This window comes from Desmodus rotundus, chromosome 2 (assembly GCF_022682495.2).
Source record: "Desmodus rotundus isolate HL8 chromosome 2, HLdesRot8A.1, whole genome shotgun sequence".
In the NCBI taxonomy this organism is placed as follows: domain Eukaryota; kingdom Metazoa; phylum Chordata; class Mammalia; order Chiroptera; family Phyllostomidae; genus Desmodus; species Desmodus rotundus.
In genome coordinates, this window is record NC_071388.1 from 79,136,274 (window position 1) to 79,390,282 (window position 254,009).

The 254,009-nt window shown below is 39.7% G+C and overlaps 1 protein-coding gene across 2 annotated transcripts; it reads right to left on the bottom strand.

Annotated features, from left to right (window-relative positions):
• Window positions 1-14,814: 14,814 nt before the first annotated feature.
• Window positions 14,815-168,197, bottom strand: COL8A1 (collagen type VIII alpha 1 chain). 2 transcript variants are annotated; one of them, XM_024558186.4, is made up of 4 exons: window positions 167,984-168,197; window positions 72,344-72,461; window positions 19,876-20,203; window positions 14,815-17,205 (listed from the first exon to the last, which is right to left on the bottom strand). In XM_024558186.4, exons 3-4 carry the CDS (start codon window positions 20,198-20,200, stop codon window positions 15,296-15,298), a joined length of 2,235 nt encoding a protein of 744 aa, XP_024413954.2. In that variant the 5' UTR covers window positions 20,201-20,203; window positions 72,344-72,461; window positions 167,984-168,197; the 3' UTR covers window positions 14,815-15,295. The 2 variants fall into 2 exon arrangements, with proteins under 2 accessions (XP_024413954.2, XP_024413955.2); XM_024558187.4 differs by having other exon boundaries at window positions 14,815-17,202; window positions 167,984-168,196.
• Window positions 168,198-254,009: the final 85,812 nt, after the last annotated feature.

Sequence of the window (254,009 nt, forward strand, 5' to 3'; positions counted from 1 at the left end):
TTTGCTGATCCCAGGCTACATTGACTAGCCAGTTTAAGTTGTACATTCATTTAACTTCTATTTATCAGTGAATTGGCATCCTAATTTATAAATCAGTCCATTGCAAAATCCTGCACCCTAGTAAATGATCACCTCTTCTAACAGAGAAACTCAGGCTGAAACAGGCCTTGATCTGCTTCCTCTTCCTGTACAGTATGTGACTGAGTATTCTGAATTTAGAGGAGGAAGCATTCATTTCCTAATGTGAACTGAGAAGCTACCATAAAGGTAGTGGTACTTGAACTGGGCCTCGCTAATGGATCTCGACTGGCATGTTGTTTTGGACAAGTCATTTAACCTTGTCGGGCTTCACTTTGTCATCTGTAAAATAAAGATAATTCCTGCTGTCTTTTTCAACCCCATGCCTTGATCTTGAACATCAGACCAATAATTCTGGGTATTATTTTCATTACATACAAAGGATATGTGGAAGTATTATTTTAGGAAAGCTAAATTGGTGTTACTGTGCAGGGTAAATAATAGATTTCAGCAGAGCTGTGCAGAATTGGATAGTTTCTGTTTAACTATCGCTACCTTTCTATGCTCTAGAACAGGGGTCTCCAACACCCTGCTCCCCACATCAAAGCTTCATCCAGCTCCCCATTGCTAGATTACTGCCTGAGCTCCATCCCCTCCCTGCCCTCACATCCATGGAAAAGTTGTCTTCAAGAAACTGATCCCTGCTGCCAAAATGTGGGGTACCACTGCTCTAGAAGGCTAATGTAAATACCCCTGGAACTTTGGTTTCACATTTGGGTTCAGCAAATTGGAGGCATCAGTAAGAAAGGATGAGAGAAAATGACACCTGATGTGGTCTCTTCAAGGCTGGGATCACAGTGAGGCAAGTAGAGACCTAGGGTGCAAAATTTAAGGAAGCACTCACTCTCAGGCTGGTACTTCCACAAACCCGAGAGTCCATGCCTCCTTAAATGTTGTGCTGGAGGTGCCTGCTTGCTTCACCTTAGTCCTGGTCCTCATGCCTCTACTAATGGCCAGGGCTCTCACTTCCTTAGCTCTATTACTAGCCCTGGTGTTCTGCACCATCCCTTGTTTCCCTAACTACCTCATCTTCATGGTCTCTTTACTAAATTATTTTCAATTATTCAGTTTAAGGTGGTCATTTTCTTCCCTGGCTTAGTTTGGGTTCCCCGAAAAGCAGAACCTGTGGCAGGGCATGGATGCGAGTAGTTTATCTGGGAGGTGATGGAGGAGGTGGGGAACAGGAACAAAGGCAGGAAGAGTGAGACCAGGAAGGTGGTTAAACTGGTTATTGATATGGTCAGTAACTGGCTTTTATAGCCTCTTGGGGACTTCTGAGAAATAATGTGGAACTGTGCCTCTGGAACGGAGGAGGCTAGGGCATTTATCCACCAACTGCAATCTGCTATGGAGTTGGGGGGTTGGTGAGGATTGTCCCAAGGTATTTGAATTTCCAGCTCCTCCCAGGTTATGCTGCCATTGGAGAAAGCCCTGAGGCCGAAGAGCAGAGCTACACACCTCTGCCTGCTTGAAGTGGGATGCTGGCAGCTGCCAGAACTTTCCTCCGTGGATGGACTGCTTCCAAGGCCGCCTGGGGGATACAAAAAGCATGTGCTCCAGGTTTGTACCGTTACTCTCTCTATTTTGTAAATGATGAAACTAAGGCACAGAGACATAACTTGCTCTTGTCACCCATCTAGTAGGTGATTTCCCATCTTCCTATGGCTTTAACATTCCCAGAGCAGTCTGTGACTGAAAAATGACCCATACCAACATAGTGTTATTGAGGGACCCTTATCTTCTGCAACCAGAAGCCATACTGTACCTTCAATTCAGCCCAGAAATTCATCAAAAGGGTGGCAGAGCTATAAAGAGATTGAATGCACAGGCTGACATGTTTTCTATGCTAAATCCAAGTCAAACTCTGGGACTGAGATGGGGACACTTAGGTAGATATGCTTGAGGTGCCTGAACCCCTAGATTCTGTAGCCTTCTGGGCTGCCAGACGGGCCCCTTCTCCCTTGCTGGCAAAAAGCAGACTCCCATTACCTGGAGATGATTCAAGGCTGCACCTCAGTCAGCTGCCTCACAAGATGATGTTCATACCCTTACCTTCCCTCATTGCTTCTTCACCAATAGCTAGCGTTAGATCTCAGTATAGATAGAACGGAAAGTGCAGTTTTTACTACAGGAGAAAATTTTTTGTTCACAAGAAAACCCACAGGTCAATATATATGTCAGCAGGAACCAAGAATTTCACAAGGTAATGGATCTTAAGAGTATTGGGCCAGCAGTGGGTAAAGTTGAGTAGGAACGATGTTGATATCCAGTAGCTAATGATTTAATGTCTCAGCAAGTCCTAACACCCTGTGAGGATAGCAACTTGAAGCTTGGACGCAATGGTAATCTACAGTAAATGAGATGGAGACCTCAGCACTGTCTTGGCAGGTTATTAAGGAAAGTGTCAGGAGGCCCCGAGTAGTGAATTTCTTAGAATAGATGTTATATGATACCGGAGAATTTGCCAGCTGTATTCTCTGGGAGGGCCCAGAGGACACTCCTTTCACTAAAGCAAGAAGATTGCAGTAGTGAGTAGATATTGACTTAGATGAGGGGCTCAGTAGTGATTGTTCCGTGCAGGCCAGAGATGACAGTAGGAGATACCCTTGTGTCAATCAGTACGACAGGATTCCAGACTAGCAAGGGCGGTTTGCATCACTTAATCATCAGACAGTGAATGTAATTACCAGTCAGGGATCTTTGAAATGTACAGGGTCTGTGGTGTTCTGCAGACCATGATAGATGGGGGCAGGATAGATCAGAAGCTAATGAGGGCATTGGTTGATTTACATAACAACAGAAACAATTAAGAATGGGTGAGCAGAAGGCAGATGTCAACTGCCAGATGGAAAAGCATGATCTCTGGATCCGTTTGCAGAAATGAGCCAGTTCTCAAACTGAGAACCCATGGATCTAAAGGGAATATGAATTCCCTTGAGGAAGTTCTCTGCAACACCACTGTATAGAGGATGGGGCAAAAGTAGGCTTAAAGTTGTTCGTATGGAAAAAATACAATAATTAATAAACAATAGTACAAGAAGAAAATCTGTGTTTTGTATACTCCTAACTGTAAACCTACTTTGCCCTGCCTTGTATACAGTATGTATTCAAACCTTTTCCAACAGAACTTATGACCATTTTTCAGAGATATTTTACACCGGGGAAAAGAGCTGGGAAAATGTCCAGCTCTTTCAAGGGGTATTGGATTGAGGGTGAACTACGTTGATGCAGGGAATCTGCTCTGCTACCATAACTTCCTGTTAGAGCAGGGCACACAGGGGCCAGGTGATGGAGTCCTGGCCCAAGTCTGGTTAACAGTGGCTCCAACGGATCCATCAATTGTTGGTCATCTCTTCAGTTGCTGAGTGAATAATTGAGACAGCTATACTTTGCAGTAGGTAGAACCATCATATTGACCCTCTGACCTACGAAATAAGAACCATTAGGGTAGGAAGAGCCAAGTGGAAGGTCTTGAAACTGCCTCTTCCACTCCACTCCATCATAAAAATAGTAACTTAGAAGCACTATCTCACTCCAGTGGAATTGCAGAGATTAATGACAATCTAAAGGACTTAGAGGCTGCAGGGGATTTGGTTTGCCAGCATGGTCCCTCCTAAATCAGTTGGACCATAGCAAATGATGGTGGGCTACTGTTAACTTAAGTCACAGATGGCAAACACAAGGCCCACGGACCAAATCCGGCCCTCCACCTTATTTTATCTGACCTGGCACCTTGTTTCTACCTGGTGGCAGTGCTGAGCTCTCGCTTAACTGTTAAGGAGTAGTTACATTTATACAGTCCTAAAATGCAGCCCGTTGAAGGCAACCGTGAGGCTGATGCGGCCCCCGGTGAAAATGAGTGACTTCCCTGACTTAAGTGATATCTTCAATCATAGAGGCTGTCTCAGGTATTGTACCTTTGGTTGAACCCATCAACACCGCCCCCAGCATTTTTCTATGTGATTTTCATCTGGCGAATATATGCTGTGCATACTCAATTCCTATCAGGGTACAAAATCAAAAGAATTTTGCATTCACTTGGGAATATTGAGTTCATGTTTACTCAAAGCTGTTAATGCTTTCCTATGAACCCTTTAAGGCTGGCTAACTCTCCTGCTTTTTGCCATTATGTAGTTCAAAAGGAGTGATAGGTTACAAATGTCCAGGCGCCTGCAATGTTGATCACATTTTTAGGAGCCGATATCTGAGTCATGCCTAGGTGTCCCCTTCACGGTAAAGGAAAAGTTATTGAATCTTTCATTTCTTACCACTAAGGAAAAGAAACAGTATTTGGTGCACCTCTTTTGATTGGACAGATAGCCCGTGTCACACGTCGAAATACTTTTCTAACCCATTTATCAAGCAAGTCAAAAGGTTGCCAGTTTTGAGTAGAGTTAAGAGGAGAGGGCTTGGCAGCATGTTCCGGTTGTGATACAAGCTGCTCTTCCACTCAGTTCATGATGATGGCATGGACCCCGAGGTGCTAGGCGATGATGATGCTCTGTGGAATCTAGCAAAACCTAAAAGGAGAGTCACAGCACAAACTCCTAGGGTTCTAGAGTAAGACCATGCCGTCTGCAGCCAAACCATTCGGAAACACCTACTGCATGATACTGAGCTCTAGTAGAAAGTGATCTTTGACTATAGAACATCCAATGATTATATGAACACAGCTGCCCTTCAGGACCTGGATTTTGTAAGGTCAGGTGTACACAGCAAAAATCCACTGAACCATAGAAATGGTGTACATGAGATCACATTTAAGCAGGTCCAGCCCTGGCTGGTGTGGCTCAGTGGTTGAGTGCCAGCCTGCGAACTGAGGGGTTGCCAGTTCAATTTCCAGTCAGGGCATGTGCCTGGGTTGTGGGCCGTGTCCCCAGTTGGGGAGGCAACTGATCAATTTATCTCTCACACGTCGATTTTTCTCTTCCTCTCTCCCCTCCCCTGTCTCTAAAAATAAATAAAATCTAAAAAAAAAAAAAAAATCAGGTCCAGAAGTCGTAAGTTATGTGAACAGATGACCTAGACCTCCATGTCTTGTACTCCATAGGTGTGAGCTCGTATTCCTCAGCTCACACCTATGGCCAGATGATGATGGAGGAAAATGTTCAAGGCAGGTTCAGGCTTGATGTGTTGCTGGAGCTGGACAGTCCCCCTCGGGGAAGGGCGCTAAAGGACAGTGGTGAGGAGAATACTGATGGGCAGACCTGCAAGATGTACATTTAGTCGTTGGCTTTGAACCGAGAGAGAAATTGTCTGAGGTAAGGATGAATGTCGTCTTGAGCAATAGTGAATGGAGTGGGTCAAGGACCTGTAGGGACAATATTTGAAATTCAATAGCAAAGAGATCTGGAAGAAGCATGTGGAGGAACCTGAGGGAGTGGCAAAAGTGTGTGGATCTTGTGTCCCATGTCTAGGTCCACCATGTCTAGTATTTGTCACAGATAAGACACCGAACAACCAGGTAGGTATCCGGCAGATTGTATTTTCCAGAGGTGCCCAGCAATATATACCATCCTGCATACTTTTCTTACAATGTGACCTTTTCATGCCTCTCATTGAACAGTGAGGTCTGCATTTCCTCTTCTTGAACCTGGGTTAATCTTTATCACCTCAACTAATAGAATATGGTAGAAGGGATGTTCTGTGAATTCTGAGGCTAGATCTTTAAAATTCAATGTATTTCCACCTTGTTACATGTGGAACCCAGGAATCATGCTGTAAAAAAGCCCAAAGTAGCCAACAGAGAAATGACATGGGAAGAACATGTGTAGGCATTCCAGCTCACAGCCCAGCTGAGGTCTCTGCTGACAACCAGCATCAACAGCTAGGCCTGCGAATGACGAAGCCTCCAGATTGCTCTGGGCCCCAGTTGTTGATTCACCCTGGACTGTGGTCCCAGATATCACAGAGTAGAGAGAAACCGTCTCCACTCTGTCCCCTCCAAATTCCTGACCCACTGAATTCATATTAAGAAAAAACCTGTTTGTGGAACTGCTGTTTCTTCTCTGGCCATGAGAGGGAGCACTTGTTCCTTTGGGACCTGCCAGATGCTGAAACTATGCTCACTTCCCTTCTCCTAACCAAGGCTGGATACTCTGCCCAGAGTGGCAACAAATTTTTCTTCTCTCTCCATATGGCCTGGTGAGGTCAGATGGCCTAAGTAAAACTTTTCCTTATCTTATATCTTGAGTACATATGGCTCTGTAAAGATTCCTTCATTTAGAGAAAGAAAAACCTGATCTGTAATTTCACCTTTAGCATCAGAAAATTGACATGCAGATTGCACGCTTATGCTTGAAGAGAGCATAAACTCATTCTGTTTTTCAATTTGGGGTTATGGGGCAAAGGTGGGGAGTGAGTGGTAGGCAAGTCTTAAGGTCCCTCGAATGTAACACCCACTGAAGTGCAGGAGGTGCGGTAAGTGGCAGTCCCCATCGGGATCTGCAGAGCTTCCCCGGGCGAGGCTGGGATTTGTGGTTTCTGACCCACCAAAGTGGTGTTGCTTAGACTCTTTATCCATTAAGTAAACACTGTGATGAACTTGGAGGTGAGGGAGGCTGCTGGTCATTTCCAATAACCACTTACATCATGGGTTATTCCTATTAACAGGTGTTTCTTCCCTTTAGTGTTTTTTTTTATTGTGATAAAACACACATAAAATTTACCATCATAACCATTTTATAACTGTGTAGTGCAGTGGCATTAAATACATTCATTATCACCACCATCCATGTCCAGAATTCTTTTTATCTTGCAAAATTGAAACTCTATATCCATTGACCAATAACTCCCCATTCCTATCTCCCCGCATCTCCTGACAAACACTCTTCCACTTTCTGCCTATGAATCGAGTTACTACAGATACCTCAATAAGTGGAATAATATATTTGTCCTTTTGTGGTTGGCTTATTTTTTTTAGCCCTCCAGGTTCACCCATGCTGTAGCATGGGTCAGGATGACCTTCGTTTTTTAAGGCTGAATAATATTCCATTTCTGTCTACACCACATCTTGTTTATACATTCATCTACTGATGAACATCTGGGTTGCTTCTACCCTTTAGATATTGTGAGTAATGTTGCTGTGATCATTGATGGACAAGTATCTGTTTGAGTCCTTGCTTTTAAGTCTTTTGCGTACATACTCAGAAGTGGAAATGCTGGATCATTTGGTAATTCTATTTTTAATTTTTTGAGGAACCACCATACTGTTTTCATAGCAGTTGCCCAATTTTACATTCCCACCAGCAGTGCACAAGGGTTTCAATTTGTTCATATCCTTGTTAACACTTATTTTCCTTTTTTTTCTGAAATAATAGCCATCCTTATGGATGTAAGGTGGTCTTGTTAGAGTTTAAAGCCACATATATCTGCCCTCGTATTTCCTAATGGACAGGAATGTGTCACCATCACATCTCTCAATGTGCCTTGTAGCTGGCTATTTCTGCTGTGTCTGGTAAGGACCATAAGAAATAACTGAGAAATTTTTCATTGCTTTCTCTTCTGAGGCAAGCTAATATTCTGAGCAGGTGATTGCTTCTTAGAAAGTTCAGAACGTTTACTTACTGCCTTGAAGCAATATGATATAATAGCTCAGAGTGTGAACCTTAATCCAGATACCTGGGTTAAAATCCTAGAATTGTCATTTTTATTTAATCTTGGACAAATTACTGTGCTTCAGTTTCTACTGCTGTAAAATGGAGCTAATAATAGAGTTATGAGGAGTAACTAAGGGAATACATAAAAACATGTAAAGCAGTTTCTGGTACATGGTTGGCACTCAGCAAACGGTAATGATGGTTACCCCTCCATACCACACCCTACGACATCATCCACCCTTCCATCTACTGTAGAAGGTGGTCACTATGAGTACCAAATGTGACAGGTGCAAAAGCAAAGGTTGGAGAGGTGAAGCAGTGAGTCAAGGTGACACAGCTGGTAAATAGAGGAGTTGATACTCGTTCTCTGCGTCCAACCCCAGAGCCCTCTCCTCACATGTTCTATGTTAGTGACTCTGGTCTGGCAGAACAAATGACAAGGGCAGCATTGTGTTTGGTAAGGAAAGGCAAATATTATTAGTAGTAGGAAATTGGAGACTGGTCAATGTTCCATTAGCTTTTCCCATGTGTCTCTTGCCCCACAAATGAAGAGCAGATGTGAACATTGCTGCCAGCCACTCACTTGCCGGGTGAGAACTGACTTGGCTGTGCTCATTACAAAATTAACTTTTAGGTCTTGGTGGACTTAACAAGGCGTGTAAAGTGTATGTCTCCACAGGATTCACTAGCTTTAATTTACAGGTGTTTTTATTCTAATTAAAATCTATTTTTTATTTGCAGTAAGATAGCAAAGAAAAAAAATCTCTGGAGAGGTTCTGGATGCGTCAAAGGAAAACGTGATTAGATGGCCCTGTGTTTTAGTAACACACAAGAGACACTTCTGAACCACTTGTTAAAAAGGGACGATGTGCCCCACTTTTGATTTAAATTCCATTACACTTATCTCCAGGAATTAGCAAAAACATTTCTAACAATAAAAATTATTAACCACTATTTGACATAAAGAATAGCTTGGCTGAGGATAAAATTGATCCTGACACACAAATATTTGTTTTGAAAATGACAGAAAGCATTAGAAGTTCTGTTAACTCTTTGTTAAAAGTAAGATAACTCCAACGTTTACTCCACGGATATTTTTCATGAGATAGAAAGAGCATATACATTTGCGTTTTTAGAGTGACAAGGACCGTTGGGGAAATTTTTTTTCTGAAATAGAGTAAAACATGATTGATTGACACTCTGTGTTGGCCCTGTGTATTTGCATTACTTGTGATTCCATATGGGTTGGGATGACATTTACCTTTGCTGTATCTACAATGAAAGGATTCGTTAAATAAATTCATGCAGTAAGTGAAGAAGGAGATTTTAAAGCAATTTCATAACTTTTGTCTGCAAATAGTGCTACCAATTTCCAGTTAGTCTTTTTCCTCTCTCTTATTACCGAGATCGCCAGTTCTGTTGGTTGGTGGCTTCTTCCTCCCAAATGCTCACCTGGAGGCAAGACTCTAACTAAATGGAGTGTGTTCTTTCCCTGCCTGGAGCGGGCTCTGCTGGTGGACGACACATTCCTGTCAGTGGTGCCATTCCTGTCTTCCAAGTGTGTCAATGTGAAGAAACCGCCCTTGGGACAAGCTTCCTCCTCTCTCGTAAGGCCATCCTGGGATTATCCCCAAGTTCAATTCACTCTTGCAAACGTCTTTGCAGTTTACCATTCTTCATTCCATTTCCTAGCTTTGGAAATAGCTCCATTGTTTTACAGCGCTTAAACCTTGCCACCTGGCCTAACATCTGGCTCTTATTTTTGAGGCTTGGTTAGGACCCTCCACCATCAACCTCTCATCCCAATCCTAGAGTGTCTCTGTTCAGATCTCTCCTGCTTTACTACTTGTGCCTTCTCCAAAAATTGATCAAAATAATTTTTCTAAAATACTCATTTTCTTACAATTTTCCCACTTAAGGACATACAATGTCTTCTTGTATGTTTCAGAAAATATAAATGTCTCTTTCTATATGTAAAACCCTGTATCACTTAGCTCTCCTTTGGTTATTAACTCAGCAAACCACAACTTCCTTTCCTAGTCCTTGAGCAGATCAGAGAATCTAGTCAGGCCGTTGTCCTTATCGCAGCCCCTCCGCCCCACCCCCATCCCAACACACACACACACACACACACACACACACACACACACACGAGTCTACTCCCTTTGGTCTTTACAGGAGGAGAGGCTATAACGCTTGGGATGCCTGTGTTCCATCCACCTAAATTCTTCCAATTAACGATGATGTCTCTAAAAATCATCTGCAGAAATCTGACAAGCAATGTGTCAGTCATATGGTGAAAATCAACGTGAAGATTGGCTAGGTCATGCTGATAGTATGAATCCTTGATATGAAGTGATAAAAAATGGCAAACTCTGATCTTCTCCTCCCAAAACATTATAACCCCAGCCTAATCATGAGATAACCACCAGACAAATTTTAATCGAAGGAATTCTTTGACATACCTGACCAGTGATCCTCAAAACTATCGGGTTCTCCGAAACAGTGGCAGTCAGACATTGTTATAACCAAGAGAAACCTGAAGAGAAATGATGGCTAAGTGTAGTGCATTCTGAATGGCAGATGTTAGTCACAGGCAAAACTAGTGCAGGTTTATGGAAACTACCTGTAACTTTTCTGCAATTTTTGTATAAGTATAGAACTCTTCAATAATAGTTTATTAAAGATAAAACTGTTAGTGACTTGCAAATTTTAAAAAATAAATAAAAATAATCTCCAAAAAAAAATGAGACTCCCCCACAGTGAGCTTCTAAATAATCTTGGAATATGTAATCTGTATAATCTTGAAATCTCAAAGCTGGATTCAGTCACACCTCACATGAGGTTTGACACTGCCTCCCACAGCAGACTTGAGAAATTCATTCTCTCAAACCTGGTATGGGACCAGCACTCTGTGATGGGCTGTGGATGCAAAGAAGAAACAACAAGTTGCCTGTTCTCACGAAGCTTACACTCTAATAGGGGAGTAAGACACACTTTATTACTAAGCAGGAAAGGTGAAGGGACAGAAGACTATACAAGGCAGAGAGAGAAGTGACTCAATCTGAGCAAGAGGGAGCAAGACTGATGCTTGTGCTGTGTCCTGAAGGATGAGGAGGAATTACGCAGTGGAGAAGCCATAGAAAGCATTCCCAAGCAGGAAGCACACAGAATGGTCTTTCTCTTTCTGAATTTCTTTAGCACACATACATCAGTTGGCATCATTCCTGTCCTGCACCTGTTTGAACATTGCCTGGAAGTCAATTTCTTCTTTAACAAACATTGATTTACTTCAAACACACGATACCTTTTTTAAGGAGAAGGTCATGCTTTCTGTGGTTGTTGTATCCCTCACATTGCCTTAGTAATGTCAAGCACAAAGTAGGGGCTACTTTGTGTTTTGTTTTAATGTAGGGGGTTACTATAGACCCATTGTAATGGTGGACTTGCCCTGCTTGTCCAGCATTCTGAAGTCCATCCTTTTATTTCTTCCCGCCTCTCTCCTGTATCTGTCCTTCCATTCACTTCTGTGACCAACACTGTGTACACACAAGATGGTTGGTCCATGTTATGAAAGAGTCCTTGGCTATAGAATGAAATAGAACTAACTGTGCAGTGGGAGTGGAACCCGTGGTCTTGAGTTTCCAGATTGATGGTTTAAGTAAGTGAATTAACCAGCCACAAATTGGAACTACATACTTGCCTGTTGAATTTTTTGAATGATCCCTTTATAGTATTATAGACATGATAAGTTATGATCATTCTGAGCTTTAAAACTCATCCCAATTCTTTCCTTATCAGTGACACTTATTAAGACATTCAGAATCTTGAAACAGGTCTGCTTCTGCTCTGTGGCTCCATGCACCACCATTTCCCCCCAACATAGTTGGCTCTAGTGTGGCACGTGAAATAGAAGAGAGTATTTGAAGACTGTGGGAGAAAAGAGGTCTGTGGCAGTTTTTTCTTTTACGATAGATGTGACCGATGTACCAGCTAATTTCCCCTAATATCTGTTCTCCCTTCTTCCATATTGGTAGGACCCCTGATTTCTAGTTGGGCATGTGGTTCCCCTCCATTAATATTCAATTTCCCACACTCCCTCACAACTTGTGGCAATTTGACTAAACTCAAGCAATGGAATGTGGAAGGGAGTGTTCAAAGCAACTGCTGGTTGAGTCCTTAAGGGAACATGCTCTCCCTGAGTTTTTCACCTTCCCACTGGCTGGAATGTAGTGGTGATGGTTAGGTAGTCTGGGCTTGGAGATGCGGGGAGCACCTTTGGGGTGGAAGAACAACAAGATACACTAGTCCCTCCTTATCTGCGGGGGTATGTTCCAAGACCCCCCAGTATCTGGCTGAAACCCTATATGTACTGTTTTTCCTATACATACATATGATAAAGTTTCATTTACCAATAAGGCTCAGTTAGAGATTAACAACAATAACTATTAATAAAATAGAACAATATACATAATAAAACTTATGTGAATGAGGTCTCTCTCTGATAACCCATCCGATAATCAAGATGGCTACTAAGTGACTAAGGGGTGGGCACCATACCCAGTGTGGGTTCTCTGAACAAGGGAATGGTTCACATCCTGGATGGGACAGAACAAAACGGCTTGAGACTTCATCCCAATACTCGGAATGACACACAATTGACAACATGAATTGTTTATTTCTGGAATTTTCCGTTTACTATTTTTGGACCGCAGTTGACCATGTAACTGAAAACCTGACAAGTGAAACTGTGGAGAAGAGAATGACTGTAGAAGGACCTGGGGCCCCGACGGAAGCTCCCACGTGAATCCTAGGCTGCTTAACCTCAGAGCTGTTATGTCGGAGAGGCCTGATTGTCCTGTTCAGGCAATGACTGCTTTAGATCTCTGCTTCAGCAGCTCATCAATACACGGGGGGTAAAAGCATCATGAAGTTCGAACAGCTGAGTGACACGAACAAGATGAGAAACATACTTTTAAAGATATTTAATAAGACTTTTTTTCAAATCAGTACAAAAATTTAAATACAAAAATGATTTGCTATTGACAGATCTCAAATCTCTCATGGAAACTCAAAAAAGTTACCAGTCTGCTCACTGCTCGTGGTATTCTGTGAAGTACTTGAGAACGGTCACCCACTGCAAACATTTGTTTTCCTCTTCTGGGATGTCATTCTGCTTAAAACTCTGTATTTAAATAGCAATAATACCAGCTGGCTTTTTACATGAACAAGTTCTAGTTAATTTTGAATTAAATAGGGATTATAGTACTATCCCTCGACTTTAAAGTGTTCACACGACGTGCAGCACTCAAAAGAGAAACACAGACACATAGATAATTATTTAAAACTCTTTTTTTTAAATTAAATGGAGTAATTCATTTGCTCTGAGATTAGCACCATTGTAGAATACACAATATCTGGCATAGATTTCGCTCCTCCCCTATCTAAAAGTTGGGAGCGTATGCCTGATAATATACACACACACATACACACACACATGTAGGCAGGTAACAACCAATAAATAAGTTGGAAGGTATTTTGAGAAGTGAAATTTGGTTTTAACTAAATTAAGGTACTTTCTCTCTTACTTGGTGGAAATACAAAGCCCATACATGTACAGATAAATACAGTTTTACAGACCAGTTGATCTGACTTGCTTCCAAGCCATTTCTACGCAGCTGTTCAGCAGAAGCAGCCCAAAGCATCCACACTGCCCCTGGGTCCTCAGCCCCAAACTAGCATCCTCAAGACCAATCCGAAGGATATCTGGCCACATACATTCTCTCTGCTCTGAAAATGAAGGCTGGATGGGATATCTTTTTGATGGGAAAATGTTGTCATACAATTAGCAGTGAAAAAGAAACCCTGTGGGAATGAACTCATTTCTCTTTTTAAGAAATTGAGAAGAAATAGGGCTCAGATACCATATAAGGGAAAAGACAGGTATTAAGTTGAGGAGACTTTTCCTGATGGTTAAAATGATCCACATTTGACATAGACACAGTTCTATGTGCGTTTATACCGTATTTATTTGTGTCATTCTCCATCTGTAACCATCCCCTCAACTCCTCACTCAATATGAAGGAAAAGATACAAGATGCCACTACCCTAACCCCACAGTGTCCCCGGTGGCTTAGTGACAGCAGTAGATTCAAAACTGGGTCGAAATGCTTTGTGTTTTGAATCCAGGTTTGAATGCTGGAAACAGTTAATATGTACCTAAGTGAAAACCTGGAACAATATTTATTTCTCTCTTTAAGCTTTTATTGACTCTTGCTTTGTGCTGAGTGTGGGATGACATGAGAAGCAAGGGCTATTATTGCCCTTTGACATCCCAGAAGTCCTTCCAGAGATTGCTTCTAAAGAAACAGTTCTTTTCCTGTAATTTTAGTACCCCCACCAGGAAGTAGTACATCTACTTTTAAATGTAAAACTTCAGAAATTATCTTTTGAAAAAGAATATTTTCCTATGTAATTCTGAAAATTTACACTGTCCTCTCCACCCCCCAAATAAAGGTTGGCTTGGATTTTGCAAATTGACTTTGGAATCTCAGATGACAACCAATTGGCATGTGTACTACACAGAGGAATGTCTTCAAAATCCAACAACTACTAAAATATATTGCTCTCCCCCTCATTTGTGTGTGTAGGCAAAGGAGGGGATTTTATATATATGTAAACACAATAATTGCTATTAATAATAAGCATTTGACAAAACTGGAAAGTTATGGGGGAAAAGGGTTAATTTTTTTTTTCTTATGACTTCTAGATATTTATGTTACTTGGGCCATAGTGAAAATTACATAGAGGGAAGAAAAAAGAAAAAAGCAGGAAAAAAAAAGACTGATGAGAAATAAGTGAGTTAATTACTGCTTGTGTCTCCCAGCTGGTTCTTAGCTGCTTGTGGGGCACTGTCTTACGCCCCATGGAAGTGTCTCGCCCAGGGCTAGGCACGGAGAAGGCACCGAGTACATACACAGCGGCTGGTTGGTTCTTCTAGAGACACTAGACACTAGCAGTTCTGAGTAGAACTCCCATTGCCCAAGGACACAACCTCTGGCAGGAGAGAAACAGCCCTTGCAACTAAAGCCCTGCCATGCCCCCTCCCACCCGCCCCCTCCCACAGGGCGCTGGCCCTGCAGAACTCCTCACATTCCACGGCAAAGTATCTGCAGCTACAGAGGAAATTATGCAAGTAAATACGGTATATAAAGGTTACCATTGACCTTTCTTTAACCATATTTATAAATATTTTAAAGTAAACCATATGAGTGAGTGACTTTCCTTAGCTATGATCCCTCATACCGGAGTATTTTGACTGATCTGAATAAGCAGGTTATCATGAAAGCACATAACATACAACAGCTAATATTCCAGTGGGTACAACACAAGTGTCAGCACTTGATACATACATCTGTCCCATCACTTTCCATTACAAGATGCTGTGCAGAGCATTGAACATGCATCTTAACTTTTATTTGTACATGATGGTTCAACTTTTCACTTAAATATAACTTTCCAACTATATAAATGTTTTGAAGCATTATGGTTTTCATTTGGATTTTTTGGTGTGTCATTTTATTTTCTTCTATTAAATCTCTCTCTCTTTCTTTTCTTTTTTACATGGGATACAATAAATATCCTGAAAAGGAGGAGTGGACATACTGCCCCGCATACAGTCCCGCGGCCTGTTCCGAGGGCATCTGGAGGAACACCCGGTCTCCGGGCCTGAGCAGCAGCACTGCGCTCCCCGATGCCTGGTCCAGGAAGCCCTTTTTGTACTCGTCGTACGTGTACATCATGGGCTCGTTGTTCTTGAACAGAGCAACCCACACGTTGCCCCCCTTGCAGTGAACATGGTACGCAAAGTAGTAAACGCCCGGGACTTCGCAGGTGAAGATGCCCGTCTGTGGGTTGTAGTTCTGTCTGCCGTTGTAGAGCAGCTTGTCAAACTTCACCGGGGCCCCCACAGGTGGAAAAGGTGCAGTCAGCTCAGCGGTAAACGCAGGCATCTCATAGGCTGGCCCTCCGTGCTTGCCTTTCTTAGCCCCATAGGCATGGGGGGGTTTCACTCCATCAATTCCCAGGCCCATATCTGGCAGATACTCTCCATGGGGAGGTGGCGTAGGGGGCATCACAGCTGGGGGACCTGGGGGGCCTGGAGGGCCTGGGGGCCCTGGAAGGCCAGGCTGGCCTTGAGGACCCAGAGCACCAGGCTTTCCTGGAGGGCCGTGAAGCCCTGCTACTCCCGGCTTCCCTACTCCAGGGAACCCAGGGGGGCCCGGGAGGCCCGGTTCCCCTTTGGGTCCTGGAATTCCAGGTGGTCCAATGGGGCCACTAGGACCGGCAATACCGGGGATGCCTGGGGGGCCCTGTAAACCCTGATCCCCTGGAATCCCTGGTTCTCCCTTTGGTCCAAGCAGTCCTGGAGCACCAGGGAGCCCTGGTAAACCTTTATGCCCAGCCTCCCCCTTGGGCCCTGTGGGACCTGGCAAACCCCTTATGCCAGGGGGCCCTGCTTCACCAAGGAAACCTGGCTTTCCTGGGAAGCCTTGAAGCCCTGGCTCACCCTTGGGACCTGGTGGCCCCTGTGGCCCTACAACTCCACCTTCTCCTTTGGGTCCGGGAAAACCGATGGCACCTGGAGGGCCCATAGGACCTGGGATTCCAGGCAGGCCTGGCTCTCCTGGGGGACCCCCCACTCCCGGGGCACCTATTGGCCCTTTCTCCCCTCTTGGTCCCAGAGCCCCAGGAACACCTCCAATGCCCTTGTCGCCTTTGGGTCCTGGGAAGCCTGGTTTCCCAATCCCTGGAAGGCCTGGGGGTCCTGGCAGCCCTGGCAGTCCTTGCTCCCCTTTGCCACCTGGAAATCCTGGCTGGCCAGGGATCCCATCTTGGCCTGGTTTTCCAACTCCAGGCATCCCAGGAGGTCCTTGAACCCCTGGTATCCCAATAGGGCCTTGTGGCCCAGGTTCACCTGGAGGACCTGGCTTTCCCAGGGGGCCCTGGGGCCCAGGGAAGCCTGTCACTCCTGGTTTGCCCACTCCTGGAAGTCCGACAGGGCCAGGAGGGCCATGCATCCCTGGGGGACCCTTCAGGCCTGGCAGACCTGGCATCCCGAAGCCCTTCTCTCCTTTCGGACCCTGAAGGCCCGGAGGTCCTGGTGGTCCTTTGGGTCCTCTCTCACCCTTTGCACCTGGTGGCCCTGGTAACCCAGGTCCACCTGGCTTCCCAATGCCGGGAAGTCCGTGAGGCCCTGGAGGTCCTTGCGGTCCTGGGATCCCCATGGGCCCAATCTCCCCTTTGGGTCCAATCTCACCTTTTGCCCCTGGCATTCCCATGGCTCCGGGCTTTCCTGGCATTCCAGGCATACCTGGCTTTCCAATTCCTGGATATCCCTGTGGGCCTGGTTTTCCTTTGATTCCAGGTATCCCATGACCTGGCAAACCGGGGGGCCCAGGTGGTCCTCTTGGGCCAGGCTCTCCTCGGGGACCCTGTTCCCCTCGTAAACTGGCTAATGGTATTTCTACTGGGAAAGAGGAGAGAGAGAGGAGGGGAGGGAGGGAGGGAGAGAGAAAGGGAGGGGGAGAGACTGATTATCCTTCACTTTATGGAAGTCATAACAATGATTATTTAGTTCTGGCACTTTTACACACCACTTATTGAAGCAAGACTGGGCATACGGTGGTCATCCTCCAGGTCTGTGTGTTATCGGCAGTTAAAGGATAATCCAGATGGTAATTTATTTGACATACTGGGGAGAGTGTTTTGAGAACTGATATCTTTAGCTACTTTTAGCATTGGTTAAGTGATAAAACTGAAAAGTAATAAGGAAACATTTTTCCAAGTATAAAACTGGGAGATGTTATGGTGTGTTCACTAAAGGCAATTTAGAAAATTCAAAAAAAGATTAAAGAAAAATCAAGGTTGCTTATAAACCCTCCACTCAGAGATAATCACTTGATGTTTACATGTATATTTCCATCTTGTGTTCTACGTATATGTGTGAAATTGTGTATTTTAAGCAATGCTGGAGTCATTCTCCATTTTTATTTTTTCTATTTCTTTACTACTTATTGTCATATTTTTCCATGTCCTTGATTTTTTAATATAATAATTTATGGCAAAAATATTTTCTCTTGTGCAAAAATACAGTGTGATGTGGATGAGGAAAGTCGTCATATGGACTCCGAGAAGAACTGAAGCGTTTTATTTGGTTTATGGTTTAATAACATAAACCACTTCTGTCCTCTAGTGTCAGAGATTCACTTAACTTATTTAATGTGCTGTAGATTTCCTAAGCCCCCAATACTTGCTCTTTAATATGCTAGTTCTCATTTGCTAATTTGGTTTTTAAACAGGAGAAGTGAATGAAATATTTCAGGATTTTAGGATGACAAGCAGTGTGGACGTGGAATGGAGCTGGGAGTAGGAGCAGGAAGCGCAGCTCTTCTTCCTGCCCTTGGGATCCTCATTGGGTCTCTTCAGCCATCAGAGTCTCTGCTTGCCCATCTATTCAGTAGGAACAATACACCTACACTACAGGGTTAGGTAATGGATGTGAAAGGTGTTATGCTTTCTCAAATTGTTATCAAAATACAAAGCACATGCTATTATAAACGATAATGCTTTGCCTTCCAGAGAAACATAACTCTGGGCCCCGCACCCCCAATGCTACTGAGAGTAATGAATAACATACATAAATGAAATTTATGGTCCCAAAGTCTTATTTCAATCAGTGGTTGCATCTTAATTCTGACTGTTGTATTTTTCACTGAGCTACTGTCAGGGAACAAAATAGAAGCACAGAACTCATATTCTTTTCCAAATTCCCTGATTGAAATCTGGTTCCTGTTTGAATAAGTGCAGGAAGTGCCAAAAGCCAGGCAAGCCACTCAAGATACAGAGGAAAAGAGCAAAATGCTGAGAGAGTCTCCATAGTGGAATATCAGCTCCTAAAGAGAAGGAAATTGTGAATACTTCTCCTATGCTAAGAGATTTTATTACAGTACTATTAACGTGTGTTATTTCTGATGAACTATAGAAATGATCCCTGAAAGTATAGTCTTGGCATGTTATTTCTAAGCAGTGAATTGTGTAGCTACTATACCAAGGGAGTGTCTGGGGCAGGGTCTTCCTCAGCAGGAATTCTTGGTGTCTAGCACAGTGCCTGAAGCTCATTCTGTTCTTACTTAGGGTTTGTTGCATGACCAGCTGTAGTAACTCAAAGTCCTTATGGTGCTTTAGCATTAACTTAGCATTTTTATTTACCTTACATTATTGATTCTCTCAACAATCTTACTTTGCAGACGAAGTAAGTAGTTTCAGAGAGGTTTAATTGACTAGGTCTCCCTCATTTCTGACCTCTGGGCATCCAGGCCTCTTAATGCTAAATCCACTAGTTTCCAGTAGTAAAGCTTCCTGCTTTTGCAGGGACCAGGAACATGGCCTCCACTTCCTCAAAGGACATTGCTACTCTGATGCCATTCATTTCCTACAAATGCTAGGCTTTCTAGAACTCCAGATAAACCCACTGAATTTATAAGTCAGTGTCGCTCACAGTGATAGGCATTTTGTAGGTGGCGAATAATAAATATGCCTAGAAAGTGATGGAAGAGATCTTCAGGTATCATCTCTAGATGCAGCCTATACTCCTTAGTCTCCTTCTGTTGATTTATTTATTGACATGTGTAGTAACTTAATTGGAGCAGTCTTAAAAACATTTGCATTTATGTAGCACCTAGTTCACAAAATGCTTTCATATGGTTTTTAAAAAACCACATAGCAGGTCCATACAACATTGCGCTCCTAACTCAGAGTGCTGATGGTTCCCTTTCTGTTTTTTCACTGCTTTTCCCCGCTTATAGTCCAAAAAATGGCACAAAAATAGATGTTCAGTAAATAATTGCCAAATGTTGGAATAAATATGTAGTGAATGAAGAAATAAATGACTTGTTACTAAATATGTTTTCTGCCATTTGATGCTGCTGGAATAAAGCACAGCATAAAATGGTACTTTTGTCTGTATCTTTAAGACTTAAACTATTCAAGGATAGAGTTTAGAACACAGCAGTCATTTGGTGAACATTAGTAATATATTCTAACATAAAAATTTCTAAAATTTAGCCCCCCAGCCAATTTCCACGTTGAGGGTTTTGGAAAGCTGCTGTTCTGTAAGAGCACAGGAGGATGATGTTACCTTTGCCTTTCTTGGGAGCTGCTTCCTTGCCCATTCTTGGCATCGGCTGAATTTCCTTCATATATTGGGGTAGATGTGGATACTCTTTGCCATACTGCATGTGGGGCAGCTCCTTGCCCATGGTAAGGCCATCTTTGCTCAAAGGCATGTGAGGTACTTGCTGACCCAGGGGCTGGTATTGTGGAATTTGTGGTGGGATCTGAGGAGGAAGTTGAGGCAGTGGCTTGATTCCATAGTAGGCCCCGGCCTGAATGTGCCTGATGGAGACCAGGGAAATGGTAAGCAGCACTCCCAGCAGCTGCAGGGGGGCAGGTGGCACAGCCATCACCTGGAAAAGGAAGGAACACACCAGCATGGTGAATCTTGCAGGTCAAGTGATTGGAGTGTATTTAGAGAAAGAAGGGAAAAAAAAAAGGAAACAGGATTGTCAGAACTTCACGAGTGGAGACAAATGAAAATATGTTACCTTTCAATAAAAAACAGAGAAAAATCAAACAAACAAAACCAGAAGAAGAGTAGGCTCTGTAAATGGAGGCAATTGGTGGGACTATAGGTTAAAGAAGAGACTGCTAGTTGTCTCTGAGTGTCGATTCTGCCTTCTTCCATAGTGTTGCAACCCCTAATTTTCAGCTGGAACAGAGTAGCCTAGAACAAAGACCTTTCAGCCAGGTGTGGCCATGTGACAAAGTCCCGGCCAATTGGATGTGGTTGTAATAGGTGCCACTTCCAAGAAGGATCCTAAAGAGGGTGGGTGTGTTCTTCCTTGTCATCCTTCTTGCCTCTTGCTGGCTGGGATGTGGATTTGTTGCCTGGAAACAGATCAGACACCTTGGACCATGAGGTGAAAGCTGTGCCCTGAGGAGCAACATGGCAGAAGAAACCTCAGCCCTGGCTGAACATGGAGGCATCATATTGATCCTTAAATTTAGAATGTGTTTATTAAAGAGAGAAATGAAGGTCTACCACCTTCTTTAAAACACAGTTATTTTGGGTGTCACACATGAGCACTAAACTTAATCCTAACAGATAAAGTAAATTCTCCAAAAGGAGGCAAACTTGGTGGCAAGTCAGGCTTTGTTGGTAAGTGCCAACATTCTATTCTACATGGAAACGGTTGATAATTTATAGGCTTTATGCCAGAGGCTGAGATTTTTCATCTGCCAGATTCCCTTTGGCCGCTTAAATGTGGTCACTAATAAATATAAATGTTAAAGAGCTAACAACCATAAAAATGCAGAAGTCTGAATTGTAAAGAAGGTTCTTTATGTGATTGTCTGAAAAATGTCATCATAAAAATTACTATCATGATTATGTTCATACAGGGATGCCATTTCTTTCTTTGATTTAAATACCGTGAAGTCATTCATTTAGAATTTGGCTAATTGTATCTGGAGTCCATTAAAGTTTATCTTTGTACTACTATGAAAGAAAGGAGTTTACAAAGCAAATTAGTTGTATAAATAAGATCGAGATGTTTAAGTACTCGTAAGAATAAACTGTTTCTAATCCCTTAAATAACACCCTTTGCAAATTAGCAGTTGACAGAATAAATATAAATGGGCTTACGTATCTGTTTATAAAAAGCTTGAAAAGACCTCTGAAAATGCCCAGGGCTGAAGGCCCAACAGCCGGGGAAACTGCAGTGTTTGCAAATACGCACTAGAGGGCAAGTGTGGTACACGTTGAAGTCTGGTCACTTACTCATCCCCAGTGCTAACACCAGGTACTTATTTGGCCCTCACACCTTATCTTATTAAGGGACTTAATGAGAATCTAAATCCTAAGTGAAGCATCATCATAATACTGCAGAGAGGGGTGTGTGTGTGTGTGTGTGTGTGTGTGTGTGTGTGAGAGAGAGAGAGAGAGAGAGAGTGAGAGAGATTTTAAATGTATCTTCTGGAAAACAATCAAATAAACTTCTGTCTATAAATAATTTAGTTTCCATTCTCCTGAGAGTTTGTTTTCTTTGTTCCTGCCTTACTTAATTCTGGAGCATAGTTTTCCACGTCTTAGAAAATGTGCATTGACTTTGCAATATCCTATTCACAAGTAATGCCAAGAGTATAAACAGGCTACAGAAGAATTAATAAAAAGCACCTAAGAAAATACTGAATTAAAGAATCCCTACCATAAAAGTCATCACTTTACAGGTTTTCTAAATATACTAACTAGGGGGAAAAATAAAGAAACATCTGTCAGCAAATTGATTTATAAAACTTTCTGCATTTCATAAGCCAGAAAAATCTCAAGAAATGTTTATTTCAACTGTACTCTAAATAATTTATGTACTGATAAAATGGGAGAAGATAGAAAGCTGTTATTTTCTGTCTTTCTAAGAATGATTGTCATAAAGCATTTGTATAAAACCACAGAATTATTACTGATTTATACTGAATAATAGTCAAATTTCTTTCAGGTGAAAAACGAACATCTGCTTGTGAGTACTTAACAATAATCTATTGCGTACTCACCAGAAACAATGCTAGGCCCACAGAGGGATTACAAAGATGATAATACGGCCAGTGGACCCTGCCCTCAAGGAGCTTATAGTAGGAGTGACAGATGCATAAACCATTAATAAATAACAAAGAATATCCAGAAAACAGTGAATTTCCCTTCCCCTTCTATTCTTTAGTATCTAAAATCCCTTCCCTTTGCATCAGCAACTTTCCCCATTTTCTTCACAATTTCCAGATATTTTTATGCATATGTGCACATAATATACTCCTTTGAGACACAAATTATAGCACACTACACACACACAACTCTTCCTTATATTTTTCACTCAGAAGTCCAGAACCTCAGACATTGTCATCCCAGTTTTGTGTATCTGAACAGATCCCTTCAGCTCCTTCATTTGTTAAAAATAAGACCTGATCTCTAAAGTCTCGTCCGGCTCTAACGCAGTGTCCAAGGCAGTCACTGGAGAAGTGAAAGTGTCCATTCATAGCTGAAATCCGTGGTAACACCTGGCAATGTACAAACTGGGACTTAATTCTACCTTTGGGGATGAATTAATTTAATCATTAACTCCTAAATTTGTGGTGATATCTCTAATAAGCTAGCATACTTGGCCCTTCACCCTTCTACTCATCAATCAAGTGGATGTGTTGAATTATATTTAATAGCCTTTAAACCTGGACAATCTAATGAAACATGGGAAAACCGGCAGAAGACACAGTGCCCGGAAGGACACGAGTTGACTGCCAAAGGCCCAGTGGGATTCGGCTTTACTACAAGTATTTCCTCTTGCAAGCTTCGCCTTTCTTGCTCCAGAACCACCTCCTTCTGTCTGCCATCAGCAACATTTCTCTGACTTTTTATTTAAGTAAACTTTGTTCAGTTTTAACCTGAATATTTATGTAGGAGCTCTGGTTAGAATTTGCCACTTGACTTATCCTTACTAATTTCCCCCTCGTCCCTGAGGATATTTTTGGTGGTCGAAGTGGTGTGGTGGTTCTCCCCAAATCACTGAAAAGAACCTTAGGTCTGTGTAACGCTATGCAACCACCTGGGGGAAAGGAGTCTCAGGGTTCCTGCTGGGAAGAAATGGTGGGAGTGGGGTTTCTTTCCTCCTTTTTCTTTTTCTGAGGATGCAGAACACAATAATGTTCTGAGTTCTATTTCATTTCTGTTTGATAATGTGTGTGAATATACATAAACATAAGCATATAGAATGTGTGTGGATACTGGCTCTTTGCCAGCCAAGCTGGCTTAGTAATGGGTGTCATATCACATAGGAAAAGCATCTGAGAAGCCAGAAGACCTGCTGTTGAGTTGTAGCTCTGTGATTCTCCATGTCAATGACTTTGGGCACGTCCCTTATCTCCAGCTCCAGTGACCTTACCTATAAAATGGAAATTATAATCTCTGTCTCTCCCACAGAGCCATTCAAGGGCACTAAAGATAACATGAATTCTTTGTGAGCTGAAAAGCACTATCAAATTTAAGTTATTATTAATGGAGTGTGACCAAAAAGACCAATCAAAACCAACTGAAATGTCAAAGATTTTCAAAGAAGGATACTTGCCAAAGTAAATGTGAGGTTAACTGCAATAATGATAAACCTAATATGAATAAAAAAAAACAATGGCCATTAAAATGCACATATTAAAATGGCAGAAAAAAATTAAAGAACAGCAGAACCAAGGTAGATTCATTCTGGTGTCAGAGTCGCCAATCCTAATTATTTTGAACAGCCCTAAATTGTTCCCCATATTTGGGCAGGGCTGCAGAGAGTTTCGGTTTCCTCGTGCGACCTATAATGTGTGTAACAGAATAATGTGATATAATATTATTTTAGACGCTCCTCAGCATTTTATTTGTACATTTATCCTCATGAAATTTTAGCTTGCTGCCCTAAAGAATGCTTAAGTATTTCAGCGTTCAGACTTTGCCCTGAATCCAACTTTCCCTTTCACATGGGGCTAGCACAGCATGTCTGGGTAAGTGTGTGTGCACGTGTATCCATGTGGCGTGCTCAAGTCTCTCTCTTTTGCTCTTAGGTAGTCCTCTTCTGTGTCCCCTACTTGCCCCCCTGTGTGAGGTTTGTAGTTTCTCAAGGCCTTAGGTTTACCACACCTGAAGCAAGAGAAAGGCAGAATCCTGCTCCTCCACTCACCAGAACTGTCTTCTTGGCTTTTCCATGCCTCTCAAAGAAATTCTCTCCTGATTCATTTCTCGGAACAATTCATTCATTAGATGTTTCTATTTTATTTTTATTTATGCAAATATTTGTATTTAGTAACTGTTCTGGGTAGTAGAGATGGGTGGTAAACAAGGGAGGTGAGGTTCCTGATCTTACTGAACTCACATTCTAGTGTGGGGAGTCAGGCAAATAATAATATAAAAATACATTTTTAATTTCATATTTGAGTTCTGTGAAGAAGACAAAGCAGGATAGAAATCTTGAGAGTGGCTTGGAGTGGAAGACACTATTTGAAAGGGTGGTGGGGAAAACATCTCTGAGGAAGTAAGTTTTGGATAAAGATGTGAAGGTTAAAAGGTTTTGATTTCTCTTAAGACATAATGCTGAAAAAAGTCTTATTTATTAGAATGGAAGTTGTAGGTACATTTCACTAATGTAAACCCCTGTTTCAAAACTTTATTCCTCATGTACGTTTATCCTCACTTTGGCCTTTTTATTATATTATTCTTTTTGTTTTCCTGAGAGACTTCTCCTCCTTCTCCTCCTTGTTAATCCCTCTCCACACTTCAATCCTACTGTATTAGTTTCCTAGGGCTGCCTTAACAATTACTTCACATTAGGTGGCTTAAATAACAGAAGTTTATTTTCATCGAGTTCTGGAGACTAGAAGTCTGAGAGTAAGGTGTTGGAAGGGCGTGTTTCCTTTGAGGCCCCCTTGGCATGTAGATGACCACCTTCTCCCTGCACCTCACACGGTCTTTCCTCTGTGTCTGTGTTCTCATCTGCTCTTCTAAGGGCACCAGACACGGGAGATTAGTGCCCACCCTGATGAACTCATTTTAACTTAATTCAGTCTTTAAAGACTCTGTCTCCAAATACAGTCACATTCTGAGGTACTGGGGGTGAGGACTTTTGCAGGACACACCTTAGCTCAATGGTATGTACCATTCCTCTAGACTGACTCAACTACTACCTCTTCTGCAAAGTGGAAGATGGAAGTACCTTCTCAACCATCATTATTCTCCTAGTCCTATTGGAAGTTTAACAGGTAGTTAAATGTAATTCCAAACAAGCCTTTTTTTTTCAATTGTTTTAATCCACTAGACCTCAGCATGATTAAGCTTCTTGAGGACAAGGAAAATGTGTGATATTCTTTTGACTTTCTCAATATTTGTTGATGGATCCTCACAACCAAAACTCTTAGGGTTGATAGGGGCTTTAGAAAAAATCTAATTCAGCCTCACTCCCCAGTTAGAATCCTGACTACAATAGATGCTGACAGGAAGTCCTCATACTTCCTACTTAAGTATTAATAACGATGGAAACATTCATTTGGCAACCTATTACCTTGTACAAATTCTGTTGCTATTTTTATTATTTGCACAGCTTGTCGGGGAGACACCCCTTTTGTGACTCATAGATGGCAGGGCATATGTAGATTACATTTAGTGGGGGGTCAGCAAGGGGACACTGAAATATGTATACCAAAGTTGGCTAAGGCAAAAGACAGATGGTCACACAACTGACTTGTTATTGTCATGTAAATAAGCCTACCGTAGGGTCCTCTAGGGATATGAACTTTGTTGCATAATTGATTAGTATTACAGATATTAAGTACTCTGTAAACCATGTTACACCCCCTCAGGTTATGGTTTTATTGCCCTTTAGAATATTAATTATCTACTTAGTATTATCAACAAATTTTTATCTCAGGTTTTTAATATTTTATTTCAAATTGACTTTGTTATCATGTTAACTCAAACTTTGATGTGTTCACTTATGAATGAGAATTGGGTTATTAACATTTTGAGAATCATACTTTGATGGGGACACAAACAATAAACAAAAATATAAATATATGATGTGCAGAATGATACGGAGAAAAACAATGCAGGAGATGGGGAGGAGGTGGGTGGTCACTATTTGTTGAGGTGAGGTATTTGAAATCCATTTCACTGTAGAAACTGAGCTTCTGTGCTTGAATGGGCTAGCTCCCCGATTTTAGAGGAAGAAGAGCAACTCTAAATAATAGAGGGTAGAGAAGTTTGGCTTTCTGGGGACTTCTGGAGGAGATTAATTGAGAGCCGAGTTGATTGCTGCATAGGGGAGAGTCAGAGAAAAAATTTCCAGTGGAGGAGCAATCAGGAAAGAAAAACTCATTCAGATGGGCTTTTTATGTTTGTTATAGGATCTGTACTGTAAATTTCCTCCTTAATCCCTTCAGAGATAGAGAAACCCTAATTGCTCTGAAGAAACCATCAAAAACTCGATTCCTTTTGTGGAAAGGGATTTTTGGGGGGATCAGCAGAAGCATGATCACGCTGTTCCAGATGGCTTTGGGAAGAATTAGTAATTGTACTTGAGAAAACCAGACCCAGCAGATGGCTGGGGGAGGAGGGGCAGTGAATATCAAAGTTATAATTATATTAGCTAAGTTTTTGAGTACTAACTTTATGCCAGTATGGTGAATGTACTTCAAATATGTTATATAATTATTTCTATATCCACTTATTAGGCATTTTAAAACACTAAACGCTTTCAAATGATATCTCCTCATCTTGTATTTATATAATTGATTATTTTACTGAAATTAAAGATTTACATTGCAAGTTAGAAATTTAAAATTCTTATTTGGTTGCTTTTAGGAGCGGTCACCCAATGTGTCAGCTGACAAGTCTTTCTACTTTGTTTTGCAAGGTGCGGGTCTATCTAACAGTATTGCCACTCTTCTTCCTCTTGTCCTCCAAGGATCAAGCCTGTCTTCTTTGTTGAAATAAAGGATTTCTCTGTTACATAAAATGAATCCCTTCCCTTTTCTTTTTGGACCAGGGACGCAGCATGGAAGGTATTCACGAAATCAGAAAACTGCTGGCAAGGGGAGTATGTTGAGATGGAGCCCAAAGAAATAAACCTTGCAGATGTTGGTCCGTCAACCCAGGGAAGGCAACGGGCATGGCTATGCAATAAGCATGCCTTACTTTTAGTCAGTCTCCTTGCTTACATCTACCGGGACTGATGCAAATATAACAGAGCTTGAACTATGTGCTTCACCGATGAATCCTGAATTTTGCTGCAATTAAGAGCAGACAACTACCCCACCTGTTACCTATAGGCAGAGCATGACCTCACAAGACATACAGAACCTGAGATGTCAGTTAGGTTGTGCTCCCAGCTCTAGATATGGGCCACCCACCTAATCCTCTGAAATGGATGGCCCACCACCGCATTCCAAAAGTTCCCCAGAGGAGGCAATTTGGCAACATTCCCCAGTAACCAGTTGCACTATTTCACAAACCTATATTTCCTAACATCTGATTTGAATGTTTCTTGCTGAACTTTAAGTTCTTACTCTTTTTCATTCTCAAAGGAGGTGGGAAACATCTGGAGAATATTTTTCTTTTTTAAAAAATATTTTATCTATTTATTTTTAGAGAGAGAGAGAGAGGAAGGGAGGGAGACAGAGGGAGAGAAACATCAATGTGTGAGAGAAACATCAATCGGTTGCCTCTCGTGTGCCCCTAACAGGGGACCTGGCGCACAACCCAGGCGTGCGCCCTGATTGGAAATTGAACCAGAGGCCTTTCAGTGTGCAGGATGATGCCCAATCCACAGCCACGCGAGTCAGAGCTGGAGAATATTGTTCTTAAAAGAATAGTTCACATACTTGAAGTTTGCAGTTAACTCCCTTTGTCTCGCTAACTGGAATCATGTAAACTTCTGAATAGTTCGTAAAATCTTTGAGAGAACCCCTAGAACGGGAAATTCTAAAGTGGGATACTTTTTGTCTTGTTTTTTTCTTTCCATAATGTAAAACATCATTGCTCTCAGCGTGTAAGCACCTAAATTCTAATTTTGATTTAATCAAGTCCCCTTTCCTGACTGGGCATTAGTTCCCTTATTTGCAGAACAGGAGCATTGGCTAGTTCTGAAATTATATGGTAGCTGTGAACATAAATCACATGTGAACACTTCATAAATGACTGAATGTACATGGTAAAGCGTTTTGGATATCGTAAAGTTAGATCAATCTCATACTTCCAGTTACTTTCCAATGTGTCACCTTCCCTGACCAGAAACCAAAGGCAGAACCTAAATAAGAAAAAAAGCTTAAGGATAAAAAACTAATTCATAATTGTTAATAATACTTAAAAAATTGAAACTCACTCAGAACTTTTTAAAAACGTCTATAAATGATAAAAACTTCCTAAAATGTGTATGCTCAAAGCTTCCTCCAGGACCTTGTGGCAAGCACTGGTGTCTGCCTCCTGACGGCTTGGGGAGAGGGAGTGGGCAGTGAATAGGCGTGACATAGTTCTGCTTCAGGAGCCACAGTGTTCAGTCTGAAATAAAAATGGAAGGCCCAATAGCTAGAGGCAGCTCTGCGGTGTAGTAGGTGATTATGAGGGTTTACTAAAAAAGTCCTCCTTATTCCATAGGCCTGGTGACGTATAGCAAGGTAAATTCCTCCCTGGTGTGACTCGAGAAGGAGTGGAGAGCACTCTGTCATTCACAAGAGTGTCTTCGGCCTTCCAAGCACAAGTACCATTTGTGTAGACAATACAATATAAAGTAAAGAGGTTCTCAGGCCTTTGCAAGGAAGAGACATGTATGAGGAAATTTCATCTAATGTAATCCATTGAACTGGATATTTTAAAAATATTTATTTAGAGCAAACAATAATAATGTATATTCACAACTCCAATGTGCGATGTAAATTATAAATTTCATGGAACATTTCTTCACCACAAGTGCTTTTGTCTCAGCCTGTTTTGTTCAAACTAATAGGGTTGCAAGTGAATTTTGACCAAACAGGACTTAGCAATGTCTTTGTCATGTGCTTAGTTAAAACTTGGTAGTTATTGAAGCAGTCCTTTGGAAATAACATGAATGAACTGAGTAAAATAAAGTGCTAGAATTATGCGCATTCCCAAAATACCTAAGGTCATAGAGACTAGACAGTTTAAACCAGGTTAAGCAAAAGAAGTTGTGGGTTCAAGGGCAGTGTCTAGGTGTGGGAAGGAGGGACAAGGAGGAGAAGGTGACTTGCTTATAAACTCCAGCTTTTCCTGAGGAAGCATGTCCAATTAGAAGCTCTTGCCTCTTCTCCTTTTCTATAATTCTGTGTATCTTCGAGATGTTTCACTATTGTTCAGCATTGTAGCCAAGAAAGGCTGAGAGATCAGGAGAAATTGTGAGGTCAGTGGTGTTTCTTACTACTAAGAATGGGGGAATGTAAACTGCCCCTATGGAAAACAGGATGAAGGTTTCTCAAAAAATTAAAAATAGAACTGCCACGTGATCCAGCAATTCCTCTTCTGAGTATTTGGCAGAAGAAAACAAAAAAGTTAACTCTAAAAGATAGCTGTACCTCATGTTCATCACAGCATTACTTATAATAGCCAAGACATGGAAATAATCGATGAATGATGTGATAAAGAAAATGTGATACATATTAATGGAATACTATCCAGCCAAAAAAAAGAATAAGATCCGGCCATCTGTGCCAACATGGATAGACCTTAAAGACATCATGCTAAGTGAAATAAGTTGAACTGAGAAAGGCAAATACTGTATGACCTCACTTATATGAGGAATTAAAAAACAAAACAAAAAATCCCAACAAAGTTCATAGATACAAAGACTAGATTGGTTGTCAGAGGTGGAGGTTGGGATAGGGAGTTGAGCAAAATGGGTAAAGGGGGTCAAAAAGTACAAACTTCCAGTTACAAAATAAATAAGTCATGGGGATGTAATGTAGAGCATAGCAACCATATGAAAAAAAAGTACTGGTGAACATTTTGAAAATTGAGTGTCCAAGTACAGTGGGCTCAATTCCCAGCCAGCATGGGCACTTCCTAGAAGCAGGAGGGGGAGCCCTTGGTCACCATGGATGTCTCTCCTGTGCTCCCTGGGAGAGTGTCAAGGAAGGACTGAAAACACGCAAGGTCTCTTTTCTTCGCTCTTTTCTATTTGGACTTAGTACTTATTCCATCAGTATATTCAGAAGATTAAATGAGCAAGCCAACTAACTTCCTGTGCTAGCATTCGCATTTTATTAGCAGACTATTATGGCAGTAGACTGCTCATTTTGGTATTTTTATAGGAAACTGTGAAACAAACAAAAAATCCCTGAACCAAGGAAGAAATCCCAGCCTTTTCCAATCTCTGCATAATACTAAAGGATTTATTCATTAAATTACTATGTGGGTGCATATGTGTCTTTGTGGGTTTGCAGGTGAGAGGTAGAGGGCATGAGATAAAAAAATTGTTGACCCCCCCCACTTTTGAGCTGGTTATTTTTTGGGTTCAATTTTTGAAGTTTTATTTAGCTAAGATTACTTTGAGCCACGTAACCTTGAGTGACTTGATATTAAAAATCAGTTCTCTTAAGTTTCAATCACACATGGGCAAAATATTAAATCAAGAGCACTTGGAAATAAAAATAATTAATCAATTTCTTCCAAAATTGCCTTCCCCCATACACATAGAGCCAATCTCTAGTCAGAACAGCAATTCTATTAAATTTGCAATATAAAGTTGAAAATTTTGGAATTTGTAAAAGAACTTAAAAAGTCTTGAAAACTTCTTGGTCAGTAAAAATGTGTATTTGTTCTTTCTCTGTTGCATAGTTTAAGAGTAGCAAGATCATTCTATAGGACTGCCCCCCCCCACCCCGCTGAATTTAAATTAAAAAAAAAATTAGTTCTCAAGCTGGGGCTAAGCCTAAAACACCAAGTTGTGATAAACTGTCAGCCACAAAGAGAGCAGTCTCTAAAATCCACCATTTTTCAACTACATCTCCATCTAGATAATTAGCCTATGTGGTAACATCCTGCCCTTTGAACACAGGCAAAGCATTGAAGGAAACCAAACCACAGCTATCTTGGTATTGGAAGTTCCATTTCTTTAAAGGGTGGAATTTATTTTGAGGGAGAGAGAGATGGATGTGCTGTCTGGGAGGAAAAGTCATATGGTTTTCACAGTTAATTTACTGAACATTTTTCAGAGAAACTGGAAGTTGGAGAAAGGAAAAGACAATGAGTTATGTACTAAATGCCAGTTCTTGGGGATAATAAAGTTAGGAAGGCTGGAGCTGTGTAAGAGACTTTTCTTTTTATGACTCACTACAAGGCATAAAGAATTCACAAAAACACATAATTCCACTGGTAAACATGCTTCACAAAGATTATTTCTTAGGACTTAGAGTGTGAATAGGACACTGAATTGGAGATGAGAGAAGGGGGTGTAGTCATTTCTCTGACATGATACCCTTGTGTACCTTTCAGGATCTCTTGTTCCTACAGTATAAAGTGGGGGAATGAATTAAATGGGGAGGGATGCACAAATGCCTGGAGGAAGCATGGAGGTGAGGGAGTGAGCGGAGCGGGCCGGCCCAAGTTCGTGGTGCACTAAGGAGCATTGGCCCTACCCAGTGCAGCGACTGTTGAACCAATCATTTTGGTGACTTGTTTGGGCAGGTTTGCCAATTTTTCAAGAGCAGCCATAAAATTAGGACATTTTGTGAAATCTCTTCATTTTGAAATTTTAGTTCAATCAGTACTATTTTTTTAAACACTGTCTGGTAGGTGGGTTTCTCCCCTCACCCCCGACTTCTGTAGGCAGGATCCGGCCTGTACACTGCTGGGTACCTTTGCACCAGATGGTTTCTAACATCTCTCTTGCTCTAAAATGTTGTATGAGGGATTCCCATACCTTTATGTGCTTAAGTTTTTAACTCCTGGCATTGTTTTTTCCCACTCTGTCAGTTGGCTCGTTTAATTACTAAATTCAAGAATCTCATATTGAATGTTTAGGCAATACTATGTTAGTGGCTGGAGATATAAAAAAATCAGTGAAAGTGAAAAAGGACCTACTCTCAAGAAGTTTCTAGTCAACTGTTGAGTTAGATCTTAATCCGCTATAAATGCTTCAATAAAGACAAAACAGTACTTCAAGCTGAATCGGGCAGGTGGGTAGGTGGGGAGGGTTGGTCTGACAAAGATTCTTGAAGGGCAGTGTTAGAACAAAGGGTTGAAGAATCAATGGTAATTATCCAGCGGAAGAAAGAGGGAAGTGGAGGATATGTCTTGCCCTTCATCAGAATCATCTAAAAGCAAACACTGGCGGCCCAAACAGTTAAAGAGCAGCTACAGGGAATGGTTCAGAGCAACAACTCTGCACTAACCTGACTGAATTAAATCCTGGCTCTATAGCTGACTTGCTCTGTGATCTTAAGCAAATCACTTAACCCCTCTGTGCCTCCATTTCCTCACGATAAATGGGGGAAGATAACATTACCTGTCTTATGAGGTTGTTGAAGAGATTAAAGGAATCAATACAAGTAAAATGCTTAGAAAAGTATCTAGATACAGTAAGCATTCTCTAAGTGTTAGGTATTATTTAAAAAAGGAGGAGCACAAACACGGGGAAGACGATGATGAAGAGGGGAAGCAGCAGTAGAGGGGGTTATGAGCATATATTCCACAACATTTTACTTTATTTCAGTCCTGTTTTTGAAGAAGTGACAGGTAATGATTTTTGTCTTCACTCTGCTCCAGAACTACTGTGAAATTTAGGCTGACCAATTGTCCCTTTGGCTGAAATATCAAAGACAGGTAAGGTAAAGACAGTTGGTAATTAGTGGATGACAAGTATGCCTGCGTTCCCACCACTCAGGGCAGCGAGCCCCGCCTGCTTATCGTATGCAAGCTTCTGGCTTCCCTTCTCTCAGTGAACTGGCCCCTCAGCAGCCTGTTCATGTATTGACTGCAAAGGGCTTTGGCACTGAAATTCAGAGAACCAAAGACATTTCTGGGAGGCGATAGCAGCAGGCTGCCTTGTGGGAGTGGCTGCAGAACTTAGACACATTTTCCTGCTAGAGGAAGTAATGTTCACAAGTAACAATATCTGTAAACTTTTAGATCAGAAAAGTAATCAGCTTACAATCATTATTTTTTTAGAAGCTTGACCTTTCTGCACTATTTCTGGAGACTTGACTCCAGAAATATTAATAACAACAATAATTAATTTTATTAATTACTATTAACAACACAATAATATAATAAATATTATTGTTAATTAATAGTAATAATAATATTGCTATAGTTAGCACCTAATTACTGTTTACCATGTTCTAAGAGTTGTGTCTGAAATATTCAGATCCCCTCCCACCACAGATCTTTGAGTAACTCAAAACTATTGTACATTGAGGTTTTTTTTAATTTTTATTTATTTTTTTTAGAGAGAGGGGAAGACAAGGAGAAAGAGAGGGTGAGAAACATCGATGTGAGAGAGCTACATTGACTGGCTGCCTCTCTCACGTGCTCCTACCGGGGGCTGAACTTGCAACCCAGGCATGTGCCCTGACCAGGAGTTGAGCCAACAACCGTTTGCTTTGCAGGGTGATGCCCAACCAACTGAGCCACACTAGTCAGGGCTACATTGAGTTTTGTATCTGAAAAAACACCGACTCAATTCAATATGTGCTGCTTTTGCAGTTAGTGCGAAGTAGTATCCTAAATCCAAAATACCACATAAACCCAAACTGTATTTAGCCACAAGTATTTATTTAAATAGAAAACAGTAATTTCCCCCCTAATGAAACAAATTGGTAGTATATTTTATTTTGAACAGTGAATTTTGGCCATAAGTTCTAGGAACTGGTTATGGGGTGAGAAGCTCCGTATGAGAGAGAGTTCTCTCAAGCGTCTGGAGGACTAGGGTCGGACCTTTATCTTTGGGAATTCTCTTTGCACCTAGTTCATAACTGTGCACAAAGTAGACTTCATAAATGCTGTTGAACAAATATACAAATGGCGCCAAATTTCCATCCTGTCCTGCCCCCGTTTTCTAAACGTTAAAATAAGATGTTGGATGGTGTGAAGGCACAGATAGCATCACGTTTTCCGAACACTGAATGACTGTTGCTCTTCTGTCTACTGTTTTATTCTCAGTCTCCTGATTTGGTGTCCTGGTGTCTGTTGCCAGTTCACAAGAATGGAATATCCTACATAATAGCCATTCTTCCTTAAAGATTAATAAAAAATGTTCTTTTTATTATTTAGAGAAAGCTTGTAGACAAGTAGATAAAACAAATATAGGACATTGACACAAGGGAATACTACTCCGTCATAAAAAAGAAGAAAATATTACCCTTTGTGACAGCATGGATGGACCTGGAGAACATTATACTAAGTGAAATAATCCAGTCAGAGGAAGACAAATACCGTATGATTTCACTCATATGTGGAACCTAATGAACAAACTGAACTAACAAACAAAATAGAGACAGACTCATAGATGGACAGCAGGGTGGCAGCTAAGGGGGAGGAGGGGGAGTAGGGGGAGGGATGGAGCGAAAAGGAAAAAGGACTCACGGACACAGACAGCAGTGTGTGAATTGCAGTGGGGGAGGGATATAAGGGGACTAAACGGTAATGGAAAACCATACAATTTAAAACACAATGAAAAAAACACGTAAGGAACAGGGAAGGGTTTGTTGAAAGTAAAATAACCTTGAGCTTGGTGGTAATTTTCATTCATGGTAGGACGTTTTCAGTCTCTGTATGACAAGACTCTAAAGGTCTTACGGAGGCTTGGCTCCAGACGAATGACAGGATCGTGGAGGATTTTCTTAATCCCCAATCTTCATAGGCAGTTTCGGACTTCAGACCTCAAGTGAGACTCTCTGAAGTTCTCTTCCTCCATAAAAGTATCTCAGAGATTCCAGTTCCTTGTGTGTAAAACCGACTGTATTAAGCTAAATGACCCCTAACATTGCTCCCAGGTCACTGTTCACGGCCCTCTCCAGATTGGTCCTTTTATTTTTTCTGTCTTGCTCATTCCAGAGACTGAAGAGAGTCAGGCAACAGGCTGTGGAGGTATTAACATGCAATTGGACAGGTGGTGCGCAGAGGAGGAGAGGTGAACGTTTTATTATTTCATATTCATGTGAAATCTTCCACAGCCCTTTGCAAAGTTCTACGATTCTCCTCCCTGTGATTGCCTGCTTCGCGGGCCGCATCCTTGCCATGAATGTCTGCCTCCTCACTGTGGAAACCAGCCAAGGACGCGCTATTGACCACCTGCTCACTTTCTGCACAGGGCGACTCCCCAGACTTATTTTCCTTGCTTTCTCCTCCTGCTGGTTTATGGCTTTCCCTTATGTAGCAATAAAACTCTTGGAGAGCCATCTTAGGGATGAATTAATGCCACTTAAGTATATTTCCGTTAGCTGCCCTTTGATGGTTCTGTTTAAAAATAAAGGGGGAGTGAGGGGAGCTTGATTCTTATTGAAATTTTCCTTTCCCTTGCTTTAAACTTACCACTGCTCAGAAACTCTTAGTTACACTCCAAGAGAGCTTTTTAACAATGAAAAAATGACACACTTACCACCTTTCAGTAATTCTTCCCCCATTGGAAAAGTATTTACATTAAAAAGAGGTCTATCTCGGCCTGTGTGAACTTGCCTTATATCCTTTAAATATGTAAATGTATAAATAATAAATAAAAAGTGTATCTGAATTCCAGAAGAGCAGAACAGGAACTTGCTCTCCACCCTAATTGCAAACAGACTGAGGATCGGTCGTCATGATCCCGTTTCTACTTGTGTAGTCTGCAATGTATTTTACTCTCCCCACATTTTACGTTTCATTAATTCATGTGAATCTCATACTTAATCTGTGTCGGCTCTGGAACAGAACACCCTCTGAGGTTCAGTTTCCTCTTCTCTCAGTCATAGCCTTGAGTACTGGAAAATGAGTGTCTGTCCTGAGCTTGACACTTGCCTGTGTGGCCGTGGGTAAGCCTCTCAGCTTCTCTAGGCTTCTGGCTTCTCTGCTATAATAATAATAGAATCTGGGTATTGAGGGGAAAAGTCCCTAAAGAAGGAGGAAGGGTGGGGCGGGGGAGGCTTCACTTACTGTCGTGGAAATTACCACCAGAATGAGCTATTTTCATTTATCCCTCCTTTTGTTTGCTTAGAAAGTGAAGCTAACCAGCCCTGGTGGGTGTGGCTCAGGGGATTGAGTGCCGGCCTGCAAACTGAAGGGTTGCCAGTTTGATTCCCAATCAGGGCACATGCCAGGGTTGTGGGCCAGTTCCCCAATAGGGGGGTGCACAAGAGGCAACCACACATTGATGTTTCTCTCCCTCTCTTTCTCCCTCCCTCTCTAAAAAGAAATAAAGAAAATCTTTAAAAAAATAAAGTGAAGGTAACCAGGTGGCATGCAATGACCATTGGCGTAGTGTCACCATAACCCATCGCACGGAGCTTGTTGCCACATACCACTTCAGTTTTCTTATTTATCCCACTCAACAAACATTTTCTGAACCACCCCCTTAGGAACTGTTGAGGATTCTAGCGGGACTAAGGTGTCGTTTCTAGTTCAATGTCAATACATGGCAAAGACACACGTGTGAGTAGAATTCAAGGAAACTGGTCCTGCTCCCTTTCTTTATCTGGCTTTATGTTCCCTTTTGCTCCTGCACCTGCTGCTTCTTTTTCCCTTATCCTTCCCCAACTTCATCCCTAATTGCTTTGCTCTTTTCCAGATTTCTGATTCCCACCTGGTGTCTGCAACCTCAGCAGCCCATTTGAAACTTGAGCCCTAATAAAAGCTAATGTCCTCAAAGTCCTAGAGGAGGTGAATCAATCATGTTCCCTCTTCACTCGGGACTCAGGACAGACTTCCCACAGGAAGGAAGAAATGTCAATGTGGCATGACTACGGTGGCATTAGAAGTCCCCATCCCTCCACTGAACATAACTTCCCAATTTTTGTTGCCTTTGAATGGACATTCCCTGAAGAGCAGTCCCAGCAAGTAACTTGGACTGTTCTACCCCAGGGGTTCAGAGACAGCTCCCATTTATTCAGTTCCTGAATACATTCAGTCCTTAAATTCAGGCCCTGGCTGAGGACTGACTTACAGCTAAAAGATGGGGCATTGCTTTGCCACCAGGGACTGTTTTGTGGAAGACAATTTTCCCAGGGCTGGGGGAGGCAGGAGGCGGAGCTCAGGTGGTAATGCAAGCAAAGCTTCGGTCTCTTGCCCACCACTCACATCCTGCGGTGCGGCTGGGTTCCTAAAAGGCCACAGACCAGGACGGGTCTGAGGCCCGGAGGTTGGGGACCCCTGATGTAGATGATTTACTTACTGATTCCCCAAATTGGAAACTATGTGTCTTGCATACCATTCAGACATTAAATTTCTTAGCTATGAGGGGATATAATGTCTCCTAGTCTAAGGCTCAGCTAGTTAAACAGGAAGTGCATTATTTGGACTTGGTCCATACTCGCGGGAAACGGGGCCTTTTCCCAAACAGAGTCCAGCCCATCACTCAGCTCCCTACATCTAGCACCCGGAAACAGCTGAGGGCCTTTCTCGGCCTAACCAGGTATTGCAGAATCTGGATACCTAATTATGGCCTCACTGCACAACCCCTTTCCCATAGCCTCAAGGGCCAGGAAGATTAGGCCCCTTTAAAATAGGGACAAAATTAGCAAAATGCTTTCAATCAATTTAAGACTCTACTCACCCAGGCCCTGGCCCTGGGACTCCCTAATCCCTCCAAACCTTTCAAACTGTACACTCATGAAAGGGAGAGAATAGCTCTTGGGGTCCTCACCCCACAATTAGGTAATACCCACCAACCCATGGCTCACATATTTAAAAGGCTAGACCCCACTGTCCGGGGGTGACCGTCCTGTTTTCCAGCTGTTGGAGCCTTCATTCTTCCTTTACAAGAAGCCTTTAAAGTGACTCTTGGGGCCTCAATCCAGGCATATAATAGTCATCAGATATTCTGGAATGCCTACAAAGGGTCTCTACTGGCTTTCTGATAGCTGACTTTTGAGATACCAGGTCCTACTTTTAGAAAATCCTGATGTTACTATTTTTGTCTGTGGGACCTTAACTCCTGCCACCCTCCTTCCCAATTTGCCAGAGGACTTGCCATTCCATTCCTGCTTTGAAATTCTATCTGTCTCCTCTAACCCTCGCCCAGATCTCTCCGATCGGCCTCTAGACAATCCAGAGGTTGTTGGGTTCACAGATGGCAGCAGTGTTGTTCTAGAGGGAAAAGGAAAGGCAGGGTGTGCTGTAGTTTCTCTCTACCAGACAGCAGAGGCACAAGCACCACCTACCAATTTCCCTGCTCAATTAGCAGAATTAATAACTCTTACTGAGCACTTACAGTAGCAGAGTGGAAAAAGGCTAACTATTTTCACAGATTCTAAATATGCTTTCCTAATCCTACATGCTCACCACCATAAACAGTCCTATCAAATACAGGCCCCAAATCTTAGATCCCCTCCAGGCTCTTCAGAGGCCTCAGCACACGTCAGTCCTTCACTGGAAGGGACATCAAATGGGGGGTTCTAAGGTAGCCAAGGTCAATCGCCTGGTAGATGCTACTGCTGGACAATGGCCCTTTAGGATGTAAAAAGAAAAATAAAAGTACCCATCCCTACCTAGGACCAAAACACTTTCTCTGTAGGTCTGCTGAGTGCCTAAAATTTCTGTTAAAGTTCCAGAATCTAGAAAAGCTTACTACATTCTAGAGACTTTTTGGACAGATGATTGATCTATAATGGAGAACAGGGCCAAAGGAACAGGCCCTGTTTTAGAAGAAAGAGGTCTTAGGCAGACTAGGGGCTCTAGTTGGGTTGCCTGGCTGGGAATGAATAGAGAGTGACATGGAGGTGCAAGGTGACAGGTACCTTAGGAAATCAGAGGCATGAGACGGAAGCAGGAAGCCTAGGCTTGCCATGAAGCATCTCTAGCAGCTCCTGGGGAGCAGGGCTGGTCATGATGGTGTGATTAATTTGTGTCACTCCTGAGAAAGAAGGGTTAATGTCTTTAAGAGGGATCCCCTGCAGCTTGGGCTCCCCATAAAGGAGTTGCGCTCCAGCAATCTCCGTGGAAAGTGGCTATGGCACACCCTAAGTTTGTGCTTACAATGACAGTCCTGGTTATTTGCCAGGCTTAGACCCCATCTCCCAGATAGGAGAGGGCTGGCTCTCCCTTTGACCGTGACTGAGTGGCCAGGAGAGCGCTGAAGCCCAAGTTCTGCCATGCGATTGTGCTATTTTATCTCAGCTTCTGATCGCTCCTGAGAAGGACTGGTTCTTCTCTGGTCACACAGTTTAAATGCCTTCCAGGCCAAGGGGCAAGCTCCTCCTGGATTCTGACACCCAGGCCTGCTGGATCTTTGTGCATGACCCTAGCCTGGAATATACCAAAGATGACAGGGGACCCTCACACCAACTACTGTTTCTCTCTTTATAAATTTTTCCTAAAAAACACTGGACATTTGCCTTCATATGCAGAACAACCTCCAGATCCTACCCCAGTGCTCTACTTGGGATTGAAGTTCTAAGGAATGAAAAAATGCAGAGAAATGCTCCCACCCACTAATTAATTCATTGATCTATCCACTCAAAATTATTTAGTACTTAGCAAGTGCCAGGTGCTGTAGACACAATAATGAGTGGAGAATGAGGTCCCTGTCCTGGAATGACTCACAGTCTAGAGGGGTTGGCTAGTGTTGACTACTCAGGCTCCTTCCCTGCGTCAGTTTCCATCTCTGTGAAATTAGTCACAGGGAAACTTTCAATTCTTGTTTATGTGTGTTGGGCTGACCAACTCACTTGGAGGATAATTGCCAGCACTTTTACAATCCCATGCTGGCTTCCCTCTATCTTCCAGCATGTGATTAAGCTTCTTCTGCCTTCTAGTCCTTGATGTGTATCCATAAAAAACAAACTTATTTTAATATCAGTCTCAACAAGACTTGCAAGGAATGCAAATAGAGGACGTTGCATAGCAAACATAAATAACTCTTGAACTATCTCTATTAGCATCTGGCCTTATACAGAAGCACGTTAAAAAAAATAATGAGTTATCCATAAGAAGTCTAAGGCAGGCAAAGAATCATTAGGCTTCCAGATTATTAGTATACAATGATATTCTGGATTTTTTTTTAGAGGGAGCCCTGTAAGGTTCTTACTGCTGAACTCTACTTGTTCTAGCTTCTACCAAAATCAAACAATAACATAACTGAAAATTCCTTTTCAAATATGTTTGTCATCTATCCGCCTCCCTGTTCATCTTCCAAGCTATCATCATTTGTCTCACCATCTACCTGCAGTTATCAACATGGGCACAGTGGTACAGAGACACAAAGGTTGGCTATTTGCTTGATTCTGAGTTCTGATTAGGTAGAGAAATGGGTATATCCAGCATCTGTTGAAGGATCTTTAAGAATCAACACATAAAATGTTATTACATATTACAATTTTCATGAGGCTTTTCCTTCAAATAGGTCAAGTTGCCAAAAAGTTACTTTAAAACACAGATCCTCAAAATAAAGATCTTACGCGAATAGAAGTTATAATAGCATGAATGTTAACTTATTTTGTGCCCTGTCAGATTCATGAAACATGTAGGTGTAGATAACAGTCGGAGCAGAAATACACCAAAGAGCAGTGGAATCTTGTCAGAAGATGGTTTGACAGACTCCTGGCTCCCACTGCCCGTGCCATCTGGAACAACCTGCTCACTGTGATATGGGAGCCAGGCATCACCTAGCGCCTCTGACACTGGCACCACCAGGGGCTTACTGAAATCCTGTTATTATTAATTCATTGGACACATATTTCATGAGGGCTTAGAGTGTTTTAAGCACTGCTAGACTCTATTAGTAATAATAGTAAGAGTAACAAACTTTGAATAAATATTTACTAAGTGCCAGACGCTGTGCTAGGTGCTTTACTTAAATTATCTCATTTAATACAATCCCCACAACCCCGGGAGAAAGATGCTACTATATTTATTTTGCAGACAAGGGAATGAGGGCCCTAAAAAGTTTAGACTTCAAAAAATTTCTTTTTACTAAAGGACTGAAAAGAAAATTCATCAGTTTTCATTGGATCCTCTCTGAGTGTGGGAAACACATTAAACTCAGAAATAGTGTGGTCTTTCAAGGAGCTCCACAAATTAAAAAATATTAATACATTGCTCCATGTGGCAAAAGTGCATTCAATTCAATTAAGGACACAGCAAAGGTGTTTTGAAACACCATTTAAAATGTGCCCTCCCACCCAAGGCACAAACTGAAACCACGGGGCAAGGGTAATCGTCGTGGATTTAGGGTACAGAAATGACATGGAATTCAAGAGCACACTGCCAGCAACGCTTTTAATTAATCGAGTGTGAACAAGGGAAAAGAGTTTTGAAGCCTGAATAGAATAGATTTTTGCATTTGTAGAAATGAGGAAGCTATACGAATTGGGTTGGAGGAGCCCTGAAGAGGTTAAATAACTTGCTCCAGGTAGCAGGTACGCAGCCGGGTTAGAATCTGATGGTCTGTCTCCAGCTCTTTAGGACTCCGCTGGATTAAAGCCACTAGAAGGATCCTGCAGTGCCTCAGGGAGTAGCATCAGTGCTTCGGGAAGGCAGTTCAACTAAGTTGAAATGCACCCCTAAGACCTTCGTTATGTCTGAGTTCTTCGCTTCCATCAGTACAAGTATCGCCAAACAGGCTGGCCACACGGTTCCCCACGTCTCCACGCCCTTCTCCTCGCAGAGCAAATGCCCATGAGAAATATGGGGCATGTGTTCACGGTGCCCTCTCTTTCCTGGTGACCCCGCTCTCCTTCTGGCACCCCTGTCCTGCTGCCTAGGATTGCTCACTGAGACCTCCCTCCACATAACCCTTCTTGTTCACTTAAAAAATGTATTTTGACTTGTGTTATTTAATTAAAAAAATTTTTTTAGAGCAGTTTTATGTTTACAGCAAAATTGAACAAAACAGCCTTCCCCACTATCATCATCCCACACCAGAGTGGTACTTGTGTTATTATCAATGAACCTACATCGACACATCATTGTCATCCAAACACCATAGTCTTTATTAGGGTTCATGCTCGGTGATTTACACACTCTGGGTTTTGACAAATGGATAGTCACAGATATCCACCACTGTAGTGTCTGCAGAATAGTTTTATTGCTCTAAAAATCCTCTGTGCTCCGTCTGTTCGGACCCCCCTCCTCCTGGCCACTATTGGTCTTTTTACTGTCTCCATAGTTTTGCCTTTTCCAGAATGTCATACGTACAGTGGGTATCACACAGTATGCAGCCTTTTTAGATGGACTTCTTTGACTTCAGGATACGCATTTACTGTTCCATCATGTCTTTCCATGGCTTGCTAGCTCATTTATTTCAAGTGCTGAAAAATATTCCATTGTGTGCATATACCATATATGGTTTATTTATCAACCTGCTCTTTTTTTTTTTTATCTCTGCTTCAGTTCCAACCTGCTCTTTTTAAAGGCAAATTTGGATTTCCTAAACTTTACCCCTGACTTAAAAAAAAAATTGCGTGTTGACTCTGCTAGGCAACAACCAGGTAATTTAAGAAACCATTGGAAGCTATTCATGACTGACAATGGTATCACTGGGTTACTCCTCCAGGGTAAAACATTTGTCTTTTACTAGAGATTCCACTGCCTGGAGGGGAAATTTGCGAGGAGGACGTCCAGGAGTTTGAGGATCAGTAGAAGGATCTTTGCAGGAAGGCGGCTTCTTGATGACTCTCAGATCTCACCAGATGGGCACCTCATCGTGAGAGCGGGGTCAGCTGAGATTCCCTGAGCACCTGCCAGGTGCCACACTTTGGGCCCATTAGCACCTCACAGTTAGCAAGCTGGGATTTTCATGAATGGAAACTGCAGAGGAAGCCCTGGCTTACTCTCAGCTGTGCAGAATTAACATGAATCACACACCCAGCTTGATGAGCTGGAAAGGTTCCAACTCAAGCATGCCCGTTTTGTAGAATGCACAGGAGACTAGAAGAGTATTAATTTCAAATGGAGTTCACTTTGCCTGGCATATTTTTGGTCAGAATTTATTAAAGGATATCTTTCTTTTTTTTGCCTCACCTGGGTAATGATGATCGTTTGGGACTCCTAAGCCCTTGAATGTTGCCAAATGACTTCTGAGTCTTAACATTTAACCTAGTGATGCTGGGTTATTTCTACTTAGATTTAGTATATTTTATGTTATAATTATTTGAAAATTGATAATCACTATGTGTGTGATAAAATAATTGTTCTTCTGAATACATTTAATTTTGCTAGATTGTGATTACATAAATATTCTTTAACATTCATAACAAAATGTAAATCAGAAGTACAATGTACTCTTCTGCTGAAAACACTTCCCTTCATGGCTTACAGATCCTTATCTCATTGGTCTCTGCCTGTTCCATCCACCTCCACCTGTTGGTTAAGGGCCACACACACTGACTTCCTCTGTTCTTTGAATTCACCAATTTGCTCGTGTCAGGGCCTTTGCACATGCTGCTCTTTTTGCCCTGATGGTCTTTTCCCAGCTCTGACCAGGCCTGGCTCTTTTTCACGTATTATAAATTTTGGCTAAATGGAATCTTCTCAGAGAAGTCTTTTCTGACCACTCTTGAGATAAATGCCCAAATCTGGCCATTCTCTATCACATTGCCTCATTTATAACATTTCTCAATAGCTGAAACTCTCTTGTTTAATTTATTCATTGTCTATCTCCCCTGCTATGCTATACACTGTGAGAGAAGTTTGGGTAAATGGCTTGTCTCATTCACTATGCTGTTTCCCCAGGGGCTGGCACATAGTATGTGCTCAATAAAAATTTGGAGACTGAATAATTGAATGGATTTCACCACGGATGTTTATGATTGCTCTCTGAGTCTGACTGTGTCTTATGAGTGTGTGCGCCTTCATGTTTCCACCCCCAGGGGGAAGGGCTTCTTTGCTATTCTCTCTGTTGTTACCTCTGCTGTCAGGCGGCACATGGCAGTTCATTGGCTACTTTTATTTTTGCATTCCCTATAGCTGACATAAAATTTTCACATAGGCGTTGTTGGTGAACACATGTTGAGTGAATTAGTAAGTTTGTAGGCAATGTTGATGAATCTCCTTAAAGACCAGACTATTCCCTTTTGGCATATAATTCAACATAATGCCAACATCATGAGCATTGGTGTCTAGCGAAGCTGCACTCTCTCCAGTTTTCCAAAGCCCCTACTGACTCACTCTCCTTTCCAGCCAGCACACAGAGGGCAGGCTGCCAAAAAGGCAGGTAGTGGAATGTCTGACCTTACTGACAACGAGAGCTTTGCCGTTCTGGTTTCCCTGGGAAAAGGATGGCAGTCTAATCAGGGGTTAGCCCCATGGTTCTATTGTTCTGCAAAGTACTGACAGGATTGAATGAGGACTGACGTTAGTTGAATGTCTATCGTGTTCTAGGCAGTGTTAGGTACTAGACATATATCATTTAATTGTGGCAACACTACTATGAAGAGTAATCACTTTTTTCTTTAACTAGATAAGGAACCAGAGACTCAGAATATTGAGTTACTTGCCCAAGTTTATGTAGCTGACATTGGCAGAACTAGGGTTTCAACTTCTGACTCAAAATGCTGTGCTGTTTGTACCACAGGCACCAACCACCAAAACAAGTAAATAACAACAAAATCCCCTCCGTATACATTTGGGTAAATAAAACCCTCTTCTGAAATGCAAATACTCTGTCCTATTAAATCATTCACACATTAGTGTTAATAATTTTGATAAGATAACTTTGATAACTTTGAGCTAGTCTCTAATGGAGGTCACTATCTCATAAGAAGGTGAGAGTTGGAATTGAGAGCCGGGCAGGTAGAGTTTCTGAGGGTCTGACACAGCTCAGGGAGGAGGAAAGGTGAGAGGCTCGGGCACCAAGGAGGGTGAGGGTGGTGGGCTGAGGACCGCACCCAGCTGGGCTGCGCTATCGTTTTGTATCTATTCAGAAGGCGGTGTCCTGGGGAGCCTGGTGGGAAGGCTGAGGACGATGGTAAGTGTGAGATACTGCACAGCAGGATGGTCACAGGCAGAGGGCTAAACCACATGCTGAGGTTTAAATTCTGTCCTTGACACTCATGGGACAAAGCTAGTGACTTACCTCTTTGCACCTCACACTCTTCACCTACTAAAATGTGGTGATAACTAGTAATCATATTACACTTGGGTGTTGTAAGGAGTAAATGCAATTTGGCCACACAGAGTGCTCTGAATAGTTAGTTCCTGGTAGCCAGCGATTCATAAACGTCAGCTCTTGGTGTGCAACCGCCCATAGCACCACAAGGTTTCACGGTGCCACCAGTTGATTACAAGCTGTGAGCCTTATGTAGTCACTGTAGCACTGTAGAACCAGACCAGGTGGTTGGTCCTTGACTGCGAAGACAATTGTGGGGAGAAAAAAGTCTTTTTTGGAGGTGTTTAGCTCTTAAGAGAAGCACTTTTCACATGGTGTGCTGCAAGAGTGTTTAAAACATGCAATAGTTGACTATTTAGTCAGGGGCACTGACCTCTTTTCCCTTAGATTCTCAAATAAAAAAATGGCAACAGTCAACACAACAATAGCCATCTGGTATAAATGAATCAGAATTATATCCATTTTTTTTGTCAGATCAGCAGAAAATACATTTTTTCGTGTGGTGTGCTGCAGAATTTTAGTAATTACTCTATGTGTGCCACGAGATGGAAAAGGTTGAAAATCTCTGCTCTAGCGTTTGGGTTTATGGCATCCCCAAATCCAGGAACACAGGACATTTTTGGCTAAAAGGAGCTTTTATTTTCCTCTTATAGCTTTGTTACTAATTGACCTAATGTCACCAATTACTTTTTTAGTTTGAAAAAAGTAAATGTTTCAACTATTTGAAATAGTTAGTAGTTAATATCAATCAAATTTTAGCTTTGTTCAAATGAGTTTCCACTGTATCCTACAATTCATGACAATCTCCTTGGACCACAATTCAAAGGCGGGTGGGGCAACATTCCTGTTGCAGAGCCTGGAATTTGAAATCATTCTTTTAGTGTTGGTTTCTCATGCTAACTACTTTTGAAAAATGTGTCTTATTATTATCACTCATATTACCTTTACTTCTACTCCTTAATTCTGGGACATCTGCTTTGTCTTTTGTGATACTGTATACTTCTATTTTTTGTCTGCACGAGGTCCAGTGGCAGGATGTATTATATGTTGATCTGCTTTTTGATAATCAGCTAAAATGGTGATGATGGGCTGCAATATGTTTGGGTTGGAACAAAATGTTCACCCTAATGAAATGTGACTTTATGGAAGAAATACTCCTAACCCTTCAAGGACTGAGCCAGCTCACTGTGGGTAAATGGTATTTGACCGACCTTCCTTCCTTCCCTCCTTCCTTCCTTCCTTCCTTCCTTTTCCAAAAAACATTCTGGGTCCACCAGCTGTTACCAAGAGCATTATTAAAAATCATGCCAGCACAGAGTTATTGCTGTTCCTGAAGAAAAGATAAATGTATGTATTTTAAAATCTGGACATAAGAAGGTTTAAAAAAATATCATTGTAGAGATTTCCTGGCTACCTTTCCTTAGCTCTCTTCCGAGTTTTGGGCTGGAGAAACTTAAAAATGTCTCTGTGCCAAAGTTAAATATTGAATGAAAACCTTGTGTCTGAGGAGCTCCAGGATTAATAAGCTCTGGTGAAATAGGTAAGATCCCAAATCAACAGAGAAAGAAATCTGTAAAGGGAATGAATGGGGTTGGACTGTACACAGTTTCAGCTCCTGTGCTGTGGGGTAAAACCCACAGGGAAAAGATGAACCATGGCTTCTTTAAGGCTTGGAGGAGGCACCATCTTTGAAGGTGTCACACTACTGCACTTACTGTTGTTGAGCTGGTACATAAAAAAAAATTTGAAGGAACCGAAAGAGTTAATGTTTTGCAGAAATGTGCAACGTATTACAAGACAGTCTCCCTTCCCAGGAGAACGCCATCCTTAACTAACAGTTGTTGAGTTCAGTTATTACAGTGAATATTTTTAGTAGTAACACATTTTCCCTCAAGGAAAACGCCAGGGGAAATGAAGTATAATATTGAAGGACTATACAATGAACCTGGAATGTAAATTTAGTTTTCATTTCCCAGTTAATTGTGGTGATCATTTGCTTCCCAAAGCTGGATGCGTGGGTTGGTTGAGTTGTTTGAGCTTCAGGTCTTCCTTCCCAAGTGCACTGCGGGGACTGAGCACAGAGAGCTGGGAGGGGGCGGTAAGGTGAGAGGGCCTGTGGGCTGGGGTGTCGGAGCCACTGGATTTGGATCCTGGCTGTGCCATTCCTGGCCTACGTAACCTTACGAACCTCCATTTCTTAGCTTGGGATATAGGAATGATAATCCTTATTGGGATCATATTTGATAACAAATGTTTAGTACTAACCTGGCGACTAGCAGAAACTCAATAAAAGGCAGCTGTTATGGTAAACATTATACAGTTTTGCAATCTGGCCATTACTGTAGTTCCAGAATGCAATAGGATATCAATATAGCTTTTACCAACCAATTTTGGCATCTTAAGCACACCATACACAAAACCATCCTTAAAAGAGATAATTTGTCCTGGGTTTGTTGAGTTAGCACCTGATATACAAATGTTTGCATTGAGTGATGTTCGAAACACTTTCCTGAATTAAAAATGTAATTTTGATTCTTTTGAGTCGTCATCAGAAGAGAAATCTGTTGTGCTGAAGAAGAGAAAGGTCATGAGGATGCTGAGTAGAAGTAAACTGAGATTTTAATAAATTTAGGAAAAACTGTAACAGGTCAATGAGACAGTATGGAGAAACATACAAAAGAAATATGAGGAAACTATGACATTTTAACATTCTTAGACAGGAAGCCAAGAACATATATATGACTAAAAAAGTTAAAGGACTAACTAAACATTTCTCTGGTTACCTTACTAGTGGAAACTTTTGCCTTATGCTAATGATATTATAATGAAAAAAACACATGACAATGCAGTAAACAGTAAGTAGATTAGTGCAGTGAGTGCTCCCTGCTCTGCCTTGAAGAGTGGCCTGAGGCATTGGGGAAGGGTTTGTACAGCATAGGTTAAAATCATAAAGTAAAGAATTTGGGCTCCAAAAAGGATTTTAAACTGGTGGGTATGCTTTGGAACGTTTTGAATATTGCAGCCCTGCTGTGATTCCCTCTGACTTGCTTGTAGAGAGTGTAAACCAAGAAACACATGCTTGTTGCATCGCCTGTCCCATCAGTCACCCTTTGCTGAATGGATGGGATGTTGGTTTGGGAAAGGTGGTGCTTATTCTCTAGGAGTTTGCTGGTGTGAGTTTGAATAGCAGTGTGGAGCTAAGATCAACATCCCTGATCCTTGTATTCTCGGAAGTGTGAGGCCTGGTTGGAGGAGAGAGGGCGAGAATGAGTCAGCAGTTTCTATGGAAGATAAGACCATGTCTCTGTAAGCCATATTTGCATCATATAACTTACTACATTGCTTATACTTGGTGGCTATAGCAACAGTCTATGAGGTCTGTCCAGAAGGTATCGAGCCATGCACTGTGAAAAAGAGAGACATTTATTGAAGAAGATACAAGATACAAGAAGCATACATAGGACAATGATGCCTCAGTCCCCTTCAAAGTGGGCACCTTGGGACCTCACACAGTTCTCCCAATCTCTGTTTACTGCCTGAATCTCATTGAAGGTCTGAAATCTCTGCACTTTCTAAGACGATTTTAGTTTTGGGGAAAGCCTGAAGTCACAGTGCACCAAATCTGGGCTGTAGGGGGGCTGAGTCACCAGGGTGATTTGATGTTTCACCAGAAAACTCTGCATGAGACGTGATGCATGAGCAGGCACATTGTCGTGATGAAGCTGCCAGTTACCAGTTGCCCATAGCAACTGAGTCATCCGAATAGTTTCCACAGAGGAATGTTCAAGCTTAATGCAAAATTTGATGCAGATTTGTTATTCTACTCACTTAGTCATTTTGAATGTGATGGCCACACAGTACACATGTTCACTCAATGGCGTCTACCGCCCCCACTGACTGGTACAGTGACATCCTCATTGTTCACACATGCGCATTCCAGTCCACTCTCCTTGGCTGCCAGTTACATTGATGGCACACAAACCGTTCTCATGTTAACAATGGCTGGACTTTTTCCAGATAGATCTTATATATTCTGTTATTCCTGGTTGTACCCTGTTAAATATTATTATTACCAATAACTGTTCTCTTATTAACTATAAAGAGAAAATAAGGTTAACTACTTTATTGATTCACTTAAAAATACCACCATTTTATGTGCTGAAAGATACAATATTTATGCTTAAATTATGGGATGGTTTGGCATAATAGCTAACATTGATGGACTACTTACTATTTGTCAGGCAATGTGAATAGTACTTTACATTGATTACTTCATATGTGGCATTACCTTATGTCAATGAACTCATTTAATCCTCAGAAAAATCCCTGTGAAGTGGAAGCTATTATAATAATCATTCCCATTCACATATGAGGAAACTGAGGCACAGAGAGTTCAAATAACATGTGAAAAGTCCAACAGCCAGGCCTTGGCTGGGTAGTTCAGTTGGCTGGAATGTCATCCCCTGCACCAAAAGGTTGCAGGTTCGATTCTTGGTCGGGACACACACCTAGGTTATGGGTTTGATCCCTGGTTGGGGTGCATATGGGAGGCAACCAATCGATGTTGCTTTCTCATGCCAATATTTCTCTCTCTCTTTCTCTCAAATGAACAAACGTATCCTCCAGTGAGGATTTAAAAAAACGGTCCCACAGCCAGTAAGTAGCAGGACTGTAACTTGAACTAAGAGAGACTGCCTCTAGGGTAGGGGTGTCAAACTCATTTCCACTGGGGGCCACATCAGCCTCACAGTTGCCTTCAAAGGGCCGAATGTAATTTTAGGACTGTATAAATGTAACTACTCCTTAACTTTAAGGAGTTGAAATTACATTTGACCCTTTGAAGGCAACTGTGAGGCTGATGTGGTCCCTGGTGAAAATGAGTTTGACACCCCTGCTCTAGGGTCTGGGCACTCAATCACTGTACCCTAGCACCTCACTGAGAGGGACTTTGAATATCAGATAGAGTCTGGAACATGCATACACTTTTCATATTTATGCCCACTCACGATGGGTGAATTTGGAATTTTTTTAAATAAATTCTATTCTCTTTATACTCATTGAGCTGACATATTAAAACTCAGGGTTATTTATGAATATAGCAAAACCATTCTTTTAAAAATCTCTAAATACCTCTTATATGTAAAGAACTCAAAGAGGAATTGAAACTGAAGACAAAGAAGACAAAATTTCTAATCTTTTTGTGAACCTTAAAGACAAGAGAATAAATTGTCATATACCAAGCTAATTCCTTTTATGCCTCATTTTCCTCCTCTATAAAATGAGGATAATAATACCTACCTTATAGGGCCTTTATGAAGACAAAAGTAAACATAGGTAAAGTCCTTAGAATGAGGTCTAGCACTGAATAAGTACAATGTACATATTAGCTGTTACTATTCTTATCACTGATATGGCAGGAGCGGGTCCAGGGGGTTAGACAGGCAGGAGAAGCACAGCCTACTTCAGATGGAACAAATGTAAACCTGAGGAACCCATATCTCCCTCCCTCGCTCCCTCCCATCTCCGAGAATAGATTTCTCTGCCTCTGCTTGTTTCATCTTCTGAAGAGATTTATGACAACGAACTACATACTTGTACTCCTACTCCCTTTTTAATTAATTTCCACGTTAGCTAATAATTCATTGTTAATGATGTCTCCTTTCAAGTACTTAACAGAATCTGTTTCTTTATTGCCTTTGGACATAGAAACTGTAGCAGGAAATCAGATGACTGCACCTGCAATTCAATGAGCAAACTGCATCACCCTCCGTGATTGTGACACTGAGGTACTGATGCCTTGCCTTGTGTGAAACTCCGGATCGTGAGCCTCTAGCTCTACATCTGTTCACTGCTGCTTGGAAGCTGTGGATGAAGTGTCCAGTAAAATAAAGCCAATGCTCATTTAGCCATTATGACAAGGGGACACTAACTCCAAGTGCCACTCAGACTGGGCCAAGAAGGGCCTCTACTCTGTAGCTGTGTCTTCAGCTGCCACGGGTGAGGAGCCAAGGGACTGTGCAGTCCAGAGTCCACACTCTTCCAGACCATGCTCTGGGAGACTCCAGAATTCTCAACCCAGATGATCTTGTGCTCTCTCTGGTGACTGACTACACGGGCTTTTCTCAGATGAACTGTTTCCCTGGGGTCTGACCCTCTGGCTCCATCGTGGGACTAGGGAGTAGCTGTTTGTTAGAGGCTGTGGGCAGAGCTGGCTGTGCAGATGGGGTGTTCACCTTTGTGGTTGTGAACCTGTTCTGGTTCATTGCTGAACTGGACATGGGAACAAATGAAGCTGGGGAAGGTTTACCTCCTTGAGCCTCTGCAGTCTGGTACACCACTTCAAGAATTCTGAGAGTCCTAACTTAGAATGTGGCCTTTCAGGTTGTTATGAGTGTGTATTTGCCAAGCCAGAGGGATAAAACATAAGTGATTTGACAGTTTGTTAGCTTGGTTCATAACTTTTAAATATTTAAATGTAGGATATATGTGGACTTCCATTTGTACTTTTACCCAAAACATCACAAATGTTAGGGGTGGGTCTGATTAACATTGATATGCATAAAAAATCCCATGCTAAAGTGTCCATGATTTTCGCTGTCAACACAGAAGTGCACAAAAGGAGAGAGACTTCACAAGCAAGAGCCGAGGAGAATGGACAAAATACCTGGGATGGCTGTGCATTACCATTTTTATTGTTTCTTTATCTTGCAAATGAGGTTTCTGGAAAGGGGAATATAACCCCAATTAATACATCAAACAATAATGGGATAATTTCATTGGAAGACAAAGCAGAGGGAAAATCCCCAGTCATCAGTTGTACCAAGCATGATACATACAGGGTCCAGCAGAAGTAAGGCCTGTTTGAGTGTGATTGGGAGGGTAATAATACGGGTGTAGTAATTTATAGTGTTAATTTGAATATTTCATCTAAAATGTCACATGGTGTGTTTCAGTGTGATATTGTTATGTTACAGAATTACATGCTTATGATTTTGTAATACAAAATCCTTTATTTATATTACAAAAGTGGTGTTATTTGTGCCAGACTGTGCATTTGCTCTCCCTCAGCCAAGTTTGAATTCTGAAAATTACTGGAATATCTGGAATTCTTACTAAAAATTCCAGGAAAATCGGGGGCTTCTGGGCAGCATATGTGAAGTTAAGAGGAGAAGAAATATTTCATCTGTGAAAGTCACAAATACAAAGAATAAAGGTTAACAAAGTCAGAGATAGGTGTGGCAGGGTGCCTGTATTCTTTTTTTTTATATTTCTTATGTTTTTTCTAAGTGTCTGAAGCCACAGCTTATTGAAGAGAGGGGAGTGACCCTTCCTTCCCTCCTTAGAGTTCCTGGGGGAAAGTGGCATGTACCTACGTGGTGTGGTGGCATTCCTGGCATGCATGCAACTGCCAATTCTTCCTGACCTCCTAATTCTGGCTTCAGCGCAGGCTGCCAATTTATTTCTGAATCATACGTGAGGAGGTGAGAACTAGCAATAGTCAGTATAGAAGAACTTAGTCTTAGAAATCAGGTTCTTTCTGCCTGAATATCAGCCCTGAGAACCCACTGGGCGCTCCTTTGATAAGTCAGTCGCAGCCTCTCCATTTACAATCGTTGCGGCCTCTGGTAAATCACTGAATCTTCATGAGTCTCAGTTTCTTTAGGATGCCATGAAGATAATTACAACCTACCTCAGAGAGTTATTGTGAAAATTGCCAGTATGGCACCTGGTGAACATTCGATGCTTCCGTAACTTAATGTTTTAGAGCCTCTTCCAAATAATGTAATATTTCAAAATTTGTATTCATTCATATCAGAAACATAACTTCTTTTTCTATTTAAATAAAATTATTTAAATAAATTTTAAATTATTCATTAAATAAAATTAAATTATTCTTTAAATTTAACTTATTCTTTAAATAAATTTCAATTATTAAATGCATTTAAATTGTTGTTTCAATATATTTCTCCCTGTACCCTTCCACGAGTGTATTTAATCATTGTCTCTACATACATGTCAGAGGTATAGTTCTGGAGAGTGAGTCTGGAAGGAAGGCCAAAATGAAACTAGAGGATGTTGTTTGATTACTTTCTGCCTGTCTTCCAAGGAACTCCTGAGTTAAAAATGCATCTGGCTCTCATTTCCTGCAGGGTTTTGCTTATTTGAAATGTTCAAGAAATCAACTGATCCGACTTCAAAGACATTGGGTTTTGCTGGCTGTGTAAAAGCCCAGACCCCCGTCCACGTCACTCCCAAGTCTGGACTTCACTGGCAGCCAGCTCCTTTCATACCTTAGGAAGGACTTCTTTTTGGCTGCTTACCCTCTGTGCTGAGCCAAGTGGCAGGCTGAGAATTGAAGCAATAAATCTCTGTGATTCTTCATATTTGGAATTTCTTCTGCTGCTTCTGATAAGGAAATGACAGAGTCTCTCAGCTCTATGTATGAACCTCAGAGAAATTTGTAATCCAAGTCATGTTTTGCTCACAAAATGGAAAACAAAATGTGCTAAACCTGGCTTTGAGATAACCCAGATGGTTCTGAGGGCTTGAGTCATGACAATTGAAATTATCTTTGTTCTTAGCTGGGTTGCACTTGGAAATTCCTCTCTGTCTTAAAATATTCTGATTAAATCTTTCTCAGTGTGTGTGTGGCAGAGGGGGTGGGGTGAAGCGGCAGCAAAATTCTTCCTAGGTGAAGGTCTTTTGCAAAGAATCTTTCTCGCCTTCCCGTGGTAAGAACAGACCTCACTCCCGGTGGGACTCTTTTCGCCACTCACTTCCGGCATCTCCTTCAGAACTTCCAGGTTTCATACTAGGCCTCAGTAACGGACTGAAATGAATGCGATGGGGCATTAGCAATTCTTCAGCAGTGGACACATTTTCCCATGATCTATCCACATTCTCTGGGAAGCCAAACCAGGTCTGGCTAACTCCCCGCATGATCATAGCGAAAAGATATTCTCAAAATAAAACAAGGAAAACATACTTTAAAAAGTCTGTAGTGACTATGAGTATGTTTTATCAATAACATCACTGACAACATTCACTCTCTGGCATTTTAGTGGAAATGGTAAAAACCACTTGGAACAAAATGCTCCATTTAGCAGCAAGCAGTTCCTCGGCACTAGCTCTTGTTTGCCTGAGGCCCATCACCAGGAAGGAAGAGGAGGAGGTTAACTGTCCACAGTCAGAATTCTGCAGGGGTTTGGTTAGCAGTGATATGACGTCAACTAGCAGGTGTCCTATTTCCAAGGAACCGTGCTCTTCAGGTACTCTGTATCCCACTTAAAATGAATTTCTCTCTCTCTCCTGAGTCTACCGTCAGTTCCTAACGTTGATTTTGTTGGCACAGGGAAAAATGATCAAAGAGTCTGACACAATTATCCTTTTACATAAGTTGGTCTCTCCGTTCTTTTTACGGCTGAAACAACGGGCTCAATGTTTACTGACTTAACCGGCTCTTCTGGCGTCACCTAGACACAGCTCTCTGAACGAGCAAAGCAGAGTCACTGGGTGGCTAATAAAAACACTGGCTAATCTAAAAATCATGTACATCTGATCGTGGAATGTGTTTCTTACTTATGTTTGAACATGGGTATGTCTGATGTCCTGAGTTCATTTCAAACAAAATATTGAAGCCCTAGAGCAAAAAATACCCAGACTTTTGGTTTTAACCCTTACTTAGTTCTTCCTTTTCCTTGTGTCTGTGCTATGATTTGGGACTGGGTAGACTGTAAGTCATTTTGGGGTTGGAAGTCTTCCTTTCACTTTTTTACACTTATAAAAAATTTTAGATGCTCTGAGAGAACTAACAAACACAACTTATTTATTATGTATTTGTTAAATGCATTTATTTAAAAATATTTCTTTGGTGTCTACTGTGAGTCAGGCACTGGAGATACAGTGACAAATAAGACCTGTAAGACTCTTGTTCTCATGGAACTTATATTTTAGGGGAGGGAGCTGTAATAATACACCAAGCCAGAAAATTTTATTTATTTTTTGATCCTCATCCAAGAATATGTTTTCATCGATTTGAGAGAGAGAGAGAGAGAGAAAGAGAGAGAGACACACACACACATATCAGTGTGAGAGAAACATCGATTAGTTGCTTCCTGTACTTGCCCCAACCGGGGATCGAACCTACAACCTAGACATATGCCTTGTACAGGAATCAAACCCACAATCTTTTGGTGTATGGGACAATGCTCCAACCAACTGAACCACCCAGCCAGGGATAAACCAGATAATTTTAGATAGAGGCAATGGCTATAGAGAAAAGGCACAGGATCTTGAGACAGTATGGGAATGGGATTGATGCTACTTTTTTTCCATAGGCAGTAAGGGAGGATCTTCCTGAGGAGGTGGCAACTGAACGTAACAAAGAAGCCAGTCATGTGACACTCTGTGACTGTGCTGGCAGAGCTCCCAGCAAGTGCTGAGGTTAACAATAGTCCTTTATTGTGAGGATTAAATGAGTTAAAATACGTAGAGTGCTTAGAGCACTGCCTGGCATCCATAAATGCGGACTGTTTTTCATTCCTTAAATATTCACTGAGTATCTACCAGGTTCCAGTCTCAGTGAGTGCAGGAGATGCCTGGGGAGTCCTGAGTCCATTCGGGAACCCACTCCAGACTCCAGTGCACTGATTCTCAGTGTGTGGTGTGCAGATCATTTCCATCTTACTCACTGGTCTTCCTTGTTCCCAGTCTTCTGCCCCAAGGAGGATGACTAGAGAGGCTTGGGGAGAGGACCAGAAATCCCCACTTTTGCAAGCCTGTTCAAGTTGATTGAGAACCACGATCTCATCAGGTAGATCGTGACTGACCTGTAGTTCTCTTCAATATAGTACATGTTATAGCATCAGGTGCCCCTGACGCTTGAACAACACGGGTTAGTGACACTGACACCTGCACAGTCGAAAACCCTACCTAACTTTTGACTCCCCAAAACTTAAGTTGTACCTTAGTATCCCCAGGGCATTGGTTCCATACCCCCCCACAGATACCAAATTCACGGATGCTCAAGTTTCTTATATAAAATGGTGCAGAACAATGCATATAGTTGGTCCTCCACAGCCACGGATTCCCACCCATGGGGAGAAAATACTGCTTTCAGTCCACAATTGGTTGAATATGTGGATGCAAAACCCTGAGATAGGGAGGGCCAGTTGTCTATTTACTGAAGAAAACCCTGCATCTATAAGTGGACCAGCGCAGTACAAACCCATGGTGTTCAAGGGACAACTGTATAAGCAATTGCCCCACTGCAAGGAGTACATCTTAATACTCAAGAGTAGCTCTGCCCAGTGTATGGAGCCATAAAGGTCACAGAATTATGTTTCATAATTAACATCCTATAGTCCTTAGGCCTAATTTTCTTGTTGATCTTGAGCTGGCTGGGGATGTTTGTTTTGGATTAACCTGCTCTAGACTATGGTTTGGAAGGTTTGCCCGACACTCTTTAAGTGTCATTAAAAACCTGCCAAGGGGAAAAAACCCCACACTTTTACCTTTTAGAAAGAATGTGCCAACCAATGTTTGCCAAAGGCTCTTGGATTCTGAAAGAAATTCTATTTGTAAGTAGATTGGCCTAACTGAAGCTCCTCCCTTGAGCTCCTCCCCACACCTATTTTTAAAGTGTAATGTCAAAAAAGAGAAAAAAATGCATAAAGTGCAATGTCACCAATAGGGGAGCTGAAAATATTTTATTATCTTTCCTTGGCTTTCTACTGGAATGTATCTTGTTCAATTTCTCACTTTAGAATGACTATACACACTTCTAAAATATCCAAGCATCTCTAAGTACAGTGGACACGATAACATATTCATGCTGATCTACTCTGGGCTGAGGGATTGCAGCCTCTAAAATCCAGACTGGATTCCAGACCAGCCTAAGCTGAAGGGTGAGGCTTCTGTTTTCCCATCAGATATTTTCCTAAAAGGATGGTTCCCATCCAATTCATTTTTTACTTCTTATCTTTCTCTCTCTACTAGTTTCCATTCACAGTTGTGCAATACCTATGACCAACTAGCATGACGGCAATGAAAACAAGGTTGTGCCTGAGCATAAGGTAAGGATTGAAGGAGCTAGTGTAGTAAGTCTAAGGCTCATTGGAATCTTAGGCATGGATCTTAGAATCTTAGACAGAATTGAATAGGTGGTCAAAAGAAATCAGCTTTTGGGGCTGCTAGACTGTCAATTATTCAGTTTAAAAAAAAAAAAAACCCCGAGGTTTGTAATGCCCCCTCAAAAAAGAGTATGAAGAATGGCTGAGAAAGACCACATAAAACCTGATGGAACCATTCTGGCTGGGTGGCTCAGTTGGCTGGAGAGTCATCCTGTACAACCAAAGGTGGTGAGTTTCATTCCCAGTCAGGGCACATACCTGGGTTGCAGGTTCGATGCCTGGTCAGGGCTCATACAGGAGGCAACCAATTGATGTTTCTCTCTCTCTGTCTCTCTCCCTTCCTTTCTCTCTAAAAGCAATAAACATATCTTCAGGTGAGAATTTTTAAAAGATGGTGGAGCCCAAGATAAAGATCTGATCATGCTCAGTGAGCGTCAATGAGTGATATAAATAGGTAGGGCAAGAGAACTCAAGTGTGACGCCAGAGGAGAACTGTACAGACAAGAGCTGCTCCCAGGGGAGACAAATTCCTTTGTAATTTTTACTAGGTGTCACCTGACAACATGGCTTTTTGTATAAAAACAAACAGAAAAAAAAAGAATTCTTTCTTTCCTTAGATTGAGCAATTTATTCAAACTTTTTCTTATTCATTCAACAAAGATTGGCTGAGCGTTAAGTGTATGTCAGGCACAGTTCTAATTGTTGGGGACACAGCAACAAAACCACAGAAACAGAGAGGTCTCTGTCTTTTATAGAGCTTATATGTTCACAGATTTTTATTTCTTCTTCATCTATAAAGATGATCATAGCTATTAGCATCCAACAGACAAGCTAAAATGTTGAGAAGGAGCCGTTTTCTGTAAAAGTGGGGACCTGACAACAGAACTACATTTCCTTAGACTATTGGTGTCCCTTCAGTTTTCTTTACATATGAATCAAATAATTTCTGTGTGTATTTTTACACTACTGTTTACTTAGTTTTGGCTCTACCCTGGATTTATTGGTGATTCGTGGTGAGTCTTTGGGCCCAAAAGTGTCTTCTGGTTCTTATCGATGCTGCACGGGTGATGGCACTGTCCCCAGTGCTCTGAAGCCAATCTCAGTACGACAGGGCTGCCTGGAAGTTCAAGATTCCGGTTCCCGTGAAAGAGCCAGTGGCTCACAAACCCAGCACATTTCTTCCCTGTTTCTGCTGCAACATTTCTTTCTCAAGAGTATAAATCTTATGCTGGTATTTAGCATTCTTTTGAACTTAACCATGAACTTTTACCTTGTACTTCTTGAAAGAGTGAAGAGCTAAGCTTCCATTATTCATATTTATAAACATGTCCTAAGTGGAAGGCACATTTTTATAATTCTCTGGTCAATGGGTCTTTGAAACTATTTCACAAAAGAACATTGAGAAACTTCACCCCAGATCAGGCTGATTGTCTGGTTCAGGATTTTTTCTCGGAGTGGGATTTCATGTGGTGGCCAAGTTGCTATACATGCCTCCCGCTAAAAAGGTCGTGACATATCCTAAAGATTCTTGAATTAAAAATTCTTTTCCTTAAAAAGTTAATTCTGAAATCAAAATAACTAGTACATTTAGAGGGCTATAAATTTCTACTAATTCTACCCCAGGTACCCCTATTTTGTTTGGAAAATGATGTTAATATTTATTTAGTTGCTTGGGTTCAAAGTCTAAGAGACATTCTTTTAAAAATTTTGCATAAAAGTTCTGAGAGTTTATGTAGTCCTATCTTAAAGTTAATATTTATTTTGATAAATGCATAACATTTTAAATTTAAATTTGGAGGAAAGCTATAGTTAAAAGACATGGCCACAAAAACAATGTTGAAAAGTAATCCTATTTCCCTGAAATATAGTTTCTCAAAATTATCTAAGTTTCTGAAGTCTGACCTTACTTGAACAGCAACAATCCTTTTTTCCTTTCTTTCTTTCCCTTTTTTATTGTGATAAGAGCAGATAAGATGAGATCTAACAAGCAGGTAAGCAGTGGACCTCTAGAACCCATTCACTTTGCACACCTGACACTTTACACCCGCCTCCCAGCAACACCTGGCGACCACCGTCCTACTTCTGCTGCCATGTATTTGGCTGTTTCACATACCTAGAAGGTGCTTTTGATATCTATTTTTCTCACATTTTCAATCTATCAGCAAGTTTTAGGACCTCTCCATAAAAACTTACTCTGAGCCGCTCTTACTAAGGCTCCACCATGTTTTGCCCAGACCGCTGTAATAGCCCCTCAACTGATGTCCCTGCCTTCATTCTTGCCTCAGGCTAATCTCTCCAGAGAAACCAGAATAATGATGGAAGGATGTAGACCCGGCCTTGTCACCCTCCTGTTCAAAACCCTCTGTGCCTCTCTGCCCCCGTTTGTGCAAACTCTGAGCTCCTGCCACACCCTGCAGGCCTGTATGGCCTGGCCCTGCCCTCCTGCCAACATCTCCTTAATCACTGCGCCCTGGCCGGTGGTCTCCCTGGTACTCTGAAACAAGCCCTGCTGGCTCCCATCCCTGGGACTTCCCACTTGTGGCTCCCTCTGCTTAAATTGACTTTCAGACCCTTGTAACTCCTGGTCTCTGTCAGAACTCTAATCAAACGTCACCTCTTCAGAGAGACCTGCCCTAATCATCCAGTTTAAAGCAGTTCCCTGAGCACCCTGCCCCCATCATCCCTATTCCTTTACCTTACTTGGGTTTTCTTCATTACCAGACACTGCATTGCCTATTTCTTTGTTTTCTTGTTTATCGAATTATCTCCAGCTAGACAGACTGTAAGCCCTTAGGTGGAATGTCACTTTTGGCTTCATTCACTGTTAAATTCCCCAAACCTAAAACAGTGCCAATCACATAACAGATTCTCAACACATGTTTCTTGAATGAATGAATAAAGAGTTTTTGCTATCCTTAAGGTTGAATTAATCTTTTACTTCTGTCATATTTGTATAAGAAAAACTTCTTTCTAACTTAAGTATCGGAAGACAGACATCTGATGTCAGGATTTTATTGTAAAATAAGCTATAATTGTGAGGCAAGCATAGGCCTAATAATTAAGATATGTGGACCCTTGACCATTCACATATTTTTTCAAGCTATTTAAAACTTCTGTGCTTCAATTTCCTTCATTTCTCAAATGAAGTTGATAATAAAATTCAGCTAGCCTAATTCTGGATTTGCTATGATGTTTAAACATACGGAAGTACTTGGAATAACATAAAGCTATCTACTGAAGTGAGAAACTAATATTTTTAATGATTACCTTTTCTTCCTCTACATCTATGTTTCTTTTCCTTCATTATCATGTCTTTATGTCAGCAGATCTTAGCATGTTTTACAAACACAAGAGCAAAGAAAGCACTAGTACTTAAAAAAGAAACTTTTAAAGAATCTATTTATTGATTCCAGAGAGAGAGAGGAAGGAAGAGAGAAACATCTATCAGCTGCCTTTTATACACGCCCCAACCAGGGACCAAACCCACAGCCCAGGCATGTGCTCTGACCAGGAATCAGACCTACGACCTCTGGATTTACAGGACAATGCTCCAAATAACTGAGTCACACTGCCCAGGACCTACTAGTACTTTTGTTTGATAACTATCATGTAGTGTTTGGTTTGTTGAGGTAAGAGATGGTTTGGTAACTGAAAAGTCTTAGATGAGGAGCTAAAAGGATAAGCAGGGACCAGGTTTTTAAATACAAGGAATCTCGGGTGAAAGACTTGTGGAGTGAGGGAGATTGGATCTCAGTCCACCAGCAAAGATGCGACTTTTCTTCAGAAGTCCTTTGTTGAGGACCCTTGATGGGGCAGAACAGGCAGAGGTGCAGAGCTCAGGTGCACAGACCAAGTGAGACATCCAAGAAGAGAAGTGAAACATAGACCTGCCCGTTTGAAGTCTTCACTTCTCTGCAAACTCCATGAGTGTTATTAATTACTGCTAGCACTTCTGGACAATAGACCAGGAAGTAAGATCTGCTGTCCTACTTCCGGTCAAGATGGTGGCATAGGTCAATGTGGTACTTGCATCCTCCCACAGTCACATCAAAATTACAACTAAACAATAGAATAACCACAATTCAGAATGGCCTAGAATCAAGCTGAATGGAAGTCGTACAACTAGGGATTTAAAGAAAAAGTCACACTGAGACTGGTAGGAGGGGTGAAGCTGCAGAATGGTGTGGTCCCACATCCATGTGTGACAGATAAAAATCAGGAGGGATATCTTGCCCACAGAGGTTCCCCCTTAAGAGCAAGGGGTCCCAGCCCCACACCAGGCCCCCCATCCCAGGGTTCCAGTGCCAAGAAAACAAAGCCCCATAACTTCTGGCTGTAAAAACCAGTGGGGATTGAGACTGGGTGAAAGGAAGGGCTTTTAAAGTCCAAGAGAGTTCCTCTTAAAAGGCAAGCACATAGACTTACTCCCTCTGAGCCCCAGTACTGGGGCAGCAGCTTAAAGGACCCAGGGACATACAGGGAAGAACTGAATTGTCTGGCATCAGGGTGAGAGCTGGGGAGGCAGCTTTCTGCTAGACAAAAGTTCTGGCAGAGGCCATTGTTTCTTTACTGAGATACCCCCCACCCAGAGCTGGCAGCCAGGTGGCATATCTGAGTCTTCATCAACCTGGTTAACACTATTTGCTCATCCCTGGTGATTCCCTGAGATCCCATCCTATCCAACTTCTGGGCCCACCCAAACTTTTTCCAGTGACTTTTCCATAGAAATGGCCTGTCTTGGATCATGCTTCAGACTTTCCTAAAATCTCTCAAACAAGCAGCATCTGGCCTCAGCATGCTCCGTACCTCTCACTAAGTGGCCCCAGGCCTGGCACTAACAGCAGCCAGATTTGGTTCACGGCTTGGCCTTGCTTGGCCACCTCCAATCCCAGCACCAGTATCAGCCATCTGAAAATCACTTTTAGTTCATCTCAGTGGCCCTGCACAGAACACAGGTAGTGGCTGACCTTGGCCTACACCTCCTGAGAGGCCCCTGAGCCAGCGTACCCAGTGGATAGCTTCAGACCACATCAAAGCACCACTCAACTACTCTCACAAGCAACATACTCAAAGGGTGAACTCAGTGGGCACCAGAGCTCTGCTGAAGTAAGTCCTGCTCTGTGGGGTGGGCCTCTGCACAGCTGATCCTCTGTGGTGGTTGGCGGTTGCTGCCAGTCATTGCAGCTGATCGGCCTGGTGATAAATCCCTTCCATTGATGTGCTAACAGCAATCAAGGCTCAACCACAGGAAGAGGGTACACAGGGCCCACAAGGGGTCACACCTGAAGTGCCCAGCTGCTGGACCCTAGAGAACACCTACCACATAAGGCCACTCTACCAGGCCCAGGAGACATAGCAGATCTACCTAATACATAGAAACCAACACAAGGAGGTTGCCAAAATGAGAAGACAAAGAAATATGGCTCAAATGAAAGAACAGAACAAAATTGCAGAAAATGAACTTAACAAAATGGAGTCAAGCATGAACCAGATGCAGAGTTTAAAACAGTGGTTACAAGGATGCTCAATGACCCCAGTGGGAGCTTCAACAGAGAGATAGAAAACATGAAGACAGAACTGGGAAACAAGAAAGAACCAGTCAGAAATGAAGAATACATGAACTGAAGTGAGAACACATTACAGAGTATCAACAATGGAATAGATAAAACACAGGATCAAATAAGGGATTTGGAGGACAAGGAAGCAGAAATTACCCAATTAGAACAGCAAAAAGAAAAAAAGAATCCAAAAAATATGAAGGTAGCATAAGAAGCCTCTGGGACAACTTCAAGCAAACCAACATTCACATCCTAGTGTTGCCAGAAGCAGAAGAAAGAGAGCAAGAAATTGAAAACGTTTTTGAAAAAAAATAATGACAAAAAACTCCCCTAACCTGATGAAGGAAATAGGCACACAAGTCCAGGAAGCACAGAGTCCCAAATAAGATGAACCTAAAGAGGCCCACAAGAAGACACATCACAATTAAAATGCCAAAGATTAAAGACAAAGAGAACATCTTAAACACAGCATGAGAAAAGCAGTTAGTTACCTACAAGGGAGCTACCACAAGATTGTTAGCTGATTACTCAACAGAAACTTTGCAGGCCAGAAGGGAGTGTCAATGGATATTCAAAGTGATGAAAAGCAAGGATCTGCAACCACGATTACCCAGCAAAGCTATCCTTTAGAGTGGAAGGACATACAAAGAGCTTCCCAGACAAGAAAAAGCTGAAGGAATTCATTACCACCAAAGTTTTATTTCAGTATTACATGAAATGTTAAAGGGTCTTCTTTAAGAAAAGGAAGAAAAAAAAATATGAACAATCAAATGGCAATATATGAATATCTATCAGCAACTGAATCTAAAAACCAAAAATAAACAAAGAAGCAGAAATAGACTCATAGATAAGGAGAACATTCTGAAGGTGGGAGGGCTTCGTGGGGAAGGAGGATAAAGGTGAAGGGATTAAGAATTACAAATTGGTTGTTACAGAATAGTCAGAGGGATGTAAAGTGCAGCATAGGAAATATAGTCAATAATATTCTAACAACTATGTATGGTGTCAGATGGTTTCAGGAGATTTATCCAGATGATCACTTAGTAAGTTATACAATGTTTAATCGCTCGGGTGTGCACCTGAAATTGATATAATACTGTACATCAACTGGGATTGAAAAATAAAAAATGATTTTAAAATAAAAAATAAAATAAAGTAGAAAAAAACCCTGCTCTGCTAATTTCTTTCCCACATTGCAGGACACCTGAGAAAAAGCCATATGGTCACTGACCATCGTCCCCCTTTGTGCTGTTGTGATCACAGTCACTGGATAACTTGAGCAGTTACTCTGAAATTCAGTCTGGCTCTGACGAACTCCGAAACCATGTAAACTACATTTCTATTTTTTCTCCTTTATAGATGAAGAAAGTAGAGCCCAGAGAGGCTAAGCAACTTGCCCAAGGTTACATGGCAAGTTGGAATTTGATTCCAGGGTAGTGTTCTTTCTGTTTCATCATGGTCTTTGTGTGCAGGTAGAAACATCTCCTTATTGCACACGGGTTGACTTCACTTGGAAGAATCAGAAAAGATTAATTGCTTTAGTTTGTATTCATAACATTTTTCAGACCTATTTGGGGAACTGATGACTGTTAAACAGGTGTTAGTTGTTTCAGTAACCATTTAATTAATTAATTTTTCCTTTTAAAATATTTTATTTATTTACTTTTAGAGAGAGGGGAAGGGAGGGAGAAAGAGAGGGAGAGAAACATCATTGTGTGGTTGCTTTCCATGTGCCCCTGACTGGGGACCTGGCCCGCAACCCAAGCATGTGCTCTAACTGGGAATTGAACTGGCAACCCTTTGGTTTGCAGGCCGGCACTTAATACACTGAGCCACACCAGCCAGGGCAATTTTTATTTTTAAAAAATATTTTATTGTATATGCTACTACAGTTATCCCCATTTTCCCCCTTTGTCCTTTTCCACCCAGCTACCCCTCCCTCAGGCAATCTCCACACTGCTGTCCATGTCCATGGGTCATGTGTATGTGTTTTGACTAATTTCTTCACCTTCTTTTAATCAATCCCCACCTTCCCCTCCCCTCTTACAGCTGTCAGTCTGTTCCATGTTTCTATGCCTCTGATTCTATTTTACTTGTTAGTTTATTTTGTTCGTTAGATTCCACATATAAATGAGATCATATGGTATTTCATGTTTCAGTAACTATTTTACATTCTGATATAAAAGAGGCTGCCTGGAGTAATATCTCTTCAGGAGTTGTCTGGGTTCAATTTTAGCTCTACCAACTTCCTGGCTGGGAAACCTCAGGTGTGTTTCTTAGTTTCTTTGTACATTTGTAGTTATATTTCATGTCTGTGAAATGGGGTAATAATTGTATCTATTTATTGGGTTGCTGTGACTAAGTGACCATATATGAAATATTAGAACAGTGCCTAGAAAGTGACGTATGTGCTTATTTTTATAGTACTTAGGCACAAATGCACATAAGACTGGAATATATTAGAGCTCATTTCAAGAATTCTCATCTTGAAAGTAGTTTTGTAAAAAAATGTTTCCAAATGCAAGCATCATTTCATTCTGTAGTCTCTAGATGCAGTAACTCAAAACTGTCACTAGATGGCAATTGTGATCCATTGGGACTCCAGCTGCCACAGGTTTTCGCGGAGCTTTGTGAACTCAGGCTGCCCCTTCCCCACAAAGTGGCCTTTTAAACAAAACTGTTATGGTCCGCAGGTCAGCAAAGTTAGTCTTCTGTGGCTGCTCTTGGGACTTACCCACACGTGCCCAATTCTGCTTAGGGCAGTCCCGCAGAAGCCTGGGTTTTACCCGACTACCTCTTCTTGTGAATTCGCATATCAGGTGGCAAGATGACTGTCTAGTCCTGTGTTAAGATTAACCAATGGTTCTGAAAGTGTGGCCCCCCTCAACCCCAGTACACCTGGGAACTTGTTAAAAATGTGGAATCAATGTTTAACAAGGCCTCCTGATAGTTGTGTGTGAAAAGTGATGAAGAAAGCTCCTTTCAACTCTTTGGTTCACTGAAGGAAGGAAGCTGAGTAATGAGCAAGTCATCTGGTCTGAAATCATGGGCTTTGTTATATTTTTGGTATTTACTTTATATGCATTCACTATGAGTGTGCTCTTCATGTAGTGTATGAATATCAGTCAATATTAGTATATTTCTTCCTTGCGCAGGAGTATTCAGAACCAAATTAAAATTCAAATTATAAAGTTCTGATAGGATTTGAGATACCTAGCCCTTCCTAGGGAAGCTTCCAGAATTCCTGGATTCTCTGGGATATTTTTCAGTGATTTCACTTTTTCCTGAGAAAATAACTTTTCTGTTCCTTAATTTTCTCACCTGAAAAATGTTGGTATTGGATGAGATAATTTAGAAGGCCCCTTTCAGCTCTAACAGTCTCTGGGTTTATGATTTAATGACCAAATGGCACAAATAACTCATTTCTAAGCTGTCTTTACAGCAAAATGTTAGTGTTGTTTCCATAAAAGAAGTTATCAGATGAAATATCTCTCCATGCATTTGTAAGTGGGATGCCTAAAAAAGCTCTATAGTTTACTTTTAAGACTCAGCCCAGCTCAAAGATGCTATTATATGATATATTCCGATATGAAATTGTACACATCTCAGAGGTTAAGACTAAGGCCAGTTTTAAGCAGGCATCATTAGATATGATTGATGTGTAGGTCTGTTTTAAGGTAGGTGCACTTTACATAATGCTCTGCTTTTCTCATTGCTCCAGCTGTAACTGGGTTTTAAGAGCTCATGTTACAACCTTGATCTTTACTTTCATGTTCACACCTGAGGGTAAACTGCTTTCTTAAGAAAACCTAAGAAAACCAATAATCCAATTTTCACTTCCTTGTCTAGAGAACTTGAATAGTATACAGGTTTGCTTTACCTTGAATCAAAGGAAGGTCAATAACTCCCGCAAAGAAGAACCTATAAAAATACTGTTATTTTAAAGTTTTATGATCGAGAACAAAGTTTGCATTTTATTCCCCCCCCCCCGATAATTTTTGCCTTTCTCATTTGCAAACAATTTTAGAGTTGATTAGGATAATTTCCTCTTTACTTATTACAAAAGCAATGCATGTTCATTCTGGAATTATTACAGCAAAGTATAAGTAATGACATAGAAATATCTAAAATTCTGCCAACTGAAGTTGGCTATTGTTAATTTTTTTCTTTTTGTTTTATTCTAGGTAAGCACAAATGTTAAGAAATTGGCAACAAATTATATATTATAATGGAAGTCTTCTTTTAAAAATAGTTTATATAACAAGTTTAATCTCTATCTTCAAAGATAATATTAATGTACAAAAATTTACACAACTCTTTTCACTATTTTGTGATTTTCAGTGTCATTTTGATTTTGGTCCCCTTTTTGTTTGTTGGTTTTCATCCCTCATTTTTGCAGAAAAGACTTATGGTAACTCCAGCCCACTTTCCTCCAAGTGAATATAATATATAGAGAAGGGCAAGCCTCTGAATTCACACTACATAAATATATATATGCGTGTATATATGTATATATACACACATATATATGTAATGAAACCTTTGCTCTATGAACAATAGGTAACTTTAACATCCTGGGGAATGATGCTATAAAGAATTCTATTGTAATGTAAAGAAACCTTTGAGAAAGTCTTCACTTTCTCCTTCATAGAGTCTTGTTTATAAAGATGTATTGTTCAAAACCACACTCACAAGCCTACTGATTCATGCGCTCTCACAGGGCGGAGCGCTGGTCTTGTTGTCTGATATCCCTTCGGTGTCTAGAAGTGTTCCTGGTCCGCTGCGTTTGCTAGGTGAACACTTGTGCAGTTGAAGTGAATGAAATGAAACAGTTCCAAATATTCTATTACTGCCGTGATAATTTGCACCGTGATTTCAAGTAGCATTGACGTAGGAGACAATGATGGTTAAGAGCTTCCGTTCTGCTCCCTGTCGCTAAGGCTTTAAATGAGATAAGTTGGCCTACTTCTTTGCCCAGTGCTTAGGCCCAAATAGTAAATGCTAAATAGATATTAGCTTTCAGTGATTTGGGCTATTTGTTACTATTTTTTCTCCTTAAAAGGAACCCATTTTTTTCCTGAGGATTTTCACTTAGATTTTCCATAACGAGAATAAAGTACTTCTTTAGGAATTACACATAAAGTATCTTAAAGAGTTGGTAGGGGAAATAAAATATGCTATATTTTATAATAAATTTATATAGAATTATTATTTTAAATTGCCTATATTACCTAATAGTCTAACATCTCATTCATTCATAATGTTTAATAGGAACATATTTTAAAATAAAGTGTGCTGCAGAACCATAAATATAATTTATAGTTCTTTCCATGGTGCTTTTACTGTAAGCCTTTTAAGCATTGGACAAGTACAACACGAACCCTTTCACTGAACGAGCAATTTGAGGCCTTGAGGAATGAAGTCTGAGATTTCCCCTGGACGTGGAAGATGTGTGAGAATGACCAGACTATGGCTGCTAGTGTACACTGCTCTGTGTTTGACAGGGTCTTTGGAAATTTGCCTCAGACACGTCAAGACAGGTGCATGAACACGTCCTGTACTGTGAAATCTGTCTGTGGGCTTCGGACAATGGAACCCTCCAGCCCAGCACTGTCCAATAGCATCAGTGTAAGCCGCATGTGTGACATCATATTTTCCAGTGGCTACATTTAAAAAGTTAAAGGAAACAGGTGGAATTAATTTTAATACTATATTTTATTTAACTCAAGATGCCTAAAGTAATATCATTTTAACATCCAAACAATATAAAATATTAATGAGATATTTTACATCCTTTTCATTCAAAGTCTTAGCAATCCTGCATGGATTTTATCCTCCCAGTACATCTCAGCTTACGAGCCACATTTCAAGGGCTCCGTCACCACAAGTGACTCACGGCTACCATATTGGACAGCACAGCTCTAGCCATTCCCACTGTGAAGGCACCAGAGGGCAGCAGCGTGGTGCAGAGAAAAAAAGACAAAGTAACTTGGAATCATAACAGATGTCTGTTCCTGACTCTGACATTTCATATTGACGTGGCTGTGAACAAGTGATTTAGTTTCTCTGGGTCTCAAATTCCTACTCTGTATAATGGCTTGTTAATAACCGCCGTACTCCTCATAGGGGACTGTGGGAAAGATTAAATAAGATATTATATGTGAAAGTGCTCTTTTAGATCATAAAAGCCCCCCCACACATGTGAGGCATTATTACCCTTTTTTTGCAGATTTACTCTCATGACTTGCCTGAGGCCACATTCCAAGTTGGTAGGAGAATCAAGGATAGAATCTGAGGCTTCTGACTTCCAGCCATCTGCTTCAGCTAAAGCCTGTTCATACCAAGCTGGCTTAAAAAAATTAAAAACAAAAAAACAAACAACAAAAGAGCCCCAACCCCCCTCTCAAACACCAAATGCTTTTTATTTAAAAAAAATAAAGAAGGAAGAGAGTGGCAGTAAGAAGTAAATTCCATACTGAATAGTTAGGGTCTCTTGGCCACTGCCAGAATGTTCTGCAGTAAAATTATGCATACAGAGTATTTATATACCTATATATCAGCACTACAACTATCAAGGATTGGACTTTATTGCTGTCATATAATATAAAACCTCACATTCTTCAAAGTTTCAAACAACTTCTAAATTGGACTGTGGTTTCGCTACTCTATTTATCTCCAAAATATGGTACAACCACAAGAAAGCCCTTCCGTGGTGGGTTTGATTAATAAAACAGATAGGGATCAATTCAGCAGGTTTTCCATGGATTATTTTTGGTGACAGATGTAGCTCATTAATTCCCATGTGTGAGATGCCACCTCTCTAGTGTGAATCCAAGAGATACATTAATCTCTGAACAAAAAGTGAGAATAACACAGGTCAATCTATATTTATTTGTGCTTACTATATACATTGGTGCTTAACGTATAAGGCACTTTAGATATTTTAATGAGCAAAAGGAGTTTGTTTTTACGGTGATTGTCACTAAGAGATATGTTATTTATCTAACTTGAAGAAAATATAGGATATGCCTACCAAAATGTATATGCTATGAGATTCAGAAATCCATATTTTCAGGAAGTAAAAAGGTAATCAGAAAGGAAATTCTAGATTATTCAAAAATAACTTAAGAATTCCCATCCTTCACTCTTTGGAAGGCACACAGAAGATGAGTTATCATGGCCCATTTCCATTTTTCCTAATTGTAACCCTACCATGGTTTTTATATTTAATTTTTTGAGTCATTTTCTACATTCATTGCAAATGAATCTCTTCACAGATCTTAAAAATCACACAAAATATTTAGAGTTTTACACCATGTGAAATTAAGCGTGAGCCAACTTTGTTTTCACTGAAAGCTGATGACCATGTTGAACACATATAACTTTTATTTTCATTGCTGTTGACCGTTGAGTGAAATACTTTATTGAGTAAAATTTATGTTTTATTGTGTTTGCACCCCAGTTTAAAATCAAGGCTTAATTTTTTAAAAGTCTAATAAATGTATTTTTGATATTCTCACTGTAACTTTACAAGCAATTTCTCTCCTCTGCCCTATAATAACCACCTTCTGCATTTTTATGATTTAGTTTAACATTACTATTGTAATTTTTTACTGAGTGAGCCCATCCATGCCCTTGGCAGCAAGATTTTGTTACCAAAGATCCAGAAGCTGAGCCTGCCGTTTGTTGCCACGATTATAGTTTCCCTGGATTGGGTTCAGAGCCTCCCCCTGACCTCAGGACTGTAGCCAGAGTCCTGACTCCTTCATCAGCTTCTCCAAAATATGTGATAGGCTTGGGTCCTATAACCTGTTGCTTAAATGAGCATATATATTTTTAAACAATGGTTTTGCATTAAAAATATTGTATTTGATTAACATCTGGCCTTGATGAAATCTAGACAAAATAGTTAGTGGTACCTGTAGTAACAATGTGATACCTTAGGAGAGTTATTAACATAGTAGAATTTCTCTAGGACCTCAGACGGACGCGTCACAGACCGCTTGTGGTCACGCGGTGTTAACTGCAGGGCCTCGGCTGCGCTTTTCTGGTTTGCTGAAGAGCACCTCCAGCAAGAACACAAAACTCTGCGGAATCTTAACTATTCATTATTTAAATTACTAAATAAAATTAAATAGGCTATAAAAGGTCAATGTACTATTAACTATTAGGAAATATTGACTTGTGTGTCCAAAAGTCACACTTAAAACCAGGCAATAGTAATTAGCATAAGATGGCCGTGGGCACTATGAGATAATGTCTACTCGTCAGAAATGGATGGTATTTTTTTCCCCATAGAAGTAAAAAGGTTAATGATGTACTTCATATTTTAATTGCTTCTACTGACAGATCGATTAAGGGATAAAAGAGACCCTGGTATACTGGTGTTATTTTTCACCGTGAATGTATTTGGTAACATGAGAATAAACCACGTCTGTTACATCAGGCTGTTTAATGCGTCCTAGGTTGCGTTTAGGAAACTTCGGTACATGCCACTGCAGTCATCTGAAAGGGATCACTTCTTCATTGCAACTCACAACTTGAAACTATGAAATGCCAGCCAGGAAAAAAAATTGGCCCAATTAAGAGAAACTTGATAATGGTAGAAAAGCACGTATAAATATGACTGGGAGATGATAAGATTATTTTAATTTTCCCATTTGCACTCGAATTATTTATTTTACAAATCTCCAGATCTTTTATTACTTAAAACCCTCTGCTGAATCATGAAAAGCAGCTTAAGTTAGCAATTTTCCTCTGCAAAATCTAGCTGCTCGCATCTGGTGAACACTTGGATAACCTAGTCAGGGCCTATGGAAATGATTATTTTAAGACTCTATTCAACATGCCTGGACTTAAAAAACCAGCTAGAATCACACTCTGCACATGTATTTTACTGTCAAGGATTTGGAAAGCTGGCATTAGTAGCAACGGTCTGTAGGCTGTTGCAGTGGTGGAGATGGCGATAGGAGATAGGAACTGCAGGCAGGCCGAACACCCCAGTGTCTGCCAACCGCCCCTGGGCTTCCCCCAGCGCCTTCCGCCGCTTCCCCCGTGGACCAGGCGGCCCGGCTGCGCAGCCCTCCGTAGCTTCTCACACTTACATTTAGACGTGGCTGCCTGTGGAGTCAGGACCAGCGTCCTAGCTCGTGCCTTCCTGTGGCACGCCTGGGGCTGGTTTCTGTCTCTTCACCAGATGCTGCTGCACGTCCGGAGCAGCGACTGAAGTAGGAAAAAAAGGGATACTTTTACTCAGCGATTTTCAACTACTGTGCCGCAAAGTTTTTAAAACATGCAATACCTGACTATTTAGTCAGGGGCACTGGCCTCTTTTCTCTCAAACTGTCAAATAAAAAAATGACAACAGCCAACACAATAATAGCTGTCTGGTGTAAATGAATCAAAATGATACCTTTTTTTTTTTTGTCAGATAGGCCAAAAAAAATTTTTTTGGTGTGCCACAGAATTTTAGTAATTAGTTTATGTGTGCCATGAGATGAAAAAGTTTGAAAGTAGCTGCTTTTAGTCAATTGGAAAGACAACAAGAAGCTGAATTATCAAAGTGTATTGTTTTTGGACCATAAGACATTACATAATAGGAACGAATAAATACACAGTTCAGTAAAAAACACTATTATTTGCCAAGATTTAAATGCACATTTAGGAAATATTAGGGATCTTTGTATGCTGATTGGGAGAGAGATTTTGTGTGTGTGCGTTTCTATATATGCAAACATGCACTTACTTCTTTTTACAGATATACTATATATAGTTTCTGTTCAAATCAACAATTTATTGCGTACCTTTATTGCCATTCATGGTTATTTCATGTGCTAAGTTCTCACTAAAATAACTGCCATTAGTACAGACTTGGGATAATTGAGAACGGATTTGGGCATTGGCTCTACAGGAAGCAAATTTATGTGGAAGTTATACCTCAGGGAAAAAAGTTAGGTTTATTTTAGAAAAGTGAGCTCTTCCAGCAACACATTTTTCATCAGTTTGTGAACAACAGTGTTTGAGCTAGAAATTATTCTTAGTTATTCATCAAATCAGGTCTGATAGGGCTTTACTCGGACACTTTTAGGTTTTTGTTTGAGCTTTTCGTGTAATTTCGTTGAAGATACTTTATGGATCATCCATAATTTAGACTTTTTACAAACCATATGGGACTTATTCCCACTTAACCTAAGTTGCAGAAATTTAACTCAGTGTTTTGGATAATAGATACTTTATTTAGTTTTGTTATATTTCACAGAGACTTGTTTAGGAACTATTATCAACATTTATTGTTCAAAAAAGATTAAATAGGAACAACTTCAGACATTTAGATAAACGAAAAGATTTGAAAGCCAACCTTGATTGATTAGAAAATAATTGCCGAATTGGATATCCAATTTAGAAGTTCTGCAGTGTCATATAAGTGATATATCCGGGGCCAGTACAGTCAATAAAACTTCCCGTGACAGTGAGAATGTTCTGCACCCGCACGGCTCACTGCCGTGGCCACTGAGCACGTGGAATGTGGTCAGTACAAATGTGGAACTGAATTTGTAGTTTTATTTAATTTTAATTAACTTGAATTTAAATACACGCTTGTGGCTAGTGGCTACCTTATTGGAAATTATAGTTCCTAGAGTTTATCTGTATTCGGTACTCAACGTGAAATAAAGAACTACTTGAATGTCTTCTAGGTGCTGACTGTCTGTAAAGCGTGCTTGTCCCCAGAACGCAAGGCCTAGGCTCCGTGACGTGGGCTTCCATAGGGAGCCCTCGCAAGTGCGCACAGGCCCAAAGGTGGGAGCCGGGGGTTCTGAACTTTGGCTCAACTTGCGGATATTCAGACAGAAAGTTTGTGTTAGACCTAAGTGATTTGAGAACCTTTTGTCTCTGGAAAGCCATGGGCTCTCAAATTATCTCCAGTAATAAAGTTCAATGACAGTAGGTGAACTCAAGGGCTTCACTTTTCCAGTCCATTTCTTGTAAGGTATGACTGGCAGGTAATGGAGACAGATATGAACATAGCTATCCCCATGAAAAAGAATCTCTGGATTCAGCCTGGATAGCAGAAGTAGGCTGAAAAATACTTTGGCACCTCTCCCCAAATCATTTTTCAATAAAAATTCATTGAGGAATACTATGTACAAGGCACAATGGTTAGTGTAGGAGATAAAATGTTGGGAAAAAAAGATACAGCTCCTGCCCTCCTGAGGATTAACGGCATTAGATGACAAGATTGTTTCCCAATGTCTTCTTCCAAAATTTATTTTTCCTTGGATATGGTGAGAGTAAAACAGGAGAAAGATACACGGAGTAAATGGAAATGCTGAGGATCACTACGAGGTGTATGTCACACATCTTACTCAATTTACTTCTCTCTGCACAGCTTTCTGAGCTCCACACCCAGATAGATGAAGAGAGCAGTTTCTGAAATGTAATATTGGAGACAATGACTAAGAAGCCTCAACTACCATTTTCAGAACATGAGATGAGCATCATCATTCAGCATTTAATGAGTGTTTACCACATATGTTTATAAGGGATTCTTTCCTCTTCATGAGCCAGAAGAATATCCTTTAAAATAATTACTAACTAAAAGATTTTTTTGGCTGTTATGTGATGACACATTTTTTTTACTTTGCCATTCAAAACGTTGTAAGAGAGAGTGCTACAATCATAAGTTAGGAAATGAATCAAATTATTCAATTTTCGAGCACCATTGCATGACCTGAAGGGAACCATTAGCGACACAGGCAATATGGAGCTGATTGTGTTTCAGTTCAGGTTGGAAGAATGAACCAGAATGTGGCAAAGTACTAAGCGAGAACTATTTAGTAGGGTTTCTTGTTTTCCTTCGCAGAACAAATGCAGAATTAAATGTATGGTTCAACCTGAATTTTTAGATGAATTTTCAAATGTGTCACTGATGAAAATATAAGGGTGAAAAGGATTCAAAATTAAATTAAGTGAATGAAACCACACCACACAGTACTTAAAGTATCTAAAGTCCATAAAGTCTTGTCTCCAAATATATTAATTCATAATGTCCTTGATTTTTCTAGACCAATGCTTTGAAAACAATTTTTAAAAACCAACTACATAGAAACTAGAGGAAAAAAGAGATACATGTATTTATACAAATACATTAGAACCAGTTGCATATAAAATATTATAAACAAAATTAAAAGGTGAAGGAGAGTTTGCTTAGGTTTTTTAAAACAATATGTACCATATGGAGGTTTTAAATCATGGCCACAGATACTTTGACCCTCCTGTGTTCCCTCTTGCTGAGGCTGGGAGGCCTGTGACTGCTTTTATGAACAGAGCACAGTAGAGATGGCACTATGTAGCTTCTGATGATGAGTCATGAAAAACCACAACAGTGCTGCCTTCTGTACTGCAACCCTGCCCTTTGGGGCCCTGAGCCTCCAGGTAAGAAGTCTGAATCCCCTAAGCCCACTGAGCAGGAGCATCCACGTGTGGTGCTCTGGTTGGCGATGTCAGCAGGGCTGGCGTTCCTTCTGTCCCTGCCAGGGCGGTAAGCATGAGTAAAGCCATTTAGGGCCCTTTAGATCAGCCAGTCTGCCGGGTGAGTAATCCATGAGAGCAGAAAAAACTCCCAGCCAAGACCCATACAACTGTGAGATAAAATAAGGAACATGTTGCTTTAAGCCACTAAATATTGACATGGGTTGTTATGCCAGCAAACTGGAGCATACTCTTTTTTACGTATGATGTTTTCACAATAAAATTTTTAAAAATTGAATGTAAAGGACACTCTGGGAAGTTATTTGCCAAAATTAACAAAACATTCTTAGTATCTTTCCTATATAAAAGGCTCTTACAAACACCAAGAACAAATGACTAGTACTGTAGAGGAAGGATAATTAAATGAACATAAAATTCACAAAAGAAAAATAAAATGCCTAATAAACATGTAAAAATGTTCAATCTCATTAGCAAGTAAAGAAAATGTGAATTAAACAATGGGGTTACAATTTTGGTTACCAAATTGGCAAAGACAAAGGTAATATTTAATATTGGTTTGGGTTGAGGAAGAGTATAAATGGCACAGACTTTTTGGAAAATAACTTGATACTGTACATGCAGAGCTTTTAAAATATCATATTCTTTGACTTTGCTAAAAACCTAGGAATTTAGGTAAGGAAGTAATGAGAAATGAGGTAAAATATAAAATGTTTATTATAGTTCTAATTTGAGAAGTAAAAAATATAGAAACAATCTAAATGTCAATCAATGCAGTTAAATAAGTTACATATTTTACAATGCAGAATATTATTTGATTACTTAGAATAAAATTTTAAAGATATTTTATCTACTAATCCTGACCTTGGCACACAATAGTGGAGTAGAAAAAATGGGGACTTGATGGGCACACAGACCGGGTTCTGAATCCTGGAGCTGCCCCCTACTTTCGCTGGATATTTCCAAATTTGATTTATCTTTCTGAGTTTCAGTTTTCATATAAAGGAAGTGGGCCTAAATACCTAGTCCATTGGGTAGAGTGATAATTAAATGCAATTATATCTGATAAAGAAGCATAATAGTTTCTCAATAAGTATTATCTATTTTCTTACAATAAAGGATACCATCTGAGCTCCATTTCCAAATTCACATCCCTTTCCAAATTCACTAAAGGTTCTGCCACTCTGGCTCCTTCTATATACTGCTTTTCAGCACAGTTTGGTCTCTACACCATAGTCAGAAAGATATTAAAAACAAAAGTAAGTGAGTCAGGTTTCTCACTTACATTCTTCAATGGTTCCAACTGCATAGAAACATGCATATGCTCTTGCTCTGCTCTCCACCAGCAGATGTGATAAACTTGGAAAAGGTAAATCAGATCATGCCATCCTCCTGCTTAAGACCCTCTCCCCTTCTATCTGATAGGTCCCCATAGCACGAGAACAAACCTAAACTTTTTGTGAGGGGGTTCCATGCCTCATCTGATTCCTACTTCACCTACAATTTTCCCCCCTTCTCCCTTGTCCTCTATTCTCTAGCCACACTGGCCTTCTACTTATGAAGAACATCACGCTGGTCCCCACTTTCAGGCCTTGGCCGTTCCTCTGCCTGGAATTCTCTTCCCCCAGAACACTCTTGGGCCCTTCACCATTTAAATCTCGACTTGAATGTCACTTCTTCAGAGAGGGTTTTCTTGACCAAACAATCTAAACTCAACCACTTACATTCATGCATCTCTAATTCTCTTCATTCCACAGGAGTCACTACAGTTGTACCGTGGGCCTCAATCAGCGCTTCCTCTCTCCCCACCCCTCCTTCGAGCAGGGAACCTGTTTTGTGTCCTGTAGCATCCCTTGCAACCAGAACTAGGATTGGCACATGGCAGGTGTTTGGTAAGTGTTTGCTAGATGCCTTGCAGTGCTTTTTGTACTTCTGAAATACAGAACTTAGTAGTGTAGAAAAAACCAGCATTTGACATCATTTAAAAACACAGAAATTGTGAATTATATGGGCATTTTAAAAGCTTTGATGGTTCTGATTACAGTTAAGTACATTGCTTCAATTTTGAAAAAAGAAAAACTCACAAACAAAATCACAACACCATAAAATTAGTTCAGGAGTGTGATGAGAGCTCCTCTGTCAAATCAGATACTTTGAAAACTGTGTGAGCCCCCAACCGGCTCCTTGCTTTGAAATGAAGACTGTGCACCTCCCAGCAATATTTTTATTCCTGTCCAACATGTGATTCATTTACTGGAGAAGAAACTAGACTCCCCCTTTCAATACTGAAAGTGTTGAAAACAAGGTTTAATTTTTTTTGAGGCTGGCTCTAGGATGAGGAGGTACCTTAATTACCCTATTGGGTAGACAGGACTTAAAACTTTCTTCTTAGCAATGCGTGGCATGTTGACTATTGTTAATAATTCTGTATTATGTGTTTGAAAGTTGCTAAGAGAGATATTAAAAGCTGTCATCACAAGAAAAAAATTTATGTTTGATGGTACATGTTAACTAGAGTTATTGTGGTGATGACTTTGTATACATATTATATATATAAATATTGATTCATTATGTTATATCTCTAAAACTAATATAAATTTATATGTCAATTATATCTCAATACAAAGACAAGAAAAAAACTATTCCTCTTGGTGCCATTTACTCCGAAAAATAGGAACCTTAGTGGTTAGGCCTCAATGGTCTGGTATGATCATGAGATTCTACAGAACCGGAAATCTATTTTTATAAAATCCATGAGAAAAACATGAGTTGCTATTTAGAAAAGTACCATACTATTTCAGAAATTATATAACATTCATATGTTATTATATATATATTATATATATATGCTATGTATTTCCACATAGTCTATCCCCACTAGTTTTGAATTTCCACTGCAAGCAGTCTGCTCACATTCTTATGATTCTAGAAGGGAAAGGAAACGCACGTTTATTAAACATGTTCTCTGGGCCAATCTCCTTGCTAAGCATGTTACCCGGGTAGTCTCATCTAATTCCTACAACCACGCACAAATGAGTTAAGGCAATGGAAAGACAGACTCCATTCTTTCACACGAGTTGCAAAACAAAGGAACTGCCTATTGTTAACCCCATTGACATTATCCCAGAGTTTAATTTCAGGTTTTTCAAGGGACACTATCATTTACATTAGTGATTCATGGACATTGTCTGCAGCACCACAAATTATCATTTATCAACAATGCTATAAAATTGGGCACAAGATTTCCACAGGAACTGTGCATCTGGATTGTTTAGAAATGCCAGGACTTAGAAAAAGACAATGGGGTGAGGCATTTTGAGGTTCCTGGAAACTATCTTTATTGGCCTATGGAGTAGTACATCTTATTTGATTTCAGCGCAGCTCAATAATGTTTGGAGAGCTGCAGGAAGGTGTACGAGGACCCAGTTCCCTTCTTCCACCCATCTGAAGGAACTCCTTAATCCTTCCGCTGATTTTTCCAAAATCCTAAGGTTGCAGAGTCGCCGATAAACTCTAGGATTGAGAATTCTATAAAAACAGGATCAATTCTGAACAACTAAATCCTGCTAAATCAGAAAAAAGGAAACAAAATCTAAGGCTGTACTAAGCCTCCATTGGAGGGCTGGGTTGCTGGATCACTGGTTTCTTTTGGGTGCATTATGATTAGATGAACATTAATTTTCTTTTATTTATAAAACCCATGTGATAGTTTCATGACAGCATTCGATGGTCACAAAGCTGAAAGAAGCTGAGATCTGGGAGTGAAAGGACTGAAAAGATCTGAACATCTAAAGTATATCTGAAATCTTTGGATTTTGTTATTTTAGAATAAGAAGGGTTGGAATGAGAAATTAGTCAATACTTCAATATGTGAATAAACTTGAAAAACAGCGAGTTTAGGTCAGAGAACTGGAGAGCTACAGCTTCACTGGTTGCAATCTAAAATTAGGCCCTTCCATACAACTTAAATGGCAATATTTGACAGGAAATAGTCTCTGGGATTTTTATTTCAGGTGCATTCTTCTGATACTTTTGCAATAGATAGAAATGTATCAAATATTTCCCAAAAGTCCCTTATCCTTGCTGAGAAAATATAGAAAGTGATATTAAACCTTTTTCAAGTGAAGCCATTCTATGAACCTTCAGGCAAGATAAAATACTGAGAATCTAATGGTGATTCCAGGTGTGGTCAAAGGTCTTCTAAGTAGCAGTTCAGGAAAAAGATTAAGACCAGGTTTTTGTAAGGTACATATTCATGGAGTATCTAATACGAGGTCTCCTTTCAGTTTTCTAGATATTTGGCAATACGGAGCTGTGCTTAAATTGAACTAAGAAGTGCAAAATCAGTGGATTCCTTTGTTTAGGTAGGTATATTACAATAGCCTTCCTCAACCGTCTTGTCATTTGCATTATAATCTATTCATATATTCATCCATACAACGAAATAAGTAACTGAATAATTAAACATTATATCTCATCTAAGATAACTTGTGAAGCAATTTGCTTTGAAAGTTTAAAAAAAATGCCTTGGGTGAGTAAAATTTGACTTAGTTTTAGCTCTAATTAAAAGATAATTTATTCTTGCTATCGACTGATTAATGATATTGATTCAGTAACAGCTAAGTAATAAAATGGTGTCCTGAAATAATCATTTTATTTACCTTTGAAATAAATGTTAAAAAAACTTCGAGTGTATCTTTGTAGTCATTTGTCTTGTGGAAGAGTGATGGTCCGCACTGTGGTAGGAGAAAGCAGGAAGGAGGAGAAAAATGCGTTGTGTGTCTTTGGGATATGATCGAGGTTCTGAAACACTTCAAAGTCTTCATAGGAAGAGTAGGGTGAGAACCAGACTCTCTTGGGACACAAGAAGAGTCTGAGCTCCATTTTTGGTGGGAAAATATGTTCTAGATGATAGTTTTTCTGCACTTGAATGTGATGGTTTTCCCTTTGTCCAAGACAAACTATATTGCCCTTAACTCAAGGTCATATTTGGTTCCACAGAAAGCCCTTTAAAAAACATATTGTTCTAAATTAAGCCATAACTTAGTAATAGCTATTAGTTATTGGCAATGTCTTATATGGCAGGTTCTGTGCTAAGTATATTAATCCTTGCCATGATTCTACAATAAAATGATTTTCTTATATTTAATAGTTTAATAAAACTTTAACTAATCATGCACACACACATACACATACATGTTTTGGAGATAGAGTCTATGTTTTGCTCCCCTCTGTCTCCTCAGCACACAGTGAGTGGTTCATAATTGGTGTCTAGAAAATATTTGTTGCATTAAATGGAATGCTATTTCCTGTGCTTTCCCTGAGAAAAGGGTTTTCATCAATCACTTTGTCCTTTGATGTAACTTTGAGGACTTAAGGCTGAACAGTCATTGAAAAATTTTAGTCCAACTAAGAAATGTGGATCAACTTGTCTCTGACCTCTTGGGTCAGTGATAAGACTGGTGAAAAGGAAGTTTTGAGGGGGCATGTGTGCAGATTGGTGGGAAGGAAGAAATATTCATTCTGATGAAGATGAGTTTTGTTCCTCCTGGGTTGTAAATGTAAAGAAATAAGAAAACCAAGCTAGAGTGAACTTGATAGTATTCCAAGGAGTGTCTGAAATATAACCACCTCCTATGGCAATGGGCACTAACAGATGATGTTCTGAACTGAGAACCCCAGCAAGGTTGGACTTACACAAGACAGAAAGCAGGGTGATGATGGACAAGCTCCAAAATAAGAGCAGTGTTATTTTTCTGTGCACTTCAGGCCCTGTTATTTTAGATTCCCCAGTTATTGACTGGGTCCTTGCCCACACAGCTCCACTCCTGATGGTCCCTGACCTCAGTAGGGCTTTGGCGGGCAGCACATAGGAGGACCATGGGATGTGGGATGACAGACTCTGTGCACTGAATCTTCTCTCCGGCTTTGGTTAATCCACAGAGTTATTTTTGTTTTGTTTTTGTTGTTATTTGTTTTAGCACCCAGTCCTACTAAAACCCATCATGATTAAGAACGGTCATGTGGTGCCACCTGCATGAGCACACGCAGTACTGTGCATAGCAAGTTAAACAGACGCCATTCCTTGCCTCCAGGAGCTCACAATAAAAACCAGACAATAGATGTGGTGAACGCAATGGGCAAACAAACATACAGCTGTATAAACAGGGAAGTGCAGCAAATTAGAGAATTTTGGTATAAACTGAGTGCAAGTGTTGTTTGTATGCTGGAAATAAGGGGAAATTCTGCAAGCTGCAGAACTTGCTGGAAATCTGTGTGAGGGTAAGGAGGGAGAAGGTGATGGTAATGGTGGAATCATCCTGCTTGTTTAAATTAGGAGGGAAAACGTTTTCCTTTGGAGTGGGGTTGGGGGAGAGATTTCTACTTTCACAGTTATCTCCTCTGAGGACACACGTATTGCTACTAAAGTCTAGGTTTGTCTAAGAGATTCAGTTGTAACTAGCTTAAAGAAAAAAAAAAAAGAAAGAAAGTATTAATCAGAGCATAGCCTGCCAGAGAGATTTCATAAACGTCTTTCCACTGGAAACCAGGCTAAAAAGAAAATAAAAACCAGAATGTATTATAATTGTACATTCCACTTAAAACCAACTAACACATGACAATTGATTTTCCAAGGAAATGATTACTTTGGGTGAGTCTTTCTTTTTTCTTTTCTTTTCTTTTCTTTTCCATTCTTTTCTTTTCCTTTCTTCCCTCCTTTCTTCCCTCCTTTCTTTCTTTCTTTTCTTTTTCTTTCCTTCTTTCTTTTTTTATTTCTTTCTCTCTCTTTCCCCTTCCTTCCTTCCTTCCTTCCTTCCTTCCTTCCTTCCTTCCTTCCTTCCTTCCTCCCTCCCTCCCTCCTTCCCTCCCTCCCTCCCTCCCTCCTTTCCTTCCTTCCTTCCTTCCTTCCTTTCTTCCTTCCTTCCTTCCTCCTTTCCACAGGGCCCCATTTCTTACCATTGCACAGCATTTATTGTCTTTGCTATCTTGAATATTGTCAGAATTAATTTGAACTTGTAGAATTTAGCTGAAAGCGAATTCCAGGCAGATCTCTACCTTAACCACCCTGAGCTGATAGGTATCTCTCTTCTCTTAAATATATCCAGATAGGAATTTTAAAATATCCTCAGGAATCTTTCCCAGGGTTTATAAAAGCTTCACTGCCAATAAGATCTTTCCGTCCAGCTTAAATTCCTTTGGTTGCAATTTAAATGATTTTCCTCTTCTTCTTCTCTCCTTAGACAGGAGAGTACTACCCCCAATAGCCATTTCTCTAAATACAGCTGTTCACACACATCAGGCTTCTTTCCTGGACACACAGAACTTCTATTTCTGATGTCATCTATATTATTTTGGTCTCTAGCTTTTTCTCAAGATAAGAGAATCTACTAAGATCCCTTGAAATTGTGAGTTTCCATAATTGATTGCATGAGGTTCAACCTATAAACATTGATATGTCAATATGTTCAATTTCTCTAGTTCCAATCAGGTCTTATTTATTAGATCATTAAAATCTAAAAGAATATTGGGATTTGTAGTATATGCTTTCTTGGAGTGGGTGAGATGATAGTTTCAACATACTGATGTCCACTCCTAGCTCTTAACACCTTGGGCAAGCAATTTACCTCTAGATACCATAATGGGAGGAATGCCTTGTTCTTGGCAACTATAATATAAAATGAGAAAATGGGCACAGTAATTTTAAGGGTGTTTTCTACCTTTAAGGGCCAAGAATTCTATGAATATGTTCTGAGTAGTCCTGGGGCTAAAAAGAGCAGCTTTTTTAACTGCCATTATTTTTACCCGGAAAGGTCAATGCGCGTCATCCTATTATGGATTTCTCAATCAAGAACCTCTAAACTTTACTTTTAAAATTATTAAATGAGGTTTAACTCAGAAACATACTTTAATATAAGTTCTCTTGGGTAGCTATTCCTGTTTATATGATACATCAATGTCAAAGGGTACATATTGTAGCATATGCTAAATCATTTTTCAGTTTACTATTGCCTGGGTGTTTTTTCAAAGCCACTGACACCATATATGAGTGTTTTTATTAAATAGCTTCTAGTCCACTGGAAAAGAGGTTATAATTCTCCATCTCTTCTAGCCACATAAATATAGTTCCTGTCTTTCATGCCCTGGGGTCTTTAAAACTCTGTACTAACAAAATGAGCATTTTGAGAATGTGATGACACATAGAGTTCCCTTTAAAAGATGATTTCTTTATTTCAAACACTTGAGAAATATGGAATTTAAAAAATATATATTGAAACAAATTTTCACAAGTAGGAAATTTTAAAAATTCCATGGCAGAAATATTTTGGGGGAGGATCTTTTCCCCAGTCATTCTATTATTGAGTTATCAATTTTCACTTCATTTCCTTTTAAACTTTTGCTGAACTTTGAATTAAGCATCACAAAACAAACCAGAGTTAGCCACATCACCTCCTTCACTTCAAAAGCCACATCTGCTGAAACATTCTCAGGTAGATATTTTCTTGTATTCTTGCTTTTCGTGCATCAGCCTGGCCTGCTCTTGCTCCTTCTCTTGCAGACACACCTTACTTTCAAGTCGTTTTCCGCTCAACTTGAAAAGTGTTCTTCATCAAGCCTAATGGCTAATTAAACAAGGGAAGTCCAAATTTAATCATACTCCAGATAGCAAAATGAGATTTACGAGTAAGTGTATAAACTTGAGCCATTCTGTTTCTATTACAAAGTTGTTAGCAATTTATTTTCTGCCACAAACAATCAATCTACCTGGGTTTTGAGCCATTTCCTTTGCCCTCCTGTGGGCATCACCCTACCCTTCTCTTCCTCTCTCAGTCCTGTCCATCCAGGCTGTGATGGTGGCTTTTGTACCAACGGAGCACAAAGCGAGTGTTCTGGACTCACTGGCTGGTTGACTGGTCTGCTTAGCAATCAGCTGACATTTCCAATGGTTCCTTTCATGTTTTTGTCCTGTCTTGCACCACATAGCTCACACGACATCTCCCCGAGTAAAATTTACACAGCAGGCGCGCCTCCTGGCTTTGGTGTTGGAGGTGGTGGCACGGTATGCTTACCCTCCCCATCTTTAGTGCTACTTTTGAAAGTCTGAGTGACTTAGAAAATGCTCTCTGTCACGCCTTCCATCTTTTCATCTTTTCATTCTTCCAGTTCACCACTCCTCTCCTGCCCCTTGTTTGCCTGCTCTTGCCCTCCATTCCTCTCATCACACTGAAATCACAAAGTAGTGAGGGAAAAGTGGGGCTCAGAGAATCATTATGAGGGTCTTTCCCCCATTTGTTTTGGTTCTCAGAAACTCCTCATCATCTTTCTAAGGTCTTGAATGAAATGATTTTTTTCTCCCAGTTTAATTCCAAAACCAAAGATGTCTTTTTTTTCTTTTTTCTTTTTAAAGCTGATAGACTGGTACTAGGCTCCAGGGTTTGAATATATGGCCTATGATTTCATTTTCCTGATACTCTAAGCACTAAGTAGCTCATTGTGCAATAATAACCCAACTCACACATGGCTCACGATGATGGAAAAGATTGTTTTAACTTAGGTTCTCTCAGACATTATTCCAACTCACATGATATATTTGTATGAAAGGTTGCTTTTTGGTGAATATAATTACATTGAAACACCCTATTGAAGATCTATATAATATTATTATCCTTATGTAATGTAATGTAATGTATCCTTATGTAATACATTGAATTCTGAGAAAGCAAACTTCAGGTTAGCTGGGGGACCCTGTAGGAAGTCATCCAGAATAATACAGTACACACACACAGTAAAAGTTGGCAAGAACATGCTAAATGGAAGGTCTATAGGATTCCAGAGCTTTTATGTTTCACATCTTGCCACTTACCTTTTTCCATGAAAATTTGCCTCTCATTTAATATTAGAAAATAATATAAGGTATACTCATCCTGAGGCTGGGTCAGACACATACAAAAAGTTATCTTGCCTCTTGTGCTATAACCTTAGCAGAGAGAGATCAACTGGTTGAATATGGTATTGGGGAGGTAGCCAAGGGAGAAGTTTCATGACAAAAGTGACAGAGCTTATTGGCTCTACTCTCAACAAGAACTGTCTACCCATAGGCTTTGGGCCCATAACATTCAGGATAGCTTTGGTCTTAGAGACCACTGCCACAAAGACGGCCAAAGACAGGCCTGGATCTGAAACCATACATAATTATAATTCTGGCAATGTGCCCTCACAAATGATCAAATGGGCAAATCAATACCAAAGTTAATCTAGCTGAAAGCAATTGTTAGAATGCTGTGAACCCAGTGAGATCGAGGAACCTCTGAAGTCCATTTAAATGGCCCCCTTGCCATGAGGGTCAAGTCACATCCCTGGTACTGCATTCATGGCCCCGCCGACTTCTGCAGCTTCCTTTCTCCTCTCTCCACCTCATTTCATCTGTACTGAACTACACACAGTGGAGAGAAGTGAGCATACTCCCTAACCTTCTGAACTTGCCATATATTCTTACTGCTAATTTGCCAGGTTAACGGAGCCTTCCTATTTTGCCTAAATGTCATTCCCTCCAGAAAACCTTGTCTGTTCCCTGGAGTTTGAATTAGTGGTTCCTCATACTTTCTCCCAGATGCCCTGTACTACCTTACAGAGCAATCAGTCTGTATAAGAAGTGCCTGTTGACTTGTCTGCCTTCCCTGCATGTCCCCCTGTCCTCCTCATCAGACATGAAGGTTAGGATGCTGTCTCTCTCACTACCATACACAGAGTGTCTGACACACTGAAAGGCTGTTGTGAAGAATAAATGAAACCATTCCTCCATTCAGCAATGATTTTCTCAGAGCCCACTGTAGGCTAGGAGCTCCTCTTGGTGTTTGAAACATAGCAATGAAAATACTCACAAATTTTTACAGTGTATATCTACACAGATATAGTTGGCTCTCAAGTTATTTATATATATATAACATATATATATATAACTTGCTCAGCTCAGTATCTGACATATTTTAAGTAATAATAATAGTAATGATAAATAGCTATTGACTGAGTGTTTACTGTGTGCTCTATACAGTGTTTTTTCATGTATTATTTCATTTTAATCCTTAAAACAAAATCTCTGAGTTAGTGCTACTGTTATTCCTACTTAATAGGTGAGCAAATGAGAAATGTAAAGGAATTTTCCCACACAATTAGCAAGTTGTGTGAGATGTGTGCCATTGAGTCAGCTCTGAGTCCTGGTGACCCTATGAATGAGTGATGTCCCCAATGTCCGTCCCCAGTAGCCCTACTCGGCTCCTGTGGAGGCATGCCTATGGCCTCTTTAGTGAAGTCAAGCCATCTCATATCTGGTTTTCCATTTTTTCTGCTGCCGTTTACTCTTCCCAGCATTATTGTCTTTTCCGAAGAACCCTGCCTTCTCATGATGTGTCCGAAGTAGGACAGCTTCAGTTTTCTCATTTTCGCCTCCAGCAAAGTTTCAGGTTTAATTTTTTCTAGGACACATTTGTTCATCTTTCTGGCAGTCCAGGGTATCCACAGAACTCTCCCCAACACCATATTTTAAATACATCACTGTTTTCCTATTAGTCCTCCTCACTATCCAATTTTTGCATCCATACACAATAGTTGGGAATATAAGGGTGTGGATGATTTTATCCTTGGTCTCTAAAGACAATCTTTGCTCTTGGTGATCTTTCCTAATTCTTCCATCACTGCCCTTCCAAATCTCAACCTTCTCTTCATTTCTTGGCTGCAGTCTCCATTTGAATTGATGACTGACTGAAGACAAGGAACATTGTAACAATTTTGATATCTTCATTGTCTAAATTAAAGTTGTGTATTTCTTCTGTAGTCGTGATTTTTGTCTTCTTGATGTTCAAATACAATTCTGCTTTGGCACTTTGTTTTTTCACTGTCATCAGAAGTTGTTCAAATTGTTTTCTTCCAGTAACATAGTGTCATCTGGATATCTTAAGTTATTGATATTTCGTCCACTGATTTTCACTTCTTAATGTACTCAGAATTCAAACCCAGGCAGTTTGACACTTGGACCTTCTAACATTTTTATTATATTTATTTAATATTTAATATTCATTACTATTATTACCATCATTGTTATTGTTATGAGGCACTCAGTATATACATGCTAAATGAAAGGAAGCTGGAATAAGAAATATTTTCCTAAGAGGTGCCCGTTACACATCATACTGATATAATGAAGCTGTGGCATTCCGGTGCAAGTAAATATGCAACTGATTTGTTTTTACTAATTTTGGCTCATAGTGTTCCATATTATTCATCTTTAATCACATGGACTTAAGTTTTTTTATCCCAGGAAAAAATGTTCACTTCTAAGGATAGGACATATTGCCAGAAATCAACACTGCAAAAGCAGAACCCTTATTTAGAAGCAACTCTCAGTCACTTGTGCAGTTTCAGGTGAATTTTCTCTACATTTTAAAGCAAAGGTTGCAGGATGGGATTAGAAATAGCCTATCTGCTGTCCTTCCTTACCCTCCTTAACTAGTTCTAATTAGTACAGAATCTCAATCAAAATCTCCTCCTTTAAGTTTTTGTATTAGTTTTTGTGGATTCTCAGAAGTTAATCAAGAATGGTTAAGGAAACAAAAAAAATGTTTGTTCTCTCTGCCCCCTACCCAGTCCACTGAGTATGAACTGAATGCCCACCATGAGCTCACTCATCATAGTGTTCTGCTCTTCAAGGGGCCATTAGTCTAGCTGGGAAGATGAGACATGCACAAGAAATGGGGAGGCCATCATATACAATATATAATTGTCTCCTCAGTTGTGTGTACTAGCTTTGTGGACTGTAAGAATTCAGAAGGGAGATTTATGAGGGCCAGAGAAGTGAGGGAAGATATCAAAGAAGAGATGGGAGTGTGGGTCTTGCAGAGTGGATAGGAGCTGGGTAAATGAAGAGGACAGGGGAGACTGTGGTGCATGTGGAAGAGATTTGGCAGTGGAATTGATGTTTGTGAGATCATGAAGACACCGGTCTGGCTAGAAAAGAAAAATCATTTTGGCGATTGATGAACAATATGTGTCCACGTGGAGAAGGACATCCTAGAATAACAAGCAGAACCGTAATGAAAATTAGAGTTAGATAAGCCCTTACAGAGTATCTTACTTGGACAATTCCATTTACAACAAATAATCTAGCTCCAAATTTGTCACTGGTTTGTAACACAGGGCAAGTCAAGTTCTCTGGAAGATCAGCAGCAGTGAAAGAGTATCAGAACCACCCCCGGAGCAGAAGAGATTTTAAGTTATAAGTCTAATTGGGACTGGTCCTCTTCCGACTTTAGCTTACCATGAAGTTAGTTGCATGGGTTTGTCAAAGTACTTATCTTAGTTGGGCCTCAGTTTTCACATCTGTAAATAACAGGAGTTCAACCACTTAATATCTAATGAAACTCTGAGCTCTGAGATGTATGACTTTATGATTACCTTTTCATTTTTGCATCCATGTCATCTTTTATAATTAATGCACTAGAATAGATTTTCATACTGAACTGTATGTTGGATGTATCATAGCTTTATGTGACTGTGAACAGTCAAATCATTGGATCAAAGATTTTAAGGCTAAAATAAGCCTGGCCAACCATAGGCTGAAATGAAAAACAGGGCTCAGTCAGTTAATGGAGTGATGTTGATGATCATTTCAATAAATAATGTATGCCATTTACTGAATGTTTATTTTGCACCAGGAATTTTACATGTAATATGTATCATTTATGTAACAACCCTTCATGTAAATATTATCTTCTGTTTATTGCACAAAACACAGAGTTTTAATAACTTTCCCATAGTCACCTAACTCAGCAGCAGCAATACTAAGATTCAGTTCCAGGGCTCAGGGCTGGCCATGCACAAACCTATGCCTTTTTTTTTTTTTTTAACAGGAAATCTGTGCTCAGTAAATGATTCAGGGGCATACATTGCTAAAACTCAACATAGGTACTATTCTATATGGAGCTGGGAAAATTTGAAGCACATAGGAAAGATGGAAGAACTAGACCCCTTAGAAATAATTAGGATTTTGAATTCCCTATTATGTTTAGTCCAGAAAGTCAAATACCAAGTCTGGAATTTAAACGAGACTGAACAATCTTATGACTAATAATAGCATTTGTAGTCATGAGGATTGAGACAAAAAAGGAGCAAACAGCAAGTTTAAGGTCAAACATTCAGCACCAAGGGGTTAGCAAAATACGTTTTTTTCCCCCTAAGTTCAAATGTCAAGCGAAGAAATGCTGAGGATTGACTCCAGTTGTGGCTTGTGCCGTTAAGAGATCTTCTGAGAAGGGGTGTGACAGATCATCCGATATGACAGGAACGCCACCTACTACATTTTCTGTCTGGGTTTCTATTTTTTTTCCAGCATTTTTGACAAGGTGTGCTGATTGAAATTCTTATTTTTCATAAGCTTTCTTTTTGTAGCAAATTTTAGAATATGCACATAAAAATTCCTCTGTCAGTATTAGTACGTGAATCTATACATTATCTTCAGGGAGTCAACGAATTTGCATTTTGGTTCTATTCATTCTGACAAAATGTTTGTCTTAGAAGTAATTTTTTCCAGTGTAACTTCCTGGTGCTTATTCACGACACTGGTCTGATGGATGAACTTTCACAGGCTGATGGAATTTAGATAAATGGGGTACTTCCCAACCAATGTGAAAATTAGAACGCTCAGGAAGTCTTTTCCATATGTTCGTTGTACCAATCAGTTGTAGTTAATAAGTGTACTAAGAAAATGATCACCCTACTCTATGCCAGGTTACTTCTGGCACTGTAATTGCCAACTTATGTGTGCCAGAGTATGGTGCACTGAGATGCGGCACACCAGGATTTAATTCAGATTCAAGTAGTTTGCTAATTGCAAACCCTCTCGCCTTTAATGAAAGGGGTTAGACTGGTGTGAAGTGTACTTATTTTAATAAAGGCAATCTGAGAGGTGCCCCAGCGTGAATGCGTAAGACCTTTTAATTCTCTCACAGACTCCGTGAAATGTGGAAATACAATGGACTGTTCAGAGAAGCCGTCTCCAGGAGAACGCTAACCCTTGCAGATTGGTGGTCTAGAGTAAACATTGCAGGTCTCCACCCTAACTCTACTCACTCAAGTGGCTCCTTTCAAGGAGAAAAGGGAGACTGAAAAATCAGAATGCATGCCTTTGTTTATTTTCCCATTTTCTCAAATTCTAAAGAGAATTATTTTCTCTTTGCTGACAGTTTATATAGCTCTGACTCCAACCAATTTTTGCTTGTTTTGAGATACATGCAGCAAAGGGTGCCACTAGAAGGCTGTCATTACAGACGCCAAGTGCTGAAAGCATAAATAGCCTCTTGCATCTCAAGAAAACATGGAATAAAAAGGAAAACAGTTAAGAGAACTCATTTGCCCTACCTGGATTGGATTATTCATAGAGAGCGTGTGTCAGACATGGCACCACCACCTACCCAGTGGCATATGCCCAGTACTTCAGAGTCATTCTTGATTCTCCTCCATGTCTAAACCATTGTAAGATCTGTCAGCTCTATCTTTAAAATGTATCATACATACATGTGTTTGTGTATATATAGTGTTTGTATACATATATACTCTCTCTACTACTGGTCCAGGCCACCACCATTTCTCATTTGTTTACTGCAACAGTCCATTAAATGTTTTTCCTGTGACCACTCTTGTACCCTTATTCCATCTGTCATCTCATTCTCCACCCAGCAGTCATATGAATCCACTAAAATTGTAAACCAGATCACATTGCCCTCTACCCCAAACCTTCCAATGGCTTTTTGATGCACTTGGAATAAAACACAAACTCCCCTTAGCTTAAAAATCCCTAGATGAACCTCCAGCTCCATCTTATACCCTACTCAGCAGTGCCCATTTTCCTATAAACACAACGACCTTGCTCTTCCTGTAACACACCGAGCTTGCTGCTGTCCCCAAAGACTTTACATTTACAATTCTTCTGGCCTGGAACATTCTTCTTTCAAAATTTTAAATGATTCAGGTCTGAGCCCAAATGTCATTTCCTCAGAGGGGCCTTACCAATGGAAAGTGGCTCTTTCCCCTCACATCATTCTCCATAGCATTCCCCATGTATTCTTTATGGCTCTTGTCATCTGAAAAGAGTTTGGTTATTATTTGTTTTCTTGTTTATGTCTGTCTTTCCACTAAACTATGAGCTCCTTTCGAGAAGGAATTTTGTCTGTCTTGTTATTTGCTATGCTCCCAGAGCCTAAAAGCATGCCTGACGGTTTGTTGAGTGCATGAACGGATGGACAGATGGAGAGATGAATGATGGATAGGTGAATGGAAACAGGTCCGAGGGACTACTGCCAACAGACACAAAGGGAGCTGCCCACAGGTGGTCGGTAGGATGCAGACGTGTATTGAAGTTGTAATAGTCCCAGAACAAAGGTCAGTTCCTCAGATAGATTCATTTCATTAGTATGTCTGTTGAAATTTTGGGAGGCACTAGAACCCTACATCAAGAGCTCCATGAGTCATTTGTTTCCTTGAAAATCTGGAAACTTTATGGTATTGGCTTTAGCAACTGCTTCCTTCTGACCAGCTGGTCCTAAAACTTACGGTTTACTTTCGTAGTGGAGGGTGCCCTTGGGGAAAATTGAATGTCATAACATTGAGGTGGGTCAGTTTTTAGGAAGTCCAGTAGAGCACTAAGTCAAAAACAGATGGTCTGGATACAACCCCTCCCCAAACCCCAGCCCCCCCTCCAAAAAAAAAAAAAAACCCATAGAGCTACTTGCTTTACAATTGTGTGCTGGTGGTCTCTGGCCCACTAGCCATAAATACATGTGTATTTAGACATGTCCAGGGAGAAATATGTCAGGGACTGTCATTTAAAAGATGAAAGTTTCAACTTGTCGTCCAAGCATATCAACGGTTAGACTCCCAGTTGGATGTGTTTTCCACTGGCCCAATTTTAAGGGTTAACCTGTAGATCCATCCAGACTGCATTTTTCTCCTCCCCTCGTCAGAACCACACGCTCCCACCATTCTGTTTTTATACGGGAAACCAGATTAAGTAAAACAGCTTCTCTCCATAAGGTAAATCCTCTAGTGGCCAGTCTGGGGCAAGTGTTCTCCTCTGGGTGCAACTACACACTGTGTATTTCAGTAGAACACTGTTAACATTTCTTTTAATTGTATTTTCTTCACAAATCCACTCCCAGAGCCTGTAATACTCTTAACTGGTAAGCCAAGCAACTGCAGTGGCAAGTTTATTAAAACAATACCCCTGCTCTCTGAGAGGGATTAAACAGGGCTCCAGGAAGCCGCAGGGTGCTTAGCTCACAAGAGATTGCCCAGTGCCTAGGATCAAAGACTGAAAGAATGCTTTAGGGAGAAGGCACTAAAGATTTTAACTGATGCAGGATTCAAGTAACCTTGCTGCGAGTTTATAGCTTTATTCCATAGAAGCTTGTGGATTCTGTTTTAGGAGGTGCTAACCCCGTTGCCATCTAACAAGCATTAGCTTTACTGGTTTCTCTCTTCCTTAGTCTATTTCTTGAGGGAGCATCTGGTATCTACCAAGTTCCTGGGACAGCAAAAAGAGAAAAAATATGTTCTGTTCTAATTCAATCTTCAAGCTTAAATAGGCTGCACATGGGGCATGAGAAGTCTTTGAGAGGCAGAAAGTGGAAGAAATCATTCTTGGTTAATTTCCTTGTTTCATGATATTCATTCTGGCTCTGTCCTTACAGTTTGTGTGAACTTGGGCAAGTTGCCTGAGTTTCCCTGTTCCTCAGTTTCCTTATCTGTCAAATAGGACAATAATAAAAGTAACTCTCAAAACTATAATCAGGATTAACATAACATTTGCAAAGCACACAGGAGGGGCCTGGTACAAAGCAAGGACTCTGTGAATGGTAGCTGCTATTATAAGAAATTTTATTTCAATTTTCTCCCTTGTTCAGGTTGGAAACATTGTTCTTAGTATTGCTAGGACTTTCCTTCCTCAACATTTGAGCCACAGAGTCATCCAAAGTCTCCTACTGGGGCGACCAACTCTCCCAGTTTTTCTGGACTAAGGGGTTACCAGGGATGCAGGACCTTTGGTTCCAAAATCAGGAGAGTCCTGGGTAAACCAGGCTGGGGAGTCACACTACCTTTGAAAAGGTCCAATGCCTGATTCCCAGTTCTGTGAGGTCTCCCTTAAGCAAGGTTACCAACCTTTCAAAAACAGTCCCTCTAATGCTCTTTGAAATCCATCTTGTTTCTGGAAAATCTTTAGATCTTTTCCTTTATGTCATCTTTGCAGACATGGGCAAAAGGCAGTTCTGTGTTTCACATGCCAAGAGAAAGCAGAGTTCTCTACCTATCTTCAGCTGCTTGATTTTCAATTCAGGGCTTATAAATCGTGGGCTCGGATGTCCGGCAGGCTGGGAGGTGGACCATGGAAAGGAATCAGGATAAACGGAAATGACTTTTGCCATTGGCTTGGCCAGGACACCTTGCCAAGCGGTTTTCCCCTCAATTTTAAACAGATCAGTGTTATAAGGGGAAATGTACTCCATATGTTCCTCTGCCTTTACCCTCAATTCACAAAAATGCCATCATCTTAGAGAGGTAGAGTTTCCAGGAATTGTTTGGAATCTTTTCTCAAAGAAAGTACCACTTGAATAGTCACAATAACTCAGTTTTTCTTCATGGTTCTTGGTGGGAATAATAAGATCTGAGTTTGGTTTCTGTCCCAAATGGGCCTAAGTGCATTCTCTGTTAACCTTTTAAAAATTCTGATTCCAAAGTATAACTTTGTTCCTTTCCAAAGGGTACAGATTTTCTGTTTCGTTCACTTCCAAGTTTACCTGAATTTAATAGAGGTCAACAAAAATCTGACAGGCCGAAGTATTTTTCTGAGTGGAAAGAAAAGTAACAAACTGAGAGCATTGCTTCTATTTACTGATAGCATTAAAATGATGTTGTTTTTGTTTTTTTAACCAGCCTTAGTTTGGAGACATAAAATCATCATTAGGAAGGTTGATAGGTAGAAAATATTATCCCTATTTTGCTTACAGTTTTCTTTAAAAATTCCGTTAAAAAGAACCATACTTACATTTCTCTTTATTCCATAGCTCCCCCTCTACTCTGAAGGCAGAATTCACCAGTTTTTCCATGACCCCATCGGTTGCCTCTAGACTCTAACATGGTTCAGTCTGTCAGAGAGGCCTGAAATCCTGTCATTTATCACTCTGAGGTCCTACCCCCACCTCCCCCAGGTATTAGGTCACCGTGATTTGTTTGTCTGGTGAGAATTGACTTCCTTTTCTGTGACTGGAAGCCAGATTGGTTCAACACCAGAATAGGAACCTGGAACTGAAATTGGTTTTACAGATGTGCAAAAAAAATCCCAGGAGTTTTGAAAAAAAGAAAGAAAAGAGGGAAAGGGTTTTGAGAAGATAAGGGAAAGTGTTTTCAGAAGTCTGAAAACAAAATAATTAGTGGAGTGACATAAGAGGAATGGCAGCTTGAGAGTCCCCTTGGTCTCTTCCCTTGAAGTTTCAACAATTTGAACAGCTATAATTCAACAAAGGATTCCCTGTTCAACAGTGTGCATGTCTGAGAGATGTGCACATTGAAAATATCTAAAGGTGGGCAAGTAGGAGCAAATGGGGGAGGCAAGAAGGGAGAAGAGCTGAGCCACAGATGCAGCTCTGCAGCTGGAGCTCACTGAGGGGCTCAGCCAGGTGAGGGGGGGAATGAGGTTGTGGCTGGCTCTTCCTTTAGCTGGGAAGGCTAAAGATATACAGTGAGCATTCCTGTAGGAGGGGGCAGTACTAGCTGTCGCTAAGCCTGGTGACCTGGGCAGGGATGGAGCACAAAGGTGTGGCCATGGTTGTCTGGCAATCAGCATTCCAGACAAAGACACAAAGCCATGGAGCCTGTCTGCCTTCCCTTAACCTCCCAGAGCTCACCTGCCCTTACCCTTCATGTCAGGTTGTAGAGCACATCATCTGCAAACCTGAAAACTGGTACTACTGAAATACTTTTTCCCTGAGCAAAGGGCATGCTCTGTGACTAATCCTAGGGTTGGGTGGAGGTTCAAGGGGAATGCTGTGGCTGTCCACTGGTCGCCATTGCTAGGAGGGCAAAGCATCAAAGGAAGCAACTGGGTTCCCTCAGCTCACCCTACTCCTGAGCGTCATGGATGGCTACACTGCCAGTGGTGTCTGGCTGCAGGGACAGCATTGGGATTTTACGGATTTGGACCCACTACATTCCCTTGTGGGGTTAGGACCCTGGGACCCAGGCTACTGGATCACAGTGGGGGGGGGGGGGAACTACCTCCCCAGGGAACACAGGCCATTTCCAACACTTGGAAGCAATCTGAAAAGCCAGAGAAGTGAAAGAGAGCTAAAAATCTTGTGATTCAGTGCCAACTGCTAGAAAACAATTGAAAGACTTCTTCTTATCAGTTTACTAGAGAAGTGCCACTCATACACAGGTGCCTGGACAGAAAGGAAATCCATCGAATACCATGAATAACCAAAGCAATGAGGCAGCTCAGAAAGAAAATGAAAAATCTCCATAAAATAAATTCAAAGACATGGAAATATGTGATTTAAATGACAGATTATTCAGGATTTCAATTCTGAAAAAAACTCATTGAGTTGCAAGAAAACACAGATAGGCAGTTTGAAGGACGGAGAAACAAAATTAATGAACAAAATAAGTACTTTACCAAAGAGATTGAAATTTCAAAAAAGAATCATATAGAAATACTGGAGATGAAGAACTCAATAAAAGAGATAAAAAATGAGCTAGTGAGCATAGAAAATAAAGCTGGACAGTTGAATGAAAGAATTTGTGATATTGATGATGAAAATCTAGAAATGATGCAGAAGGAGGAAAGGGAAATTTCAGCATAAAAAATGAAAAAAACTCTGTGATGACTATCTGACTCCAACAAAAAGAGCAATATAGAATAACAAGTATACCAGAAGAAGAGAGGAAGAAGGGAATGGAGAACCTATTCAAACAAATAATTGATAAGAACTTCCCAAAACTATGAAAAGAGCTGGATCCTGGAATCCAGGAAGCAAATAGAATACCTAATTACCTCAATCCAAAAAGGCCTTCTCCAAGGCATATTGTATTAAAACTGTCAAAAATTAATAACTAAGAAAAAATGCTCACGGCAGCCAGGGAAAAGGAAAAAAGTAACCTATAAAAGAAAGCCTATAATATCATCGGACTTCTCGGCAGACGCTCAACCAGCTAGTAGAGATTGGAATCAAATATTCAATCAAATTGAAAGAGAGAAATTACCAATCAAAAAATATATCCAGCAAAATTATCCTTTAGCTATGAAGGTGAAATAAAGACTTGGCAGATATACAGAAGCTGATGGAATTTATTACCAAAAGACCTCAACTGCCTGAAATACTCAAGGGGGTTATTTAACCTTAAACAAAGAATAAAAGGTCACAAAACTATGAGTAAGAACACCAACAGTGTAAATAGGGATAATTTGTGACAACAAAAACATCAAAGGGAAGGGGGTTAAGGTCTAAATTTGTAAAGGGTAATGGAGATTAGATGTATTCAAAAGAAAAAGGACTAGCATTTATATGAAACTTTCTTGTACATAAACCTAGTGGTAAAGGTCTGAATTTGCAAAGAGAGATGGAGATTAGATACATTCAAAATAAAATGGACTACTGTATATATGAAACTTTCTTTTCATGAACCTAATGGTAACCACACACAAAAAACCCAACACTGAGACATATAACTTAAAAAAAAGAGGAAAAAAATATCAAATACTACCAAACAAAACAACAGACAGAAACACCATGGAAAAGAACCAATGGAGGCACAGAGCTACCAGAAAAAAAACCCCATAAATGGCTATTGGAAATCTTCATACATCAATAATAACCATAAATATAAGTGGACTGAATTCACCAGCAAAAGGCACAGAGTGGCAGGGGTCAAAAAACCAAACCCAACCATGCTTCCTCCAGGAGATGCATCTAAACTGCAAAGACAAAGGTAGACTCAGAGTGAAAGTGTGGAAAATGATTGTCCAAGCAAATAGCATCCACAGAAAAGCATGTGTAGCCATACTTATATCTGACAAAACAGATTTCAAGATAACAAAGGTAACAAGAGACAAAGATGGGCATTTTACAATGATAAAGGCAATACTACATCAAGAAGATATAACACTTCTAAATCTACATGTACCCAATCAGGGAACATGAAAATATTTAAAGCAGCTATAGCAGAACTGAAGGGAGAAATTGAAAAAAAAATACCAGTATAGTAGGTGACTTAAATACTCTAATGACAGCTCTAGATAGATCATTCAATAGAAAATCAATAAAGAAATGTTGACCTTAAATGACAAAGTAGACCAAATGGACATAAGTGATGTGTACAGAGCCCTTTATCCCAGAGCATCAGATTATACATTCTTTTCCAGAGCACACAAAACATTCCCAAGGATAAGCTGTATGTTGAGACACAATACTGGTGTCAGCAAATTTAAGAAGATTGAAATCATACTAAGCATATTCTCTAACCATAATGCTGTGAAATGAGAAATCACCTCAGGAAAGAAGTAAAAAACTGCACAAATGTGTGGAGGTTAAACAACATACTATTAAAAAATGACTGTAATAGAAGGTGAGATAAAAATTATATGAGGCAAATGAAAATGATGATATGACATATCAAAATTTCTGGGATGCTGCTAAAGCAGTAATAAGAAGGAAGTTTATATCATCATATGCCTATTGCAAGAAAAAAAGAAAAATTTCAAGTAATATTATACCTTAAAGAACTGGAGACATAAGAACAAGTAGCCCAAAGTCAGCAGAAGAAAGGAAATAATAAAAAATGAGAGCAGAAAATAAAAGAGAACAAAAAGACTACACAAAAAATTAATGCAACAAATAACTGGTTCTTTGAAAAGTTGAATAAAATTGATAAACCTTGGCTAGACTGACTAAGGAAAATAGAGAAAAGACTCAAATAAAATCATAAAGTTACTACAGACATCACAGAGATACCAAGGATCATATTAGAATACTGTGAAAGACTATGTGCCACCAAATTCAATAACCTGGAAGAAATGGATAAGTTCCTAGAGATATATAACCTTTCTAGATTGAATCATGAGAACTGGAAAATCTAAATAGACCCATCAACAGTGAGGAAACTGAAACAACCATCAAAAACCTCCCCCCAAATAAAAGTCCAGGACTTCTCACTAGTAAATTCTACTAAACATTCAAAGAAAATTTGATACGTATTCTCCTCAAGCTCTTCCAAAAAATTGAAGAAGAGGCAGTACTCTCTAACACAGTAGTATATGAGGTCAATGTAGCCCTGATACCAAAACCAGGCAAGGATGACACACAAAAAGCAAACTACAGAATATTATCTCTGATGAATATAGATGCAAAAATCCTAAACAAAATATTAGCAAATTGAATACAATAATACATTTAAAAATTAATACATCACAATTAAGTGGGCTTCATTCCAGAGGTAAATCTATCAATGTAACACATCACATTAACAAAACAAAGGATAAAATTATATGATCCTATCAATAAATACAGAAAAAGCGATTGATAAGATACAATATTCATTTATGATGAAAACACTCAATAAGATGGGTACAGAAGGAAAGTACCTCAACATAATAAAGGCCATACATGACAAGCCCTCAGATAATCTCATACTGTATGGTGAAAAACTGAAAGCTTTTCCTTTAAGATCAGGAGTAAGATAAGGATGCCCATTCTTAACACTCTTATTCATTATAGTACTGGGAATTCTAGCCAGAGCAATCAGGTAAGAGAAAGAAAGAAAAGGCACCCAAATTGGGAATGAAGAAGTAAAAGTGCCACTTTCTGCACATGATATGATTCTTTATATAGAAAACCCTAAAGACTTTACCCAAAGCTATTAGAAACAATAAACAAATACAGTAAAGTTGCAGGATATAAAATCATGTATAAAAATCCACTGCATGCCTATATACTAACAATGAAATTCCAGAAATAAATGAAAAAAATAATCCCTTTTGCAATGGTAACCAAATGAGTAAAATACCTAAGAATAAACTTAACAAAGGATGTGAAGGGCCTGTATGCTGAACTACAAAGCATTATTAAAAGAGATTGAAAAAGACACAATGAATGGAAATATATTCTGTGTTCATGGATAGGAAAAATCAACATAGTTAATATGTGCATATTACCCAAAGCAATATACAGATTTAATGCAATCCCCATCAAAATCCCAAAGACATTTTCTTATGAAATAGAAAAAAAACCATCAGATTTATAATGAACCATAAAAGACCCCAAATAGCCAAAGTAATCCTGAGAAAGAAAAAATGAAGCTGGAGGCATCACACTACCTGACTTCAAATTATACTACAGAGCTACGATAATCAAACAGCAGGGTACAGGCATGAGAAGGGACACACAGCCTAATGAAACAGAATTGAGAGCCCGGAAATAAACCCACGTGTAGATGGGCAAATAATTTTTGATGACAAAGTTGTCAAAAACATACAATGGAGAAAATAAGGGCTCTTCAATAAATACTCCTGGGAAAATTGGAAAGCCACATGTAAAAGAATGAAACTAGACTACAGATTGTCCCAGTATACAAAAATTAATTCAAAATGAATCAAACCTAAATACAAGATCTGAGACAATAAATGATAAAGAAGGAAACATTAGTACCAAACTTAGGGACCTTGGGCTTAGAAAAATTTTTATGAATTTGACCCCAAAGGCAAGGTAAGTAAAGGCAAAAATAAATGAATGGGACTATATCGAACTAAAAAGCTCCTGCACAGCAAAAGAAACTGCCACCAAAACAAAAAGGCAAATGAAATGGGAGATGATATTTGCAACAACAGCTCCAACAAAGGGTTAACATCCAAAACATGTAAAGAACTCATACAACTCAACAACAAACAAACAAACAAATGAACAATCCAATCTAAAAAACGGGCAGAGGATCTGAACAGACACTTCTGCCAGAATATAGACACATGGCTAACAGATCTATGAAAAGATGTTCAACTTTACTAGCTGTTAGGGAACTGCACATCAAAACTATAATGAGATACCACCTCACACCTGTTAGAATGACTATAATCAAGAAGACAGGTAATGACAAATGTTGCACAGGTTGTGGATAAAAAGGAACTCTTATTCAGTCCCGGTAGAAATGTAAACTGGTGCAACCTAACTATGAAAAACAGTATGGAGGTTCCTCAAAATATTAAGAATAGAACTACCATATGGCAGCAATTCCTCTTCTGAGTACCTACTTAAAAAAACTGAGAACATTTATTCTCAAAGATATATGCACCCCTATGTTCACTGCAGCATTATTCACAGTGGCCAAGACATGCAAACAACCAAAATGTGCCTCAATAGGTTGGATAAAGAAGAAATGGTACATACATACCATAGAACACTACTCAGCGGTAGGAAAGGTAAAATACCGCCATTTGCAACAACATGTGTGGACCCTGAGAATATCATGCTAAGTGAAATAAATCAGTCAGGAAAAAAGCTAAGAACCATACGATTTCATTCATATGTAGGATATAAAACGGAAACTCTTAGATACAGACAACAGTATGGTGGTTACCAGACAGAAGGGAGTAGGGGGTAGTGAAGGGTAAAGGGGGCCAAATACATGGTGACGGAAGATGATTTGATTTTGAGTGAGGGAACACAATGAAATATACAAATCATGTACACTTGTAATGTACATTTGAAATCTATATAGTGTTATTAACCAATAACACCCAATACATTTAATTAAAATAAATACAAATGAAAACAAAACAATCATATGTTGATCTTATACTTGTTTTCATTAAAGTGACTCACTCACTTTTCCTGCATTTTCAGACTACAATTCAATTCCATTTTTATGTAACTACTGAAAAAGTTTCTCATTTTGTCTTTCTTTTTCTCACTTTTTTCTTTGCTTTCTCACTTTTTGTTGTCATTGTCTCTCAAAATCAGAAGACTTTCAAATTGCCTCCTTACTCAAAACCAGAAAAGGAGGTGATTTCATATGTGAGATAATGAAGTGAAAATGCAGTCTCTCAGCACTTCAGATATTTGTAATTGGGAAAAAATGTCTAGGAAAGAGTCTTGGAAATGCCCTAGCAATTGCCCATGGTAGCCAAACCTTGGGACCCTCTTCACCATTTATAGTTTGAGGACAGATTACCCTTTTGTTACCGAGGCAGAGTTCCAAAATGGTGAATTTCATCTCTTATAGGTATGGCCCTGGAGTGGGGCCAGAAATTACATAAGAAAATACACTATTCACATTCACCCAGCTCATCAGAAAATTATGACTTAGCAGAACTTTTCAGATTCTTTACAATGCAGGCAGCATGGGCTCTGGACTCCAGTTAGGATGCTGACTTTAGCACTTGTGTATTAGCTTTATCACTTGCCTTTATGTGACTAGGGGCTAGTTGCTTACTGATTCTAACTCTATCATTTCACCTATAAAATAGGAGTAATACTTGTCACTGTTGCAAATGTTATCACACTGGCGCCTGGAACAAACATTATCATTAAAAGTTAACAAGACTGACAGTAGCTGAGCAAGTGGATTAAAAGTCTTGGAAGGTCAATGAAAACCTCTCCCTTTATGCTCACATTTCCTTAGCTTCAGTTCATTCAGTGTTTTCTGGAGTTCTCTTTATGGGACATTGGAAACTTAGCTTAGTTTAACAATGTCCATTTTATTCAGACATAACTGGCATTCCTTAGAATAGTTATACTTTTACTATTCTTCCTGGTTAAATTCTCCTATTGGTACTTGGACAGTACATGGAGATAACAGAGCTGGTTTGTTTTATATATATACTTATATGTACTTTATATGCAGTATCCCTCTGTTACAACCTGGTCCTCCCCCATGGATACCATTTTGGGGGAATGGGTAAGGACAGAGAACATTTGAGGAGCAGCCCAGCTGAAGTCTGGGAAACAGCACAGTTCCATAGATGACAGTGCTTTGCTCCAGGATTCCTAGGTCATCTTTTCTAGTTTAACATATAACCCAGAATTTTAGTTCTGGGAGTTAATCTTCTCAGTGAGTCAAACAGCCAGGCACTCCTCATACACAAGAAAGAAGTTGAATGTGTATTAAAAGGGATATCCTTATATTGTATCATTGTTTTTCTTTAACTGAATTTTGGTATAAAAATTCTCTGTGTTTTAAGCTATGTCCTTTAAAATCTTTAAAAAATATTGCAACAAAAGGCTCATATTTTGGGCAAAATTTAATATTTAATCACTAACAATGCCTCTGTTGTTATTCAAACATTGATGGTGATTACATAGGTTAAACAGAATGGATATGAGGTCAGATTCAACGTGGAAAGACACATACGCAATCTGTGGCTTCTGGTTTTTGACTCAATTCTTCAAGTAAACTTGCTTTAATTGCTTTATCATTCTCTGTTAAAAATGGAATTAGATTAATTCCTAAAATGGAGGATTCTTTTAAAAAAGTTATGAAAATTGCTTTGCTTCAGTTCAGTTCAATAAATATCTATTGAACACCTACGATAAACTACAAAATGCCAAGGTTTTGAAAGCCAACTATGTCCTTGACCTTGTGATCTGATGTATGGAAAGATGTTAAACAAGTCAGTTACCTGTGTATTTAGGAGCGGACAGTGGCTGTGAGAGGGAAGAGCATGGGAATTAACTCAGTATAGAGCCGAGGTTCTCAAACCTTCCTGTATATATGAATCTCTTGGGAGTTGGTTAAAATCCATTTTTCTGTGCCTTGATCATTCTGATGCATGTGGTGCACAGGCCACACTTTGGCAACACTGGTCAGGAAAGGCTGCCTCGAGAACTGAAGCTCAACCAGCATCTAACAGGTGAGAAGGCATTGCCTTTCTAACTGGTGGTTAGAGGAAGAGCTGTCTGAGCAGGTAAGGGTAGAAAGAAATGTGTCAGAGATGGGACAAAAGAGCCAAGGAATGATGGGCTATCTCCCCCTGGAGCCCCAAACCCAAAGGGCCCAGAGGAAGTGTCCTGGTTCCATGGTTTCTAGGTGTTAATCTGAGGAAAATAATATTTCACTAGGGTTGCGTTCTCAGGTGAGCATTTGGAAAGCAAGGCCCAGTTTTCCAGGCAATACTTCCTAATACAAAAAAAAAATTCGACGGGGAGAAAGGAAAGGAAAGTATGCACCCTGGGTCTAATTTCACCCTCAGACTATTCCCACCACTGGAGACAGAGTGGTTGGAAAATGCCTTCCTAAGTAGAATTTGGTGGTATAATTAGAAAATTATCTCTTCCTAGAACATTTTGTGAAATTCTGCCGTGAGGTGTCAACAGGTCTTTGTGGGGCTCTCTCCAGCAGAGATGGACTGACATGTAAAACACAGCAGAGTTCCAAAAAAGCCACTGTAAAATCTCAAGTATGTGGAAGGAGTTTGGTGTGCTTGCCAGTATGGTTTTTCCAAAAAAGAAAAATTCTGCAGAGATCAAAGAAGGGCGAAGGAAGTGGGCTCTCGCCTCAGGCGGAAGGTTTTACCATCAGAATAATTCAGACTGGAGAGTTTTTGGCAAAGCCAGTCAGTGGGCCAAGTGAGACAAGTGAATATCTGAGCTTTTGATGTGGGGCAAAGAGGAATGAAGACTCGGTGGTGAGAGAAATGAATAACTAGGGGCAGGCACTGCTGAGTTATGTTTCTGACCACAGACTGTCTTGAGGCCTCTGGCATCTTCTTAGTTTCCAGTTCTAGGATAGAATTTGCTCAGTGCTTACTCAGATGCCTGCTTACCGTGTATCACCAGCAGCCATGACTTCGAGAAGAAGCTTGGGATGCAGTCTGGGCAGCACTCCACGGTTTTCCCTTACCTTTTTTTTTTTTAAAGAACAGAGGGGAAATCAGGATAACCTGAGGGGAAAAGAAGTCCGAAATGGTGGACCCAGGAGTGTGTGTTAAGGGTGAAGGGTGAGGAGGGATGTTGGAGTGCAAGGATGAGAGTGCAGCTCTGGACCAAGACCCTTAGGGTTCAAATCCTGACTGTGCTCCTTATTAGCTATGTTATTTGGACAGATTGCCTAACCTTTCTGCCTCAGTTTCTACATCTGCAAAACATGCAGTTGTATCGACCATATAGTGTTGTGGGGAGGATTACATGAATGCGATGTAAAGTTCTTAGAGCAGTATCTATGCCTAATAAGTGCTTAGTATGTGCTATCATTTTGTTAGATATGTACATGAATGTAGACTAGCTGGCTATTACAATGACTTAATTATTTATCTGTTTTTATTTATGTTTTTCTTCATAATAACACTTTCTCTAATCTCTCTGGGAATATTGCCTCAAGTTAGGCAGGGCCTGAGTCCAATCATGTAGATCCTCTGACATTCCTACACCCTTACCTCAGGCATCCAGACCAAAATGAAACGGAAGCAAGAGCCCAGGGGTCTCTCCCTGCGCACACTCGCTAGCCTTGTCAGGAGGGACTCATGCACTTGCCTTTCCTGAGGAACGTTGGGTCCTTACAGGCTGAAGCAAGGAGGATAATGTTCAGCTCACTGAGGTTTTGAAGCTCTTTGGTTTCACTACTAATATAAAAAGTGCTCTCCAGTTGGATATGAACTTGAACTAACACCCGGTGACATTTCAAGGCTTGAAGCCTGTTACTCTGGTCCAGCCGCTGCACTGCGACCCTTCGCTTCAGCCAGCGTGACTGTGCCTCAGCATCAGGAACGGGGTAAGCAAAGGGTTAATTCTGTGTGTGTGTGTGTGTGTGTGTGTGTGTGTGTGTGCGCGCGCAACTAATTTTGTTTCCCTTTCCCATGGCCTGGTAGAAAGACCCAGGCCCTGTCTGCATAGCCTGCTTCTGGCAAGCATACGCACCATGATGCGTGCTCTGTGTGCCCCTTCTCTCTGCACTTCATCTCAGTTTTCTACCCTGAGTTCCTCTTGGACTCACGTTCTTCACTTATTTTTAATCTATTTTATCTTGCTGCATTGTCTGCATCATTATAAGCTGATCCAAATTCTTCTGAAACAAGGAGAGTTAAAGCTTTAAAAATCTTGTGTTATATAAATCGTTCCAAGGCATTGATCACCCAACAAGATCAGTGCAGACCCTGGCAGCTCCCTTACTTACATTCCGCCCTCTTCCTTGATACTGTATGCGAATGTTCCCTTTGCAGTGATTCTGAGGAAACCCAATATTACTTGTGAACAAGGAAGATTATATACTTATTTTAAATTGTTACTAAATCTACCATTGCAGAAGTGTAAAGTCAAATCTGAATTAATGATTTGGAAATGACATAAAACTATGCACACTGTAGGGACTCAATTGATGTAACTTGTGTGGAATAGAGAAGTCAGCTGACGGAACTCCAGACCTACCAGTCCTAACCAGCCAGGGAGTGAGGACTGTGTATCAGAATTAAACATAAAGGACATTTGGTAAGAACACAAGGCCATCAGTCTGAAAATGTGTTTAGCATTTTGAAATTCTAACTCTGGAATTCTGTCCAAGTTCCAGCATTTTTTCTCTATTTTCCCTTGGGAGAATGACCATATCAGGTATTGGATGAGCATCTTCTGTTTTAGGAAATGAACTTCCAACTCTCCTTCACTGGGTTCTAGGTAAGGAGAAAAAAAAAAAGAAGAGGGAAAAAAAACCACTCTGGAAGAAAAACTGGTTTTCATTGAGAAAATTTCCCTTGCTCTTTCTAATAAGATTATGTCAGGCAAACAGAAGACCTAAAGAGGAGATTAATATCCTTTCCATCCATCACGAGCTCATACTGCCACCACTTTTCCGGTACTGAGGAGGGCAAGTGCAGACCCGAACTGTGAGGTTTTGGGGGGTGAGGGGGGGTTGCGGGAGGACAGGGTTTCACGGCCCTTTGCTTTTGAAGTGTATACACAGGATACATATTTTTCCTGATTTAACAAAAACACATCTACCTGTCACTCAGTCCACTGTAGTTATGATTAAGGACCATAGAATTCAGACTTTTTCCTAAAATCTCTAAGATGTTTATGAAAATATAGAATAGAAAGACATTCAAAAACATAACTTTGAAAAATATATTGACATTTCAACATAGGTATTGTTAACTATTTATCATAATATTAGTTCTATGCTGGGAAGATGTTAAAACTGAGAATGGAAAAAATAAATATTGAATTTAAAAACTGAGTAAATTGAATAAATAAATAATTAGTCATCCTTTACTTTGTTCATTATGCCCCCAAATGGATCATTCCTTGTGGCAGGAATTAATTCATTCTTTAACTCAAATGACATCCCTGCTTCTTAAAAAAAAAAAGTGAGCTTCTGACTTCTTCCAATTTTTGAAACATAAACCATGCTTTTTATGTGCAAACTGTTATGTAAGTCAAGTAATATGCCTTGTATTATAGTTTTGTCAACCACTACTGTGATAGATATCTCTCTTGGGATGTGTATAAAAATGCTGTTGTATGAGCTTTTCCCAGCATGCAAATAATTCAAATACAGCAAAACGAAGAGAAATAAATAAAATCAAGCAGTGTATAATCCCTTCTTCTGGACTTTCATGCTGTCCTTAAGTTAAAGAGAAGGCAGCGTGCAAAGGCTAATAGAGAAAGAAGACAAGGAATCTACTATTTACTACCGGGAAGAGTTTCCAATGGAAGAGTTTCCAATGGCACAAACCAGAAGTCAGCAACTGAGCACACAGGGTGCCTATAGAAACGATGGTGGTTGGGCTCCAGGCTGGTCCTCAGAGGCCCACTTAATTCATAACAGAGGCTCCACAAATTTGTTAAATGAATAAATAAACTCTCACTGAGAGTCAATACATCAGAAGCACTTGGAAATCTAATGGGAAAACAGATTTTGGAATCAAATAACTTTACCCTTAGCTTGTTTGTGGGGGCCAGAAGCAGAATAACATGTAGGCTAGAAGGACAGGGCATAGATGAAGTTGTCATTTCCTGGGTACAGAGTCCTGTCTGTCAAGTCTGAAACATGACACCCTTCTGCAGTCCCTGCTGGGCAACTCTTGCACCTTTTAGTATCTTCTGCCCCAAACTCTTGGACATCTAGGGCCTCCTTACTGTCCTAAGCTGCCTACCAGTACCTGGCCTTGGACTGTTAACCTATTCATGGGATACATGTTCAAAATTGTCTGGCTCAGCCTTTCTTTTCTCAAATCAATCAAAACTCTTGCTCTGTCAGATTAGGGCTCTCCAACTGGATGAGAGGAGGGAAGCCCCTTCATACTCCCAGAGGTGTATGTACAATGTGTACTTTACAAGGTTCAGACAGGTATTGTGGAAGTGTAACAATATAAAGTGAAGTAACCCAGGTGTTCAGAGATGGAAGGGCTTGGAGAGAGAATGAAAGCAGTTTGCCAGGCAGGAGGGAGCAAGCACGGAGGCAGAGCCAGTGCTACCGGGAACCTGAACCCAAGACTGCTCGCAGAGCAGGGGCCGATGCCCTGCATATTCAGCGCTGTTATGGGCCACTATCTTTGCATCCCCTACCCTTCTTTTTGATATGAGATATGTAAGTCTTGTCCTTGACAAGGTGGTAAGTTCCTTGAGTGTAGGAAAGCCCTATGTTCATGTCTAGTATTTCTTTTGTATTTCCTAGAAAGTGCCCAGGCATTAAGATTCTCGTTGAGCTGAAATAGGTTTTGGTTACCTGGTAAGATTCACTCAATGGATTGGACAATCTTTACTAAAATGAATGAGAAAATCACCATGCTTTAATTATAATTTTTATTACATAATCATTTATTTATATGTCACTACATTTTTACCTAATTATTTATGTAACATTTTACATATTATTTATGTAAAAAAAGATGGCTTTTTACTAATATTACAAGTCTAATTTTGAGAGTTCTAAAACTCTGGCACATCATTAGAGAAGCTAATTTAGTTTTGCTTCTTTGTGTTCAAAGATGTGTTGAGAAGACTTAATGATGATGACTTTCTCTTCAAACTTTTGGCAACCAGGCTTTTTTTTTTTAATTGGAATCATGTATATTGTCATAATAGCTTTGTACAGTGCCAGATGGGTCTAGACTGAAAGTGATCACATCATAAGGTATATAAATGTTGAATTACTATGCTGTACGCCCCAAATTAATATAATAGTGTATGTCAATTATACTTTAGTAAAAAAGAATTATAAAGGAGAATCAACAGGATTATAATACATATTTTGTGAAGAATTTCTTGGCAAGTTTTAATTAATTGGAGAAACCTGAGTTGGCTGGGTTCTCAACCCTGAGAAGTTCTCAACCCTCAATGGTTCCTTTCGGTGATCACTCTGGTATCAACAGAGTAATCACTGAAAGGGAATCTCAGTCCCTTCCATGGCCCCATTAATTTTGCACTGTGCAGGCAAAGAAATGTGCTAGGCTCCCTTCCAGTGTTGTAGTTGACAGGAACCTGCCACAAAGTTATTATTAGGTTCTGCTAATAACTCTTGTATTCCTAACTTGTAATAGACTTTTAAAAAAGTGACAAAGCTAGGTATTTCTGACTCATTGTCTACAAAGTGCAATACAGTCCATAAAATAATGAGAGTGGAATAAAAGAAAATTATATTTCTTCCCACAATTAGGACTATCCCTCATGGTCTCCATCCAATGGTATTTGCATACATTTTCCTTGCCTCAGCCTTTGACATCTTTCTTGAGAAGTGGTGGAGTGGAGAGGTTAAAAGCATGGCCTCTGGAGCCAGGCTGCCGGGACTGCTATCCTGGTTCTGCTACTTACCACCTGCGACTTCTCTATCTCAGTTATGTCACGTGCACAATGGGGAAGAGTACAAATCTCATAACTCATGATTCTTAGGTGAGTTAATACCAGCATCTGTCCTTGCCTTTTAAAAGTCTGATCTAAAAAAAGCAGCTGTGGTGATTCTTTTAAAATATGAGCCAGATCTTATTAGTCTTCTACTCAACACTATTATTAAGTCCCCATCTCCATTAGTGTGAAAGCCAAGGTCTTGGATCTGCTTGGACCTGCCTGACTTCAGCTTCTACCACTCTTTTCTTTGCTTACCAAACGCTAATCCCACTGGCTTTCTAGATGTTCTTCAAACACACCAAGCATACTCCCTGTTCAGGACATCTGTACCTGCTGCTCCTTCTGCTTGGAACACTGTTTTGTAGAAATCTTCGTAGCTTACTCATTCATTTCCTTTAGGTCTTTGCTTAAATGTGACCTTTTACGCTGCGGCCTTCTTTGACCGTGTCTATAACAAAGCAACTCCACCTGAAACACTTATTTCTTTCCTTTACTGCTCCATAGCACTTCACATCATCTGGCATGTTATGCATCTACTTGTTTCTTGCTATGTACCTCCCCACTAGAATACAAACTTCTTTAGGGCAAGAGCTATGTTTTTCATCACTTCACCATTGAATCTCCAGCACCTAGAATAGTGCCTGACACATAGGAAGAAGTACCAAAGGAGCATTTGTTGAATGAATGAATGAATGAATGCACTTAGAATAGTACCTACCTGTCATACCTGATGTTACCTGTCTTTGTTGTCATCAACATCATCTTTATTATCTCACATGAATTGCAATCTCCTCTGGATAGTCTCTGGAATATTAGTAGCCAAAAAGTCCTTGATTCATTTGGAATCTTTATATACTGATTTTTATGTTCTCTTTGAGCACTAGTCATTCCTTAGCTACAGTTACTAGAGGCAACTAAACTCTACATGGATTTTTCCCATTATGTATTACGGCATGCCACTGACGTTTATAACATGGTTAAGGCTGTGAAGCAGATGAAGTTTGTCAGACTTCATCTTTCCTTTTTGTACTTCTCTCTCTTCTCTGAGGTTTACATCACTTAGATCAAGGCCATATGTCTCCCAGCAAGGAGAGAAGTTCTCTTATAAACAAATTCAGAGTTAGTGTCTAGTGACTTAGTATCATCTCTCTCAAATGTTTGAATTTTAAGAGTGGACACTAGGGACAGATTAATGCCTAATGTGCAGCTTAGAATCCCTAATGATGGAAGCTGTTGACAAGTGGTAGGGCTAGGAAGGCAGACAGGGATGGTCTTTCTATTGCACTTGAAATGACATTGAGGAAAAGACTTCTTTGACCCATGCATAGTTATTGGCTTAGACTGCTTCATTCTTTTCTCATAGGCTCACTCCTTCTGAACAACAAAAGTATGAGAGGGCACAGGACACCAGTGGTGCTTTCCAATTAATGCTTTCGTTCTTTCATGTCAAACTGGTGCAGTGAAAAGAGTGTGGAATTGTGACTTAGATGTCCTGGCCCTGCCTCTAGTTAAAAGATGTTATTTTACTGAAAAGGGCCTCAGTTGCACCTGCATGGGATATGATTGATAATGATCTCTTAGATCTAAAATTAATGACTTCTGGAGCTCCATAATTAACTGGAAATTGACAGCTGAGACTTTTTTTTAAGGAGGGGGAGAGAAGGGGCATAGGTTTTCATAAATGCCCTAGGTCACAGTGGCATAGGATTCAGAAGCAGACAGAAAGCATCTGGCAATTCAAGAATAATTATTATGCTTCTACTTGTAAGGGTACAAAATCAGGAGGATAATATGTTTCACTTCTGCCTCCTCAGTGTGTCTAATTTTGTTTTCTGTGCCACAGAGGATGCGTCCCCAAAAGGTAAGGAAAGTGGAGACCCTCTCAGGTATGTGTTGTATCCTATTGACAGAGAAACACTCTGCTGCCCAAGGATATGCTCTTTTTCTGTTAAGGAAAAATATCACCCATGAAGTCCTGGAATAAACTTTCTAAAGGAAAGTTTGTACTGTGTCCACCCATATTATGTTTGGCTCTGGTCAGTACCATTATTTTTCTCCTTTTATGTTTTAAATGGGGTGAAATTTGCAAGCAGAAAGGAAAATGCAAGCACAAGATCTTTCAGTATATATGTGTGAAAGTTAAATTGAAACCAAATGAACTCAAGGCTGGTATTTTGCTTAATATCCCAAACTAAGGAGGAGCGCTCTGTTTCCCGGTCCCTCAGCCAGGGCCTTGGTTTTAGATGTTATCCTGTGCTCTGTGTTCACTGGTCTTTATTAGAGGAAGAGAACTTATACCGTTTCTGAATATTCTTTATTTTGCCTTTTTTTTTTAAACAAACAAGTTCCTTCTGAACCTAGGAACTCGATGCAAATCATGAAGCTGTGGGGAGAAGGGTAGAGAGGCCTATGCACGAGAAGTTCCTAGAACTTTCTAAATGTAAGTTCACAATCCACATATCTATGGACATGAGCTTCCACTAAGTAAACCAACACGGTCCAGATGCCCAGGGCACACACTGCCAGGGGCAGGTGCGCGTGTGTTTGTGTGTGTACGTGTGCACACAACACATCTCGGAGAACGCCTCAGCAATGTGCCTTGATAGTGAAAGTGTGTCTGAGTCTGGGCTTCTCAGATGTCATAATCAGCTGCTTGAAGAAAATTAGAAAACAGACATATTTTCCCTCATGGTAAAGCTGTGGTAAAGATGGGGAAAGGCAGCCAACCTGATCTGGCAGGATTAAGATGATCTCCCTTAATTGCTTTGGTGGGTTGGAAATTAAGGGTAGTAAGTGAAGAAGATGAGATCTGCGGTCTTATTTCCTCCTTCAGTAGAAGGTGGTGAGAAACATGTGTGTGACCTCTCGCCTGTGTGGGTCAGACAGTTGGGGGTGAGGCTGCGCTCTGGGGGGCAGCTGGGTCCACTTTTGTGGGTACTAACTGTGGGGCCTGGGGGACACCCTTTCACTAATCCTGGCCTCAACTTTCCTCACCAGTGAAAGTGAGGGCATTTGAGATAATGGTGTCTAAGTTTCCCTGTGCTCTCCCACCTTGCTGTCAGCATCTTGGTTCTCAGAGAAGCAGCATCGACATCACTTGGGAGTTTGTTAGAAATGCGGTCTCAGGCCTCACCCCAGACTGAGTCAGAATCTGTGTTTTCATGACACCCCCAGATGGTTCCTGTGCACATTAATGTTTGGAAGGCATCACTCTAACATTCCTTTTATTCATCAGTTTCATCTACAATTATTAATTTTAACACACATAAGCATGACTCTGTACTGATTATGCCTAGATTTTTAAATCTACAATGAAAAAGACCAAGAAAGAATGAGAGGGTGGGAGAGAGAGAGAGAGGGAGAAGAGAAGAGAGAGAGAGAGATGCTTGGAATGGAGAAAGCCCTATGCTCAGAGTGAAAATGTATTTGAGAAAGGGAAGTAAAGACTGGGAAAGAAATAGTTTAAAAGGTCTGTGATTTGAAATTCTCAGATCATTTTTTAGTGCTATTATCTGCAAAGTACTACTCAATTATATTGTTGTAGAATAACCTGTGAGTATCCTCTCTGTCCAAAGCACAGTGCTGGGTTCTGCTGAGGTCAGAGATATCACAGCATCCTGTGAGAGGGGAGTAGGAAGAGGCTTGGAGATGATTAGGCCATCCTGGGTCCTCATGGCACAGATGGAAAGACTGAAGCACAGGGAGATCTCTGCCCAGTGTCACACAGGAAACCTAGAAGCAGAGCTGAGACTAGAAATCAGGCCTTCAAAGATAGATTGGAGGTTTTGAAGACCCATTTAGAGGCTGTTGCAATAGTCAGAGTAAATGTTAATGAGGGCTTGGTCGAGATGGGGGTGGTATGAGTGGAGGAGAGGGTAAAGATGAGAGGAATTGCTGCAATAGAGTCTTCAGAGCTTGAACAGTCTGTGGCTGCAGGAAAGTAGTGAAGGGGGTGCAGGAGACTGCAATGCTGTGAGCATATGCAATGGAGAGAATGGCATTTGCAGTGAAGGGAGATGTTAGTGAAGGGAAGGCGTTAGTATGGGACATTTATCACATGGCAAAATTCAGGAGCTAGTCTCTAACTGTTCTACCAGTAGCACTTGTTTCTGAGCTCCACACCCTCCCTCTCTTGGGCAACAGTCCTACTCCATTTCTTCAAGTCTGATTCATCCTTAAAGGTTTCCCCTCTTTGACAGAGCTTTCCTTGACAATACAACCTCACTCTGCTCTCCCTCTGAATTATTATCTGTGCCACTCATCAGGTACTTAATGATATACAGCTGTAGAGGATGGATTTCATTCATTATTAAGGTACTCACTCAACTAATGTTCTGTTCTAGGCACTGGCACAAACTGAGTCCCTCTTCCCATGGAGCATATATTCTAGTATGCTCCTGTTTACATCATAAACAGTAAATAAATATACAAAGCAATTTCAGATAGTGATAATGCAAAGAAAAAATAAAACAGAGCAATGTGATAGAGACTGGGGGCTACTATTGTATTTGGCTTGAAAGGAGTGCTTTAACTTCCATTTTTTCTCTCTAATTAGACTACAAGTTCCTCAAGGGCAGAGATCCAATCCTATGTCAGTGTGGCATCCTTCATAGCACAGAGCAGCCTGTTGATGACAGAGTAAGATCTTGTAAGATTTCTTTTTCAATAAATAAATGGCTGTTGAAGGCTTTACCTTTGACCAGTGATTTTCAACTGGGAGGTCATCCCGTAGGAGGTGCACTGATGTGCCACAAATAGTTTTAAAACATGAGTCTATGCACCCCAGTGTTCATAGCAGTGCTATTTACAATAGGCAAGTGCTGGATGCAACCTAAGTGCCCATCAGTAAATGAGTGGATCAAAAAACTATGGTACATTTACACAATGGAATACTACACAGCAGAAAGAAAGAAGGAACTCCTACCCTTCACAACAGCATGGATGGACTTGGAGAGCATTATGCTAAGTGAAATAAGCCAGGCGGTGAGGGACAAATACCATATGATCTCACCTATAAGTGGAACCTAATCACCAAAACAAACAAGCAAGCAAAATAGAATCAGAGACATGGAAATAAAGAACAAACTGACAGTGACCAGAGGGGAAGGGGGAGAGGGATATCAGTGGGGAAAGAAGGGGAAGGGTCAAGTGAAGGAACTTGTATAAAGGACCCATGGACAAAGACAACGGAGGGGGAGGATTGAATGTGGAAGGCTGGGGGTGGGTAGGGCAGGGGAGGGTAATGAAGGAAAAACAGGAACAGCTATACTGAACAACAATAAAACAATAAATAAAAAATAAAACATGTAATAACTGACTATTTAGTCAGGGGCACTGACTTCTTTTCCCTAGGATTGTCAAATTTTAAAAAATGACAAGAGGAAACACAATAGCTGTCCTGTAAGAATGAATCAAAATTATACGTATTTTTGTCAGGTCAGGAAAAATGGTATTTTTTGATGTGCTGCAGAATTTTAGTAATTAGTTTATGTGTGCCATGAGATGAAAAAGGTTGAAAATCGCTGCTCTATGCCCTTCCTGTCATCAGTTCTAGCGTTTCCCTTACACTAATATCTGAATCCCGAGCCGGCGAGGTAGCAGTAGTGCGATCAGTGTGTGTGTGGTATGAGAGGGGCTACGTGTCAGAAGTGAAGAAGAAATACACAGACATGTATTCACACATTCTCCTGAAGAAATTGGCCTTCCATATGGAAGCAGCTGCCCTTCTGCTGCGTATTTAAGTCTCCTTTGACTATCTGTTGTCAGCGAGGATTTATAACCCTCATTGTTGGAACTGTGTGTTTTCCAGCTAGAGTCGCTCCTAGGTGCTGAAAGATTCTCAAACCACGTCTCCTGTGCCAAAGCATTTGCAGTTAACTCCCTAAAACATGCTTTTATCTCAGCTTCCACGATCTCTTCAGGGAATGCCAGCATTTTAAACAATTTGGTTGTTTTTCTTTTAACTTCCTAATCTGACCAAATTAATTCTGAGTCATAAACCTATAAAGTGTGTTAGCAGATCTAATCATCCCCAAGGTTTCTTTAGAGCAGTTACTCCTTTCGTCTCCTGTAGTGAATAGGAAACATTTCATACCTCAGATAGGCACTCAGGTTTTTGTGTTGATTTTACATTTTTGTACATCTCAGGCAGGAATTATAGCCAACTGACTAACTTACTACATCATAATTTTTTAAGTAAAAAAAAAATCAGGAAAACGTGGGTTTGAGGGGAGGATGGTGGAAGTATGACAAAAGAGATCTGAATCAGTTATGCCTGAATCTGTCATATGAACCCCAGAATGAGTACCCCTATTCCTACCCTGGTTCCCACCTCAAGGTCGGATACTCATAATCTAGTATGAGCAAGGCTGGTTTCAGTTTCTGTTATGATGGTACAGTGCCCAAGGGACCCTGGGGCCTGATGAAAGGCTGCTTGGTGTCTGTGCAGAGAGGCCCTGGCAGGTCTAGCCTGCGAACTGCTGACCACATGCAAACAGGCCTCCAACCCCTGGCTCACATGGATACTTGGATATTCACTCAGCCTGCTCTGGTTTCCCTCTTTGACCATGTTTCAAGGTCTCTTTGACTGAGCCTCTGTTTGCTGCTCTGGGTGAAGATATACCAACTTCCAGACTCTTACTCCTTGGTCCAGGCTTGTGGTCGGTGTTCCTAGAAGATCCTTCCTAGTCCTACAGGGGAGACCCAGACAAGCCTTAAATCTTGTTAACCTTGACATTTGGAAGAAGTTAATTCTTAAACATCCAGGAATGTGCTACAGTAGTTGAAAATTTTGATGTGTTTGCTCTCTCTGCTATGTTCAATTCAAATGATAGGATAACCAGCATTTAGAATTATAATATGTGTTATTAATGAAAAAACACCTTTGCCTTTATATAGACCTAGCTGGTGTTCCTTAATTTGTTTTTAATTCTTTAAACAGACACTGAGTGATGCTATGCAGGAGGTCAGGTGCTCTGTAGGTACCATCATGAAGCTTATATTCTATGGGATACATGTGAAAACCAAGGGAAACCAACAAATAAATGAAATGATTACAAATTTTGGTAGTGCTAAGATGGGAACAAATACCTATACGTGTGTGTGTGTGTGTGTGTGTGTGTGTGTGTGTGGGAGATAGAGGAGCGGGGGAGAGAACTACAGCTGGTCTTATAATTTGAAATTATTTTTATTTTAAAATTTTTAAGAAGAAACTTGACCACTAACTGTAAATCATATTCATGGAATAAGTATGAGAAAAGCATTAGTTTAGAGAAAAACCTTTAGTTTAGAGATTTATTGATACAAAAAAAGAGGTCATTACAATTCAATTGTCTTAGGGTTTATGCTGATTTATTACCTAGGATGGCTTTTTCAATTGCTTAAAGACTGCCTAAATTCTACGCATTTTCTCCTCCTAATCTTTTTAAGAATAACATGCTTTGAGGAGACTACGATCGCCAATGTAAAATACCTTATTGCTTATTTTCAGTAGTTTTTATTTTGATTACATGTTAAAGTGATAATATTTCAGACATATTGTGTTAAGTAAAATATATTACTAAAATAAATTTTACCTGTTTCACTTTATTTTTTAAATGTGGCTACCAGAAAATTTATAATTACATATGTGGCTCTCACAGTTCTATTGAATAGATTGCTACAGAATCTTGGTAGGAAAATTTATATATTACTGCCCTGGCTGGGTAGCTCAGTGGATTAGAGTGTTGTCCTGATACACCAAGGTCACAGGTTCAATCCCTAGTCAGGGCACATGCAAGATCAACCAATGGATGCATAAATAAGTGGAATAACAAATCAGTGTTTCTCTGTCTCTGTCTCTCTCCCTTCTCTTCTGTAAAATCAGTTAAAAAAAGAAAATTTATTTATTACTTAGATGGATTGTGGTTTAAGATGTGAGCCTTTAACAATTATTACTATAAAAAGAAAAGATCTAATTTGGTTGGAGAAGATGTTAATTATATCTCCTAGTATCTGTCTTTTATAAGGATCCACTGCAGTTTTCACTGCCGCCAATAGTCCAAAGTTTCTGGAGAAGACGAAGTATGAATTCCATGTTCTTTACTTCCTGTCCACATGCTAGATATTTCTATTATTTGTTTAAACTTTGTACATCACCTAAGTTGTCACACTGAAGACTGCTGATGTAGCAATAAAGTCTTAGAATTTTGTATAAGAAAAAAATATTAAGAATGAGTGAGAAATATATTATAAACTCGCCAAGTATAAAAGAAATACTGAAATTAAATTTTGGTTTGGCAGATTTGTTTTGACAATTCTCAGATGCTAATGCTATGAGGGAGAAGAAAAAGTAAAGATCATTTTAAAAGAGTAAACATGGCACCATGCAATTATGTTTTCTCTTTGTTTTAAATATTGTACTTGGGCTTTTAGTCCAGGCAAAACCCATAATAGTCTTGAGGCAAAATGAAGACAGCATCTGATTTACTAAGGCCAAATTCAATATTATCCTCAATTGTTTATTCCTATGTTTGTGTTATTCTTCCTGACTTTGGTAGTCCTGATCTCCCTTGTTTCTAGGTCACCATTCAATTTGAATAGTGAAGAATGTGGTGGGAATAAAACAAAAAAGAAAAAAATTGCCCCGAGGTGAAATGAGACACTTGTCACTGGGGGAACATGCACATGTCCACTACACTCAATATTGAATTGGCAAATTTGTTTAAATGTGACCGTATTATTCTCTTAACCAATATGTCTATCCATTTCATTGTGGCTATTTCAGATATTTTTTTTAAATTGATTTTAAGCAGAGAGAGAGGAAAGGAGAGATTTGTTATTCCACTTATTTATGCATTCATTGGTTGGTTCTTGTATGTGTCCTGATCAGGGATTGAACCCACAACCCTGGCATATCGGGATGACGCTCTAACCAACTGAGTTAACCAGCCAGGGCCAAGGTATGTTTGGTTTTCAAGCTACAGAAATTTTCAGTTTGTTCAGGCAAAATGATGATTGCCGAAGGGTTTATTGATTAAAACTGGACTTGTGGGCATCCTGGATGGTGAACTCATGTGGTTTCTGTCCCTATTCATAATTGACTTACACACTGTGGTGGTGTGCTGTGTGCAGTGGGAGGTGTGAGGGTGTGGGGGAGTCGGTAGTGATAGAAGGAGGGAGAGGGAGAGGGAGCATAAGCATCTGGCCTGAGTCTGGAGGCTTTTCTACCACCTGGAAGAGGAGCGAGACACCCTGTAACTCGATGCTTCTCTAACTACCTCCAGGAATAACATAATTTCATTAAATAGCAGTCATTTTTAAACTAAAATAGACTTTTCCAAGAGAAGAAAAAAATCGCTATTCATTTGTTGTAACATTAACACTTGTCAATTTCATCTCACCTTATTGGTAACATTCTCATGAAACAGTCCAGTCAACGGCACTAGCAAAACTAATAATGAAATCTGTGTTCTGCCACTAATAGCTGTGTGGTTTCGGTAAATCTGCTTTATCTCTCTGGGCCTCAGGTTCTGTATCTTTCAAAAGAGAGGGCTTGAATTAGCAGAACTTTTAAAAGAATTGGTCTTTATTGCAAATTCTGCCCTTAGGTTCCCCATCCACGAGGGTGGTTGGATGGTGTGAGAATCGTGGGAGGGGGTTGGTGTGAGGTGCTGGGAACAGAGATAGAAAACCGGCGTATCACCTCACCTGGGGTTCTTGTTAAAATTCAGATTCTGACTCAGTAGGTCTACAGTGCGGTCTGAGTTTCCACATTTTTAACAAGATTCCGAGGGATGCTGATGCTATTGGTCCATGCACTTACACTTTGAGTAGCAAGATGCTAGGTCATTCCCCCCACCCAACGTCTCATTCAATAGATGAAAGTGGGTCTTCAAAAGGCCAAGTGATTTGTCCAAGCTCACACAACAGTCGACTAGTACACCCCATACAAAAACTCCTGGTTTTCTGAATGACCATCAGTTTGATGACAGTGTCACTTTCTATGTCTCTCATGTCCCTTCCGATGCTAAAACTCTTGATGATAATATTTTGTGGCTTCACATTTCTTAGGAGTCACTCTACGTTCAGTGTTTTGGCCACACTACTCACTTTCACAATATAATCTCAAACTATATGCAGGAGTTGCTAGAAAAACTAAATTGGACAAATGAACTAATCTTCCATTCGTGGCCTTAATCTCCACTTAGAATGACCCTTGCATGTTGATGTACTGCATATAAAGAGAAGTAGAGTCCACTAGAGAAATGCCCTGTTTGCTGAGTTTTAACAGCTAACAATTAATGCCCTTCAGGTAACATCAGCTTTAGCAAAGACTATTTTTAGTTATCAGGATGCACATTCTGTGGAGCTTTAGGAATTAAGATAAAAGGAAATTTATTACTTCTCAAAGCAAAGAAGTAGCCAGCATAAACCATGTGATAGCCAGTGAAAGAATTTCCACCTTGTCTTTTATGTTCAATTACTATTCACATCCAATAATATTTTTGGAGTCTCTGGGGGTACAAGGCAGTGATGGACAAAGTTAACCCAGAAAAGACATTCTGTACCTCTAGATACTCACAAAAAAAAAAAAAAGAAAGAAAGCATGCATTTAAAAATGTGCATTACCCTAGAGTGTGTTCTCTTTAGTCTGAGGAAACTAAAATTTTCTCTAATCTAGATAGATAAGCATTTCCCAAAATATGTTCCTTAGAATAGTAGTTTTATGAGATGTTCTTAGAAAGAAAAAGGTTTCTGTTAATAAATAAATTTAGGACTGCCTGATTAATATATATTTCCCTAAAGTTTCACAAAACATAGTAGAATATGAACGTCTCTGAGAAATCCTACAATTAAAAAATCTTCTAATTTTGTTTAACAGCATTTCTCAAATTATTTGACCATAGAGTTCCTCCAAATCCCCATTTTTAAAATGAAATATTGATTAAAATCCTGTTATGTAAGATACACTGTGGGAAATGCTGGTCTGGAGTATTTTCCGTAATTATTTAGTTAGCTTTTTCTTTGGTCATCTTGCTAATGTCTTAGGATAAACATGTCAGTACAAGCTACCTGGTAATTTTATCTTTTAAGGGCATATATTTTAACTAATATATATAATATTATAACATAATTGTATATAATAGAGTGATATTTATAATTATTAATATAATATATTATATCATCAGATTATAACATAATTTGATATTATTATATATTATATTGTTATATTATTATATATAATATATATTACTATATTATTATATATAATATATTTGATATTTTAATTTTGTTTAACAGCATTTCTCAAATTATTTGACCATAGAGTTCCTCCAAATCCCCATTTTTTAAATGAAATATCTATTAAAATCCTGTTAGATAACAGGATAATGTAATGTGATAATATAAATTACAAAGTATGATATGTAAATTATAGTTATATATAATTACATATATATGCACATATATACAGTGAAACGGAAAATTTTTAGGAAGGGGTAGCCTGAGGTCTCCTCCCTGGCTGTGAGAGCTCCCAGCATCTCTCTGTGAGCAGTTTGGTGTCTTCTGCTCTGATGTCCTCTCATCTGGGAGGAGCTAGAAAAAAGATTTTTAGAACTACAAGTAAACATCAGGCCTCTGTGATGTTGGTCACCCCCAGACCCCAAGGGCATTGTTTCTTTCAGTATCACGGGTACACCTAATGGTGAGAGATAGGTTTAAATGGCACATGGACAAACAGGAAACATTTTCCAGTTATATGTTTAATTTAAGTCAGTTTAGAAAAATTATAGTCACATCCTAAAAATATGATATCATGTATATTAATGTTAAAGTAGTATTTATGTTTGAAAAAAGTTGATTTAAAGACAAATACCAAGTAAACGATGCAAAAAGAAATTGCAAAAGAGGTGTATAAATGACTAAAGCTTGGGAATCAATGCCAGGGTAATCAGCCAAGAAGACCTCAGTCCTTTTAGAAACACCAGCCCCCCTGTGTTTGAGAACCATAGCAGTATGATGGGAACGTTGCTGGATTTAGGTTGAGGAGGTTATGTGGGAACAAGGATATTGAGGCACAGCTTCTGCCGCCAAAAGGTGCATAGCTTTTGCAAGATGTTGCTTCCTAAGGCACCTCTTCAGCCTGATATCCAAAGAATTGGGAGCCTCACATGTAACCCACACTTGTACATGTCACATAGATGAGTTACTCTCAATGAATGACTCAACTCTGAGTTTCTTGTCCATTGGACAAATAAAAATAGTACATTTAGACTACAATGCTGAGATAAATGACTCATATTTGCCCTTTTAAAATTAGTGCTCAATTAATACCACCAGGTCTTTTTCCTTCTATAAGTTACGAACTTTAAATAAGCCACTACAATACTTTTGCTGCTTTCTGTTAGATCATTGTTTCTCCATGTGGGATGATCTTTTTTTCCTGTATAAGGGACATTGGGTTATGTATAGACACAGCTTTGGTTGTCACAACTGTGGGAACATCCAGTGGGTAAAGGCCAAGGATGTTTCAAAAATACCCACAGTGCACTGGACAGCCCCCAACAACAAAGAAATACCTGGCTCAAAATGTCAATAGTGCTGAGGGGGAGAAACCTTGTGTTAAACTGACTGGGAGAGGAAGAACTGGGCATAATGATCGCTGAGCTCAGTCGCATAGGCTCATTGGGCATTTGAACAAAATTTTTTATGCTTCTAACACATTATCTTCCTTCAGAGAAACAGTAATGATAACACAGTAAGTTATCTGTGGCAAGCTGAACAATGGACTCCCCAAAATGTACATGTGCTAATCCCCAAACCTGCAAATATATTATTTTATATGGTAGAGTGAACTTCACAGATGTGATTAAGTTAAGATCTCAAGATGGGGAGATTATCCTACAGTATCTGAGTGTGCCCAGATCTAATCACAAGAGTACACAGAGAAAGGCAGGAGGGTCAGAGTCAGAAAGGGAGACAAGTAGTGGAAACAGGTTGGAGGGCTGTGCTTTGGAAATGGAGGAAGTGGCCGTGAACTAAGGAATGCAGGCAGCCTCAAGAGGGTGGAAAAAGCAAGGAAATGGATTTTGCCCTGGAGCCTTCAGAAGGACAGTCCTCCTGCTGACACTTTGATTTTAGCCCAGCAAGGCTTCTGTAGACTTCTGACCTCCAAAAGTCTATGATATTAAATTTGTGTTGTTTTATGCAACCAAGTTTGTGGGGAGTTGTTACAGCACAATAGGAAACAAATACACTATCCTTTGGCACCATTTGAGTAGATACGTATTTCCACATATAGCATAAGTAGATTTTAGAACATAAAATCCAGTTAAACCTATAGGTATTTGGAACATTTTTTCCCTAGGGCATAAAATGGCACTTTGTGGTTTTGCAAACGCATCGGGGATCATGCTGGTGAAGAAATGCTGGGGGGGTTAACAGCTGGTTGATACAGCCTTACACAAGCTAAATGTCTCTGTGCTGCCTTCTTTTACAGGCAATTTATGAGTAAAATAATTCATCAAGTGTGCTGGAAGGTGCAGAATACAAGGAACTACTGTGAGAGTGGCCCTACAATTATTTTGTTAAAATCTCCAAATCACAAACATTTGTTATGCTCTCCCTGAAATGTTTTCATAAATTTTTAACAGCCATATTAAATGAGTTGGTATTATAAGATTATCATAAATTTCTCACCAAAGCCCCACTGCAACGCTATTTTCTGTTGACCCCTGAATAAAGATGGTACCAGGTGCTTTGTGGTCTATATCGAATATGTTTGTAAGTAAGCAGAGCAGCATGGAGTCTAATAACTGTCAACACCCAGCACCTGTATCCCTTGTTGTGTCTGTGTGCACGGCTGCAGCCTCCTGCCCAGGTACAGCTCCCTACGCCCAGCCTACCACATGGGGTGCAATTCCTTCATCTGTTCTCCTCACTTGGTGAAAAGTAAACATTTTGGAATCATATTGTCCACAGCGTGCACACACACACACACACACACACGAACAGATAAGGCTAACATTTGCCTGGTGCCCAGTAGCCCACAAATGCTTTTCACCTCCATTGTCCTATAATTCTTAGCACATTGTTATTTCAATTTTTACAGATTATAAAATGGGGACCAAAAGAGTCTAATGTCGAATGTCAAAGAGGCAGTGGAGGCAGGTGGGACTCAGAGTTTATTTCTCTGACTCGGCAATTACTGGTGGGCCTGCCGTGAGGTGGCTCCACTGCAGCTGGACTTTCGGAGAGGGACGTAGAGCTTGGCCAGGGTCACCGTGGTGACCACATCGAGCCTTTATGGCAGGAGTGCCCCACGACATGGCCCCATCATGTAGCCCATAATGTTCTGCTCAGAAGACTGTATTTCTCTGCCTCACCCTTGGGAGCTCTCTTCTCAAACCTCTGCTGTTCTTTGGCTAGGGAAAGGAAGGCATTTTTCTGGCGTCTGACTTCAGTACAGCCCTCTCCCCAGGACCCTCTGGTTCTTACTTTGTGGACGCTTTTTTGGATGTTCAATTTCTGAAATCTATTAAATAAACAAATGTGAAGTGAAATGAATGATTAGCTACTTTCCATTGTTTTCTTCATTTAAATAGTTATAAAGAACTTTATACTATTAAAATTGGGTGCAGGTCTTTGGCAAGATTTATTTTGCCTTGTCTGGGAAATTTTAGAATTAATTTAGGGCCACGTGGTTGTGGTGGTAAAATTTTCAAACTTAGCCACCTTTGGGAGATTTCTATTCTAGCATTTGATGAAAAATAAGGATAATATGAAGATATTTAGAAATGAAATTACTTTATGTAATATTGAAAGAAAAAAGACAAAAATAAAAACCTGTGTATAGTTGTAAAGGTTGCCAAGCCCTGAGCTGAACACCTTACCTGAGTAAGGTAGCCCGACTATTGTATCCATATTTTTTTTTATCACAGCAAACTGCCATGGTGAATGAAACAGCACTCTTATAAAGAACTTTATTCTATTAATTACCATATTATAGACTTAAATAAACAAAATCACCAAGACTTGGCCATAGTCTTTGAGTATCCAGAAGTAAATTCTATATGTTTGGATTGAAAGCAAAGTCTTTCACTCTATGTGGAAATTCACCAAAAGGAGAATTATAAATGGAAAACCAATACTGAATAAATTTTTAAAAGACTCTAAAATACTATAACATAGAGCAAAGGGGAAGAAAATGTATATTGACATAGGGTATGGGAGAGACCATGCAGGGAAGAGATATTTATTTCTTCACATAGATGCAATTTGATTTGGCAATTTTTAAATTCATGAAGAAACCCAAAAAGAAAGATTAGCAAGAATGAAAACAATAGCATGCTAATGTTATTATCCAGTAGAATGTGACTAAATTAATATTATTTCATGGTGATATATATAGAATAAAGTTTAAAATAAAAGATTGAAGTGTGTGGCATTTGGAAGATACTCATATTTTGGGCACACCAAGCATATACAAATTCTTATTTCTTTCACCACGTTTGATGATGGTAAGAAAGTGTTAAGGACTATCCTTTCCCATCAGCTTTTAATGCTGTGTTTTGCATTACTTGGCATTTGTCTTCTTACTGCCTGAGCTTTCATTTTAGTTGATTGACATCATTTTTTCCTTAGAGTCTTCATAACATTAAGTATAAATTTATTTATCCCTTAGAGTAAGGCATTAAGCTAGCATATTAAAAAATTTTAGAAGATAAGTTTTTGTAAAATACTTAGAAATATTTTTTTAATGAATAACATTATTCATCTGTAGGTATCACTGAAAATATGGGGAGAAAAGTATTACCTTTTATTCTCCTCTTCCAGCTGTAGTTACACCAACAAATAGGATAATAATCCAGTCTAAAAATATTTCCATTTCTTTTAAGAGTGAGACCTTGAGGTCCACTTGAATTCTTACACTACCTCCCTTCCCAGAGCCTTTTTAAATTTTGGCAACTTTTTGCAATTAGGTAATGGAAGTACAATTCCCTTTTAGAAAATTATTCTACAAGGTGCCAAATTCAGACTTTATAAAGAAAATATACTACTGTACCTTAAGAAATGATTCGATCATTAAAATAGCACTGACAAATTGCAAATAGAAATGGGAAACAGGTTATTGAGATTTGACAACACTCCATTTCAGTAGGAAAACGAATTACAACTAGTTTGAACAAAATGACAAACTCTTTATACTATAAAGAATAGTAGCTAATCATTCAATAATGCTTTATGTGTATTGATCTATCTTTTCATAACTTTGGGGCTCAAATGCTTGTAGATGATCCAACAGCACGCCAACCCTCCTACTTTAGGAAGGCAAGCGAAGAGATGCATTTGAGTCTGAATGCTGACTCAGTCTTAGTAGCTAGGCACCTTTGGGTAATTTAGATAACCTCTCTAAAGCCTCCTTTCTACAGACAGAAAGTGGGATAATGACCTCTGCCTTCCAGGATGGTTTTTAGGGTTATAGAGGATGTGCAATCTGTAAAACGTCCAGTACGGTCCCAAGCACCCAGAAGGCACTTGGTACACAGTGATTAAACTTGGGAAGACAGCCCTTCTTCCCAAGTTTAATCATACTCTAAGTGTGCTCCTGGTGACGTTTTTGGCTTGTGTCACCTGCTACTGAAAGGTCTGAGTGAATGCAGGACACTGTATTCCAGACCTGATGACAACGAAGTAGGTTCCCAGGGCCTGAACCTGTTTGTTCTGAACACTTCACTTAAGTCAACTCACTTTAAAAAATTAGCTCATTTCAGATCTTGGCTCCCAAACCTGGTTTCATAAAATGTTCAATTTTCAGCCTATAGTTTTTGTCTTGTAGAGACAGTCTGCACTAGCCCACATTCACAGCACTTCAGCTTGGCTGAGAGAATCTGCTGTTGTAAAAACAGAATATTTGCAATATGACGATATTGGCTTAAATATCTGGACTCTCTTTTAAAAATGTGAGCTTGTTCGAGGCAAAGTCAGGGTAAGTGGAAAGAATCATTTGACTGGAAGGATTCCTGAGGGTTCACTTGGAATCACTGAGTCACTGAAGCTCAGGCTAGAAGAAATCACGTGGTCCCATCCACCTGCTTCCCGGCAGGACCACCCACTCCCTTTCACAATCTAGGATTTATCCTGTCCCTCGAGAGTCGCTGAGGAGGGAGTTCTGGAGGTTTTAAACAATTATGAAGGATGCTTACGTGTTGTGCCTAGTTATAGCAGTTCCCACATCTAAATGAAACAAACAAACAACCTCCCCCCAACCCAATTTCCCTTTTCAATGAATGGTCTATCAATCTTAGTATGTGAAATGAATTGCAGTTTATATTTTCTCTCCTGTGATTTTATTCTCCTTTTTCCAACCAGGAACCCCTCATTCACTTATTATTTATTTACTCATTCATTCAACCAATGTTTTATGAATGCCAACAATGTGCCAGGCGCTGGGCTCGGTATGACTCTTGTAACTATGGGAAGGAGCAAAGGATAGACTTTGTCTTCTAGAATCCAAAGTTTCATGGGGAAGAAAGACTGTAAAAGAATAATTAAAATATGATAACCACTGAAATGGAGGTATGAAAAAGTTCTGTCAGAGTTCAAAGGAAAAAGCAAATAATAACTATGCTGGTGTCTTTTCTCTCTGGACTTTTTCCTGGAAAAAGCATCTTTCATTCAGAAGATAACAATTCTCTGTTCTTCCTTTCTGCGCTTAGAAGCATATTTCACAACACTTGATGTCAGAAAATTCTTTCTTCTGGGACATGAATCCCTTGTGCGGAAGCAAGAGCAGGAAGGGAACGTTGACCGAGTCGTAAACACAGTAACACCATGAGGTAGTAATTATTTTTCTCATTATCCGGATTTTATTCACCATTGGATTTCTGGTGGATGTAGATGCTTAACAAACAGTGCTGAATGGGTGAAAGGGGGAAACTGATCACCAAAGACATGCCTGAGGCCACAAAGCTAGTCAGTTCTGATAGATTCTGTGATTTTTACACAACTCCAAGCCACTGAAACCATTTCCAGTGATTTTGGAGTTGCTGGAAATGAAGAATGTCAAATTATATTTCTCTGTATAAAAGGTCTTTTTACACTTGGCAAATTTAATAGCCTCCATTTCTATTCCAAATAAAGCTGCCACTAACTAGGTGAGAATCAATTCACTGCAGAGAAGCAGCAGAGCCCAATGGTGAAAAGAGCTGGCCCTGGAGTCCAACTCTCTGGGTTCAAATCCCAACTCCTATGCTTGCTAGCTACTAACAAATTTTAGTTCTTTTTTTAATGTATAAAATGAGAATAACAATTACATTTCTCTCATAAGGCTGTTGTGTTGATGGAAGGAGATGATAATGTAATATATTTAGTACAGAGCCTGAATACAGAAGACCTTAGTACATGTGAACAATTATTTGTGTCATATCTGTCCCAGTCTCAAGATATCCCTGAGAGGTGGTAAAAATGTCCTCAGTGACTTGTTTCAGAGACCCATCCAGGAAAATCTTTGGGTCTAACCCAAAGCATCACCTTGTGCTATAATCAAAGGTGGTTTCCTCTAGTCAGAGTTCTGAGGAAATAAATAGCAGCTGGTCTTTCATATTCTTGATGACGTATTAATCCAGCCACACTTCAGAGTTTTTCTTTCTAGACTATTATACACTCCCAAGTCAGAAGCCCTTTCTACATAAATCTTTTGTTCTCTCTCCCTCTAATCTTTCAGTCTTCTTTGGATCCTTCAGGCCATCCATGTGAAAATGTTGCATATGAAAAATACAAAAGATTTTTCTTAGAAAATAGAGTCTACAACTTCTAACCTAATGTTCCTGGAAAGTCTCAGCCAGGGGTAGGTGAAGGAACAGTTTCTAATGGAGTAACTCAGGAATAAGCATTTCTCTGGATATTAAAAATATTCCTCATTCCATATTTATATATCTTTAGCCACATTAGATGAATTTAATTAATCTAATTTAATTTATTAGATGAATTTAGTAAGTCATTTTATGAGTGTGCTGTCCCATTTTTCTTACTATCCCAGATAGAGATTCTGACTTGGCCACTGCCATGCCAGAAACAGATTGAACCTTTTCTGAAAACATAAACTAATTTGCAAAAAGAACAGAACAATTCTGGAAAGACCCGTGGAGACCATTTATCTCTCTCACTTGACACATGGGCAAGCAAGACTTAGAAAGGTTAGGCGACTTGCTCAAGATCACATACCAACTTAGTGAAAGTGAAGTGTTCTCATTTCCTTTTTGAGGCTCTTTATTTGATATCAAGAACTGCCTTTAATGTTGTTGATTTCAACAAACTAAGAGACTACTATTGCTATATGAAATTAAATTGCCTAACAATGAATTGAAACTATGTTACAGAAAGATAGAGGGAGACTTTCCATAACACATTGAACAGATATAACTTCCCCATTTGGGGTCATTGGAGAGAGCAGATAGTACACTAATAAAATTCTACAAGGAGAACGTAGGTGGAAAGGTTGCTCCCTGTCTCCTTTTTGTTGCTGTTCTACAAATGTCACTTCCCACGTGTCTAGCTTCCATCTGGATTGAACACAGAAAAGGGAAGTTGGTAGTAATATTATTTCTCATTCTTAAGCTGATCTCCCTTGGCTTTTACAATTACCTAATGACTGTTTTCAAACACGCCTTTGACTTAGAAGATTGCAACCTTGGCTCAGAAAAGAGCAGTCTTATTCCTGAGGCTATTTCCTTAAGTTCTGCAAGCTTTAGTGAACTAGTGCATTACTGTGTCACATGTGGTGCCCATCTTGGCTGACTGCTAGAAGCTGCTGAGTTCTGTATCAGCAAGAAATGTCCACATGTGGGTCGAGTGAGTATGTGTGTCAACATTTACATGGAGAATTATCTTCTGTATTTTTTTATCCAAAGTATTTGGGGCATTTTACTTGTAGTGAAAGAAGAAAAATTCAAACATATCTTTAAACATAAGGAAATCAAACATGAGTCCTAAGAAGTTGGTTTTTGAATAAATTATCTTGTATTTCCTCATGTGAAAAGTACTACAACTAAAGTGTCATTATATTTGTTCTCTTTTCCAATCGCTGCTCCTCAACATTATAATTACTAGTAACTTTTATTTGACCCTCACCTGAGGATATGTTTATTGATTTGAGAGAGAGACAGACAGAGAGAGAGAGAGACAGACAGACAGACAGACAGACAGAGATCGACTGGTTGCCTTCCATATGTGCCGTGACCTGGGGTCAAAACTGCAACTTAGGTGTGTGTCCTGACAGAGGTGGAACCTGCAACTTCTTGGTGTACAAGATGACACTCCAGTCAACTGAGCCACCTGGCCAGGGCACTAGTAACTGTTCCGATGGGGAACTTGAATAATTCTGCCACAGATATATTTTTAAATCACATATAAGTGAGAAGTGAAGCAAGTTTCGAGAGGCAATACAGTTGTAGGAAAACAACAACAACGTAAGTATGGAGATCCAGTTTCCTACCGGGAAGGCGGCTGGGTGCCCCATGTGCTTACTTTTCCTGGTTTCACACCTTGTCTTCTAGATGAGAATAGTGCTAGCAACATATCCCGCTGGTGCACAAGTGTAAAACGCCTCTCCTCCCATATTCACCATTATGTTTTCCTTTCCTAAAAGACCTCTCTCTCCAGGCCAATGAGAATATTTCAACTGAGACACTTACTTAAATGGTATATCACATCCAAGTCAGCGTGGCCAAACAATGGTTGAGCAACAAACCAGCAGTTGTTTGAGAATTTTCACTGGCCAGTGACTCAGTGCCCAACATTTCAGACAAGCTGTTTTGGGAATTGTATGGCCTCAAACAGGAAAGGCAAACTTGTTCACCCACGTGTTTTCTTCACCCAAGTGTTGAGGGGTCAGAAAGCAAGGAAGACGGTAATTTGTTCCCCTGTACAAATTTCTTCCACCCACTCCTCGCCACAAGTGGGAGGGAAGGGTGGGGCTTTGGCCTAAAGGGTGAAGTCACAATTGTCCCCCTCCTTTCCTTGTTAGGGATGTTGGGGAGACCAGTGAGATCATGTCTACAAAGTGGACTGACTGGAATGTGCTCATGTTGTCCAGTGTAAATTATGCCAGCAAGATTTTTTTTTTAATTTTTCTTTCCTTTCCTCAGAACTCTTACAAACCATTGGCAACCTGTACAGATTGTCCCATGTCCTTAAGTTCAAGTCCCTGTGCCAGCACACTCTGGGTTATTCATTTGTGGTCTCTCAGTAAATGGCCAAATCCCAGCTCTTTGTCCTGCAGAGCCTTCCCATAGATAGCCGGAGCTGTTCTGAGTGAGAAAGTGCATGGAAAAGTGGAAAGGAAGACTTGTAGCTGGCCCTAGTGTCCAGCAAATTCATACAAAGTCATCTTTATATGACTTTGCCTAAGAAAGTACAGTTGGCCAACTTTATTGGTGGGTTCTGCATTCATGGGTTCAACTAACTGGTGATCAAAAATATTTGAAAAAAATATTATGGTGGTGTTGACATGTCCAATGTAGTTAGGTCTATGATAGTCTCATCTGTACTCAACATGTACAGAATTTTTTCTTATCATTATTTCTTAAGCAACACAGTATACAAACTATTTATATAGTATTTACATTGTATTAAGTATTATAAATAATCTAGAGATGATTTAAAGCATACAGGAGGACGTGTCTAGGTTGTATGCAAATACTACGCCATTTTACATAAGGGACTTGAGCATCCATGGATTTTGGTGTCGGCAGGGGTACTGGAACCAATGCCCCCTCAGATACCAAGGGACATCTCTATTCAGAAGTTCTCTATTAATTCAAAATTGCTTCTCTAGAAGCCTTGTATATTTTCACGTCATACACTGTCAGGTGTTCCACACGAAGAAGCTGTTTGATTATATGGAGGATTATGCTTTTAAGAGAGCAAGAAAGACTTCTGACAATCATGTATTAATTTATTCTTTTTTGGTATTCTCCCTTTAACACATAAGACCAGCTAAAAACCAATGGCTTCTTGAAGCCTATTTCCATTTTCTGATGGTGTTAGGGAACTAGTGGTGATTATTCAAATAGCTATGATATATTGCTTTTATATTGCTTTTATGTAGCAGCTGCATTGGCCAGTGTGGCTCGGTTGGTTAGAGTGTCATCTTGTAGATCGGTCGTGGGTTTGATTCCCAGTCAGGGCACATACTCAGGTTGTAGGTTCGATCTCTGGGAGGGGTGGATATGAGAAGGCAACCAATTGGTGTTTCTCTCTCACATAAATGTTTCTTTCTCTCTTGCTTTTCCTTCCTCTCTCTCTAAAAGCAATGAAAAAATGTCCTTGGGTGAGGGAAAAAAAGAAAGAAAGATGTAGCAGCTAACAAAAGAGACGAAAAGGAAGAAATATTTGTGTATTGGCTTATTAAATGATTACTTAAAATGTTATATTCCCATGGATTTTTAGTCTATTTTTCAGCAGATTATTACTCAAATTATTACTCTTCAAAGTTATTTATTGATATTAATTCTTGCATATACCTACTAAACTGATGTTTTTAATGCTATTTTAAATGGTATCTTTTTAAAAGTTTTATTTCCTCTTTGTTTAGTGTTTGTATATAGAAATTAATTGCTTTTTAAATATTAGACCTTGTATCCAATGGGATTGATATGTATATTTATTAATTCTAATAATTAATAATAAAAACTTATTTTTCCCTTCCAATTCTTATGCCTTTTATTTCTTGCCTTACTGCACTGACTAGGACCCACAGTACAATTTGGAACAAAAATGGTGATAATGAGCAAACTGGTCTAGTTCCAAAGTCACAAGTAAGGGTAATTTTGTTATAGAAGTTTTGTAAGTATGCTATTAGATTAATGAAGTTCCCTTGGTTTGCTAGGCATTTTTAAAAAATGTAATCTTTGTTGTATTTTTTCCATTACCATTTAGTCCCCTTACACCCCCTTCCCCAGCAATCACCACACTGTTGTCCATGTCCAGGAGTCCTTTACCGTTTTTGCTTGATCCCTCCACCCCCTACCCACCCCTTCCACTAGCTGTCATCTGCTGTAGGCCATTTTTATCATTGACAAGAGCTGAATTTTATCAAAGGCTTTTTCTGAATCTGTTAATTATAATGTAATTTTTTCTTTTTTGTTCTGTTAATTGATTCTGTTAATCAATTCCATTGATTTGGAATCATCTGACACTCTGGCATTTCTGAAATAAAACTTAATTGGCCATGCTAAGGTTTATGATTTTCACATCTATGTGTTTGCTATTTTGCTATTTTTCTTTCTTGTAACATCCTTGTCAGGTTATGCTCGGCTGATAAATAATAGGGAGTGTCCCTTATCCCTTTTTCTATTCTCTGTAAGTGTTTATGTTAGATTGGTATTATTTATTCTTCAAATTCTGAAAGAATTCACTGGTGAAGCTATTTCAATGTGGAGTTTTCTTTGTGGATGTGGACGTTTTATAAAAGCAGGCTGTTTCTTTAATAATATCAAGTCATTCAGACTTTCTATTTCTTTTCTGTGTAAGTTTGGTGTGATTTCACATAAGCTGTCGTTTTTACTGGCATGAAGTGTTTCATAATATCTTCTAATGACCTTTTTAACGCTAGCCACTATTCCTCCAGTAATGTCAAGTATAATCACCAGTTCCTTGAGTTTTGTCAAGCCATTTCACATTACCACTTCTCTTTATGCCAAAAAGTGAGATGAACTAATACTGATGTGAATCACATGCTCTTTTTGATTTCTGTGAGTGACTTTAAATGTTTACACTAACATGCAAGTACTTCTTCAGCCATAGGGGAAGTAAAAATACTAGTTACATTTGTGTCTGGAGGCTTGTGGCTCTAGTGAACTGAGGTATACCACAAGTACCTCATTAATGTTTGAAATATCACCTTTCAGCTGCCTTTTGTTCCTAAGATTATTCCAAGAATGAGCTGGTGAATGTATGAACTCCCTGGATGAAGAGTGTGGTGTGCAGTGGGGATGATAAGGAAAGTTACTGAAAGTTACTAACTAAAAACATCTGGTCAGACATTTCAACCTCAAGCAGTGTGGCCTTGTAATTCCGGCACAAAGTTGAGCATCTTTAGCTTCATTAGTTACTGAGTGGGTGAATTGGGTCAGTAACCTAACAAACTTGTAGTACTCTTTTCCAGCATATAAAGTGGAGTTAATATGATTTTCCCTTTGTGCATCTCTGGTGCTCACAGCAAATAATAAAATATGTATGGCCCTGGCTGGGTGGCTCAGTTGGCTGGAACGTCATCTTGTACACAAAAAGGTTGCGGATGCAATTCTAAGTCAGGGCGCGTATGAAAAGCAGCTGATGGATGTCTTGTTTCTCTCCCACAATGATGTTTCTCTCTCGCTCTCCCTTCCTCTCTCTCTACAATCAATAAGTATATTCTCAGGTTGAGATTATAAAGATAAAATATTGTATGAAGTGCCTTATGGTCCAAGGAATATCCGGAAAGAAGGTCCTAACCTATGAAGTTGATAGAGGCACTCCTGATCTTTTATGATTTTGCTCACAGTCGAAAATAGAGCAGGAAAGGTGGCCATAGAAAGAAAGGGAGCTCTAGCTCTCGGTGCCATGCCCACGAGGTAGTCAGGCCAGCCCAGCCGTGAAATACCAAACTGAGCCATTTGAGAGACTGATAGTGGAAGCACCTCAGACTATGGACGGAATGATAAAATCAGAAAGACTACTCAGAGGGCATCTCTCCAGTTATTCCTGGATTGTCTTAGTAAGATAGTCAATATCATGATGGAAGGGAATGTAGAGGTCATTGAATCTGGTACCCTAATATTCCCTGCGAAAAACTGAGCACCCAAAGATGAAATAGCACCAACAGTGGAGAAATTAATGCTACAGGTGTGTCTTGCTTTAAGGAAAACCAGATTACAAAATTCTAAACATAAAAACAGATAAAGGGTCATTATTACTTTACAAAGGAATTTTATTATTCAATAAATAACCCTCTGCAGTATTCATTAAGCAACAGGATCCCAAAGCATTCAAGAGTGACTCAATTTGCAAGCATGTGGTTTTCACGCAGTTTCCTCAGCCCATCTGCTGAGGAAAGCAAGGTGCACTGATATTCTTCCTGTGACTGGCCATTGTGAGCTTAATCATAATACCTGAGTATTTGCCAGAGCACCCATGACTTGGGACAATTTATGGCATTTTCCCAGGGGGTGAGGTATGCGACTGTTGTTGCTTTTACTGAACAAAATGTGGAGCCTGAGCTGTTCACCAGAACAGGGAGGGGGAGCCGTGAGCTGGGGCTGGAGGCCCTTTCATGTCGGAAGCAGTGGCAGGATATTGCTTTCCTTCGTCTCAGCCACACCTTCAAGGCTTTTTAAAAAATGGGTACAATACCTTTTATCACAAAGGTATCTTAAAAATGGAACAGAAGTTGGGTGGAGTAGCAATACCACAGTCCAAAACCTTTACCTCCGAACTGACAGGGTGGGGTGAGCAAGGCACTCCTGGCCAAGCATGTTTATCTTGGCCCACAGGACTAACAGGGGTGTGAGGGCCCTGTCTGCCCACAAAGCTGAAGGGTTCTTCTTCTGCCTCAACTCCCTCCATTTCTAAGAGGTTTCCTATAAAGAGTCTCAACAAAGGGTTTTGATAGAAAAAAGGAAGGGCTATTTGGATTCATTAACTTTAAGGCATTCATCCATTCATGGAAACAAAAAAAAAAAGCAAGAGATCATGAAACTAATCACACAGGATTGTTTTTTCTATGTGCCTCAAGATATTGTGCCTTGAAATTTTCCCATAAAACCATGAAATTATTAGTCTTGGTGATGATTAGGAACACTCTCTTAGAGATGGCTATGCAAAAAGCCTCATGGAAATTTGAAATATAATGGTAAGTAGTACATATTAAGGGCTGTTCTAGGATATATATATATATAAATATATATATATATTTAGTCCTCATAACAACCCTATGCATCAGTCATTATCACCATTGCATCGTCCCTACTGTCCAGGTGTGGGCACTGAGGTACACGGGGTTTGAAAGCTCACTGGTGGTGGAGGCTGGATTTAAACCCGGGCAGTCTGACTCCAGAGCTGGAGATCTTAACATCAATGCTCTGCTAGTTCTTAAAAAATGGTACGTAAAATGAAATTAAAAAACACCCACAAATCAACAACTGTCTCAGAATCAAAGTAAAACAAAAGTAGGAAAGTAAAATAATAATAAAAAACAACAAAAATATTTTCTCCCAAACTACTGTTCCTCAAAATTTACTTTCATATAATGATAAGGACTAATAACAAGGAAACTAATGCAATGAATAATACACTCTTGTTGTTTACACCAAAGGCAAAAAAACATTTTAATATACAAAGAGAAATAAAATGATTTAAAGCAGGAAAAATAAATTAATAGCCTCACATTTTCAGAAGACCCATTGAAAAGAAATGTAGAAAACCTATGGGTGGTAGTCTCATAATGGATTTAGAAGAGAAGGAGAATGTCCTTATTATCTGAGTTTGAAAATTCACTCAGATTCCTTTGCAGCAGAAAATTCAAAGATTTTACCCTTAATCAAGGAAGTTAACCAAGCCTTTCTCCCTCATATTTTGGTGCCAAAGCTAGTGATATTAAATTATGTGTTGCCTTGTCACTAATATGTAGTAATTGATGGACTTAGGACTCTGTATCATTTTTCATTAGAAACATTCCCTTAAATGTTAAGGAAATTCACAAAAAATATAAGAGCCAACAGAAATACATGTTTGATAATTCAAAGAAGTGAATCTATTTCTCACTTCTAAAACACTACTTCAATAAGGTTTCTAGATACAAAAAATCCCAAATCAATTTTTTTTCCAGCTACAAAATTGGTTTCTGGAAAGGTTGGCTGACAAAGAAGTTGTATGAAGCATATATTTTAATTGAAAATAAATAGTAATGTCAGCCATGACACAAATTTTAAAATATTAGCTACAAAGCTGAGTTGGAAGCCAGAAAGGGAAATTTTTAAGTAGGAGGAAATAGAGGGAATTTAAGTCATTGTAGTGAGTGGTGGATGCCAAGCAGGCCAGGTTATTAGCACTGGATATATGCTTTAGAAGCTAATGTGTAAACTCTCTGTACAACAGGGAAATATACCTGGAAATGGTCTGTCCAGTTCATAAAGGTATCTAGAAAACTCTAGATAGGCTTGGGATATAGCATAAGGCTATATCTTGAGGACAGGTTGTCTGCCCTAGGCCATGGGTGGAAAGACTTAAGGAAACTGGAAGTCTATGGAAAATGGAAATCTAAGCTATTCGTGGGACCAGAATCTGCATACCCTAAGTTGAATGCAAACACACCCTGAGTTTAAGGTAAATCTGGTCTAGAACTGGTGAAACTTGCACAGCTCCAGCAGGGTACAATGGAAAACTACTCCAGAAAGAATTTCCACACCTCAGGCTGTAATCAGGATAGAGGTAGAAGGCAATGCTCTCTGAAGATGAGCTCACAGACTGAAATTAAAAAGGATGAGCAAAACTCACTGCTTAAGAGAGAGTTCATTGATTCAACTAATGGAAGACTCCTATTAGAAAAGTTAAACTATTGATGGAGAATTATCTAAAAGAGAATTAAAAATAAGTATATTAAGAATAATTAGTGATAATAGAGTGAAAGTTGGGGATAAATTCATAAGAAAAAAGGGAATACTGAAAAAGGGGGCATATTAAAAAAAGAACCAAATATAATTTATAGAAATGAAATGTGTTCATTAAAAATAAAAATATACTGTTAAAATAAAATAAAAACTTAAGAAATGAGCAAAGGAGTAGATAAACTGAAGGCACTCGGTAGATAAGGAAAGCACACAGAATGTTATCCAAAGAGAAAAAGAAATGGAAAATCTAAGAGAAGTTCAGAAAACATGAAAGGCAGGGATGAGTAGGTCCGATACACACCTAATGGAAGTGCTAAAATCTTCCTTGTGCATCGTACCACTTATTACATAAAAGGGTGATGTCATCTACATGTAAGAAATTTAGATATTAAAACAGAAAATAGTTTTTCTACCTTTCTTTTCAATAGCTGTTTTGAAAATGTGCAAATTTTAATTAATTTTTCCTGCCCTGAGCTGTGGAGCTTCCCTACGGATTAGTTTTCTGTGGAGCCTTCCAGGTTTCATGAGTTTGAGATCATTGTGTCTTTTCAGTTTAAAATCTCTCAGGCTCTAAAGTGGATAACTGCGTATAATTCAACGAATGTGTTCTATGGAAGACAAATCAAGTGACAACTAAAGGTCCCATAGTCCTCTTTTTCTTTTTCTTTTGTAGCAGTTTTGGGAGAGTTAGTTTACATAATTGAATACTTCTCTCAAAATTTGGTGTTCATAGTCAAGAGCTTTAAGCTTTGTACCTTAGACCACCCCCTCCTCAAAAGCATCTGAAAATTGTCATTTCTGTAATACTCACAGAATGTGTTGTTATCACATATGTCTTAGATATTACCCTTATTTTCCATATTTAAGAATAATTTTATTCCTATTCCTTTGATACTGTCTTCCTTCCCAGTGGTTCATATTCCATATTCTTAAAATTTTTTCCTCAAGGAATTAGGTTCTGTTGCTCATATGTAGAGAATTAGTAGAAAGGAATTATACTTTTGAAACACTCCATACACACTCATACACACAGGCCGCCCCACCCCCTCCCCCACCACGCACGCCCCAGAAGAGATCAGGTATGCCTCTACTGGAGAAGAACAGGAGGCAACAATCCAGCATCCCAAAAGGCAGTGAAGAGAGGGTGTCTTCACTGATAGACCCTAACAGTTCCTCCCCTGTTTTCTCTCCAACAGCTGGTAACAGCTGGGTTTACCCACCACAGTAGGACAACAGGATGTCTAAATTTGACCAACATTAGGTCTGATACTATGTAAATGGGAAAATCGTAAATATTTCACTCAATATATTTCATGCAACCATGCCCTGATACCCAAGAAGAAATGATCATTATCATTCAAATTTATTTGGTTCAAAAAACTTCCTATAATGGTTATGACTTAAATGTATGTGTCTTTCAGGTAATTATGGCAATGTGAGAGTGATATTATCTTGTTTTTTTTAATGTCACTTAAAATATAAGCTCTTTACCCAAAGAAACCTGAAACACTAATTTGAAAAAATATACGCACCCCTATGTTCATTGTAGCATTATTTGCAATAGCCAAGATTTAGAAGCAGCCCAAGTGTCCATCTATAGATGAGTGGATAAAACAGCTATGGTACATTTACACAGTGGAACACTATTCAGCCATAAAAAAAAAGGCAATCTTATCCTTTGCGACAGCATGGATGGACCTGGGGAATATTAAGCCAAGTGAAATAAGCCAATCAGAGAAAGACAAGTGCCATATGATTTCATTCATTTGTGGGATCTAATGAACAAACTGAACTAATAAGCAAAATAGAGACAGAATCATAGAGAGCAGGCAGCTTTCTGACATCAACTGTATAACCTTTGTTTCATCCAAGTTTTGAGTCTCAAGTTTTCCTATGTGAAAAATTAGAGGGTTTAGACTTAATATAGCTCAACTCAGCTGAGGCAATTTCCGTATCTCAGTTTTTCTTTTTAAAAGTAAGTATCAATCATGTGTGAGACATTAATGACATTAATGATATGTATAACATATTTTGTAGTGGATGACTTGATCTTCAATGTATTTCTCTGTTCTGGTATCTTTTTAACTCTGACATGCAAAAAATAGTTATGGCAAAATAGCGTATCTTTGAATTTTAGAAATGATGACTCTAAAAAAAATCCTACAGGATTAAATAGTAAGAACACAAAAACTGGAGTGAACTCATACAAAATTAAAACGAGTTTTAAAGAGGACATTGATGACATGTAGCATGACATTTAACAGCTTTCTTAATTAAGTGGACGAAAAACCAGATAACACAATTTTAGACAGGAATTTCTTTTTCCATGCTGACAGGAAACATTTGTTTTGTTTTAGCTAGATGGTTTTTTAAAATGCTATTTATAATAGCTTTGCACAAGTGAAAAAAAAAGAGGTCTCATTCTCATTCCTTTCTAATTTTTTAACAACTTGCTGTTTAGTCCTTTCAAATGTTTCTTCCCTTTCACTTAGTGTTTAGTGGATAGGAAAATCATGATTCAGTCCTTCAAAGCCTGATGGACAAGATGCTTTTCATATTCTGCGCCAGCACATATGGAGAAAATAATTCTAATTAAGCACATTAGATAATTCTTGATGAAATCAGTTATCTATTGGTTGGCGATACCTTTCCTTCCTCTCCACCCTCTTCCTTTTAAGTGTTATTTCTCCAAGGCCAAAAAACCCAGGCACAGATGACACTGACTTTTTGTTGTTTAATGAAAAGATGTTGAATACTTTGGTTTTATGTACGACTTGGGCTTCTCATCTGTTCATCTATGGACCTTTCTTTCCTTTTATTTTCATCTGTACAGACAACTCTTGAAACACTGATTGCAACAGAGAGTGAACATTCCTTGTGGTGTCTCAATATTTTTATATCTCCCCTTAAGCCCATCCTGTCCTATTATCTCCCATTATAAAAAAAAGGGGTAGGGAGCAATGATCAAATTCACTCTCAATTACTAACAATAAATTACAATAGGAAGGAGCCACATCAGAGAGAGGGAAACCATCTTCCAATAGTAAACAAAAGATGTTCTTCTGGGGACGCTGTAGAATCTCTATTTGGGGGAATTCTTAAAACAAGGAGAAAACCATTTATTTAGGAAGCATACTTTTGAAAGGAAAAGTCAAAGAAGATAAAGCCTCCTCCTGATTTTTTTCCTCCACCATCAACAACATAAAAGTAGTTAGGGAATATTAAGGGTATGCTGTATTTATTATGTATCCAACCAGCAATAATAATCTACCCAGTGATGCCTCTTGCAATGAAGTGAAATAGTTCTATGGCCCAGGACCTGGAACCTAAAGGAGAAGTGTAGGGAGCTTAGAGCTCGTTTAGGTGATAACACTGTGCAGCAATTAGAGCTAGGGCTGTGGACTCGTGGACATGGACTATAGTAGGGTGATTGCAGGGGTATGAGGAGACTAAATGGCAATGGAAAAATACAATACAAAATTTAAAAAAAAAGAACTAGGGCTTTGGAACTAAATAAATGAAGGTTTGGATTGAAGTTCTGTCATCGATTGGCTAAGCCTCATGCTGTGGAAGCTACTTAACCTTCCTGAATCTGTTTCTTCACTGACAAAATTCAGAGTATGAGTCCTTTTACACAGAGTTATCGTGAATACAAAGTAAAACAACATACGATAAATACTCTCGATACAGCCTGGTGCAGAACAGATAGTAAATGGACAATAAATTAGCCTGACCTTAAACTGACAGGTTAGGAAAATGAAGACTAGATGTTAAGACCTGCCAGGGATGTGTAGTTAATTACAGAACTTTTGACGGAACAAAGGCGATTGCTTCCACACACTCAAAGTTTTGTTTCACCACCATTTTTCTATTTAATTGCCATAGCAGTTGTTTGAGAAAAGTGGATGTTGTCCCCTTATTACTAAGAGAGCAAGGAAAGTACAGAGAGAGAGAAATCGGTTTAAATAAGGATGTGATACAAGTTTCAATGAACAGTTGAAACCAACGAAGTTAGATTGATCTTCTATCTCCCCAATAACTTTTCACACTAATCTGAGCTTCTGTTCCCTGGATGCATATATACATGTATTACAGAGGGACGTACCTATTGTGGTCATTCAGGTAAAAAGAAAAAGCTGGTGAAACTGTGAATGGGAAAGCAAATCCACGGGGGCTGCCCCACTTAGTTACTGGAGTCGTGGCAGAGCGAAAACCCAGTGACCGCCGGCTGGCAGCAGGGATCAGATCCCTCAGACGTCTGTAAACTGCGGCAATATGTTGCCATTTTGGGATTCTGGTGACAGATTCCAGGGGCTCATGGGACATTTTGATGTCCCAAGAACTTTCAGCAAATAGAGATAAAAGACTGTCATTATCCAATGTTTCTGTTTTTAATTTCCCACTAAGCATGCACTTCATTTAACAAAAATATTGTCCCTGTTCTTTTCTCCTGTGGAATTTTTTTTTTTTTTGATGATTGGAGCATCTGTAGTACCCAGCCCTGAACCTCATGAAATTTGAGTGGAGTTTAGAAATCTCTGCATGGGTCTGAAGTCCCCCAGGGTTAATGACATGATACCCGTAAGCTTCTCTCAGCAGGTTTCAGTTTGATATCTAGAATTTCTGGTCAACATCTCCAGTATCTAATCCTGTATTCAGAATTGAGTGTGTTTGGAGTGTCTCCATCACTGCTTACAGAGGAAGGCACGATGCTGGGCCCCGAGGAAGGAGTGAATGTAAAGGACGTTTGTGCTATCTTTTCGGTAGCACAAGTAACAGGATGTTGGTGGGACTTTTCTTGTTGCACCGAAGTGGATGTGTAGGGTCCCAGAAAGCTAAAAAGATTCACCAATTGTTCCTGACACTTAGTTCTGGCTTTACTAAGAGATCCCAGAAGTACCAGCCCTGTGGAAACCAAATGTGATATTGCTTCTCCTCCTCACACCCTTCATACCACTCTGCTGAGAAAGTACAGGAAGACGGGGAGAGTGGATGAGTCGGTGTTCTTGGAAAGCAGTTTTCCTTTGGGGAAGGAGATATAGTGGGTGCTTTCCACTCTCCAGAGCCAAGTTAGTTGCTGAGGCCAGAAAGTAGGGGACTCTAAGAATCCCTCTTACAAAGTTCAGGATACCTGCAAGTAGGGGAACCTGGCACCTGTTCCCTGACTTTCCAATCTGAGAAATGGCAATACTGAGGAGCTTGTGAGGGCATGGAACAGCACCCAGTGCAGATGCTTCAGTCAGTGAGAAAAGCACTTCAACTACAGCAGTTAAGTAAAACAAACACAGCTGGGCCATTTGTTCTCCCTCCTTCCACCCCGAACACTTGAGGAACAAGACCCGCAGAGGTGGAGTGAGAAAAGGGGCGTTAAAAACAGAGCCAGGGCATGCCCAGCATCCACAAGAGCATGTGGAGCTGGGGGAAGGAGTGGAAGAGCAGAGGGAGAGGAGAAAGATTTGCACTAGATTTGAGGTTGAACCTTTAAACTGGATTGAGCATTTAATTGCTGAAGGTGACCAGTAAGCTTTAGAGTCTATTCAAAGGACAACCAAAGATGATTCAGTGGAGCCGGTCTGAAAGTTGCCATTGGAGAGAAATAACCTTGTCGTTATAATCATTCCTTCGTTCAACAAATAGTAGCTGAAGGCCTACATCGTGCCTGGCACTGTTCCAGGCCTTGGAGATTTAGCAAGCTGGGAACAAAATGAAGTCCCTGCTCTTTAGAGCCTACATTCAAGTGGGAGAAAGACAACCAACAGACGATAGTATGGTTGCACACTGAATTCTACATAACCATATCCTTTCTGTGGTGGAGGATGTGCTTGTAACATTCATTCGATGGAATGGGATTCTATTTTACTTGGACCCATGGAGAGACTCAGCTCTGAGGTTGCTGCTCTACTCAAGAGTATTTGGTATCTAGGGATTTGGTATCCAGGCTTTTCTTTTTCAGTAGGATTTATTCATTTATTTATGAACCGCCAAATCAATGAATTGTGATGAAATGTCCATTGTATGCAACAAATTGTGTTAGAGGAATTTGTAGAGTTAGCCAGACTAGGAAAAAATTTAAATTAATTGTCTTTTCTTAGATGTATGGGGAAATTCTAAAAAATATTCTAGACTTTTACAAACTCCAAAGAAACCTGGCTTTAATAAGAGATCCAGGTATTCCCTTTCTGTGGGGAAAAAAATCTCTTCATTTTCATTTCATTCTTACCAAGCTTGTTTCCTTCAGTGAAGATGTCTCATGATTTTAGAAGTCAATTATAGGGAAAAAATGACAGTAGGCATTGCTGGAAAATAAATAAGATTTAAAGGTCAAAGGAGTCAGATATCAGCTTACATTGGGATTTGGTAAATTTATATGGCTTTTTGAAGTGAAAGGACAGAACAAAACACCATCACAACCACTTTGATTAGAATTCCTTTAAAACAAAAACAACTGTGTTTTTGCTTGAGCTCTGCAGGCCAACATTAAGAAACATGGGTACGGGACACGAGAATTCTGAAGGGACTTAGAGAAAACAGAAAAGGGACATGAGCCCTGCGCCCCTGATGAGCTGTGCCTAATGGAACTAATAAACTTGCACTTGGAAGACTTTCAAAAGGACACTTTGTGATTGTAAATAATGCTGCCACGAACATAGGGGTGCTTATGTTCTTTTGAATTAGCGTTTCAGGTTCCTTCGGATATATTCCCAGAAGAGGAATTGCTGGGTCAAGAGGCAGATCCATTTTTATTTTTCAAGGCATCTCCGTACCGCTTTCCACAGTGGATGCACCAATATGCATCCCCAGCAATAGGGGAAAAGAGTTCCCCTTTCTCCACACCCTCGCCAGCATTTGTTTGTTGATTTGTTTATGATGGCCATTCTGACATGTGTGAGATGGTACCTCATAGTGGTTTTAATTTGCATTTCTCTGATGATTAGTGACATTGAACATGTTTTCATATATCTATTGGCCATCTGTATGTCCTTCTTGGAGAAGTGTCTATTCAGGTCCTTTGCCCATTTTTTGATTGGATCATTTGTTTTTATGGTGTTGAGTTTTGTAACTACTTTATAAATTTTGGATATTAACCCCTTATCAGATGTATCAGTGAATATGTTCTCCCACTTTGTGGATTGTATTTTTATTTTGTTGATGATTTCCTTTGCTGTGCAAAAACTTTTCCATCAATAGATGAGTGGATAAAATAACTATGGGGCATTTACACAATGGAATACGACTCAGCTGTAAAAAAGAAGAAACTTTTTCCCTTTGCGACACTATGGAGGGACCTGGAGAACATTATGCTAAGTGAAATAAGCCAGTCAGAGAAAGACAAATACCATGTGATTTCACTTACATGTGGAATCTAATGAACAAACTGAACTAACAAGGAAAATGGGGACAGATTCATAGATGGAGAGCAGGATGACAGCTAGTGGTAGGGGAGTAGGGGGCAATTGGGGGGTGGAGGGATTGAGCAAAAAGCAAAAGGACTCATGGACATGGGTAACACTGTGGTGATTGCTTGGGGGGGAGGGGAGCATAAGGGGGATAAATGGTAATGGAAAAAATACAATAAAGATTAAATAAAATACAAAAAAGTCAATTATAAAGTCAATTAAATTGCCTTTTTAAAAGCTCTTTTTAAATAAAAGGCAGTGTGGTTGTTCCAGGTGAAAAAAAAATAAAAGCTCTTTTTAACTCAGGTCTGAAAAAAAGGACACTGTTTGATGTACGGTTACTGAAAGTGATGAGTGGGCTATGGCAGATGTTGACTCTGATGAGGAATGAGTAAGAATTCCGTATTTCTCAGCACCTGTGATCAAATGTTGAAACCCTTTTACACCTAGACTCAGCAGAGTAGAGCCTCTTTTCTAGAGAGAAAGCATGGCACCATCCAGGAGTTTGAAAATGCTTCTCTGTCAGAGATGCCATTATTTTTCTTCTTTGATTAGCTGAACTATGGGGGCTCAGCTCAACTAGGAGCTTGGTTACTCCTTGTCCAAGCTGTGCCCCTCCCCAATAGGCACAGATGCATCTGAAAGACAGACTTCTTGGAAAGCCAATGGGGAGGTGGGCAAAATTATTTAACTTGTGATTTCAAAGATGAGTTGATGCAAGGCTGTGAAGTGAAACCTTTGGAAGCCTTTAAGTCTGAGTGAGGGGAGCCCAAGGCTTCCCCAAGCACCCTGTGATTACTTCACGTGATATTTCACATTGTCTTGCAATTACAACTTTTCTTGGCCTTCTTCAACTGAATAGAGACCTTGTTTATTTTGCCAATCCTTGAATCCCCAGGGCCTGGTAACAATTGTTATGACTCATAACAATTATTTCCTGATTAAAGGGATAAGTGGCACAGAAGCTCTAGAGGGTTGACACAGGTTTGTGGGGTTTAGCCATGTCTGTTTTAAGGTTCCTCAGCAGAAACTGTCCTTCCCACAGCAATAGCAGTGGGCGGCACAGACACCTCGCACAGACAGAATCGGGCTGCCTGACCATGTAACACCCATATGCTGTTTTTTAAGCACACAGCTCAGGTCAATGTCCTCTGGGTTCAAATCTTTGTCTGGGAGAAGTGATGGTCAGCTACTTTTAGGCTCAGATTTTCTTGTGATGCATGACATACATGTATGAGCCAGATATGGAAAACATAGATCAAGGGACTGCATATCTGAAATTCACAGAACTCTTTAGAGATAACAATGCAAATGCCAGTGTGTTAAGAACCTGGTGACATGGCCAGCTGGTGCCAGAATCAGGCTCCACCTGGCCCTCTGGACCCCGACTGCAGCACTATTTCCTCTCTGCCTCTGACTCACAGGGCCTTTTCTGGGGGAGGGGGCATATAAAACATCACTGCTTTGCCCATGGATATCTGAAACGTATTCTGACAATTCGTAGTTCCAACTTCTCTCCAACATAGATGGCTGTCTACCTTGATGGACACCTGTAAGCCACCTTAAAAGATTTTCAATTGCTTTTTAAAATTTGCAGTAGCTGTACATGTTTGTCGGACATTTTTCAGTCAATTCAAAAGTGTGGAGAAAAAAAGCGTTAAGTACTAACCATCCACCCTCTTCAGGCCCCCATTTCCCAGTGGGTAATCTAATCAACAGTTTGATGTGTACCACTCAGTCCTTTATATATATATTCATGTGAGCACATACCACTTACATACACATATGCATATGTATGTAGACTTTTTAATCAGAAAAAAATGAGATCATTGTTATGGGTTGAATTCTTTTCTCCCCCAAATCAGATGTTAAACTCCTAGCCCTCAATACCTTAGAATGTGACCTTGTTTGGATAAGGTTACTTATCCTTGTTTGGATAAGAGAGAGAGAGAGAATATATATATATTCTTTCAGAAGTAGAATTTCTGGGTCACATGGTGATTCTATTTTCATTTGTTAAAGGAGCTGCCATACTGTTTTCCACAGTGGGTATACCATTCTACATTCCTACCAACAGTGCACAGGGTTCCGATTTCTCCCTATTCTCACCAACATTTGTTACTTTGTATGCGTTTAAGTAGTTACCATCTAATGGGTGTGAGACTGTATCTCATTGTAGTTTTGATTTGCATTTCATTAGTAATCAGTGTTAAGCATCTCTTCATGTACTTGTTGGCCATTTGTATATCTTCTTTGGAGAAATGTCTATTTAAATCTTTTGCCCATTTTAAAAATTGGGTTGTTTTATTTTGTTGTTGTTGTTGAACTGTAAGAGTTCTCTGGATATTAACCCCTTGTCAGATATGTGATTTGCAAATATTTTCTCCAATTCCATAGGTTGCCTTTTCATTTTATTAATTGTGTTCTTTTAGAAACACCATTATTCTTACACCCAAGACAAATGTGAGTATTTCTGTAGGATAGATTCTTGGGGTGGAATTCCTGGTTAAACCCCTAAAAGCTGTACCAATTTAGAGTCTTACCAATAATGTGTGACCATTCCCCCATCTCCATTCCCTTGTCAGCACTACATTAGAGATATATTATAAAAATTTCAACATAGATGTTGAAAAGGATATTTTCATACACAGCCACTCTGTTCTTCAAACAGTAAAAGCCTGTTACATCATGGTTAGTTATTAAATGTATTTTGGTCAAATCATGTTCCCTGGACCTTTAACACATGCATATAGTAAAAAAATATAACCCAGAAATTGGTTCTGCCCCCAGCCTTAGGGTACAAAGCTTTTACTTTTTTACTAAAAGCTCTATAATTAGTTCTTTTACCTTAAGTGATTTACTTTAATGAATGGTGCCATTTTATAAATTGAGTAAATAAATCCACTCCAATTCATAGCCAGAGAAATTATAGGAGAAGCCAGTATGCCAGACTGGTTCAGTCTATGCCAAGGATTCAATCTCTCCGCCCAGAATCTTTCCCGGTGCCAGCCCCTCCTCATCGCCATCGGCGGTGTTTCGGGGGCTACAAGAGCCAAGCCACCCGAAATGTCTGACAAGGGGACAGAGGGCAGCGCTGTCCCACAGACTTGGCGGGAGCTGTTCATGGCACTGGGAAAAGGACCTGGCCCATGAGGATATATTGTGGTTATATTTTAAAAAATAATTACAGGAAGAATCATGCTTTTAGGTCTTGGGGCCAGAAGGGGAGAAAAGCAATGAGGTTCTTGCCCTTAAATTACATACCACCTGTGTAAAGGCAGATGCGGTCCCCACACTGACGTTAGGAAGGTTTCGCTAAGACACCTTGTCCTTACACACTGCGTCTGCTTTCCCGGCTGGGACTCCGCACAGAGCACTTGTGAAGGGCGGACTATGCTTATGGATGAGCTCTTATTGTGCCGTGTGATTCTGGGTTGGAACACGAGTGTTTCACTGTTCCTAAGTCCTCTACTGCAGTTTATTAAAAACCAGAGAAGTGGGCCTTGTGCTTCCATACAGCTCTTTTAGTTTATTGGCTCTATTTGCTTGTAAAAATATGTTTTCAATTACACTTAAAACATTTGGTTCAACTGACTTTGGGAACGTCAGATGTATTGTTTTTCCTGCCCACATCACATATGACCTGGTTTCCTGGGGACTCGAGGTGCAGTGAGCACTGACAGCTAATGGCCAGCGATAGAACAGAGTCTTGGGAGGAAGGTGTAGAATAATCTTAAGCTGTAAATAATAGAGGAGTAACAAAAGTCAGTGTTTATTCTGGACTCACTGTGAGCGTGACAGATTACAGGCATGGCCATAAATGACAAAACTATAAGTAAAACCCAAAGGAAAAAAAATGAGACTGCTTGGGACAGAAGATCAAAACAGGAAATGTTGGTTTGAGGTGAACCTCTTTTCCTCAGATAGGACTTTCTAGATTTTTTTTTCATACAGCCATATCTAATTATTTTTCTTTGACAATAATGCAAAATTGGAAAGAGTTTTAAAACCACAGGCTCAGTGGGCCTAAAGGGGACATTTTTTGTTTTCCTCAGAGAAGTAATAGCTTACAATAAATTCTTCATAGTTATTATTATTGGCCTTTATGTCCAGGCCCTGGACAAGGAAATAATGTTTTATTGAATGCTGGTTAAATATTCATCTGTCCAGACAGAATGCATAGATGGATTATACTGGCCATGACCCAAACAGAAGAAGGGAGGCCACAGTGAAAACTTAAGTGGGAGTTTTGACTAAAGTGCAATAAAAGTGCCCCCCACTCCCATACACATGACCCTGGTCGTAAATTCTAAGGGCCAACCACAGGTCAACTCTGCATTATCCATGAATCACGTATCATACGCAGGGCAACCTGGGGCTCACAAGGCTGAGCTAGCCACCACCAGAGAAGTATATTTGCTTCCTACTCTTGTTCTTCCTGCCTAACTAGATATTATAGTTGTCCCCACTTCCAGCCTAGGACCTTGAAGTGCAAAAATGTCACTTGTGATGCTGATTAGAAGTGCAGAATTCTGGTCAGATTTGGAACATGAGTTTCTAATTCCTCAGAGCTGGCTGGGGATGGAGACCCACAATGCAGGTAGTCCCTGGACCACACTATGGCACCCTCTAGGAAACCCTGCCCAGGATGAGGGTGGGGGGAACTGGCTGGCTGTTGCGGGGATCAGTTTTTTCTTGCCATGATTGCTAAGGGCCTGTCTCAGACCTTTCCTCATGTCTTGCATGTTGGTTGCTAAAGACTTCTCTTAATTTTGAGCTTCTTTGACCAGAGTTGTAACTATTCACTTTTCATAGAACCCTGATCAAGCCTTGAATCTGTTACTTTGTCTCTGATATCTGTGCTTCTCTAATAATCATTTGTGCATCCTTTAGTCATTCTTTCACTCAGCCAGTATTGAGTACCTGCACTTGGTTTCAGCCTCTGTGCTGGGGACATTTTGCTTAGTAAGACAGACTCAATTCAGGTCACCATGGGACCTAGACCAGCAGGAGAGACAGCCGGTTAATGAAAACAGCTACAGTGAAAGTATCAGATGCCACAGAGGGATATAGGGCAATGTGATCCAGTCCAGGGGGTTGAGGAAGGCTTCTGGGAATGTTTAGGGAGCTGGAAGGTGATGTGAAGGCAAAGTGTTCTGGGCAGAAAGACAGATATGTATGAATGAAAGCCCCTAATGGTAAGAGACAGGGCACTTTCAGAGAACACTGTGATTCTAGTGAAGAGTGAGGCTGGTGATACCAGGTGGTGTGGCATGGAATGGATCTGAAAGAGATGGGCAGGCCCAGACCAGGCGTGGCAAGTTCAGTGATGGAGTTTGGGCTTTAATTTAAGGGCCATGAATTACTTGTGTCTCTGAAAGATTTTAAACATGGTTGGGTCACAATCCAGTCAGTGCTGAGAAAGAAGGCTATGGCTGCAACAGGCAGATGGTGCAAATGATTCAGAGTGAAGTTCTAGGAAGCAGGAGGAGTGGGATAAAGAGCACCCACAGAATACGTGAGGGAAGAGATGTAGGAAGAGAAATATCTTTTCCATTGTACCAAGAGGAAAGGAGCAAAAGACAGAATGGCCTGCAGGTAAGATGCATTTGGTAACAGTAATTTGAGGATGTTTTTGTAGAAATTTCCTGCTAGCGAGAAAAGAGTAACACTTGAGGTGTCCCCAGAGCACTTTAGGTAATGAGAGTTTCACATGGAGATAAATTCTTCAACTGGTTGATATGTAGGATAAGCCAGGGGCTCAATCCTATGGAACAAAGAACGACACTAGCTATTTAGAAATGTACTGAAACTACTTTTTTTCAGGTTTTCAGTGTATTTAACATTTAAAACAAAAACGACTATAAAACATGGAGAAGGCAGGAACAAACTAAGTCTCACAAATGAATTAATATGCATAAAAGCCCTTAGTACACTCTAAAGTTGTATGACTATATTAGATTGTTACAGATTGTAAGAAAACAACATCTACGATAACAGAAAAGCATGACATCTGATCAACCTTAGGATGTAATGATGCATGTCAATATCAGAAATCTCTTAGTTCAAATTCTCAGTACATTTTCAGCTTTCTGAACCGTGATAGACATTTTCCTACCAAAGAAGGATGGAGCCAGCTTTTCTAAGCACAAAGCTACACCATTTTCCTATTTGTCCTAAAAGCAAGTTTAAACTGAGAAACCATCTTATGGCCTGAAAAAAAAAATCACAATTTCATTGAGAGGCAAAGTTCAGCCCCTTCTTTTTGTCAGAGAGTTCTAACAGCAGAAAAGGGCTTCAATGGGGACTGCCTGCCCAAGCAGACTTTTCTCACAAATGCATAACATCAGACAGATTTGGACAGATTTGGAATGTGCCATTCTTTGTGCAAAAACGTTTTTCCACTCTTGGCCTTCCAAACCCCAGAGTTCAAAGCTTCACTACTACTTTTTTCTGTGGGAGCAAATTGACCACAACACTATTAGAAAAAGACATGAGTCAGTTTGTTTGGCTCTTTGTTTCTTTGTGGTGTTCTTTGGAAAGAAAAGATTGTAAGGAAAGAAAAGCAGGGAAAAAAAGACTAACTTCCTTTGCATCTTTTCCTTGAGGGGTGTTTGCTTAAAAAAATAATAACCCCTAACCAGGCTATTATTGAGATTTATATTAAGTATTTCCAAGTTTTGAAACAGGAACAAAGTCTACCATGCCCTTGTGAGGTAAGCTTTTGTTTCTCTCATTATACAAATAGATACATCAAGTCACTGAGCAGTGAGGTAATTTCCCTGATCTCAGATGCATTAGATGAAAAGAAAGCATAAACTCAAGGTTTTGGGTTCCAGGTACCCCTTTGATCATGCTTTTATTGGGAGCTGACAATCAAAATGTTAATAATCCATTATACTGTATGTTAGGGAGGTGAGCTTTAGCTTAACAGAAATTTTACATCGTATAATTTATGCAAACAGTTGACTGTTGAACAACATGAATTTGAAGTGTGAGGGTCCACTTATACCCAGATTTTCTCCCCCTGCATGCCTTCCATCAGCGACTGGGAGTCCACGTTCCAAGGTCTGACTGTGCATTGTTCTACAGCATTTTATATAGGGGACTTGCACATCTGTGGCTTTTGGTATCTGTGGGGGTTCCTAGAGTCAATCCCTTGCAGATTCCAGGGACAACTTAAGTTTTGGGGGAGAAAAACGTTTTACGCTGTGCAGGGATTTGCTGCCCCTAATGCAGTGGTCAAGGGTGAGCTCTGTGTGTGTGTGTGTGTGTGTGTATTTGTGTGTGTGTACACAGTCTCATACATTATTACAATGGTTATTCTCAAGTTTCCCTAATCTCCATGGAATGACATATTTTGGATAATTAAAATGTGTCCAATATCTGATATTTTACATGCATAAGAATCAAAATATGCTTGTTTTGACATATTTAAATTACATAATTTTCTTAATTCTCAAATGATGCTACTAAATATGTTAATATTTATATTCAGCTATAATTCAGTGACTCCCTCAGGAATTTCCTAAGGCTATATGACTATTTATTTCTTCAATAAATGCCTTTATGCTTTTAACATTCTTATCTTTTTATAACTTCATTTTCTCTTCCTTGTTGCTCGGCTTCCGTACCATCTTCCTGCCGTCAGGTATGTCTACCTGTCGCAGCCCCTTTCCCTCTTCGAAGTAGGTTCTCAAATCCGTGCTGTTCTTAGGATTCAGAGAACCATGTTTGCTAGAATTATGCGTAAAGCAGAAGTGAATAGGCTTGAAGGGAGGACTTCATGTGATTGCTTGTGACAACGGACCTTGATGACCATCGCCATTTGTTCTCTTGAGTCCTTTGGACTTTTGTCCTCAGTTGTGTTCTATAGGGTGGAAGTGTTCAGGAACTGGAATTCTAGATAAATGAAAAGTTACCTTAAATATATTTTAATTCTAAAACTCAACTTGGAATAATCGAATTTTTTTTCAGTGAGTAAGATCTCATTCGTCCAACAAGCAAGGATTGAAAACGAAGTGCCTGCCTGTTCCAGACTGAGCCTCAGGCTCCCGCAAGGCTCGGGTTGTCCTTGGGACCATCAGTGCTCATTGTACCTTGTTGACAACAAAATTAGGAAGATTTCACAACAATTTTAGTTGAAAGAATACCAAATAAAAGATAGTTTATCATTTTGTCCATTTTTATACATGTATGTGGAACATCTGAAAATATGTCTAATAAGATACTAACTTCTTAGTCTTTTGGCACCTAGGGCGTGGAACAGAGCTTGAATTTGTTGCCTGGACAGTCACTGAGTGAGAGCCTTTGGCTGTTGCAGATGGCCCCAGGGAAGGCTCACCACCCCTTGATTAGCATGCAAATGAACAAAAAGTGGTCTTCCCTTTGAAGAAAAAGAACAAAAGAGGTTCTTACACTTCCTGCACATTTATGTTTCAACTGGCTTTTTTTACCAGTTTCTGTGCCTTTCAGCTGCAAACCACTGATGTAGGTAAAAACTGTCTTGCTGCTGTCTAGCATAGGGCTTGAAACACGGTGGCTTCCCAGTAGCTTTTTGTTTAATGAATGAATGAATGAATGAACGAATGAATAGGTGAGGTTAAGATTGCAGTCCTAAACAAATAAAATTAGGATAATGAAACTTGAGAGACAAAATCTTTTAAAACTCTCATGCTCTTTCTTCCTTTGTCTTTTTGAACTCGGATGTCTTCACTGTAGCTTGCAATTTCCCTTATTCTAACTTTGGGCTTTTAGTGTCCTTTTTTTTTTCTTCCCAAGGAAGCCTGAGTTGAAAGACTTCTTGATAATTAAGGTATTATGATAAAAAGGTTAGGACTTTTTTTTTAGCCAGGAAAATGAAATTTACATAAGGTAGGATTCTGGTGTGCTGACCTTGAATGTTGTAGGGAGTACCACACGGTATGCTTAAGGTACATTACTGCATCGAAATGCAGGGGCCAGGGTACACGTGTGATGCCGGCAGCCTCTATGGGAGTGCTGTAGAGCACAGCAGCATAAAACTCCCAAAACCCATGGGTTGAACTAAGACCTTAGCTGAGATGCCCGGGACAGCCATGATGATGGCACAGCTGCCTATACATGACGTGCATTGCCATGGTGAAGGAAGGGAGTGGCCTTGAACTGGGAAGAAATGTGCAAATCATAGGAATTTCTTCCTTTGGGGAACTGGTGGGGAGATGGAAGTAGTGCCATTCAGTACAAGCAAACAAATAACAAGAACAAAACCACACACAAAACCAGAGGAAGAAAAAAATCCTCCTCCCTAAAAAACTCCTCAAACCTGAAAGACCAGAAATCTAAATTAGTGCATAAATAGGCCACACTCCCACCATGAGAAGCTAACAGCAGTATACTGGAGTGGCGGTCAAGTTCATTCAATAAACTCCTAGGCAAAGAGATCACGTTAGGGCCCTTATCTGCAATATGTAGAAAGCCACACTTGAAGCTTCTACTCACGCAAATGCCCACTATGCTGTCACTTAAGTAAGCATTCAATAATCAGTACTTATCAAATAACTTTTACTGAGCACCTTCTGAGTTCTAGACACTTTTCCACATATTATCTTATTAAACATTCATGACAATCCTGAGGGGTAGCCTTATTTTAGAGCAGAGGAAATGAAGACTCAGTGAGACTCACTGTCTTGACCAGGGTGGCTGCCCTGCTGGGTGGTGGAAGCGGGACTTGACCACATGAATTATTATGCTAAATTCAGTGCTTTTCCTCACAACACTACGGTGGCTTCTCATAGATGATTTCAGATGTTTTGTTATTTTCCTCAGAAATTCATTTTGGCGTCAATTAAAAAGGAGATTTTAAAATATCTTAAAAAAAATACAGTCTGGTTGAAATTGGGTTGTGTGTTCTTTAAAATCTTGAACTATACAGAAGACAACCTACAGAACGATTCCTGCTAATAATCAGTGGCATTTCTTATGTTGGTGGTTCTTCCATCACTATAAATCTGTTTGCTCACAGACTATTAGTAGGATGCTGTGAATGATTCTTTGGGGATAAAATGTCCATGATGTACCAGGTAAAGAGGAGAGTGTAGGAATCTGATCTATTGGTTTCATATTCTGGTTCCATTACTTACAGTAATTTGAGGAAGTTACTTAACCTCTCACCGAGTTTCCTGTCTCATAGGAAGTGATTGGGATAAAATGCAATAATATAAGAAAGAGCTTTTAGCATTCTGCTTAGCATAGAGTAAACTTCCAATAAACATTACCTACTATTATTGTGGAGACTTTGGGTTCTAGCTTTTTGAAAAACACATTTTCCATCACTGAATGTGATTTACTAAGTAACCTTTACAGGCCTCTCTGTTTTCCTTTGCTACAGTTTCTCATTTATGCTGCCAGGATGCTTTGGACCATTCTTGGACCATTCTTAAGGCTCAGTCTGGCTTAGTAGAAAGGACTTCAGGAATGGGGTGATCCAGGCTCATATCCCACCTCTAGCACTCACTATCTTAATGATGTGAAATTTATATAACCTTTCTAAGCTTCCACTTCTTCATGTGTAAAATGTATATAAAATCCTTCTTTATCTAATTCAAATAAAGGAATGTATATAAAATATAGGCCATAAACTGTACATTTCTCTATAGAGATTACTTTATTATCATCTTTACTGTCTTCATGTTTAAACATTCCTGGAATTAAGATACTTACTAATACTCTTTTGCTGATATGGTGATAATAAAAATTTTATTTCATAAAAACAAGATTCATAAAAACAAAAGGAATAGTGGATTCTTTCTTTGGTCACTGGCTCATGTTTGCAGATGAAAATTTTATTCATATGTATTCACATGTGACTTAAACACATGGTGATTCTTTTATGGCTAAATATAAAAAATTTACAAGTGAAATGTTATTGCTATCTTTACTATTTACTCTAGAGCTTGCTTATACTGCAATTTGTAAATATTTTATAAGGCAGGGTAAAATACAGACCCATAATTATTTCTCGATGTTGTCTGGCTCATGATAACAGGGCAAATTCTTCTATTATTTTTAAAAAGTTTTCATTGAAGGTTTTTCCAGTCACTCCAAATAAACTTAGCTGTGAATGGAAAAGATGCAGCTGATTGCCCTGGCTCCTTGAGAGTCTCTTCTGCCCTTGTCGTGTTCTTCACTGAGTCAGGAGGAAGGCATGTGGTGTGGCCAAGCTCTGAAATCATCAAACATGTCCTGTAAACTGTGGCTGTTAGAGACTCGCTCTGGTTTATTTTCTGAAGGCTTATTAATAAGTCAGAATCTAATCTGCAGCCAGAAGGTTTGATCACTTTGCTTTTGGCTTTGCCAAGGACAGGATTTTGTTGCATGGTTGGCCTGTTGGCATGACGGTTCCTGAAGGGCCGCTGGTAAGCCAGCAAGTGCCAGGGGCACAGCATTGTCAAATTCCAAAGACACGCTACCTCCCCTGACCTGCTGGATTTAGCCTTCTCCAAAGTGCCTCAGGTTGTTCACCAGAAATAGAGACAAAAATGCTCTGGAAAATCTATGATGAAGAACTTCCTTCAGAAAGTGATGGGGTTTCAGAGAGAGGGAAAAGAAAGAATCTGTTAACTGAATTTGTTTTAGATGCCTGGGGACACCCTTCCTCAGTAGAAATGGTCCTATTGAAAATTGAAGCAATTCTATGTCTCAGCAGGTATTTAAACATGTTTTTCCTCCAAAAGGGAAGAGGTGGTAATGAATAATGGAATTTTCTCTTTCAGAGGCTCAGTTCAAATCGTCTTCATCTCATTTTGTGAGAAAGGATCCAAACAGTGACACAGTGCCATTCTGAGTGAGCTGAAGCCATTAAAATAGAGAGCAAGTGCCACATGTACGATTTTAATTATTTATGTAGGGGAGACTTCTTTAAGATGATACAACAATTACAGGCAGGCCCGGTAGTGAGGCAACGCATTGAACAAAACATTCAATGAACGCTACTGTGGCCTTGGCACTTATTGGGGTACAAAAAAGCACCGTATTCAACTTTTGCAGCAGTTTATATTTTCATCAAGGGATATGAGGCACAGCAAGTGAACATTTAAATATTCTGTGTTATCCAACACAGTAGCTACTAGCTACACATAGCTATTTAATTTTAAATATAAAAAGATTATAGTAGAATAAACTTTTAAAATTCAGTACCTCAGTCACACTAGTCACATTTCCAGGGCTCAGGAGCCATGTGTGGCTGGTGGCTACCATATCAGACAGCTCAGATCGGGAACATTTCCATCACTGCAGAAAGTTCTAGTAGATAGCCCTGGTTTCTTCAATACGGTGTATAGGCAACACACAGCTGACATTTATAGCAACTGCTTGTCAATTGAAAATAGTGAAAGATCAATGCGGGATGCAATATTTTGGAAAACTTTCATAGGATCTTGAATTTATGGCTATTTTGACAGGTGAAACAGACAGTGGGGGCTATTCAGTGGAGAAAGGAAAAAGGAATGTTCTGGAGAATAATAGCCAATGCGGCTTAGATCAAATTCTTGTTACAGGCTGGAAAGGGATGAAGACGGAAAGGTGGATTGGATAGCAGATGAAGAACATAACTTCAAACTAAGCTGCTGGTCCTGTATTTCAGAATCCCACTGGATATTTCTGAGCAAAGTACTGGCAGTTCTGGGACAGTGACACCACGCAGCAAATCACTGTTTCATATGTAATTTGGTATATAGAAGGCCAATGTTTAATGTCAGCATACCAACGCGAGGTCATCTTGGGCCCCATTGCAGCTCCAGAGCTGAGCCCAGTAACGCTGTGCGCGCGTGGGCATGTACACGAACAGACTTAGATCAAGCTGTATTTTGGAATAACATAGAGAAAAGCATTTTAGAGCCTTCTCATTCACCATCACTGCATTTTATCACCCTATTCCTTTTTTTCTTTCCTCCTTTTCACATTTGTTAAGCCCCTATGATGCGCTAAGTATTGAGGGTGCATAGATAAGACATAAATCCTTGTGCAAGGAGCTCATGGTCTTACCCATAAAACAAGCCAAGGCCATTACAGAGGGACACGCATGGAGTGCTAGGGAGCACGCAGAAGGTACACAGTGTAGCTGGGTGCAGGCTGGCTGCAGGCGTTTCTTGTCAGAGGAGGGCACCCGATCTGAATTTTGGAGGAGTGCAGATTAATTCAGTAGGTTAAGTAGGGAATACAATATTCAGAGAGGACAGATCAAATACAGAAGCAAAAAGGTTTAGCAGAACGTGACCTATAGAAAGAGCTAGACCTTCTTTCCTCCTTTGTCTTTGGCACAGCATGGAGGAAGGACTCGAGATGTACTTATTTCTAGGTACACCCTCATGGCAGATTACGCAGTAGGTGTAGACAACATAGACATTTGTCCAGGTGACTCATATGGCCTGGGGAATCATTTAAGTTGTCTTGACTTTCACCATCTCGAGAGGGACTGTAGTAAATGTGACGCCAAAGAGAATGTTCTGATGAACCAGATTCAAGTATCTTTAAAGTGCCATAGTACCTTTGTTCTAGTCTGTTTCTCACATAATCCTGGGAATTTCTACCACCTTAGGAGTGACAGGCTAGGTTGTCACTCTCTTTACAAGACCAATGCCAAGCAACTCGGGGAGAATTTATGGAGAAACTTTAGCCCTTACAAATCACCCTAGAGAGAAATCATAGTTTTGGTTTTCTTGGGTTTTTTTTTGTTGTTGTTGTTTTAGTTACACAGCCCTTACTTTTTTGGCTCTGAAATGACAGCATGCTTTTAGGAAAAAATACAAGAAAGAAAAAGAAATTAAAAACAGTATTAAACAAGAAACAGAGCCAGTCGGCAGTGTCTAGGAACAGAGCCACTGGAATTCTCTCACTTTGTGAGTCAGAGGCATTGTCACAGGGAGCTGAAGCTTTCCCTCCCATTTATGACAGGACATGACACTGTGAACGGCAGCAGGGAGGAGCCGGGGGGCTATGGAGTTTGGAGGGTGACTCTGATGGGAATACTGGCTCTGCCCCGTCCCAGCTGTGTGACCCTGGGCAAGTTGCTTGACCAAGTAGAGGCTCAGTTTTTCTCATTTTAACTTGGGAATGAAAATACCACCCTTGTGGGGTTAATGTAAGGAATAGAGATAATGGGACCAGCTTGATGTCTGGTCTGGTCAGACATTTAATAAATAATACCTATGATTATTAACTAGTAATGATGAGTTTGAATTTCTCTCTTGGATGACTGCCAGCTACTTATTTTCTTAAAGGATATTAGCCTCCAGGCATTATCTTTGTGAAAGGGAAGGAGAATTCCCAGAGTAGGGCCCTAAGAGAAATGGGGAAGTTGCTGAGGGTGGGAGGTCTGAGTGCCACAGATAAACCAAATAATCCCCAATGTAGCAAGGCACACTAAAATATCAGTAAGTGTGTTCTTACTATAAGAAGTAGCTGCCTATTGATGGTGAGGAAGTAAATGCTCAAGGAAGATGTTTGCCTAATGATCTCAATTAGTGGCAGTTAAGGTGAAACAGAATTACCAGCTTACAGATAGTTGAGATAATTCAGGGAATTAGCTAGGCTTTTTGTTTACTGGAGTATTGCTTACTCTTGCCATTTGTCTATTTATAATACAATATCTAGTGGGAAAGAAGAGATCGTTTCAACCTGGTCAACCTTCAACTTCCCTCCCTCTCTTCCTTCTATCTTTCCATCCATCCATCCATCCACCTATCCAGAATTTTAAAAATACTTAAATTATTCTGGCATTCCTGCTATTATTCTTACTACTACAGAAAACGGAGTTGGGGGCCCAAGACATGTTTGTCTGCTTCTTCCTTTCTCATCTGGGTTTGGAAATCACACTGGGATTGTTTCTTATTTTGTTGTTTGACATAACACATAACCGATACTGACAGTCAATGTGCATTACATGACAATTAGCAACATTGACAGCACCATGTCCCAGTAGATCTTGAAGCAGTGAAGCAGGACAGTGATTCATAAACTTCCATAGAATGCTCAGTCCCAAGACATGCTCTGAGGTTGGGAAGATTTGCCATTGAATCAGTTTAGGTCACGCCATTAACTGTAATGTTTTTGAAGAATGAAAATATGCAGAGCATATTAAGGTCTTTGGGAAGTCTTGAAGTGAACAAGATTGATCATATTGCTTGAGTATTTCTAAAATTTATTTGACCACACAACCTTTTTCTGCAGAAATATATATTAATGTCCCAGGTGTTACTGTTGTGAAACACTCTTTGGCAAGTGTTACAAAGTAGCATTCAGAGATTTACTCACTATAACAGTCATTATCAAAAATTTCATCTTTCTCCAGTTAAAATAAAGTTTTAAAATTGCAAAACCTTTTGTGTGTGTGTGTGTGTGTATGAGGAATTGTCTTTTGATTGGTGTCAAAATATGGACAAGTGAATACATAGGCCTTTTGGGACTCTTAAGCCATAATTTTTTTCTTTTCCCTTTTCTACTTACTCTTGACCTTGTCTGACCCTTTGAGACATGTGGAATTGTCCTTTGTATTCTAAAACACAAAAATGTTCTTGCTGTATCTTGGAAGGTTATGTGCTTATTTGTAATTTTATTTCCTTTTGACTTGGTTTTGTATAAATACCATGAGCCATTCCCAGATGTTGTGAGTATAATCCATTTACTAAACTAAGTAACAGTAACAACATATGCATGAGTAGCATCATTCCGTAAAATACTTGGCAAGACCTCTCTATCTCTAAATGGGAAAGAGAGTGGTTATGTAAGAATACTTCTCTATGGAAGACAGCACAGAGATGATCAATGACTTGCCCAAAGCCCCAGAAAGAGTCAAGGTGTTTTTGAAATTAAAACACTGAAGATTTTCTGGAACAGGAATCTTAGGCCACATGCATACCAACTTCATAGCGTCATCTCTATTGACATCAGAACTAGCTTTAGAGGGTTGCTCTGCTTTCCTGTGACTGCTGTAATTTTTACAAAGCAAGAAGCTCTTCTCTGGTGTGCCAGGGATTTTTTTCCTTTATGGTCCTAATTGATCTCTGTCCCCCAAAAGATTCTGAATTATGCAAATATCTTGACTCTTAATAAGCCATCGGCACACAGCTGGACAATGGAAATGTACAAAGGAAAGTTACTCCCTTTGGGTCTAGGCAGGGCTCTGGCTGCTCCCTGGAGAGACCCCAACCCAGGAGTGCAGGTTCTGGGCCATCTTGGTTGGAGAAGCCTGCTTGGCTCATTTCTGCCTCCTACTTTTTCCCAGCTTCCTTCCCTTTCTCCTGTTGACAGGAGGGTCTAGGCATAGCAGGGCCCCACAGCTTCCTTTTAAACTCATGAGAGCCCTTGGCTCTCTGTGTTTGTCTCTTGTTGACCCCCAGCTACCAGAATTCATTTGTCACTGAATTGAGCATTTAGTCTTGCACATTTTATGTGGGCTGGTGGTAGCCTTGGAAATAACATTTTCTGAGATTGTTCTGAATTTATTTCTAAGAAACTTCTAGATGCTTGGACATTCTCCCATGGTGCATTTTAGCTACTGGTGGCAAAGGACACCTTACTCTACCTTTTATCAGAAAAATTCAAATCTAAAGGCACCCTCTGGGAATAGGTCGGTTTTCTATTCTGAGACATTCAGCCCCTGGTTCCCTCTACTGGTCAAGGACTACCCTCCCCACTCATTTGAACAGCAAGGGATTGGAATAAACTGGGAGCTGGAAGGAGTCCTAGACATGTTGTTTAACTAGGAATTGTGGATCCAATAGCATAGTTTTGTTGCAGATCCCTTTTCTCCCTTCATTCTTCCAACCTCAACAATCTTGGCCATCTAAGCCACAAATTCTTAGCTCCACCTAGAGTCTCCCTTCATGTACTTCTTGGCCTTATCTTGTGTCTGCCTTTTAACAAGAGGCTGTTGTTTAAACTTATAGCCCTGATGAGCACCGTGAGCCCTGGACTTTAAGAATGAATAGTTGCTAAGTAGAGCTCTTTAAAGAAATCTAATGATATACAGTCATCACTTCGAATTTATGAACCAAGGTTAGGTTTATCTTCAGAGTGCACACAGCAATAAGTGGAGCAACATACTAAATGGGATGACAACTACCCAAATGCATCCTGGCTGTCCCAGGATGATGCTCTTCAACCAGCTCTCAAGATTCACTGTCCTCCTGTTGAACTGAAGGCAGCTATGGCTCAGTCTCTCTGCTTCTGTGTAGCAAAATTTCTGCATAAACTAGCCACAGTTACCCTAGTACATGAAGTCTTAATTAGGGAGGCCACTGGCCCAGACTTTCAGAAAAACAGCTGTTTTATCTAGCTAACAGAGGGGAATGGAGAAGCTCCCCAACAGACTGGATCCATTTGATCTCCCGGAGAAGCCAACAGCTGACACCCACACCCAAGCCTATTCAGTTAGAGTTGGAAAAGTAGCATATGAAGTGATTAATTGTCTTTAATCTCAGCACATCAAATGATGCCAATGCCTAAATATCCTGTGATGTAAACACATCAATAGGGAGCTTAAGAGAGGGAGTCTTCAAGAAAGACTTACTTAAAAGAATGTTTTCACAATGATGCGTAGTCATAGACTATGTAAGTTTTAACATAAAATAAATCAATTTCAGAAACACAATTATTATTTCAAAGATATGCAAACAATTGTCAGGCATGTTTTAGAGGAAAGTGAAGACACATCTGGGGTAACATCTGTCCAGTTATATAGGGTAAATTGTTTCCAGAAATGCCACATGAATAGTCTTTTCTACCTTCATCATTTGCTGTATGGAAGTGACTTTATATACTACCAAAAATTTTACTGTGATCTTAGCAGAGAACATTTTGATGGCAGAGAGTTAGTATGCTGGTTTAGAGTCAAGTATAAATGAGGTCAAATGAGGATCTTTCCCTGGTTGAAGTCCAGTCAAGGGTTAAGAAGAGTTTTGATAAATATAATGCTTATAAAGTCTTCACCCACATGAGCCAGTCCTCAAATTGTGCCGTACCAACTGAAGCTTGACCCAAATAGGATCTCCTCATGTTCCAAACATGGGAGAGGGACTTGGTTCCGACAATCTCTTCTCCAGCATCTCAAAACTCTCAAGTGTCTTCCTCTTCTGTTTCAGAGGGATAATAAACCCTCTCGGCTGCACCATTGACTCTATAGTCCCTTGGGCCCTCCCGTCTGTCACAGCACATCTCACACCCACACCTCTCAACAAGTATGTCCCTCAAAATTTCTCTGACTGTCCCTTATACATATTTTGCCATTTTTCTCATTAAAGATCTGGGAAGGTGCAAGTGTTAATTGGGTGGGGAAAAAAGGTTATGCTATAAACTCATCACAGAATAATACATTTGTTCTGTCACATAATATTGGAACTAGGTGTTTAAGCCTGCTGTAAAAAATAGTATAATTTCTAGTATTTGGGTGAGTGTGGGAGGACTAGAGAAGGACTGCACATAGGAACATGGCTTAGCCGTTGGTGAGGCTAAAGAACTCTCCTACGTTTCCTAAAGCAAGGGAAAATCTTAAATTTGATATATTTGAGATTTGAGTACCTATAAGTCCCTATAGACTTGTTATAAGGATTTTTCTGGACCATGTAAAGAAGCATAGATATTTTATACTTAGCTTCTCCCCCACACAATCATTCACCCGCACAACACATTTATACTACGGCCAGGTTCTGGAACGGAGAACAACATACAAGTCCCTGTAACGACGACAGGCAGTGATTTCTCTCTTCACAGGGGTTTGGGTCAATGATTCCAGACATTCCATAGTAGAGGTACTACCAGGTTATGGCTTCTGAGAGCCCTAAATGCCAAGTTCCAACGGAATTCTCGGTACAGTCAGAGACGTCTGAGACACACACTGTGTGGGGAAGACCACTATCGTACAAGGCACAGTGCTGATGGGAGGGCTTGGCTCCATGAGCTCCAGCCCTGGTCCTGCTACACAGGTCTGGGTGACCTTGGGCTATCCCTTAACCTCTCTAACCTCTTCTCATCTGTAAAGTCAACTTCAGTTAAAATCAGCTCCAAAGATCCTTCCAACATTTATATTCAGTGATTTTCTAAATAAGTTTTTTAATCCACAGGAAGTTAGAATAGGGACGAGGTAAATAAAATTGCTTAGAAACTTTATTTCAAAGAGCCCATTGGAGGCAAGCAGCAATTTTAAATTACCTTTTTTTCCTTCTGGATATATGGATTAAGCTTTAGTAAATGTAAAGCCTTTTTATTTGTTGAAGTAAAAATTTACATCCTGTTTAAGAGGAGTATGAGACTTTTGGTAATTAGAAAAGCCACAAGTATGAGTGATCCTCCAGAAACTTGCTCTGTGGGAGTTGAGGAGAGATTTCCTCCAGTGAAACAAGGAGGGATAGCACAGAGAGGTCGGGGCTGCATTTGCAACTCCCGTGCTGAGGGGCAGAAGGGCAGCATTTGTTTTCCAGGGGAGACAATGGAAGTGAGTCCAAACCTATTGGAGGAGATTGAAGGTGAACCATCAGCTATGTTTCAACATCTTATATAATCAGCTGTAGGTGTTGGGAGTTGCTTTTGCTACACTGCTACATTGTAGCTACAATGCTACAACGATGAGCTAGCATTCGTAATTATTTAACTGACTACTCTATGATCAGTTTTGGGAACATTTTTGTTTCAGTCACTGCAGTTTGATACCATGCAATTTCAATGGCTTTGTGGATTTGCATACAGAGGGCCCCCAGATTATAGACATTCCAACCTTGACCTTGTCTGACTCCCTTCCTGCAAATCTATCTCCTTGAGGAAAGAATATACAGAATCTCCTTCCTCAAACAGCAAACACAGTTACCAAAGTGATAGTGGAATGTCAGGTTAGCGCCTTCTCTCTGTTGGTGCTGAAATGTGCTTAATTCTCTCACTCTTTACTCCTTATCTCTAAAAGTGGGAAGTTCAGCAGAGCTCTAATTTCCTACTGTAGGGTGTAAACTGCTGTTAACGACTGTCAGGTCATTATGTCCTCACTATTTTGTAACAGTCTGTGAGTTGGTCCCTTAAAAAAAAATTCTGGATGCTTTTGGTTAGTAAGTTACCTTTCACACAAAACTAAAGAGAGTCTCTAAATTCCAAAGGGCATCGTACTCCTGTTAACCTCCTCCTTTCCTCTCCTTTCGTTTTTCTTGTCACTCAATAGTCGGAACAACGTACCTCTTCAAAGAGAAGATTGTACTCTAGTCTTAAGATCTGTACCTCCTTCAAAAGATGTATGTCAGTGTTTATGGAGACCTGGTGGTAGAGAAAGCTTAGTTAAGAAGAAAGACCTAGTTCTGAGAGGGTTACTTGAAGACTGCAGGTTGAAAAATATGGCTGCAACTCAATCACTCTGCCAACTGCCATACTGAAGCGGATGACCATGGATACGAAGGAGTAAATCGCTGCTCCTAAATTTCAGATAATTACCCAGCACTGGGTCCTTTGGGAGAGCTAAGGTTTGTTTTTTTTTTTTTTTAATGTAAATCACCCATCAGTTAAAAGTATGTTCTGCGGATTTTTATACCCATGATACAGCTTTTAAAATTATAATTGGTAAAATTGTGTGGGTTTTAATGTGGGGCAGGCCTGCAATCTTTCTGGTCTTTAGAATTGAGCTGTTCTCTTCTGTTAGAGAAGGGCACAGTAGAGCTGCTTCTTAACTTCTTATTGGAAATACTCTCATTGGTTTAAGAAAGAAAAACAAGAGCACATATGGATTTTTGTTCTTCCTCATCTCCTCATATCCCACATAAATAATGGCAAAAAGAAATTGCATTTGTAACAGAGATTCTGATCTTTCTATTCTCCTGGGGCACGTCCTAGGAGCGATTCCTCTCAGCTTCCCTCACAATTCTCTACTTATTCCCATTCTCCTCTCCTTGATTTTGATTCACAAATGGAAATACAGTGGGATATACTTTCTGGTGATGAAAGGAATATGATTTTGTACCTTTGGGAGTGGTAGAAAATCTAAAATGTGTGTTTCTCTAGGTGTAGTGGGCCCTTAAAATTAGCAGACCACCTACCCTCTCTGTGTCTCTCGTGAACCCAGTGGCCACTCACCTTTTCTTTTCTGGGAAACATTAAAGAAGTCATTCAAAGACTGCTGGAATAATGGTGCATAGTAATGGCAACGAACCCAATCTGGAGATAGTCATACAATGGCATAAAGAGGAGGCTCACATCATATCTCCACATCGTGTGCAAAAGGGGAGACAGTAGGGTAATTACATGAAATCCCACCACTGACTAGTTTTTAAAACATTTAAGGGAAGTGTCATCTTGCCTGAAGGAAGAATCACTTTAAGTATCTGGGAAAGGCCCCTGTGGAAGTTAGATCATGAGCAATCTAGGATACTCTTGCCCAGTTATTCAGGGCGTTGAACTTGATGGCACGTGGGGAAGGCAGTTACTGTTAAATGTTTCAGAGCTGGTGGAGTCGGTCAGCTGCCAGGAAAAGCAGAAGCAAACCCTGGGAGAACACTTTGCATCTCCAAACTTAGGAACAACAGGGAGCTCTTTTACACTGGGAGCACTATTTTTTTTTTCCTCCCAGAAAAGATAACTTCTCTCAAGGGGATCTGCTGAATGAAGCAGTGTATTTCACCCTTGTGATGATGGGCTTGAATCCGGCACTACCATAAAAGAAGAATGAACTTGGACATACCACACGCTTGGTTTGGCCTTGTCCCATACCTGTGCTCTTGTCATGGTTGATCACTCACTCCCATCAGATATGAAGCAAGCTGTCTGCACTGTGGCTCGAGATAAAAGCTATTTCAATATGCCCAGGTCACGTATTATCTTGGCCAATAGTAATTTTATATCATTTTCTTAAAGGAAACCGCATTCCTTGCAATAATTTTTTCCAATGAAACAAAATTTCACATGACAGAAAGCTTTACATATAACTTTCATTTGAATAATAGCATTGAGTTCCCTCCATGCCAAACAGAATTTTAAAATCTTTATTATTTCTTTTGATATGCAAACCATAACGAGAGTAAGTTTGGAAGACCCTCAGTTAAACTTCTAATGATTCCACTCTCTCTAATAGTGGAGCATTTTTTACAGCTTTTTTGAGTTTTTCCTTTTCAAGTTAAACAATATAAACAAACCAAAAAAAAAAAAAAAAGAAGTGAAACTGTTCCTCTCTTACTTTAAGAACCTTAAGAGCTGAAATAGTGGTTTGGTTTCCTGACTGCCAGCTTTGATTTGCCGTCTGTGAGCGGGCTGGTGCAATTCCCCGGAGGAAACGCTGGAAGAGGGTTTTTCTCCCACATGAGAGAGTTTCATCCCACACAGCCCACAGATTTTGATGGCAAATTTCATGGACCAAGTGTCTGGTTTTACAGAAGCAGAAGAGGAATATGTTTTTCCTTCCACAGGTGCACAATGCTCCTTCTCAGACCTCAGAAATAAGAAGACATCAGTCTTTAAAAATGAGGGTAGCTTAAGCACTGGCTATCTTTGTGAGAATCGGGTGCCAATCGGGTCAGTATTAATTTACTAGATGAGGGCAAAGAAGGTGGCAAGCAGGGGTCAGACCTCCGAGCCTTCTGGCTGATCTTTCTTTATAACCGTCTGGTGTATACCGGAGCACCGTATAATCTGGCCTGTATTTTTCTCTACTGTGAAACATATTGAAACGCTTTATGTTTAGGTGTGTGTATAGAAATTCATGAAGTCCTTTTACACACTTTCTGCCAGTCCAATTCTCATTTTAGGGTGTCTTAAGAAGATAGCTTTGTGAGCACACCCTGCCACGGCTTGTAAACTTGGGTTTGTTCTCTCCTATCTACCAGCCACCTGATTACCGGCTCTGTGGAAAGGGCACCCGTTCACATAATCATTTTTTCCAAGCACTTAAACCTGGAAAGATATATTTTTTTAAGGACTCAAAGAAGCTGTCTTGGGGTTTTGGAAAACATCGCAAAATTGTTAGCAGACCTTTTGACTGTGCTATTTTTAGGAAACTAATTGTGTTCTTTTAAAGCACATTTTTGACAATGGGACAAAGTTTTCCTTGCCCCCACTGATCCGTGAGATATTTTACAATGAAAAATGTCAGTAAAACACCCCAAAAGGATACATTTTAAACTCAGTAACAGCACCAGAGGAAAAGTGATTTAAGAAGAGAAAAGGTTTTTGTAATATTTATGCTTCTGTTTCTGCCCCAAATGAACTTTTATTTTACCGTTCAAACAGAAGTTTGTTTTCAAACCAGTTGCTAGTTAAGGGAGCAGCTGATCTGGCATCCCTAAGAATGAGCTCTAACCAAACAGTACGTGCGCTGACCAGAGGAGGCTTCCTCCCAGCTGACACCCCTAGTAGGTCAGACGCCTGCAGACGTGATATCTTACCTTGAGCACGTAAGGTCCAGGAGAGAGGCTGGGGGCTCCCACAGGAGACGACCAGGAAAGGGCTCTGATCCGGTGCTGGTAACATGCACTTGGCTTTTATGGGCAGGTGGGAGGAGTCGTTCTTCATAGTAGGTGGGCAGGGAAGGAGCTGCGGGCGGGCAGCCCCGGGAGGAGCTGGACACCCTTCTCTGGGGAGGGGCGGAGAGGGCAGAGCAAGGAGCCCGAGAAGAGGAGGAGAGATGGGAGGAGGGGGAGGGGATGTAGGAGCGGAGGGAGGAGTGGACACGGGAGAGGAAGGAAAAAGGAAAGCAACGCAGAGAAATGCAGAAAGGGATGTAGACCACATGTGGAGAAAAGGTTGCGGAGAAAATTAACAGGAGACAGAGAAACACCAAACACGCAAGACTGGAAGGAAAGGGGAATTGAATTATTTTGCGTTTTGATGGGGTGAGGTGGGGGTGTGGGTGACTGCTATCACTGAAGGTGCCTGTGGATTCGAAAAGCTAAATAACGGTGCAGGCAAACTGAAGCGTTCCTAAGCCCGGCACAGGAGGGGAAGCTGGGCGGACTCGACGCGGAGCCGGCAGGAGCGCGGGCGGCGGACCTTCACCCGCGCGACGGACCAGGCCGCCCCCTGCGCCCCCGGCCCGGTCAGCCCACCGCCCGCCAGGAACACCCAGCCCCTTCACTCATCACCCCCGGCCGTGCTTAGTTTACAAGAAAGTTCTCCTGCTGTCCCTAGTGTGCAGCATCCAGGGGCCCCTCTTGAGACTTCTGCAGCGTTAAGGTAAATCCAGCAAAGGTTGGGGAGGATCAGCAGAGATTGGCTTGTGGAGAAAGGAACCTAAAAACCAGCCTCGGTCCTCCAAGATCTGCTTATGTAACAGGATTTCAGGGCTCTCTGCCCTCTGGTTATTTTCGGTATGTAAAAAACTCTCATTCCTAACCATTGGAAAATGTCTTGGTGCCATAGCTCTGTGTGTGTGTGTCTTAAACATTAAGAGAGGATTCAACCAACCAGAGGCTGAAATTCTTAACAAATGCTTTCCGAGAAAGAAAAACAAGCTCCTTAGCTTCTGAGTGTGCCTCACTTACCAGCCCAAGCTTCATTTTTGCTACTAAAGGAATTAAAGTATTTTAAAAGAGAGAACCTGAGCCTTGGGATGGGGTTACTGATGGGGGTCGGGAGGGGCTGGGGAATAGGTGGGTGGGCTGGGGAAAATAAGGGAATTTTTACTGGGCACATTTATATCTAACCATATATAACTATATAAAGCTATATATAACACTATAAAACTATATATGACTACATATAACTTGATACAAATGTATATATAACGACTCAGTGTTCACCACAACCTTATGAGCTAAGTATGATCCGTTATTGTGTAGCTTTCCTTTAAAGAAAGGACTCTCAGAGGGGTTAAACAACTAGCTGAAACGGACAAGAGGGGGAGCCACAGCCAGTGAGTTTGCACACCATGTGCACTCCGCACCTGGCCTGCATACAGAACACTTAGCCTGGCCTCAAGTTAGCCCTGATGTCTTTGGAGGTTGTCAGGCTCCAAGAGAATGAAAGGTGATGGCCAAGAGCAGGGTTTCTCCAAGTGGGCACTGTTGATGTCCTGGGTCAGAGAATTCTTTGTTGTGGGGATCTCTTCCGCACATGGTAGAATGGCGAGCAGCATCTCTGGCTTCTACCCACCAGATGCCAGTAGCACTCCCCCCACCCATCCACCTACCCAAGTGGTGAAAATTGAAAATGTCCCTACAAATGTCCCTGGGGGAGGGGGATGTCAACATTCCCTCTTCCCTTTAAGAACCAGTGGCCTAGAGTAGCCCACAACTATAAAAAAGGATTTTAAAGAAATCTATTAAGAAAATACCCAAAAGTGACATTTGGATAATAATAATAAACTAGATGCCATATGAGCTAAGTTTACATTTGACTTAGGTTTTTTTTTTTACATATTCATATTCCTATATGTCTGCCTCTAGAGACTAAAGCCTCAAGTACTTCTTTTGTAACTAAGCTTATTCTCAATTGGATACACCTGGGAATAACAACTAAGACCACATGTGCCGCGAGTATGAAGGCAGATTAATGATATGAGAGGAAAACTTCAAAATCTTTTTTTTGATATATTTATTGATTATGCTATTACAGTTGTCCCATTTCTCCCCCTTCACTCAACTCCATCCTGCCCACCCCGTCCCTCCCACATTCCCCCCCTATAGTTCATGTCCATGGGTCATACTTATAAGTTCTTTGGCTTCTACATTACCTACACTATTCTTACCCTCCCCCTGTCTATTTTCCACCTATCATCTATGCTACTTATTCTCTGTACCTTTCCCCTCTCTCTCCCCCTCCCACTCCCCTATTGACAACCCTCCATGTGATCTCCATTTCTGTGGTTCTGTTTCTGTTCTAGTTGTTTGCTTAGTTTTCTTTTGTTTTTGTGTTAGGTGTGGTTGTTAATAACTTTGAGTTTGCTGTCATTTTTACTGTTCATATTTTTTATCTTCTTTTTCTTAGATAAGTCCCTTTAATATTTCATATAATAATGGCTTGGTGATGATGAACTCCTTTAACTTGTCCTTATCTGAGAAGCACTTTATCTTCCCTTCCATTCTAAATGATAGCTTTGCTGGATACAGTAATCTTGGATGTAGGTCCTTGCCTTTCATGACTTGGAAAACTTCTTGCCAGTCCCTTCTTGCCTGTAAGGTCTCTTTGGAGAAATCAGCTGATAGTCTTATGGGAACCCCTTTGTAGGTAACTGTGTCCTTTTCTCTTGCTGCTTCTAAGATTCTCTCCTTCTGTTTCATCTTGGCTAATGTAATTATGATGTGCCTTGGTATGTTCCTCCTTGGGTCCAGCTTCTTTGGGACTCTCTGAGCTTCCTGGACTTCCTGGAAGTCTATTTCCTCTGCCAGACTGGGGAAGTTCTCCTTCATTATTTGTTCAAATAAGTTTTCAATTTTTTGTTCTTCCTCTTCTCCTTCTGGCACCCGTATAATTCGGATGTTGGAACGTTTCAAGATGTCCTGGAGGTTCCTAAGCCTCTCCTCATTTTTCCGAATTCTTGTTTCTTCATTCTTTTCCGGTTAGATGTTTGTTTCTTCCTTCTGGTCCACACTGTTGATCTGAGTCCCAGTTTCCTTCGCATCACTGTTGGTTCCCTGTACATTTTCCTTTGTTTCTCTTAGCATAGCCTTCATTTTTTCATCTAGTTTTTGACCAAATTCCACCAATTCTGTGAGCGTCTTAACCAGTGTTTTGAACTGTGCATCCGATAGGTTGGCTATCTCTTCGTCGCTTAGTTGTATTTTTTCTGGAGCTTTGAAGTGTTCTGTCATTTGGGCCATTTTTTTTTTTTTTGTCTTGGTGCGTCTGTTACTTAAAGGGGCGGAGCCTTAGGTGTTCCCTGGGGCGGGGTACTGCTGGCAGCTGTGCTGTGAAGCTGTATGTGGGGGAGGGGCCGAGAGGGAGCAATGTCGCCTGCTCCACTCTCCACCGGATTTCAGCTACTCCCTCGGCCTCCCACAATCAAATTGGGCTCCTCTGGTGCTGGTTCCCAAGTGGGTGGGCTTGTGCATGCTCTAGGCCCCTGTGGGTCTCTCCAACGACCTCTCCTGTGAGGCCGGGAGTTTCTCCAGCTGCTGCCTCAACCCTCATGGGTGTTTTCAATCAGAGGTTTGAGGCTTTATTTCCCCGCATTGGAGCCCTGGGTTAAGTGGCCGGCTTCGCTCCCTGCCTTTCGTCCAGGTTTATCTGTGCACGAATGTGGGGTCTTGGGGTGCTACCCGTCGCTCTGCCTGCCCCGTTCTCTGCCACTCTGAGTCCGGCCCTCTCAGTTTATCTGTGCATGAATGTGGGGCCACAGGGTCTGCTAGTGGTCAGACTGCCTGCCCCTTTCGTCCCACACCCCGCCAGTCTGGGTCCCGCCACGGCCACGCGAGTCCTCTCCGCCCCGGTGCCCATCTCCTCCCCTCCTACAGGTCTGGATGTATGTTTCTTTTTTATCTACTTGGTGTTGGACTTCTTGCCGTTCGATTTTCTGTCAGTTCTGGTTGTGTGAGGAGGCACAGTGTGTCTACCTACGCCGCCATCTTGGTTCTGTCCTCAAGATTTTTATTATAAACAAATTGGACATTGGAACAATTATCCAATGTTACAATTTTTGACATTCATTATTTTTCTTAATATTTATAATTTTTTACTTCTGTGCCTCCTATTCAAATTATATTCAGTAATCTTTTGGACTTTGTTTGAAGTTATATCTAGTTGTTAACTAGCTAGCTGGAAATAAATACTTAATTGATAGTATATCTAATTGAATAAATGACACTGTTGAACTGTGACACAGGGAATGATGAGTATTTATAGTTTAATGAATGAAGAAAAGAAACAATGAATGCTTAGAAAGCTAGAACTTTCACATTAGCTTTCTTGCCCATTTGCTATTTGGTTTTACTCTCCTCTTATCCTCCATATCTCAGTTTTCCTCTTTCCAAATAGTATGTTTGTCTTTCAGAATGTGGCCAGATCTATACATGAAGTTTATGAAATGAATAGCCTCTGTTACTGGACCTAGAAATGGGGTCACATTGACTATTCTGTGGCTGACCCCTGAAATTAGATGTGATTTTACAGGCAGCATACCACTTTTTAATTTAGGAAAGAAATATGTTCTGGACAAATTAAACAGGACCCAGTTAGAAGAGCATTTTGGTGATAAACATGTTATTAGATGTTCTCATCTGATTGTGGCAAATCATCTTTCTCAATCCTGATTTAATGCCTCCCAAACATTACAGTGCTATCACATAGTGGTGAAAAATAGAAACAGAAAAGGCAAGAAAAGCATATTTGAAAGGAAGGCAATTGATGGCTGTATTTTTCTTCCTTTTCCTACTTTACTCCCTCCTTTCAAACCCAAATATCCAGCCAATGTGACAAAGGAGCTCCTTTCATTTTCTTTGGATGGTGCTAATGATTAGTTCATTTCTCCAGTTCACACTTGCCTGAATCTGATTCAGTAGAAGACCTGGATAACCAGTCAAGAATCCAGGAACGTGATCAGTTTGCTGACGATTAGTGTGCCCTTCTAGAATCTCTCTGAAAGTGACTGAGGTTTGAAATGACCTAGTTTGGTCTTCTGTGGAGAGAAAGGAATCCAATGACAACATGCTAGATACTCTGAAGTTACCATTGTGTGGATATAATAACAGCTACAAATGATTACCTTATTTTAAAGAGCTTTGAAAATGGAAACTTTTTTGGCTTAATTAGAGTTCATTAATTAACCAATATTTGTTAAGAATGGGCAACAGGTGGTGTGGGGTATTTACAGCAGAGGAAAACAAGAGTGTAGGTCTGTTCTCGTGGAGAAAAATAAGCCTGAAATCCTGGTCACTGGGTAGAAAACAGGCTTCAGAGAGGAGGTGGCATTTGCATAGATGGATGATGGACAGTAGGGCAAGGAGGGAATGCATTCAGCTGGGAAAGATACATGAATATTTGCAGGGTAGTGAATTGGCCAGCATGACTGAAGGGAAGGGCCCATGTAGCAGAACAGTGAGGCTCAGAAACGGGAAAGGAGAGATGGGGTCAGCTTGTGGAAGGCCTTAAATGTCACCTCAGTTGTCTGAACTGTATAATGTAGGCAATGAGGAGTCATTGAGGACTTTTGAGCTGGATAATGACATGAAGGAAATGGCATATTACTAATATTTCACTTTTCTTTGAATAGGGTCTTTATAGCAGTCTTGCAGATAAATACTTGCTTGTTGTTTAGGGCTATTACCATAGTTAGAAATAGAGAAAACTAAGTGTCTTTGTCCTGCAGACTTGGAGGCCTGCTTGAGGCGGCAGAAATAAAGGTGGCGGTAGCCCAGAATGTTTCTGTAGTGCCCTGCATGGTTGTAAGGAGAGGAAGGCAGGATTCTCCCAGGAACTGGCCAGGATGACAGATACAATTAATGTGAAGGGTGGTGTCTGCTCTGTGTGTCAGAGGAACCAGTCTCTTCTTCACCTGTTATAGCCTTAAAGTTATCAAAAAGTATCTGTCCCCAGATACTAGGTCTGATGTATGAGATTCTTGAGTTTCCAAAGGTTCCTGGATTAGAAAACAAGGGAGTCTGGCTTTGAAAGCTTTACCTTCATATTTTCAAACAGCCAACTTTCAATCATTTTATATGTGTTACCCTTGGCAGATTTCAACCTCCTATTCTTCCTGCCACTCCTAAGTGCTTCAGAATGCAAATGAATAGGGCTTATGGTCTAAACAAACAAACAAACAAAAATCACCAACTATTTGAAGTTCGAAGTACAGAAATTCTCTCTCCATCTATCAAATGAGTGACCCTATCAGTCAGCTTAAGCTTGTGCTAAGTATCACCAAATATGACCTTGGCCTGCAAGGCACTTAAAATTGCCAGCTCTCCCAGGGCATTTAAAATAGGGTTTTATTTACAAAAGTTGAGAGGGCTCACAGCACAGCAGAAAGGCACACCTCTCCTGCATTCCGAAGGAACGTTGGATTCTGTGAGTCACTGTTTTCCTGTTCGGCCAGATGGTAGAGAACTGACTGACTCAGGTGATCCTACAGATGGTTGCCTCACAACTCCCACTGGCTTTATAAAGAGCACTGGACGCAGGCAGGGAAACTGCGGTCTAGTCCCAGTTCGGCCACTAACTACCCATGAAAACTTGGGGCAGACATTTTATGCTTTTTGGATTCCATGCCTGTATGTAAAATAACAAGGCATAACCAGATACTTTTTAAAGTTCTTTCCACCTTTCAGATGCCTGCTGTGTGCTAATCAGTGGATGTTCCTTTTATTCAATATCCCCAGGAAGCCAACCCAACATTCAATGATACTTGTGCTCAGTTTTAGGCATCAGAGTAAGAGCTCTAAATGCATTAGTCTGGTGTTTGCTACAAGGGGATTAACCCCAACATTAAACCTTGACTGTATTCTGGATACAGCATCCCAAAAGGTAGAGTGTACCATTATCACTTACCTGTCACAATTGTCTCTCTCAGTCTCAGAACTTAGCAGAAGTCCCCCAGATTAATTTAGCATTAGCCCCCAGCCTCTAAACCTTGAAGCCTTTTAACTCTCTTCTTCTGAATCAATAGTAATTTTCCTTCTGATTGTTGGAAATGGGAACATACCACCCAAATCCTTGGTTTCTGAAAATTCTATTTTTGACATGTCTAAATTAGTTGATTGATTTCCTAAGAAGCCCTGTACTCTATTTCCACTGTAAATTCTTCATCTCCCTAGTGCTTCACCTCTTTATCTTTTTAATTAGGAAAAATTTGGTTGTCTTTTTTGATATAGTTTAAATTATTGTAACTCTCTTTAGTTTCCCAAACTATTATACTTTCACTGGATTCTCTGAGCCTTTTGTCCAGCTCTCACCCTGCCCATACCAGTGGTACCTAAAGTCACTCCATTCTTTTTCTATACCTTAAAAAATTCATTGTAGGAATTCCTTCATGGTGGTAGTACAATGAAGAGGGAGAGATATAAACCAGGGATTATTTTCTCTTCAGGACTGGAAAAATGAAGGCCCCCCCAGGGTACCAGAGGAATACAGTTCACCTTTACTCTCTGCCACCTCGACCCTATCAACATGGGAATTGTCTTGATTCTAGACTTTGCTTGCCGAATTATTCTTAATCCTACTTTATCTTTGACTTTCCATTCTTTCTAATTGTGATTTACTCTCTTATGTTCTTATTAATATTAACCCCATGTTCAATTTTAATAAATACCATATTTCCTGCTCAGAAGTATAGCTTATGGAACTTAGGATCTTCGTGAAGAATTTCAACTTTGCAGGCACAATTGTTTATGCGAGATGAGACATCTAACAGGTATTCTGGCCTTAGACTGGCATGTATTTATAGGCTTATTTGTCCTGTCCCCAAATCTCCTTGCATGTTGCCCCAAAAGCAATCACCCTGACCCTAGCAATGATTATGTCACACTTTTGTTTAGACACCTTTGACGACACCACACTATTTATAGAAAAGTCTGAATTGGTATCTGGCATTCAAGCCCCTTTCCAGGACCGCAGCCCAGTTTTTATTTCCAGTCTCATTTGTATGCCCTATGATTCAGTCGGGGGAACAATTTGTTGTTCATCATACCCTTGACTTTTCATCTTCTATGTGGTGGTGGGTGGAGCTCCCACACCAGGTCCACCTGCTCAAATCCTGTTTCTTCAATACCACCTTCTTTAGGGAATGTTTTATGATCTTCTTTCTGAATCTCCCAGGGAAATTGATACTTCTCTTGTGACATTTTTTTCACTATCTACTATTTTATACACATATTCACCTCTTTTCTCCTCAACTTTACTGCTCTTTCCTTGAATGCCTGGCACTAGGCTTGCTATAGAGAAGGTAGTCAGTATATATTTGTGGATTATAAATGATTCTTAAAAAGAAATCATTAAATCCTCTTGTACCTTTCTTTATTTCAAGCCCCTTTTACCTCATTTGGCTTGAAAACACATTTAGAGTTGCTACTATGTTTCTGGCAGGCTTGTAAAAACTGGGCTCAAAGACCTATATAGCTCGCTTCCCAACAGTCTTTTAGGGGATAAAGAATGATAAGTAGGTCATTTTCATTCAAACATGGTAAATTCTGTGATTGAGGTAAGTACTGGGAACTATGGGAACTGAAAAGAAGGTCCTTGCTAGCAAAAATAGCCTCTTCAACAAATGGTGTTGGGAGATCTGGACAGTTACATGCAAAAAATGAAACTCAATCACCAACTTACACCATACACAAAAATAAATTCAATGTGGATAAAAGACTTAAATATAAGTTGTAACACCATAAAAGTCCTAGAGGAAAACATTGGCAGGAAAATCTCAGACATTCCATGCAGCAATATCCTCACAGACACATCCCCTAAAGCAAGGGACATAAAGGAAAGAATAAACAAATGGGACCTCATCAAAATAAAAAGCTTCTGCAGGGCTAAAGGAAACAGCATTAAAATACAAAGAGAACCAACAGTATGGGAAAACATATTTGCCCATGATACCTCGGACAAGGGCTTGATATCCAAAATATATAAAGAACTCACTCCAGGAAGACAAATAACTCAATTAAAAAATGGGCAAAGGACTTGAATAGATACTTCCCCAAGGAAGACATACAGAGAGCCCAGAGACATATGAAAAGATGCTCAGCATCACTAGCCATCAGAAAGATGCAAATTAAAACCACAATAAGATACTATCTCACACTGGTCAGAATGGCCAATATAAACAAATCAACAAACAAATGTTGGAGAGGATGCGGAGAAAAGGGAAACCTACTACATTGTTGGTGGGAATGCAGACTGGTGCAGCCATTGTGGAAAATAGTATGGAATTTCCTCAGAAAGCTAAAAATGGAACTGCCTTTTGACCTAGCAATTCCACTGTTGGGATTATACCATAAGAGCCCTGAAACACCAATCCAAAAGAACCTATGCACCCCAATGTTCATAGCAGCACAATTTACAATAGCCAAGTACTGGAAGCAACCTAAGTGCCCATCAGCAAATGAGTGGATCAAAAAACTGTGGTACATTTACACAATGGAATTTACACAGCAGAGAGAAAGAAGGAGCTCCTACCCTTTGCAACAGCATGGATGGAACTGGAGAGCATTATGCTAAGTGAACTAATCTAGGCAGTGAGGGACAAATACCATATGATCTCAACTTTAACTAGAACATAATCAACAGATGAAAAAAGCAAACAAAATATAACCAGAGACATTGAAGTTAAGAACAATCTAACAATAGCCAGAGGGGAGGGGGGAGGAGAGAATGGGGAGAAGGGTTTTCAGGAACTACTATAAAGGACAAAACCAAGGGGGAGGGTGGAAGCAAGAGAGGGAGGTGGGTTTGGCTGGGGTGGGGGGGAGGGGTGGGGAGAAAATGCAGACAACTGTAATTGAACAACAATAGATTTTTTTTTAAAAAAGGTCCTTGCTCACTGAGGGGAGCTTTGAGGTGGTTACATAGGATATGAGGTGTAAGTCAGAGAACGACATCAAGAAATAGACATACACACAAAGTCTCGTCCTTCTCTGTGCTTGTTGGGGCAAAATACAGTGATACACTTTATGTTTTTGGTTGGAGATCAGAAAGGTCACTCTGCATGTTGGCCTGAAAGCTGAGCCTTCCTGCCTGGTGAGTCAGTTGAGGTACAAGGGTTATTTGAGCAGATGTGTTTAAATATTGCTTTGGAATAAAAAGGGCCCAAATACACCCTTCTGGTTTACACCATCACACACTAAGAGTTTTGACTGAGGAAACAAATGAACAATAGACTATCCCTAATGCTGAGGGCACTTGAGAACTGGAGTCGCTTATATTTGGGCCTTTTGTGATAGCTGGATATTATTTCATGATGTTCAGTTTCCAAATATTTCCTCGAAAGGGAAAACATTTTCCAAGATATTCTTAGAGAGCCTCCATGACAACAAGGTGAAAATTCCCACATACCTTGGCTTCTATATTATTCATGAATTTATTTGCCAAATGTAGACATATAATTGTTGGCCCTTGTCATTTCTGCTTAGACTCACCCTGTGGTCTTGTGAGAATACTCAGTGGATCAATGCCAGATAGCTTCATTTCTGACAGCCTACCTGTTTTCCTGGGAGGAAAGTCACACTCTTGGAGTTTCACTCCTGCAAAAGGAAAGAGGGTAGTCTATTTGCAAGATAATCTTAAAAATCATCATAGCTTTTGACATATGGTTTAATGGGGCTTTTGGTCATTAAGTAAAGGAGTGGGAAAAGAAATGTCCTGTTAAGAAGTGAGACCTAAATTGAAAAAGCGGTCATATACTATGAAATTCTTTTAAGTTGTTACTTATAGTTTTGGTCCCATTGGATTTTAGAGAAGGAGTTCAAGTCACTTGATATTGTTTATATCTTATTTTCCTATCCTTATTTCTTTCATGTTCTAATTTCTTCATACTATTAGTTTTCAAATTAATTTTATCTTGTGTGTATTCTGCATCCTTTCTGGAGCTTTCATTTTTATTAGACTTTTGATGTTGGATTTATTATTACAGAGTTTCAGCTGGGTACTGGGATCTCATCTGGCCACATGGCACAGGAAGAACACTGTTCAGGAAAAGATGGTTTTTTTTCAGACTTCAGGCCAAGATGGAGGCATAGGGAGATATGCTTTGCCTCCTTGCACAACCAAAAGAAGGACAACAACCAATGTGAAAACCAAAAACAACCAGAGCTGCCAGAAAAATCGAACTGTATGGAAGTCCAACAACCAAGGAGTTAAAGAAGGAACATTCATTCAGACTGGTAAAAGAGGCAGAAACAGGCAGCCAGGGCAGAGAGACTGTGACACAAGGTGACAGACCTGGCCAGTTGAGATGGTGGCTGGCAGACTGGGTGATCCCACCTTCACGTGTGGATAAGCCAGGAGGCACAACTGGGGTAGTGAGACAGACAACACAACCCAGGGTTCCAGTGCAGGAAACTAAAGCCTCAAAACCTCTGGCTGTAAGAACCTGTAGGGGTTGCAGCTGCAGGAGAAACTCTCAGCCTCACAGGAAAGTGTGTGGAAGAGACCCACAGGGTCCCAGAATGTACACAAGCCTACCCACCTGGGAATCAGCAACAGAAGGACCCAATTTGCCTGTGGGTAGCAGGGGAGATGACTGAAAGTGAGGTGAGAGCCAAGCAAGTGGCATTGTTCCCTCTGTGACCCCTACCCCACACATAGCACCAAAATGCAGAGAAGTGGGTTGCCCCACCTTGGTGAATACCTAAGGTTCTACCCCTTACAGTGTAACAGGTGCACTGAGACAAAGAAATATGGCCCAAATGAAAGAACAGATCAAAACTCCAGAAAAAGAACTAAATGACAAGGAGATAGCCAACCTATCAGATGCAGAGTTCAAAACACTGATAATCAGGATACTCACAGAAATGATCAAGTGCAGATACAAAATAGAGGAAGAGAAGGCTATGCAAAGTGAAATAATAGGAAAATACACAGTAAACCAACAGTGAAGGGAAGGAAACCAGGACTCAAATCAATGATTTGGAGCAGAAGGAAGAAATAAACATTCAAATAGAACAGAATGGAGAAACAAGAATTCAAAAAAATCAGAAGAGGCTTAGGGACCTCTGGGACAACTTTAAACTTTCCAACATCCAAATCATAAGGGTGCCAGAAGGAGATAAGGAAGAACAAGAAATTGAAAACTTATTTGAAAAAATAATTAAAGAGAACTTTCCCTAGTTGGCAAAGGAAATAGACTTCCAGGAAGTCCAGGAAGCTCAGAGAGTCCCAAAGAAGTTGGACCCAAGGAAGTACTCACCAAGGCACATCATAATTACATTACCCAACATTAAAGATAGGGAGAGAATCTTAAAAGCATCAAGAGAAAAGGAGACAGTTACCTATAAAGGAGTGTCCATAAAATTATCAGCTGATTTCTCAAAAGAAATATTGCAAGCAAGAAGGAGCTGGAAAGAAGTATTCAAAGTCATGAAAGGCAAGGACCTACATCCAAGATGACTCTATCCAGCAAAGCTATCATTTAGAATGGAGGGGCAGATAAAGTGCTTGTCTACTCTTGCCTTGGTATAGTGCTTGTACCTTGTCCTCACTTCTGCCTTCTAGGTTATTAATTTCTCAGATTGAGAAGTCAGAAATACTGTGACTTCCTTGAAAGCTGGAAACTGTTGCTCAAACAACTAGCACAGGGCTAACCTCAATAATAAACACGTTGGTTTATTTCCATGTTGAGACACTGAAGACTACATGTCTTTAGAATCCGCCGATGTATTTTTGGCTGAATATTCTTTCTATGACAAAAGTATGTACAAACCTATGTATAAAAAATGGTAAAGGGTAAGTATTTGGGATGTAATTTTTAGGTCCCAAATCTGGGCCTTAATTTTTGAAGGGGGTTAAATATTACTGGTTTTATTCATAAATTGAGAATTCCACTTTCCATGAGGTTAGTATAGGCAAGAATCTGGGATCTCATGAGGGGAAGGAGTTAGCCTATTGTTGTACAAGAGCATTAGGTGAGCATCTAATTCTCTGTTCCATCTGAATAATAATAATGCTAGAGGGGATTCTAGTACAATGGAATATTAATGGGTGTTATGAAGCAGATATACTTCCAATCTGTGTGTCAAAAATTCAGCATTATTGAAATTAGACAGATTTCTTTATTACAGGGCTATTACAAGCTTTGAATGGCTTATGTGCCTTTCAAGGTCTGAAAGGTAGAGGTATTATACGTAATGTTTTCTAAGATTATTTGACTACAGAACCAACCCCACAGTGAGTCATCTCTCCAAGCCACTTTTCACAGAACTTGTGTCCTGCAGGCCCTAAATTGGGAAACCTTTTCAGAGAATTGCCACACCCCCACCCTAGGACCACCACTAATACCAACATCACCACTCCCTCTTAAGTACAGATACCATTTGAGGCCTTTTGAAACATTTACATATATATTATCTCATTTTGTTTTCATTAGCTGTGATTAGTGTCAGGCAAGTATTACTTTACAATCTAGTAGCTGAGAAAAGAGACACTTATCCCAATAGTTGCTTTCTTAGTTGTCAGAGAATTACTGAGTTGCATTGGAGTAAAGAGAACACAGCTCCATGTCTAGAGAATCCTTGTAGTTATAAAGAGTAAAGTTTTCCCTGGGTTTTTTTTTTTTTTTTTTGCAAATGTTTTGCTCCTTTTCAGCACTCTGACTAGAAGAAAATGTTCTACTTTATGTGATGATACCCACATGATTTGAGGTACTGTCTCATGTGGAGGGAGATACACTTCAGGTAATTTGACTCAATTTTCCAAGTGAATTTGCCTGTGTGAAATACATTGACTCAATATTAGACCATAATAGAATTGAGGGGAAATTGGGGGGAAAATGTGAAATCCCAACAAAGCACCACATTTATAGCAGAGAATTTTATACAGATTTGGTAGACATTATGAACTCAGACAACTCATTTGGAACAGTTTGGAAACTTCCATCTAATCCCAATTCGTGTTTGGAAATTCATGTATTCTTGACAGGTGTAGTTTGCACTAAATTTCCATTACTGTTTTTTGTTTTCCTTATTTGACAGTAACAGGAAGCTACGTTCTCCGAGTGGGTCAGGGTCAGCTTGACTGGGATGCTTGTCTATGATCAGGGCCAGGTTAGTGGGCCCAGGCACCCTCCTGGGGCACTGAACTATTCAAGATCGATGGGGTATAGCTGGAGGAATCAGGCTAAGTCTTGATATATTAAGGAAAGTTGAATCAGACATCTCTCTTGGTCTCTGATACATTTTCTGTGCCTATCGTGATGCCTGGAACATGGAGTCATGTTCAGTCAATATGGGAAAATATAGATTGATGAATAAAAATGACAAAGGAACCAAGTAAGAATACCAATTCTGGTGGGGACAGGCAGGATAGAACTCAGGGTATTGTTCTGAGTCCAAGAAGGTATCCAGGATGAGGAGACAAAACTTCATGCCCAGATTGCATCTGTATGCAAACTGAAATAGTGTTGGAAATAGAAACAGAAGGAAAACAAGAGTGCATAGAGGGTATGACTATAGCTGCCCTCATTAGTTGTGCTAGACATATTGGTGGTAAATTCTCATGTTTGCGTCTTATACATATTATATACTGGCATATACTTGTTGACTTTTCCATAATATTAGATTAGTTCTTCTTCACTATCTTTATAAAATTTCCAATTATGCAACCCCTTTAGATATTGCTAAAGAAGTAGAAAGACTCAATGGGAATTTCAAATCTTGTTTTATCTCCTGTGTGGGCAGTGCGCCTTGGTAAGCAACACTCTCATACACAGATGTGCAGTCAACAAGAATGTACTGAGTGGCAGGGAAAATCAGCATAAGTTTAACATTTAACCAGAGAAAATCTACATTAGTAGGATAATCAACATGGATATCTGAGAGAATCCATAGTTCAAGTGGCGGGCCAAATTGATTCTTTCTGGTCCTTGTTTGTCAGTTTGTCAAGTCTCTAGAGTAAGCTTTAAGAAATAAGAGGTTTAAGACTTGTGTCATTCTCATCACCTATTACCACCTCCCCCACATTTGCATTAGTAGTGGTTATAGCTCTGGTTTCTGTTTATACCAAGGGACTGTGTTTTAAGCAAATTCAACTCGTGTCAGTTTGCCCACTATTTACATGTTACTTTAAAGCACATTGCAAATGGAGAATAAATGGCTTGGTTTTCCAGAGATGAGGATAGAAATGTCTGGGTTATCATGGAACTGACAGTGTACACACTTTACTTGTCACCACCTTATTAAGTCAATTTCCAAAAAGGAATTGCCAAACTTCTTGGCATGCACATCTATTGTCCATATATGGGAATCATTATACTATGTAAATGCTGCCTTTTTGTAGTCATCTGTGCATTATGTTCAGTGGGTAGAGTTACTCAGTAATATAAATAAGTCACAGACAAAGTCTTAGACTAAAAGTTCTTTGGGCTGGGGAATAATGTGTGTTTTTTTAAAAAATGTGTTTGTTGCTTCCATATGAGTTTTTATTTATGTTCTGGATTACAGCCATTGCCACCATTGTGCAAAAGCCAGAAAGAAATGTAATCAGGTGTTGCCCATGGGGGTCGTGATGTGTTATAGTTTCCAGTTTTCACTACATCTTACTGAGGCAGTGGGCCCAGATGCAGCCTGCCTCCACTACGGAGATCTAAGGCACAAACGTTCAAAAACGTTGTTTCATAATCAAAACATGATTCCATATCTTTAGATTTCTTTAAACATAAAAACTCCTTTAAAAATGATCCTACTTTCATAATTAGCAGTTCCCCTAATTCTTTTCACAAATAGCATATATAGTTTTTGGGTTCCTAAAAACCATTTTCCCAGTAATCCTTTTCTAAACATCTGATTAATACAATTTCTTACATTTCTTTAGCTTACATCTATTTACTAGTATGTTCACTCCTTCAGTTTTGTTGAAGAAATTTAATTCTGAAAAACAATGAAATTTTCAGAGCACAAGTAGGAAGAAATTTTATGTAATCCTCTTCCATGTTTTCTTCAATGTCTAGGCTTGTTCCTCTCCTAGCAGCTTCATTGACTATCAGTTGTTTTTTTTATCCTTCTCTCTCTTCTGCCTTCTGTATCCAGACTGTGGTCAAGTCTTATTTATGTGGTCGACATTTCATTCATCCAGTTTTCATTCAGCCTGTGTTTATTGACCCTCTACTTTGTACATGCAAATAGTTAATCTCAGGGCATCATGGGCATGGCTGTCTGCAATACATCATTCCTTATCACTAGCAGAGTACAGCCCTAGTCACTTCTCATGTAGTCCATTGAATTTGCTCTTTAGGGTCCTTAGGACAGGACCCATTGTACACAGACAACATTAGAATGGAGCCATTCTTCTATCCAGTACCACACTCTGTTTCTCGATACCTTCACACTTCCTCATTCTTACTACTTGGCTATTGGGGTGGGCAGAATAATTGCCTCCCAAAGATGGCTATGTCCTAATTCTCAGATCCTGAGAATATGTTACCTCGTGTGGCACCAGGAATTTTGCAGATGTGGTTATTGTTAAATATGTTGAGATTGGGGATATTTTGGATTATCTGGACAGGCCCAGTCTAATCACGAGTCCTTAAAAACAGAGCCTTCCCTGCTCTGTTAGGAGAAATAGATGGGATAAAAGAAGAAGGGTCAGGAAGGGGCCAAGTGCCAAGGAATGCAGGAGGCCTCTAGGCTGGGAAAAGCAAGGAAATGGATTCTCCCCTAGAGCCTCTAGAGAGGAATTCAGACCTGCTGACACCATGATTTCAGACAGTGAAATCAAAGTTAGACTTTTTTCAGGTTTTTAAAAAAAAATTTTAATTTTTAAAATTATTTTATTACAGTTGACTCATTTTTCCCCCTTTGCCCTCCTCTGCCCATCCCACCCCCTGCTCCCACAGTGAATTTCCACAGTGAATGCCCCATGTCCTTGGGGCATTCATACATGTTTTTTGTCTAGTCCCTTCCCCTTAAAGGTACACAATGGAATACCACACACCAAAAGAAAGAAGAAACTCCTACCTTTTGTGACAGTGTTGTTGGAACTGGAGAATATTATGCTAAGTGAGATAAACCAGGCAGTGAAAGACAAATACCTTATGGTCTCACCTTTAAGAGGAATCTAATGAACAAAATAAACTAATGAAGAAAATAGAACCACAGTCAAGGCTAGACTTTTGATTTACAGATTTATAAAATAATAAACTTGTGTTGTTTTAAACCACTATGTTTGTAGGTCATTTGACATGGTAACAGTAGAAAACTAATACATCTCCCTCCCGAGTCATGGGTTTTGTACTTTTCAGATTGACTTTTGGCATGTCCTACCTAGTGGTCTCTCTATATTGACCTTATTTATCTATTTGCAATCCTTTTTGGATCTCAAAGTGAGGATATCATCCACCCTTGAGATCTGTACTGATTGTGTATTCCTCTATTTTTAGTTTCTTTTCTGCCAATAGTTTCTCTGGGGTTAAGATAACAACTTTTTTCTCCTGTAGTACTTTCCTCCTTCCATATACCTTCAACACTAGCCTGTGTTTCAAAGCTTTATATTATTTGACCCCAAACTATCTTTATGATCCTATCTCCTCCAGTTTCTCATGGTCAAGTGACTCCAGTTAAATTGTGCTTCTCACTATTTTCGCATGTCTTGACTTTAGAGACTTGAGTCAGGACAGGCTAGGTCATGCCATAAAAACAAAAAACAAACTCAAAATTTCAGTGATTTAGTATATATCCATGTGGGTCACTTGAAAGCTCTGTACCGCATTTCTCGTGTGCCTTATGGAGTAGCTACCTCCTCAGAACTTGCTGCCCGCTATGCAGTGAAACAGCTGTGTGCAAGATCAGCAATTATGCCTAATGAAGGGGCAATATCTGTCCCTTTGACTTTCAACCCGTTGTCTAGAATGAGCCACATGGTCCTACCCCAGAGGACTGACTATAGGGTATAAGCCTATTGTAATGGGGAAGATGGCCACTGCCATCAGTCCATAACCCGCTGCAAGAAGGATTGGGGAATAGCCTCACATCTACCAAGTCTGTCCACAGCTACACTCTCCTGCAGATGAGGTTTCTTGGGGTGCACCTGGTCATGAAATCGTAAAGTGGTGACTTCATGGTGTCTTTGACTTAGATCATCAATGGATTATGAGAACTTTAAGGGGAAGAAAAATGTTTGTTCACCCAACCACCATAATCATGCACTGAACTTCTATTAAATTCAGGGTAGAGTTGAGTGCTTGGACCATAATGATGAACTAGACATCCTGCAGGGATACAGTGTCCACTAGGCACAGGAGGAACTCTGGGCTAAACTTCTCTCCCCAACCTGGGCAGTCGTGAAGGAGGTGGCCAGGAAGGCAAGTGGGACAAATAAGAGAGCACATTGGGCTTATCAGTTTTGTCCAACATTTGCATAGGCTTTTGAAGATGTTTGTTCTAGTTTTCTTCACAACTTCTGGAGGAACTTGCAAGAAACTGAATTGTATGCAATTTGAAATCTGTCGAAGGAGGTGCTGTGCTAGAGTGGGAAGAATACATGCTTTGGAATTAGGCACATCCGAACAGGATTTCTAGGTCTGCCCTGCATTACTTTGTAATCTTGGGGAAATTACTCAACCTCTCTGAGACTTGTTCTCGTTTGTAAAGTGATTAATAGATTCCTCAAAAGATTAATGAGAAAACGGAAAACACTCTTATTCTGGGACTTGGTACAACTAGGCTCTAAATAAACACTGGTTTCCTTCAGTCTCCCTCAAGAGACACAATAGGTTCTACATAGCACCATTTAAAATACTGTTTTATAAAGACATTTACTTTCCCTAAGTTTGTCTAGTTTATGTAGTTTCCTTTATTTTCTCTCTCTCTTTTTGGTATTTTTTTGCAGTATAATTCACATACTATAAAATTCATGCTTTTAAAGTGTACATCTCAGTGATTGTTTTTATATTCACAGAGTTATGCAAGCAACACCACTATTTAATTCCATAACGTTTCATCATTCCCCAAAGAAACCCATGTCCATTAGCAGTTACTCCCCATTCTGCCCTTCTCCTAGACCCTGCCAACCACTAATCTACTTTTATTATAATAATCCATTTCACATGAATGAGATCATACAATGTGTGGCCTTTTTTGTCTGGATTCTTTCACCTAATGTAATATTTTCAATGTCCATCCATGTGGCAGCATGAATCAGTACTTCACGCTACCTTTTTATTGCCAAGTAATACTCCATGGTGTGGCTATACCATGTTTTTGCTTATCCATTCGTCAGTTGATGGGCATTTCAGTTGTTTCCATTATTTGGATATTATGAATAATGTGCTAGGAACATTGATGTGCAAGTACTGTGCAGTCATATGTTTTATTTCTTTTGGGTATATCCTAGGAGTGGAGTTTCTGGGTCATATGGTAACTCTATGTTCAGGGTTTAAGGAATTGCCACACTGTTTTTCAGAGTGACAGCACCATTTTACATTTCCATGAGCAATGTATAAAAGTTTCAATTTCTAGAAATCCTTGTCAACACTTGGTATTGCCTGACTTTTTTAAAAAAATAATTATAACCTTGTTGTCAGTTTTCCAAATTATAGCCATTCTACTAGATGTTAAGTGATATGTCATTGTGGTTTTGATTTGCATTTCCATGATGACTAATGATGTTGAACATGTTTTCACTTGCTTACTGGCTTTTTGTATACCTCCTTTGGAGAAATGCCTATTTAAATTAGTTTTCTTTCTTTTTTACACCATCTCCTCTTGTTTTAAATTATGCTTTTTCCTTTATACTGTTAGACTTTCTGGTTACTCCCACATGGACACAGAGTGGGGTGAAGTGAGACACTAGTTCCTCACCTGCAGTTACTGAATATTAGAATAACTGAGCTGTGAGTCTAAGACCAGGGGCTTTGCCTTGGCCTTGCCACACCTGTCTGTGAGACATTGGACAAGTAGCTGTGAACCTGAGCCTCCTCAGCTTGTTCATTCAGGGTAATTTTTCTCAATTCCAGAGCTGTAGTATTGAATACCAGCTTTGTATCAGATGTGGTACTAGTTCCTGGAAAACATAGATAAGTAAGGCTTGGTCTCTCTGCCCCGTGATACCTAGGCAGATTTAAATGGATGTTATAATACAACTAGATGCAGTCACAGGGAAGAGAATCAAATTCTGTGGAAGCTTTAACAAGGGGAGCACCTTGTTGTTCCTGACACCATCTGAAGTGGCTTCCCACATTGTAAATGCCTGAATCTAGGATCTTGTTCCATCAGAGTGTGTACATTTTGTTGTATTAAATGGAAAGATTATATTGCAGATCAAGAAGTACAGCCCTACAGGTATTAATGTTTGATTGGGCTCACTAGAAAAACTGACTAATAGAGTACCTACCAGACACCCAGGGGTGAAACCAAGCTTGATTGGTCTTTGTGTCTGAGTCTGTAGTGTATGTTGAATGAATGAATCATTTTAGATGGAAGGGGAAACTACAAACTACATTTTGAAGGCCTCAACTATAATTTTTCCTTTCACACTTGAGCCCCGAATAATAAGAATGTTCACTTTTAGGATACTTTAATTCTTCATAGGAAAAATTCAATTTCTTTCCGGAGAGCCCTCTAATGCTCTTTGTGCAAGCAGTTATCACTTCCTCTTGCCTGTAAAATTCCTTACACATTCACCCTGATTACACATCTGTTCCTTTTCCTCTAATATTTCAAAAAATCTTTTTAGATTGAAAGATCTAGAGAGTGTCTGTAGATGGATGGAAGCTTTGTAATCATTTCAAATTTTAATCCTTCATTTTGTAGAAGAGGAATTGAGCCTCAGTTATGTCAAATGATTTTGTTCAGTTCAATCCAGAATCTAGGCATTGTCTTCCCCATAACAAATTTTCATTTTCTTCCACATCATCTTTGTTCTTTTTTGGGGGGGGGGCTAGAGATAGTTTATTCAATAAATAGTGTTGGGAAAATTGGAGAGATGTGCAGAAAAATGAAAGTAGACCACCTTCTTACACCACACACAAGAATAAATTCCAAATGTGTCAAAGACTTAAATGTTAGAGCTGAAACCATAGAAATGGTAGAAGAAAACATAGGCAGCAAAATGTCAAACATTGCTCATAACAATATATATTTTTTATTTTTTTAAAAAAATTATTTATTTATTTTTATTCAGTATGATCTCACCTTTAACTGGAACATAATCAACAAAAGAAAAAAAGCAAACAAAATATAACCAGAGACATTGAAATTAAGAACATTGTAACAATAGCCAGAGGGGAGTGGGGAGGGGATAGTGGGGAGAGGGGTCTAAAGGAACTACTATAAAGGACACAAGGACAAAATCAAGGGGGAAGGTAGAGGTGGGGGAGGGAGGTGGGACTGGCTGGGGTGGGGGGGAGGGATGGGAAGGAAATGCAGACAATTGCATCTTTGTTCTTTTAAAAATAAAAATCAGTGAGTTAAGACTAAGTAAGTGGTCTCAATAAAAATGAGTCTGTAGCATCCTTTCAATTGACTCAAGGTGTACAACAAAGTATATTGAGCCCCCAAATTTCTTGATAGACTTCAAAAAAGTCTTCCTAAGACTTCCTAAGGGACTACTGTATTGGTGGACTAGGGGTACAATAACAAACAACCATAGACATGGTGACTTAAGAACAGAAATTTATTTGCTCACATTTCTAGAGGCTGGAAGTCTGACATATGTGTACTAGCATGTCAGGTTCTGGTGAGGGCCCTCCCCCTTGCTTGCAGATAGCCACCTTCTTGCTTGCTGTGTCCTCCTGGAGGAAGGGAGGGGGAGGGGGAGAGTGAGAAGGGGAGAGAGTGAGAGAGAGAGGGCACTCTGTCTTTTAATGCCACTAATCTTTTTTCTTCAATTACATTGCCATTCAATATTATTTTACATTATTTTAAGTGTAGTGGTTAGACATTTATATAATTTAGGAAGTGTTCCTCCCAATAAGTCTAGTACCCACCTGAGACCATGCATAGTTATTATAATATTATTGACTATATTCCCTATGCTGTGTTTTACATCTTCATGACCATTTTGTAACTACCAATTTGTACTTCCTAATCTCTTCCTCTTTTTCACCCAGTGCCCCAATCCTATCTGGCAGCCAGCGGTTTGCTCTCTGTATCTATGAGTCTGTTTCTCTTTTTTGTTCATTTACTTTGTTCTTTAGGTTCCACAGATAATTGAAGTTACATGGTATTTGTTTTTTTCTGTCTGACTTATTTCACTTAGCATAATATCCTCTAGCAGGGGTGTCCAACCTATGGCTTGCAGGCTGCATGTGGCCTAGGATGGTTATGAATGTGGCCCAACACAAAAGTGTAAATTTAATTAAAACATTATGAGATTTTTTTTCGATTGCCTGTTGCAATGTATTTAATGTGTGGGCCAAGCAAGACAACTCTTCTTCCAGTGTGGCCCAGAGATGACAAAATGTAGGACACCCCTGCCTAGGTCCATCCATGTTATTGCAAATGGTAAAAAAAAATTTCTTTTATGGTCAACTAACATTCCATTGTGGATATGTGCCACATCTTCTATACCCAATTGTCTGTTGATATGTATCTTGCCTATTGTAAATAACGCCTGCAATGAACACAGTGGTGCACATGGCTTTTCAAATTAATGTTTTGGATTTCTTTGCATAAATACCCAGAAGTGCAATTGCTGGGTCATAAGATAGTTCTTTTTTTTTTTTTTTAAATTTTTTATTGTTATTCAATTACAGTTGTGTGCCTTTTCTCCCCATCCCTCCACACCACCCCAGCCAAAACCCCCTTCCCTCCTCCACCTCCACCCTCCCCCCCATCCGGTCCATGTGTCCTTTAAAGTAGTTCCTGTAATCCTCTCTCCTCACTGTCCTCTCCCCACTCCCCCCTGCCCACTGCTAGATTGTTCTTAACCTCAATGTCTCTGGTTATATTTAACTGGAACATAATAAATAGAAGACAAAAAGAAACATAAGAGTTCTATTTGTAGTTTTTTTGAGGAACCTCCGTTTCCATAGTGGCTGCACCAATTTGCAATCCTATCAACAACACACTAGGGCTCTCTTTTCTCCTCATCATCACCAACACTTGTTGCTTGTTAATTTATTGATGATGGCCTTTTTGACAAATATGGGATAGTATCTCATTGTGGTTTTAATTTGCATTTCTTTGAGGATTACTGATGTTTAGGTCTTTTCACATGTCTGTTGGCCATCTGGGTGTTCTCTTTGGAGCAGTATTTTTTCAGATCCTCTACCATTTTTTGATTGGATTTTTTGTGTTAAGTGTATGAGTTCTTTATAAATTTTGGATATTAACCCCTTATCAGATGTATCATTGGGGAGAATATATTCCCTATTCCCCTAATCGGTTGTCTGACTTTTTGTTTTGTTGGTTTCCTTTGCTGTGCAAAATCTTTTTAGTTTGATGTAGTCTCAATTGTTTGTATTTTCCTTTTGGTTCCCTTATCCAAAGATTTATATTAAAAAATTACTAAAAGCAATGCCAGAGAGTTTACTGCCTATGTTTTTCCTTCTAGGAATTTTATGGTTTTGTATCTTACATTTAAGTTTCTAATCAATTTTGAGTTTATTCTTGTGAATGGTGTAAGAAAGTGGTTTAGTTTCAGGTTTTTTGCATGTATCTGTCCAGTTTTTCCCAGCACAATTTATTAAATAGACTGTCTTTACCCTATTGTATATCTTGCCTCCTTTGTCATAGATTAATTGATCATATAGGAGTAGGTTTATTTCTGGTATCAACATTCTGTTCCATTGATCTATGTATTTATTTTTTATGCCACTATCATGTCATTTTGATTATTATGGCCTTGTAATAGTTTAATATTAGGTAGCAGGATACCTCCAACTTTGTTCTTTCTCAAGATTGTTGTGGCTATTCATGGTCTTTTGTGGTTCCATATACATTTTTGGAATATTTGTTCCAGCTCTTTGAAAAATTCTATTGGTATTTTGATAGGGATTGCATTGCATCTATAGATTGCTTTATGTAGTTTGGACATTTTAACAATGTTAATTCTTTTTATCCATGGTATATGCACAGTACATGCTTCCATTTACTTTTATCTTCTTCAGTTTCTTTCTTCAATATCTTAAATTTTTTGACTATAGATCTTTTACCTCCTTGGGTAAACTTATTCCTAGATTTTTTTTGATGCAATTGTAAATAAGATTGTTTTCTTAATTTTTGTTTCTGATAGTTTGCAATCAGTCTGTACAAATGCAACCAATTTCTGAAAATTAATTTTGTATCCTGTTACTTTACTGAATTCATTGATCAATTCTAATCATTTTTGTGGAATATTTAATGTTCTCTACATATAGCATCATGTCATCTGTAAATAATGACAGTTTTACTTTTTCCTTTCTGATTTGGATGCTTCTTATTTATTTTTCAAGTCTGAGTGCTGTGGCTAGGACTTCCAATACTATGTTGAATAAAGTTGGTGATAGTGGACATCCCTGTTTTATTCCCGATCTTAAGGAAAATGCTATTAGCTTTTCACTGTTGGATATAATGTTGGCTGTGGGTTTTTCATGTATGGCCTTTATTATGTCGAGGTATGTTCTCTCTATTCACACTTTGGTAGTTTTTATTATAAATGGGTGCTGGATTTTGTCAAATGATTTTTCTGCACCTATTGTTATGATCATGATTTTTATCCTTCATTTTGTTGATGTGGTGTATCATGTTGACTTATTTTCGATATCGAACTGACCTTGCTTCCCAGGAATAAATCCTACTTGATCATGGTGTATGATCTTTATAATGTATTGCTGAATTCAGTTTGCTCATGTTTTGTTGAGAATTTTTTGAGGGTTGTCTTTGTTAGGTTTTGGAATCAGGATAATGCTAGCCTTGTAAAATGAGTTTGGGAGTCTTCCCTCTTCTTGATTCTTTCATTTCTTGATGAGTATGGTTAAAGGTTTATCACTACTTTTATATCTTTTCAAATAATCAGCTCTTGGTTTCATAGAATTTCGTATTCTATCTTTAGACTATTTCACTTACATCTGCTCTAAGCTTTATTTCCTTCCTTATACTAACTTGGGCTTTGTGTGCTATTCTTTTTCTAGTTCCTTTAGGTATAAAGTTAGATTGTTTGAGATTTCTCTTGTTTCTTGTGGTAGCAGGTCCTTTTTAGAACTGCTTTTGCTGTGTTCCATAGATTTTGAGTGACTTTTCCTTTTCATTTGAGTGTTTTTCCTTTTCATTTGTCTCAAGGTATCTTTTGATTTCTTCCTTTGTCTCATTGTTAGTTAGTCCATTCATTGTTTAGTAGCATGTTATATAGCTTCCACGTGTTTGTGTGTTTTTCAGTTTTTTTCTTCTAATTGATTTCTATTTTCATACTATTGTGATTGGAGAAGGTGCTTGATATGATTTCAGTCTTCTTAAATCTACTGAGACTTGTTTTGTGTCCTAACATATGGTCTACTCTGGAAAATGTCCTATGTATGCTTGAAAAAGTGCTTTTGGATGAAATGTCTAAAATATCAATTAAATTCACCTGGTCTAACATGTCATTTAAGTTGCAGTTTCCTTTTTGATTTTCTGTCTGGATAAACTATCCATTGATGTAAATGAGGTGTGAAAGTCCCTTACAATTACTGTATTGCTGTTGATCTCTCCTTTAATGTCCATCGATATTTGCTTTATAAATTTGGGTTCTCCTACATTGGATACGTGTTTATAAGGGTTATATGCTCTTGTTGGATTGATCTCTATATCATTATTTAGTGTCCTTTGTCTCTTGTTATACACTTCATTTTAAAGTCTGTTTGTCTGATATAAGTATTGTAACCTCAGCTTTATTTTGTTTCTATTTGCATGAAATGTCTGTTTCCATTCCTTTACTTTCAGTCTCTGTGTGCCTTTTGATCTTAAATGGGTCTCTTTTAGACAGTAAATTTAATGGTCTTCTTTTCTTATTAATTCAGCAACCTATGCCTTATTTCCCCATTAAAAAAAACTATTTTTAAATTTTTATCTTGCTATTACAGTTGATGTTCGATATTATATTAGTGTCAGGTGTATAGCATAGTGGTTATACATTTATATAATTTATGAAGTGATTATCATAATAAGTATAAACCTCCTGACACCATACATAATTATTATAATATTAATGATCATTTCCCTATGCTGTATTTTACACATTCATGACTGTTTTTAACTGCCAATTTGTGCTTAATTAATCCTTTACCTTTTCCACCCAATCCCCTAGTCTCCCTCCCATCTGACAACCATCAGTTTGTTCTGTGTATCAGTGTTGTTTGTTAATTTATATTATTTTATAGATTCCACATAAAGTGAAGTCTTATGTGCTATTTGTCTTTCTCTGTCTGATTTATTCACTTAGCATAACCCCCTCTAGGTTCATACATGTCACAAATGGTAAGCATTCCTTAGTTATTATGCCTGAGTAATAGTCCATTGTATATGTGACCACATCTTTATCCAATCCTATCAATGAACACTTGGGTCTCATTTTCTTATCCATTCAGACACTCTTATGTCTTTTGATTGGAACACTTAATCTCTTTATATTTAAAGTGATTATAGATAGGCATATAGTTATTGTTTTATTATTCATATTTATGCTTTTTTTCCTTTTCTTAAAGAAGTTCCTTTAACTTTCTTGAAATACTGGTTTGGTGGTGATTAACTCTTTTATATTTTTTTGTCTGGGAAGTTCTTTAACTAAATGATAGCTTTGCTGGGTAGAATAGACTTGGTTTAGATCCTTGCTTTTCATCACTTTGAATATTTCATGCAATCCCTCTGGCCTGCAAAGTTTCTGTTGAGAAATCAGCTGACAGTATTATGATAACTAGCTGCTTTTCTTTTGTTGCTTTAAGGTTCTCTCTTTGTTTTTAATCTTGGCATTTAAATTATGATATGCTTGGTGTGAGCCTCTTTGGGTTCATCTTGTTTGGTACTGTCTGTGCTTCTTGGACTGTGTGTCTAGTTTTCTTGCCAGGTTAGGGTAATTTTCAGTTATTTCTTCAACTAGTTTTTCAATTTCTTTCTCTCTCTCTTCTCCTTCTGGTACCCCCATGATGCAAATGTTATGCTCGATGTTGCCCTAAAGGTCCCTTAAAGTATCCCAATTTATTTATGTATTTTTTATTAATTTTTGCTGTCTGACTGGGTATTTTCTGCTACCTTGTCTTCCAAATCACTGATTCAGTTCTCTGCTTTATCTAATCTGCTATTAATTCCTTCTAGTGTAGCCTTCATTGTGGTTATTGTAATCTTCATTTCTGACTGGTTATTTTTTATGATTTCTATGTTCCTTTTTATGTTTACTATCTCTTTGTTGAAGTTCTTACTGAGTGATCTACTCCTCTAAGCATAGGCTAAAGGAGATTCTGGCACTGGGTGGGAGTTGGACTAGATAACCTTGGAGATTTCTTCCAATTTTAAGATTTTATGATTCTCAACAAAATATTGGTGGGTTTGAGTTTTACATTCTCTTTCCTACTGAACACCCTTGATGGAGGAGCTAACAAGAAATGAAATGTCCTAAATGCAAGTAGCTGGAGGGTGCAAATACCAAAGCCAGGTTTCTGGAAAATCCACTATCAAAATTGAGAGTTGGCTGCATTATTAGAGACGGTCAATAAGTAATTGTGATTTTGAAATGTTAATACACTAGCATACTATTTCCACCCAAGGAACAATGGTTAACAAAGTGAGAATAACAGAGAAACAGCTACTGATAAAAGAGAGTTTTGTGTAAAAGGGATTGCTAACATCATTTATTATTTTTATTCAATACTTTGATATAAATGAAACATAAGGAACATTGACTACCATCTTCAAAAAAGATATCATAGCTTACCTTTCCTTACCTTACCTTTCCCAAATGGTAGGTGCCTGTTATTTCACAAATGTATAAAGTCCTTGGGAAGGGTGTCATATTCTACAAGTATTTATGTTCCCAGCATTTAGTATAATACTTAGCACATAAGAGCCAGATGATAACTATTGAATGAATTAGTTAATGACTGTTTGAATAATATGGATTATTTATTCCTGTATTTATTTTAATTTTTTTTCCTTTGTATTTTTGAGAGCTCTATCAAGTTATAAGTCACTACAGTAATCTGCACATATTTACAGTGGACAGTTTGACGTTTAGACACGTACACCCATGAAACCGTCATCACGATCAAGATGGTGAACGTACGTAATGCCTCTCATGCTCCTTTGTAATTCCTTCTTCCTGCCATTGTCTATATATCTTCTCCCCATGCAACCACTAGTTTTTGTCACTATCAATTATATTTCATTTTCTAGAGTTTATATAAAAATAATCATACAATGTACTCTGTATGGCTTTTTTCACTTGGCATAATTATTTTGAGATTTATCCATGTTGTTGTGTTATTGAATGAGTCAATAATTCATTTTTTAAATTCACTAGTTAGGATTGCTGAGTAGTACTCCATTATATGGACATACCACCGCTTGTTTATTTATTCATCTATAGATGATTTGGGTAGTTCCTAGTTTTTGGCTATTACAAATAAAGATGTTATTAATATTCATGTACAGGTCTCTGTGTGGACATATGTTTTCTTTTCTCTTTGATAAATAAATACCTAGGAGTAGAATGGCTGCATCTGGGGTTAAAGGTTTAAATATGGTATATTTTGAATATGTAGGAAACTGCCAAATTATTTTCTAAAGCGATTATGCCACTTTACATTCTCACCAGCAGTTGATGGGTGTGGAGGTTTCTCAGCATCCTCACCAACACTTGGTATAGACAATCCCTCTAATTTCAACTGATGTAATAGGAGTGTAGTAGTATCTCATCATGGTTATTCTCACTTCCCTAGTGATTAATTATGGTGAGAATGTTCTTATGTGCTTATTTGCCATACATGTATTTCCTTGTTAAAGTGTCTTTTCAAATATTCTGCCTGTTTTTTAAAAATTGGATGGTTTGTTTTTTAAAGCGAGTCAGAGTTCTTTCCATATTCTGAATATAAGTCCTTTATCAGATACAGTGGTCTCCCTTTATCCATAGTATTGCTTTCCACAGTTTCAGTCACCCATGGTCAGCCACGGTCCAAAAATTTTAAATGGAAAATTCCAGAAATAAACAGTTCATAAGTTTTGAATTGTGCGCCATTCTGAGTAGTGTGATGAAATCTCACAAGGTCCTGCTTGCTTCACTGTGGCTGGGATATGAATCACCCTTTTGTTTATTGTATCTAGGCTGTATACACTACCCACCCATTAGTCACTTAATATCCTTCTTGGTTATCAGATCCCCTGTTCTGAAATATGAATCAGCTCAATTTTCAATTTATCTTGACCTCTCTGTAGCAAGTACTGTAGGTGTCACCTAGATTCCCTTTAATAGGTTGGTGCTGTAATTTCCAGGTTCAGAGGGTGTTAGCTTGCTAATTAATTAAATCTACAGCCTTGTCTGGAAGCTTCTGACCTGAAAGAACATGAGAATGACCTCTTGATGGTGCAATTGAGGGATTTATTACACCTGCAAATGTTGGGCACTGTTCTTCAGGACCCAGTATTTGCCCCAAACCAATGAATGACCTTTGTATGTTGCGTTGCTGTTGGCAGGTCGACTACATGTATCTGGGACCTAAAGAGTATAAGTAAGGATGACCCAACTCACCATGACTATGCACCTCTCAGTTCTGTGGCTCTAGAGATCCTGGTTCCTAGGAAGGGAATTCTTCCACCTGGGGGTATAATGAGAGTCCAACATAAATTAAAACTATAGCTGCCACCTGGCATTTTGGTATTCCCCATTCCAGCAGACCAGCAGGCAAAGGAGGGAATTACCATGTTGGCAGGGGTAATAGTTGCCGCTATGTAATCATGGCAGGTTGGAAGATGTCTGGCACCCAGATGATCCACTGGGACATCTCTTGGCATTCCCATGCTCAATTTTAACAGTAAACTGACAAGTGAGGCAATAAAGCCTTGATAACTAGGGGCCTAGATTACTCAAGGAAAGGGGTCTGGGTCATCCCATCAGAGGAATCACATAGATAGCAGAACGGGAGGGAACTCTAGAAAGGGTGGACGAGAAGGGAGATGAATGTTAGTTATGATCTTGGAACCAACTTCAGCAGAGGGACAATAGCTCATCTCACTAACTCTACTCCTCCAAGTTCTCATGGAAATTGCAACCGAGAATCCTGGAGAAGCAAGGACTGACTAGATGGAGTAAACGTAATGTGAGAAGCAAGTGGGAGGTTACACTTTTTCCCTCTGTCCTGGGGCAGCCCCATGGCCATGGAGTAACTGATGCAGGGCTATAACAGCCCAGCCTCCTGTCTGAATGGCATAACCTTTAAAGCACATTATCTTCCAGAGCTCTCGGTGGAATCAGGCTGAGACTAGGCTTCCTCCAAAGTGATGTTTGCTTAGCCTTTTTCCTGCTCTAGCCTGATTCCCTCATTGGTGTCCTTATAAGTTTCTTCTAAGAACACTTCTTCCATAAATTATTTATGCAGGAATCCCTATTTCAGTCTCTGCTTCTAAGGAACCTGACTTAAGGCCCTCCTTTTCAGGCACTTCAGATTAAACAGGCACACCTCGTTTTATTGTCCTTTGCAGATGTTTTGTTTTTTACAAATCGAAGGTAAGGCCCTCCACCAGCAAAAAGGTTATGACACACTTTATTGTGATACTCACGTTATTGTAATGGTCTGGAACTGAATTTGCAGTATCTCCAAGGTGTGCCTGTCGTTAATTTAGTCACTACTTCTCCAGTTGAGTTAGTTACTATTGCTCCATCTGCGTTCCAAAAAGTTGTTGAAATCTCTTATACTCCATTGTTTTCTTTCTCATTATTGTTGTCTTTCTAAGAAAGATCTACATCTTTTTATTCCTCTTCTGACATTTAAACACATTTTTTGGATAACAGAGTTATATGCATGCGGCTGATCTTGTAAGGAAGTTTAAACTGCCTGTATGTAGAAACTCAGGCTTGTTTTGTATTTTTTATTAAATATACCATTTCCACTAAAGATAATAAATATTCCATTAAAACTAGTGAGATAAAAACACAGTGACGATTAGGAATTGTAATGCTTTAAGTTGTAAACAAGATTGTCAGAAATTCGAAGGAGCTGTGTATTGGAGTGAAGTCATCCATTTTGCATTCAATTTAGTGTTTCCAAGAAATATTTCATTTAGTAGAGGGATATGCATGAAATATTTATTTACTTTGAACAGGTTTATTGATCCCTGGTAGAACAACCAATGCCAACACTTTTGTTAATGAGGTAAAACAAGGTCATTAGGGTTATAATTTCATGACTCACTAAATTTTCACCATGTTTATTTATCCAGTTCACTAATGTTTTCTTAAAATATTTATTTACCATGGTCATACTTCTTGGCTTGCAACAAACGTGTGTGTGTGTGTGTATCATTTATGTCTCTATGATACGTCATGATGACTTGATGGTAATTAGCCACAGACCTATGTGGGGTTCTTAGAGAATGTTGTATCAGTGACTGTGGGTCAGTCCATATAGCTATGCTGTGTGTATTTGGGTTTTTTTGTGTTTTTTTAAAATATATTTTACTGATTATGCTTTTATAGTTGTCCCAAATTTTCCCTCTTCATTCCACTCTGCCCGGCACCCCCATTCCCTCCAGCAATCCCTCCCCTCCACTTAGTTCATGTCCTTGGGTTGTGCATATAAGTTCTTTGGCTTCTCCCTTTCCTATGCTATTTTTAATGTCCCCCTGTCTATTTTGTACCTACCAATTATGCTTCTTGTACCATTACCCCCATTCTCCCCTTTCCCCCTCCCAGCTGGTAGCCCTACAAATGATCTCCATATCTATGATTCTATTGTTTGCTTAGTTTGGTTTTTTTTGATTCAGTTGTTGATAGTTGTAAATGTGTTGCTATTTTAATGTTCATAGTTTTGTGTATGTCTTATCTCCCCTACAGAGTTGTAAGCAAGAGCTATGCCCTCTATCCCTTCAGAATCTGGTGTACAGCAGATGCTTAACTGGATATTGGTTCAAAACAAAGTAAAATACAACAGAAAAAACCTAGCAAATATTTGTTTGAGAAATTTCCTATAGTTACCAATGACTTGCAAGTTAGTTATGTTAACGTTCGATCCCTAATCTCTCACAAGTAAATAGTTGCCCTTGTGTCTCCTAAAACTTTCTTGTTGCAAATAAAATTGGATCAGGAATTGTGGCACAGCTGGTTTGAGTACTTAGGTACCAAAGCACAGTTCAAGTGAAGTCATTCTCGGTGCAGCTGGCTGGTTCATTCAGTTTCACTTCACAGAGACACACTATTTATATTCTTCCTTCCACATCTGCAAAAGTCCTTTCAGAGTCAATGAGAATTACAGGCTTTGAGCACACTGGAGACATCATAGGAGACTTCATTTTGTGCTTATGTTTTTTTTCTTCTGGTATTACCAGAGGACAGGATTAATATTGGGGTGATATGTGTTGTAGAATCCACATAATCAAATTACTTCACAGTTGGAAGGGACTTTAAAAGCCCTTCAGATGAACATCTTACACCCTATTTTACACACGAGAGAACGAAGGCTGAAAGAGTTTCAGTTACTTAATTAAGTGTGGTTATTGGTAAATGCAGGGTAGTGGTGACATCTCAGTGCAGGCATAGTTTAGGGAACTGACACTCAGTTCTCAGGTATACAAAAGTCATTTAACACACAGGTTCAAATGGATTTCTATTGTATTCATTATTTTAAAACAGAAATATTGGAAATTAGTTTTTGCTGAAAAATTAAGGAATTGAACTTTTGATGTTGAAAATTATTTCAACATAAATCAATGTCTTGCTCCTGTTTTAGTTTGCACGAGGCTATGGACCATTTTAGTCTTAAACCATGAATACAAAGACTATCATTGCTCCAGGACTGGTGGTGTGAGATTTTGGAATTCAGTTTTTAGAATGCAAGAGATCATTTTGAATGTATGCTGACCAAGAATAGACATCTAGGAAAAACATTTAGATTTGAGATCAAATTCCTTATGTAAACCCATTTAATACCTTTAAATTTTTCTAACAAAGGTTTGAGCATGTTAAAAATGTTTGGATTATTTGGAAGTTGGAGTTAAGTAGGTTCTGCTATTTTCACAGCCAGTGTAAGTCTTAATGAATGACTTTTTTTTTTTTTTAAAGAGAGAGTGAGAGAGAGGGAAAAGGAGAGAGAGAGGGAAAGAGAAACATCAATTGGTTGCCTCTCATATGCATCCACACTGGGAACTGAATCTGCAACCTAGGCTTGTGCCCTGACCTGTAATAGAACCCACGACCTTTCAGTTTACAGGACAATGCTTCAAACAACTGAACCACATCAGCCAGGGCATGACTTTTGATCATGCTGGCGCCCCAGAAGGTTTCATCCCCAGCCTGATGTTCTTTAAGATCTCATTCATACGTCCTCTGTTTGTCAACATGAATCTCTTTCTCAAACATCAGGAATAGAAGATACTGGAAAGTCAGAAAGTTGCTAGCAGTAACCATATCAAAAGCATTATAGGTCAAATCCAGAGAGAGAGCAAGGGGACAGCAAGCAGGTGTCTTGGGGTAAAGTCAGTGAGAATGGGCGATGCAGGGGCAGGGAACCCAGACAAGGAAACTTAAAGACCTTTAAGAAGAGGGGTACAGGTAGGATCAGACAATATAGCATTGTTAATCCAAGCCAAGGGTCTTACAAGAGGTTAAGGATATAACTCAAAAGATCTGAAAAAGTGGAGCCACATGCCAGAAACAAGAATGAACTTCAGCAAAGAATAAATATAGAGAGAAGAATTTGAACGAGGTAATGCCCTTTATATTCTCCTTCCCAACAACCTTGGGATATATCTAGTCCAAGTCAAAAGATGAGATACCTGGATGAAGGCAAGTGCATTTGAGGGCTGAGCTCCTAATACAAGGGAGTATGCCTCTTATTTCTTCTCTAACTCCCTCTATTCTACACACTATTTATTCCACAAATTTTTACTAAGTGAAAGTTGTATGGATAAAACACACATGCACTTTGGAGGGACACTGGACCAGATCTGAGACACGTTTAGCAGTGAGTGGATTAGTTTGGATGAAGATCTGGACAAACTGCATGATTTCCTCAGCCTAATTTACCATAATTGTTACTGGTCAACATAGGAGTTACCATCTTTCAATTCTTGCATATGGTTCTGAGGCTTCCTCCCCACAGGCCTCCTGTCACATGCTGCTCTGAATTCACTGAGGTCACTGCAGACTCTCTGTTGCTTTGTAACTCTTGTAAGACTGTTGCTAGGGAAGATTTCCCAGGACCTGTGAGGTCAGTGAGAATTTGAACAATGAAAAGAATAAAAGAATTTATTAGCTTTCTATTTAAAGTTTGCTTTTGTGGAAAACTTTATGAAGATAAGTCATCAATAAGCATTTTTAAAGCAGCATAAAAATTTTTAACTAGAGGGGACCGTGTCATTTATATGGAAATGTTTTGGGGTTATGATGTGATGGAATTTTAAGTTGTCATTGCAAATAAATGTGAAGCCCCAAGAACACACGAAAGCCCGGCAGTTGTGATAAGAATATTTTCTTATTCAACTCCCACCACTATATTGTAAGAGGACTTGAAAAAATTACTTTACCTCTCTGGATCTCAATTCCTTTGTCTGACACGTGGCATTTTTAGACTAAAGATGCAGGGTCATTTTCGGCTCTGTTAATGATTTATATTTTGTTTCTCTCACAAACTTTTGGCAAATAATGAGTGTTTATTTAATAAATACAGACTAATCCTGGCCCTCACAAAGCTGTGTGGTTCTATGAGAGGGAAGTGGTCCTTTGGGTTGGGTAAACAAGATGAGAAGGATTTGGGAGAATAAATCTATAAATTGAGCGTCTGCCTGAAGTTTATCATAAAGATAATCTGGGCTCTGGACACCTGATAATATACACAACTGCTTTTGACAAGTAGAACTGCTGGTGACAAAGTTATGTCAACATTTAAGTGAGGTGTAGAATAGCAGTTCCTAACTTCTTAGGGAGGACTGATAAGTGAGACACAAGGAAAATAAGGCCAACAGGAAGGACATCCAAGTAAATCGGAATAAGGTCCAACCTACAGAATGTTCCCAGTGGAGGTATAAGAGATGCAATTGTAGTTGGCAGAGAAAGTATTTGCTCTCTACATGAGAAGAGTCAGCAAGAACAATGGAAGGGACCCGACAAAAGAAACGAGACATTCCAAAAAGATAAGACTGATGTGGTCACGCAGTACAAACAGACCCCCTTCTACTAGGTTTTATATTATCTCATCTCCTCTTAGCTGAAAATAGTTTCCTTTTTGTCTTCCTGTCACCTCTTGAAATACTTTAGATTTAGATTAGAGCCTCTGTGTACCAGTGAAAACTTGCACTTGAACCATTATGTTGAAAGATGCTTACTCAGAGGCCTCTGAGAGACTTTCATAACAGAACTGCTGTTCGGGACTTGGGAAATGACCAGTCTCTTTGATTTCCTGGGGAAAGCCACCACAACAAAGTCCTCAAGGTCAAAGCTTTGCTTTACACTGAACAAGAAATTGCAAATTTTGACTTTTTGGTGGGTTCACAGAGAGGTCACCAGGACTGGTTCCTACACACATTGCCAGCAACAACAGACTTGTCCACAATGCAAAAGGAAAAAAAAATCTTTGGAATATTGTTGCAAAGTCTCTGTGGATGAATTTCAAAACTTGATGAAATGACTGATCAAGTGGCTGTAAAATTTGATTAAGGATCAAAGAGTGGCTTGGAGTATAATAGCGAACACTTAAACTTAGGTGCAGTAAGGCAAGATTTCTTATTTCTGTGACCTTTGTAACATTAAACCCATAGTCTTGTTGTTTCCCAAGGAGAGGCACAGTTGTCTCTGCCCCTGGACGAGAGTTGATGTCCTTCTGCTCCCTGGAATCTCTTCTCACTCTTCCTGCTATTTCAGACAATAGCCTCAATGAACCTTGGAAACCAGGTCTAAGCCTGCATGGGCAGACTGTCTGCTGCAAGTCCAGGTCACCACTTTTAAACACAAGGCTCTCTTGATCTGGCAAAGCATCACAGCTATCTCTGTGTTAGGAGAACCCAGGTTGTCTGAAAGGAAGCATTGTTCATTTACAGCACTCTGTCCAAAGCATCCTCCTTATACAGGTTGTGCCAGGGCTCATTAGACCCTTTGCAACTACCACTCTTGGGCAGAAGGGTAGACGTTTCATAGGTAAGAAAGTTGACATTTTACCCAAGAAGAAATTCTTTATTTTCTAAATATAAGGGGCACATCTGAAACAAAAGACATTTTTAATTTAAATACAGTTGGTAAATATAATTTTCTACTACTGAGGAGAACTTACTAAAACAAAACTCAGTTGAAAGGCCGGCCCCCTTGGATTGGAAAGTGTACTAACTACCTGTGAAAAGAGCTCATGTTCTTTGAAATGGCCTGATCCCAGTGGATGACGTGCCCTTCATACTTCCCAGTCACTTTAAGTATTTGCTTTTATTTATTTATCTTTTTAGCAACCTCAATACTTGAGTTCTGGCTAAGAAAGAATTCAGAGCCAAGACTCAAATACAAGCAAAATTTTTATTTAGAAAGTCACAGAGGTGGAAGAAGTGAGCCAGCTGGGCTGCATGGGCTCAGGAAACATGTTACAGAGGCAAAAGAAGGGCCCTTGGAGCTTAAAAGAAAGCAAGCAAGGATATATGTGCTTGGGGAAAAAGAGGGGGTAAGACTTGGATGTGCTCTAGAGAAAGAGAGAGCTGTGCACAAAAGGTCTTTGCTTTTGATCTTAGTTTTCAGGCTTCATGTTTTAATATATCACTGATCTTAATGCAGAAATGTAAAAAAAGTTTAAATCCTGTTTGAGTCCCTGGAACTGTAAGCTCATTTTGTATCTATTAGGGACTGAAGACTGAGTCCTTGGCTTGGTTTATTTTTCCTTTTGGTGGAGTTGTAATAAACTGTTCTCTATAGTTTGGGAGTTGGCCCACTGAGATCAGCAGCTGTTAGCCTTTTGCTCTTTTGAGAAACATGGCAGATAGCGCTGCTGTGGAATGCACAGGACTGCTGAGATCCCCAGGGAAGCCTGCTGAGAAAGCCCTTTGGAGGGTCAGTTTGGATGGAGCCACAAGAAAAAAGGGTGAGGGTTAATGACTCCCTTCATGAGGCTTTCTGGCAGTGGTCCTTCACCTCAAATGGAAATTTCAGAAGTTTCTGTACTGCTCACAAGAGTATTCCTGGAGTTGAGTAGCAGAAAGTGAGGCCAAGCATAATGTAGTGACTCTGCTGAACACAGCTCTGTCTCCAGGAACTCATCATCATCATTAAATAGCATTTATTAAAAGCCCACACGCATATGGTGCAGAACAAACCACATTAAACAAGAACAGTTGTGTTGCTGGTCCTCTGGAGGGCCACAATTTAGAACACTAAAAAATGGACTTCTGCTTCTGTTAGGCTGTGTTCTGACAACCCAAGAACACAGAATGGAGATTATTTACACAGTGACTAATATTAATGCAAATAATAATTTGTACATTAATATAATATTGATTTTAATAAGTATCATTAATTAAAGACTTTCTTAGTGCCAGGTTCAAAAATATTTGCTTTTGCAATTGAAAAATATTGTGATTGCACCTCAAGTGCAATGAAGGAGGTATCATTTATATATATATATTTTTATGTAAGAGGTAGCTGAAGCTTAAGCAAGTTAAATAGTTTTCCCATGAAAACAAAGCCTCTAGGTAGCAGAGCCAGGACTTGAGATTATGTTTATCTAAATGTAAAGACTATGCTAGGCCACATTGAAGTTAGCCTTGGGTGGGTTAGTAAAATATTTATATTTATAATAAAATATTCATATTTATAATACAACAACTTCTATACTTTTTATATAGCAAGATAATTTATCTATGACTTTAATAAAGCTCAGAAACCACCATTCAACTCTATTTAAAATGATACCATTCCTACCATTAACAGGGTTAAGAATTTTTTTTTGGCATAGCGAACGGGAGAAGTGGCACTAGTGAGTCTCAGGATCTGTGATTAGTTTATTCACCAAACTGGACGAAGAAGACGGACCTAGAAGACTGGTCAGAATCACCTAGGCTGCAGAATTTTTGAAATATTCCTTTCTACAATAACCTACCCTGATTAATAACCCTCAGATTGGAGGGAGGAAGATTCAAGAATTCCAGTTTCTTTTTTTTGGTATTTATCCTGCTTGGTGTTCTCTGGCATTAATCAGAGGAACTCTCAATCATTATTTTTTCAAATATTTCTTCTGTTCCTACATCTCTTTTTCTTCTGGTCTTTTCATTACACACAGTATATTATACCTTTTGTTATTGCCCCATATTCCTTGGATACTCTGTTTTTTAAAGTCTTTGTTCTTAACTTCTAGTCAAAATGGAAATGTAGGTATATATGGCTCACCTCCTCTCACAATCACAGCAAAATTATAGCTAAACTACAGAATAAATATCATTCAGAAATGTCAGAAAATCAAGCTGTATGGAAGTCTGGCAACTAAGGAAGTAAAGAAACCACATTCATTCAGAGAGGTAGGAGGGGTGGAAGGGCGGAGATGCAGAGACCTGGATGGGCTGGTCCCAAACCCATGTGATGGTGGATATAAAATGGAGGGATATCTCCAGAGCCAGGAATGCCAGCCCCACACCAGACTACCCAGCCCAGGGTTCCAGCATCAGAAAGATAAGTCCCCATAACTTCTGGCTGTAAAAACCAGTGGGGGTTGGGCTGGTGGAAGAAAATGCAGGATTCTCGGGCATCTCCTCTTGGAGATCACAGCACATGGACTTCCTCTGATTCACTCCCTCTGGGCTCCAGCACCAGGGCAGCACCTTGAAGGGCATCAGTGGCATATGGGGAAGAATTGAAGTGTATGGTCAGGGAAAGAGCTGGGGCAGCTGAGACCAGCCCCCATACTGCTCACTGAGTGGCTTTGGGGGCTCAACAATAGCAGCATACATCAGTAGCTTGCTTTATAGCTTATGCCAAGGGGCCCTAGACAGAACAGAGGTGGAGGCTGATCTTGGCCTGAACCACCTGGGAAACATCAGAGCCTACACACCCAGCAGACAGTTACATACCATGTCTGAGCACCACCCAACTACCTCCACAAGCCATGGAGGGAGGTGGTTCCTGGCCAGGGGTGACAGGTAGTGCTACCAGCTGTCTGGACTAGATAAATCCATCCCATTGACCTGCTGACAATAGCCAAGACTCATCTACAAGAAAAGTGAGTACTCAGCCCACATAGAGGACATATTTGAGTACTCAGGTTTGGGGATAGGGGAGTCAGTGCCACTGGAATCTACAGGACACCTACTACATTAGGCCATGCTACAAGGGCATGGAATCAAAACAGCTCTATCTAATACATAGGAACAAATACAGGGAGGCTGCCAAAATGAAGAAAAAAGAAATATGGCCCAAATGAAAGAACAGAACAAAACTGCAGAAAACTAACTAAACAAAATGGAGAGAAGCAATCTGTCAGATGCAGAGTTCAAAACACTGGTTATAAGAATGCTCAAGGAACTGGGTAGGTACTTCAAAAGCATAAAATGATCCAATTAGAAATAAAGGATACACTAATTGAAATAAAGAACAATTTACAGGGAATCAACAGCAGAGTGGATGAAGCCAAGAATCAAATCAATGATTTGGAACATAAGGAACCGAAAAGACAACCAATCAGAACATCAAGAAGAAAAATTTTAAAAATGAGGATAGTATAAGGAGCCTGTGGGACACCTTCAAGCATTCCAACACTTGCATCATAGGGATGCCAGAAGGAGAAGAGCAAGAAATTGAAAACCTATTTGAAAAAATAAAAGAAAACTTCCCTAATTTGGTGAAGGAAATAGACATACAAATCCAGGAAGCACAGAGAGTCCCACACAAGATGGATGCAAGGAGGATCACACCAAGACACATCATAATTAAAATTCAAAGGGGTAAAGATAAAGAGAGAACCTTAAAAGCAGCAAGAGAAAAACAGATAATTACCTACAAAGGAATGCCCATAAGACTATCAGCTGACTTCTCAAAAGAAACATTATGGGCAAGAAAGGGCTGAAAAGAAGTACTGTATTTTTTTGACTATAAGATGCATCAGACCATAAGACGTATCTAGGTTTCAGAGGAGGAAAATAGGAAAAAAAATCCCTGCCCCACTGCCACCCAGTGAGCCAGGTAAGCTACATTCAGACTATAAGATGCACCCCCATTTTCCTCCCAAATTTGGGGGGATGAGTGCATCTTATAGTCCGAAAAATATGTATGAAGTCATGAAAGGCAAGGACCCACATCCATGATTACTCTATCCAGCAAAGCTATTGTTTAGAATGGGATGCCAGATAAAGTGCTTCCCAGGCAAGGTAAAACTAAAGGAGTTCATCATCACCAAACAATTATTATATTAAAGGGACTTATTTAAGAAAAAGAAGATCAAAACTGTGAACATTAAAATGGCAATAAATACATATCTAGCAACAATTGAATGTAAAAACCAAACTGAACAAACAAGCAGAACAGAGACAGAATCATAGATATGGAGAACATGGGGATGGTGGTCAGTGGGGAGGGGTGTCTGGAGGATGGGGGAAAAGGTACAGAGATTAAGAAGTACAAATTGGTAGGTACAGAACAGGCAGAGGGATATTAAGAGCAAGTATAGGAAATGGAGTTGCCAAAGAAGTTATAGGAATGACCCATGGACGTGAACAAAGGAGGGGGATTGCCAGAGGGAGTCGGGGGTGCTGGGTAGAGGTGGACAAAGGGGGAAAAGTGGAACAACTATAATAGCATAATCAATAAAAAATTTAAAAAAATAAACTGAAAAAAAATTAAAGTCTTTGTTCACTTTGCTTTTTAACTTTGGAAGTTCCTTTTGATATATCCTCAAGCCCAGAGATTCTTTCCTCAGCTATGTCCTGTCCATTAATAAACCCATGAAAGGCATTTCTTTTTCTGTTACAGTGTTTTGATCTCTGGCATTTCCTTTCAGCTCTTTCTTAGAATTTCTATCTTATCTGTTCTTGCATGCTGTCTACTTTATCCATTAAAGCCCTTAGCATATTAATAATAGTTTTAAATTCACAGTTTGATAATTCCAATATTCCTGCCATATCTGATTCTCATGCTTGTTCTGTCTTTTCAAATTGCTTTTTGCCTTTTGGTGTGCCTTGTAATATTTTCTTGATAGCTGTACATGATATACCAGGTGAAAGGAAATGCTGTAAATAGGCTCTTAGTAATATGTGGTGAGGTACAGAAGGAGAATGTGTCCTATAGTCAGTCCTATGATTGGGTCTGTATTTTAGTGAGGCTATATGCCTTTGGACTGTAAACTTCACAAGTGTTTCTCAGGTTTTTTTCTCCCCCTTTAGGTGGAACAGTATGACTAGAGCTGAGTGAAGTTTTTCCCTTCCCCCATGTCAGTTGGGTTTTTGTAATACCCAGCAGGTTAGGCTCTGCTTAATTAATTTCCTTTGAAGGCAGACCTTTTCAAGAAGAATGAAATATTTGGGGGTATTTCAGAATAGTTAGAATAGTTCAGAATAGCTGAATTCCCAGGCAGTTCCTCTTTAAGGGACTACACATTGACTTACTCAGACTCACTAATTCTAAGTTCCATTGCTGAGGAAGCAGTTTGAAAGGCACCAGAGGCATATGGCAAAGAACTGAAGTGTTTGTCATCAGACCGAGAGCCAAGGGACAGATTTCTCTCAGACAAAAGTGCTGGCAGAGGCCATTGTTCCAATTTCTATGTGAGTCCTCCCCACATAGAGCTGGCAGGCGAGTGCCATATCTGAGACTCCATCAACCTGGCTTACACTGTTTTCTCCACCCTGGTGATTTCCTGAAGCTCTGCCCCACCCAACTTTTGGGCCCACCAAAACTGTGTCCAATGGCTTCTCCATAGGAATGGCCTGTCTTGGCTCATGCTTCAGATTTTCCTAAATTATCTCAAACAAGCAGCATCTGGCCTCTGCATACCCTGTGTCTCATACCTCTTTGCTAAGTGGCTCCAGACCCTATACTAGCAGCAGCTGTCCTTGCGTCACAGCATGGCTTCACTTGGGCACCTCCAAGCCTAGCGCAAGTAGCAACCATCAGCAGATCACTTTATAGCTTAGGCCAGGTGGCTCTGAACAGAACACAGGTAGTGGGTGCTTTAGGCCTGCACCTCCCAGGAAGCGCCAGTACTTGCACACCCAATGAACAGCATCAGACCATGTCTGAGCACCACCATCCAACCATTTCCACAAATGACACATTCAAGGAGTGGACTCAGCAGGCACCGTAGCCCTACTGAAGTAAGTCCCATTCTGTGGAGTGGGCCCCTACACAGATGATCCTACATGGTGGTCAGAGGTTGGTTGTCAGTGGTCATAGCCAGTCCTTGCAGCTGATCAGTCCCTCCCATTGACTATCCCTTCCAATAGCCACCAAGGTGCAATCACAAGAGGAGGGTATATGTAGCCCACACCGTGCTTGGGTGATAGTGGAGGCTGTGCCACTGGATCCTATAGGACAGATACTGCATTAAGGCCACTGTATCAAGCCAGGGAGTCATAGCAGCTCTACCTAATACATAGAAACAAACACAAGGAGGCTACCAAAATGAAGAGATAAAGAAACATGGCCTAAATGGAAGAGCAGAAGCAAACTCCAGGAAAAGAACTAAAATAACTAAAAGAACAAAATGGAGACAAGCAATCTACTCGATGCAGAGTTCAAAACACTGGTTATAATGATGGTCAAGGAACTTAGGGGAAGAGCACATGTACTCAGAGAGAACTTCAACGGCATAAAAAAGGACATGGAAACCATAAAAAAGACCAGCCAGTCAGAAATGAAGGATATACTAACTGAAATAAAGAACAATTTACATGGAATCAACAGTATAGTGGATGAAGCTGAGAATCAAATGAGTGATTTGGAATATAAGAAAGCAAAACATACCCAATCGGAACAGCAAGAAGAAAAAAGAATCTAAAAAATGAGGCTAGTGTAAGTAGTCTTTGGGACTACTTCAAGTGTACCAATATTAGCATCATCGAGGTGCTGGAAAGAAAAGAGAGAGAGCAAGAAATTGAAAATCTATTTGAAAAAATATTTAAAGAAAACTTTCCTAACTTGGTGAAGGAAATAGACATACAAGTGTAGGAAGCACAGAGTCCCAAACAAGATGAACCCAAAAAGGCCCACACCAACACATCATGATTAAAACGCCAAAGGTTAAAGACAAACAGAGAATCTTAAGAGAAGTGAGGGAAAAGCAGTAAGTTACCTACAAGAGAGCTCTCATAAGACTGTCAGCATCACTAGCCATCAGAGAGATGGAAATTAAAACCACAATGAGATACCACTTCACACCAGTCAGAATGGCTATCATTAACAAATCAACAAACAACAAGTGCTGGTGAGGATGTGGAGAAAAGGGAACCCTAGTTGGTGGGAATGCAGACTGGTGCAGCCACTGTGGAAAACAGTGTGGAATGCCCTCAGAAATCTAAAAATGGAACTGCCTTTTGACCTGGCAATTCCACTGCTGGGATTATACCCTAAGAATTCTGAAACACCAGTTCAAAAGAACCTATACATCCCAATGTTCAGGGCAGCACAATTTACAATAGCCAAGTGTTGGGAGCAAACTAAGTGCCCATCAGTAAATGAGTGGATCAAAAAACTACGGTACATTTACACAATGGAATACTATAAAGAAGAAAGAAAGAAGGAGCTCCTATCCTTTGTGACAGCATGGATGGATCTGGAGAGCATTATGCTAAGACAAATACCATATGATCTCACCTATAAGTGGAACTTAATCAACAAAACAAAGAAGCTAGCAAAATATAACCAGAGACAATGAAATTAAGAACAAACTGACAGTAACCAGAGGGGAGTTAGGAGGGGGATAACAGGGGATAAAAGGGGAAGGGCCATCAAGAACCATGTATAAAGGACACGTGGACAAAGCAAAAGAGGGGTAAGATCGAAGGTGGGAGGTGGAGATTGTTGGGCGGGGTGGAGTGGTGGGGGGAAAATGGAGACAACTGTACTTGAACAGCAAGAAAAAAACCTGTCAGCTGATTTCTTAAAAGAAACTCTGCAGGCTAGAAGGGAATGGCTAGCAATATTCAAAGTGATGAAAATCAACAGCCTACAACCAAGATCTCTACCCAGCAAAGCTATCATTTAAAATTGAAGGACAGATAAAGAGCTTTTCAGACAAGAAGAAACTAAAGGAGTTCATCACCACCAAACCAGTATTATATGAAATTTTAAAGGGTCGTCTTTAAAAAGAAATAGAAGATAAAAAATATGAATAATAAAATGGCAATAAGTGAATATCTTTCAATAATTAAATCAAAAATCAAAATAAATTAAGATGCAGAACAGAAACAGAATCATAGATATAGAGAACGTTTTATTAGTTGCCAGATGGGAGGGGTATGGAACAGATGGGCAAAGAAAAAGGTGAAGGGGTAGTTAAAAACTGGTTGTTACAGAATGGTCCTGGGGATGTAAAGGACAGCATAGGGAATACAGTAGCCAAAGAATATATATGCATGACCCATGGACAGGGACAACAGTGTGGGGATTGCCTGAGGGAGTGGGGGAGGGCTGGCTGGAGGGGGGCAAAGGAGGGAAAATTGGGAAAACTGTAATAGCATAAACAATAAAATATAATTTAAAATAAAAAATGGTACAACTTATTCTTCTACCTGTTTATTATGTAGACTTTTATGAATTTCTTATCTGATAATTTTAATAAGCAAACCTCAATTTTGCCTGAGCATATTGCCTTCCCCATTTATAAAATCATTTTTTCTTCTACCTGTCATGCTGACTTCCATGAACATCTTTTCCAAATACTGTTTTGTTATTACTGTGGAAGTGTGTGGCAGATCCTGTGGCATGTCATCAAGATTCCCCTTCAAGTGTGTGGCACCCATTCATACATCTGAGAGGAGTACTGGCAGCTAGTTTCTCTCTGGAAATTGCTCTAGAATAAATGGTGCAGCCTTGCTCAAGGTTACACCCTCTCCCTGGATACAGCTTACATTAAATAATTGATCTTTGTGGGTGTACAAAGACCCAGTCTTCTTGCCTCAATTCTAAAACACTCTGAAGAGCCATCCTAGCTTCAGGGCTTCTTGAAGGATTTGCTGAGAGCTCTGGTATAACTGCACTGCTGTTCAGCTTCTCCCTCTGCCAAATCCTCATTCTTTTCTCCTTTATGGGTGTTGTTCTCTTTTATGGGTGAATGTTTCCTTGGGAACCCAACTTAAATATTAGTTGGTAGCCAGAGTTGTCTGAAGACCCAGGCTCTACAATGGAATTTTGGAGGTGGATCACTTGCTGGATCTGGAGGGCAATGAGAACCCCGTGCCTGGTGGTTGGTGGACACTGATAGGCCATGGTGTGCAACTCTTTACTTTCACAAGTGGTTGTGAATGCCCGCACAGGGGCAATATCTCAGGCATTTGAGAGGTTCTAGTAAAGTACAATTATCAGGCCAAAAGAATCAATGGCTTTTGCTATGTGCAAGCAATGCTTTGGAGAAAGACAATTAAAGGCCAGGGGTAGTTAATCATTAACTTAAGGTAAAGTTTGTAAGCCAGAGAACATTCTTGGCAGTATACAAAGAAAATTTTATTTCCTAAAACTAGAAAAAGAGCAAAATGATAAATCCCAGGACTTTATTGTGAGGGTAGTGGAACTTCAGAGAATGTTGAATTTTTAACCCCAGCAACTTTCCTGTACCAAAATTAGGGCCCTAGTTGGAAAGAAGTAGGACCTTGAGTCTTGGAATGGGGGCATCTATATTTATGTCCTCAAAAACCTTGAGTCTTTCTATTTCCTTATACTCTGGCCCACAGAAGTATCCCACTTCACTCTATAAAATGTTAGCCACCCCCTCCCCCATTGCTTGAAGATGAAACCCAGATTTTGAGAGACAACACACACTCCCTTCAGGAACTATCCCCACCTTCACTCCTGGGCACCAGACCAAGAAATAGGTTTATGCACAACATAACCCAGCCAAGGCATGCTAGGCCTAAGGGAGCAAAGAGGCTCTATGTCCAAGGAAATACTGGGCTGGGCTAATATGTACTGGCAGGGGACAGGAAGGTAGATGTGTGTGTGTTGTGTGTGCGTATATTGAGAGTGTGGACCAAGGTGGAGATAGAACATCAAGTTGGAAAAGAGACTTTGTGTACATGAGAGCGCTCTCCCACGTTGTAGGATTTAACACCCTATCAAGAACCCAGGAGATGGAGCTAATATGCTGCTAAGATGTCTCTTGGAAGCTTGGGAGAAATGATGGACCACATTAAGTGAAGTGGAAATGTCATTATTCCCATGGCACACAGTGGAGGTGGGGATCAAAAGGATGAGAGAATGGGGCTTCCTTGAGTAGATATCGAAGTGAAGCTGGAATACTTACCAGCTGTGTTCCACAGGAGGCTCTGGAGGACATGTTATTTACCAACATGGTGAGGGATTTGCTTGTGAGCGGTGCACCTGCATGGCTGAGAAGCTAAATGAGAGCTGTCATCTTTCAGTTGGACTGGTAAATACTCTAGGTGGTAGCACTTAACCATGAGAAGCAAGGTGGATGCAGTTACCATAATGAATAACGTCAGCATGGCAGCCGAGGACCTGGTCTGCAGATGGCTCTGGGATGATTAAAAATGCTGAGGGTTCTCAGGGTGAGGATAGATGGATAGCCAATAAGCATATTACTTAATTTACACACAAAAAATAAATCAAGGGCAGGTGATTAAGATGCCAAAGCAGAGAGCCAAATAAATAGATACAGTGTCTTGGCCAGTTGTGTTTCCTGGATCCACTGACATAGGGAGAGGCCTGGTCCACACACGGAAGGACCCTGCACCAGCATGGCAAGTATATATAGCAGTAATTCCCTCAGTCCTTCCCCAAAGGTACATAGAATACTTACTCAGATAGCTGTCATTGGGAAAAGAGGAATGTGCAGACATTTTGAGGGCTAGTGGACACAGGTTCCAAGTTGACATTGACACCTAGAGGCCTGAAGCATCATCATGGTACCCTTGTTGGAATGGGGTTATACGAGGCCAGGTAAGGGATGGAATTGTGGCCCAAGACTAGCTACATGCATTCACTAGAACTAGGGACTCACCCCATTATTTCCCCAGTTCCTGCATGTATAATTAGAATGTACACTTGGTAGCTGGCAGAATAGACTAATCAGGTCCTGAGCCTGTGGAGTAATTGCTATTGTAATTTCTACTAGGAGAGAATTAGTGGGCACCTCTAAAACTGGCCTCTACTACACTGTAAAAACAGTGAACCGAAATTAATACACATCTTAGGTAGATGGGTGGGGATGTATATTAATGCAACCTTTGGAGATTTAAAGGATGCAGATTTGTGACAGCATGGATGGACCTGGAGAACATCATGCTAAGTGAAATAAGCCAGTCAGAGAAAGACAAATACCATGTGATTTCACTCATATGTGGAATCTAATGAACAAACTGAGCTAACAGGTAAAATAGAGACAGACTCATAGAGAGCAGGATGACAACTCTGGGGGTGGGGGTGGGAGTAAGGGTTGAACGAAAAAGGAAAAGGACTCATGGACATGGACAACAGTGTGGTGATGCTGGGGGAGGGGTGGGTGGAGGTGGAGAAGGTATAAGGGGGGTAAATCATAATAAAAATACAATAAAATAAACTATTAAAAATAAAGGATGCAGAGGAGGAATTCCTTATCACATCTTCATTTCAAAAACCTGATTGGATCCGAGGGAACGATAGCAAATTCAACCAAGGGATACTTCCAATTATAGCTTCTGTATCTTTACTAGCACAGATTAATAAAAGAACCTCAGGTATGAAGCATGCAACCACTGATCTGAAAAAAATACATTATTTTTCATACCTATTAAGAATGAGGATCAAGAAGCATGTCTTATTTACATGAGATAAAAAACAATATATATTTTTGGCCCTATCCCAGGTCTACAAATAACTCTCCCACCTCTGTCATAATATGGTCCAACAGCACCTGGGTCACCTGGACTTTCCATAAAACATCACATTGATCTATGGATGATACTCTGTTAATTGGACCAGACAAACAAGTATGTTGGAGACCTTGGCAACATACATCATAAAAAGTAAACTCTGAAGATTCAGTGACCTAGCATATTAATGAGGTGAGCAAGACATCTCTCCCATGGGAAGGAAACTCCTACCATTAAGAATAAGTAGCATAGATGATAGGTGGAAAATAGACAGGGGGAGGGTAAAAATAGTGTAGGAAATGTAGAAGCCAAAGAACTTATAAGTATGACCTATGGACATGAACTATAGGGGGGGAATGTGGGAGGGAGGGGGGTGGGCAGGATGGAGTGGAGTGGGGGGGGAAATGGGACAACTGTAATAGCATAATCAATAAATATATTTTAAAAAAAAAAGAATGAAGTGCAGGGCCTGGGTGGCCTCTGTGGTTCCACAGGCAGCATATTCCACACTTGGGTACTGCTCTGACCCATTTCCTAGCTGACACAGAAGACTGCTTTGAGAGAGGTCCAGGGCAGGAAAGGACTCAGTGACAGCTGAGGCTATAGTACAAGCCCTACCAAGTGGACCTGCTATCCCAGTTGTATCTGAGGTGGGAAAATATGGCCAGGTGGAGATTATGAAAAGCTCCAGTTGGGGAATCACATTGTAGACCCCTGTGGCTTCAAAACAGGGCCATGCCACCTGCAATTATTGTAATGCAGCAGATATTATAATGCATCTGCGGCATAAACCTGTTGGAAAATAGCTTTTGGCTTGCTACCAGGGAAGAGTGGAGGTAGAATGTCTTACCTTGAGACACAGGGTGATCTTGCCCCTGGAGCTGCTCATCATACCCTGGAACAGAGTATTGGGGGGAAAGCAAATTGTAATCCATTATCATGACAAATCTAGGGTCAGGCACAAGCAGGTGGCCCATACCCACATGTCATCTAAGCCTTTGACACCACAGCCTCTCATTCAGTTTAAAATTATGGGGTTTCTTGAACTCAGCCAATGAAGGGAGAAAAAAAGCAAAGTTTATTTCACATATATACGGGTTTGATACATATCGGAAAGCTGTGAAAGGATTACCACTGCCTTGTATCCCCACTTGGAAGAAACCTAAAACACAGCAGCAAGGGGGAGTTCTCCCAGTGAGTAGAGCTTCGGTCATCTGCTACGTGTGGAAACAGAAGCAGCCTGAGGTAAGAGAACACATGAGTTGCAGCTAGTTGGTTGGTGGTTGGACCAGGGCTGGGGTGGGGACCAGGGTGGTGAAAGGAGGAATGTTGGAATCTTGGGGAGAAGGCAGTTTGGGGAAGAGGTACATGGATACATCTATGGTGTGGGGAAAAAAGTGTGAAAGTCTTTTTATCAGATGCTAAATCTCACCAGGGTTTCAACCCTCAAATAAGTACGAAACACCAGTAGATACAGTGTCTTGGCCAGTGTCGTCAGCCAGTGTTAGCCAGTGGTCTCCCCAGTGCTGGCACAGTGCGCCGCAAGTGGGTTACTATTTCTGCTGAATGTCCAAAACCTGACCAGGACACTTCTTCCCAATATTGTCCATGAAACAAAAACCTTAACCTATGAGTCTGTGGAGAGCGACAGATGTTGTTTTCCATGAGGCCCTGGTAAAAAGCGTTTGCATCTGGGAGAAGTGAATAGAAAAAAACCTCCATCCCTGAGAGAGGGGCAGGTATACATTCATGCTGGGTCCAGAACTACAGTTGGAGGAGGGCAGGATCACTTAGAATGACACACACTCCAAACCTAGGGACACAGTGTATGTCTAACACTGTCTTAATTAAAACAGAGGCTTTCACTACCGCCCTCCCCCACGACCACCACCACCAGCACCCCCCACCCCCTGCACGTTGCCATCCAGCATGAAGTAACAAATGCCAGCAGAAAACTCTTGGGAGAGTCGCAAGGGTCTGGAGCCATACTTTGTCTGAGGTCAATGCAAAGGGCAGATCTGAGGCTCAGAGTGGATTACATTTTGAGAAAACTCCTCTAGGCAACCTGTCCTCACCTAAACTCAAGGTACTGCTATAGTATTGAAGCCCGAGGTGCACTGAGGATAACCAAGGCAACAACAAACCTCTCCAAAGAATTTACACGCATAGTAAACACACACGAAAAGATGCGCAGCTTCATTAGCCATCAAGGAGATGCACATGAAAACCAAAATGAGATGTTATTTCATGACTACTGAAATGGTTAAAAGAAATAGCTGACAATACTAGATGCTGACCAGATTAGAGCAATTGTAACTTTTGGGGCACTGTTGGTAGATATGCAAAAATCTGTGGTCACTGGAAAAGAGGCAGTTTCTTACAAAGTTCAACATAAATTTACTATATGATCCAGAAATCCTTCTAAGTATTTATCCCAGAGAAATGAAACTTATGTTCACACAAAAACCTGTATGGAAATGCTCAAAGTAGCTTCATGCATAGTAGCCCAAACTGGAAACAACTGAGAGGTCTTTTATCTATTTAATGGATAAACAAACTGATCGACTTAAGCCGTGAAAAGAATGAACTCACACAAGACTGACTCTCTAATTCGCTAAGTGAAAGCAGCCAGACCCCAAAGCTTACATGTTCCATGACTCCATCGCATGTGTGGGAAAGGCATTACTATATGGATAAAAAACAGGTTTGTAGGTGCCAGGAATTAGGGCTCGGGGATAAGTGGTTGCCTACAAGGAGGGAGCATGAGAGAATTTTTTTGCTGTGATGGAATTGATCTCTATTATGATTGTGGTGGTATTATAGGACTCCATTTATTTATTCAGTACCCGTAGAACTGTAAGTCACCAAGAGTGACTTACTGTAAATAAATGGAAAAGTTAAAAAGAAACTTTCCAATTGCAAACAAGTTTAAATGACCAAAATTTAAAGACTTAAACTTTAAGTCTAACCAGATAAAAACTTGAAGCATTAGTAAAACTTTTGTAATATACAAAAGCCTCACAAAAATAAAAAGTAATCAATAAACTGTTAAAATATTTACAGTACATACAATAAAGAACTGTGTGTTTAAATATCACACATATTAATATGATTAATATGTTAAAAACTGAGAGGCAGGAAACAGACAGAACCTGAAAATTTCCAGTAAAGATGTTGACTATGAAAGATAATAAAATATGTTATTATTATAAGTAATAGAAATATGAATTAAAAGGAAATATATTTCAAACATCAAATTAGGATAGGTTTACAATAGGTAATGTTAAATTCTGGTTAAGGCTGGATTTGTGAAGCTGTAAATTGGTGTAACTTTTCTGAAAAGGAATTTTACAAAAGACATAAGTAGCCTTAAACATATTGTTACATTAATCCAGAAATTCTTCTTCTTGGATTCTAAAGAAATAATTATATATGTAATGTATGTATGATATGTATACATATTTGTATACACACAGGAATTCCAATGGAAGAGGTATTTATAATATAATACATTTGAAAACAATCAAATTTTTAATAATAAAAAGTCTAGGTAAATTACAATATATTGTAAAATGGGATATTATGCAGGTACACAGTGTTAATATGAGGCACCTTAATAATAGCTATGACATGAAAATAGTCCAGGTAAAACTCAGTGTCATATACTGTCAATACATGTGACATAGACTTCGTCAGTATGTTAAAATGGTTATTTCCACCCGGTGGAGTCATATGTAAATAATTTTCTTCTTTTTTAAAATATATTTCTACCCTTGTCAAAACAGATTTTTTTTTGTAATATGACATTTTATTTTAAAAAGTACCCCAGGGCTGAAGGATCGTCTATGTCTGGTCCTGAGCTGCACAGCCTGAGGTGAAGGGTAGATATGCAGGAGATCTTCTCCCTGATTGTCCCAGGAGGGGCCTGGGCCTTTAGATGAACCATTCAGCTGCCTTGGCTCTACTGTGCAGGGCCCAGGGTGCCTTCTTGGAAACCTCACCCATTGTCACAATTGTTATCTGAAACTGGGGAAAAAGAATGCAGTGTAGGGTGTGGGACTGAATTGTTTTCTCTGAGGATGTGACAATAGAAAACATCTTACAATTGTTAGAACTGGTTGGGATGCAATCTGGTGATATTTAAACACACACACACACCCTCAGAACAAACAAAACACAAGCACAAATTTTTTAACCCATCAGTCTCTATCCTGCAAATCTAACCCGTAGGAATGAAAGCCCTGGCATCTAAAGATACATATGCAGTCGCTTCTGCTGTAATGCTGTACTTTGAAAATGTGAATTTGTTTCAATGCAATGGACATATTAGGGAACACTTTGAGCATACACTGAGTTTCACTTTGGCTTATGCACAATTTCCTTTGCAAGAAATACTAAGAGATGGCAGGAAACTGCACCCAGCTGAACCGAGCTGCCTGGGAAAACACAAAACACAGACACCTCATACATCTCCAGCTACCTCAGTCTACTGTGTGTGTTAGGAGCCACACCCATCCACATCTGGTGTTATATAACTTCCCATCTGATTTCAGATAGCCCTCCTTTCCCCCCTTCACAATAGCTCACAACCAGCCTTCGGATACCCACTTCCTCAAGCAAATTGCAGGTCTTTGTCAAGGTCAAGTGCCGTGTTTATTACAGGATTTATGTATTTCTCAACAAGTTGCCTCTTTTGGAGGTTTTTGTACATTGTGCCCCCTTAGCACATGCTACTTTCCAGAAACCCTGTAGTTTTTATTGCACAATTCTGCAAATCTGGGAGATGTTAAGGTATTTTTATCAAGCTATAGAAGAATTTCGTGTAGAAAACTGCTTATTGCAGCTTTGTTTGTAGTGGCCAAAAAATTGTGGAAGCAAATTAAATGCCCTTAATAGGGATGTGATTGAATAAAGTGATTTATGCATGTGATGGAGCACTGCAAAGTCTTTTAACAAATGGGCTAGCTTTATAATGGCACCTTAGAGAGGTTTCCATGGTATTGTGTAGCTGTATTTTCTGAGCACCGTCTATATACCAGGCATGACATTATTTCAGTGTTTAATTTTTCTAAGTGGAGGATACAAAAATAAATAAATGCAATGGGAGATTTTAAAAACTACCAGACAAACACAATCCTAGACAAGTCAGGCCTTCCCACTTTGTTGCAGGACCCAGGGTCGTCCATCATGCACTGAAATGCCAATCCGACTGACTTCTCCAGGGCGGACGGGCTGCCCTGGAAATAAAAGGTGGTGCTTTGGGAATGTAACTGAGACAGAGGCACTTAAACTCTGTCTGTTTTAGACACAGCGAGGCACATAAAATGCACACATGAAGACCATCAATACAAAAAAGTGTGCAGCAGGCGCTAAATAAGAGGTGTAAATCAGATGTCCTGGGGCTTAGAAGGTTCCTTTTCTGACTGAAGCCTGCAGGAAATCATCGTGAAGGAAGTGGACGTAAGATATTTTTTAACATATAGATGGGCCTTTCCTGTCAAGGTTTTAAGAGCAGAGTTTGAGGGAACACAATGTATATTTTAAATAGTAATAGTCTAGAGGAGTTGGAGCTAAGTTTATTTGGTAAGCACGTGTGTACCAAATCAGCATGACTGCTGAGAACCAATCCAAAATCGCGGAGGAGAAAACGTCAGTGCGCGTGAAGGCTGCGATCTGATTTCAGGGAGAACCACAGTTAGCCATCTTACTCATGTTCTCCCTGTGCATCTGTCACTCGGAGGGACGACTGGAGAACTCCAGTGGGCTGCTCCAGTCACTAACTATGTCTGCGACACTGAGGAAAGCACTTCGCCTTTCTAGGCTGGAGGTTTCTCACTCGTCTTGGAATTGAGGATGTTGAATATGACGCTCTCAGTTTTAGGGTTCTACAGTTCCTTGACAGATAAGCTTCAACTTTATTTCCAAGGGTCTGCAGGAATCACGCTGCTTTGTTTCTGCCCTTGAACTTTACTGAAATATGGGCTTTTAGAATCTGGATTTATCTGGCCTAAAAGAATAGATATCAAATGGAGCCTCTTCTTTAGATGAAAGGCAATCATGAGCTGGCACATTCTAATGTGTTGGTCACACCTACAAAATCTTTCCTGTTTGCAGGAAGAAAGCACAATAAATAGGTGTAATTTATGAGATAGTCACTATAACTATTCCGAAGTTTTGAGACTGTCTCCATGATTTTAACAGTGAAATTCATTATGTGCAGCCAGGAATGCTAATTCTTGCTCTCTTCCAATGGCCTCGGAGACGTACATATGCTCAGGTTTCCTCTGTGCTCATGTTTCTCAAAAACACGCGCACATATATGCACACACACACTTCCCACACACTACTTCGAAAAATATATTATCTCCAGGCAGTGATTTTCAACCTTTTTCATTTTATAGCACACATAAACCACTAAAATTCTGAGGCAAGCCAAAAGTATATATATTTTTGCTGATCTGACAAAAATAGGTATAATTTTGATTCATTCATACTGGAAGAATATTGTTGTGTTGGCTGTTGTCATTTTTGTTTAAATTTGACAATCTAAGGGAAAAAGATCAGTGTCCATGACTAAATAGTCAGGTTTTGTATGTTTTAAAAATTCTTGGGTCACACTGGTTGAAAATCACCTGCCTTAAGGAATAAGAAAATAGAAATAAAATTTATGAAAATCAGAATTAGAAGCCACTTGTTGTGTGTGCACATAACTTCTTTTTTAATGAATTTTTGGGGTTACACTGGTTAATACAATTATATCGTTTTCAGGTATACAATTCTATAATATATCATCTGTACATTGTATTGTGTGTTCACCATCCAAAGTCTAGTATTCTTCCATCACCATTTATCCTGTTTACCTTTTATCTGCCCCCACACACCTTTCCCTCTGGGAATCACCATACTGTTGTCTGCATCAATGAGGGTTTTTTTATGCTTAATCCCTTCACCTATTTTACCCAGCTCCCCAGCCCTGCTCCCATCTGACAGCTGTCAGTCTGTTCTCTGTATCTATAAGCCTGATTCTATTTTGTTTGTTTATTTTGTTCATTAAATTTCACATATAAGTAAAGTCATATGGTATTTTTCTTTCTCTAGCTGACTTATTTCATTTAGTATAATACCCTCCAGGTCCATCAATGCTGTCACTAAAGGTAAGATTTCCTTCTTTTTAATGGCTGAATAGTATTCCATTGTGCAACTGTACCACACCTTTTTAATCCATTCACGTATTGATGGGCATTTGGTCTGCTTCCAAATCTTGGCTATTTTAAATAATGCTGCAATGAACAGAAGGGTGCATATATCCTTTTAAATCAGTGTTTCAGGTTTCTTTGGATATGTTCCTAGAAGTGAAATCACTGAGTCATAAGGTAATTCTACTTTTAATTTTTTTGAGGAAGCTCCACACTGTTTCTCACAGTGGCTGCACCGATCTGCATTCCCACCAACAGTGTAAAAGGGTTCCCTTTTCTCCACATCCTCACCAACACTTGTTTTTGTTGATTTATTGATGATGGCCATTCTGACAGTGTGAGGTGGTATCTCATTGTGGTTTTAATTTGAATTTCTCTGATGATTAGTGACACTGAGCATCTTTTCGTAGCATGTTATATTTAGGAAGCAAGTCACAAGATTTCGTTTGACTTTTTTTCTCTTTTGGAGTTAGTGAGAAAGGACTGAAAGAAGTCTTTAATGAAAGAGTAACTTACTAATAGATTTATTTTCTATTTCAAACACTCTCGTTGAAGGTTAGGAATAGGATTATTAACCTAGTCTCATTTTCTGTTGGGGGGATTCTAACAGGTAGGTAGTTTCCAAAGCCCTTTAGCTTATCAGGTTCATGATTGTTATGGACAGTGTCCTTTGAAAAAGTCACGAATTTGTAAGAGATGGGATACTTATGTGTGAGGGGTGACCCCCCAAAAAGGGAATTATCTTCTGGAGGGTAGGCCCCTTGTAGTACAGGGCTCCCCTGTAGGTGAGTGTTCCAGGAATCTATCTATATTAGTGCACCAGCTGGCATTGTTGTGAGAGGCTGTGTTTGGCTTCAGTGAATTTTTTTTAAGATTCTTCCAACGTACTTGCCCATTTTATAAGGGGTGATTTACGAGCATACCTGCCCACACCACACTGCATTTTCAGCAGTTTTTGATCAAAAACAGCATGGCCCCCACGCTCCACCCTCCTTGTTCACCTGATCTGTACCTGAGCTACATTTTGTTGTTGTCGTTTCCCCCAATGTAAAAAGTCCTCAGAGGGAAACATTTTGCTCATGCGGAAGAGGTGAAACAAAAGATGGCAGGAGCACTAAAAGGCTTCAAAATCGATGAGTTCAAAAACTGTTTCTTTCGAGCAGTGGAAAAAACATCTCAACAGGTGTATTGCATCACATGGAGAGTGTTTGAAGGTGAGTGAAGTTTGAACACGTATGAATAAATACACAATATTTTTATAAGTAAATTCTGGGTGTTTGGGGGTCCCCCTCAAAATGTGAACAATTTCTTTGAATGACTCTCAATTTAGAAATAGGTCTAGGAGATATATAAAACTTGTTTTAGCATAACTTAATATGCTGTGTACTCTTGAATGATCCAAACACCCTTTGCCATTGAGGACATTTTCAAAATGACTCCGCAACCTTGGGATAACTTGGGGTGAAATACATCCCTAGGTGAACGTCAAACTACACCTGTAGCAAGCAGTTTGGAAGGGAGGCAGTAGCGCCTCTGACCCAGCAAGTTAGGATTTCATTTCTGTTGGTTTTATTTTTGCTGACTCACAGGTGATTTCTATGGCAATGTTATTTCTGTTTTTCTCTAATTCTCACTTTACAGGCTACTTTTTGAGGCAGAAATGATCTCTCAATTCTGGAACTAAAAAGCCCATTCCTGAGTGCACATTGCTACCAATATTGCTGTAAGAATGAATAATTTTAAATCAAAATACAGGGGTACTGAGCAATAGTTAACACTAAAAAATCCTCAGAATTTAATCTTTCCTTGTCATTGTTCAAACTTCCCATTCTAGGGTAGGGGAATCCTGGGACAGCCTTCTGCCTATGATTTCTATGTTCTTGTTTTTCTTGTGCTTTTCTTTATTACAGAAAATATCTGATTAAATACTTTGTTGACTCTTAGTCTCTAATAAAAATTGAGGGTTGGCTGCAAGTTCCCACTGGACCCGGTGCACAGGCAGAGGCCCCGTTCGGACTGTCGGGCAGCTCCTGCCTTGGTGGGGAAACCCACAGGGGGAGGCACATGTTACCCTGGGGTTCACTGCTCACTTCCAAGAGGAGGGCTTCTCCTCAATTACTTTATACTTCAGCTTAGTGATTTTCTGTGTCCAGGTCAGTTTGGAAGCACCTGATATGACTCTAATATTGTTTGTTTTGAGTTATGTTGGATCAAGGGACATGTTGAAGCTTTTTATTATTTTCTGCTGAATAGTTGCATGTTTGCACTTTGGAAGGTTACTGCCAGAATTGTCATGCAGCCTGGGGCAAGGTTATTTGGTACTATTAGCTTTTGACTTCACTCGTGTCAATTAGATGAGTTGCAGAAGTCAATTTCTTGTTTTTAAAGGCAGTTAGTTGTTTGTCAAGAGTTCTGAACATGGCTGGAAGAAGGTCTTCTATGGCAGCTCAAGAAAACTTATAATAAAAGGAATTTGGAAACATGAATTCTTTCACTGGACTCTATCACTGAATGATCTGAATTAAAGCCTCCACTTTCTGCCTCAATTTCTCTGTCTGGAATACAGGAATGTGGTAAACTATAGGGATGGTATTAAAATAGGCCACACATTTAAAAATTTTATTTATTATTATTTTTTAATTTTTTTTAATTCTCACTCAAGGATATCTTTTTGATTTGAGAGAGAGAGAGGAAGAGAGAGAAAGAGGGAAACATCGATATGAGAGAGGATGTGAGAGAGAAACACCAATTGGTTGCCTCCCGTATGCACCCCTGACTGGGGATTGAACAACCTAGGTTCAGTCCTAGGTACTGAGTAGGGATTGAATCAACAGCCTTTTAGTGTATGAAACAACACTCCAACCAAGTGAGCTAACCAGCCGGGGCAGTAGACCCTACAGTTAACATAAGGCCTTAGCAAACCTTTCGAGTTCCCCTTAAAGGGATTTAAAGGGATTCCCTTACCCTAGAATGGGAAGTTTGAACAATGACAAGGAAAGATTAAATTCTGAGGATTTTTTAGTGTGTAGATGCATATTTGAAGCTACATTTAAGTAAGCAAAAATTATTTAAGAGATTTACCTTGAAAAAGTACCATGGGAATAAATAAACCATAATCATGTCTGAAACATTATTTAAAAACAGCTGGCAGCAAACTGTGTAGCAAACATAAAATATAATGCACATGGAGAATTCTCACCAGACAACTGAATTAAGTGGCAGATGGATGTACAAAATCTTTGTTTATAGGGAGATTGCAAATCTAGATGTTCATATTAATTCATTCTAAGGAAGGGATCATGTGGCTAAATTTTCCATTGATTTGGATTAGCACAAACACACAATACCTAAATTGCTTTACTTTTCCAATGCTTCTGAAAAGGATATTTTGTCTGTTCCATGAACAGAAGTATAGTAAGCTTGGGGCTGGAAATTTGGGTCCCCTGTTCTACTGAACTCTTTACAGGAGTCACGATACTCGTTCGGCTGTATCTTTGGCACGTGCCTCTGTTTCGCGCACCTCCCTCCTTCCTGATCTGACCCTTCCAGGGCCACATTAAACTGTCAGTTTCTAGTGCTTATTTGGAACAGTCTCAGAGTGAGCATATGGATTTTACAGCAAGTCTTTAAACACCATTTTGACTCCTTGGTAACTTTTTCGCATCATAATATTACTTGCATTATATTGGATCATGTATATTTTGCTGGGCAGCGTGAGATTAGAATGTAATATAGAGTGTGTTTTAAAACCATTTATGTAAAAAATGAGAATCCGGATGAATGCCATGGCAGCCTCGTTATTGACTGGCAGGACGTGTAACGTACACCGCTGGCACAGACCATAATTTGAAACGACTTGGAAGAATAAAACATCTTTACTGAAATCCAAGGGGCAGAGGGACACTTTCCACAACAGTCCTCTAGAACTTGAGCAAAGAAAATGAATACAGGGTGGGGCAAAATTAGGTTTACAGTTGCGAGTATGTGAAACACAGTTTATTCTTATATTATTATTTATTAATTACTATGTTATTTTCCATATGAACAGCTGTAAACTCTTGCCCCACCCTGTATTTATATACATGCTATGGAATATATAAGTGTATATCATTTAATTTGGGCTCTCCAAAAATAATTTAATAGAATACACAAAACAGAAAATTCCCTATAGTTTTAAGGACTTAAACCAATGCAGTTGCGGTTTCTTTTCCAATTTTTATCTTTGAAAACAACTCTGGAATGCTAATTACCAGGATATCTATCAGGAAGGAGGAGAACGTAGATTTGATCTGGGTTCAGTTCATTCATGCTCCACCCAACCCTGGACTCGGGCGGGTGATGGAAGAAAGTCTGCTCGAGGCCTGGAGGACGGTCAGCTTAGGACCGCCCACGTGTTGTGTGGTAGGGGAACTCAAGCCCAGATCATCAAAGGACCCCCACCAAGAGCTATCCATTTAACAAAATCTGTTGTACAATGGTTTATAATTTATAAAATGCTTTCACATTCAGGTCTCCTTTTGAGCCTTAAGAAACCTCTTTTGTTTAAGTAAGGCAAATACAAATGTTCCAATTTTATAGGTAGAATAATTTTTGCTCAGAGAGACTAAATAACTTGCCCAAAATTACAGGATGGTAAGTAGTATTGGGGTTCAATTACAGTTTTGGGGACTCTTAAGTTCAGGGCTCAGCTTCCAAAAGATACAGTAAGGTAAGGCAGAGAATATATCTGCAAATGGTAGAAACCACTTCTTTTTTGGTCTGTGTTTAATAGCATACTGAAGTGCTCTAGGACATCTTAATTACTGAAATATCCAGATGCTCAAAATTCTCTTTATTGCTAACTAGTGACATGGTTACTTTTGCTTTTGTCTGAGGGATTGGAGAAACATTTTCAATAATCCAGTACATTAGTAACACCAGGTGTACTAGGAAAAGCATATGGTCATTTTCAGTTATAGAGTGCAATTTCTTCTCAGATGAAAATGGCCTTACTGTATTTGTTTTTAACAAATATTATGGTTTGTTGCTTAGTTAAGGGAGGTTATAAGGAAGAGAAAAGTCTTTGGCATGGGAAGCTTTCTTTAAGCACTTTCCCTCTTCCCGCTCTGCCTCGCCTCTTACCAACTCCTCTCCAAAAATCCTGGGGATGAAACAAAATGGGTAGACTGGCAAATGCTACTTGTGGAGTCAGAATTGCTTCCCAGAGGGCTCTCTAAATCTTTTGATCGGTGCTGCCTCATCTTTTGAGTCTTTTAACCTTCCTACTGTGATCCTAATTCCTTACATTGATCACAGTTCAAAATGCCATTCCGTGTAGCCTAGGAGAATAACTGTTGAAGCTCAACTATTTCTCAGAGGAGTCTTATCTCTGTCCCTACTAGTCACTAAGTGTTTTCCTCCGGTGGGCTGCCTCGTAGAAAGGAGGAAATTACAGCCTTTTGACCCAATTTGAAAGGAACATTTCCCAGGAAGACTTACTGGAAGAAAGTGAGTCAGAAAAGAGAAAGAAATGAAAAATGATTTTATTTTATTTACTTTTTTAAAAAGATTTTTATTTATTTTTAGACACAGGGAAAGGGAGGGAAGAAGAGAAGGAGAGAAATAGCTGTGCGCAAGACGGAACATCGATTGGTTGCCTCTGGCACTACCCCAACTGGGGACTTGGCCTGTAACCCAGGCATATGCCCCTGAAAAATGATTTTAAATGGAAAAAGTAACCAGTTATCAATTCTGTGGTCACATTAGTAGTTTTGGTCACAGAAATTCAAAGACAAATATTGTTAATTTTATAATTGTCTATGTATATTATTTTTTACAGAAAATATCTTTATGAATATTTGAAATTCTTCTCTTTAATAATTTGGTTATTCATCAGTAGTCCAGAAAGTTAAAATATATGTGAAGGCAAAAGTAGTTGATTTATTTATTTTTTATAGGGCATCCAATTTTCATTCCTATTTCTTGGTCTACTAAGCGTAAACCACTGTATACTTTGCTGGGTTGGTTTGTTCAAGGGGAGAAGAGTATGCACTGATTCTTACCCTAAAGAAGCTACCTCAAAGGAAGGTAAGCATAGCACATTTAAAACAGAGAGTGACTAAATTATATAAGACTGAAATGTTCAGACCACACAGAAGGGAGGCAAGGTTCTATAAAAAGGCCTCTGGTAGGTGGAGCTGCGTGAGATCTCACTGGTGGTCACTGATGAGGAGACAGCAGCTTGGCACCCATGTTTCATTGAGTTCTAGTTAGAACCCGTGCTGGGCTTCTCAGAATCAGCTAGATGCCACAAGTATAACAAGACATCTGGCCACCTAATTTAGAGATCACTGGAAAAGCACTTTCTCCATTAACCTCCTGCTTACATTTCATAGGCTGTTTTTGGTACATAAGATGAGGGCATCCTGGCGGCTGAGAAGACATCTTAAAGCTGGAGGCTCCCTGTTCCATTAGGCCATAGTCTGACTAAGTGTTTGTTTGTTGTTTGTTTTTTCCGTAACATATCGAAGGAGAAAAATCACTTAAATCACTAAATCAACTAACAATACACCTGGAAGTTACATAAATGATCTACATCTGGACACTTCATTCTGCCTACAAAGAGATTAATTAGTTGTGATAGACTCCATGCATGTTAAAATGATGGCTGTTATTTTTGAGGACTTTAGCTGGATTTTTTTTAGGTTTTTGTTTTTTATTTCTTTTACTTTTTTAAATTTTATTTTTAAATTATAGTTTACATTCAATATTATTTTGTATTAGTTTCAGTAGGTTTTTTTTTTTTTTTTAAAAAAAAAAGGCCCATGATTTCGTTCAAGCAAGAAAATGATAGAAAATTAAAATTATCTTTTGGCCCATAATTCTTTGACTTGTAAAAGATATGCTTCAGAGCCAACAAAAAAGGCAAGTAGTATTATCTTTCTCTGTGTGTATGTCTCTCTCTGTCTCTTTGGTATGTCACATATACCCCAAAAATTTATTGTAAGGAAAGAAAATATCTATGTAAGAAAATTTCAGCAAAATTTTCTTTTTTCTTTTTTTGTGGGGTGGGGGGAAGGGGATGGACATAATAGTCTGTTATATAAGTAAAATGAACACTTTATATGAATTACTTTGTTGCTACCTTCATTTGTCCTAGAGGAGGGGAGGACTTCCGGAGTGCAAGCATATTTTCTGGGGTCTTTGTTAAAACAAAAACAGTGGAAAGAATGGGATACTTGGAAAATACATATTTTATACAGTTGGACAAAGACGGCTGGTTCATTTTTTTCCTCCTGCCAAGCCATTTCCACTTATGATTCAAAAAACCACAGTTTGATATTGGATTTAGAACCAAATTTTCAAAGAAACACATTGCCAGGGAACATGCATGGAATTCCCACTGATACTAACATGAGGCACAGGAGGATGGAACCCGACCGCCCACTATGGTCTCGCCTTCTGGCATATCAGGCAACCAGCTCAAGCATGTATATCTTTGTATATACCAACTCTGTTGCTAGATTGTAAACTACTTGTGGATAGGTGCTTGATTTATTTCTCTTTTTATCTTTTATACAGCTCTGTAAATAACACTCAACAGATACTCAATGATCATCTGTAAAATGCTATATTTAAAACTACAATTTCAGTAGACTGTTAGGTCTGTGTTAAGATCTGCTAGAAAGCAGATCTGCCAAAAAGTAGACACTAAGATGGAGTTAAACTTCCAAGAAAAATTTAGGGGAAATGCCTTTTAGCAAAAATAGGGAGGAAGCTTGGAAAGACTGGGGGAAACCTCAGACTATAATGCAGATCTGACCCCAAAAGAAGGAGGAAAGGAAGAAAGGAAGGAAGGGAGGAAGGGAGGGAGCTTGGTTGCTTGGAAACATGTTAAGACTGAAGTGCAGTTCTGAGAAAAGTTTGGTGAGGCCACTAAGGAGTGCTGAAGCCAAAGTTGCTTATCAAAGAAATCCCACATCCCCTAGGAAAGAGTCTGATGTAGTGTGATCCTGTTGCACTCAGTCATTTATTGGGAGTAGCTGGTGGAAAGTGTGACTTTGGAGCAAAGGCAGTGATGACATTTCAGAGTACAGCTGCAGGGGCTCTAGTCAATTAGACTCCCTGCAGAGGGAGATCCAAGAGGCGTGATCTCCTGGCTACCATATAGTCCTTTCCTTGCTCAAAATTGTTCACCTCTTCAGTGACAATGGATCTTCTTGGACGAGATCTATTGGTGGCTGTGAAGATTAACTGAGATAACGTTTATAAAGGGCACACACAGCACATAGCACAGTGATTGCAGAATAAGAGTCATCTCTTTTCTTGTCATCATTAATGCTATTACCTGCCAAGCTATCTTTTACTGAACCTCACTGAGTACTACACAGAGTGATGGATACTTTTTATGCAGCGGGACATACTAACAAGAACTTTGGTGGTAGACAGAATGGAGTTCAAATCCAGGATGGTGCAGTTATGAGCTGGGTGACCACACTGGGCAAGTTGTTGAAAGTTTCTGAGCCTCAGTTTCCACATTTGTAAGATAGAGATAAAATACCAGCGATTGGGACCACCAATGAATTATAGTCCGCCTTTCCTCAACCTCACGCCCTCTCTGCAAGAAATATATGAGCATCAGATGTTATTTCAGTCAAAACTAAATAACAAACATTTAAATAGAGAAGATGAAAGACAAAAGAGTTGGTGAAGTGGTCCCATACTTGGAATACGGAACCAAAGTAATTAGTTTGATTTAAGAAAAACTTACAAGCTCTTTCAAAGGACGTGGTATTTCTAAACAGCCATGCTGAGACCCAGGGAGAGAAGCATGAAGAAGAAACTCCACCCATGGCTGCTGAACCCCTGGGTAACTAAGCATGTGTCCCTTAACCTCTCTGACCCTTAAATCAGAATGTAGACAGATATGTGACTGGAACCATTTTGGCTATAATGATGCAGGCCAACAAAATACAGTCTGTGGAGGGAGATTTCATTTTTTTGTTCTTGGACAGATGCTTTAAAATTTTTAGTCAAAGGACAAGTGTATCAGGACAGATGATTTTTGTCTTCAGTGGATGCTTGGGTCCCACTTGGAAAATTTTCTGGCTGATGTTAGAACATTGCCAGGCAAGATCAGAGTGACTCCTGTTGAGATCTTCAGGGGTGGTGGGAGGGCACGGGAAGCCTGGAGCCCAGGAAAGGTTTTCCTGTTTTTCCAGCTGGTGTGAAGCCTAACAGCCTAAGAATAAAATAGCTCGAAATCAATGGCCCCAGGTATAAAAACGTTATGAAAGAAAGGAATGGAAAATCAGACACCATCAGTGTGAATGGGAAAATTGCAGCCAGCAGACAATTTCAAACAGATTTGCGGAGGATTTTTCAAAAGCTGCTCAGATGAGATTCTGTATTTTCTTGGACCTCAAGGATCAGACATGGGGCCCATGTGATACCTGTTATATTTGAGACAGATGACCTGTTCACACTTTGCTTTTTGGCATTGAGAGCAAGCAAGGTAGAGCTCTCCTTCAGTGGAAGGTATTTTCCTAATGGGTAAAGTAAAAGTTTTGACTCCTTGTTTGGAAGTGGCCACACACCACACTAATTATGTTTTAAAGGATGTGAGTGAAACAAGATAATTGAAAAGAAATTGGATTGGCTCTGCTTTTTTCTTGGGAAAGAAACTCAAAGCCCTCGACAGCTGAAACAATAGATGCCAGGAATTAAAGAAGAGTAACAGTAACCCCTACCTCTGCGAGCCCCCGTCCTGCTTCACCCCTCACCATCTTTCACAGGTTGTGTTAGAACTCTCTGTGGGTTTCTTTCCTTCATGCTGCGATCACTCTCCATGCTGAAAGGAATGAGAACGTGTTAAACACAACACATTTTTCATCATCGCAGTGCAGTCACTCTCCTTAACCTCAGGTGCCAAGAAAACTAATCACAAGACCAAGTGGGAAGAGACTGACCCCCTTTGCCAGGTTGTGTTTAGGAAAAGAAATATAGGATTTGGATTGAATGTTCTTGGTCAGTGCTTACCAAGCGGTACAAGGCTTACCTGTAAAATGGGGCTATTGTTAATGCTCACCTTGTACGCTCACGGCAATGAGTAAAAGAAATGACGTGGGTAGACATACTTTATAAACTGTAATTTACATGTAAGAAATAAAATAAGTAAGAAAAATACTTTCATTGTCAATTTGTTTCTTTTTGGTAGATTGTAATCACTTTGAGGAACTTACCTCTGTGAAATCAATCCATTCACATCTATTAAGCATCTTCTTTGTCAAGGCCTTGAGCTATATGGTGTGGAGGATAGGACAGTGACTAGCACCTGACTCTCCCTCGGGCACTACAAACTAGTCAGGGGTTTAAAACACTCAAAAATAACTACCTTCCCCATCACAATTTGTTTTCCCACTCCATGTGGCCCCAGTGGAATTGTCATCATGGAGCACTCTCCACTTTCTACCTTTTATTTGTTCTCGGAGTGTAGTTAGAGTTCTTCTATTTTAAACAACAAAAATGAACTCTGGTTGAGTTGAGCAAAAATGGGACTTTGGGTGGGACATTAGGTAATAACAGAGTTAAAAGGAAGTATCTTAGGTAGGTTGCCTAAAAGCAGAGCTCGAGACAAGGATTGAGGTGCCCATGGTTATTGAAGTTTTGATTTGCCAAAACCAAATTTGGGAAAATTCACAGCAGTATAGGTAAGGGTGAGGAGCTAAGCAAGGATGGGGTCTTAGGTAAAGTCTACTCTTAGCTTGGAAGTGTGTATCTTAAGGTAAGGAGGCTGGACTTTCATAACTTCCTACCAGCCACTCATTGGCTGCCTAGGGATGGGAGATACCAAAACCTCCCAGGCATCTCTGAGTGATGTGTCCCAGTCAGCCAAGGGCAATGCTCTGGAGAAAGTTGCTAGATACAGTTCACACAGGAGCTGGGCAATGAAGACACTGGCTGGTAATGAGGACATAGGTAGGACACCTTAGCATCTACTAAAGGAAAGCAAGAAGGTAAGACTCGGAAATGGTCAAGACCCAGGGTGCTCTGGAGGAAAGAGTGGATGTCAATATCGAGAATGAATTATTATGGTATTGAAATCAATGAGCATCAAACAATTTTCTTATTAATGGAACACTTGGCTTAAATTCGAAGTGCAGAGAGAAGGACTCTGATTAGACATTTAAATAGAAAAGTTCTTTTTTCTGTAGGTTACTCATTTGGGAATACACAAAATTGGAATTGAAGGAAATAAGTCTGAAGTAGGAAATAATGAGCCCATGCCCAAAAGGGGACAGAGCTGAGAGATGGAGTCTAAGGTCTGATATCTTTAGGCCTGACTCCATCCATGATAAAAGCAGCATCATTCTGCTCTGGCTGGTGTGGCTCAGTGGTTGAGTGCTGGTCTGTAAATCAAAGGCTCGCTGGTTCCAGTCCCAGTTGGGGCATATGCCTGGGTTGCAGGCCAGGTCTCCAGGCATGTGAAAGGCAATCACACGTTGATTTTTTTAAATTTCCTTTTTTATTAAGTATAATTTATTGATTATGCATTTACATTTGTCCCATTTTTGACCCTTGGCCCCCCTACAGCTGGTACTGCAGTTCCCTCCAGCAATCCACCCCCCTTAGTTCATGTCCATAGGTCATACATATAAGTTCTTTGGCTTCTCCATTTTGTATACTATTCTTAACCTCCCCCTGTCTATTTTGTACCAACAAATTGTGCTTCTTATTCCCTGTACTTCCCCCACCCCAGTCCTCCCCGTTCCCCCTCCCCACTGATAACCCTCTGTGTGATCTTCATTTCTCTGGTTCTGTTCCTATTCTAGTTATTTGCTTAGTTTGTTTTGTTTTTGTTTTAGGTTCAGTTGTTGATAGTTGTGAGTTTGTTGTCATTTTACTGTTCAGATTTTTCATCATCTTCTTTTTCTTAGATAAGTCCCTTTAACATTTCATATAATAAGGGTTTGGTGATGATAAACTCCTTTAACTTGACCTTATCTTGGAAACACTTTATCTGCCCTTCCATTCTAAATGATAACTTTGCTGGAGAGAGTAATCTTGGATGTAGGTCCTTGCCTTTCATGACTTTGAATACCTCTTTCTAGCCCCTTCTTGCCTGCAAGGTTTCTTTTGAGAAATTAGCTGATAGTCTTATGGAGACTCCTTTGTGTGTAACAGTCTCCTCTTCTCTTGCTGCTTTTAAAGTTCTCTCCTTATCTTTAATCTTGGGTAATGTAATTATGATGTACCTTAGTGTGTTCCTCCTTGGGTCCAACTTCTTTGGGATTCTCTGAGCTTCCTGGTCTTCCTGGCCGTCTATTTCCTTTGCCAGAATGGAGAAGTTTCCCTTCATTATTTGTTCAAAGAGTTTTCAATTTCTTGCACTTCCTCTTCTCCTTTTGGCACCCCTATGATTCGGATGTTGGAACATTTAAAGTTGTCCTGGAGGTTCCTAATCCTCTCCTCATTTTTTTGAATTCTTATTTCTTCATTCTGTTCTGGTTGAATATTTATTTCTTCCTTCTGTTCCAAATCTTTGATTTGAGTCCCAGTTTCCTTCCCGTCACTGTTGGTTCTCTGTACATTTTCCTATATTTCACTTTGCATAGCCTTCACTTCTTCCTCTATTTTGCAACCATACTCAACCATGTCTGTGAACATCTGATTACCAGTGTTTTTTAAAAATGTTTTTGTAAAGCCATTTTTTTTCATATTCTTTTATTGTTGTTCAAGTACAGTTGTCTCTACTTTCCCCCATCACTTCCTGCCCCCCACAGTGTTCATAGCAGCACAATTTACAATAGCCAAGTGCTGGAAGCAATCTGATTATCAGTGTTTTGAATTCTGCATCTGATAGGTTGGCCATCTCTTCATCGCTTAGTTCTATTTTTGGAGATTTGATCTGTTCTTTCATTTGGGCCATATTATTTTGTCTCTGCATGCCTGTTATATTGTAAGGGGAGGAGCCTGAGGTATTCACCAGGGCAGGGCAACCGACTTCTCTGTGTTGTGGTGCTGTATGTGGTCAGAAAAGAAACAGTGCTGCTTGCTCAGCTATCGCCGGCTTTCAACCACTTCCCCCACTACCCATAAGCAAATTAGGCCCTTCTGGTCCTGATTCCCGGGTAGGTGGGTTGGTGTGCATTCTAGGACCCTGGGGTCTCTCCTATGAACTCTCCTGTAAGGCTGGGAGTTTCTCCCACTGCTGTAACCCCCACAGGTTTTTATAACCGGAGGTTTTGAGGTTTACTTTTCCCACACTGGAACCCTGGGTTGTGTGGTCTGTCTCACATGCAAATGTGGGACGCTCCCAGTCCTCCAGCTGCTGCTGAGCTGCATGTCCTCTCCTCCCTGGCTGCCCATCTGAACGAACGTTTTTTCTTTAACTCCTTGGTTGTCAGACTTCCACACAGTTCTGGTAGTTCTGGTTTTTTGTTTTTTAAATTTGTGGTTGTCCTTCTTTTGATTGTATGAGGAGGCAAAGTGTATCTACCTATGCCTCCATCTTGCCTGGAAGTCCTGATGTTTCTCTCCCTCTCTTTCTCCCTCCCTTCCCCTCTCTCTCAAAATAAATAAATAAAATCTTTAAAAAAAAGAAGAAGAAGGGGAAGTCAAAGATTTGAGGTCCTATTGTTGGTTTGAAGATGAAGCAGCCATGTTTCAAAGAAATAGGGCTCTAAGTCCTGCAACAGCGGGAACTGATTTCCGCCTCAAAGTGGAATCTTCCCCAGAACTTTCAGATAAGATCCTAGCCTGGCTAACACCTTGATTTCTGCCTTGTAACCCCTGAGTAGAGCTATCTTAAGATAAGTTGTACCTGAACTTCTGACCCACAGAACTGTGAGATAATAAGTGGGTATTGTTTTAAGCCATGGCATTTGTGGTTATTTGTTACGGCAGCAATAGAAAACTAATACATGAGGTAAATACTTTTTCATTCAATATTTATGGAGCATCTTGCCACAGCTAGAGCCACATGGACACAAACCGTACATATATACTAAAAACAAGTGATCATACAAGGCTTCCCTGTAGGCTTTATGGCCTCTTTATTAAAAAAAAAAAAAAAAATGTTTGCTCCCTGGCAAGGACCATGTCTTATTTGTATCTGTCTCATGAAACCTTGCTGGCACACAATAGGTAGAACTCCTATTTTCCTACTAAACTGGATGGCCTCACAATACAATTGGCTCAATAGTGCACAGTGCTAGGGAGTAAAAATACTAAGGACTTTTGGGTGGGTTGGAAGTTACACTTTAGGGAATACTTTCTGGTTCTTGATTTGGCCTTCAATTTATATTGTAGGTGAAGATGAAACAAATCCTTTAAATGCTTACAATATTTCTCCCCTTTAAAATGTAGAACTGCTTAGTCTCCACAAAGATTCTTATTTTGGTTCTGGAACTAAGATAATTTATGGCTCATGATTCAAATGACACAATCATCAGCATATGCTCCAAGACTAAGGCTGGGAGCAGATTCAGAAATCAATAAACTCAGCAATTATCTTGTGTCTATTTCTCAAAAATGTAACACTTATATTTAACTATGCACTTACCTTGGTGACTTGTATTAGTGTCCAATTTAGTTGCTGACGTTTGTTTGTCCTCCGTCACTGTTTCAGGTTGTGCAGTGTCCTGGTCCTTGCTACCTCGGTGTTTTGATACTCTAGGGTAAAGTTTCCCTATATGCCAGGTAGGCGTCCAAAACCTGCTTCCTCATTCCTTTGAGTCCTAGTTACCAATGTCTCTCCCAGGACTGCTTCTGAAGACTTGCAAACAACTGGTCCTACATACTTTGTGCTAACTCCAAACTGTCTCCTGACTGGCTCACTTTCCCTGCTTTTTTTGCCTGTCTTTCAGTTGGGAAAGAAGCTATACCTTAGATGACCCCAAACTCCACTTTCCTTATGATGTCTGTACTTGTGAGAAAATATCTAAGTACTCTTAAATTTTGATATCCTTCCATAGGATGGCTAATGACTACTTTGCATTTCAGAACTGTGAGAGTAACTTTGATCCATATAACATATCTGGAAAAAACCAAACAAACAAATAAAAGAACTATTCTATTATGATAAATTTTGTTTTGACAGATGTGCCATTCTTGAAATACTGCTATCCTTGGAATCATAGTTTCACATCTGAAAAGGGGTAACAGTATTAAGTAACAGCTTGGGTCGCCTTTGACATCTTCCCTTGAGAAGTGTTAAGTGTTGCCATCATCTTGACAGTTCAAAAACTAGTCATGTGGTTGATATTTTACCAATGAGATAAATGTGGAAAAATGTCACTTTCCCTTTTATTAGTTCTGTCAGTACAAAATTGGCAAGAGATAATAGTGAGGAGATATTGGCATTTAGACATGTTCATATTTACTTTTGTGATTTAGGATTATGACAACTTTCATGTATCCTTACAGTGACCCTGTCTGGTTTAGATGTTCTGAAATTAGAGTGTCAAACCTCTCCCATTCTTGCACACAGAGGCAGCAACACTCACCAAACACTGGAGTTTCAGTCAGATGTAGCCATGAGGCCATGAAAAACATTTTATTTTATATTAACCAATTGATATTTATGATTTATGTGAAAAATAGGCCTTTTCTTTTCTTTCTTTTTTTTTTTGGCAGAATTTGCTGCACAATTTGATCTTTCTTTTGTTTTTTGTTTTGTTTTTTCAACTCTATACTGTGTTTTACATGATTAAGGGTATTGTTTTCAAACCTAAAATAAAGGGAGCTGGTTCTCTTTTCCTGTCTTAATATTAGAGAGCCTTGGAACACATGGATGACCATGGCTTTTTACTTTTCTGGTTCAAATTACTAGAATTGAGAATTTAACCTTGGCATTCTATTAATAGAAAAACCAATGAAGAATTGGTTCCTTACTAATTTAAAAACATCTCTTTCTCTCTCTGGGAGAAAGGAAACAATGAAGACCTGGGCCGAAATTAATATAGTAAAAAATAAGTATTGAATAAAAAGGATGAACAACAATAAAACTTGGTTGTTTGGAAAGACTAATAAAATTGACAAATCTTTGGCAAGATTGATCAAAATAAAAAGCTGTCCCAACCAAGCAATATGAAGAATGAAAAAGAGGATATAAATGCCTGCATTAAGGAGGCAGTAAAAGGATAGTATGAACAACTTCATACCAGTTATTTGAAAATTTATATGAAATGGACAAATTCCTAGAAAAATGAAACTTCCCAAAACTGATTCAAGAAGAAATAGAACACATAAATCATCTAACCATTAGCAAAACTGATAGGTAGTTAAAGATCTTCTCACAGAGAAAAGTCCAGACCTTAGATGGTTTTACTGTGGACTCCAACCAGACATTAAAGGAACAGATACTTTCAATTTTACAGAAGCCTATTCCAAAGTAGAGTAAAAGAGGAGGTATTTACCAACTAGTTTTATGAGGCTAATATAACCTTGACACCAAAAACCTGATGTCAATGATACAATAAAGGAAAATTGCAAGTGAATCTCATTCAGGAGCATAGATACAACAATCTTAAATTATTAGTGAAGCAACTGATGGTTGCCAGATGGGCAGAGGGCTGGGGGACTGGGTGAAAGCAGTGAAGGGATTAAGAAGTATAAACTGACAGAATAGTCATGGGGATGTAGAATACACCACAGGGAATGTAGTTAATCATAATGTTGTAATAACTACATATAGTACCAGGTGTATACTAAACTTATCAGGGAGGAGGTCACTTTATAAGTTATATAAATATTTAACCACCATGCTGTACACCTGAAACTAATATAATGTTGAATGTCAACTGTAATTTAAAAAAGAGAGAGAGAGAGAATCTGGTGAGGTTCCAGTGAAACAAAATGTTCAGAAACACTGGCTTTGCTACCTGGCATCTAGTAGTTGTTCAGTATATGAAAGCTGAAAAGAAACAGACTGAATCCCAGTTCATGGCTGCCCTGTTAGATGTCGTTTAATAGTTTGTTATTAGTGGTTTATTTTTACTTGTAAAGAATGATATAAACTACACTGCATTATAGGAAAAGAAAAAAGTATTGGCAAAGCCAATCCAGCCAGTCTAAAAAATAATACAATATACTTAAGTTCTGCCTTTCCTACAAACGCAAGGCTTAAAAAAACCACTAGAAAAATCAATGTTATTATTTCTTTTGATCTACATTAATAGACCAAAGGAAAAATACTGTGTCAACAGATGCTGAAAAATCATTTAAACTGTCATTTGATAATTTTGTTTAATTGTTGAACTGATAACATTTTTTTGCCTTCAGTCTGAGCATTTACCTCAGAGTCAATATATGCCTCCTTTTACTCTTTTAATTATTGGGTATTGTAAACCCAAATGTTAAAAAATAAGAAGTAAATGAAATGCTGCAGTGTTATAAACTAAAAACAAATACAATGATTAGAAATTGATGTGGTTCCTTTACATCATATTTGCAGTTATAATATACTTCTTGCAAAATAACAATAAAACTACAGTATGCATGAAGCATCCTACTTCACTTTTGTACTTAATGTAGACAGAAAATGAGTAAATATTTACTTACTTTAAAATATTGAGTTGTCTAAGCATAAATATGCTAGATCATTTTATAAAATAGTTTTCCATATTTTATTATTATGACATATCACTTAGGATTTAGTAATATTAACAGGAAAAAGCAACAATATTATATGTTACTTAAAAAAACTAAAACCCTACGTGATATCTTTAAAAATTGCTTATTTTAATAATGGCATTTTAAAATGATTTGAAAATACATAAGGAAAAGGCTGAAAATAATTTATATAAGATAAATGCTGATACTATATTCTCAAAAATCATTATGCAGATTAAAATAAGTTGGAACAGAGTACACACTGAAGCACAAAAGAATGCATACTGAATGATATATAAATTTTTAGAAAATTTAAAATATTCTCTTCTAACAGAAGCAGACCATGGTCAACTGGGGCTGGGAGGGATGAATTCCAAAGAAGCACAGGAACCAGGGAAATATCTTGTAACTCGGTTGTAGTAGTGGTTTCATCAGAATTCTTCAAATTGTAGAATTTAATTAAATGTAGTTCATTGTGCAGAAATTATATCTCACTAAAACTGACATCAAAGAAATACAAAGAATTGTAAGAAAATATTATGGCCAATAAACTGGACAACCTGGGCGAAAGGGATAAATTCCTAGAAACATACAAACTTCCAAAAATAAATCCCAAAGAATCAGAACATCTGAATGGACAGATTATACCTAGTAAAATTGAAGCAATAATCAGAAAACTCCCAACAAACAAAAGCCCTGGACCAGATGGCTTCACAGGTAAATTTTACCAAACATTCTGAGAATTAACACCTCTCCTCCTCAAACTTTTTCATAAAATTCAAGAGGACAGAAGACTCCCAGGCTCATTTTATGAAGCCAGCATTATCCTAAGTCCAAAACCAGATAAAGACACTACAAAAGAAAAGTATAGGCCAATATCCCTTATGACCATAGATGCTAAAATTCTCAACAAAATATCAGCAAAATGAATAGAGTATCAAAATGATTATACACTAATAAAGAACAAACTGACAGTAATGGGGCAGGGGAAGGGGGATAATGAGAAAGAAGGAGAAAGGTCATCAAGGAACACATCTAAAGGACCCATGGGCAAAGACAATGGAGTGGAGGATTAAATGTGCAAGGTTGGGGTGGGTAGGGTGTGGGAGAGTAATGGGAAAAAATGGAGACAACTGTAACTGAACAATAATAAAAATGTTTTTGGAAAAAATAAACAAACAAAATGATCATACACCATGGTCAAGTGGGTTTCATTCTGGGAATGCAAGGTTGATACAACGTTAGCAAATCAATAAATGTGATTCACCACATAAACAAAATGAAAAATAAAAACAACATGATCATATCAATAGATGCAGAAAAAGCATTTGATAAAATCCACCACCCATTTATGACAAAAACTCTCAGCAAAGTGGAATAAGAGGGAACATACATCAACATAATAAGGCCATATACAACAAACCACTGCCAGCATCATACTCAATGTGCAAAAACTACAAGCGTTCCAGCTAGGATTGGGAACAAGGCAGGGATGTCTGCTTTCACCTCTCCTATTTAACATTGTACTGGAAGGTCTAGCCATAGAAATCAGACAAGAAGAAGAAATAAAAGGCATCAAAGTGGAAGGGAAAAAATAAAACTGTCTTTTTTTGCAGGTGACATGATACTGTACATAGAGGACCTCAAAGATCCACCAGGAAACTACTAGAAGTGATAAATGAATTCAACAAAGTAGCAGGATACAAAATTAATATCTAGAAATCAGTCACATTTTTATTTGCTAATAATGAAATAACAGGGAAATTAAGTAAACAGGAGTTCTGCCAAAATGGAGGTGTAGGTAGAAACACTTCACTTCCTCACACAACCAAAAGAAAGCTAACAACCAATTAAAAAAACAACAACCAGGAGTGTCAGAAAATCAAACTGCATGGAACTCTGACAACCAAGGAGTTAAAGAAACATTCACCCAGACCAGTAGGAGGGGCAGAGATGAGAGATGGGCAGCCAAGCCAGAGGACGTGAAGCAAGGTGGTGGACCTTGCGGGCAAGGCAGGGGCTGGCTGAACAGGAAAGACTCAAAACTAGCTGTAAAGTACTGTGGGGGGTGTAACATCAGGAGAAACTCTCAGTTTCACAGGAGAGTTCGTTAGAAAGTGGAGCTAGAGTGGTCATTGACACTTCTCTGACCCCTCCCACACATATAGCACTACAAGGCAACCTTGTGAGTTGCCCCGCCCTTGTGAAAACCTACATCTCCACCCCCTTACAACATAACAGGTGCACTGAGACAAAAGAAACCTTGTAAGCAAGAAGGGGCTGGAAAGAGGTATTTGAAGTCATGAAAGGCAAGAACCTACATCCAAGATTACTCTACACAGCAAAGCTATTTAGAATGGAAGGGCAGATAAAGTGCTTCCCAGATAAGGTCAAGTTAAAGGAGTTCATCATCACCAAGCCCATATTACATGAAATGTTAAAGGGACTTATCTAAGAAGTGGAAAAAGATAAAAAACTATGAACAGTAAAATGACAACAAACTTATACCTATTAACAACTGAACTTAAAAAACAAAAACTAAAATTAAGCAAACAACTAGAACCAGAATAGAGCCAGAGAAATGGACATCACATGGAGGGTTTTCAGTGGAAAAGGGGAGGGGAAGAATGGGGGGAGGAGGTACAGGGAATAAGAAGCATAATTGGTAGGTGCAAAATAGACAGGGGGAGGTTAAGAATAGTATAGGAAACAGAGAAGCCAAAGAACTTATATGTACAACACATGGGTATGAACTAAGGTGAGCATGGAATGCTGGAGGGCAGGGGGGATGCAGGGTGGAGATAAAGGCGATTAAAAAAAAGAACAACTGTAATAGCATAATCAATAAAATATACTTAAAAAAAGCAATCCCATTCATAATTGCTTCAAAAGAATAAAACACCTAGAAATAAATCTAACCAAGGTTGCAAGAGACCTGTACTTGGAAAATTATAAAACACTGAAGAAAGAAATTGAAGTAATTACAAATAAGTGGAAGCACACACCATGTTCATTGATAGGACGAATTAACATTATTAAAATGTCCATACTACCCATAGCAATCTATAGATTCAATGCAATTCCTATCAAGATTCCAATGACATGTTTCATGACAAATATTCCAAAAATTTATATGGAACCACAAAATGTCCTGCACAGCAACAGCAATCCTGAGAAAGAAGAACAAAATTGGAGGAATCATGCTGCCTAATATCAGACTATACTATAAGACCATAGTAATCAAAACAGCCTGATACTGACATAAAAACAGACACATAGATCAATGAAACAGAATAGAGAGCCCAGAAATAAACCCACACCTTTATAGTCAATTAATATGTAACAGAGGAAGCAAGCACATACAATGGGCTGAAGATAGTTTATTCAATAAATGGTCTTAGGAAAATTGGACAGATACATGCATAAAATGAAACTAGACCATCATTTTACACCACACATGAGAATAAATTCAAAATGCATTAAAGACTTAAATGTTAGACCCAAAACCATAAAAACTGTAGAGAAAAACATAGGCAGCAAAATCTCAGACATTGCTCGTAGCAATACTTTATCAGATATATCTCCTCAGGTAATGGAAACAAAAGAAAAAGTAAACAAATGGGACTACAACAAACTAAAAAGTTTTTGCACAAAGGAAAACATCAACAAAATAAAAAAAACAACCCACAGAATGGGAGAAGATATCCACTGATACATCTGATAAGGAGTTAATATAAGAAATTTATAAATTACTTACCAACTTCAACACCAAAAAAACAAACAGCTCAATTAGAAAATGGGCAAAGAGCTTGAACAGATGCTTCTCCAAAGATGATATACAGATGGCCAATAGACACATGAAAAGACTCTCAATGTCACTTATCATCACAGAAATACAAATTAAAACTACAATGACATATTATCTCACACCTGTCAGAATGGCCATCATCAATAAATCAACAAACAACAAGTGCTAGCAAGGATGTGGAGAAAGGAAAACCCTTTTGCACTGTTGGTGGGAATGCAGACTGGTGCAGCCACTGTGGAAAGCATCATGGAAATACCTCAAAAAATTAAGAGCGGATCTGTGTTTTGACCCAATGACCCCACTTCTGGGAATATATCCGAAGGAACTCAAAACACTGATTCGATAGAACATAAGCACCCCTATGTTCATTGCAGCATTATTTACAATTGCCAAGATATGGAAGCAGCCCAAGTGTCCTTCAGTAGATGAGTGGATAAAACAACTATGGCATATTTACACAATGGAATTATACTTGGCCACTGTAAAAAAGAAGAAAGTTTTACCCTTTGTGACAGTATGGATGGACTTGGAGGACATTATGCTAAGTGAAATAAGCCAGTCAGAGAAGAACAAATACCACATGATTTCACTCATATGTGAAATCTAATGAACAAACTGAACTAGCAAGCAAACTATAGACAGACTCACAGATGATGAGCAGGATGACAACGCTAAGGCAGGGCTGTGTAGTGGATGGAGGAGTTGAGCAAAAAGGAAAAAGGACTCATGAACATGGACACCAGTGTGATGATGGAGAAGGGGGCAGTGATGGGAGTATAAGGGGACTAAATAGTAATGGAAAAATACAATAAAAATTTATTTTAAAAAAACACTAGAAAAATCAATGTTATTATCTACATTAACAGATCAAAGGAAAAAATACTGTGTCAACAGATGCTGAAAAATGATAATAGAACTCAACATCCACTATATGAAAAAACTCATAGCACACTACACGTAGAAGGGAGTTTGTTGACCTGATAATGAGCAACTACAAAAAGCCTACGGAAGTTTTCAAACTTAATGGTGAAACACTGAAAGCTCTGTCAGCAATATTGGGAATAAGACAAGTGTGCTTATTTTTACAATTTCATTCAGTGTTGTGCTCAAGGCTCTAGCTAGCGCAGGAAGTATATCTGAAAAAAATTAAAAGACATTAGGATTGAAAAATAATAAGGAAAAATATAATTAGAAGGTAATGTGATTCTTTGCACAGAGAATAAAAACTGTAGATAAAATATTGGAATTAATTAAAGTTTTGCAAGTTTACTGTACATAATTTTAATTGCATTAAATAGCAAACAGAAAAAATAAAAAGGTATAATTTATAGTAGCATCAAAAATATAGCTATTTAGAAATAAATCTAATAAAAGATGTGAAAGGTCTTTTTAGAGAAAATCATAATTATCTTTAATTTTTTTACCTGCTCTGCAAGGGAATTAATGCTATCTCTCAAAGACATAAAGCATCTTACACAGATAACACATTCTTAGGAAGTGGAGATGGAAGGACATGAACCAAGGTCTGTCCAACTCCAAGATCTGTGTTTCCCCTGATACAGTGTCCTTGATTTGGGGGACTTCCCAGATATTCTCAACTCTGCATGGCTCCTGGGCTTTGGCTGCTTGTCCCACTTCTAGCTAGAATGAGTGACAACTTGTGTCATCTTGTGTGATCTCCAAAGCCTTTTTTAAATTGTTTGATCTTTATTGTATTTTTTCCATTGCTATTTAGTCCCCGCATATATTGTCTGCTTTGACCATCTCTTCACCTCAGGTTGTCTCAGGCTCCCTTGGGAATGAGATCAAGGTGTTGGCATCTTTTCCACGGGTAGATGCCCTAGCAGCCTTAGCACATGGTGTGACCTTACTGGAAGAGATTCTGCTCAGATAATTGGGTGATATAACCTAGAAATGTGTGGGGAGTTGAAATGGGGTGAATTTTGACCACTGAGAAATGACACATGGGAAGGAGGTAGCAGGCAATAGCTTGCTTTCCTCTCCCTCCATGATGGGCTCTTCTCAGAGGTGATGGTCCCACGCAGAACTCTAGAGATATCCCTCCTTTGTGAATGAGCAACCAGCTGTGTTTTAATGTGAAGCTGGGGCCAGGTCAGTAATGCACGATTTTACACGTGTTCTTCCTTTTTCCCTGACTCACTTCCTTTTCCTCTCACTGTTGCCTTCCTGACATAAAAGCCCCTAAGCACTAAAGCTTTGTTTTGCCTTGCAGTCTGATTTCCAGGGAACCTGGACTTTGACATCCATGAAGGCTCAGCTTCTCCAAAGTTCAAACAGGTGTCACGACCTATTAATAGGTTGTGAAATCATTTTCAGTGCATTGCTATCAGCATTTAAAAACATATTGAAACACAAGAGAAGCAAAATATCATAGTGCATCACATATATTAAAGATAAATACCATTTCTTGAAAGCGTCATTTCAGTTATGTGTGTTTGAGGATGCATGTGTGTGTTGAGTTGTGATGTTCAATGTGTGTTTTCCTGTGTGTTGTGGTCAATAAAGTTTGAAGGCCCTGGTTTAAACAGTGGGTACATGGAGTGATAAGTTCATGTTATAACTGTGACTTCCAGTGGCATAGTCACAAATGCCCTATCTGTGGAAATTTTTGGTGGCCTAACTCCTTACTTTAGTGAGTATTAAAACGTCTGAAAGCCCTCATATGATTTACCTGTACAGGGCCAGCGTACATTTGTCGGCTGCTACATTAAAGAAAGAGTATTTTGAAATACTATTTCCTTGGAAGTTAGATAGCATGACTTATTTAGAAAAATAAAGGGCATTATACAGTGCAAAAATTATTTAATGATGTCTAAGTGTAGTTATTTACATATCTTTGTGTGACTGTTATACATGCAGATCCATTTTTCTAATAACAATCATCGATAATCTAGACAACCAAATAATATGAATTGTATTTTTCCTTGATGACATTATATCTGAAATATATGCCTACTCTTCCAAGTGCAAAGACCTCTTTGATCTCTTTAGAACATCTGAATTTGGAGAATGCTGGGGGCAAGATACAAGTCTCAAAGATGTGCATGTACTTGCTGACTTTTAAAACAAACAGGTTTTAGTTTGCAGTGTGTGTACTGATTTAACCTGCAGATATTAACTGAGAACAGCTGCTGAGTTGCATTTGGTTAAATATTCTGAGATAAAATACTCTGGCAAGACACATAAAAGTGAAAAACAAGAAAGTTTGTGAAGACACAGAACAATCTTTAAGGTATGATCCAAAAGTCATAGAAATGGCAAGTGCTGTCTTAATTCCTCTCCGATTCTACAAAACTATACTAGAGAAAAGCAATTTGAGTGGCTTCATACACTGCTCAAAATTCAAGGGTATGGTTAAGTTTCTAAGTTTCTAATTGCTTCCAAGTGTAGAATAATTCCTAAGTAGCCAACCGATAGACCTAGCTTTCTCACTTGGTTGTCATAACACAATCATTTCTACAATTACTGCCAAGCCTTCTGAGAATTTTAATGCATTTGGAAATCTCTGAAGGAACATTCTGAAGTTCATGCTATCCACACCCCGATGGTCAGATTGGCAAAGACAGAGAGGTTGTTTATTCCTTCGCCGTGTAATTATTGTACAATAACTAGTGAGCACCACTCTGTGTCCAGATAATACAGGATTTCTAAGGTATTTGGAATGTTTTTGTTTATTCATGTATATTAATGATATGCTAAGTGAATTTAAAGAATAATGTTTAAGGAGAAGGATGCATGCCAGTTTCATTCTTTAGACCTATTTCAGAGGGTATGCATTGACCAGAGGAGATTTGATTCAATATTCATTCTTCTTGCCCTGGAGTCAGTAGTAACAAGGGCAGGTATTACATGAAGGGAATGCATTTTGCAGAAGAAGCCCTGACCTGCTGGTCGTCTTCACATCTGTGCACACGTCCCATTACAGTCTGCTTGCCATTTGTATGCTTGTTGATCACCTTTGTGGCAGATCACATTACCTTCCTGGTACTCCTCTTCTTTGCCATATTCCTGTTCAGTTTCTCCCATTAAACACCTGCAGTTGATCTCCCCACCTCTTGACCTTGAAATGGGTCATGAGACTTGTTTTGGCTGATAGCATCAGGTCTGTATGCCAGTTTCAAGCTTAGGCCTTAAGAAACATTGTGTGTATCCACTTGCTTTCTTGTGCTTCTGCTATATTCATGAGAAGAACATTTCCAGACTACTGCTGGTCTTGGGAGAAGTTTGAGAGGCACGTGGAACAGAACCACACAGCCATTCAGATCAGATTAGCTAACCTCCATTGCATGAGCTAAATAAGTGCTTATTATTTTATGCCACTTATATTTTGTAGATGCTTATATAGCATTGTTGTAATAACAGTTGACTGACAGACTCTCTAAATCCACTTGTGATTTTCTGGAAATTTCTTGGCCTTGTCAGATTTGAGGAGCTTATTGTTGGCTTGTGGATGAATAAGGAATTAAACTGGAGTCTTGACTTTCTTCCTGGGCTCTAGCTTCATGTATCTACTCTTTGTGGGGCTAATGGTAACTTCAAATAGAGGTCAAGTGTGGCAGAGTATCATTTGACATCTACACACTTATAACTCCAAAATACATGTGTTCATATATTTTGAAGAGAGCTGCTATGGCTAATACTTTCTTGTAGTATGTCAGTTTACATGGATCCTGCCTCCATTAGTGCTTTTCCTCCCTCCCCATGCCAGATGTTACAGGAGAATTCATGTAGGTGTCTAACTTCATTATAAAAGCACTCAAAGACACCATTGCCTCAAGCAGTTTTGACATATGTAGGATTTGTCACTGCATATATTGAAAGCCCTAAAATTATTGATATAATTTATGCAGAAGAAACTTCTTTTCTTAGGTATTCTGTCTGGAAGGAGTTTCTTGATAAAAATCTAGGACAACAGTCACTCTGCTATGCAATTACTGTCTCGTAATAAGTTCATGACTTCTCACAGAAGGAACTCACATGTGAAGGTGCCATATCTTGTTCAGCCACAGATTTGACACTTCAGTAAAAGTGCCTGGAAAGGAAGGTTTTCTTTATCTACTGGGATATTTGTAGCTGAAAGGCTGATCCTGGCATTTTCTAGAATGTATTCCACCTCTGCTTTCCTGCCAAACGGAGGTGGGCGAGTTCAGTGGTGGGACTGGATATGTGCTGGAGTCACAATGGTATTTCTCGGATACTTGTGGAACATCTCATGATAATTTGAAAAAAAACTTCAGGTGTTTATTATACAGATAACAAAGGTAAAATATATACTTGGATTTTCATTAGGATAGATCGAAAATTTCTCTGTGAGCTAGGACAGGCAGTAGGTAGCAAAATCTAGTGCAATAACTCAATACTCTCCATTATAACTAGAGAAACCATGGTTCCCAAACCAGAGTACTTTCTGGAGTGCCTTTTAGTACCTGAAGAATCTTAACTGGTTCCCTAAGCTTCCCCAGGACACACTGATTACCCAAAAGTAACATTCCAACACCATCCCTATAGTTTCCCACAGGGGACATGGGAGCCTGAGATGAGAATCCCAGACACTGTCTAAAGTATTCCAGAGAACATGGGATATATCCTGATATGTGCTGAAATAACTTTAGAATGGTCAGATCAAGCTTCTAAGGTCTGTCCAAACAGTGCCAGAATAGTTTGGACATCCTCTTGAAAGTTTGCAGAAGCATCAGCAGAACTTGTTGAGGCCTAGAGGCAGTGAGGTATTCTAGGGGTCCAGCCTAGCAAGTTCAACTCAGACCAGTATGGATTCTGAAATACTGATGTAGAGGCTGTCATTCTTATCCCACCCCTTCCATGATTCCAAATGTACTCAAGAATCCATCTAAGATTAACAAATGCCAATGAAAAGTTTTATTGGTGAATTCTGACTTAAGCCTGAACCAAAAATGTTTCCTGTGAGTCTCTACTGACTCCATTTATCTACCACTAGACGTTAAGAGCTGTGAAAATATTATGGCAGAAAAACTTAACCATTCATCCAGACTCTGATATTAAAAGCTACAGTAAGGGTGGGAGATCTAAGAACCCCCTAGCTACCAATTATAGCCCTTCAGTAAAACCACAACAGGGAACTGGGGCTGAGAAGCCCCAGGGAAAGGAGCTGTCCCTAGTTTTGGTGCTGACTGCCCAAAGCTTGTTTCCCCTAGAAGGAACAGGAAGAATTGTGTGGTAGTAGGCTGTGGGTCTTAGTGAATCCAATCTAGAGACACTAGAGGAGAGAAGAAAAAGGGAAAGGAGAGGAGGAGAATAAAGAAGTGGAGAGGAACAGCATAGGTATAAGTCTGAAATGGGTAAAGATGTCCAGTTTGACTGGCTTCTATTTTTCTAACCCCTTTGCAGGTAATCAAGGGAGAATCTCAATATTAGTTTGATTGTATGAGGGAAATCAGTTACAGCCCGATCCTGGGATTGTTTTGCCATATACACAATAGCCCACTGAAGGAACCAAGGTAAAAGCAATTTTAGTTATAACTTTTTGAGAGGTCAGAGCCATGGTACAAGCAAGTTTAGTTACAACTTTACAGTCTCAAGCTACTGTCCCATTTAAGAAGGCGTTGGTGTTGGTGGTGGAGGCTGTGAAAAAGGGTGAAGGCAATCATGGGGTTAGAAAAAAGAAGCTCCGAACCAGCACGATCTTTTGTGTCTCATCTGAAGCCATGAGTCATGTTTTATTAAGCAAACTCAGCCAAGCATATCCAGACTAATATCTTACATCTGTAACCATCATCAAGTGCTAATCATTGGAAAGAAAGGATAAAATATCCTGCTGAAGATGGGGAGGTCTCAATAAACCCTTCCATCCTATGGATGTTGCCCTGGAGGTGATGGTGCCAGTCCTTGTTTTGATTTCTCTTTCTTCAAGGCCTGTTGATGTCTTATGTGCACCAAGTTATTTTCCCCACCAATCAGACTTAGGATTTGGGGTAATAAAGGGGAGATTTTTTCCCTCACATCCTACAGTTGAAGCATTACCTGCATGTCTATACCCTGCTTTTAAGCTTCATTCTATGATCACTGGGTACCAGATAAAGGTTGATCCCCCTAAGGATTCTTCCAGTCTTTCCTGGGTCTTGCCCTCTGTCAATGTCCATCTTTGTATGGACACATCACACATCACAGCAAGTACTGCCCTTTTGGGTCCTGGCATCATTGTTGCTACATCCTCCTCTTTTCTACCTGCTGACTGATTCTAATCACAGCTTTAACTCCCATTTCAAAAGACCTTTCAGAACAAAGAACTGTAAGAAACAGCTGTGTGTAGTGGTTAGGAAGACTGCCTAGGTTTAGATTTTTGTCTCTGCCTCTGATGAGCTGTGTGTTCTTCAACAAACTACTCAAACTCTCTGTACTTTCATTTATTTGTCTACAACACAGAGATGGTAATAATATAGTCTATCCCATAGAACTGTTTTGAGTATTAACTGAGATCCATTCTCTCCTGTACAAATTTGGCCTTCTATGCTAATTGCCTTACATACATCATCTTTTTTTTTTTTTATCCTTACAACTCTCTGAGACAGGGTCCTTATTATCCCCATTTCTATAGTTCCAGGTCACAGGAATTGAATAACATTATAAGAATTAAATAGCCACTAAATTGTGTGGCTAAGACTTGAACATAGGTCTGATTCCAAAGACTGAGCTTTTGACATTATATTGTATAACCTGGGAATGAACAATTGTCCCAGTTCAGGCTTGTTTTTGCAACTCAGTTGGATACCCAAGTATTTACGACTTCTAGTCCTGGTCCTCTCAGATTCCTGGTCAGCTCCCAAATTGCACAGTTTACTTGGTTACAACCACATAGACAGACAGCACTGATCAGGGCAGAAGTGAACACAGTAGAACAGTAACCCTTTTCTCTGCCTTTCCTGTTGCATTTGGCACAATCAAAAACCTAGTCACATTCCAAACAACAGTGCACTAGGGTTCCCTTTTCTCCGCATCCTCTCCAACATTTGTTTGTGGATTTGTTTATGTTGGCCACTCTGACTGGTGTGAGATGGTACCTCATTGTGGTTTTAGTTTGCATCTCTCTGATGGCTAGTGATGCTGAGCATCTTTTCATATGTCTCTGGGCCCTCTGTATGTCTTCCTTGGAGAAGTGTCTGTTCAAGTCCTTTGCCCATTTTTTAATTGGGTTGTTTGTCTTCCTGGAGTGAGGCCACTGTGGAAAACAGTATGGAGTTTCCTCAGAAAACTAAAAATGGAACTGCCCTTTGACCCAGCAATTCCGCTGCTGGGATTATACCCTAAGAACCCTGAAACACCAATCCAAAAGAACCTGTGCACCCCAATGTTCATAGCAGCACAATTTACAATAGCCAAGTACTGGAAGCAACCTAAGTGCCCATCAGCAAACGAATGGATCCAAAAACTATGGTATATTTACACAATGGAATTCTACACAGCAGAGAGAAAGAAGGAGCTTATACCCTTTGCAACACCATGAATGGAACTGGAGAGCATTATGCTAAGTGAAATAAGCCAGGTGGTGAGGGACAAATACCATATGATCTCACCTTTAACTGGAACATAATCAATAGAAGAAAAAAGCAAACAAAATATAACCAGAGGCATTGAAGTTAAGAACAATCTACAATAGCCAGGGGGAATTAGGGTGGGGACAGTGGGAAGAGGGGATTACAGGAACTACTATAAAGGTCACATGGACAAAATCAAGGGGGAGGGTGGAGGTGGGGGAGGGAGGTAGGTTCAGCTGGGGTGGGGTGGAGGGATGGGGAGAAAAGGCATACAACTGTAATTGAATAACAAAAAAATTAAAAAATAAATAAATAAACCTAGTCACCTAGCTGTCGTCTTGATTGCATGGGACAAGAGGGCTTCTGCTTCATCCAAAGAAATGCAAACGAAGGTGTGGGCTTGCCTGTGTAGTGATGTTCCTCCAGAAACGCAATGTGAATGTGGATCAGCAAAACAGGTAAAGGAGATTTAACAGTGAAAATAGAGACATTTTCTTTTAAAAGTCTAAAAAGTGCTTTAACTTAGTAGAATATATTGAATCACTTTGCAAACATACTAAGACCTGAGTTATCACAATGCAAGATGTTTCTAATTGAAAGCTCATTCTTAATTCAGAATAAAAATAATTATGAGAATACTTCCTTGC

What these genes read in the sequence shown, in the direction of transcription:
- COL8A1 (XM_024558186.4), bottom strand. Translation starts at nt 20,200, where the DNA reads ATGGCTGTGCCACCTGCCCCCCTGCAGCTGCTGGGAGTGCTGCTTACC. An exon ending in AGCTCCCAAGAAAGGCAAAG is followed by an intron (nt 17,206 to 19,875) that starts GTAACATCATCC and finishes CCTCTTTCCCAG; the next exon opens with TAGAAATACCATTAGCCAGT.